Below are 288,358 nucleotides of genomic sequence, written 5' to 3' on the forward strand. Positions count from 1 at the left end.
AGATAATCTCCCTTGGGAAGCATTTGTAAGTGTGAGGGGGTGTTTTTTGTTGTCAGAATGAGGGGGGGGGATCCCCTGGCATTTAGTGGGGGGGGGCACTGGACGTCTGGCTGTGCCTGACAGCATCCAGCACGGTGATGAAAGGTCTAAAACATGTCAAACCCCATGGGGCGTGCAGACGCAGCCACAGACACTCTAGCTTCTTTAGACCCTCCTCCCCGGCCCTGATACTGGGGTGGCAGAAGCCACAGAGTGGGGGGGGGCATGGAATGAAAGGAAACATTGCACCCCACTTCCCACTGTGGGATCTTGAGGCATGAGTTGGAACTGAGTTGAGGGATGCTTGAGTGCTTTGTATTGGACTGCATTTTTTAAGGATTTATTTATTTATGCATACAAGAACTAGGATATAGGCAGAGGTGCGGGGGGTGAGAGGATTCACCAGAGACAGAGTGGGGAACAGAACAAGGCAGATAGACCAAAACACACTGCTGAGGGGAGCAGCAGGTGAGACAGGAGAGGTCTTCCGCGCCATGTGGGAAGCTCCTTGGCCAGGAATCGAACTCGTGCTACAGCAGCTATGGACAGCTTCATAGGTTGCGTCTCAACCCCTTGCGCCACCAGGGAGGCCCTGGACTGCATTTTTAATCAGAGTGAGTCTTCCAAAAATGTGACTGTCCTTAATACTAGAAATGACCAAAAATTCTGGGATCTGCCAAAGACATCATCCTGGGGAGGGAAGGAGGACCTCTCGTCAGGGGTGAAAGCTTAGGTTGGAGATAATTAAAATCATTTATGGTTTGAACTCTCCCTGAATCTGAATAAACGGGTTGTTCATTCATTGCTTCATTCAGTGTTCATTGAGCACCTCGTCTGGGGCAGGGACACAGTTCCTGTTCTCATGAGACATACCTTCTGGTTAGTTTGCTTGTCGTTTCTCTGTGCCTTTGCACAGGCTGTTCCCTCTGCCTGGAATTCACATCTCGCTTCATCTTCCTGCATGTGGTAAGATTCTTCCAGGCTCAGGTCAGGCTTTACCCTGACCTCCTGGGCAACCTCCTACACAGCATTATGAGCCCCCACCCAACTTCTGTGCTCTAATCATAGGCTCCCATGCCAGCTCCCCTCCTAGATAAAGTGACTTCATTACCCCCAGCGCCTTAATGAAAACATGTATTGAATTATTAAACATAACTCTGAAATGACTGTAAGGTAATGGGGAAAATCTGCTGCCTTATCTCCCATTTTTTTAAAGCACTTCACGGTGAGGTCCTAAGCATGTCATTCTCCACTTAAAAACCTGGGGCCTCCAGAGGGGGTGGGGGAAGCAAATATTGCTTAAAAATGAACAGTGATGTAAAAAATAGAAAAGTTAATTTAAAAAAAACCTGGGGCCTTGGGCCTCCCTGGTGGCACAAGGGGTTAAGATGCAACCTATGAATTTATCCACAGCCACTGCAGCATGAGTTTGATCCTGGCCAGGGAGATAACCACATGGCACAGCAGACCTCTCCTGACTCGCCTGTTGCTCCTCTCAGCAGTATGTTTCAGTCAGTCTGCCTGTTCTGTTCCCCACTCTCTCTGGTGAATCCTCTCACCCCCCACACCTCTGGCATGTTCCCCAGTTCTTGTATGCATAAATAAATAAATCTAAAAAAAAAAAACCGGGGCATCATTTTTCCCTATCTATGAAGTGGGCTTAAAATCCTCACCTCCTCAGGGACTATGTGATGGAATGGGATGGGATGGAGTGTGCCAAGGGCTGGGCTGCTGGGTGCTTGCCTTCTGTGGGTGCAGGTTGATTGCAGCAATAGCCCTGGGGGAATACTTGCTAAGCAATTACTATGGTTCCCAGGACACTGCAAAATCAGGATTCTGATTAAAACTGAGCCTAGGGCCTCCCTGGTGGTGCCAGGGGTTAAGCACAGCACTATGAAGCTATCCACAGCCTCTCTAGCACAAGTTCAATCCCCAGACAGCCAGGGAGCAACCCACAAGGTGCAGCAGACCTCTCCTGTCTCACCTGCTGCTCCTCTCAGCAGTGTATTTCAGTCAGTCTGCCTGTTCTGTTCCCCACTCTGTCTCTGGTGAATCCTCTCACCCTCTGCACCTCTGGCCTGTTCCGCAGTTCTTGTATGCACAAATAAAGAAATATTAAAAAACAAACAAACAAACAAACAGGGCCTCCCCGGTGGTGCAGTGGTTGAGCACTGGGTTGCGAAGCTGCCCGCAGCCTCTGCAGCACCGGTTCAATCCCCGGCCACTGGGTGAGGGTCCCACATGGAGCGCAGACCTCTCCTGCCGCCCGCTGCTCCCCTCAGCAGTGTACTTCGGTCCTTCTGCCTGCTCTGCTCTCCACTCTGACTCTGGTGAGTTCTCTCACCCTCCCGTGCTTCTGACTGTACCCAGTGCTTGTATAAATAAATAAATAAATCTTTTTAAAAAATTTAAAAAAACAAAAACAACAAAAAACTGAGCCTAAATGGTTAAATTGCTTTCAGGCCCTAAGAGCACAAAAAAGAGAGACACTCATCTAAACTCTCCTCTGAGACTTGCTTTTATAGACACAGCAGGTCTGGGAGGCTTATTGACTAACCTTGAGCTGAGCTCCAAGGCTGAGGAGAGCCAGGAGTCTGAAAATTCAGAGAAGGGGGGTGACCCACTGAGTGGCCCATCAACAGAATCCAGAACTCCAGTTATCCAAAAAAAAGCCTTGTGATACTTCACTGATGAACTGGTCTATGACTAACCCATGAACTTCAGCCACGTCCATATTTCTTTGCCCCTAACTCACTTTTCAGTCAATAAAATTTAACTCCGTTGTTCTCAACCCTGGCCTCCCAATATAATCTCACTCTATATAATCTCACTTTTTTTTTTTATTCATGTAGGTAGATTTGAGTTTTTCTCCAACCTCCTTGCCATTCAATTTGCAATAAAGCTGATTTCTCTACTCAAATGCCTGATATCATTATCTGACCTATGCATGTTGGGTAGAGGACCCCACCGTTAGTAACATAAGCTTATAGGCATTTTCTCGTACATGTAAAGTAATAGATTAACCTCTTAGAGAGGATTATTAATATTGTTATCACATCTCTAGTTGCTTTTCCCATGATTTCCTACTTTTCAGCCTAATTAGACCAGTTTTTTCCCCTGTACATGCCCTGGGATTCCTAACTTCCTGCCTTTACTCTACGCTCTAACTCTGCCACTAGGCATTGAACTCCTACTCAACCTTCAAAACCCACTCAAATGCCACCTTTCAATGGGAGCCCTCCTCCCATCCCCACCACAAGGTTGTTCTCCTGCTCCCCCTTTCTTGAGGTCTTTTTATCCATTGACTTAACTAAGGAGGCTGCCTGGAAGTTCTTAGAGTAGGGATCATATCTGTTCTGTGTCTGTGTCCTGGAACTTGCGCCTGGCTCAGTGGCATATGTATGGGAAAAATGCAAGGGGCTTCCCAAAGAATGGAATTGCAATCCTGGGGGAGGGACAGCTGGTCCTGGGACAGGAGCCAAGCAGCCCAACCTCTGAGCCTCCTCAGCTCCGTCAGTCTGTCTGGGCCTGGCTCTGCATGGGCTTGCTCACCTCATACCAGCGGAGCCACCCTCCAGCGCATGCTTCCCCAACACCCTGAGAATTGAACTTAGTGCCTGGGGAAGCCTTTGTGGAGGCAAGATTAGGTGGAATTTGTTAACAAGAGTGTTCCCCAAATGTCAAAACTTGACATTCCCTGGCTTGGAAAAGCCTTTCTGATGGAGCATACGCCCTGGGGAATCGCAGCAAGCAACAAGTCCTAGTGGCATTTGAACAGCTGAAAAGCCAGCCGTGGGAGGGATTCCAGCCAAGCAGCCGCCAGCAGCAGATTGACAAATTATGGAATCCCACTTGCAATATTAATGGTAACCATCCCTGCCCAGGTGGGTCAGTTTTACCCCCAAGGCAGAGAGTGGTAGAATTAAGAGTTGACCTCAGAGACAAGAGGAGGTGGAGGAAGCGCTACCTTTAGGAGTTATGTGTCCCTCTACCTTCTCCTTCCAGCCCTCAGTGATCCCTGGCTCCACGGCTCTATACTGGGCGCTGGATCCAGGTGGTGATCCTGGATCATCTGTGGGGCAACAACGGTATACCTGACTCACTGGCTCTCTGGCTCAGGAGAGAAAAATCCAGTCCTGCCATTAATGGAATGGCAGCCAATTTGGCTTCCCCTGTTTTCTCAACGGAAAAAGGGGACAATGATGGCGACAGTGATGACACAGCTTCTATTTTGTGAGCACTTTCCCTGTGCCAGGCTTTGCGCTAAGAGCTTTCCAGCCATAACTGACCCAATCCTCATAGCAATCGTATACTACAGAGCCTGCTGTATTATAAAACAGCACCATCGTACAGATGGAAGGAAAACAACCACAAAGTTTAGTGGGTGTTGGGGGTCTACATGCCCCTCCATTGGCAAGAAGGCATTGCAGATATGGTGGCAGGGGGTGGGTAGGCTAACACCGCAGAAGGATGGGCCTTTACCCCTGGGTGGCTGGTGTCCTTATAGAAAGGGGACTTCTGGTCTCCAGACCTGCAAAAGAATACATTTATGTTGCCTTAAGCCACCCAGTGTGTGGAAACAAACACAGAGGGGTCAAGTAAGTTGCCCAAAGCTGCACAGCTGGAGAGTAGAACCCCCAGGATTGCAAAGCAGATGCTGATCCCAAGCCCCAGTGATAAGTGATCACTCTTTATGAAGCGACTGCCATGGCATAGAAATTAATGCCTGAAACACAGCACGAGCTAAAGAATCGCTGCTATTATGACTTTGCTGTTGCTAGAAATGTCCATTATCATGGACTCACTCCTTTCTCCACACACTTCAGCAATTGATGTGAGGGTCAGGAACATAACGAGTGCCTTGCAATCTCTCCAGCCTAGGCAACTGTAAACTGTTTTATCACTAATACAGTCAGAGACAATGAGGTAAAGGAAAGAATAGAGCTAATATTTTCTGTGTTTAGACAGCCTGCCTGGCCTCCTTAAACTCTGTCTCAGATTTCTATCTGTAAAATGTTAGCATTGCTCTGGGCCCGAAATGAAAGTATGGGAAAGGGACCATGCACAGCACCTGGTTATAGTCAGGTTCAGTAAGTGTTTGCTTTTTAGCAAATGGAGCAGCTGGAGACCTCACAGGGATTAGACTTCAGGACATGGAGGTGCAGGTGGGTCTCTGTCCATCTGCCAGATGCTTCCCTCGCTCAGGAGGACTGCTCACTGACAACCACGATGCCCTTTTCTCATGTCTCTGCCCAGCCCACTGCTCCTCCTGAGGGGTTGCACTTTGCAACATAGAGAGGTTGGAGGACAGCTGGACGTTGGGGCTGGTACAAGGAAGAGCCTGGCAGACACAGGCTGGTCCAGCTCTCTGGACCTTGGGCCTCACCCGCAGAGTCTCTGCCTCACAGTGCTGGGGGAGAGGCATGTCCTCACCCCTAGGAGTGCTCAGGACAGCACCTCCTCTCCTTGGCCATGGTCACTCATCCTGGGCTCTTACCTGCCTAACCCTAACCTGAACTCACCTTCCACGCCCACCTGTGGAGACAGGTGCCTCTGGTGGCTCCCCCCTCACAAGGAGGAAGAGGGAATGTGGACCAGGTCTTGTTTCCAGCATGACCCTCCTCCGCAGGGTGTTCCCTTCCAGACGTTTCTATGAGCAGACACAACTCCTCGCCCCCTCCATCCTGTTCCCTTTTGTGTCTTCTCATTCCCTCACTCCTTATTTTTTTTTTGTTAAGACTTATTTATTTATGCATAGAAGAACTGGTGTATAGGCCAGAGGTGCGGAGGATGAGTGCATTCGCCAGAGACAGAGTGGGGAGCAGAGCAGGCAGACTGACTGAAATACACTGCTGAGGGAGTAGCGGGTGAGACAGGAGAGGTCTGCTCCACCATGTGGGTAGCTCCCTGGCTGGGGATCAAACTTTTGCTGCAGTGGCTGCGGATAGCTTCATAGGTTGCGCCTTAACCCCGTGCACCACCAAGGAGGCCCTGGGCAAGACGGTCTACCAAGAAGTGTCCCATCACTCCCAGCCCCACAGGACCCTGACCACTCTGCCTGTCCACCCCCCTGCCTGCCCCCAGGAGATATGAAGACTCGCGCCTGGCCGTAAGCAGCCCACCCAGGCCCCTGGGAGCACGCTAGAGGCAGAGGGGCCCACCTTGGCTCCAGGGTTGCCCTGAAGAGTGTTATGATAGCTGCATTAGCACAACCCAAATGCCGGCCAGAGAAGCCATCTTGCAGAGCTGACCATCTGCCTCAGGGAGTCCACCAGGATGGTCAGTGCAGAGGCTGAGTGCTGTGCCCGCCACCTTACCCAGGTGGTCTCGGTTGGTCCTCGCACCAAAGTTGACGGGCAGAGAGGCTTGTCCATCTCATTTTCATAGATGAAGAAACTGAAGGGCAGTCTCAGGTCTCACAGAGGAGATGAGGTCCACACTGAGTGACCACTTGGCCTGTGGGAACCGCCCACACTGTTGCTGCCACTTAGACTAAGGAACTTATCAAGTGACTTAATTATGATGAGTTTGGGGGTGGACCCTCCCCAGCCCATTCATTATAGCCTCTATTCACTGAACAACTGGGGCTTCTAATTAAGGGTCCTCTCAGGGAAGATTCTGAAAATGGAGCTGATGGAGAAAGTGTCTTCAAGTTTTCTTTGAGAGCCTCTGAGTAAGAGGCAATTTCTGCAGATAAGGAGTAATTGTCTCCCAATCTCACACAGAGAACAGATACTTGAAACAGCCGACAAGAAGCTGTCTGTTTCACAAGAGGGGTTCAAACCATGTTCTGATTCCTCCCCCAGCCTCCACCATTAACCTAATAAGTGAAACAGGAAATGCTTGGGATCAAAACCAGACAGTTTTAAATGTATATTCCCACCCCCAGTAATTCCATATTTGAGAAAGATCTTTGAGTACAATAGCATCCTTATCAGCAATAATTTAAAATAGTCTTCTTTATTAGAGATATTTATTAGATTCAGCAATAGGCCCTTTTCTCCCTGCTGCTGTGTACTTCAAAAGGGAAGGACAGTGAAAAAAAGGAGCTATGACAATTCTTCATCACAGGTGAGAAGAACTGGTGGTTCCCGAGGATAATACAGGAGGAGATGAGAAAGTGAGGTGGGAAGGTGTAGTAGCCAGGGTGCTCTGGAGAAACTGGACCAATAGGAGACAGATGACAGACAGACAGGCAGGTAGACAGATAGAATGACAGGTAGATAGACAGTAAAGTCATTCTTGTTTAAATCTTTCAGCTCCATTAACTTATCTTTAGTTAAAAAGTGACAGACAGACAGACAGACAGACACGGATTTATTATGAGGAATTGGCTCATTTTCCACAGAAGGGGAGAAGCCTCTTGGTCTGCCAGCTGCGAGGTGGAGTCCCAGGAAGGTTGGTGGTGCATATCTGGGACCTGAGACCAGGAGCCCTGAGGCCAGAGCAGAAGATTGATGTTCCAGGTTGAACGGTTAGAACTTGACCTTTCTCTAACTTTGTTCTATTGGGGCCCTCCACAAATTGGATACAGCCCCACAGCATGGGGAGGGCCCTCTGCTTTCCTCAGGCTACAGATCCAAATGCCTATCTCTTCCAGAAACACCCTCACAGACACTCCTAGAAATAACATTTTGGTTTTTTTTTTAAAGATTTATTTATTTATGCATACAAGAACTAGGGTACAGGCCAGAGGTATGGGGGGTGGTGGTGAGAGGATCCACCAGAGACAGAGTGGGGAACAGAACAGGCAGATCTACTGAAACACACTGCTGAGGAGAGCAGCAGGTGAGTCAGGAGAGGTCTGCTGCTCCATGTGGGTAGCTTCCTGGCTGGGGATAAAACTCTTGCTGCAGTGGCTGCAAACAGCTTCATAGGTTGCCTCTTAACCCCTTGTGCCACCTGGGAGCCCCCTAGAAATAATGTTTAACCAGATATGTGGGCATCCTGTGGCCCAGTCAAGTTGACTATAACTCTGTTGGGGGAGACAGTGTCTTTCCACACTTGTACACACAGGAAGACATTAAAGATCTAATAAAAAAACAGACACTTGGGCCTCCTTGGTGGCCTAGGGCTTAAGTCTCAGCTCTGTCACCATGCAGCCTGAGTTCAATCCCTGGCCAGGGAGCACACCCACATGGCGCAGCAGACCTCTCCTGTCTCGCCCGCTGCTCCCCTCAGCAGTGTATTTCAGTCAGTCGGCCTATTCTGTTTCCCACTCTGTCTCTGGTGAGTCCTCTCACCAGACAGGACTTTGGCCTAGACCCCTGTCTCTCTATGCATAAACATATACATACATACATATATACATACATCTTTTAAATAAAAAACAAATAAACACTATTTAGGCCACTCAATCTCAGAGCTAGAGATGAACACAAAAGCAATAGCTCTCTTAGAATTCACAGCAATCTCAAGGGCAGAGAAGAAGGCTTGAGCTGATTTTATCTAGATTTCAAAGTGCAAGGGAATCTACATTAAGAACCACGAAGAGGGGGCCTCCCTGGTGGCACAGCGAGTTGAGCGCAGCGCTGTGAAGTTGTCTACAGCCACCTCTGCAGCACCGGTTTGATTCCCGGCCGGCCAGGGAGAATCCCACATGGCAAGGCAGACCTCTCCTGTCTCGCCTGCTGCTCCCCTCAGCAGTGCTTTCGGTCCGTCTGCCTGTTATGCTCCCTGCTCTGCCTCAGGTGAATCCTCTCACCCTCCCGCGACTTTCAGCTGTACCCCAGCTATTATATAAATAAAAAATAAATCTTTAAAAAAAAAAAAAGAACCATGAAGAGGGCCTCCCTGCTGGCACAAGGAGTGAAGATACAACCTATGAAGCTATACACAGCCACTGCACACGAGTTTGATCCCCGGCCAGCCAGGGAGATGACCCACATGGGGCAGCAGACCTCTCCTGTCTTACCTGCTGCTCCCCTCAGCAGTGTATTTCAGTAGATCTGACTGTTCTGCTCCCCATTCTGTCTCTGGTGAATCCTCTCACCACCTTCCACACCTCTGCCCTGTATCCCAGTTTTTGTATGCATAAATAAAATCTTTTTTTTTTCCAAAGGAAATATTCGGCCTCACTGGTGGCGCAGTGGGTTGAGCACAGTGCTGTGAAGCTGTCCGCAGCCTCCGCAGTGTGGGTTCAATTCCCGGCCAGCCAGGGAGATACCCACATGGTGTGGCAGACCTCTCCTGCTCGCCTGCTGCTCCCCTCAGCAGTGCACTTCCATTGATCTGCATGTTCTGCTCCCCACTCTGTCTCTGGTGAATCCTCTCACCCTCCACACCTCTGGCCTGTACCCCAGTTCTTGTATAAAAAAAATCTTTAAAAAAAAGAATGTGGCATGTCCCTTTGGATATTAAGTTATATATAAAAAAGGAAATACTTCTTTTGCTTCAATTTTTGGAAGAGTTTGAGAAGGACTGGTGTTAAATGTTACATGTTTAGTGCAATTCACTAGTGGGTCTATATGGCCAAGGGTTTTTTTTTTTACTTTTTAAAAAGATTTATTTATTTATGTATACAAGAACTGGGGTACAGGCCAGAGGTGTGGGGGTGAGAGGATTTACCAGAGACAGAGTGGGAAGCAGAACAGGTGGACTGACTGAAATACACTGCTGAGGGGAGCAGTGGGCAAGACAGGAGAAGTCTGCTGTGCATGTGGGTTGCTCCCTGGCCAACCAGGAATCCAACTCGTGCTGTAGTGGCTGCCAGGTTTTTGTTTCTTAAACATTCAGCCTTCCTAAGTTGTATGCTTCTAGAAATTTATACATCTCCCCCTAGGTTATCCAATGTATGGGTGAAAAAGTGTTCATAGTAACTCTCTTCTATAATGTTTTTTATTTCATCAAATCAGTAGTCAGGTCTCCAACTCCACTTCTGATATTATTTATTTGAGCCTTCTTTCATTTTATTTCTTAGTCAATCTAGCTAAAGGTTTCTCAACTTTGTTGATCTTTTTGAAGCACCAACTCTTGGTTTCATTTATTTTTCTTTATTATGGTTGTCTTCTCTATTTTTTTATTTATCTCTGCTTTACTGTTTATTATTTCCCTCCTGCTAGCTTGGGAGTTAGTTTGTTCTTTTCTAGTTCCTAAAGGTATAATGTTAGGTTATGGATTTGAGATCTTCTTTTTTAGTGTAAGCATTTACAGGTATAAATTTCCCTTGCAACACTCTTCTGTTGTATTCCATAAGCTCCAGTATATTGTGTTTTCATTTCCATTGGTCTCCAGATAGTTCCTCATTTCCCTGGCTGTTTCTTCTCTGACTTACTGGTGTTTAAGAGTGTGTTGCTTTACAGCATCATTTACAATAGCCAGGACATGGAAACAACCTAAGTGCCCACAGAGGGAGGACTGAATTAGGAAGATGTGGTCTATCCACACATTGGAATCTTATCCCACTATGAGGAAAGACAAAGGTTGCCATTTATAGCCAAATGGAAGGCCTTCAAGGAATTATATGCAATAAAGCAAGTCTGAATGACAAAGAAAAATATCAAGCATTTACACAACAGACAATTCAACAAAGCAATATACTCATAAAAACTAGCAGATAATAAACAAAGTGAGACTTTTGGAGGGGTGGGGAAAAGAGTTGAAAGAGTATGAGGAGGGCAGTGGGAAAAATATAAAGATTATTTTTGGAACTGAAAATAAATTAGCCAAAAATAAATCAAAAACCTTCATGGACGAGCTAAAGGAAAGGATATCATTTTTTCCCATATATTTGTGATTTTTCCAGTTTCCTTTCTGCTATGGGTTTCTAGTTTCATTCTGCTGTGATTGGAAGATACTTTGCATGAATCCCATCTTTCGTTAGGACTTGTTTTGTGGCCTAACTGTCTTGGAGAACGCTCCATGCGTATTTGAGGGAGGTGTGTACTTTGCTCATAGGTGGAGGTTGTGTTAGCGTTAACCAGGTTATAGACTATTCAACAATCTTAGCCCCGCATCCTTCCTTTCACTGTGTGTGTGTTGTGTGTTGTGTGTGTACTTATGTCCCTCCTGTCACCCTTGGAACCAGATCCGCCATCTCTCACTTTCGTTTCTTCTGTCCTCTCATGAAGTTACTGAAACTTTTTATTTTTTCTCACTAAATATCTGAGTTATGATTTTAAGTTTTTGGAAATTATATATATATATATTTAAAGATTTATTTTTATTTGTGTATATAAGAACGGGGGTGTAGGCCAGAGGTGTCGGGGATGAGAGGATTCACCAAAGGCAGAGTGGGGAGCAGAACAGGTGGATCTACTGAAATACACTGCTGAGGGGAGCAGGGCGTGAGACAAGAGAGGTCTGCTGCGCCATGTGGGTCAGCTCTCTGGCCCAGGTTGAACTCATGCAGCAGTGGCTGGGATAACTTGATCGCGTTGGGACTTTAAGCCCTGGACCACCAGGGAGGCCCTGAAAATTACATTTCACTACATGGGCCCAACAAAGAAGAGGGTGTGAGGCTGCTGCAGGCCACGGGGGATGATGTCTGATCAGTGTCCCTTCCTTGCTCTTCTCCAGGCTCAGTGAGGGCAGAACCTCCTCTCTCCTGAACCCTCTCTACACTTTTCAAAACCAATTCTACAAAACATAGCTCGGGGAAAAGAGAATAATACATAAACCAGACTATATAGTTAGTTCTACAGCATAAATTTAGTATTTCATGCAAATCTCTCCTGTAACAATTTGGAAGCTATTAAACCCACTCATCCTGAGTGTCATCCAGAACAATAAAGACAGACTCTCTGAAGGTAAGAATGGGGCATCAAATCTTTTTCCTTAAAGCCTTCAGATGATTCCAAAGTACAAGGAAAAAAGAGAACATGCTCTTCCAGGGGAAGGACTGGAGCCCCATTCTCGTGGAAAATAGAATTTTCTCTCCCCTTCGCTCCCCAGCTGTGTTAGGAAGGAGAGGCTCAAAGGCCACTTCTCAGCTCTCCCTCTGATGGAATCTGAGTCCATTTAGAGACAGAAACCACACCAGCAATTTGAACAGGGAAAATTTAACAGTGAGAATTGTTACCTGGTAAAAAGTGGCTAAGTCCACTCAGGGGACACTCAGGGGTGAGGAGGCAGCATTCACAGAAAGGAGCTTCACCCCTGCAGTGAGGGAGAGTGGTCCAGGGAAGACGTGGGGAACTCAGAGAGCAGTGCTCCCTCTCCCTCACAGCTCAGACCCAGACCTTTGTGCATCCTCCCCGCCGCCGCATGACTGAAGGGAACTTTGTGGCTTAGGATGGCTTCTGATTTTTTTCTACTTCAGGCTCTGTAGGGCTTAATGGGTGTGATGTTTAATTTTATGTGTCAATATGGCTAGTCTAAGGTACCCAGATATTTGGTCACCCGCCAGTCTAGATGCTACTGTGAAGTTTCTTTTAAAGATTTATTTATTTATTTATGCACTCAAGCACTGGGGTACAGGCCAGAGCATGGGGGGTGAGAGGATTCACCAGAGACAGAGTGGGGAACAGAAGAGGCAGATCTATTGAAATACACTGCTGAGGGGAGCAGCGGGCAAGACAGGAGAGGTCTGCTGCACCATGGGGGTATCTCCCTGGCTGGGGATTGAACTCCTGCTGCAGTGGCTGTGGATAGCTTCACAGTGCTGCGACTGAACCCCTTGCGCCATCAGGAAGGCCCCAGAGAACATCCGTTCTTACATCCATTCTCCCAGTCCTAGCTCCCAGTCCTAGCTCCCAGTCCACCTCTTTCATGCAGACTTCCCTGATTTTCACAGTCCATATGGACTCACCCCTTCCTGATCACCCTGGCAACGTTTTGACCTCTTTGTTTCAGCTCTTAGTTATATAAAATGCCCTTGCAGTGTGGAGTGTGTGCCGAGTCAAGGACTTCAAAGCAGTTCACACAGGGCAGACCATGGGATTTATCGAATATTGGACTGACCCACAGGAGCCTGTGAGAAAGCAGAGGTGAACACTTCTATTGCACACAGAGCAGGGGGTGGGTGGTGATGAAACCATGGGGGTCACCACGGCCATTGCCTACTTCTGCTTATCTTGACAGTACAGCAGGACAGGCTTACAACAATGTGACAAAAACACCCCTACCCATTTGAAACAAGAGGAAAAAAATGTTTTTCATAAGTTGACAAATTGTGTTTCAGAGTTCAGGCCCAGAAGAATGTTCGCTGTCCTTGAGGTGACTTCTAATTGTCTGGCCTGAAAATAGCCCTGGAAGTCGGAACTGAGATGCCTGACTCACAGGGAGAGGTCGACATCAGAAGCAGGGTGCTCAGCGTGCTGCAGCTCTTGATCCAACTTCGAGTTATGTGTCATTCAGCAGAGATCACCCCATCCCACTCAGTCCACGTGTATCTTTTATCATTATTCCTCAGCCCCATCCATACTGCTCAAAGCCCCATCCTCTGGGACACGGATCTGAATCTGCTGCAGCCTCCTGCCAGGTGACCTTGCATTAACTTGGTCCTTTTGAGAAATGATGGCGGCATGGCTTGTTAGCGTCTGTGGCACCAGCAACAGTGAGAAGACAGACATGGCCAGGAATAAACCACGAAGGCGGTGGAATTTCTATCCGTACAACGGTCACCAACCCCACCAATTTGAAAGCATGAAGCTATGCTGTAATTATCTTCAGTGGGGGCCTCCCTGGTGGCGCAGGCGGTTGGGTGCAGCGCTGTGAAGCTGTCCGCAGCCTCTGCAGTGCCGGTTCGATCCCCGCCCGCCTTGGAGCAGCCCACATGGCGAAGCAGACCTCTCCTGCCTCGCCTGCTGCTCCCCTCAGCAGTGCATTTCAGTCTGCCTGTTCTGTTCCCCGCTCTGTCTCTGGTGGATCCTCTCACCCTCCCACAACTGTGGCTTGTACCCTGGCTCTTATATAAATAAAAAATAAATCTTTAAAAAAAAATTATCTTCAGTGGGCCGCCTTGGTGGTGCAAGGGGTTAAATCTCAGCACTCTGAAGCTATAGCAGCCACTGCAGCACGAATTTGATCCCCAGCCAGGGAGCTGACCTACAGGCAGCAGCAGACCTCTGCTGTCTTGCCTGCTGCTCCCCTCAGCAGTGTATTTCAGTAGATCCACCTGTTCTGCTCCCCACTCTGTCTCTGGTGAATCTTCTCACCCACCCCCTGGACCTCTGGCCTCACCCCAGCTCTTGTATGCATAAATAAATAAAAATAAATCTAAAAAAATATTACCTTCAGTGTCCACGAATCCTTCCCAGCAAATGCCTGGAGGGCATCGTTTGCCGCTCACCCCTTCCTTCCCCCACCCATCCCAAAGAGCAGGGTCCTCACATGTGAATGTGCAGAACCCCCCATGGTTTCATCACCACCCACCCCCTCCTCCATGTGCAATAGAAGTGTTCACCTCTGCTTTCTCATGATCTTTGCAGTGATAGTGATGCAGGTCAAAATGCAACTTCCTTGTCCCCACTCCTAGCAATTATGAGGTCAAAGGTTTGGGGAAAGGCCTGGAAATCTGCATTAAAAAAGTAAAATCTGTAGGTGATTCTGATGATTTTGAGGAAGATGACAGACCAGGATGGGTGGCTCCTCTGGCAGGTGATTCTGTAATAGCTACAATCTCAAAGCAGCTCCTGGGAAGACTAAAAATCCAATCAGCAAATGCTCCAGGAATACACAGCAATCTACCCAAGGACAAACATGAGGTGACATTTTAAAAAAATTCTCTTAAAAACGAAGAGGCATAAATCCAGATACTCCATCATTACCTTCATCTAATAACCTCCTGGGACCATCATTTTCAGAGCAGCTATTTGGCCATCAAGGTAATTCAAGATAATTAGAAATGACTCTGAGATGCAGCAAAGATTCATTCCTGGGGGGCGCTGAGATCTGGCAACAACAACATAGCTGGGAAGGTCTATTTTCTTTCTTTAAAAAGCTCATTTTCAGGAGAGCATTCCTTCTTGGAAAAACATCACCTGGAATTTAAGACCTGAATCATAAAATACATTGAAGAGATCAGCAAAACACTGTGACATTGCCCTTGGAGTTGTCTTTAGCGACTCAACACTAATGGCAAGGGAAACAAAAGCAAAAATAAACAGGGCCTCCCTGGTGGTGTAAGGGGTTAAGCACAGCACTGTGAAGCTATTTACAACTTCTGCAGCACAAGTTCGATCCCCAGCTGGTCAGGGAGCTACCCACATGGCACAGCAGACCTTTCCTCTCTCGCCTGCTACTCCCCTCAGCAGTGTATTTCACTCAGTCTGCCTGTTCTGCCCACCACCCTGTCTCTGGTGAATCCTCTCACCCCCCACCCCCCACCGAACCTCTAGCCTGTATCCCAGTTCTTGTATGCATAAATAAATGAATCTTTAAAAAAAAAAGCAAAAATAAACAAATGGGATGACATTAACTAAAAAGTTTCTGCATAGCAAAAGAGACTATCATTAAAACTCTATCAAATGAGGGCCTCCCTGGTGGCACAAGGGGTTAAGACCAACCCATGAAGCTATTCACAGCTACTGAGGCAGCATGAGTTCGATCCCTGACCAGGGAGCTGACCCACATGGCATAGCAGACCTCCCCTGTCTCTCCCACTGCTCCCCTCAGCAGTGTATTTCAGTAGATCTGCCTGTTCTGCTCCCCACTCTGTCTCTGGTGAATCCTCTCACCAACCCGCACCTTTGGCCTACACCCCAGTTCTTGGATACAAAAATAAATAAATCTTTAAAAAAAGGAAATGCAATTGACTTCTGTATGTTGATTTTGTATCCTGCAATTTTACTGACTTCCTTGAGTAGTTCTAACAGGATGTGTGTGTGTGTGCATAGGTATATGGGGTCTTTAGGATTTTCTATATATAAAATCATGATCCACAAACAGGGACTGTTTCACTTTGTCCTTTCTAATTTGGATGACTTGAATATTTTTCTTGCATACTTGGTCTGCTTAGGACTTGGGGTACTATGTTGAATAGATATATAATGGGCACCCTTGTCTTTCTTGCTCGCAACCTTGAAGGAAAGCTTTCAAGCTTTCACCATCAAGTATGAATTAGCTGTGAATTTATCATACATAGTTTTTATTATGTAAAAGTACAACCCTTCTATATCCAATTTTTTGAGTGTTTTTATCATAATAGGATGTTATATTTTGTGAAATGCAACAACTGAAATGATCATATGCTTTTAATCTTTCATTCTATTAATATCATATTCATTGCTTTGTATATGTTAAACCATCCTTGCATCCCAGGTTTGATCATAAAAGATTATTTTGATCATAAAAGATTATTTTCTTCCTAAATGTTGCAATGAAACGAATTATTCTAGAAGCTTGTTTATCCTTTGAGTTCTGGAATGCTGTGATATATCACTCTTTATCTGCAAGGAGTTGGTACCTCAGTCCCTGATGATGAAATCCCAGATGCAGTGACGCCAGATGTAGCTATAACTCATCCCACATTATAGATAGGAAACTAGACTTTGAGAGATTAAGTAACTCTCCCAAGTTCATATAACCAGAAAGTCAAAAGTTAAAATTCAAACCCAGTCTGTATAATTTTAAAGTTTATTGTGGAGTCTACTGTCAATCTGAACCCTACCTATTTAATTTGCATGTAAAATGTTATAAATGATCTTTCTTCTTTTAGAAAAGATTAAAAGCAGTTTGAAGATAAGTGCCCTACCTATTTCATAATGTGGTTCTCAGGTCAAAATATTCCCATTATGAGTGGGTAAATCTTAAAAACCATAAATTTCTAGATACAATAATACAACACATTATGTGCTTTCCCAGAACATTGTACTAGGTCAAACCATTACATTGGCTCAACTAATTCTGATATGAAAGGACTCAATAGAATAGAAATAAAGGCCCTGGGGTCTTTTGGTTACTAGAATATCATCCCAGGAGTGACACAATTTAATAATCAAAACGATTATTGAAATAGTGTGGCTGGTGCTGGGTGTGGTGCACAAACAAAACCCCTTCACTATTGGATGTGATATCCCCCCAGCCCCCAACTCCAACCCCCAACATGTGCACCAGGGGCAGCTCTAGAGCCCTGCGCATCATCTCATTTGACCCCCTGCTGTTGCACATCCCCATCACAGGGGCAGAGGGGCGGGGCACAGTGAGGTTGAGAGACCGGCGCACCCTCCCTGACCGTGGAACTACAGGGCCTGGTGCTCAAACCCATGAACTGTTCTTCACCACATGGTTGACCAGACCTCAGTGGTCACACTGCTCCTTGCTTCCTATATATATATTTTTTGGTTTTTTTTTTTTAAAGATTTATTTATTCATGCAGATAAGAACTAGGGTAGGGTACATGTCAGAGGTGCAGGGTGGGGGTGAGACGATTCACCAGAGACAGAGTGGGGAGACATAAACAGGCAGACTGACTGAAATACACTGCTGAAGGGAGCAGCAGGTGAGGCAGGAGAGGTCTGCTGTGCCATGTGGGTAGCTCCCTGGCCAAGGATCAAACTTGTGCTGCAGTGGCTGCCGATAGCTTCATAGTGCTGATGCTTAACCCCTCGCGCCACCAGGGAGGCCCCCCTTCCCTGTATATTGTCTCTAGTGTGGGGTGTGCACTAAAGATGAGGGTGGAACCTAAAGTGATTCTAGGGTCCCTGGCTTGGGAAGAATTCACATCCAATCATGCAGTGAGAAAGTTATTCTGTTTCCAATTCTGTCCTAGTTCTTTTGCTTCATCATGCAGATAGTCTGTTTGGAGTCAGTGTGTCTTTAACAACTCCCCCACAATTGCCAGTGTCCATTTTTAACCAAGAAAGAAAAGGTCTCAGAGTCAGGATTTAGGATGGGGCTAGAATTTAAGAGTATAACTTTATCTCCATTTTGCTGATTTTTTTTACAATTACTGTGTTATTTACAGATGATAGATACTGGTCTATTTAGTTAGTGAAATAGTTTCTTCTAAAACAAAAAAATTAAATTTGTGTTCATTAAAACATTAAGATACTATTTCAGGTAGCATGGAGATCTGGCAGAATTTGTGCAAGAGGTATAGGATGATGGTCTCCTGAGAAATTCTGTTTCAGCATTGACCCCTGCATTCAAGGGTAGTTCATGTTTGCTGCGCTGTCTGCCCAGTTGTAACACAGCCCAGCCATGGATACAGCCCAGCCATGGACATAACACGGATGCTGTGTCAGTGGCTCCCTATCATTCTGGGGTCTCTGGGTTGCTAAACAGAGGGGTCTGGGCCATCCTCACTTCCTGTGGCAGTCACTCTCCTCTTGGCCAGCCGGCTGCTGGGTATGGGCCAATCTTCTGCTACAGTGATGCTTTCTGATGGGGAGGCCCTCTGGGGACAGTCCAAAGAGGACTGAGAGAATTGATGAGGAGGTTAGAGTCCTGTAGAGTGGGGATAAAGGTGGAAACATCGTTACTCTAGTGAAGAAGTGAGGATCCCTTCAGAAACATGATGAAAAACCTACATCCATTACCCAGGAAAATGCACATGTATGTGCATGTGTGTCTCCTCTCACACAGGTGAGAATTTTTAGGTTCCAGGTTTTGAATTCCAACCATGATATATCTATCTACAATTCCCCAGTTCATGCCTAAGAGTAACTATAGAGACTTAACTCTGAGATTTGCAAGTTTTTGTATGTTACTCCATCCATGCATCCACCCACACACTCACCCACCCAGCCACCCAGCCACCCTCCTAGCCATCCATCCATCACAAAAGTACTACCCTTCTCTCCTCACACTGGCTCTGAAATCTTTCCATCTGGGACCCCTTCCTGCAGAGGAGAACCAACTTGTTCTCTAAGACCCTGAGACCGCTGCTAGGAACGCTCCTAAGTTCAATTTTTTCACATTTAGCTTAAAAGTTCGCACCAATTTAGAGCCTACTAGTCATGTATTTTCACAAAAAATATTGCAAAAGTTGTTTAGTAAACCTGACCTTCCAGAGAGATGAGCATTGCTGAGGCCAATGCTCCCTGGGGTGGGAGGGGTGTGTGTGTGTGTGTGTGTGTGTGTGTGTATGTGTGTGTCTGAGGTCTCTAGGGACCTGTTTGGAAAGGCCTGGGCCTAGTCTCTGTAGCAGGAACATGGAACCCTTAGGGGCAGGATCACCCGCCTCTTCCCACCTGCACAGTCCCTGGACCCCGGGGAGGGTTGCTCACTTTGTGATCAGAGGACCCTAACCAGGGCCTTCTGCTCTCCTTTCACAGTAATACAGGTGATGGGCCTCTGACTCAGGGGCTGCCAGCCCCATGTTCACAACTCAGTGGAGGAACATCTGCTACCAAGCACTTCCAGTATTGTAAAGAATATATTTGGGGGCCTCCCTGGTGGCACAAGGGGTTAAGACGCAACCAATGAAGCAATCTGCAGCCACTGCAGCACGAGTTCCATCCCTGGCCAGGGAGCAACCCACATGGCGCAGCAGACCTCTCCTGCCTCACCCACTGCTCCCCTCAGCAGTGTATTTCAGTAGATCTGCCTGTTCTGTTCCCCACTCTGTCTCTGGTGAATCCTCTCATTCCCCACACCTCTGGCTTGTACCCCAGTTCTTGTATGCATAAATAATTTTTTTTAAAAAAAGAATATATTTGGGTTTGCAGCTAGAACAAGTCAACTCAGGAAGACGAGAGAACTGAGGGAGGCCCTGAGGCTGTGTGGAGCAGGGCTGAGAGCCTGGACTCCCCAGCCTGATTCGGGGGTTCTCCTAGGCCTACACCATCAGTCCTAAGAAATCAGACAGGGTGCAAGACCTTCATGTTGCTGGTTCCCTGGGTGAAAAACAAGGCGTGGGGACGGGATGGTCCCTGTGGATTTCTGGCACGGTGCTTCTGCTCATCATCAGTCTCCCTAGGATTTCTGTTTTATCTTTATTATACCCTTCTTTCCTCCTCCTTTCTTTTTTCTTCTTTTTTAAGATTTATTTATTAATGCATACAAGAACTGGGGTACAGGCCAGAGGCATGGGAGGTGAGAGGACTCACCAGAGACAGAGTGGGGAACAGAACAGGCAGACTGACTGAAATTACTGCTGAGGGGAGCAGCGGGCGAGTCAGGAGAGGTCTGCCGCGCCATGTGGGTAGCTCCCTGGAAGGCAGGGATCGAACTTGTGCTGCAGAGGCTGCGGACATCTCCACAGAGCTGTGCTTAACCCCTTGCGCCACCAGGGAGGCCCTTTCCTCATCATTTCTGAAAGTGCTGCGTGCACCTCACTCTTATAAAAACAACAGCTATCTCTCACTCTGTTCTCATCACCCCCCTCCCCTCAAATATTCAGTCCTGTGCCCACAGAGGATCAGCAGCCCTTGTTCTCAGATGGACGCTTATCTGCTCAGAAGCCTATGTAAGGAGACTTGTTACAGCTCCGTGGGGCAGAGCCGAAGTAGACGAGGCAAGAGAAGTCACATTCCAGGATCTGGTCTAGCAGGTGTCTTCAGTCAAGGAATCTAAGATGATGCTCATATCCTTAAAGATTCTTTTCCTGTTTCTTTTTTCTGATCCCCATAAATGCCTGTTTGATTAGGACCCACCCCACAGTCCAGAATGAGCATTCACTAACCTTAGTTAATAAAATGAGCATTTATTAAATGTTCAGTTCTAATAAATAGTCAGCCATGATCGTTACAATGGGCCACCAGGCCTGGTAAAAATGAAATAGTCTCTGTGACCTTCAAAGAGAAAATGTGACGCTATGCTCTGTCGTTAGAAGTTTGTTCCCCTCACCACCTCGCTGTGGTTTAAAGGCCTGAAGCTAAATTTAGTTTTCTTACCACACTGAAGTCCCAGAGCCTCCTCTGCCAAGCACTGAGATCTTAAAAATCAAAGAAAGGAAAAAACAGAAAGCCGAGAAGCAGGTATGAAGGAAGCCTGCAAAAAGCAAGCCCAGACACACTCTCCAGGATCCCCCTGCTCCTTACCCCCCTCTTTTTTTTTTTGAGGAGGCTGGTTCAGCTATTCAGAGTTCCAGGGGGAAAATCAGGATCTTCTGGAATTTTATTTCCAAATGAAGAACAGAACAGCAGGAAATCAAGGCTTACTTAAGCCCTCCCTTCTGAGGCGGTTAAAATCCTGGAACAAGATGGGTAAGGAGAGGATGTGATGTCTTAGGTGGCTTTTGTGATTCATTTTTAAAAGACTGAATTTAGATTAAAGAACAAAGATCAGGGACAAGGCTTTGAGGCATCAGCTTCCCACAGCCTAGAAGATGGCTGTTTGTGGGAGCCAAGATCAGCTTCCTAAAGCTGGACTTAAGGTGACCGGGGGCTACATGGCATGCTGGGCTGGGTGATAGCCCCCCACAGCCCACTCTGCTGAGCCCCCTGTGTCCAGTCCCACCCTTTGCTCCTACCTGTCCCCACTTGTCTCTGCCAGCCTATTGTTCATTATAGCAAAGGCGCCCACCCCCCCAGAGAATTCATTGTCCCGGGACAGGGTGCTGGCCTGCGGGGGGCAGCCGTTGGCTGTTTCTGACAGCTGCTTCTGGAGGATGGCCAGGGAGACCTTGTTAGCTACCAAGAAGTCCTTCATGGAGATCATCTCCCCTGAGAGCCGCCGCCCATCTGTGTCACTTTCCATCACCCCGTCGGTGTCTATGGAGAGGTTGCACCGGTTCTGGACGTTGCCAGGCATGACCACGTTCCTCCGTGACTGCAAGAACCCTCTTTGGCATGGCTGGCAGCACCTGCTGTCCATCTTCCTTAGGATCCAGTTCATGGACTGTTTGATGAGGATGGAGATGACGTTGAACAGGGAGTAGATGCAGCAGACGCCCATGAGGATGAAGACAAAGTTGGCGACATGGTAGAGGCCTTGGCTGTCATACTGGGCGTTCTGGCTGCTGACCAGGTCCCCAAAGCCAATGGTGCTGAAGGCCACAAAGCAGAAGTAGAGTGAGTCTAAGTAGCTCCACCCTTCGAAGGAGGTATACATGGCAGAGGCACAGCAGGAGATGAGGAGGGAGGCCAGGCACAGGATCAGCATGACATAGTACACGGAGGGCTTCCAGCCCGCCAGGCTGTCCACCTGGCTCTTCCCTGGGTTACTTGTGCTTTCCTGGGGCAGGGCCCCTCTTCTCTGGAGCTGCCGCTGGTGGCAGGACTTCATGATGTAGGCGATGACTGTGATCAGGCGCTCCAGGAAGAGGTTGAAGAATAAGATAGTGCTGGCACACCCGATGAGGCCATAAAAGATCAGAAAGATTTTCCCTCCTACTGTCACTGGAGTTGTCATCCCAAATCCTGCAGGAAACAAAAATCAGAGGAGAGAAGAGTGAGGGGGTTGGTCTTTGCTGTCAATGGGACCAGAGACTTGGATTTGATGGTTGGCCAAAGGGCCGAACAGAACAGCTTGTGAGACTGCACTTTAGTTCTTTGCCCTAAACTCTCTAGGACCGAGAGGACTCTCGCTTCATTTGAAGACATTAAGTGCTGTCAGAGCTGGGTGGCTGAGAGCCTCGAAGATGCCGTTGTGCAAGTCAGAAAAAAAGGCAGCTCCTCCTCCAAGTGATGCAGGCAGTGAAAATGGCCCAGTGATGAGAATGTGGGCTGGATTTCAGCCTCTCCTCCCCGCTCTGCTAGGCAGCCTTGTCCAGTGCACAACCTGAACAACCACACTCAACATATTCTGATAAATAAAGGCTCATACAAAGATAAGACGTGTATAGATTGATCAGAACTCATTTATTCTCTGACACTCGGTGTCACTCTAGGAATGGGAAATACAACTCTGGAAAGGACAGATCTGGTCCCTGGCCCTGTGGAGCTCTAGTCTAGTGTGGTGATTGCCATATACAAAGAGCCCTATAGGAACTGCTAACAACAAACCCTTCTCAGAGTTGGGACCCTGGGGAGTCTAAGCAAGGAGACTTGAAAGCTAAAGCGGAGTCATGCAGGCAGGAGAGTGTGTGGTCATGTGTGCAAAATGTGCGTGTATGTGCATGTATGTGTGTGCATGTGTGTGCCTGTGCGATAGTGATGATGAGGATGTTCTAGATGGAGAAACAGCAGGTGCCAGCATGTGTAGAAATGAGAGCTTTGCCCAGGCATTTCCATCTTTTAAACAAAAGTTTAAACATCTTTTAAACAAACACACACCTCAATATTTGGGAGTGAAAACTGAGCTGTCAGTTGTTACAGAGTTTGATGAAATATGAAACTTTTTTTGCCTCTTACTGCTCATTCTTGACCTTTCTACCCAAGCACATAGACACGTTACTAAGAATATCCACTGCAGGATACCAGATGCCACTAAGAAGAATGAGAAACAGAAAGAGCAGCGATCCACTGGGTCTGTCTCCCCAAGGGGCATGGAACGTGCGAGTGCCTCTTCCAACAGGTCATATCATTTAATCTGTTTAAAAACTTGTCACAAAGCTGTGCTTAACCCCTTATGCCACCAGGGAGGCCCACTGCTGGAGTGGTTTTTTTTTTGTAGATTTATTTTATTTTATTTGTTTATACAAGCACTGGGTACAGTCAGAAGCACGGGAGGGTGAGAGAATTCACCAGAGCCAGAGCAGGGAGCAGATCAGGCAGAAGGACCGAAGTACACTGCTGAGGGGAGCAGCGGGCGGCAGGAGAGGTCTGCACGCCATGTGGGACCCTCCTCCGGTGGCCGGGGAGCAGCCGGGGATCGAACCGGCGCTGCAGAGGCTGCGGGCAGCTTCGCAACCCAGCGCTCAACCGCTGCGCCACCGGGGAGGCCCCACCGCTGGAGTGTTTTAAAGTAAATCCCAGACAGCATTTCATTTCATTCATTAATAACAAGGCAGCTGAGCGGACAAGGACTTTATTTTTCCAACATAACTATTAGGCCATTATCATACTTAAGGAAGTTAACATGGATCCCTTAACATTAAATGATATCTGGGCCATATTCATGCCTCTAAGAAATATGTTTTTACAGACCCAGATGAATGAACCATGACTCTTACAAAGTCCCTGTACTTACTATATCTTTTATGCCTCGTTCGTTTGTTAATTGTCTTTCCTCACCCCATTTTTTTACACCGTGACTCTGTGGGGTAAGTGTGTCCTGTAGACTTCAACAAGAATTCATACTAGAAATATTTGAAAAAAATGTGTATTATATGGCAAATACCAAACACTGCACAGGGATTGGCACAAACTCTAGAAGGTAATTGGAAAGATGTATCAGACACCTCAGCAATATTTTTCTCTTTTTTCTTTTTTTTGTTTTTAGGAATATGTCCCCCAAATGATTGGAAATGTGACACATTATGTACCTGGGCACCATGTCTTTGCTTTTAAAAGCAACCTAACTGTCACATAATAGGAAAATGATGAGGCAAGGTGCCATTACATTATGAAGGTGAGGTGCCATTAAATTATGAAGCCGTTAAATTATATACACAAAGAGCTCTGAATGTTAGGTGGGAAAAAGCAGAGCTGAAGGTGTCTGCAGAAGGACTCAAGCCTGGCACATGGGCATCCGAATTACACATTTGTGGGGTGAAGAAATAGGAATCCAGGTGATAAAACATATCCATGCAGGGATTTACATTGAAGCAGTGAAGATGCTTCTGGATTCCAGTCACAACATCCTCAATAGGGCCCCCCTGGTGGTGCAGGGGTTAAAGACAGCGCTATCAAGATATCGCCAGCCACTGCAGCACGAGTTCAATCCCTGGCTGGCCAGGGAGCTACCCACATAGCACAGCAGACCTCTCCTGTCTCGCCCACTGCTCCCCTCAGCAGTGTATTTCAGTAGATCTGCCTGTTCTACTCCCCACTCTGTGTCTGGTGAATCCTCTCACCCCCACCCCCACACCTCTGGCTTACACCCCAGTTCTTGGATGCATAAATAAATAAATCTTTAAAAAAAAATCATCAATAGAGGGTCCCGACAGGAAGGGGATGTGTCACTTCTTAGGACACAGTGTCTAGAGCCTGGGGCTCCAGGCCAACTTGGGGGCTCTAGAGCCATGAACATGTCACCTTCTGGCTGTGGCCTGCCAACATGTGGGCTAATGACCTTTATGCCAACAGGTTCAGGTACCACCTCCTCACACGTCAATATCTGTCCTCACGTATGTCTAACAGCAGAGAACAACTCCCAGGAAACCCCTTTATATATTCTATGTACGAAATTCCACCATATATCATAAATCAGCACCAAGTCACTCCTAAAACCAGTCATCTACAAGAGGAGAGGATTTCTTGGATGAGTCAGGGTTCAGCCCAGTCCCTGGGGGCAGAGAGGAACCCTGGAACCAATAGTGCCTTCTGCAAACATACCTGGAAAAAAACAACGTAAAGGGAAAAAGACAAAATTCCTAATCAGGTAGTTTCAGCACAGTAATAACAAAGGTGATTTATTTTTCCAAATGTTTTATATCTTTCATTACCTTTAAACTGAGAATAATGCTGAAATATTCTGGAATAATGTTGAATCTTCTAGTTTCCTAAGATTGCAGGCAATCCCCCACCCAGAAGCATCCCCTCTTGACTCTTCAATACACAGAGAAATCAATGTTTGATGTGCATATACTTTTTCAAAAATCTTTTTGATTTGGCAATTTAAAGCCTCTTTGTGTGGGATGAAATTACTGAGGGGTTTGTGGGTGTTTTTTTAAAAAAACTCCAATTTCAATTTAATGGAAAAAGGAGGCAAGAACAGACCTCATGGATGATTCGGGATTGGGGGGATGTTTGGGATTTTGGGAAGGGGGCTCTGATGATGGAGATGCAGAGGGCCGGTGGGGCGTCCCGTGGAGGTCCTCGCCAGGACCTACAGCTGTCACAGCTGAGGGGACTTCACAACCTTCCTGCCCAGCCTTTTTGTTGCAGGTTGGGAAACTGAGGTACCAATAAGCCAGCTAATTTTCATAAAATGTGAAGGCTTCCATCCGGGTCCTTCACCCAGAGTGGCCTCCTTTGCTCTGATGGCCAGTGGTAAGTTACTTCCCAAGATGATTTCGAGCAAACTGCTCCCAGCTCTGTATTCATTTGCTGTTCCCTTCAGGAAGCGATAAAGCCTATTTCTCTTCTCCTTGAAGACTGAGTGACCTTGAGACCTGCTCTGACCCACAGTGTGGAAAGAAGCTGTCCTGGTTCTGCACTTAACTGGCCAGAAGCTCAGCCATTTCCGCCTTCTCCCTCTGGACCCCGAGTCACCTTGGAAGACAGGTGACCACCAGCTGGAGAGGGGCACCGCCAGCCACCCCCAGCCTCAGATACGATGTCATCTTGGATGTCCCAGTCCCAGTCGAGCTCCCAGATGGATGCAGGCACGTGAGTTAACTGGCTGCACCACAGAAAGTCAAGAACCACTAGCTGAGCCCAGCAGATGTGGAGACTTGTGAGAAACGCCATGTGGTTGTTCAAGCCACTGATTTGGGGAGGTCTGCTGCCCAGCACAGGAGAGGAGACGTCTCCTCTCTGGGACTTGTGATTATTTCAACAAGCCTCTTCTGTCCTCTCTCCTTTCCTCCCCAGTTCCTCCCTCCACTTTTCCACCATAATTGGGTGTAAGGGACTTAAAGGAGATTTAAGAGGAGGCCTGCAAAGGATTTGGAATTCAATGGAAATTTCATTTCAAGCAAGTTGTTGAACCTCTTTGATATTTTTTTAAAGATTTATTTATTTATGCATACAAGAGCTGGGGTACAGGCCAGAGGTGTGGGTGGGGGGTGAGCAGATTCCCCAGAAACAGAGTGGGGAACAGAACAGGCAGACTAACTGAAATACACTGCTGAGGGGAGCAGCGGGTGAGACAGGAGAGTGAACCTCTGATATTAAGGAACAGGGCCCGGCTGAGGGCAGGGAGGGCTGGGAGGCAGAGGGCATTCTACCACGGATACGTATTTGGAGAGTTTCTCGTTAGGGGCCAGTGAGAAAGGGATTTCCACAGACATTTTTGATACATGTCTTCTGGTGAACATACGTACATTTCTTTTGGATGCATATATTTAGAGTGGAAGTGATGATTCATAGGGCATGTTCAATAGAGTGGACATACAATTTATCCTGTCTTCACCGATGCTGGAGAGTCCAGGTTCCTTTGTATTCCTGCCAATACTCACTTTCATTACTCCAGGGCGGGGGCCTCCTTGGTGGCGTAAGGGGTTAAGACGCAGCCTATGGAGCTGTCCTCAGCCACTGCAGCATGAGTTCGATCCCTGGGCAGGGAGCTACCCACATGGTGCTGCAGACCTCTCCTGACTCCCTGCTGCTCCCCTCAGCAGTGTATTTCAGTCAATCTGCCTGTGCAACACCCCTGCTCTGTCTCTGGTGAGTTCTCTCACCCCCCACACCTCTGGTCTGTACCCCAGTTCTTGTATGCATAAATAATCAATCCTTAAAAATGCTGCAGTGTTTTTGATTAGCATTTTCTTGATGTCTAAGTTAAGCATCTTTTAATACATCTCATGGTTCTTTGGGCATCCTTCTTAGCACCTGTCCACATGTTTTGTGCATTTCCTGTTGTCTTATTGGCTTTCGGATGACACAGAAGCAAAGACGCCTGGGCACTGAGCGCTGCCTTGAAGGCTCTGGGTTTGCAGCTGAACTTCTGCTGCATTCACACCCAGGGCTGGCTTCCACGTGCTCTACTTGGCCATCCTCCTGTCCCGAACAGCACTTATTTCTCTGATGGAGAATCACTTCTAACTTTTCTTGTGTTACCCAATATTCTACATGGTGTTGATTTTGAGAACACATATACTGGCAGTACTTATTAGTCACCTCCTAAGTGTGGAATCCAGAACAGAGCCCTCCAGGGCTGGCTACCTGCTTCTGGGGGATAATGTGAACTTAAACACACCTTACCACTTCACATTCATGTGTTCTGTGCTCAGGGACACCCAGGCAATATAAAAACACCAGAAAATTCTCATGGTATCAGCAGGTGAGGATTTATATTGACAAATCAGGGTTTGAACCCTGTAAGCTGTGGGTTTATACCAAATTGCTGACATGCTCCATGGGAAACGAACCACTTCCATTCATTTCACAGCTGAGTAACTCCTGTGCATCGAAGGCAAAGGTCACCTGTACTTCACAGCATCAAGGCTGTATCTGTGGATGAAGAGTTATGACTCTTCCAAATAAAAACACTTAAGATTGAGGTTATGAGGTCAAGTATTAACTCTCAGAATTTACTTCCTCCTGGATCATTTCTAGGGGACGAGTCAGGGGAAGGAATTAGGGAGAATATTAGTATTTATTAGTTCCCAAACACTGTGCCACGTGCACGGTGGGGCAACCTCTGCCTCCCACCCGGGAGCATTAAAAGTGGTCTGGGAGGTACAGGAAAACCCCCCAGGAATGATGTGCTACCACCGCACCAGGTTATCAATCAAGGTAAACATCTTGTCCAAGTCACCTGCAGGTGACAAAGAAGATGGTGGGAAAGTATCTGCAACTCAAGGCTGAAGCTGGAATGTCTGGTCAGGCCTTGCTCAACGTCTGAACATCCACTGGGCAGTGAACATGGCAGACAAGACCTAAGGAAGTAAGTCTTGGGCTTTAGTGCACATCCAAACTCCCTAAGGAGCTGGCTTAACACTAGGGCTTTCCAGGCCTCACCTGATTCCCATTTAGGAGGCTGAATGGGGCCTAGAACCATGCATTTTATTTTTTATTTTAATTTTTTAAAGATTTATTTATGCATATAAGAACTGGGGTACAGGCCCAGTGGGCGGGGGAAGAGAATTCACAGAGACAGAGTGGGGAACAGAACAGGCAGATCGACTGAAATACACTGCTGAGGGGAGCAACGGGCAAGTCGGGAGAGGTCTGCTGTGCCACGTGTGCTGCAGGGATCGAACTGGCCAGGGATCGAACTCGTGCTGCAGTGGCTGCGGATAGCTTCATTGTGCTGCGTCTTAACCCCTTTCGCCAGCAGGGAAGCCCCTAGGAACCCTGCATTTTAATCCTGTGCCTGAAGTGATTTTGGTCCAAGGACTACAGACCCCACAGCACAAGCTGTGTTCACAGCACAAGCTGGGGGCAGAGCTCACTCTGAGGCTGAATCCACAGCTCTGCCTCTAGACCAGCCAGTATAGCTAGTCTACAAGGACATCACAGGCTGATTGAAGCGTCTCTTAATGCACGCAGGAGGCCGAAGGGAAATGGCATTTCCACGGCCCACCTGCGCTATTGCTCTGCAGCAATTACTATGTGGACATGAAATGATAAGTTCTTGCTAAAGTTCAGGGTATTTTGGGAATTTGCTATTTTGATGGTTTTTATTCTTCTTTCATTTTGTCAACAGTAAAGCATGTTTGACAGAAAATAATGCTATCATGTATAGTAACGATGAAACTGTTTTCCAGATAATGTCTGAAGTAGGGGATATTTCTAGATTCTGGCACTAAGTAGTTTACAAGAGAGACAGAAATCACTGCTCTCCTAACTACACAAGTTGAAAACCAGGGTGCAACAAAGGATTCTCTGAATCATTTGCATTACTGTCAGTCACGGGAAATTTTGTGCTCAGAGGATAACAAAAATTGGCCTCATGGGAATTCGAATATTTCAGCTCCTAAGAGGAATTTTACAAATTTCATTTCCTGGAGAGAGACACTGAATCACAGGGGCTCTGTGTTTTGTGCTTTCTCGAGCCTTCTCCTTACAGACATTCAGCTAGTCTGACTGCTGGAATAAGTGCTGTCATTACTTCTGCCTTCACCCTCATTAAAAAGGGGGGAAGTCATCTGATTTCCTTATCTCGAGTAGGTGTCCCAATTCCAGGGCTGCTTAACTTTCAAATTGTGAAACTACTCCTTAAAAGCAAGCACCTGTAATTATGTTCTCTCAAGCTAAATTGCCCTCCCCCAGACAGCGAAGAAATGGTTCAATTAAGTCAACGGTTACCACAACTCAGGAAACGGAGCTGAAGGAAGCGTGTTCTGCAAGATGAGAAACCCTCACTCCAGGCCGTCTGAGGGGTCATGAAAATGGCCTCTTAGTGCTGGTGACTCTCTGCAAAGCACTGCTGCCAGTCTTTTAAAATGTCTCCCTGCTAACAAGAGGGGTGCAAAGCGCCTTTGGAGAGGAGCTGGCTGGTGTACCTGACAGGGGGGCCTGCTCTGTGTGACTTGAGAGGCGTCTAGCCCACACCTCGTTCTCCCTCACAGCCTCCCAGTGCTTCCAGAATCCAGTCAGGCTTCTGGTCTTCCCCACAGACCTGGGGAAGGTTAGTGGCTCTCAGACACTTTATGATACTTAGGTGTGTGATGTTACAGGAGAAGAAGCAAGGCCAGGGCTTATTAAGTGACAAAATCATGAAAGATTGAAGAAACAAGTGTGTCATCTGTAATATACTACGGGTCCAGGCCGCCCCCCATCCCCCAGTTTGTATGGCTTCCCTACCAAGCCATGAAATTGCCTGTTGTTAGAGTGAATGGTCATCCTTCCCCCATATTCCCATGTTGACCCTCTCACCTCCCCAGCCCACCTTCCCCTGATGGATTAGGAGGCGGGGCCTTTGGGGGTAAATTGGGGTGGATGACATCGAGTGAAGCCCAGTGGGGCCCTCAAGCTCACCCAAGACAGCTGGCTTCCCCACTCTTTCTGCCACCTGAGGATACAAGACCCCAGAAGAGGGTGTGCCCACCCTCCGGAACCATGTGGAAGACATTCCTGCTGTTCATTAGCTGCCTGGTCTGTGGTACTTGTTACCAGCCTGAGGGAATGCAGTTAAGTTACTCTTGTGCCGTAAAGAACCTGCCTTACCTAGAATTTTCTAGAAACATTTAGCAAATATCCTCATTTTTTCGACAAAAAGCAGTTGTAGAGAACTAAAGCTCCCTAAAGAAAATCGAGTTTTTATTTCCTTCTTTTCTAGTCCCCCCTCCTCCCCCTATCTCTCTCTCTCTCTCTCTCTTTTTTTTTTAAAGGAATCTTTAATGACACACAACTTGAACCTCATTCTCTTTAGAGCACCTTCCAGGCTGTTTCTAAATGAACCGCTGCTCTGTAATAAACTATTTTTGAGGACTTTTTTCTTAACATATTGAGCTTTGATATTATTAGTCTAGAAAGCAGTTAGACATTCCTCTTGCTCAAAGCCAGCAGAGAATCCATTTCAGAAAGCATTGCAACCTTGTGGCACAGGGGGTCAGTGTCCTGATTTGCCACCGAGTCTCACCCCACCCAGCACAAGCAGAAGCTCATCAGGTGGACGAGGAGTCGAGCTCTGTCTGCACTGAAGCCTCAGACTTGTTCTCTAACACTGAACTTCACCTTCCCTTTCTTTTTGATTTATTTATTTACGCACACAAGACCTGGGGTGTAGGCTAGAGGTGCGTGGGGTGAGGATTCACCAGAGACAGAGTGGGAAAGTGTCTGAAGACACCACACTACTCCATCATTTCGCTGGTCGTGGGAAAAGGAAGGGCTGATGTGTTAGGCCTTATTTCTTTTCCTCTGAGGGAAAACACACTGGAGACAAACCCCTCCCATGAGCTCTAGGCTGTTAAACCCACATGGGAGTTTTTTGTAAATCATCCCTAAGAAAGGGAAGGTTGAGGCCGCCCTGGTGGTGCAAGGGGTTAAGTCTCAGCACTATCAAACTATTGCCAGCCACTGCAGCATGAGTTCGATCCCTGGCCAGGGAGCTACTCACATGGCACAGCAGACCTCTCCTGACTCCTCACTGCTCCCCTGAGCAGTGCATTTCAGTACATCTGCCTGTTCTGCTCCCCACTCTGTCTCTGGTGAATCCTCTCACCCCACGCACCTCTGGCCTGTACCCCAGCTCTTGTATGCATAAATAAATCAAAAAGAAAGGGAAGGTGAAGTTCAGTGCTGGAGAATGAGTCTGAGGCTCCAGCGCAGACAAAGCTTGCCTCCTCGTCCACCTGATGAGCTTCTGCTGTCTGTGCTGGTGGGGTGAGACTCGGTGGCAAAAACATGTGGCTGGAAAAGGGCAAAGTCATTGTTATTCACTGGGAAATGGGAAGAGGAAGGAGGAGCTGCACATGGGGACAGAAAGCACAGAAGGGAAGGGCTTCAAGCCTAGACTGTGTGGCCCTGGCTTTCCTCGCTGAGTGCACTCCCGCGGGAGGCCTTCAGAGGCGACACAAGGGGGTTTTCTTCTGATAACATTATTTCTAGTTTTACTGGCAAAACAGGCTATAGGATAGAAGTTGACCTAACTCCCCGGTGTCCCTCGCCACACCTCTATCTTTCTCTTCTCCCCACTGTGCATCTGACCTGTCCCCTGTCCTTGCCCGGTTACCCGTATTCTTCATCCGTTACTCATTCAACAAACATTGAGCATGGGCCATGTTCCAGACTCTGAGCTGCTATCAGTAAACCAGACATCACCTCTCAGTGTCTTTCAATTATATTTCTTTCAGAAATTACACTTTCTCCACCAGTTTCTGCTTCACCGCTGTAGCGGCAGGAAGGGCCCAGAGCAGGTTCTCTATGATCCGAGCAGACAGGGTAAGGAGGAGTCCTGGAGCCCTCAGTGGCTTTTGTAGACTTTTATTGAGTTTACTAGGTACATGGCAGGCAGAGTGCTGGGGGGCCGGGAGGCTGGCAGGCTCTCCGGCGGTCTTTTGTGGCCTCTGCTTCTCTGCTCCTTTTGCTCTGCTCTCGTTCTCTCTGCCCTTCCACTCTGGTCCTGCTGGCATCCCCGTGACGCTGCCCTTATAAGCCCAGTCTCTCAGCCCAGGTGTACTCACCTATGCATGCCCACCCCCTACTCCAGGTGCCCGCCATCAGGCATGCATTCAGGACCGCAGATCCATCATCAATCCTAATGGCGGGAGGGCAGAAAAGCCTGATACTTTTTTACCTTATCCTACAACCGCCTACATTTTTCATTTGGGGATTTCTTCTTTTGTGAATTGTCTATTCATGTCTTTAAGTCCATTTTCCTCTCAGTATATGTATTGATTTTCTTCTTGGTTTGTGAGAGCTCGTCATATTATTTTAAGGAGATCACTGTCATCTTTTATGTATATTGACACATTTTTCCCAACTTGTATTTGTCTTTTATTTTGGTACATGTGCTTTGTTGCTATGCTGGAGTTCAATTTCTATGCAGGCCACGCATCAGGTTCTTCTTCTGTGAATTCTGGCTTTGGGAGTCATTTAAAGAAGTCGCTCTTATTCCAGGTATATACTAGTCTTCACTTGTGATTCCAGTTTTTAAAAAAACAACTTAATATTTAACTCCTCTTTACTGTAGGGACCTAAAATTTTTAAATAGTTGGCTTTTCAGAGCACCGTTAAAATTTTTTTATTGAGAACGCTAGGTTAAAACATTGTATAGGTTTCAGGTGTACAGCATAATTTAACCTCTGTATGTACCACATATGGTCACCGCCAAAAGTTTAGTTTCCAGCCTCCACCATACAAGTGATCCTCTTCACCCAGTTCAGCCACCTCCCTTCCCTCGCGTATGGGAAACACCATGTTGGACAGTTAAATGCAGAGGAAGGAAACTAGATCACAATCATACACCGCACACAAGCAGCATAGATTCAAAATGAGTTAAAGGCTTGACTGTAACACCTGACACCATAAAGTACATAGAAAAAAACAGGTGATAAGCTGACCAACATCAGTCTTCAAGAGATGTCTTTGGGGACTTGACTCTAACAGCAAGGGAAACAAATGCAAAAACAGGGCCTCCCTGGTGGCGCAGGCAGTTGAGCGCTGCACTGTGAAGCTGTCCGCAGCCTCTGCAGTGCCGGTTAGATCCCCGCCGGCTTCGGAGCAACCCACATGGCGAGCAGACCTCTCCTGTCGTGCCCGCTGCTCCCCTCAGCAGTGTATTTCAGTCAGTCTGCCTGTTCTGTTCCCCACTCTGTCTCTGGTGAATCCTCTCACCCTCCCGCACATCTGGCCTGTACCTCGGTTCTTGCATAAATAAATAAATCTTAAAATAAAAAAGGCAAAAACAAACAACTGGGACTAAATGAAACTGAAAAGCTTCGGCACAGTGAAAGAAAACATCATAAAAGTGAAAAGGCACCGTCTAGCAGAAACGGCATTCTTACATTTGTTTCTGGGTGCTGTAGTTTGTTCCATTAATCTGTCCATGCGAGGGCTGGGACCAACACCATAAACAGCTCTCCTTTTTTAATATCCACGAAGACTCTTCCTTCACCCCGCTATACTCCATCTTCCTTCTCCTTTTTATTTTTAAAACTGCCCTCGTGTATTTCATGTTCAGTTTTTCTGCTGAGCCTTAGAATCATTTGGTTAAAGTTTCAGAAAAGATATTTGGATTCTGACTTCAGTCGCCTTTTTATTTCGAGATTCATTTGTGGAGAAATGACATCCTTACCAAATCTGAGTTTTTCTACCAGGAACACAGTGTCTGTCTCTCTATTTATAGAAATCTCTTACTGCCTTCCTTAAAGAAGCCCCTGTTAGCATGGATACTTGATGGTGGAAACCTGCCGCCCAGTACACTGGGCAGAGAGACCGTTACTGCTGTGGCTGACTCCATCCATTTTTCCTGGACTTTGCAGGAATGGAGTGTCTCCTTCTGGAAAGTCTTTATGGGTTCAAAACCTGATTCTGCTACTTATTAGTTCCAGATGGAAACTTGGACAAGCTACTGAACCTCTTTGTTCCTTAATGTCCCCATGGCAGAGCCCCCCAGAGCTCCACACATCCATCTGCCTCCTGAACCCAGAATAAAGGGTAAGGAATATAGAGCCTTCCGTCTCACAGAACTTATGCCTGAGCGTTCTCCAAATCACAGCCAATAAACAACTGTAGGTGTCACATCACCCCCAGGGAGAGAGGGCAGGACCACCAGGGAAACAAAACCTGGCACTGAAGTGCCACTAAATGAACTTCTTTTCTACCTTCTGTAAGGAAAATGGGTTAAATCAGGCTTTTGTTCCTCCTCCTGCCTCTAGCATCTATGGCCACCCCCTGCAGCTTCGCTTTGCTCCCAGGTTTCTTGCCTGCGTGTGATGTGTTATTGCAAAAAGCTTTTGGGAGCTCGAGCGCGGGGCACGTGTACTTGTGGCTACAGACACCCAGCACAGAGAGCATTACAAGAGAGAAGCCAGAGAAAGGGAGAGAGAAAGAGAGAGAGAGCAGAAATGGGGGCGTGGTGCTGGAAGGCTCAGTTGCTGCCGGCATCCTAGCTTCCCTGCCTCCCTGCCCACTGCCCTGCCTGTGTACCCAGCTCCCTGCTGCTGGCCAGATATACCAAAGGCTCAAAGAGGCCTTTATCTGCCTGTCCGAATCAACAATGAACCTGCCCACCCCGTGACTGGTTGCCCCAACAGTCCCTTCCTTTCACCACCAAATCTTTTAAACATTTGGTGGTCTGCACTTGCTGTCTCCACATGACTTTCCTATCATTCTCAGTTCAGGTCTCTGTGGCTTCTGCCTCCATTGCTCTCAGCCCGGCCAGAGCCAGTGGCTCATGTTGGGTTGTCACCCTTGCGTCTGTCCCTTCTGTGGCTCCTTCCTCTCTGGCGTTCCCCTCCCCGCCCAGGACTGCCAACACTTTACTCTCTTTGTTCCATGTTGTTCTTCCTCCTCTTTGTGTGGCTTTGACTACCCTGCCACCTCCCTGAGGAAGTACAAGCCATCAGTCTAGAACATCTCAAGGAAGCTGCACACTCCCTGCTTCCACACCTTCCTGTTCTGCTCACTGGCATCATTGTGAGGTGCCTCTCTCCCTGTTAAGGTTAGTCCTGCCACCTGTGTCTATCCCCACCTCTCTGCTAAGCGGTCCTGCTTCATAAATTATCTTCTACTTCAAAACTTCAATTCTTGGGCCTTCCTGGTGGTGCAAGGGGTTAAGACACAACCTATGAAGCTATCTGCAGCCACTGTAGCACGAGCTCCATCCCCGGCCAGGGAGCAACCCACATGGCGCAGCAGACCTCTCCTGACTCGCCCACTGCTCCCCTCAACAGTGTATTTCGGTCAGTCTGCCTGTTCTGTTCCCCGCTCTCTCTGGTGAATCCTCTCACCCCCCACACCTCTGGCCTGTACCCCAGCTCTTGTATGCATAAATAAATAAATCTTTTTTAAAAAGTGTTAAAAAATACTGAAGAAGAAAAAAAAAAGTCAATTCTCCTTCTCTAGACTCATCCCCCCAGCAATGAAACTTCATGGGCCCTTCCCATTCCTTCTTGTGATCGCCACCTCTCTTCTTCTCTGCTTCCCTCCCTTCAAAGAGCTGAGTGACGTAAGTGTTTCCACTCATGCCTGCCACTCACTCCTCTGCAACCTCTGGAATGTGGTCTCAGTTTCTACCTCTAGAAAACTGTCCTCACGCAGGTCACCAAAACTTCTTTCTAGGAAAGTCAATTCTACATCACAATTCCACCTACTCTCATGCTGGGTTATGGGTCCCTCCTGTGAGCAAAACGTGCACACCTGTAGCCCTAACTCTGCCTGTAACCATGGGTTTACTCGTCTGTCCCACCTACTAGGGTCTGAGCATCTGGAGGATGGGATTCTTGATCACTGTTGTCATCAGTGCCTAGCATGATGCCTGGCACACAGTAGGTACTCTCTCTGCATCTGTAAAGTTAGATACCTTGCTCATCCCATGCCCTCTCCCATCTCCCTGAATCCAACATGTGCCTAAGTCCTTTCTCAAAAACTTCTCCTGAATTCTTTCCATCACTACGACTGTCACGCCCCTGTGCGGGCCATCCGGCCAACTCCGATCACCTTATGGCTTTTCCACCTGCTGAGCAAACAGACAAATCCTGCAAAACCCTTCCCTTGTTTCCAGAGGGGCACAACTGTGACATGTCACTGGCAGGACACTTCTATGGTGTGCCTGCAATCAATGTAGACTCACCAGTTATTGGCTCTCCAGCATCTTTCATCTTGAGAGGGGGCTACGACAGCAAATATAGCTCATGGATCATTGCCTTCTGTGACATCCCTGTAAGCTCTCTTTGGCTTGTAGGATAAATCTCTCAGCAGGCTCCCAAGAAGGGGGGCTCTCCAAGCTTTCCCCACCACTCCCAGCTCCTCTTGTGCACTCAGAAGAGTTGAGGCTCTCACCAAAGGTACCATGTCATCTCTACCTCTGGGATGCCACCCAAGCATATCCTTGGCCAGTCAGGTCCCTCTTCTTACAGGTAAGGTCTAGCTCAAAACCTTCTCTGCGAAGCCCTGCTCAGCTTCTCCTGGCAGAATTAGTCCACCTCTCCTAGCTCTCCACCAGCATTTGCTATCTGTGTGGAGAGACGTGTTTGCAAGCCATTTATCCCTCCCAGGACAGGAGAGGATCTCACTTACAGCCTCACAGTTCGCAGCCTCACATATCGGCAGCACTGACAATGCAAAGGGTATCTGAGAAAGGGCTCCTGACAGAATGATTTGTGTTTTGTGGATTACAGTGCAGTGGGAGGACAGGAATGGGCAGGCACATCCATAAAGAGTAAGAGCTTCCAAAGATACCTCTGTAATGCTAAGATGGATGTGACATTCCAAATCAATGGAGAGAGGAAGGTTTATTTAGTCAGCAAGGCTGGGAAAATGAGAAATTTTTAAAACAAGGGTCAAATTGTAACTCAACCTCACAACTAATTAAATCACAGGTATATCAAATTGTTAAATGTAAAAACACTAAGCTCTAAAAATAGATAAATATAAATATCTTGTTGACATATGGACTTTCTATATTATAAACCAGAAGAAAATACTGTAATAGCTCTAACTACATATGAGTTTTAAAATATATTTTCTGTTAAAAAAAGGGCAAGCAACAACCTAAGAAAAGTTACCTGCCACACAAACAAATAAAATGAAAGACAACATCTGAATGGAACAAGGGCTGGGAGGGGAGAAGTAGAAATTTTAAGATTTTAAGCACCCAATTTGATGGTACAGCTTGTCAGCTGGGGTGAGGGGGGTTCCATCAACATGCTGTCTGCAGGAGAACCACTTTAAATATAAAGTCAAAGAGAGGTTAGATAACAGGATGGAAACATATTCCACATAGAGACTAACTAAAACAAAGATGGAGTGGCTGTACTCATAAAAACAAAGTATAAGTTAGAGCAAAGAATATTATCAGGGAAATGAAGATGGTTTGTAAGGGAATTTTTTAAAAAGATTCATTTATTTATGCATACAAGAGCTGGGGTACAGGCCAGAGGTGTGGGGGGTGAGAGGATTCACCAGAGACAGAGTGGGGAACAAAACAGGTAGATTGACTGAAATACACTGCTGAGGGGAGCAGCAGGTGAGCCAGGAGAGGTCTGCTGCACCATGTGAGTATCTCCCTGGCCGGAGATCAAACTCGTGCTGCAGTGGCTAAGGGGATCTTTTATAATAGACAAAGGAACCAATTTAAGGGGACTTAAAAGTATTAAATGTTATATAACTAATACCAGAGCTTCAAAATATAGAAAGCAAATATTGCTAGAACTGTAAGTAGAAGCAAACAAATCCACAATTATAGCTGAAGATTTCAACAAATGTCTTTTAAAAAACAACACAAGTAGACAGAAGATCAGTAAGGGAAGACAGAACACCTGAACAACACCAAGATCAACTAGACCTAATTAATATTTATGGGACACCCCACCCAACAATGCACAATAGCCATTCTTTTGCATGGAATCTTTATCAGGATGAATAGTACTCTTGGATATAAAACAAAACCCAATAAACTTGAAAGCATTCAAGCCATAAAAAGTATGTTGAATATCATGCAGGGCTTATATAAGACAATAATAGAAAGACTAGTGCAAAAGAACATACTTCAAAATAACCCAAGAATCAAAAAAGAAAGAACCAGAAGTTGGAATGTATTCTGAATGGGATGAAAACCAATATAGGAAAAACAGAAAATGATGAGATGCATCTAAAACAGTTTTCAGAGGGAAACTCATAGCACGAATGTGTATCTAAGAAAGGAGTTGCCTGAGCTACTAAAAAAAGACATGAAAACCAAACCCAAAGTATAAAGGACAAAAAAGCAGGTATTTCCCAAAATTAAAATCGTGAAAATAGAGAAAAATCAATGAAACCAAAAGCTGGTTGTTGGAGAGCAATAACAAGTTGATAAACTTCCAGACAGACTGAAAGGAAAAAAAGAAGTTGATACAAATCACCAATATTACAACCAAAAGAGGGCACATTGCTACTGATCAAAGGACATTGACAACTAGGAGAATATTAAGAACAAGTTATGGGCAATACATTCAATAAATGAGAGAAAATGTCCTAATCCCTGGAAAGACACAAACTACCAAACTTCATCAAGAAGAGAGAGATAAAATGAGTAGGGCTGGGCCTCCCTGGTGGTGCAGCGGTTGAACGATGGGTTGTGAAGCTGCCCGCAGCCTCTGCAGCACCGGTTCGATCCCTGGATGCTCCCCGGCTGCTCCCCGGCCACCGGAGGATGGTCCCACATGGCGCGCAGACCTCTCCTGCCGCCTGCTGCTCCCCTCAGCAGTGTACTTCGGTCCTTCTGCCTGCTCTGCTCCCCGCTCTGGCTCTGGTGAATTCTTTCCCCCTCCCGCGCTTCTGACTGTACCCAGTGCTTGTATAAATAAATAAATAAACAAAAATAAATCTTCAAAAAAAAATGAGTAGGGCTATGTGCACTAGTGCTAAGGAAGCTGGATATGTGGTTAAAATTTTCTCGCAAAGTAACCCCAAGCCCAGATGGTTTCATTGGTGAATACTATTAAGGAGTTAAGGAATCAAGAATACCAATTCTACACAAACTTACAGAAAATTGAAAAGGAATAATTGCCAACTCACACCATGAACTCAGCATTACCCCAACAACAAAGGTGAGGAAAAAGGCACAAAAGGGAAATGACACACCAGTTTTCTCCCAAACCCAGAAACACTAATCCGTAACATAACTTAATATATAGCATCTGACAATATAAAAAGGACACTCTGTCATGATCAAGGGAAATTCTTCCCAGGGTTGGTTGATCTGACATTTGAAAATCAGCATCATTTCCCATGGGTACACTAAACAAACAAAACTATATGGTGACTCAGGAGATGTAATCATTTGATAAAATCAAACATCCATTCATGGTGAGAACTCTCACAATAGGAATAGATGGGAACTTTTTCAATGTAATAAACGGTAAACTCAAAACCCTGTGGTGAACAATATACTTAATGGTGAAAGAAAATCCCCTCACCCCATGAAGGAAGCCAGGCGACCTCTTCTACTCAACATCATACTGAAGATTCTAGGGCTCTCAGGCAAGAGATGTATGAGGCTGATTATAAAGAACCAAAATTGTTCTTATTCACACAAGACACAATCATCTATTTAAAAAATCTAACTGATCTTAAAAAAAAAATGAAGAACTAGTACAAGTTTAGCAAAGTTGCAGGATTTAGATACAACAGTGATATTTCTCTAAACTAGCTATGACTAATCAAAAATTGAACCAAAATACCATTTACAATGGTATCAGCAACAGGGCCTCCCTGGTGGCGCAGCAGGTTGAGCACAGCACTGTGAAGCTGTCCGCAGCCTCTGCAGCGCAGGTTCGATCCTGGCTAACCAGAGAGATACCCACATGACGTGGCAGACCTCTCCTGTTGCGCCCGCTGCTCCCCTAAGCAGTGCTTTTGGTCCGTCTGCCTGTTCTGCTCCCCGCTCTGTCTCTGGTGACTCCTCTCACCTCCCGCGCCTCTGACTGTACCCCAGCTCTTGTATAAATAAAAAGTAAATCTTTTAAAAAACCAATAGTATCAGCAACATAAAATACTCTGGAGAAATTTGGCAAAAGATGAGCAAGACCAATATACTGAAAACTACAAAACTTTACTGAGAGAAACTAAAGATAACTTAAATAAATGGAGACATGCCATGTTTTTGGACAAAGAAGATATGATATTTAAGATATCAATTCTCCCTGAACTGATCTCTAGATTCAATGCAATACTAATCAAAATCCTAGCATCATTTTCTGTAGCAACAGCCAAGTTAATTTACAAATTTATATGGAAACAAAGGATCTAGAATAGCCAAAATAATTTGGAAAAAAGAACAGCATTAGAGTCTTGTTCTATGGGATTTCAAGACTGACTATGCAACTACAATAATCAGGACAATGTGGTAAAATCAAACTTAGACATATACATAGACATATATGTCTACAAAGGCAGACATACACAACAGATCAGGGAGACTCAATAATCAGACCCACATCTTAACGATCAACCACATTTTACAAGGGTGCCTAGACAATTGAATCAGGAGTTAAAATGTTTTTTAAACAAACAGGATTAGAAAAATTGGGCAGCCAATAAAAAGGGAATAAATTATCGATACACCATGCAACAATCCAAATCTCAAAATAATTGAGTGAAAGCCAGTCCAAAAAAGCACACTGTATGTAATTGTATATAATGCTAATTACATACAATTCTAGAAAAATGCAAAGTAATTCGCAGTGCTGGAGGGGAGGAGGATCCCTGGGGAAGGGAAGGGAGAGATGAATTACAAGGCGCATAAGGAAACTTTTGGGAAGGGGGTATGCTTGTTATCTTAATTGTTTAGATGGTTTCATGGGCGCGTGCCTGTATCAAAACGTGTGCAGCTGTGCTCCTTCGGGGTGTGCAGCTGCATGTCAATTATCTCAGAAAAGCTGCAAAAGACACAATCTATGGCTTGAAGCTAATAGCTCTCTGGTGATGCCACTGAGCGCTGAGGCACAATGCCACATCCTAGTCCACATTCGCACGGTGGAAAACGCTCCTGGGAATGTGGGGAGCTTTAGGGTCACTTCCTGGGGAAAAGGAGAGGCTGTGAGGGAGGGCTCTGGCTGGGCTGCCAGCGGGGGCCCTCTCTCTTGGTTCTGAGCTGGAGAGGCTAAGAAGTCCAGAAGGACCCCATCTCAGGGGTGTGGTAGGTGGTGGGGCGGTGTCTTCCCTCTTGTTCGTTCTTGGTCTGCAGAGAAAGAACGTGCCTTCCCATCGCATGAGACGTGGGTGGCCGAGGGACGGGACAGGCTCCAGCCTCCTCCACCACTCACTGCTTTAAGTTGCCATTACTCACTATTCCCCAGGAAATGTCAGCATTCTGCCAGAAGTGGCCAGAGAAACGATCATAAAAAATTCACTGCCCCAGGGAGAGAATGAACCTTTGCTGATTTATTTCTCATCATGGAATCTAAGACCCACAGAAGGCACCGGCACATTTCTTTTCAATTCCCAACCAAAATTCTCCACTCTCAGCCGCACAGAATTAATCTTCCTCAGATAACTCGGAGAGAACAACAGGATCTTAGAGGGAATTCTGTGGGGCTGTCAGAGGAGCAGCATTAAAATGAATGGGTTTCAATTTCTTTCTGAGGAATAAATCAGTACCAGGCAGACTCCTCTTTGGACAGGGGGTTAACTTGGAATGGATGATGTCTACCTTCACAGCTAACTGGGCCTTCTAGGTCTGGAATCTTCTCATGAGAGGTAGGTCTTCAAGAGCCAGAAGAGGGACTCCCTGGTGGCACAAGGGGTTAAGCACCACACTATGAAGCAATCAGCAGCCTCTGCAGCACCAGTTGGATCCCCAGACAGCCAGGGAGCAACCCACATGGTGCAGCAGACCTCTCCTGACTCGCCCACTGCTCCCCTCAGTCAGTCTGCCTGTTCTGTTCCCCACTCTGTCTCTGGTGAATCCTCTCACCCCCCACACCTCTGGCCTGTATCCCAGCTCTTGTATGCATAAATAAATAAATCTTAAAAAGAAACAGAAGGCCTGGTCAGCAGCAGGGAGATCAGTGTCCCCTACATGTGCGAGGAGACCTAATTCCTCTATGATTTAACACTGTCATCACCGGTACTCCTGACACCTAGCAGTCAGTGGGGTGCTTCAGGAACCTCGAAGCCTAAATGCTCAGAGCAGTACCCCCATTTCCCTGCTGGGCAGCCCCATCATCTGGGGAAGTCCTTTCTCCACAGCAGCTGCTGCGTTTGTTGGTTTGTTTTTAATGACATTTTGTTTATAATGACATTTGAGGTGTTATTCCTGACAACACATATTCATGGTAGAATATTCGGGACACACAGAAAAACAGAGAAGAGAAATTAAAAAACGCTGTGATCCTCCATCCAGAAAAAGGAGTTCACACATCTCTGTAGTTCTGGAGATAAACAATAGTCAAGATAACAGGATTAAATGAGTTAAGAGTGTGAAGAAGCTGGCATGTGACTGAAGACACAAAACAGGAGCTTATCTTATGCTAGCTGCTGGATGGAGTCCTTTCAGTCTTTGTACATCTGTGACTGTCTACAAACATCAACATTTCTCAAACTTTGGCTCCTTCTTACAGAGAAATTCAGTTTTTTCTTACTTGTGTCCAATTTCAGTTGGATTGGACTAATCTGCTAAGGCTGCGTTCCATAATCTTTAGTGGGAGGAACGGTGGATAGTCAAAAATTAAAAAGTGTCAGGGAGAGTTTATTCCCTCCAGTTGGACTGAACTTGGATATTTTTTCCAGAGGCAGTAATGTGTTTTCCCCAAATCATCCACAGTCTTACCCAGTCTATCTTATCAGCTGCACAGGCTTTACACGAAGGTTGTCTGGGGTGAGGGTTCAATTTGCAATCACAGAAAAGAAAGCAATGTTCTGTGACCTGCACGAGATTAGACCAGCCACCTTGGCCTCGTTAGTACGCAGAGCTCATCAGTCAAGTTCAACGGCCCCAACTCTGGACATCAGTAGCCCATACGGGGGTCATTTCACTCAGAAGTCTTCTTTGATGCTGCTGCCAAAGGAGGCTGGTGGAAAGGATGGGCTAAGTGTCAGCCAAGTGTCAGAACAGAGCCAGACACATGAGGCCCTGGGGTTATATGGCAGTAAGGAGCTGATCTCTCCTTTCTAGAAGCCTGCAGTTATACTGAGGAATCATACAGGTAAACAGCCTTCTGGGATGGTCTGAAAACAGCTCTGCAGAAGGTGTTTTCAGGACATTAAGAGCCAAGAGAGGGAAGACAATGGCTGCCTGGAAATGCAGGGAAGTCTTGCAGACAAGTGGGGGGAAAGGAACCCAGGGAATCAAGTGTGGACTCTGCACTTGACCTGCCTGTTCAAACCCCAGCCCTGTCGCTTGTGAGCTAGGTGATCCTGTGCAGGTTCTTTAACTGCTCTGTGCCTGTTTGGCTTCTGTTTTTTGTTTTAAAGATTTAGTTATTTATTATTTATACAGGCACTGGATACAGTCAGACGCACGGGAGGGTGAGAGAATTCACCAGAGCCAGAGCGGGGAGCAGAACAGGCAGAAGGACCGAAGTACACTGCTGAGGGGAGCAGCGGGCGGCAGGAGAGGTCTGCGCGCCATGCAGGACCCTCCTCCGGTGGCCGGGGAGCAGCCGGGGATCGAACCAGCGCTGCAGAGGCTGCAGGCAGTTTCGCAACCCAGCGCTCAACTGCTGCGCCACCGGGGAGGCCCTGTCTTCTGTTTTAAATAAGACTTAAAAAAAAAAAATCAGCTTTGGGGCCTCCCAGGTGGCGCAAGGGGCTAAGCACAGCACTGTGAAACTCTCTGCAACCTCTGCAGCATGAGTTCGATCCCGGCCAGCCAGGGAGCTACCCACATGATGCAGCAGACCTCTCCTGTCTCGCCTGCTGCTCCCCTCAGCAGTGTATTTCAGTCAGTCTGCTTGTTCTGTTCTCCACTCTGTCTCTGGTGAATCCTCTCACCCACCCTACCTAGGGCCTGTACCCTAGCTCTTGAATGCATAAATAAATCTTTAAAAAAAATCAGCTTTGTTGAGATATAATTCACAATCTGTACAATTCACTCATTTAAAGTGCACAATTCTTTTCAACTATAGGATAGCTGAGCTGAGCAACTGAATTTTCACTTCCACTTGAGAACACATTCATCATCCCACAAAGAAACCTCACACCCACCAGCCTTCCCTCCCCATTTCTTTCCAACCCTCCTAGCTCCTGCCAACCACGAACCTCCTTTCTGGCTTTTTCCATCTGCCCAGCCTGGACACTTCATATACACAAAACCATTCATTTCATGGTATCTGTGACTGACTTCCCTCAGGTAGCATAATATGGAGATCTGTGGCTATTTTGTCCTATGAAATGAGAGTAATAATTGAACCCACCTCAGATGTGAGTTCTGGGTGAGGTTAGATGATTGAGCCTGCCCAGGATCAGGCACAAAGTCCTCGACACCATTATTGCCCTCACCCAGGCAGCCCGAGGAGGGGAGCAGGCCAGACATGGCTGCAAGCGTTCTGTCATCTGGACGGGAGCGTGACAGCCTGGCTCATACATGGCCCCTCAAAGTGTGAAGGGCAGGTCTGGGAACCACAGCCCCGGGGAGCATCAGGAGTGTGCCCGGCACAGCCACCATGCAGAAAACCTGGGGGGAGCTGCAGCACCCCCAAAGCGCCGACTGTTCATGCATTACACACTATGTAAGGCCAAAGGAAGGAGATGAAGTACACATGTGGATTCCACACAGGACAGACGGATCTTGGAAACAGGAGGCCGAGGCTCGGGGGAAAGTCACAGTTGACTACGTTCTCCTCAAAACCCAAATGCAAGGGCAGGTTGCATGGGATGGCCTGCCCCAGTGAGGAAATCACATATTTTTGGAAAACCAGGGCGCTAATAACGACACTGTTTTCTGGAGGAGGATGGAGAGAAGCGCTCCCCGTCTTTGGGCAGGCGGTGGGGCCCTGGGTGTCCAGTGCCATTTTAAATCCTCATGTTGGGGGCCTCCCCAGTGGCGCAGCGGTTGAGCGCTGGGCTGTGAAGCTGCCCACAGCCTCTGCAGCACTGGTTCGATCCCTGGCCGCTGGTGAGGGTCCCACATGGCGTGCAGACCTCTCCTGCCGCGCCCACTGCTCCCCTCAGCAGTGTACTTCCTCACTCTGCCTGTTCTGCTCCCCGCTCTGGCTCTGGTGAATTCTCTCACCCTCTCATGGTTCTGACTGTACCCAGTGCTTGTATAAATAAATAAATAAATCTTCAAAAAAAAAAAATTCCTCATGTTGGGCCTCCCTGGTGGCGCAAGGGGTTGGGACACAGCGCTATGGGGCTGTCTGCAGCCTCTGCAGCATGAGTTTGATCCCCTGCCAGGGAGCTACCCACATGCTCCAGCTGACCTCGCCTGTCTCTCCCACTGCTCCTCTTAGCAGTGTATTTTGGTCAATCCACCTGTTCTGTTCCCCACTCTGTCTCTGGTGAATCCTCTCACCCACCCCTCCTCGGGCCTCTGGCCTGTACCCCAGCTCTTGTATGCATAAGTAAATAACTCTTTAAAAAATAATTAAAAAAATAAAAATTAAAATTAATCCTCATGTTACATTATGTCACACATATTCTCTGGTATTATCAAATACTATGTACAAAAAGGGGGGAGGGAAGGGTGGATCCTGGCCAGTACCGCACTGTCTCTTGCTGAGATGAAGCTCAGAAGCATCCTGGCAAAGACGGGCCTGCAGCGCCGGGCTGGGGTGGGAGGGTTCCTGGCCTGGAGGGACCCATGGAGCCCCTAGCGAGGCAGACACACCCAGAAAATCCCCTGCACTCTCCTCCTCCTCCATGTGGCTCCAAAACGGGGATGTGCTGAGTGTGGGCTCAGTTCATGCAGGGTCAGGGTTACACATCCACCCAGCCCTCGGGCATCCATGCTCCAGGCAGTGGGAAGTCAGTGACAAGGAGGGGCCCACAGGCCGTGGGGAGAGGGACAGAGCCGCTGCTGGCCCTGCTCGGAGGCCCTGCTCGCCTGAAATGTCAAGAACTAGGTATATTCAATTGCTTTTATTACTTAAAATGTTCGTATACTCCCAACTGAACCCTTTCTGGAACTGGAAATTTCTCTTTGGGAAAAAAGAATAAGTTTCATTTGAAGATATAAACCTCAACCACCTCGCAAAGAACTTAAATATTTGAGCCTTCAACTCCAGTCTGAGATGAGACACTCAGATTCCCGTTCCTCGGATGGGTTAGCGGGTAAGGCCCCTATTTTAAATTCCCTGTGCAGACGGATTTAAAATGGCCTCCTCCTCCTCACGGGGGAAGTTGCTCTAATGCACAGCCTGGAGCTGGGCTCCCGTGGGCCCGGGGTCAGGCCAGGTTTGCTGTCTACTTGGGCAACAACCAAAGCACCACAGCACCATCTGTTTACTATAATACAGATCTCTCCTTTCCCCCCAAAGTATATTTAAAATGGTCACAGAATGTACTTGAAACATTAAATAGCTTTAATGTACTGTGATGAGTGAGCTGTACGTAAGGCAGAGAAAGCAGGGTACAAAAATAAAAAAGCATGGGGAGCACTTCAAAATGACCTGAAACAACCATCTCCTACCCTGACAGACCAGCTCTGAGAGCTGAGGGGACGGACACACACACACACTCACACACTCACAGCTCCTTTATGCCTTCAGAGAAGGCACAAAAGATTCTAATTCTACAGAACTTAACCGATACTCTAGAAGAAACGTGTAAATGCACATGATTTCTTCTCATTTGATGAAAAATAATTTGGTTATTTTTCATTTTAATTTTCTTTTTTTTTTATTAAGGTAACCTTGGCTTTCAATACTGTATGAGATTCAAAAATAAAGGATCAGAATTTAGGATTCAGAATAAAGGATCTTACGTCTTTGGGTGTATGTACCATACCCATCACAAGGGACCCACAAAATTCCACCACAGACCACTGAGCCCCATGCCTCCTTTCCCTCTGGGCCCCCAGATTCCCCTCCCCATTTTGGTAGCCTTGGTTTCACAGTTAGATTTCTAGGGGTTGTTTTTGGTTGGTGTCATTGTTTCTCTACATTCCACATAAAAGTGAAACCCATCCATCCAGTAAATGCCCTTCAGACATTTCACTTAGCATCATCCCTGCAAATTATATCCACATTGTTGCAAATGGCAACAGCTCACCTCTTTTTCATAGCTGAGTAGTATTCCACTGAGTATATATACCACATCTTCTTGATCCATTCTTCTGTTCATGGGCACTTAGGTTGTTTCCTGACTTGGCACTTGCAAGTAGTGCAGCAGTGAACACAGGGGTGCAGATACCATTTCTAATTAGTGTATCTGCATTCTTTGGACACTTAGGGGTAGGATGCTGGATCATGTGGTATATCTATTTTTAATATTTTGAGAAACCTCTACACTGTTTCCCACAGGGGCGGGACCAGTCTACATTCCACCCACAGTGTATGAGCATTCCTTTTTCTCTACATCCTCATCAGAACTTGTTTCTGGTGTAAGATGGGCCATTGCCAGAGGTGGAAGGTGGTGTCTCATCGTGGCTTTGATTGCATTTCCCTGATGGTAAGGGATGATGAGCATTTTTTCATATGCCTGTTGGCCATCTGTGTCTTCTTTGGAGAAATGCCCATTTGGCTCTTCTGCCCACTTTTTGATTGGGTTGTTTTCTTTTTTGTTGAGTTGTATGAGTGTTCTTTGTAGATCTTGGATATTAGCCCCTTGTCAGATATATAATGTGCAAATATTTTCTTCTATTCAGTAGAGTGTTTTTTTGTTCTATTGATAGGTTTTTTTTTTAAATAAGCAATTTCAAAATAGTTTCAGATAAAGCAAAAGAACAGACAAATACAAACCTCTGAAACTTGACCACAGCACTGAGGCTATTTGAAGGGGGAGGTGGAAGGGGGGGGTTGAGCAAAGTGGGGGGGGGGGCACCCAGGGGACTTCAGTGGAGGACTGTGAGGACTTTGGTGGTAGAAGTGCTGAGATAACATACACAGAAAACCCCGAAAACACAGCGTCATAAACCAGTGTTACCTCAATAAACAAAAATAACTAAAAAATATGGGCTAGAGGGAGACAATGAAAGCTTGCATTTTTTTCTAAAATGATAAAAACAGTTTTAGACTCATAGAAAAATTGTAAAGATAGTACAGAAAGTTCCCACATCTCTGCGTGCTGTCTCCTGTTATTTACAGCTTCTTTGAGAACGGTGTGGGCTTCAGGATTGATATATTATCACTTTACTAGCTTTCCTTTGTTTTTATCTACTCTCCTTGGACTGCTGCAGGATCCCCCCCAGGACACCACGTACGCTTGGTCATCCTGTCTCCTCACTGCCAGCCGTCTCTGCCATTTTGGTCTTGGTGACCTTGAGAGCTTTGACAACTGCTGCTTCAGGACTTCAGAGACGGTCCCTCAGCGCAGATTTGTCTGATGCTCTCTCATGATTAGACTGGGGTGATGGGTTTGGGGTGGAAGATGACAGAGGGCAGAGCTCTTCTCGACACATTCTGTCAAGAACTCACCGCAGACATGACGTACCCCAGATGATGCTAAACCTGACAACCTGCTATGAAGCTCCCCACCCAGCCATTCCTGTCCCCGTCTCTGGAAGAAGTCCCCGAAAGCACACACTTAAAGGGGGGCTTGCACTCAATCCACATCCTTGAGGGCCGAACATCAACAGAAAGTATTTGGTCTCTTCTGGGAGGTTTGTTTTTGCTCCCCCACTTATTTATTGAACCACATAGTCATATCAGTATAAATTCATAGGCATTTTATATATGAGTTTGCAGCATTATATTCTATTGCTCCAGTTGTTCCAGCTTTGGCACTGGGAGCTCTTTCAGTTGGCGCCTATGTCTCCTTGAGATTATCTCCATCATTATGCCTTTTGGGGTTCTGGGGGGAGCATTTCCTTACCTGGCACATATGATTTCATCATAAGCTTGCATTCTTAAAATTAAGCAAATTAGGAGGTTGAGGGTAGAAGAGAGTAGGAATTCCTTTGAAGCCTGAGGAGTTACTATTACTATTATTTCTTTATGGAAAAGCCTACCTGTTCTAAACAATCGGCCCTTTCTCTAGTTTCCCTACAAAAATATCCCTTTTCCTTTATTTTTCTTTTAACTGGAACTTCTATTAGAAAACACAGAATGGAGTCTCACATTCATTTGATAGGCAGAGCCTGAGAGTTCAATAACTAATTTAAGCCTAAGACTTGAGTTACTTAAAATATGATTTGTTTTTTCCTTCTCTAAATTGCAAGTTTGAGTTGCTAAGCTCCACGACAACAGGGACAATGTGTTATTTTATTTTTCAGAGTTCAGTTCTAGGAGTTTTCCTTAATTCTGCAACAAATGACCATACACACCACAGCTTATAGCAACATACACTTATTGTCTCCCACTTCTGAAGGTCAGAAGTCTGACATGGATCCCCCAAGTTAAAGCCCTGGTCTCTGCGGGGCCATCGTCTCTTTGGAACTGCTCGGGCAGGACAGATTCCTTGCACACCCAGGTGGTTGACAGGATTCAATTCCCAGTGGTCACAGAACCAACCTTCCTTGCTGGCTGGGAGCTAAAGGCTATTCCCAGCTGCCCAGATTCCCTGTTTACTGAGGCTGCCCACACTCCCTGGCTAGTGGCCCTCTCGACCCATCAAATGGAGCAATGGCGGTAGACTCCTCATTCTCCTGCTCTTACATCATATTTCTCTGACTTCTGCTTTTAAGAGTTCATGTGATGAACCTGAGCTCACTTGGATAATCCAGAGTAGTTCCCTATTCGAGGTTTTAGGGACAAGGGTGTAGATGCCCTTGGGGACCATTATCTGACTTATCACATCAGCATGGTGCCCTGTGTATCCTAGACCTTCAACAACAGACTGACTACGTGGTGAGAGGAAGAGCAAAAGCATGCAGACTGGGTGTGAACTGGAGACTCCAAATTCAGCTGCTGCTCTGATGTTCAGCCTATGAGACGGTGTTCTAGATCTAAAGTTAAGTGTTTGTGGGGTCGGAGGGAGGATAGTTTGGAGAATGAAAGCAACTCAGATCTCTCACTGGTACTCAGTTAAAGGTCTCAGTTCTGGGGGCCTCCATGGTGGTGCAAGGGGTTAAGACACAACCTATGAAGCTGTCCGCAGCCACTGCAGCATGAGTTCGATCCCCAGCCAGGGAGCAACCCATATGGCGCAGCAGACCTCTCCTGACTCACCCGCTGCTCCCTCAACAGTGTATTTTAGTCAATCTGCCCATTCTGTTCCCCACTCTGTCTCTGGTGAATCCTCTCATCCCCCGCACCTCTGGCCTGTACCCCAGTTTTTGTATGCATAAACAAATAAATCTTTAAAAAAATAAAGGTCTCAGTTCTGGATGCAGAATGGAACCACCAAAATCCTTTTAAGAAACACCTTTGTCACCCACCCCTCACCCCGCAGACCATCAAGTGAGGGGGCACTGCTGTTTGTCTAAAAACTCCCAGGTCGTTCTAAAGCACAGCTGGGTTGAGAGTCATTGGCTGAGAATTAGTCATCTTTTGTGACTGAGGCTGAGGACCTATAAGCTTTCAGTTCTGTGATCTTTAGTGATGAGCTGAATGGTGACCCCCAAATCGACAGATGAAGCCCTAATGCCATCTTACTTCAGAATGTCAGTGTGTTTGGGGACAAGCACTCTAATGAAGTCAAGTCAAAGTGAGGGTCACTAGCGTGGGCCATAACTGGTGTCTTTATAAGAGGAGGAGGTGAGGACAGATGGACAAGAGAAGTTGCAGAAGAAATCAAACTTGCCAACACCTTGACCTTGAACTTTGAGCTTCTGTTAAATAAGAAAATACATTTCTGTTGTTTGACTGACTGATGCTTTGACTTGGCAGCCTCAGCAGACTCATAAAGGACCTGGTGCCTCTGCTCATCCTTATTAGGGGCACCCTGGGGGTAGGAAAGGGGTGGGTGTCTTGCCTTTTCACCTTTTTTTGATGCTTATTGTGCTATTTTGACTATACCAGGAATTCAATAAACACAAAGCAGCCACAACCCTAGGTTTACGTCCCAGCTCTACCACTGACTGGTCACGAGATCTTGGCCGAGTCCCTGAGCTTCAGAGTCCTCATCTGTGACTCATATGTGACTGTGGAGATAAGCAGTGGCGGGAAATGTCCCACCACTTTCCTCTGCCTGTGTGATTTTGATTTTGGTGGGAGGGTGTAGGGTAAATGAATTAATCAGACATTTTTATGCCAGTAGCCTCTGTGGCTATCACCTGTGGCCTTGATTGTGTTGATGCAGAAGGCACTTGGGAGTTGGGTGCACCAAGCCTCTCTGCCTGGTGTGCCTGTGTTTCTGGTTCCCTGAGAGAATTAAAGCCTCAAAAATCCACTAAGGGCTCCAGGGCTCTCCTTTATGTGTCTACCCGAATCTGGCACAGCAGAGGGCTCACCAGGCATGAATGAATGGAATTCCAGAGCAAGTCCATGCAAACTTCTTCTTCTATTGGTTCAACTGAGATTTTAAAAATTAATTCTACAGTTGGTCTCCTCCATGTTGCTGCTCCTTTCGCCCATTCATTGAACACCTTGGGCCAGTCTGTAATTATCATGCTCCAGGTAAAACCCAACAATTTCATAGATAATCCTTAAAATATAATGCATATAGCTCTAATAGAAAACAATGTCATATTATGGGTGAAATGTTATTAAAAAATTCTTACCCTGTTATCTGGATATTTCACTTCTATTACTCTATCCTGAGGAAAAGATGCTAAATACAGAAATGACTTTATTCATAAGTCTAGTACTCACATAAGTCTAGGTGACAGTGAAAAATCAGTATCAATCTAAATGCCCAGGAAAAGGATAAATAAAATATAAACATAAAATATAGTGCATGCCCAATCTACGCTATTTATGAAGCCAGCAAAACTGTTATGACAAAATCTGTGTTATGGTGCTTACTTAAGATACAGAATACAATAGTTAAACATGCACTGAGATAAGGCTGAAAGGAAACCCAACAAGAAGCTAATCAAGTGGGTACCTTAGATAGTGGGCTTATGTGTGATCTCCCTCCTTTTTTATTTTCTAGAGTTTCTGATTTTTTTCTATAATTAATATATACCACACTTAGAATAGGAGAAAACAGTTAATATAAAACAACCAACAACAGACAATAGCATTCAAAACCCCCAATTCGCTTGGGGGTTCAGCTAACCCCCTACAATGTATGCAAATGATCAAATGCCTTTTAGCTAATGACATGGCCCTGGCACGTGACATCTCCCCCCAAGACCTTTTCCTGGTGTGGGTGTAAAGCACATCCTAAGGAAGTCAGAGCACTCACAGGAGGCGGAGGGCAGATGCTGCCAAGTGCTGCTTCAGCAACTTCCCTAATCCCCTTCAAGAAAACATTCTCCTTAATTAATTTAACAGAAACTTGTCCATGGAGGTCAGTATTGACATAAACCTGCAATTCTGATAAGGCACATATATTATTCTGACACTTTGTAGCAGCTCAACATAGCAGTCCCTGCTCCATTGTGAGTGATATGGCCACCCACTCAGTTCCACCAGGCAGAAATCTCAGTGTCCACTTCCTGCCTCCTCCGCCCTCATTGCCCAATCCTTCAAGTCTTACTTACCAATGACTCCAGATCACTCTCAATGATCCAGTCCATTTCTCTCCATGGCTAATGCTACCACCGTGTCTCCCTTGACAACTATAATAAACTCTCCAGGAAAGGAAGCCTGCTCTCCTTCTAGGTCCATCTTCTTCTACAGTAACAGAATCTCCTTAAAAGAACTGACCAGTGGCTCCTCAGAAAAAAAAAAAAAAACAACCACATTTCTCTGTTCCCTTACAGAGTGTGTGACTACATGAAGTGACATGACAACTTCTAGATTCTGTGTGTCCTCTCTCCTGTTCCCTCCCCATGGGCTGGACACAGTGGTTGTGGTTTTCAATTCCTTACTTCCCAGGAAAACATCACTGGTAAAGGTTTCCTCATTAGGATCTTAGTGTTCACAACAGATAATGAACTCTTACAAACTCAACAACTCAAAGACAAACAATCCAATTGAAAATGGGAAATGGACTTGGACAGACATTTCTACAAAGATACAATGTAGCCAATAAATGCATGAGAAGTTCAACATTGTTAGTTACTAGGGAAACTCTAGTTAAAAACCACAAGAGTCCAGTTCACACCCATTAGGATAACAATAAACTTTAAACAGCAGAAGGTAACTGTTGAACAAAATGTTGCAACTTCTGTGGAAACAGGATGGTGGTTCCTCAAAAAGTTAAACATAGAAGGAGCATAAAACAGCAATTCTACTCCTAGTTATATACCTCCCCAAACTGAAAACAAGCACTCAAATATGGTATCCAAATATTTATAGCAGCACTACTCACAACAGGCAAAAGGTGGAGACAACCCCAAATGCCCATCAGCCACGAAGCACTGATTCATACTAGAGGTGGATGAACTCCAAAAACATTAAGTTAAGCGAAAGAAGCCAGGCCACAAAGGTCACATATTGTGTGATACCATCTATATGAAATATCTTGGATAAATTCATAGATATAGAAAGCAGATTGATGACTACTGGGGGTCGAAGGGAGGGATCAATGTTGGAGGGGTAATCTTTAACGGGTATAGGGTTTAATTTTGGGGTGATGAAAATATTTCAGAACAAGACAGAGGTGATGGTGGCTCAGCTTTGTGAATGTTGGAGTAAGGAGCACACTCTGAGTCCGTGAAAGACACCCCCTGACATTTTTACACCTCCATCTAAGAGATCTCTGGTGCCAAGAACTAGTCCCAGAATGCCATGAATTTGACTTCCCAAATGGGGTGTTGCTAGGAACTAGTGGAAGAGTTAAGCAGCTGTGCTTGACTCTCCAACAGAAGTTACCTTAGACTTGTGGCAAGCTTTCTGGCTTCAGAAGCCCTGCTTCTGGTCAACCCTGTTTGGCTGGGCATTTGCCCATGAAGGGATAGGTAATTTGGGGATTTTATTGGACAACTATTATTATAACATGCTTTCTGTCTTCATGCTATTACCAATCTTTCACACTCAGAGTCTGCTTTCTCTGCCTTTATGCAGTGTATGGCTAGAACCCTTTTAGAGCATGTATCTCTTAATAGTTTGGGGCCTCTTGGTACCTCTCAGTCATGTGCTAACACTACTGTCACTGAATTGTACACTTGAATGTAGTTAATTTTTATGCTATGTGAATTTAATTTTATTTTGTAAAAAATGAAGCTACTATTTCCCTGTGGCAGAACAATTGGGCACCTTTGCTTGCAGCCCCCCCTAGGACTGGGGATTTCCTGGGCTCTGGGGTTCCTCAGCTATCATGCAGACCCATGGATGTGCAGCCTGCCTCGGTGGACTTGGTTTGAGCAGACCCTATGAAGCTCATGCTGTCTGTGGTGCTGAAATAAGCTGTCTCAACCCTCTCCAGCTCATTGTGTCTTTTCCAGCAGAATCTATCCAGCCGGCTCAACAGAGGTCTGCAGCTTAGATCTGCTGCTCCTTGAAGGGCTTCACTGTGCACTGACATGACACAGGAACTGTGCTGCAGTGAGGAAATGTGTAAAAGCAAATCCACCTGCTACAGGACCCCTGGAGCCTGGCCCTGCTTGTTACCTTCCTGCTGCTGAGTCTAGGAAAACCACAAAAGCCTGGCCAATCACCAGGGAGCAAGAGACCTTCCACCCTCCTTCCTCCAATGCACCCATAAAAGAAGCCCCCTTGTCCCTCACAGACAGAGAGCAGAGGCAGAGGAGCCCTGGCAGCTGCTCCTCTCCTGTGTGACCCACAATAAATATCCCTTGCTTGAATCTATTTGGGTTCCTCTCTAAGTTCCTTTCATTGTAACAATTAAGCCAACCAAGAACCCGAACACAGTCATCTCTGTGCTTGCTCTCACTCCCCAATGCCAAGAATATTTGTGGGCAAAACAAGTGCCACTTGGTGACACTGTGACATCCACTCCAAGAGAACACAGATCCAAGAGCAGGAAGCTATTGGCTGGGGAAGGCACAAGGGTCCTTTGAGTGTCCTGTGTTTTGATCTGAGTGGTGGTTACACAGAGATAATATAGGTGAAGAGGATGGCAAACAGGAAACATAAAAATTTATCCAAGTCAATGAGTACAGCTACCTACACGTGTTGCATCTTGACAAAAAACATGTTTTTGGAAGGCAGGCTTAGCATCCTTTCCTTGACATAAATTTTTTTAAAAGCATGGAGCAGGCTAAACAGTCTATCAGAGCAATGCACTACTCTTTAGAGAGAGTGTGCAATGATAGTGCATGACAGCTGAGGTTCTTAATCCTGCCTGATAGAAACTCACCCGAAGAGCTTATTAAATACCAAAGCCTGAGTACCACCCACTGGGAAGCTGACGGTCTGGAGAGAGCAGACCATTTTCTAGCTCCCCAGGAAGCTCTGTCAGGACTGGACTGACAACAGCCTACACACAAAATCAGCCTGTTTTGTAAATAAAACGTTACTAGAACACAGCCAGGCACATGGGTTCAAGCACATCCACGGCTTCTTTCCTGTTACCAGGATCAGGTGAGCAGGTACATGGTCGACCACATGACCTGCAAGCCCACAACATTCACTAGCTGGCGCTTTACAGAAAAAGCCTCTGACTCCTGAATGAGACCAGGACCGCACATCTGAGCCACTTAGGGAGTTGCTAAAACACTCAAGTCAATGCTTGGCACCACTTGCAAAACCTCAGGCTCAGTCTTGAGGTTTGGGGCTGGGGCAGGACTTCTTCATGAATTCCATGAGAGGTCTGCATGAGGAACCCTGAGCTCTGAACCAGTGCCTTTGATGCTTCTGGGTGATGCCATACCCAGTGGAACCCAGGAACCAGCAGCCAGAGTTGGAACCCCCAGTTCATCTGAGGGACTTTGAAGAGCTGGACCCCCCAGTGTTGCCCTTCAGTCAGCAGGCTGGGGGCAGGGTCCCTCAACTTTGTTATTAAGAAACAAACAGTACTTCTCCCCTCAATTTCTCCTTTGGAAAGTTTGGGGATACTGACATGCAGAAGATAAGGCCGGCTTCGCAACCCCTATTTCAAGGCCAGAGTTCCACCCGGACATTTGATTTTGCTCTGACTTTGGCTTTGGGTGCAAACAAGAAAGTAGGTTCTGCCCAGGTCCACACCTGGAGGGCCCCGGAAAGTCTCCACTCTGCACAAGAAGTGATCAGAGGACAGCAATGGCCTGCCAAGGTGAAGACGAGGAAAGCGGCACTGCAGGGCCGCTATCTGGTGGGGCCAGTGCTCACTTAGCAATGAACCCCTCAGGTTATGGACATCAGCTTCCAGGAGCGAAACTATAAAAGCAATCTCCTCCCGACCCTGGAAGATGACTCAAGAACACCCCAAGAATCAGGAACACACACCTCCTGGAGGTGGAGAGGTAAAGAAATATGAATTAGAACCTCCGTCATGACTTCTGCCCTCCGAGTTGTCCGGGTTGACATTTCTCCCAAAAGCAATTCTCCTGGGCCACGCTCTGCATGTCCATATTTTTCCAAGAGGATTTGGTTCTTCTGATTAAAAGAAATTACTTTTACATCTGCTTGTTTCCTTGTATTGGTTTTATTTTGCCTGGGTTTGTTCTTCACATCTCATTTTTTCCACTTCAGCTGTTGCATTTTTAACCTTACCAAGAAGCTGACATTCACTGGTTTCTCATCCGTGGCAAATTTTACCATGTGCCTTGTTAACAGCTGGATTTTTCACCGGTTCTCTCTACCAATAGCATTTACTGATGTTTTACGTGGACAGAAGACAGATCATCTGGACCTTTTTAGGTGTGTCGTGGAAGAATTGAGCGTGGGTCTCCAGGAGTTCTCAGCTGTCCAGAGGTAATTGAGTGCATTGCTCAGCCAGTTCTTTGGAACACTCGCGCCCATGTCACATGCCAGAGCTGGCAGAGCAAGACCACATGATGGGTCAAATGGGCCAATGACCTGCTTCATTAAAAAGAAAAACCTTTTCTCAGTGCTCGTGTGTCAGTAGCACTGAGGCGCACAATGTAAAGGGAACTCCTGGATTCCTGCAGGATGGACCCACTGTGCCAGGCCACCAGAAGAGCAGAACAAACCAGCCCAAGAAGAACAGGATGTCTGGCTGGATGCCAGGTGGAGATGCAGGCGCTGCAATGGGGCCAAAGTAGAGGCTTGGCCAAAGGACGATTTTCTGGTTCTTGGAATCAGGGTACAAGGTCAGGGGCTGCTCTAAGGCTGACCTGCTGCTGAATTATTAGCCGAGGCTTTCCAGAGGAGTGGGACCTATTTCAGAGCCTCCCTCCCAATGCCGTGAGGACTGCCTGGCTAGAAATGAAGAAGCCGGGATATTGCTGGGGAAGATGACTCATCGGAGGAAATCAGAAGCCTTATTTATTGGGGTAAAAATCTTCTTGGGAGGTTTAAATGTAGCTGTCATGGTGGCCAAGTGCCGGGAGAGAGGCAAGAGGAGTTATTACTGTGGTCCAGCCACCTGGGGCCACGGTGCTTCAGCAAGGGGGTAAGAACGGTGACATTTCTGCAACCACAGAAAGAAAGACTCGGTCTGGTCCCTTCTCCCGATGCCCCCAAATAGCCTTTCCAAAGCCGTGCAGGGCAACATCTCCCTGCTCAGTGTCAGGACAATGAGAGAACATTCCACTGTTTCTTCCACCCTGCCCTCTCCCACTGGCAGGCCAGATTAAATGAAACCAAAAGAAAAAGGCAGACAGGGAAACAAAGGATAAAAGGGCTTGAGCAGTAAATAGTAATTCCCTGCTGCTTTCCCCACCTTTACTACAGTCACTGCGTTCTTATCTGCGTTTAGGTAAAAGGTAACACGCATTTGGAAAGATGTGATAAATGTACGGATGGCTTGAGTACCCATGTAACTACCACCCAGTCAAGAAACGGAATTTGGAGGCCTCTCAGATGGTGCAGGGGCAAAGACAGCGCTATCAAGCTGTTGCCAGCCACTGTGCACAAGTTCAATCCCCAGCCAGCCAGGGAGCTACCCACATGGCACAGCAGATCTCTCCTGTCGTGCCCGCTGCTCCCCTCAGCAGTGTATTTCAGTCAATTTGCCTGTTCTGCTCCCCACTCTGTCTCTGGTGAATACACACACACACACACACACACACACACACACACACACACACATCCCCACCCCCCCACCCCCGGCATCGCTGGCCTATAACCCAGTTCTTGCATGCATAAATAAATAAATCTTTTTTTTTTTTTTAAAAAAAAGAAACAGGAAATTTCCAGAACCTCAGATGGTGGTCAACTTTGCAACTTCCATCTGACATTCCAGGACAGCTGAACTCACACAGCATCTGTGGCCTGATGGACAGCATGGCTTGTTCCACCAAGAGCGTCAAGGACACAGACACATCTCTGCTCTGGGTGGGTGGGACACTGGAGATGCACATCTGAGGAGGTGGGAAGCTGTCCCTCTGAATCACACAGAGTTGTCAGCCAATGACGCCGCAAATGGGAAAAAACAACAACAACCCAACAACAAAAAAAATGATCCAGAGATATCTATCTATCCATGTACTCAGGGTTTTCAACCTTAGTAGTTTATAGGCCACACGCAGAGGTTTAATCATACAGGTGCAAATGCAGGGGATTCCTGATTCAGGATTTCTGGGGTGAGGCTCAGGGATGTACACTTTTGATAAGCACCCCCAGAGATCTGATAGCAGGTGGTTCTCAAAGACACCCCTCTGGGGTGGTGCTGCCGATCAGCTGGATTCTTGATCTAGGACTAATCATCGACACAGTGGACTGAAGGTTAGCAAACTCAGGTTTATTGCAAGAAAGACTGCTGACAGCAGGAGGGGGTTTAGGGAAGGAGCTCATTATTGTTGGGGGTAGGTTTCCTTTTCATAAGTGCTTCAGTAGGGGGTGAGGGGAACTTTCTACTGTTCTGGTACTTTTCCACTATCTAACTTTGCCTCATTGCCTTACTCTGCAGCCCAGAGGTGTGAAGCAACCGTGAGCAACTATCATTTCCCTACACGTCTCTTGTGGTAGCCAGCCTGCCGCTAGCTTTGTGGTTACCAGCTTTGTCTGGCAGTTTTCTGCTCCCTCAAGTGCTCAGCCTCAGTCTATCTTGCAACCAGCCCCTGTCAGCAGCTTGCAGCCAGCTCTTACAGGCCAGCTCCCTAGCCAGCTAGTTCTCCACTCCCTGAGTGGGACATACTCCAAATCCACAGCATCTTAGTGCAAAGGAGTGCCATGGGGATCCTTCAGGTCCCTGCTACTCAAAATGTGGTCCCAGACCCTCAGCAGCGATACCACGAAGCTTGATGGGAGTACGCGGCATCAGGGTCCTACTTCAGAGCTCCAGAATCAGATGCATCTAAAGGAGAGCCCCCAGGTAACCTGTGTGCACGGGAAACCTTGAGCAGCACCTCCCTGGATTCACTGAAGATAATTACCACTGGGGGTGGCACTGCCCCTAAAGGGCCTTCAGGAAATGGGTGTTTAGCAGGTGATTTTGTGGGCAGGTGCCAGGGATGCTCACTGTCCCACAGTGGGGGTACAGTTAGCCCATTAAAGGACTATCCTGCCCCCCCAAATAAATAAATAAATGACTATTCTGCCTCCACTATGAGTCTCAGACATCCAGCGGGATGGTCACATGTTGACATGAAGCTGTTCTACATTTACGTGAGCCTAGAACCTGATTCCTCTTTTACAGATAAACATACTTTTTTCTTTTGCACAATTTTAATATACACTGAAATTTCCTAGGGAATCAGCTGCTAGATAAACCAAGAAAAGAGTCCACATTTAAAGGTTAGCAAGAGTTGTTCACCTTCTGTGATGGTTAATTTTACGTGCTAACTTGTCTGGGCTAAGGGATGTCCAGAGAGCTGGCATGCAGCATCCTGCCTGCTCTGCTAGGTGTGTCTCTGAGCATGTCTTGGGAGAGGTCAGCACCTCAGTCAGCCTGGGTAGAGAACATCAGCCTGCTCGAGGCAGGTAGGCATCGTCTAAGCAGGCCGGAATAGAAAAAAGGGCGCGGGGGCAGAGGAAGGGAGACTTTGCTCTCTCGGATGAGCTGAGACACCGGTCTTCTCATGTCCTTGGACACGGGTGCTCCTGGTTCCGAGGCTTTTGGACTTAGAGCGGTACTTATACCTGCAGGCTCCCAATTCAGAGCTTTGGATTCCAAGTGAACTAGACCCCCAGCCTCTCTGGTTCTCCAGCTTGCAAATGGCAGCCTGTGGGACTTCACGGCTTTCACAGCCATGTCAGCCAAGGGCTACAATCAATCACATCGTTTATCTCTCTATAACCTACCGGTTCTGTCCCCTGGAAAACACGGACACACCAGGCCATCCTGTGGCGGGCAGCCACGTGCTTTGTGCATATACCTGTGTCCATCGGCCTGGAGGAACGGGGTCCTGACTGCTCATCAGGGACAGGCCCGGCACGGATGCACTAGCCTACACAGTTTTAGGATATTTTCCTTGGTTTCTTCTTTATACTATAATTAGCTGCCCCTTTTGAAATCATGCATATTGAAAGCTTATCTATCAAATTTCATTTAGGAATTTTTAAAATGATGTTTCATTTTGGTATCATAAGAAATTTTCATAAGGAAAAAAAAGCAAATTGCTGGATATGAGAACTGTCCTGACTGAATTGCTTCATCTCTATGACAAAGGATCTGAAACACAGAGAGGTGGGGTGCCGAGGTCACAGGGGTAATCCCACCAGTAGAACCAGACTCCCTGGAATCCAGCGCCCTCCAGATTGCCCTGCTGCCCCCCAGCATTGCCTGCCCAGTCTCTGGAGAGCACCCGTCTCTCCACAGCCAGTCTCCTCCCTGACCTTGCTCCTCTTGCCGAGCGCTGGGCAATGACTGGCAACACGGCCCAGCCTCCCCTAAGGCACAGACCCTTTGCTGGATGTCACTTTTTTTTTTTTTAGAATTATTCCTTTTTATTATAAGATTTTTATTTATGTATTTTGCATAGAAGAACTGAGGTGTAGGTCAGAGGTGCGGGGGGTGAGAGGATTCACCGGAGACAGAGTGGGGAGCAGAACAGGTGAATCTACTGAAATACACGGCTGAGGGGAGCAGTGGGCCAGACAGGAGAGGTCTGCTGTGCCATGTGGGTCACCTCCCTGGCCAGGGATCGAACTCAGGCCATCATGATGGGCTGTTACGCTGGTAGCACCGAGACTTAACCCCTAGGCCAACAGGGAGGCCCCTGTCAGTTTTTTATTTTTAACCAGGATCTTTATCTCGGAGACAAGGAAATGAGAAATCACAAAATAAATGGAGCCCTGGGGCCTTCCTGGTGGCGCAAGGGGTTAAGCACTGCAATATGAAGCAATCTGAAGCCTCTGCAGCACGAGTTCAATCCCCGGCTGGCTAGGGAGCAACCCACATGGCGCAGCAGACCTCTCCTGTCTGGCCTGCTGCTCCCCTCAGTGGTGTATTTCAGTCAGTCTGCCTGTTCTGTTCCCCACTCTGTCTCTGGTGAATTCTCTCACCCACCACATCTCTGGCCTGTATCCCAGCTCTTGTATGCATAAATAAATAAATCTTTAAAATTAAACAAACAAACAAACAAATAAATAAATAAATGGAGCCCTTATTCCTGGGTCTCCTTAGACACAAATTGCTGCCTGACCTTGTCTGTTTAAATGGACTAAGGGGCCTTTGAGAAAAGTGGGAAGGAGAAAAAAAGCATCTTCCTTGCCTTGGAAAGGCACTAGATTTTGTAGCTCAGGACCCAGAGCCTGAGACTCTAGGTCTGCTCAGTCACTACTGACCCTCAATGCCACAAATCCAGGGCTACAGGCTGGATGCTGCCTCCTGTTTGGAGAGCGTCCCCACAAGTGTGAGGGCTTGCGTGGCTCCCACGGGTGGCTCCGCCACTTGCTTGATTCTAAATATGAAAATCCAGGGACACCTTCCATCTCTAGGCGCCATCATTTCAGGTATGGGCGCTCGAGCAGGTCACGGAGGTGGACAGAGAAGCTCTGTCCACTTCACAGGAGGTGGACAGAGAAACTCTCGTGTCTTCAGGTGAGGCTGGAGTGTGGTGACCCAGTTTCGCGAAGAGCAGACAGAGGGAACGGTAAGTCCAAAGGCCTGAAGCGGGAGGGCCTCGGGGAATGAGGAGCGCCCTGCGGGTGGGAGGGCAGAGCTGAGTGGCCCAGGGGTGTGATGAACCCAACTCACCTCCACTGAGGAGCAGCAACGTGGAGTTGGTAAGTCATTAACCCCGAGTTTAAGAGGACAACATCTCCCAGGGAAGGAGCTCCTCAGACTCTCCCACCCTCCTTGCCAAACCTGAAGAGGCAAGAGCTCCCCTGGGCATCACCTGGTCATCCCAGGAGGAAGGGCTCAGGAAACAGGATGGCTATCACCCTCACAGACAATTCTGGCAGAATTCAGATCACCACACAGAGGCTTCAAGGAAGCCATAAAAGATAAGGCCATCAAGCAAATCACAAGGGCCCCACACATGGGGACACAGGCTGTGACAAGGCTGTCTGTTTGTCTGTCTTGCTGACTGCAAGTGGAGGAGGAGAGGCAGCTCCTGAGAACTTGTGTTTTCTGTGAGGGTGAAATTCAAGGCTTGTAGAACGAATCTGAAATGGTCTCTACAAAAAACAATGCTGCGGCTTCAAGGGAGGAAAGGCTCAGAGCAAAAGCCCAGAAATGGCTCAGCTCCTGCCCAACCCAAGAGGAACACAGATGGGGGACAGGCTACCATGGAAAGGCCCACTGTGATGGGAGAGGCTTTTGTCCAAGGTGACCTGACAGGGGACAGGGTGGGGGTGGTTCTGAGAGAAGGAAAAGTTGATGCTGAAGGAGAATGGGCAGAGGATTGAGGTGAGTCGCCAGAAGAAGGAAAGATCAGGAGAAAAAGTTGAGTGATGAGTGGACAAGAGAAGCTGCCTCCGCCCACTGGGAGGGTGTGGAGACATGGAAGCGTCTCCCAGTAGGTGAGGGGTTGACCGAACTTCAGCAAGGCTCCAGAGAACAGAAGAGAGAGCAGACGTCCTTCTAGATCTCTCTGGTCCAAGAGAGAGAAAAGGGTACCTTTCTCTCCTTGGGGTGGGGGAGATGCTCAAGTTCTAGAAATAACTATTACTTTTCATGAGAAGAGTTTCTGGACTTAATAACCCAGGTTGTCCTGAAAACTGCCAAAGTGTTAATCCCAGAAAATGTCCTCAAGCTCTAACAGCCTAGACTACAGTTTTCTGGTTTGTTGGGAAAACAGCAACCAAATAGAGAGGCACAATCTCAGTGTAAACATCTAAGAAAAGCTACCACATGAATTAGTGAGTCCATGGCAAGGGCCAGCCTTCAGGAGGCCTCCGGAGGGACACCCAGGAGAGCACCCACTGCCCAAGTAGTCAATTCCCAAAAAGCAGGAAGGGAAGGCCTGCAGCAAAGACAGTTGTGAGTGTGTCTGTGTAGACCTGGGGCTGGGATTATGGATCCTGAGATCCGGCCATCTGGATTGAACCCCGGCTTGGCCACCAGGCACTGCGGCCCATGCCAGGAGTCTTACTTGACTAGCCCTCAGTTTTCTCATCCATAAGTGAAGATACTCTAGTGAATGGAAGAACAGCTTACTAAAAATGAGTACGCAAAAATATCCATAAATTGCACTTCCCTATAACAACAATGTGGATGTGGAGCCCAGGTTAGGAACACAACACCATTGTAATTGCTCCCCCACATGAACTGCTTCATCGTAATGCCAACTAACAGGTGCAAGAGTGGTAGGCAGCAAAGTACAGCATGATGAAGTCAAGAAAGACCTAAGTAGGGGCCATCCCTGGTGGTGCATGGGTCATTAAGCACGGCACAGTGAAGCAATCCGCAGCCTTTCCAGCACGAGTTTGATCCCAGGCCGGCTAGGGGGCTACCTACATGGCATAACAGACCTCTTCTGTCCTGCCCGCTGCTCCCCTCAGCAGTGTATTTCAGTCGATCTGCCTGTTCTATTCCCCACTCTGTCTCTGGTGAATCCTCTCACCCACCATACCTCTGGCCTGTACCCCATTTCTTGTACGCATAAATAAATCTTAAAAAAAAAAAGACCTAAATAAATGGAGCAACATGCCCTGTTCATGGATAGAAAGATTAAATATAGTGAATCTTAAAATTCTCCCCCAAATCAGTAAGCCAGTTTAACAACACAGTTCATAGAGCGAAGCACCCTGCAGTGTACGTCTCCATCTATAAGCTTTACCCCCCTGAGGGTGCAGACACATCTGGTGGCATCAAATATCTAACTCAGAGGTGCAAACATGACTTCCAAAGTGGCAGCTCCTTAGAATATTTTTCAAAATCATTTCACTGTTTTATGTGGACAAATCAAAGCTGTAAAAACAACTGCAACTAATTTGATGAAATGACCGTTTTCCTTTGTTCAATCTGCAGCCTCACACTCAGAGGCTGGCCTAATAACTCCAGGGCTGATTAGACCTTCGTCTTCTGTGAGGTCGGCAATTTTCTCTGCAGGAAACCAACAAGCTGCCTGTTCTGTTGGTCACCAGTACCAGCCAGAAAGTGGCTTATTCAGGGTAATTGCATTATGCAGAGTCTAATTCAGTTCAGACTTTATTAGGGATCACACATCCAGCGAGGTTTGAGGATTGGCCAACGACAAATCAACTCACAAAAATAAGCCACGACACCTATTGTGGATCTTGAGGCTGGAAAGTGGACTGCTCTGCATCGGGCTCCTACTGAAGGCTCTTTTTAGTTTCAATTAGTATTTTTGTTTTTGTTTTTTTTTTTATAGAGGCATGTTTTATTTATTTGTTTGTTTGTTTTTTGTTTATACATGCACTGGGTACAGTCAGAAGCGTGGGAGGGTGAGAGAATTCACCAGAGCCAGAGCGGGGAGCAGAGCAGGCAGAAGGACCAAAGTACACTGCTGAGGGGAGCAGCGGGCGGCAGGAGAGGTCTGCGCGCCATGTGGGACCCTCCTCCGGTGGCCGGGGAGCAGCTGGGGATTGAACCGGCACCGCAGAGGCCGCGGGCAGCTTTGCAACCCAGCGCTCAACCGCTGCGCCACCGGGAAGGCCGTTTTTTTTTTTTTTTTTTTTTTTTTTTTACTGTGGATTATCCTTAATTATCCAGGTTAGATTATCCGCACCATTTACACCAAAGTGAGATCAACTTTGAAGAACTTTATTTGAACCCTTAGGTTCTTACTAACATAGAAATAAGGCCTCCCTTGAGGCGCAAGGGGTCAAGTCTCAGCACTGTGACGCTATCCGCAGCCACTGCAACACGAGTTCGACCCCCGGCTAGGGAGCAACCCACATGGTGCAGCAGACCCCTCCTGTTTCACCCACAGCTCCCCTCAGCAGTGTGTTTCAGTCTGCCTGTTCTACTCCCTTCTCTGTCTCTGGTGAATCCTCTCACCTTCCCGCATATCTGGCCTGTACCCCGGTTCTTGTATGGGTAAATAAAAATCTTAAAAAAAAAAAAAAAAAAACTAACTTTAGGGGAGTGTAGGATAAGTGGACAGGCTTTTTTCCACCTTCCCCTAGCCAGCCTCTACAGCTGCCACCTGCGGTCTATGCAAGAAGTGCTTGGGAGCATGAGCACTGGTCCGAGCACCTGAACTTAAGGACGCCTGGGCCCAAAGAGCATGGGGGTGCACAAGTGTAAACGCTCGCACCTGTGCCTAGAGGCGAGGGATAAAGGCAGCAGTGGCAGCAGGTGAGGAGGACCTGCACTGGGCACTCTGAGGAGAGGCAAGACAACATGAGGCTGAGAACGCCAGAGAGCGCCCAGAGAAAAAGTACAAAGATTTGCTGAGGGGCTGGGAGGCTCAGTTGCCTGCCTCCCAGACTCCCTGCCTGGGCTGTGGCTGCCTCCTTGCATGTCAGCCTCTCTGCCTCGTGTGCCTGCATGTCTGTTACTCTGACAGCATTAAAGGCCTGTAAAATCTATTGAGGGCTCCAGGACTCTCCTTACTGCCTGCCCAAATTGACAGTGAACCTGATCTGTGCTGGTTTGCATTACAGGGAGAGTTAATGCAAAAAAAAAAGGGGGGGGGCAGCAGAAAATTAATTTTAATATTGAGATGCAAAGGGAAAGGCAAGAAAAACTCAAGCCCTAGGTAATATACTACTAGAACAGCAGTTCCAGAAAAAGTCAGAGCTGCATGGTTAGTCGGGTACCTACATGTGTAGCTAGGTATGGCTTGTCAGAGAAGGAAACCTGCTGGGGGAACGAAACTTCTAGAAACCAAAGGCAAATGCACACAACTTTGGACTGCTTGTACTGCTTGCCTCTCTTGGAAGGAAAAGATTGGTAGGAGAAAGGATGTGGTTCTAGGACTGTCTTCCTTAATCAGATGTTTCAAACCCTTCTGGGGAACTGTAAACATAACGCCCACCTGTTTTCCCACCGTGGGGCCAGGTTTTCTTGCTGCTTCCACCACACAGGGTTTAACTTTGCTCTGTGATAGAAATGCCTTTCTCTAGCGGCCTCAAAACTTGCCCAAACAAATCAGCACTTTTCTCCCAGATGTCTCAAACAGAAAACTCGGAAAGCCAAGGTTGAGCCAGAAAAAATCTTTCCAAAGCAGGCTCCAGTCAGTCAGCACTTGGTCCTCACACAGCAGAAATCATCTCTCTGACAATTTGTACAGATGCGTCAATCCTCAACTTTCTGGCACCCAGTGCGTGAGCATGAGGCTGCATGGTCAAAACAAAGTAGTTTCCATATATTTATCTACTCCACAAACACTTACTGAGGGCCTACTGTGTGCCAGACCTGGTGCCAGGTGCAGACACACAGCGGTGAATGAGACAGAAGGGGCGCGCAGTTCCAGGTAGACGGGGAGTCCTAAGAGGTATCTGGGAGGGAGGCTCCCACCCTTCTCTGGAGTGAAAGATGAAGCAGAAGTTATTTCTGATGTAATGAGAAAAAGCCAGAGTCACCAATTCCCATTTTAAAGCAAATCCCAATACAGCCAAGCAATGATGTAATAAATCATTATTTCCAAATACTGAGCTCTAGCTCAGTGACAGAATGAGCACAGTCAAGCGGTCTGGGACTGCGTGCCAGAGTTCCAGTAGTGAGGATGTGACAGAAATCTCCACCCATGAGCAGCCGTGCAGTCTTCCAGGAGGGAGGGTCCCACTGGGTCCCACCCTACAGAGTAGAGACAGCTCATAATGTTCTCTGCCATCAACTGGGAGACGGGACAACCCCACAGGGAACCTCAAAAAACCCCACCCCGTCTGCTCTCCATAGTGCCCCTTCAGCAACAGCGACCCCACAACTCCTTGAGGCTCGGCGCACAGGAAGGGTCACAGGTCCCTTAGAACATGGTGTCCAAAGCATCCCCCATTCTCCTCGACTGACCCCTGATTTGTGGAAAGTGCAGAGGTGGCAAAGAGAAGTAACAGCAACAGTGGCAGCTTTTATTAAAAAATGAAATCCAAAAAACTATCAAGGAAGACTAAAATTCTGTAGAAATGGAGCCGACCCCATCTGCACTGGTATTATTTTGACTCCATATTTCACCAGGGCATGGAGAATAGCAATTCGACAGCCTGTTTCTGGGGAGGACCATCTCAAGGAATGAACTGGTCACAACACAACCTGGTGCTGGGGAGGGGCCGCTGCTGGGGGCAGAAGAACACACTGCTCTCCCTCGTGCTGGCTGGGGGGAGGGGCGAGTTTCTGACTTTCCTCCTCTGTGAGATGGGGATGCCGTCCTCCACCTGGGAGTGCTGCGCAAGTCTGGGCTGAGTCGGTGCCTGGCACGGAAAGGGCTCGGCAAGTTCAACTATTGTCATTGGATCCTGCTGGGGGTGTCCGCCCAGGGCTCAGACTAGCACCTGCTGCAGAGTGAGGCCCTAATTCGATGTCCCCTTTTGGGGTATTAGGATGCTTCTTTTTTTTTTGAGAGCCAGAGGTGTGGGGAGTGAGAGGATTCACCAGAGACAGAGCGGGGAGCAGAACAGGCAGATCTATGAAATACACTGCTGAGGGGAGCAGCGGGAGAGACAGGAGAGGTCTGCTGCGCCATGTGGGTCAGCTTCTGGCCGGAGATCAAACTCATGCTGCAGTGGCTGGTGACACCTTGACAGCGCTGAGACTTAAACCCTGTGCCACCAGGGAGGCCCAGGATGCCTCTTTAAAGACAAAGAAATACAAGTACCCAAGCCTCGAGGCACTGGTCTTCTGTCTCTTGCATGCTACCCACCTTCCTCCTCCTGGCAGGTGTTCCTGATGCTTCAGGTTGCTCCCTCAGACCTCTGTCTTCACGCTTCCTGATCTTCTGCCTGCAAATCTCAGTATGTTTCTTTCTTTTTAACTATGCCTTTAGTGCACCTTTTTAATACTCTGTTAAGCAGTTAAGACCCTCTCCTCTCTTCATTTCACATAAATTGCTGGAAAGAAGAACCTGAATGAGGGATGTCCTAGCTCCCATCCCCGCCTGAGCACATGCGAGGTTATAACAACACAGAAGGTTTTCTGAGGGAATCACTGAAAACGCTTCACAAGGCTAACATTTGTGGAATGTGTCATTAAGAAAGGAGAGTGGGGGGCCTCCCTGGTGGCGCAAGGGTTAAGACGCAGCCTATGAAGCAATCCGCAGCCACTCCAGCACAAGTTCGATTCCCGGCCAGCCAGGCAGCAACCCACGGGTGCAGCAGACCTCTCCTGGCTCGCCCGCTGCTCCTCTCAGCAGTGTACTACAGTCAGTCTGCCTGTTCTGTTCCCTCCCCTGTCGCTGGTGAATCCTCTCACCCCCCACACCTCTGGCCTGTACCCCAGCTCTTAAAAAAAAAGGAGAGTAGGAACACTGCCCCAAATGGAATTGATTTTATCCTCAAATAGCAACACACTCGGGCCTCCCCGGTGGCACAGCGGTTAAGCATTGGATGACGAAGCTGCCCGCAGCCTCTGCAGTGCCAGTTCGATCCCCGGCTGCTCCCTGGCCACTGGAGGAGGGTCCCGCATGGCGCACAGACCTCTCCTGCCGCCCGCTGCTCCCCTCAGCAGTGTACTTCGGTCCTTCTGCCTGCTCTGCTCCCCGCTCTGGCTCTGGTGAATTCTCTCACCCTCCCGCGCCTCTGACTGTACCCAGTGCATGTATAAATAAATAAATCTTAAAAAAGAAAGAAAAAGAAAAAAAAATAGCAACACGCTTGCCAATGTTTCCAATGTCCAACACCAGGTAGCTCCTGGTGCAGTTTTTCTGATCACCCCTTGCCCCAGCAGTGGAAACTCCAAGGCACCCCCTTCTGTCCCTTTTCCAAACCTCTCACTCTTAACTTGCTGGCAGAAGCACTGAGAATAGGGTATTAAAATGTCTAATGCCCTTTATGCATCCCCAGGTGTCTGTGCCTTTTGAAGTATTTCTGGAGCCATCAGTCTAGCAGGTTGGCACCCCCAGGGGTTCCACATTCTAGGATCAAGGGCATATTTCCCCTAGATATTTGGGTGTTATCCAAAATTAACATGGACAGTATCCAAAAAGACCTCAAAGATACTATTTTTCTTTGTCTACTGCTGACGCCACAGGGCTGATACAATATTCTTAACGAGTGTCCTTTGAACTTGCCATTTTGTGGCATTTCCACTTAGAGGGTCTTAATTTCCCATAGGAGAAGCTGTAGTCAGTCCTACAGTTCATGCTTTTCTGGTTCATTTCTTGTCTAATATCCTTAAGGAGAAACATTCTTTGCAGACTGATTGGGGACGACCAGAGGAGGAAAAGGAGCAAGAATAGAGTAAACTCATGTACCTCGTTAGGAGAACCTCACTCACTGGTGAGCAAACAAAGCAATTAAAAAAATTCACATCACAGGGGACCCCACTCTGCAACTTTCTTGACTTTTCTTAAAAAGTCAGGTGATAAGATCCCCTGGTTCTTGTATCTCAAAGAGATAAGAGGAAGGTCAGCACTAAAGCCAGGGGAACAGAAAGTTGTCAAACACAGTGATGACAAGCAGGTGACACTAGGTGGGGTGGGGCCAGGGCCCAGCAGGCATCACTAAGGGAGTCTCCCCACCTTTTTTTTTTTTTTTTAAGATTTATTTTATTTATTTATGCATACAAGAACTGTAGTCTAGGACAGAGGTGTGGGGGTGAGAGGATTCACCAGAGATAGAATGGGGAGCAAAACAGGCAGACCTACTGAAATACGCTGTTGACGGGATCAGTGAGCAAGACAGGAGAGATCTGCTGTGCCATGTAGGTCAGGTTCCTGGACGGGGATTGAGCTAGTGCTGCAGTGGCTGGCGACAGCTTGATAGCGCTGAGGCTTAAGTCCTGCGCCACCAGAGCGGCCCTCCATACCCCTTTTTCAGGGAGCGGCGGGCATTTGAGAATGTGGGCCCAGGCTGGCCACACTTTCCATTTTACCAAGAGATATTAGAAAACCCAGATTATGACTGGGAAGTCTAACTTACAGAAATTGATAGCAATCAAATGTGTCACACTCTGGGGTCCACTGTGGTGTCCAGGAGCTGCTACACAGGCTCCTAGAGTGACAATGTGGGTCTTACCTCCATGCAGCCTACTGGCTTCACTTCACACCATCTACCAGCCAATGAGGTGATTTTCACATGGTATCAGGCAAAGGCTACAAATTCATGCTAGTTGTTTTAAACTTTACCAGCATGTCATCATCTGCAGGCCAAATATAGTCTATTTAGCTAGAATTGCAACTTCTACCTTCCATATTAAACAAGCAGTAGTTTCAACTAATTATAAAGTATTATATGTTAACCATTATCATTATGATGATTAATAATAATCTTAAATCACTATTTATGACTATGATTATGTGAGACACTTTGACCAGAGGGACAAGGTAACCACTGAGGACAGGATGGAGAGGCAGGCAGCTGAGCCGACTGTGCCACCCTGTCACAAGGACCCCAAGTAATAGGACATTTCTAAACCCTGCTTCTTCCCCATGGACACTGCACATCCTGAAGTGTCAGGCAAAGAAGAGACGAGGCACAGATTGAGCAAAGAGAGGGCTCAAGTCAGTTTTCAAACAAGACGAAGTGGATTAGGCCTCTGCTAACCCCATGGACTTCCCCTTTCGTCTCCATTCAAATCAGCCTGACGGTTCTCAATTCCTGTTTTTCCTTCCATGGAGCCTCCCCAAATCAGCATGTTGGTGTTTTTTTCTAATGAATAAAATGAAATGCAATAGCTTCTAGAAGCAAACAGTGTTAAACTGTGAACCAATGTGTGATATGGCGTATGCACTTGGTTAGCAAACGATTAAAGAACAAGGACCGTGATGCTGAAGCAGAGGTGAGGGGCATGGTCCCATCCCCCACTGTGACGGGGAGGAAACCATCTGTTATGTCCATGGCGCTGCTCTGGTGTCCGCCTACATTCTCTGTTGGAGGAAAAGTCCAAGGTTGCTTAGTTAGAGGTTAGTCAACATAAATGTGGAATTATTTTGTTGCCCACATTCAAAAACCTCTGAATTCTATGGATGGACCCAGGTTAAGGACCCCCAAGTCAGACTGGGCACACAATGGGGCCATAATAAGAATAAACTCCAACTAAACCACACAGAATTTTATATTTGATGTGCGATAGGCGCCAGCTGTGTTTCTAAAGAGAGAAGGGAGGAAAGATGCTGCTCAAACCCAGACAGGTAGGTGCCTTCCCTTTATTATATCCACGCAGGCCAGCTTCCTCAAGGCCACAGCTGACAACAAAAACCCACGGGTTACATCAACCACAAGTCCATTGATGGCAAAACTCAGCACAGAACCACTAAGAACATAGTCTTAATTCAGTTCTCTCTAGAACTTTGACTCTCAGAGACCCTGACATCCTCTCCAATATTTAAATAACGGCTGAACAAAGTGTGAATCAAAGTCCCACCACCTACTAGCTGTGTGAATTTGGACAAGCTAGTAACCCTCTGTGCTTCAGTTTTCTCGCGCAGAGATAAGGAAAATAATGGCGCTACCTCACAGGATGCAAGATGGTAGATCTAGAACATCTTGCAGTAGCAGGAAAGAGGGTGAATCAGTTCATGTTAGCTGGGAGAATAACAAATTGGTGAAGAGACTACATTTTAAAACTCTCCAAAAAAAGCTCAAAAATTTCAAAGTATCTACGCATATCTACAGTTAAATATTAAAGTTTAAAATGTGTTATGGAGCTGCTATACTAGCAAATAATTGGCAACACATATCTACAATTAAATATTAAAGTTTAAAATATGCATTATGGGGCCTCCCTGGTGGTACAAGGAGTTAGGCACAGCACTGTGAAGCTATCCACAGCCTCTGGCCAGGGAGCTACCCACATGGTACAGCAGACCTCTCCTGTCTTGCCTGCTGCTCCCCTCAGCAGTGTATTTCAGTTGATCTGCCTGTTCTGCTCCCCCTTCTGTCTCTGGTGAGTCCTCTCAAACACACGCAGCAACTCTGGCCGGTACCCCAGTTCTTATATGCATAAATAATCTTCAAAAATAAAAAAAATAAATATGCATTACAGAGCTGCTGTACTAGCAAATAATTGGCAACAACCAATTATTTGTCTTACAACAGGCAGAAGTCTTTGAACATCCATACTTTCATTGCTTCTGCTGGGCAACATTAGAAAGCTATGTAACCCGCAGGTGAGCACTTCCTAAGGCATTCCATAAACCAGTATCACATGATACCAAACAAGATGGACATCAGAAGGAAAAACAGATGAGTATTTCTTTTGACTATACATGCAAATATTTGTACAAAACACTACCAAGCTAACTGCACAAGCATATGAAGCTATGGCCAAATGGGATTTATTCCAGGAATTGAAGCTTGCTTTAATATCTAAAAAATAATTAACGCTATACACTAGATAAGTAGCAGAAAGAATACAGCCACAAGATCATCTTAATAAATGTAGAAAAAGAATTTCACAAAATCCAATATCCCTTAGAGATAAAAACACGGAAAAAAACCTAGGAATAGAAGGAAAATTCCTCAATCGGATGAAGGACCTCTTCCTAATCAAGAAAACAAACCAGAGCTGATATCATACTTAATGGTAAAGACTGAAACTGTCCCCCTTAAGGAGTAAGGTAAAAATGTCCACTTTCATTAATTCTATTCAAAATTGAAGAAATTAAAATTAGAGGTCTTTTATTTCTTTTGGAAATAAAGAATTGGAAAGGAAGAATTAAAACTGTTAGCACAGATGACACAATCCCAAGGAATCCACTAAAAACTACCAGAACTAACACGAGTGCAGCAAGGTGACAATACACAATAACAGGTTGCAAAAATCAATTGTATTTCTACATACTGACAATAACCAACTCTAGGTCAAAAAATAATTGCATTTACAGTAGCATTGAAAAGAACAAAATACTTAGAATAAATGTTATGAAAGAAATGCACAGCGTTACTCTGGAAACAGTAGAACATTGTGGAAGGAAATCAAAGGATGTAAATAAATGGCAAGAGTTTCCATATTCAAGAACTGGAACAATTAATAGTCCTGATGAAGTTGGTTTTGGAGCTGTTGGGTTCGGAGAGCAGGGTACTTGGGTTTACTCTGGAAAAAGTTTCACAGGAGCTTCCCTTTCACCAGCACCAGCAAGTTTCCCAGGCGAGTTTCTCCACGACATTGGCACGTCAGTTATATCCAAAAGGGCAGGTTTATTATAAAAGGGAGAGAAGAATAAAGGACACTTGCATAGACACAAGCAGGCAGGAACAGCTGCCCCAGAAAGGACAGGTTTGCTGAGAGAGGCCTGCTCAGTTGCAGGTGGGCAGCTTTGAGAAGAGCTACCTCCACTGAGGGAGGTCAGTGAAGAGAAGCCCCAGCATAGTACAGTCAAGGGCAGGCAGGAGGCTGCTGCCCTGCAGGGGGAGAGTTGGTGAAAAGCAGCACCTGCATAGTCACAGGTGGGCAGAGGGCTGCCAGCCTGTGCCAGGGAGGAGATACACTGATACAGTCTTGTTCTCTCTAGGAGCAGCTCACTCCTTTGTGGAGTGTCCTGTTTGCTGCTGATTTTGGATAACTAGGTAGAATTTAAAAGGGGAAGGAGATTTTACAATGGCCCTCAACCTCCATATCTTTACCTCTGGTCCCTGCCCTCTGACATTAATAGCATCTGACACTTCACTTGGGTCTGGCCTTGACCCTAAGGATTTTCAGTTCCTATAGCTGGTTTAACGACTATGTTATTACAGCCCCACTCCCAGTTGCTGGCATTGTGTGAGCCAAGTTTCTGGTCTTGTGGTGCCTCTTGTCCAACTTTTCTATTCTTATCCTCAATCTCTCTCAAACTGGCACACGGAGTCAATCCAAAACTTCTTTGCAGAAACTCACCAATTCATCTTAAAATTCACAGAAAAGTTCAAGGGGCCCAGCATAGACAAACAATCTTGAAAAAGTGGAAGGGTGTTGTAGGATTCACACTTCCTGATTTCAAAACTTCCTACAACAGTAGGAATCAGTAATCAGACATTGTGATTCTGGTATAAGGTCTGACATATAGATTAATAAAACAGAAATGAGAAATCAAAAATAAACTCACTCTATGGTCAATTGATTTTTGACAAGAAGTCAGAATAATTCAACAGGGGAAAGAATTGTCTTCAAAAAATGATACCAGAATTGGATATCCAAGTGCAAAAAAGTAGACTTGGGCCCATATTTATGCAGTGGGGGAAAGGATGCCCTGAACACACTCCACAAACAAGTTTTATGGGCCCCACCCCCTACCCCAGACCAAAAAGATCCAAGATATCAAGGACTACAAATCCCGTAATGTCATCACCACTGAAGGGAGGGTAGCTGGGAACTGAGGGTGGCGGTAAGCAGCCAGGTTTGGTACATAACCAGACATGTGGGCCTTGGGGGTGCTTGGTTTTCAGCATGCTATTGGGGTTCCAGCTCAGCAGAACCAGTAGGACACATTCACGAATTCATCTCTTTTTTCTCCCTGAGTTTTTCCTTTCTTCATTTGCCCCTTTTTGTGAATAAACATTTAATTAACCTTTTTTTTAAAAAAAAAAAAAGATTTATTTATTTATATATACAAGCACTGGGCGCGGGAGGGTGAGAGAATTCACCAGAGCCAGAGCAGGGAGCAGAACAGGCAGAGTGACGAAGTACGCTGCTGAGAGGAGCAGCGGGCGGCAGGAGAGGTCTGCCACGCCATGTGGGACCCTCACCCGGCGGCCGGGGATTGAACCAGTGCTGCAGAGGCTGCGGGCAGCTTCGCAACCCAGTGCTCAACCGCTGAGCCACCGGGGAGGCCCTTAATTAACCTTTTTGTGTGTGCCTGCAGTTGAGTCTCATTTTAAGTCCCTTTTAAGTGCATGGGTGAGGACCCACAGTCAGACCAACCCATTTCACATTGGGGTTGCCCTGCAACATTTACAGCATATCCAAAAATTATCAACAAAAGCCTAAAGGTCCAGAGGTCAAAAAGAAAGAATGGAACTAATGGGGGATAAGGATAGGAAAGTTGGACTGGAGGTGCCACAAGACCAGAAACCTGGTTCACACAATGCCAGCAAGTGGGGGGGGGTATGATTAACATAGTCGTTAAACCAGCTATAGGAACTAAAAATCCTTAGGCGCCAAGGCCAAACCGAAGCAAAGTGTCAGAATCTGGGCCTCCCCTGCAGCACAGCAGGTTGAGCGCGGCACCGTGAAGCTGTCCGCAGCTTCTGTAGCGCGGGTTGGATTCCCGGCCAGCCAGGGGGCTACCCACATGGCGCAGCAGACCTCTCCTGCCTTATCCACTGCTCCCCTCAGCAGTGTCTTCATTCCATCTGCCTGTTCTGCTCCTCACTCTGTGGTGAATTCTCTCACCCTCCCGCGCCTCTGACCTGTACCCCAGTTCTTGTAAAAATAAATCTTTTTAAAAAAAAAGTGTCAGGTGCTGTTAGTGTCTGAGGGCAAGGACCAGAGGTAAAGCTATCGAGGTTGAGGGCCATTGTATACTCTCCTGTCCCTTTCAAATTCTACCTAGTTATCCAAAATCAGCAGCAAACAGGCCACTCCACAAAGGAGTGAGCCCCTCCCAGAGAGAACGAGACTATATCAGTGCAATCTCCACCCTGGCATGGGCCAGCAGCCCTTCTGCCCACTTGTGCCTATGCAGGTGCTCCTTCTTGCCAATTCTCTGTCCCTCTGCAGGGCAGCAGCCTCCTGCCTGCCCATGCCCTGTACCATGCCAGAGGTTCTCTTCACTCCCTCAGCAGGGGCAGCTCTCCTCAAGGCCGCCTACCTGCAACCATGCAGGCCCCTCTCAGCAGACCTGTCCCTTTCAGGGTAGCCCTTTCCTCCTGCTTGTGTCTATGCAAGTGTCCTTTATTCTTCTCTCCCTTTTATAATAAACCTGCCCTTTTGGATTTCACTGACGTGTCTCTGTCGTGGAGCAATTCACCTGGAAAACTCACTGGTGCTGGTGAAAGGGGAGCTCTGGTGAAACTTTCCCCAGAGTGAACCCAAGTACCCTGCTCTCTGAACCCAACAACTCCAAAAATGACTTCAGAACGAACAGGAGCGCAAGACACCAGAAGAGAGAAGTGCTCAGGATGACTACGGGGAAAATGGTTGTGGATGTGATGTTACATGGGGAAGCAGGGCAGGTGCTAAGATGCAATAGTGTTTCCAGACATGAAGATACAAGGATAGGGGACCTGGCAGGCCAGGGGATGGGGGGAGGGGGCTGATCCCAAAAGCACAAGACTCCCATGTCATCCAGAGAAAGGCTGCTCAGCTTTGCTTATAAACATGGAAAATATTTTTTAGATAGTTTCATTGTTATTTCTTAAAATGACAAAAATAGCCAATCCACTGTGATAGAAGGTGCAGCAGCATTGGAAAGAGAATAAAAAACGAGAGAAACAGAAAGCAATGGTAATACAAACGAGACCAAATATTCAATGTGGGAAATTCCCCCGCAAAGAGAAATCTAAAACTTGTTAAAAAATATAAAATGGGGCCTCCCTGGTGGTGCAAGGGGTTAAGCACCTCACTCTGAAGCAACCTGCAGCCTCTGCAGCACGAGTTCAATCCCTGGGTGGCCAGGGAGAAACCACATGGTGCAGCAGACCTCTCTTGTCTCGCCTGCTGCTCCCCTCAGCAGTGTGTTTCAGTCAATCTGCCTGTTCTGTTCCCCACTCTGTCTCTGGTGAATCCTCTCATCCCCCCACACCTCTGGCCTGTACCCCAGCTCTTGTATCCATAAATAAACAAATCTTTAAAAAATATATAAAATGCATTACGTGACTTGTGTTTAAACTTAGCAAAAGAAAATTAAAATGCATACATGGTGCAAAGATGAAAAAAGATGTAAGACGTATATAAAATAAAATATTTAAATGAAAAATAAATAAATAAAAATAAACTTAGCAAAAGGTACACATAGGCAGATGGTCTCAAAGTCCACAAATATTTGCCAATGCAGTGCAGGAATTTAATCATACCTATGTTTAAAAATAGATGTTAGGTATAAAGCATTAAGCAGTACAGCCATAATTAACTCAATAATAATGATAAAGGTTATGCATGGCTCCCAGCAAGTGATGAAGTCAGTAATACGGAGTGTATATTCCCTGAAGCACAACTGAAATGTTATTACCCAGTTTGGGGGGTTGTTTGGGAATGGTGTTCCCTCCTGCTCCAAATTTCTATAACATAAGAGAAAATGCAGCTGAAATAAATAACAGATATCAAAATACAAAGAAACACTCAAATGAAAAGAGAATTCTGGAAAATACTCATTCTCAAATCATTATATGATAATTTTAGAAATAAATCAAAGCATAATTATATAGCCAGCCACACAAAACCATTAAAAAAGCAGTTCCCTTGAATAACATTTGAGATAAGTTACAGCCTAACAAAGAATAGATGAGAATAATTTTCTCAGCTATGAAAAGGAAATGAATTTATGAAAAACCACAGAAAAAAATGGCTTGTCAAAATTATATAGTTGCTATATATAGCTATATAGCAATTTTTTCTACACTAGCAAGGGTCAAGGGGACCCCTCAAATTCTTTTCTCTGTCATATCTATTTATTTATATATATATATATATCTCCAAGATATATATATATATATATATATATATATATATATATATATTTGCTATTCTACCAACTTTTTATTGACAGTTACATTGGCTCAAAATGGACCAACTGTTAGGGGGAAAAGGATGTCCCCCAACCCGTTCAATATTGGGGTTGCCCTATAACACAACCACCCAAATGTAAGAGCAAAACTACCAACTTCTTAGAAGAAAACAGAGGGTTTAAAGTCTGCATGATTTAGCTTAATGTTTTCTTACCTACAACACTAAAAGCATGAAGAAAAACAATGAAAACAGGTGAGCTGGACTTTATCAAAATTAAAAACTCTTGTGCTTAAAAGGATACCATGAAGAATGTGAAAAGAACTCCCAGAAGGGGAAAAAATATTTGCAAATCACATATATGGACATATATGGTTAGAGACAACCGAGCCCTGAGGATCAGGGCAACACCCCAGGGACTGACAGCTCAAGAGGTCTGTGGCCCTACTGGGGTTGCAAGCTCACCACCCAGGCCTGCAGTACCCCCTTGCAGTGCAGACTCTGGGCTGGGAAGCACATCACAGGCTTAATCACTGCTTTTCAGGTCTTTGTAATGTGAAAATTCCTAACTACAACACTCTACAACACTCCCTTATTTACCAGCTGGGTACAAGCCACTATTTCTCTCTGATCCTTGCTTTCCCTAATTATGAGGATGGCTGAGAGGGTGAGCAGGTCATCAGCTCTTCCCCAGCAGCCCACTGGCCACGAAGATAATGAGTCTTTTTTTTTTTAAAGATTTATTTATTTGTTTGTTTGTTTATTTATTTATGCATACAGGCACTGGGTACAGTCAGAGGCGCGGGAGGGTGAGAGAGTTCACCAGAGTCAGAGTGGAGAGTAGAACAGACAGAGTGATGAGGTACGCTGCTGTGGGGAGCAGTGGGCGGCAGGAGAGGTCTGCGCTCCATGTAGGCAGGGGATCGAACTGGCACTGCAGAGGCTGCAGGCAGCTTCGCAACCCAGCGCTTAACCGCTGCGCCACCGGGGAGACCCCAAAGATAATGAGTCTTAATGAATGAGGGTTGTTGGTTTATCAACTCCCAGAGTTCTGTCTCCACCTGTGTCTGTGCAATGGCCCCGCTAAGCACCCAACACAAGTGTGTTCCGGTTCACACCCTGCCTTGTCACATTTCTTTTTACAGGTATTCAGTCACCAACTGTTGAATGAAAGAAACTTAAGTCTAAAAATATGGTGGGCTGAGAAACTGTATATATAGCTACTTCCAAACCAAATCCCAAACATATAACATCTGGAGCAGAAAATGTCAACAGCCGGAATTAATAAAATAGGCCTTAGTGAGGTAAACGCTAAATGCAGCATGCATTTGGTTTTTAAATGTTGAGCCCCAACAAAGGTCTGCAGATTCTGCTGGGAATGGGGGTGACTTAGAAGAAATAAGCAGGGAGGGCCTCCCCTGATGGTGCAGCGGGTTGAGCACAGTGCTGTGAAGCTGTCCACAGCCTCTGCTGTGCCAGTTCTATCCCGGCCTGAGGGCGAGGGTCCCACATGGCGCAGCAGACCTCTCCTGTCGTGCCCGCTGCTCCCCTCAGCAGTGTTATTTCATCAGTCTGCCTGTTCTATTCCCTGCTCTGTCTCTGGTGAATCCTCTCACCCCCTGCACATCTGGTCTGTACCCTGGTTCTTGTCTAAATAAATAAATAAATCGTTTAAAAAAAAGAAATGAGGGAAACGAAGAAAGGGGGAACCCAGCAAATGGGCAAGATCAAATGACAAAAATCTACTTTCTTTGAGAAAAGAGCAGTAAGAACTCTTAAGAATAATGAGATGAGAGGCACAGGAGAACAAGAGGAATTTCCAGTACTTTGACCAGTACCAGATTTGCAAGTAGATCTTTAAAAAAACCATTGCTAAGGTCAGCAAACAGATATCAGACAATGAAAAAGAGAACTAGTGAGCTGGAAAATACAGAGAATCTAATCCAAAACACGGAATTAAGCAAACAGATGAGAACAAAGCAAAAGCACCTGGTAGACATTTGAAAAGATGGGCACTGATTGCTTCTCATGGAGTACAACGAAGGAGCCACGGTCAACCAAAAAGTAAGTGTCCCCTAAAACAACATTAGAAAAATGTTTGACGAAAAAATTCCCAGGGTGAAAAAAAACTTATATCAACATTTTAACTGCTCACAAAATCATTTCAGAATACCCACAGACTATTTTTTCTGGGGGGATATCACTAGCAGTCTGTGCAATATTGCTGCCACACTGTACTGTCCTCTTCTGTCCCAACTAAGGGGCCCTCATTTCATTCCCAACAGCAACTGAGTTTCCAGGTAGAAGAGAATGCCGGATGAACATATTCTCACAGGGTGCTGCCAATGAGACATAAATGGAAGTTCAAGCTTTCCAGAAAGTTCCTTTCAAGGGAGCGAATCAACTGGCACAGACCTGTTCCCTTTTCTCTTCTCTTTCTTCCTATGTGGTAGTCTTGTTAGGGGGAAAGGATGTCCTGAGCTAATTCCATACAGGCTTTGTGGACTCCACCCCCACTCCAGACCAAAGCCATCAGGACATTGGGAAAGACAAATCCATCACCACCAAAGGGCAGGTTGCTGGGACCTGAGGGTGGAGTTAAGCAGCCAGGTTTGGTATAAAAAACAAACATGTGGGCCTTGGAGCTCTCTCTTGCTTGCCTCCTGGCTTCATGGCTGGTGGCTCACGGCCAGCTCTCAGAGGGCCATTTGGGATTCCAGATTCGGCCATTTGGGATTCCAGATCCAGTGGATCGGGTAGGACACATTTAAGACTTTATCTCCCACTTTTCTCCCTGAGTCGTACATTTCCTCATTTGCCCTTTCCTTGTAAATAAACCTTTTATTAACCTTTCGTGTGTGCCTGCAGTAGAGTATTGATAAGTCCCTTTAAGCATGCGGGTGAGGACCCACAGTCGGGCAACCTGTTTTGTATCGGGGCTGCCCTGTAACAGTTTTGCAATGCCTGGTGCTACAGGAGCTGGTTTGTGAGCACAAGGGAAAGACTCACCACCTAAGCCTGTCAGAGTGTAACAGGGTGGTCCCCAGGAAAGGGGGAGGTTCCCTGCCCCACCCAAGGGAGGGTGGAGCTGAGCAGGAAGAGGAGAAGCTGAAGAAGAGACTAAGGTAGGAAGCAGGATGGAGCCAGGAGACCTGGAGGAGGCACATGGAGCCTAGAGACACGTGAAGAAACTGCGCTTGTCTTTTGGTCGTAGACTGGGTGACACAGATGTGGGTGAGACCCATGGGGAGGTGACAATGGCAGCTTTTATCTTGATGTTGATTTTGCTCTTTTCCTTCCGGGCTTGTCCGGTTGTTTGTGACCCTTTTCTGTGGGTCCCCACTGGAAGATGCTTTAGACTTGTGGCAGGCCTTGGGGCCTTGCTCTGGGCCAATCCCATTTGGATGGACTTTTACCCACGAGGGGATGGGTAACTTTGGGTGCTTGATTTAGAAACTAGATTCTTTGCCTTACCTGTATTGTTTCCTAGTTTTATTAAAGTTCCTTTTCATTAAAGTCTCCTATGTTTTGTGTTGATGCGGTGGATGGCAGAACCCATTTAGAATAGGCAGGTTTGCGGGGTTTTGGGCTGCCCCTCTCCCTGTCCTATAACAGATTTGGCGCCCAACGTGGGGTAACAGGGTGGTCCCCAGGAAAGGGGGAGGTTCCCTGTTACAAGAGCAGGCAAAATCACTGCCTGGTGGGCTCTTGGGACCTTTTAACTGTGGAACCAAGCTTAGCCGAGGTTTCGCCATTTTGTATATCCTCCACCTTGATATGTTAGTCCTTGTCCAGCTGCATTCCGGAGATAGTTTCAGCAGTCACAACCCTCACTCCACTTGGTGACGATAAAGCAGACCACCCCAGCTGCCAATGAGGGCAGTCCTGTCCATAAATGGGACAGCATCTCTAACCGTCCAATCAGTTTGAAACTATAACAGTGAGCGCCAAAATGCCTCTGTAGTAGCCAATAAGCAATTGCCAGCTTGTTTGAAAATTCGTGCCACTCGTGACCCTATAAGATACCCCTGCTTCCTCTGTTCGGGGCTCTCGACCTCTGCCGTTGCATTGGTGCGTGTCGAGGGCCCGGACTCGAGCCCGTAATAAACTCCTTTGTGCCCTTGCGTCGGTTGTCTGTGTCCTTGGGGGTTGCACTAGTTGACAATGGGCACATTAACCAGCCCTTGGAGCAGATCTGGGAACTGTGTGTGAGAAAGTCTGAGTGCCTAGGCAGTCCTTACACCTCAGCCCCAGGCAATCTGCAGTTGACATATTTGTCATTTTCTTTTCTGTTTCAATTAATGAAACAAAGGGACTGTGATCCAGCAACAGAAAGTGCAAAAGCACCTCAGGATTGTAGCCAGAAGTGGCTGCAGACTTAGGAACAGGAGGAGCACAGAGCACAGACTCAGCACACGGCCAATGTTTTCTTTTATTCCCTCCCTTGACGCAAACTGGGGCATTATTTTCAGACAACATAAGAGGGTGATTCTCTTGAAGGTTAATTTCTGTTTGAAAGCAGAAGCCAGGGCTTGAGAAAATTCAATGGTGTTGAGTAAATTATCCACCAAAGCCTAAGATTCAAAGGCTGAAAAGAATGGACATGAACTGAAGAGCAAGACACCAGAAGAGGGAAGTGTTCAGGATGACTATGGGAAAAATGGTCATGGACATGGTTGTGGGGACATGATGTGATGTGATGCTAATGCTGGAAGACAAGAATTAAAAACTGAAAAGGTGCTGCAAGACTGGAAACCTGGCTCACACAATGCCAAGAGCTGGAAGTGGGGGTAGGGGATTAGCATAGCCATTGACCCAACTATAGAAACCTAGATCCTTGGGCGCCAATGCCTAGGTTACAAAGCATAAGATCCAAGCAGATATCAAAACTGCTGTAGGGAGTGTCTAGAGCACAGGCTCAAGGGTAAAGATATGGAGATTGAGGCCAACAGACCTCAAAGGTAAAGATATGGAGATTCAGCCCATTGTAGAATTTCTGGTCCCTTTCAGATTCTGCATAGTTATGCAAAATCAGCAACTAACCCAAGGCTCACAAGGAGTGACCCCTCCCAAAGAGAAAAAGACTATATCAGGGCAGTCTCTGCACTGGCTAGGGGCAGCACTCCCTCTGCCCACCTGTGACTATGCAGGTGCTTCTTTTTACCGACTCTCCCTCCGCAGGGCAGCAGCTTCCTGCCTGCCCGAGATCTGTCCGTGCAGGGGTTCTCTTCCCTGACCTCCCTCCGCGGAGGCAGCTCTCCTCAAGGCCGCCCCCCTGCAACCATGCAGGCCTCTCTCAGCAAAGCTGTCCCTTTTGGGGCAGCTTTTCCTGCCCACTGGTGTCTATGCAAGTATCATTTACTCTTTTGTTCCTTTCCCTAATAGACCTGTTCTTTAAATATAACTAACGTCTCTGTCTCGTGTAGAAACTCGCCTGGGAAAACTTTCCCAGAGTGGACCCAAGGACCCTGCACTCTAAACCCACTGACTCCAAAAACAACATCATTATGATGGCAAAAGTGTTTCCAGACATGAAGATACAAGGATAGGGGACGGAAGAGCGGGCTGAACCCAAGGGCACGAGACTCCATGTCATCCAGAGAAAGGAATCTCCACTTTGTTTAAAAAACATGAAAAATAATGGCAGAAATAGTTTTTTTTAATTCCCAGGGAATTTAGATAAGCTTGTCATTTCATAAAATGACAGAAAGAATAACCAATCCACTGTGATAGAAGGTTGCAGCATTGGAAAGAGAATAAAAAATAAGAGAAACACAGAAAGCAATAGTAACGCAAATGAGACCAAATATTCAATGTGGGAAATGCCCCCCTAAGGAGAAATCTAAAAATTGTTAAAAAAAAAATATGAAATGTAGGGCCTCCCTGGTGGCACAAGAGGTTAAGATGCAACCTATGGATCTGTCCGCAGTCCCTGTGTTATAGGACAGGGAGAGGGGCAGCCCAAACCCCGCAAACCTGCCTATTCTACATGGGTTCTGCCATCCGCCGCATCAACACAAAACATAGGAGACTTTAATGGGAAGGAACTTTAATAAAACTAGGAAACAATACAGGTAAGGCAAAGAGTCTAGTTTCTAAATGAAGCACCCAAAGTTACCCGTCCCCTCGTGGGTAAAAGTCCATCCATACGGGATCGGCCCAGAACAAGGCCCCAAAGCCTGCTACAAGTCTAAAGCATCTTCCAGTGGGGACCCACAGAAAAGGGTCACAAACAACCGGACAAGCCCGGAAGGAAAAGAGCAAAATCAACATCAAGATAAAAGCTGCCATTGTCACCTCCCCACAGGTCTCACCCACATCTGTGTCACCCAGTCCACGACCAAAAGACAAGCGCAGTTTCTTCACGTGTCTCTAGGCTCCATGCGCCTCCTCCAGGTCTCCTGGCTCCATCCTGCTTCCTTCCTTCCTCAGTCTCTTCTTCAGCTTCTCCTCTTCCTGCTCAGCTCCACCCTCCCTTGGGTGGGGCAGGGAACCTCCCCCTTTCCTGCTTAAGGCTACTCTTTCCTTAACACCCAGGCATACATTTGCTAATTAAAACACCAATGCTCCACAGTTGGCTTGCAAAACCCGTCAGGCAAGAGAGCAGGAAGTAGCCAAAGACAAAGCTACATACCACTGAAGAACCATTATTGCCTTTAGAAATGCTAATGAGACAGCAGAGATTACAAAAAGAAAGAAAAAAAAAGTTCCAAGTGGCCTCAGATGCCATCTTTGATCTGGCCACATGGTCCAATGTACTGCCTAATATTTTGAGTAAAACTGGCGCAGAACAATTTCCACAAATTAAAATCTCTTAGCAAGTCACTACAAACAAATTACATACAGACACACAGATCTTCACAAAGCCCAAGCCAGTTTTTCAACAGCAAATCGACATATGAAACAAACACACTGGAGAAACCAAAAATCACATTTGCGCTTATGGTAGCCAGTGCCATAGGGAAGCCCAATTTCCCCATGGGGCTGACTAACCACGGATGGCTTTGTCCTAAATCACGTTGGACGCCAAATCTGTTATAGGACAGGGAGAGGGGCAGCCCAAACCCCGCAAACCTGCCTATTCTACATGGGTTCTGCCATCCGCCGCATCAATACAAAACATAGGAGACTTTAATGGGAAGGAACTTTAATAAAACTAGGAAACAATACAGGTAAGGCAAAGAGTCTAGTTTCTAAATGAAGCACCCAAAGTTACCCGTCCCCTCGTGGGTAAAAGTCCATCCATATGGGATCGGCCCAGAACAAGGCCCCAAAGCCTGCTACAAGTCTAAAGCATCTTCCAGTGGGGACCCACAGCAAAGGGTCACAAACAACCGGACAAGTCCGGAAGGAAAAGAGCAAAATCAACATCAAGATAAAAGCTGCCATGGTCACCTCCCCACGGGTCTCACCCACATCTGTGTCACCCAGTCCACGACCAAAAGACAAGCGCAGTTTCTTTACGTGTCCCTAGGCTCCACGCGCCTCCTCCAGGTCTCCTGGCTCCATCCTGCTTCCTTCCTTAGTCTCTTCTTCAGCTTCTCCTCTTCCTGCTCAGCTCCACCCTCCCTTGGGTGGGGCAGGGAACCTCCCCCTTTCCTGGGGACCACCCTGTTACACCTGCAGCACAGAGTTCTATCCCCAGCCAGGGAGCTACCCACACGGTACAGCAGACCTCTCCTGACTCACCTGCTGCTCCTCTCAGCAGTGTATTTCAGTAGATCTGCCTGTTCTGTTCCCCACTCTGTCTCTGGTGAATCCTCTCACCCCCCACACCTCTGGCCTGCACCCCAGTTCTTATATGCATAAATAAATCTTTAATATATATATATAAAATGTATTTAGTGACTCACTTTTAAACTTAGTAAAAGTTACATGTTGAGAGATGGTCTGAAAGTCCACAAATATCTGCCAATATAGCACACAATTTAATGTGTGCTAATCATACCTAAGTTTAATCATACCTAAGTTTAATCATACCTAAGTTTAAAAAATAGATGTTTTGTATAAAGCATTGAGCAGTACACACAGCCATGATAAATTATAATAATAATAAAATGTATGCAAGCGATGAAGTCAACAACATGGAGTGTATATGCCCTGAGGCACAGCTGAAATGTTATTACCCGGTTTGGTGGGTGGCTGGGGATGGTGTTCCCTCCTGCTCCAAAATTTTATAACATAAGAGAAAACGCAGCTGAAATAAATACAGACACCAGGATACAAATAAACAATCAAATGAAAAAAAGAATTCTGGAAAATGCTCATTCTCAAATCATTATATGATAATTTTAGAAATAAATCAAAGCATAATTATATAGTCAGCCACACAAAACCATTAAAAAAGCAGTTCCCTTGAATAACATTTGAGATAAGTTAGAGCTAAACAGATGAGAATATTTTTCTCAGCTACAAACAGGAAGTGAACGTATGAAAAAAACAGAAAAAATGGGCAGTCAAAAATGAGGGGCACTGTCCACCAAAGTCCCACACCCCAAGGTCCACTCACTGACATTCATGGTCCAAGCCCTGGCTCCCCTCACCACAGGGCTTCCCTTCGAGAAGTGAGCCCTAGAGGAGAGGCTGGGGTTGGTCAGAGAAGTAGGACAATCCACCCTCAACACTTAATTAAGCATCTAAAAACGGTTCTCTGGCCAAGGGGACATGCACTGGGTGTGCTCAAGGTGCAGTCTTTCAGAAAAGTGGTCTAATGTCTGGCAATTTATAGAAACTGAATGAAGGCGGCATAGAGATGGAGGGCGAAGGGAGAGCGGTAGTGATGGAGGAAAAAACAAAAAAGCAAAAGGAGGCATCACAAGACTAAAACCTCACACCAGGAGGTGGGAGTAGAGGGGATTAACGCGACCATTAAGCCAGCTGTAGAAATCAAGATCCTTAGGCGCCAGTGCCAGGGCCTTATTGTCGTAGGCTTAAGACCCAAGCAGGTAGCAGACGCTGCAGGTAGCATCTAGAACACAGACCTGAGGGTAAAGATATAGAGGTTGGGCCCATTGTGGAATTTCTGGTTCCTTTCGGATTCTGCATAGTTATCCAAGATCAGCAGCAAACAGGCCGCTCCACAAAGGAGCGACCCCTCCCAAAGAGAACCAGACTGTGTCCGTGCAGTCTCTGCACTGGCACCAGACAGTGCCCACCTGTCCTATGCAGGTGCGTCCTTTTCACCAGCTCTCCATCCCTCCGCAGGGCAGCAGCTTCCTGCCCGCCCATGTCCTGTACCATGCCGGGACTTCACTGACTTCCTCCTTAAGGCCGCCTGCCTGCAACCGTGCAGGCCTCTCTCAGCAAACCTGCCCCTTTTGGGACAGTTCTTTCTCCCCACTTGTGTCCATGCAAGTGTCCTTCACTCTTCTGTCCCTTTCCCTAATAAACCTGACTAACATCTCTGTCTTGTGGAGAAACTCGCCTGGGAAACCCGCCACGTGCCGCTGAAAGGGGAGCTCTGGTGACACCTTTCCCAGAGTGAACCCAAGGACCCCGCACTCCAAACCCACTGACTTCAAAAACGACATCATCTGGCGCCCTAAAATGTGGGGCTTTTCATGGCATCGGTAAGATTTCTCCAGTTTATCTCCGTGCTCTTACTGATACAGTTACAAGTGGCTGGTCTCTCAGATAAGCATTGACAAGTTTGTCTTTCCCAGATTTCTTGCAATTCCCCTCTTGCTTGACAGGTTTGTCTTCTTGCATTCCAAGGAAAACAGCACTTGTGGAAAAAGCAAGCTGGCGCCCACCGGTCTCCGTGCCAACCCCTTTCCCCTCCCCTTTGCAGACCCTTGCCCATCTGCCCCTTTTTTCCTTTGTATAAAGACCCCTGCCCTCTGCCAAAGAGCAGGAAGGTGATCTTCAGACACGAGTCTGCTGCCCTCCTCACTTGTTGACAAATTAAACCATTCTTTTTCTTCAAACTCTGTTTCCTTTTATTGACTGAAGGAAACTGAGGCTGGCGTTCGGTATCATTACGAGCTTTCTCTGAGAGGAGCTGGTGTTTGGAGACTGGCTGTCTTACATGGATTGAGGGGCTCAGGCCAACCTCCAAACCCACTGACTCCAAAAAAACGACATCAGTAGGGAGGCCTCCTGCTGAGGGCAGGGTCTCCACTGTCCTCTCTGAGGACCTTGTGCTTCTGGGTCCGAACACAGTGATGTTGATTTTACAGGTGAAGCATGTTCCCAGGTACAGTCATTAACATGCAGGTCATCATAATGTAACATGTGGCCCCCAGGAGGGGGGGAGGTTCCAGGTTCCCTGTCCCACCCAAGGGAGGGTGGAGCTGAGCAGGGAGAGAAGCTGTGGAGGAGACTGAGGAAGGAGGAAGCAGGATGGAGCCAGGAGGAGACCTGGAGGAGGCACATGGGGCTGAGAGACACGTGAAGAAACTGCGCTTGCCTTTTGTTCGTGGACTGGGTGACACAGATGTGGGTGAGAGACCCATGGGGAGGTGACAATGGCGGTTTTTGTCTTGATTTTGATTTTGCTCTTTTCCTCCCAGACTTGTCTGGTGGTTTCTGATCCTTTTCTGTGGGTCCCCACTGAAAGGTGCTTTAGACTTGTGGCAGATTTTGGGGCCTTGCTCTGGGCCAATCCTGCTTGGGTGGACTTTTACCTACAAGGGGACGGGTAACTTTGGGTGCTTGATTTAGAAACTAAATTCTTTGCCCTTCCTGTATTGTTTCCTAATTATATTAAAGTTCCTTTTCATTAAAGTCTCATTTGTTTTGTGTTGGTACGGCAGATGGCAGAACCTATTTAGAGCAGGCAGGTTTGTGGGGTCTGGGGTACCCTTCTCCCTGCCCGGTAACAATAACTATCCCCCCTCTTCTCTCTCTCCTCCCAAGGGGAAAGGTGCTTTACTGGGTCTGCTCCCAGGGCTGCCCCTGACTGCAGCAAATCCAGGCTATATATAAGCTAAAGAAGCGAAAGGTCAAATGAGTTAGAGGTTAAATCAACTGTGATAATAAAGAGCTGAGAGAGATGGGGAGAATGGACCAGAAGGGACAAGAGAGACGAGAAGGATGATGGTTGGAGAGGATTGGGGGTGGGGGGCTTAGGGATAGAAGTCTCCAGGCCTCCTCTGAGATATGCGAGACTGGGAGAGGAGGAGGGGGCTCTTTTGTGTGTAATAAATTAGAGACTCTTAAGGTTCTCTAGAGACATGCAAGCAAAAACTGAATTCATTTTTTCATTACTTTGGTCTAAAGGACCATGCTTCTCAAACGAAACACTACACCCCTGTAGACAGAACCCCAAGGAGCTTGAGAATTATGTGGGTTACATTCACACCACACCCATTTCTCTTCCACAGAGAAAGATATGGAGAGAAGTGAACAGGATGGAATTTAGAATGGAAGAGGAAATTCACCCTGTTTCATAACACAAACAGGAATTTGTAATGAAACAGGGTGAGATTAACATATACAAATCCGAGCGCCCTGGACGGTACAGAACAGCGATGTCCTGCCATAGAACGCTAATTCTAAGACACTGAAAAATTTCAAGCAGGAACAGATCATTGGGACAAATCCAGGGTTCTCAGAATGGGCAGTCTGAGCTTCTGTTTCATTAGAATGAATGAAACTGTTGCTGAAAATCTGCTCCTCTCTCTTCAGCGGCACACCGGGAGAAGGGCTCAGCATCAGAGGCACACAGTCGGGGTCACTTTCTCAGCCTGAGCCCAGCACATCCCTGAATCTGGATAGCGTTGCTCTTGATTAACTCGCTCCCGACCTGCATCACCCCCAGCTGGCAGGAGACCACTAAGGTAACAGACGGACACATCTCACCTCCCTGCTGTGCCAGCCAGGGCACTGGCCTGTCTAAAGCATGTGGAGGTGGGGGTGCCCAGTCAGCAATATCACAAAACAGAACACTTCCAAACTCCGAGTCCTCAAACTTCAATGTGCCTGTGGAAGAGCAGATTCAGTTGGGTATTTTGCTAAAGCGCAGACGGTGAGTTGGCTGGTTTGGGCTGGCTCAGACCCTGCGTTTCTAACATGGTGATGCAGATACTGCTGACTCAGGGACCGCTCTGAAGAGCAAGGATCCTTGGGGTGGTCTGAGCTTGGAAGCTCAACTTCCAAGCCTGTGCTAACTCCTAACATCCAACATCCGTGCCCCAAGTGTGCCCCCTGTGCTGCTTGCATCAGAGTCATCTAGAAGTTTCTATGAAAGCAAGTCAAGGCCCTCCCTGGTGGCGTAAGGGGTTAAGTGTCAGCACTATGAAGCTATCGGCAGCTACTACAGCTGAGTTCCACCCCCGGCCAGGGAGGTGACCCATATGGCACAGCAGACCTCTCCTGTCTGGCCCACTGCTCCCTTCAGCAGTGTATTTCAGTCAGTCTGCCTGTTCTGCTCCCCGCTCTATCTGTGGTGAATCCTCTCACCCCTTGCACCTCTGGCCTGCACCCCAGCTCTTGTATGCATAAATAAATAAATATTTAAAATAAAAATAAAATAAAAGCAAGTCTACTGAATCAGAAACTTGGAAAGGACCCACACACTGCTCAGGTGAGTTCTCATGGACACTGAAGCTTGGGAACCATCAGGCGGGAATTCCACAAGTCCTTTCCAGATGGGACACAGGGAGCAGCTACACAGTTGACCTGTGTGGCTTTGGACTCTGGCAGAGGGGCATGGGCTGAATGGCAGCTGGTCTTGAAGGGGGCTCTGCCATCCAGGCAGGACCCCAGGGTTCTCTTTCATATTGGTGTCCCAGGTGCTAGGAAGAAAATTCTTTGTCCACATTATCTTGTCATGACAATATGTAGGAAAACTTTTTATTCAAATCTGAATAAGTTGGGTGTTTTCCAAGCAGCTGGCCTGGGATAGGGGAACCATTTGCCTATTTATTTTGACAACGAGAAAACTCACAACCAAATTGGAAGCTCACCTTCAGCAATTCCACAGCTGGTTTTGATACCTATTTCTGTGATTAACAACTTGTGGCTTGACTATGCTGTCTTCCTTTTGTTGTCTCATCTCCCCCAATGTTTTAAATTCATTCCCAGTGCCTGTATGCATGGGGAATATCCCTGCTGTGCACCAATATTGAGTCTTACCCATTTTGGACATGGGAGGAGAGTGACTTCCTAAATCCTTTAACTTGGGTGGGACCAGGTGACTTGATTTGGCTAATGAAGAGTTGGAGATGGAGCCTCCCTGGTGGCACAGGGGTTAGAGTCTCAGCACTGTCGGGCTGTTGCCAGCCACTGAGGGCCAGGGAGCTGGCCCACACGTCACAGTAGACTTCTGTCTCGCCCACTGCTCCCCTCAGCAGTGTGTTTTGGTGGATCCACCTGTTCTGCTCCCCACTCTGTCTCTGGTGAATCCTCTCACACACACCCCCACACCTCTGGCCTGCACCCCAGTTCTTGAATGCATAAATAAAATCTTTAAAAATAAAGAGTTGGAGGTGACTGGGGTCACTTCTAAGTGGTGGCTATTTAATTGTAAGGCTACTCTCCTTTAGCCCTCTCTTTTCCTTCCTGGGCAGTTCTGGAAGCAGGTCCTGATGAAGAGGAGCCACAGGATAAAGGAAGGCTGAAACTCTGAGCCAGACAAGAGACAGCAGCCCTGGAGTCTTGGCACCTGCAGTGGGCTGTGTGTGAATGAGAAGTAAACTCGTTACTAAGCTGCTGACATTCTGGGGTAGCTTGTGCCCCAGCATAACCTAAGTTCACCCTGATCACGTCATATGCAAGTTACCTTAATCCTTTTTCAGCAGAGGCTGAGTTACAAGCACACAAGCAAACACAGATACAAACTCCTAACAAGCCTTATTTCCTATAGTATATCCTACATCTACTTCTCTGAGTATTCGAAATTTGTTCTTGTTTCAATGTAATCACTTAGCTTCTTTTTTTTTTTTTTTGGATGGGACCCTCGCCGGTGGCCGAGGAACGAGGCTGTGGGCAGCCTCGCAGCCCAGCGCTCAACCGCTGCACCACCAGGGGAGGCCCACACTTAGCTTCTTTTAGAATCAACATCCCTGGGTTTCCCTGGTGGCACAAGGGGTTAAGATGTAATCTATGAAACTATCCACAGCCACTGTAGCACCAGTTCGATCCCCGGCCAAAGAGCTACCCACATAGCGCAGCAGATCTCTCCTGTCTGCCTACCGCTCTCCTCAGCAGTGTATTTCAGTCGATCTACCTGTTCTGTTCCCCACTCTGTCTTTGGTGAATCCTCTCCCCCGCCAACACCTCTGGCCTACACCTCAGTTCTTGTTTGCATAAAGAAATCTTAAAAAAAAAAAAAAAAACAACAAAAAACCAACATCCCTGAGCCATGTTTTAAAATTCTGCCCTGACTTTTTAAACTGTGGTAAAATTCACATAAGGGTTTCCCCTGCAATCTGAAAGAAGAATGTTCCTATTTGGTATGATTTGGCAGATTATTTTTGGATCTAGGAATGCTCAAAACTTTTTCCATATAAATTAATGGTAAAAGCATTCCCAGACCCCAAAAATAATCTACCAAGTCATGCCAAATAGGAGCATTCTACTTTCAGAAAGTGGGGGAAACCTGTAACATAATTATCGATCATTTATAAGTTATAGTATGATGGTAAACACACACACAATATTGTATAACTACTATCATTATCTATACCCAAAACATTTTAATCATCCTTACACCCATTTAAACAACAACGCTTCTTTTCTCCCAGACCCTGGTAACCTTTTCTTTCTGTCCCTATGGAATTTGCTGATTCCAAGTACCTCATGTATGTGGAATTATATATATCCTTCTGCATCTGGTTTGGTTTGTTTATTGTTTTTAAGGTTCATCCATGATGTAACATACATCAAAGTTTCATTCCTTTTTGTGGGTTGACTAGTATTCCATTGTATGTATATACTATCTTTTGTTTTGCCTTCAGCTCATGATACCCATTTAGGTTGATTCCACCTTTTGGCTAGTGAGACTGCTTCAATGAACCATGATGTAGAAATAGCTTTCCATTCTTTTCAATAAGTACTCTGAGAGGGGAATTGCTGGGTCATATAGTGTTCTGTGTTTAACCTTTTGAGAAACCATCAAATTGTTTTCCACCCTGCTCTGGCTTTGAAATCAAAGGTTTCAATTATTTTTGCATGTAATTTGCATTTTCCAGGAAAATGCTGTTTGTGGATACCACCCATTGTCCTTTGCAATGTCTCCAATATAAAATCCCAAGGGGGAAATATTTTTGAGGAATAAGTACTGGCGAAAGGTTATGCTTCCCTTTTTGTGACAAGAAGAATTCTAGTGTGGGTCATTACTCTGCAATGAGGCTTGCAACAAATATGAAGCCTGAATAGTCATTGCTGGTGCTCTGCCCACACGCCTGGGGTTCCCGCTACCATTTCTGGGTGCACAGGGCTGATTTCTCATGGTCGGTGCCTATAATTTTGCAGAGGATTTGGACTGTCTGAAAAAACAGACCAGAAGTACTTGGGAATTATATGCCCCTGCTCCGCCATCCCCCAAGCTGCTTTTAACCAATTACTGACAGGTGTGGGTGTATAAATACCCCAGTTCTGTTGCCTGGTCTAATTCTGGGTCACAAGCTTTGTGTTGTTTTCAAGCTTGCACTTGGGGTTATGTACCAGTTGCCCATGGTGGGAATAACACACCCTGTACTGACTGAATTCCCTTGTCTCACTTCCCCCTTTACCTGTCTGTATCCCTGGCACCTGCCAGTCAACAGTACTCAAATTCTTGGCTGCTTTTGAGGGAAATAAACTAAGATGGAGCTCTTCTCTAGCAACTTTCAAGGATCCCAACTGCTTTCCCTATTTCTGTTCTCTCCCCTGGTTCTGAAGTTTTATTTACATTTTATGATTATTTTTCTGTATACCTTCTTATTGTCTGTTACCTCAAAGTCTTTGTAGACTAAAACAGTGAAACTAATTTTCAGAAGAAATATATGATCTTATAAAGTTATGATTAAAAATCAAGACACAGGCGCAACAGTTAAGATGCAATCTATGAAGATATCCATAGCTACGGCAGCATGAATTCGATCCCTGACCAGGGAGTTACCAACATGGCGCAGCAGACCTATCCTGACTCGCCCGCTGCTCCCCTCAGCAGTGTATATCAGTCATTCCTCCTGTTCTGTTCCCCACTCTGTCTCTGGTGAATCTTCTCCCCCTCCACCCCCCGCACCTCTGGCCTGTACCCCAGATCTTGTATGCATAAATATTTAAAAATAAATAAAATTCAAGACATAAATGATTTAGAGACTATGATCGCAATTAAGAAAATACAGATGTGTAGATGTGTATGCATAAGGAGAAAAAGACTAGAGAGAAATGCACCAAAATACCAACAATTGTTAACTTGGGTGATGGCATTACTGATGGGTAGCTTTTCTTTATACTTTATTTTACAAAGAACGCAAAGCTTTCATTTCCTCATCATGAAATGGGGATAATCACACCCACTTCATGGAGTTGTGTTGATTGAAATTAAGTCTGAATATAATGCAGCCATTAGTTGCAACATGTGTTGGCAAAATAATCCCGTGTCATAGTATGTGCCTAAGAAAGAGTAGGAGGTGCCGTTATCACAACAGCAGTGAAACAACCAAAAGGAAACACTAGTGATGAGAAAGCAAATCCCAGCCCATATCAGCACGGCGCTTTCCACATAGGAAAGAACATCCACTTACACGTACTCATTGTCCCTCGCAAGAACCTGCAAGAGGCGTGGCTCAGGGGAGGGAGTGGAGGAGACAGGGCTGATACTTCCAAACGGCTACTGTTTGCCAGACGCCAGGGTGGTGTAGGGTAAATGAGTCAATCAGGCTTTTTGCATCACTAGCCTCTGTGGCTATCACCTGCGGCCTTGACCATGTTAATACAGAAGGCATGTGGGTTGGGGTACGTGTGCCTGATTGTGGACACCTGGAGTATGGGTGCGTGGACATGTGTAAGCGTGCACACCTGAGCCTAGATGCTGGGCTAAAAGCAGCGGCAGAATAAGTGGTGTGATAACAGAAGAGGTGAGACCAGGAGACAACACCAGAGAGAGAACAAACCCCAGAGAGGGAGCGTAGGGATTTGTGGGGGACTGGGAGTTTGGTTGTCTGCCTGCCTCCTTGCATGCCAGCCTCTCTGCCTCATATGCCCGTGTACATGGTTCCCTGAGAGCATTAAAGCCTGAAGAGCCTATTGAGGGCTCCAGGACTCTTTATCCATCTGCCTGAATCAATAGTGAACCTACCCTTGTGCCAGTTGGCACTACCGTGGGCTCCCTGGAGACATCTCAGCAAGAAGAAGGATCTCAGAACCGTTCAGCACCTTTTCAAGTTACAGAGGGGTTGTAACCCACAGCTTCAACTCCAGATCTCAGCCCAGGTTTCCTTCTATTTCACTAGGCTGCAGTGTTACATTTGTGCCCAGAAATCACGTTCCCAGATACCTGCCCACTGGTGACATGCTCCATCCGTGTGGCACCCATGTTCTCCGGTCTACACACACACTGCTCCCTCCTACCTGTGGGAGTTCCATGGATGGGTCTGTGAGGGGAGAGGGAGGATTTAGTCCCCCAGTCTCCCACCAAAACCATCCCAAATATTCCATTTAAATAAAAACCTGGTTGGGCCTCCCCTAGTGGCGTAGGGGGTTGAGCGCAGCGCTGTGAAGCTGTCTGCTGCCCCTGTAGTGCTGATTCAATCCTGGCCGGCCGACATGGCGGGCAGAATCCCACATGGCGTGGCAGACCTCTCCTCAGCAGTGTATTTCGGTCACCTGCCTGTTCTGTTCCCCGCACCTCTGTCTCTGGTGAATCCTCTCACCTTCCCGCACATCTGGCCTGTACCCCGGTTCTTGTATGCATGAATAAATCTTTAAAAATAAATAAATAAATAAATAAAAACCTGGTACTTGTTTATGCAAACAGCAGATTCAAGGTAAATTCCACAGCGACTCTTCCCAACATGTTTACTCCAAGTCCTCTTTATAGAGAAATTCTAGAACTGTCTCCTGACACACCAGAAATTACATGGTGAGAAACATAGGGAATTCTGCTATGAGAGCCCAGTGGGAAATGTGGGTCGGAGTGAGAACCACGGTGGTGTGATCTGTCCTGGTCATTATGGAGAAAGTGCTGTTTTTCTTGCCAGATACAGAGTCCAGTACTGGTATGTTGTAATGGCCGGCGGGTGGGCAGGGCCATGGGGGTAGAGTGGGGGTGGGGGCTGCAAGTCGGGCAGTTTAGCACAAAGCACTTCACATATACCTGGACCAGTCAGGCTAATGCTCTCCACCTGGCCTCCTAGGTGCCAAAGAAGCCCTGGACTTCTAGGCTAATCTTGGGGAGTCTTTCTTGACTAATCAGGCCTGAGGCTGATTCCTAATATACTATGTGCCCCTTCTCCTGGCAGAATGTCTACCTCAGACACCAGTATGTGGAGCCTCGAGGAAGTTCACCTGCATCACTGACAAGCTCTTCCTGTGAGCACAGGGCTGTGGCTGGGGAACACCTGTACCCCTGTGTGCCGCGTGCCTGTTGCTTCTCCTAGCTCTGATCACTGGGAGCTACTCCCTTGCTCTGGAGCCTTTCGAAGGCCCCTCCTCCACTCTCCCTCTCTGCATTCCTCAGAATTTTTACAGCCTCTTCCCAACTCCCTCATCACTAAATTACACTTTAATAATGGTGAACAATCCTTAGGAGTACGGCACAAAGCCTGCCAATCTTTTTTCTTCTGCTATGAGGAAGGTATGATGGATAGTAGCTGTGCCACACTACCTCAAAAACTATCAATGTCGGGCCTCCCTGGTGGCACAAGGGATTGAGCACCGCACTATGAAGCAATCCACAGACCCTGCAGCATGAGTTCGATCCATGGCCAGCCAGGGAGCTACCCACATGGCGCAGCAGACCTCTCCTATCTCGTCCACTGCTCCCCTCAGCAGTGTATTTCAGTCAGTCTGCCTGTTCTGTTCCCTGCTTTGTCTCTGGTGGATCCTCTCCCCCCTCCCCCCCCCCCATATCTCTGGCCTGTACCCCAGCTCTTGTATGAATAAATAAATAAATCTAAAAAAAAAACTATCAATGTCTCCCAATTGCCTCTAGAAAAGCCTTGGTCTGGCAGTAAAGGATCCCCTCCATCCTTTTAGGCACAACTCCAACTAGCTCAGATTGCCAGGGGACCCCTGAGTGCAGTTCTCTCCTCCAGTTCCCAAACCCAAATCATATCCACCCCTAACTGGTTCTGCCCGGAAAGGTCACTGCTCTCTCAATCCTTCCGGTAGGGAACAAGTTCCACCTTCCACAGCACTTTTGCGTCCTCACTTCCTATGTGATATTCAATCTGATTTTCCCTCTCTGTTTGAAGTCAAGAGTCTTATACAGAGCCTTAAACTTTGGGCCTCTCCTTCTGACCAATACCGTGGGCATGGTACGAATTCAAATATGTCTATAGGTTCCTCTGGTTAATTTTAAGCTCTCTCCCAAAGTCCCAGGAACACAAGCTCTTTCCTTAAGGAGACTGAAAATCTAGAGCAGCGCTTCTTCGACTTTAGGCTCCTCCAAATCCCCAGCGGCCTATGTTAGCCGCAGACTCTGGCCCTGATCTGGGGAGGCTGAGATTCTGCTTTCCAGCAACCTCCCAGCTGATGCTGACGCCGCCAGCCCGTGGGCCACAGGTAAAAGAGCAGGAGGCACCAGCACCTGTGCACCGGGCGGCAGCTGGCATCCGTGCGGCAGGGCGCCACACCGAGGTGGACCTCCCCGGGCCGAGGACCAAGGTCCTGCCCGCGAGCGCGAGGGCGAGCGCGACCGCCCCTGCCCCTTCCCGGGCCCGCGTACCTATGGTGGACACGACCGTGCCCACGAAGTAGAAGGCGCCGGTGAAGTCCCAGCGCGGGCGGGCGCTGTCCACGCGGATGCCGGCCTCGGTGGCCTCCTCGTAGTGGCGGAGGAAGTCGCGCAGCTCGTCGCGGCTCAGGTTGTGGCTGCGGCTGAAGTTGGCCAGGCGCTCCTCCCAGCGCTGCTTGGCCTGGCGCTCCTGCGCCAGCTCCAGCGCCGAGAACACGGCGGCGCCGCCCAGCAGGTAGAGCACGATGAGCGCCGCGAGCAGCAAGAAGCGCGCGTTGTCCTCGTTCAGGTGGCCCGGGCAGCAGCCGCAGCCGCACCCCCGGCCGGCCATGGCCGGGCCCCCAGGGCAGCCCCGCGCGGGAGGGCCGTCGGCGCGGGCCGCCTCTCGCCCGGGGCCCGGGAGCGGTGGGGGGCGGCCCCGCGCTCAGCCGGCCCCGGGACGCCGGGCGGCCGGCTCGCCCATGACCACCGGGCGCCACCCCGGGCCGCGCGGCTTCCGGGGCCGCCGCCTCGCGCGCGTCCGCGTCCCCGGCTCCCCACGTCCGCGCCGACTCCTGGTTTCAAATCTGCTTTGCGGCCGTCATCCCCGCCGGCGGTGAAGTGCTCCTGCACGCAGAAGGGCCGAGGGACCCGGCGCGGAGCCGGCTTCTGCTTGGCACGAGGACGCGGCAGCTGTTTCCACCCCCGCGCCCTGCCCCGCGCAGCGTGGGGAGGGGGCCTGGCGCGTCTTCAGGGCAAACTGGGGTGGACTTGGATTTCCCGCGGGGCCACGGTCTGGGGGCCTCGGAGGCTGGCGGGGGAGCCGAGCCTCGCGGTGTCTTTTTTGAGCATCGCTCTTCAAGCCGCCGACGGCTCCGGCGGAAGAGGGCTCCCCGCCGCCGGCTTTGGGGGCGCCTCCGCCAATGCAGCCGCTGAGGGCTGGGGCGCGGCGATCCTCGGGCCTCCGGGTCACCGGCCCTGCCGCCGGGCTTCGAAGCGGGGGCGGGCGGGGCGAGCTCTCCGACAGAGGGGGCGCGCGGCGGTCCCCCCGCGTCCACCGGCTCCCGCCCACCTGGCTGAGCTCAGGCCGCCAGGCTGGAGGAGGAGACAGAAAGGGAGCGGGAATGAGAAGCAGAGGAAGTCTGGGGCAGCTCCCCCGGGCAGCCGCCCTGGCCCGGCCCGGCCCGGCCCAAACGCCCTTGGCCCCTGGGTCGTGCGCGGGGGCGTCTCCCGCCCCCCACGTGTCCACCCCGCCAGCGCCCGGCGCGCACACCCGCCAGCCCCGCTCCAGGGGCGGCAGCCGGGGGCCGGGGGCGGGAGGGGAGCCCGTGACCCCGAAGATCCATCTCCTCCACCCAGGCTAGGCTGCCTCCGAGCGCTCTGGAGGTTTTGGCGCCGACAGGGCGGGGCATGGAGTACTTCCCCAGCGCCGAAGCCGACCAGCAGCAAGGCTCCCCAGCAAACCGCGGGGGCCGCCTCCCGGAACCCCACCTTTCGGGGGGTGCCGGCGCCGCAGCCGCGTTTGAGTCTCACCTCCGGGCCAGCGCCCTCTCCGTGCCGCCCGGTCGGGAATGTCCCTCAGGCCCCCTGCGCTCCACAGCCCGCTCGGCAGCGCTGGGAACAGGAGGTGCGCGCGCTCCACGCTGCAACAGGTGAGGCCCGGCGGCTGCCGCGGCTGGGGCTCCACCCCGGTCCCCGCCTCCCAGTCGCGAGGGGCCGCCCCCCGCACCTAGCGTCGGCCGGCAGCTGTCCGGCCCTCAGCCGCTCATCCCCCGCTCCGTAACTCCGGCCCGGGGCGAGAGCAGCGGGTGCTGAAAAGGGGGGTCGGGTGCCTGGTCTATTTGTGTAGGCTCGCGGGCCAGAAGAGGGCGCTCCGTCCCCTTGAGACACATCTCCCCCAACCCTTGCACCTAGTCCCTCAGAGCCCCTCCGAATCGCAGCTCTGTGGGTGGGAGCGCAGACTTAAGGGAGAGGATGTGTGGGCATCTTTGAACTAAGAATTTACTCGCCTCCGGAGAGAATGATCCCCAGCGCAGAACTCACCCACTTCCTATACTCGCCAGGATCGAGAGCAGAACACACAGCTCTGGACCCCAATATATGTCCACTGCCAGACCCCCTGGTGCTGCTAGCACTGCTCTCACATGAGCTATGCACTCCCAAATGCTCTTTTGTAAAAAAATAAAATTATTTGTTTATGTACACAAGAACTGGGGTACAGGCCAGAGGTGGGGTAGGGGTGAGAGGATTCACCAGAGACAGAGTGGGGAACAGAACAGGTGGATCTACTGAAATACACTGCTGAGGGGAGCAGCGGGCGAGACAGGAGAGGTCTGTCCCGCCATGTGGGTTAGTTCCCTGGCTGGGGATGGAACTTATGTTGCAGTGGCTGGCGATAACGTGATAGGGCTGAGACTTTACTGCCTGTGCCACCAGGGTACCCCCCACCCATGCTCCGCTTTTATCCAGCTTCTTGGGGGCAAGATCTTAGGGTTTAGCGCGAAAGGGGCATGAATATTCCATCGGGATGAGTCCTGCAATAAACCCCCCCTTTTACTTGTGAAAAATTTCAAACATACAGGTTGAAAGAATTTTACAGTAAACACCTCTACTCACCACTTAGCTTCTACAATGAACGTTTCACTAGACTTGTTTATTAAATATTTATGTGTCCTCTTTCCAGCCACCAACCCATATTGTTTGGATGCATTTCAGAGTAAGTTGAAGACATCAATACACACTCCGCCCACCCAGCCACCCACCCCTACTTCTCCCTGCATATCATTAACTAGAGTTAAATACTTATTTACAGATTTTTCGGGGGGAAGTAAAATGTAGAATGAAGCACACACATCTTGGATTCACCATAGATGAGTTCTGACATACACCTTTGCAAATTAAACACCTACCTACCTATCCAAACTCTCAACAAATATCATCAGAGGATCTAAGTTCCCCAGAGCCTCACCCATGTCACCATTTTGAGTTTTTCTACTGTAGGTTAGCTTTGCCTTCATAGAACTTTTTTTTTTTAAAGATTTATTTATTTATGCATACAAGAGCTGGGGAACAGGCCAGAGATGTATGTAGGTGGGTGAGAGGATTCACCAGAGACAGTGGGGAACAGAACAGGCAGACTGACTGAAGTACACTGCTGAGGGGAGCAGCCAGCAAGGCAGGAGAGGTCTGTTGTGCCATGTGGGTTGCTCCCTGGCTGGCGGGGGTTTGAACTCTTGTTGCAGAGGCTGCAAACTGCTTCATAGTGCGGTGCTTAACCCCTTGCACCACCAGGGAGGCCCAGAACTTGGTTTTGTCTGTTGTAGACTGTCATGCAAATGGAATACCTTACGTACTCTTGTATAAAGCACTATGTTCCTGAAATCTACTTATGGCGCCAGTTTAATCATTTGTTCTTCTTTATTGCTAGTTTTTTTCCTGCTTGGATATACCATGGTTTTCTTCATACTCCTCCCACTGATAGAAACGAGGGCTGTCAGAAATTTTTGGTTATCATAAATAAAACTGTCAGGAACATGCTTGAGCAAGTGTTTGTGGATGTATGTTTCTGTGTCTTTTTGGTAAATACCTAGGAGTGCAATCATTGGGGCCATAGGGTGGGTGTGTATTTAGTTTTATAAATAATCAGCTTTTCCAACAATGTAAAAGGGATCAGGACTCTCCACATCCTAGAGTACATTTGGCAGAATCAGTCATTTGAACTGTGAAATACTGGGGATTGCGTGATGGTGTCTATTGTGGTTTAGTTGCATTTCCCTGATGACTAATGTACTTGTATATCTTTGTAAATTACTTTTGAATATTAATGTTGAAATATTTTAAATATTTGGCTGAATTATCTGTTGTAAACCATCTGTAGACTATCCACTTAAAATGGTTACAAATTTTAAAAGTTGGTTTCTCTTTATTGTTGGTTTGTAGGAATTCTTTAAATATCCAGGCGATTGCTCCTTCCTTAGATAAGTATCTTACAAACATTTTCTATCAGGTTCTGGCTTGCTTATTTTCTTAAAGATGTTTTCTGATGGATATGTTTTAATTTTGGGGAATCCCAATTTATCAATCATTTCTTTGATGTTTGGTGCTCTTTGTGTATTAAGGGATCATTAACTCCTTCAAGGTCACATAGATTTAGCTTTTGTATTTGGGTCTATGATCCATTTTAAGTCAATGGTTCTGTATGGTGTAGAAGTCGGAGTCAAGGTTCATTCTGTATTGCAGTGCCATTTGCTAAAAAATAAATGAGTAAATTAATTTAGGAAGCTGCATTTTGCTCATTATTTACTTTTATACCAAACCATTTAGATTACTAGTAACTTTATAGACACTTTTGACATCAGGAAGTGTGAGTCCTCCAACTTTGCTCTTCTTTATTAAGATTTTCTTTGGATATAAAAGTCCACATATTCATGAAAATTACAGAACCAGCTGGTTAATTTCATCAGAATAAAACCTTGTGAGATCTTGATGAGGGCTATGCTGGATCTGTTTTGAGGAGACCTGATATCTTAATTCATGATGAAGATATAGCCATTTATTATCACTTTTAGCAATTTTCTTTTTTTTAAGACTTTTTTTTTAAAGATTTATTTATTTGTTGGTTTGTTTGTTTATTTATTTATTTATACAAGCACTGGGTACAGTCAGAAGCGCGGGTCAGTGAGAGAATTCACCAGTGCCAGAGCAGGGAACAGAACAGGCAGAGTGATGAAATACACTGCTGAGGGGAGCAGTGGGTGGCAGGAGAGGTCTGCACGCCGTGTGGGACCCTCGCCGGTGGCCGGGGATCGAACTGGTGCTGCAAAGGCTGCGGGCAGCTTTGCAGCCCAGAGCCCAACCGCTGCGCCACCAGGGGAGGCCCAAGACTATTTTTTTTTAAGATTTATTTTTATTTATTTATACAAGCACTGGGTACAGTCAGAAGCGCGGGAGGGCGAGAGAATTCACCAGAGCCAGAGCGGGGAGCAGAACAGGCAGAAGGACTGAAGTACACTGCTGAGGGGAGCAGATGGCAGCAGGAGAGGTCTGTGCGCCATGTGGGACCCTCCTCTGGTGGCCGGGGAGCAGCCCGGGATCAAACTGGTGCTGCAGAGGCTGCGGGCAGCTTCGCAAACCAGCGCTCAACTGCTGCACCACCAGGGAGGCCCTCTCTCTTAGCAATTTTCATATGAGAGATCTTGTGTATACTTTATGAATTCATTCTAAAGTATGTTAGGCTCTTTGATACTATTGTAAATGAAATATTGAAATTTGCCAGTCTGTAAAATACAAATGGTTTTTGAAAAATGTCTTGGTACCTACAATCTTGCTAAATTCTCTAAATAATTATAGTAGTGGATTCTTGTCATCTGAAATAGTCTTGTTTCTTCCTTCCGATATTTATCTTTTATTTTTTTTCATTTTCTTATCTTGCAGCAATGGCTAGAACCTCAGTGTAAGACTGAATAGAAGAGGTGGAAGCAGCTATCTTTGTCTTGTTCATGATCTTAGGGAAAAATTCTCAGTTTTGGCCATTAGGTATGATTTCACTGGAAACTCTATCCATAGATCATTCTTTATTAAGTTGAGGAAGTTTTATTCTTGTTTCTAGTGTTCCGAGAATTTTTTTTTTTTTTTTTAATACAAGCACTGGGTACAGTCAGAAGCACGGGAGGGTGAGAGAATTCACCAGAGCCAGAGCGGAGAGCAGAGCAGGCAGAAGGACAGAGGTACACTGCTGAGGGGAGCAGCGGGCACGGCAGGAGAGGTCTGCGCGCCATGTGGGACCCTCCTCTGGTGGCCGGGAGCAGCCGGGGATCGAACCAGCGCTGCAGAGGCTGCGGGCAGCTTCGCAGCCCAGCGCTCAACTGCTGCACCACCAGGGGAGGCCCCTGTTCTGAGAAATTTTTAAAAAAGATTTATTTATTCATGTATACAAGCACTGGGGGACAGGCCAGAGGTGTTAGGGGTGTGTGTGTGTGTGAGAGGATTCACCAGAGACAGAGCAGGGAGCAGGACAGGCAGACTGACTGAAATACAGTGTTGAGGGGAGCATCATGTGGGTTGCTCCCTGATGGGCCGGGGATTGAACTCATTGCTGCAGAAGCTGTAGATTGCTTCATAGTGTGGTGCTTAACCCCTTGCGCCATTGGGAGGTCCCCTCTGAGAAATTTTTTTAATGATACACGAATGAGTGCTAAATTTTGTCAAATGTTTTTTCTATCTATTGCCATGACAATTTTCTTCTTTGTTTTGTTAGTATGTTGAATTTCATTGGTTGTTTTTCTAAACTAAACTTGCATGTCTGAAATAAATTCCACTGGAATTTTACTCCTGTTTTCCTACTTTTACTTTCTTTGGTTACTTTGTTTCTCTTTCCAACTTCTTATGATAGATGCTTAGATCACCAACTTTACATCTTCTTTTTGACTGTTAGAATTTTAAAATTATAGGGAGATTCCCTGGTGGCCTAGGGGTTAAGTCTCCATGCTATCATTGCGGCAGCCTGAATTTGATCCCTGGCCAGGGAGCTACCCACATGGCACAGCAGACCCTTCCTGTCTTACCTGCTGCTCCCCTTAGCAGTGTATTTCAGTAAATCTGTCTTTTCTGCTTCCCACTCTATCTCTGGTGAATCCTCTTACTCCCCGCACCTCTGGCCTACTACACTCCAGTTCTATGCAAAAAAAAAAAAAAAAAATTAAAGTTATAAATTTTTATTAGTCGCATCCTCAAATTTTTAGTATGTGCTATTTTCATATCATTTTGTTCAGAATATTTTCTAATTTGTCTTCATTGATCATGAGTTATTCAGAAGTATGTTGCTTAATTACAAATATCTGTTTTTTAGACAAATTATTTCTAACATTTTTAGCATGGTCAGAGAGCTATATTCAATGTTTTAATCTTTCTAAATCTACTGAGACTTGTTTTATGGTCCAGCATATGATCTGTCTTAGTGGCTGGACCATAAACATTTGAAATGTATGTACTACCCAGGAAAGGGGTGTAGTATTCCATAAATGTCAAGTAGGTCAAGGCAGTTGAAGAGAGTTTTTCAGTCTTCTGCTGTGAAGTCCTCCAGTGAGGATTTTAATTTCAGATGTATTTTTTCAGCTCTAAAATTTCCATTTGTTCATTAGAAATAATTTCTATTCCTCTGATGAGATTTACTGATGGAAACTTTACATCCTTGGACATAATTTTAACAACTCCCTTAAGATCTGAATGGAAATTCTTTGGACTTACCTTTTCATTTGAGAATAAACCATGATTTTCTGTTTATTTGTACATTAACTTTGCATTATATCACGGACATTATAATTGATGTATAATTTATGACATGTGGAAACTCTAGATTCTGTTATGTTCTTTGGAGAATAATTTATTATTTTTAAACAGGCAGTTAACTTGGCTGAACTCAACTGCAGAACTGTCTCCCCTGCAAGTGGAAAGTAGCTTTTAGTTTGGTTCTTTTCGATTTAGCTGTACATGCACAGCTCAGTTGTCAGCCAGACAGCTGAGCAGATTTTATATCGAGAATTTGGGAGAGCCCCCTGGACTTACTTTCTCATTTCTGTTATTTCTATCTTCAGAGTCTGTGTTGATCCACATCCTGTACTCTGGGTCTCTAAGCCAGCAATGTTGTAGATTTTCCACTAGACATTTCCCTGTCCTGACTAGTAGAGAGACTTGACCTCAGACCAAATGTGGTCAAAACAGATCAAAATGAAACAGGAAACGCAGAGTGGTGTACTGCTTCCAGTTCTTGCCTCCCCCCCATTTCTACCTGCTTTTGGTCTTTACACTGGTAGGTTTTTAAAGCATTTTTTTTTTTTTGAGAGCTTATACTTTTTGTGAAGAGTTGGCTAAATTGGAGCAGTTTGGCCCTACCCAAGCTTGAAGTTATTTTATAATGGGATTTTCAAACAGATACCAAAATTGAGAGGACTTACCAGTCCTTATCAGTGGCAACCTAAATTGTTCAATTAAATTTTTCTTTTTTTAAAGATTTATTTATTTATTTATACAAGCACTGGGTACAGTCAGAAGCGTGGGAGGGTGAGAGAATTCACCAGAGCCAGAGCGGGGAACAGAACAGGCAGACTGATTGAAATACACTGCTGAGGGGAGCAGCGGGTGGCAGGAGAGGTCTGTCGCGCCAAGTGGGACCCTTGCCGGCGGCCGGGGATCGAACCGGCACTGCAGAGGCTGCGGGCAGCTTTGCAGCCCAGCGCTTAACCACTGCGCCACCAGGGGAGGCCCTCAATTAAATTTTTCTATACTTGTTTTATCATATAGTTATCCACCCATTAATTTACCTTATTTAAATGCATTTCAAAGTAAACCAGACATCAAGATACTTTACCCTAAATCCTTTAGTATATTTAATTAGACTTCAACAATTGTTTAGTTTTTCTTCTGATGAAGAATTTACATACAATGAATGTACATATCTGAACTGTATGAGTTTTTAAAAATCAGCTTTATTGAGCTATAATTTACATACAATAAAATACCAATTAGGTATATAATTTAAAGGGTTTTGGAAAATGTAGCTGCCACAACCATGATAAAAACAAATGTTCTCTTATGCAGTCAATCCCCTCTCTCTACCCTGCAGTTATTTTTAAAGTCATCCAGTTCTGCCCTGAGTGGGAACCAGATGCCCACCAAGAACAGGAAGTAGAGGCCGGTAAAGTCATCCATGTCCTGAAGGCCTGAGAAGTGGAGCAGGGGCTCAGGCTGAGACCTTTGGCAGTGTTTCCAGGATGGTGTCCAGAAAGGTATTAAGTGGCTCTTAACACCATACCCATACCTCAGGGCAGACTCTGCCAAAGCAAGCATCATGAAAGATGCCCATTTCTTGAGTCTGTTATGTTGCTGGCAGCTTCAGGATGCAGGAACTTGCGTTCACGACCATAGGTAGGTTCACATACCTTCTGATTCTCATTTGTAAAATGGACTCCTCCCAGGACTGAAGTGGGGAGAGCTTGGGACAGAACAAACATGAAGTATTTACCATAGGAAAGCATCTTGTAGATGGAAGAGCTCTTTGCTAAGTAGTTATTTGTAATGTCCATCATGTTCCCAAAATTGAAGGGGGTGGGGAGGGAGCCTATAACCATTTAGAATCCTCATGTCTAAAAACCTTGTTCTACATTTTCACATCCCAAGCAACCACAAACTCTGCCCCCAGGCTGTCCCCTCACCCCACCCCAGTACAGCATAGTTCCTTCTTTCTGATACCCCCAAATAACATCGTTTTGGCAAAAGACTGATTTTACTCGAGGGGCTCTGAAGGTTGGGTGGAAGTTGCTTGAAAGATATTTATACGTGAACTTCTATAAGAAGACCTAATTTCTTTCTCTTTACAATGGAGAAGGCAGGGAGCCTCCCTGGTGGTGCAAGGGATTAAGACACAACCTGTGAGGCTATCCGCAGCCTCTGCAGCATCAGTTCGATCCTCAGCCAGGGAGCTACCCACATGGCACAGCAGACCTCTCCTGTCTCACCCACTGCTCCCCTCAGCAGTGTACTTGGGTCAATCTGCCTGTCCTATTCCTCACTCTGTCTCTGGTGAATCCTCTCACCCCCCACACCTCTGGCCTGTACCCCAGTTCTTGTATGCATAAATAAATCTTAAAAAAAAACAAACAATGGAGAAGGCAGAGCTTAAATCTGCATACTTTGTTTGCTGTGTCTTCCTTGGTAAACACCCTAACTGAATTCTTACCCAAATTCTATCTCAGCTAAGCTATTTAAGATGGTGTCAAAGTCATGTGGGTGAGTTAATCATGCTGGGTCCCTCCCATCTTTATAGGAGGAGTTTATTATTGTTAAAACCTTATTGGTTTTTATCTCTTATCCATCTCTCTGCTTGCTTGATTACTTGTCAGCCTAGAGCCCAGAGGAGCATGGATGATTGCCCTTCATCCAAACCCTTCCTTCTAGACTCCACTTCCAGACACTGATGCTTCTGCTCAGCACATTCAGACTGTCCCTTCACAGCTGCTCAGTGAGTTTACACAAAGCTCACACCCCCAGCAGGACCACAGGACCCTGCACCAGGGGGCTTCACAATAGTGACCACCAGGCAAGCCCAGTTCTCCCTCCCCAAACCTAAAGACCATGGCGACCCTCACCTCTACCCTCTAGGTCTTCACCAGCATGGACTGCCCAACCCTACCCTCAGTCCCAACAGCCAAGAGACCCTTTTCCCTGGGAGTCAGCAGGCAATGTGGGTCTAGGACTTGCAGGGCAGAAAGTACCAGATTGGATCTGCAGTCATCCGGGTGGGCTTGGGGCTCTGGGGTGAAGACTTCCTGTGAACATCGCCCCCTTCCTGCAGAATCAGACCTCACTGCCTGCCTACTGGGGGACCCAGGACTCTGACTTCCCTAGACTTCCAGAAACAACTTGCACTCAGTAGTGTAAAAATAATACTTCTGGGAAGTTTTTAAAAGGAGGCATGGGTGTGATTTTCCACACTCACAGTACCGTTCTCTAAGCGCTTTAGAGTCTTGTGCAGTTGCAAGCACTTTTACTTACAATACTAAGGATGGTGATCCCAAAAGGGACACACTATTTGTGTGACCTTGAACATTTTCCCTCCTACAGAATGAGGTACCACCTGCCCTGTGGTGTGATGTGTATAAAGTCACCTACAACCGCAACCCATCATAAACTCTCCATGGAACTCTCTCCTTTCCTCTTTCTTTCGGAGCCTCTCTACTGAAGACTGGTCCAGATGCTTTCCAGCTCTTAATAAAGTTGCAAGCAAAAACCTTGCTACAAAGGGAACAGGAGTAACTGAGCCAAGTGCCCTAGTCAGCTGCAGCTCCAGGGAGCCTCTAGGAGATCTGAAGAGGATACAGGGTCATTTATGTGCAGCGGTGGATCCTGCTTTGAGTCAGACTTGCTGGGAGCACCGTATGTAAAACACATAAAACCTGGACTAGAGACTGTAGCCAGGCTTGAATGCTTGGGCTCTTCGGCTGCCACCTCCTCATCCCTGTGGGAGGTGCCCTGATTTCCTCAGATCCCAGCATCCCATTTCCTGGGTTGCCTGTGGCTCTCCCTCTCTCCAGCATCTTCTGTGCTGTGTCCAGTCACTCCTGCTGATCCCTTCTGCTCTTTCCTCATCTCCTCTGAGTCAGCGGCAAAGGTTTGAGCCTCTGTGCCCTCACTTGAGAGGAATCTGCTCCACTTTCATGTTCTGGTTTTAATAACTTGGTGGCTCGGTTCTGCATGCTGATGCAATTATTCAGTGGTGGATTTTATGCACCGCTAGATGGTTCTGTCACGCCAACCATTTGCTGTGAGTGGATGAAAGCATGCCTGGGTTTGTAGCTACAGGTGCACACCAACTACAGGAAGCCTGCTCCTGGGCCAGAGCTTGGGACCAGCTACTGCACTTGCTTCCTCCCTATTGCACTGCCTGGGTTCAAACCCCAGCTCTGCCATGTGCCAGTGGTGTGACTTTGACACCCATTCCTCATCTGTAAAATGGGTTATCACCTTGATTGGGTTATTAATACACAAATTAACACAGAGCACAGGCAGAACAGTACCTGGCACACTGCAAAGGCTCAGCAATACAGACTTACTGGGCAGTATCATGACCAGGGACTATGGATAGGGCCTGGGCTCAGGGGTGGCCATGGGCCTCCATACTGGGTCCTGGTTGTGTTACTGCCCTCTCCCAGTCCCAGATGGCTGCACATAATCCTTATATGAACATTCATCATTTTTTTTTCCTGCATCGTATTCCATTAAGCAAGGGCCACTTACTACAGAGAATTTACTGTTTCATCAGAAGTACAATTAGAAATTATAGTTTTGTTTGCAGTACTCTAGTCCTGGGTATTCCTTCAACATGTAGTTGGCATATCAGCATTAGAATTTTAGATTTAATCTTACATAATAGTTGAGCTATTTTACTTCCACCATTCACTGAGTTCCTGCCCAGTTTTGTTTTGTTTTTTTTTAAGATTTATTTATTTATACAAGAACCGGGGTACAGGCCAGACTCGCGGGAGAGTGAGAGGATCCACCAGAGACTGAGCAGGGAACAGAAAGGGCAGACTGACGAAAAACACCGCTGAGGGGAGCAGCGGGCACGACAGGAGAGGTCTGCCGCGCCATGCAAGACCCTCGCCTGGCCGGCCGGGATCAAACCGGTGCTGCAGAGTCTGAGACAGCTTCACAGTGCAGCGCTCAACCGCCTGCGCCACCAGGGGAGGCCCCCTGCCCAGAATTTCAACATCATACTTTGTCATTAAAATTAATATCAATTATCCATCCATCCACACAAATGCTGTTTTATACGCAGAATGCCAATTGACATTTTTTTCTTGAAGGTATTCATCAATCCAGGATCTTGCTTGAGGGAGAATGTCAAATACTGTAAGATTTGAACCAAATGAATGCTAGATCATCCAAAAATGGTTTCACAGTATATTAAATAATAGAGGTCAAGTAATAGAAAGTGAGCTTTTAATTTCACATGCAAGGAAAAAAAAAAAGAACAAAATCAAACCCAAGATTCTTCTGATACGTTAACTATGCTCATTTGACAACTCATACAATATTAGCAATTTCTAGTAAGGATAACTATGACTTCTACACAAAATCCCCAGGAAACAAAAAGTGGTTGTGTTGCTCACTGCAGGATCTTGTGGATGTTACTGGAAAGCTGACGTGAGGATTAAAAGCAAAGCATTTACGCACAAGAGCCGGAACACAGGAAGAGCTAGGCTGTTACAAGTGTGACGTGGAAACAGCCTCCCACATTGGAGAGCTTGAAGGTTGATTCATATTACACTACGGATAAAACTCAGTTTTCCCAAGAACAAGACAAAGAACTCAAAAATTCCTCTCTCACCCCCAGAATCTGGTAGCAGATTGCAAATCTGGTAGCAGATGTCAAAGGACATGTAGGGAGTGAAAGGACACACAGATGTTCTGCCAAAGTGGGAGGTGACTTCCAAGTCACCTCCTGTTGGGGCTGACAATTCTCTGCCTCAAAAATTATTTCTGAGGTCTCTTAAATGCTCATTCAGAATGTTCTGTTGAAATCCATCACCTAATGTGAAAACGTCATCTGGGCTTTTGGCTCCCTGTCCATCTGTGTACTAGACCATGAGCCTGGTCTAGTACAAAGCCACGCAACACTGTTCCCATGAGGGGAAGGAGAGACTTTTTGGTGGCATCAAGTCTCATGGGGACAGAGGGAGAGTTCCTCGAGTTAGGGAGAAATAATTGCTAAACCCACCTTGAGAATGGGAGCAGTGTCCTCCAAAACATTAGCAGCTGTTTGATGATGCTTTGATGGGCAGCCCTATGGGTAATTTAGCCAACCCCATTAAAAAAAAAGACCAGGTGGGGTAGGCATGCTTGTTCCCTGTGTTCCCATGTTCCTGATGATTCCCTGCGGGCGTCGCTCTACAGCCCACGTGCGCTATCAGTGGTGCCCAGCTCTAGTCCTGACTCTACCTCCATGGCTCCGCCTGCCCCCCCTGAGCCTGCAGGCCAGAGCTGGGGTGCCAGAAGCTGCTGGCAAGGCTGCACCTGATGTGGTGTGTATAACCTTTGGTCATGAACTTCTTCTAATGTCACCCATGTGCCTCCCCAGGACATTCTGTTGTCTGCTTCCAGATGGGCCTTTCTGCTTTGCACTGGATCTAGAGGACCAAGGACCAGGGTTGGTCTGTGATGAGCAAAGTGAGAGCAAGTATTTAGAAGTCCCACAGCAATCGGAAAGTCCTGTGACATCACTGACAACCCTGGCTGCATTCTGCGAAATGTGTGTACACCTCGGCCAATACCACCCACAATGCCCAGGCTACCTGGCAGGGCAGGCTCTGGAGGCTGCCAGACCTGGATTCCAGTTCTGGTGAGAGCAATTTCTGGAAGCCTAACTTCACCTTTTTGAGTCCAGATTCCTTATTAGGAATACGAGGATGATCTAAATCCATCAACTCTGAGGGTGTCAGTGCGACCCTGTGCTGGTCTCCCCACAAGACACCCTCACCCTTGCCCCTCACCCACACTCTGTTACCTTCCGCAGTGGGATCCACTCTCGGTACCAACCCCATTTTATAACTGAGGAAACCGCGGGGCAGAGAAGCTAAAATAACTCAGTCTAGTCACACAGCCAGGAGCTAGTGGAGCTGGGATTCAAACCCTGGTGGCCTGGCTCCGACTGAGTTCCAACCCACTTTGCAGTTCTGTGGATCCAAAGCCAACAGCCTGTGTGCCCCACAGGGTGTTCATTTGCCACGGATGTGCTGACTGGCCAGGCCAGGAGAGCCAGGCTCTGTGGGTCCAGTTACCCCTGCAGAGCGCTGAGCCCAGGACGGGACCACCATGTTGGGGAGAATGTCCACCCCCGAGCCACAGCAGTGGGTGACACTGGCTCAGTCTCCACCACCAGCTCCCTCCTGCTGCCTCCCTGGGACAGGGCTCACCCAATGGACAGTTGGAATGTTCCGGGAAGGAGGAGGCAGGATTAGAAAAGGCTCAAGTCTCAGTTCTTACCTTGGGAATGAACTGGTTAAATGAAGTAGTATCTTTTTTTCAACAACTTTTTTTAAAAGCAGATGGCTAAAAAAACTCCAAAAACCAAAAAAGCCAACCAAAAAACCCTCCAGTAGCTGTCGTTTACAGAATCCCAATATATAAAAAAGAGGGGTGGGAGGATGGGGGACCCCATCATGTTTTCCCGGCCTCTTCCACTGCAGCTCCCCTCCCCTCCCCCTGAAAGTTCCTGGGGTGAAAATCCCAGGTTTGTTAGCAACAGTCTGAAAAGGTATTTTAAAAAAACTGTCAATCAGCCTCAGGCAGAATGAAGGGGGCACAATCACCCTCGAAGCTAGTCCCTAGCAGGAGGGCCGAGGGCTGCTCCGGCCCGGCCAGCGGCAGAACCTCGGGGCCTCCACATTTTGGGGTCTCCATTTCCTCACTCATGACCCAAATGTCAGCATTCAGGGTTTCTCCCAAGTGAAATACCGAGTGCCTGTGTGTGACCCCGTGGGCTGTCCTGGACATCCGCGGGGACGGAAGATGCCCATATGTCCTGGGAGCCTGCGAGGAAGCAGCAGGGGCTGGCGGCACATGCCAGGGAGGCCGGGTCCGCACAGGCTGCAGGCGACGCGAGGCCAGAGGCCAGGGACCCATGCGGACTCCCGCTGGGTGACCGCGAGACCCTGGGGGTCTTGAGGGGCCAGCAAGAAACTCCCCTGCGCTTCTCCCCTGAAAGGTGCTGTGCAGCGCAGTCGCTGCTTTACGTCCCAGTGAGGATCATTCCCCTCTGTTTAACACCGTGACATTTAATAGCTTTCATTCCAAGGTATAAAAAAGTGAATTAAGAAAAAAATAGCTTTTTTTCCCTAAGGAAGAACGTTAATAATGGCCATGAACAGTACAGCCACCACCCATGTTCAGCAGCTGGACCTTGCAGAGTTTTGTGGGGGTGTGGACAAAGCTCAGGGTGACACCACTGCAGACAGGACCCCGGGGTTTGTGGCTCCACGTCGTCCGCTGACATCTCAGGTGCTTTTGGGTTCTCAGGAGGGAACCCACATGTTCCCGTGTGTATCTGGTGCTTTGACATAAGGAATGTTCCAAATCCACGGCCGGTCTGGAGAGAAGGGAACAAGTGAACAGTATTACTCCCACGGGAGCAGGGCCCGGACACTCGCCTGACAGCACAGAAACTCTGATGTGCTGGAGTCTGCAAACTGTGAAAACCTCTGAACCCATCCCAGGGACAGTCCCCTCAAATGACACCAACGTGCCAGATATAGCACCTGGCACAAAAACCCTGGCACCACCAGGGGCCCCTGCTATCCTCTTGAGAGGGCTGGGAGTTGTGGCCATGAAACTTCTATTCCTTGAGGTTCACGACTGATGGGCGAGGAGCCCCTGTATAAGGGAAGGCTGCAGCCAGCATGACGAAAGCATCAGGCCTTGGGGTGGCTGGAGGGCAGCAACACTGAAGCCCTGCGTGCACATCCTGCCTCTGTCCTCTGTGCTCTAGGGAAGGCGGCTGGGCTTTGGCCTCAGCTTTCCCTTCTGTGAAATGGGAGTAACACCAGCACCCTCCCAGGATTACTGTAAGGCGGGTGTGAGAGGACTCCTGGGAAGGTTCCTGGCATGTTGTAGATGCTCAATGCATGTGGACTCTCCCTTCCTTGGAGGTTTCAGAAATGGAAAAGATGTGGACACCAGCCTTTAGCCACGTGTCATTTCTGCTAGAGTCAAGCCCTAAGGACAGGGCTAGAGCGTAGATGCCCTGTGAGGATAACCCCCATATTGTGGTCCTGAAAAGAATGAGAGAGCAAAGGCTGAAGGGCTGTGTGCTAAGTGACCCCAAGTAGCTGGTCTGAACTCTGGTATGAGTTGGGGCATGGGCTCAAGCAGCAGCTCAGCACTGCCAAGTGCCCCAGGGGGGAGGCTCCCTTCCTTCCTGAGCACAGGAGGCCACAGAGGCCGCCTGGCACACAACAGTATCTGTTCTCTTCCCACAGCCTCACAGTTTGTGCTGAGGGACTGCAGAGCAGCAGGCAAACAGCAGCCTGGCAGGACATCCGCCTGGATGGCAACAAGTTATCAGAATCCTGTTCTCTTGTCTTTGGCCTTCAGATGGTTAGAAAGCAAGAAACCACACACTTTTGTTAAATTAACAAGCTTGTTAGAGAACCACAAACCGGGGGTGTTTTTTCCTTGTTACATCAAAGGCTGAGGCTTGGCAGGGCTGCAGACCTGATTCCCTACCGTCCCTCAAGGGCCCAAACAAAGCACCCACCCTTTTCCACCCAAAGCTCCATCCTCTGTGGCTGCCCCTTGCTCCTGTTGGTTCACCTTTGCCTGCAAAGTGCTCTGTTGGGCAACCTCAGCTCCGCTTCATCCCCATAAATGAGGCACCCCAACTCCTGCTGGAAGAGCGGCTTAGAGATTACAAAATAAGTTTAAAAGCTGGGCTGGAAGCATAACTTCAGTTTTCTGTTTGTGCTATGAAACACAAATTTCATTAAAGGAAATAATTGAGATCAGGTCAAAAACCTTTTTTGGCTGCCTTGTTCAAAAAAATCCTCATTTTTAAAGATCTTTCAAAAAGATGAAGCATTTCAGCATGTGAAACATTACAGCCTGAAACATTTCATTGCTGATTTTAAGTGACTTGCCTCTTATGCATTAGCTCTTGGGATTATAAAATGGAATCATTGTTCAGTTTCCCTAAGAAAGATATTTTATGAATTGGGATTGTACATGTGATAGGTTTAGACTTAAGTTTGTTCCCATATATCTGAATGCAAGGAATTATTTTAAGTTAACCAAACAGCAGGTGCAATGGCTAAACCATGTGGGGACCAATGGTTTTAAAGCACTTTAGAGGATCATATACGCTCCACATGTGCTAAATCCATGTCACGCACACGTGTTCCTACTGAACCATCACACGGCAGCTGATTAGCTTATCTCTACACACTTAAAATTTAACAATTTTGTAATATGTTACACCTGCAAAAAATTAAGTACGACCTGGCCGACACCACCTTAACCAATCAATCCAAGTTCGCTTCACTAGTAATCATGCAATTTGACATCATGAGACTCCTTTTATGACGCACCAAGGCCACAACGTCATTTCTGCGATAGTCTTAGTAAAAGTTCATCTAACTACAATGAAATGGTGGACAAACCCAAGGCAGAAGGTGCAGCCGGTAAAACACCAGGTTGTGCCCAGCACGTCAGTATCACAGACACCCCAACAGAAATGCCTGAACTGTTCTGGACTAACAGGACACGATGACCACATGTGAATAGTAACCTGAATTTCTCCTGCTGTCAAGGATGTTATGGAGACCACTGATGAAAAGTGAATGAAAACCCGAGTTTCAAGGACCTGGGACCATTTAAGGGTCTGTGAAGTCAACACTGACTTCAACGTAACAGGAAGCCAGTTTTTGTCACTAACATACTTTCTTATGAGGGTGCAGAGGATCTATGACACGTGACATCACAGGATCTGTGGCATGTGCCATCACAGACCTGCAGTGGCAATCCAGCTGACTTCTGGGAACCAGGACAGCACAAGTTTGCCAAAAATGGAAACACCATCTTCTCACCAATTCCCCCCCTTTTTTTTATGGAGGGATGGGTGGGAAGGAATATTTATGAGTGCCATTTTAAAATAAATTCATATCTTAAGATTTCTCCTTTTCAATTTACAATGCAGTAAATATTAGTAGATATTAAAAATCCGTAAAAAGACTTCTTTGTGGTACCCATGAATATTGAGTGCAGGGGGTCCCTACATGAACCAGTTTGAGGACCATGGGGTCCTCTCAGGGGGCCCCAGACAGGGCAGCAAGAGGGTCTCTGCAAATCTGCGCTGGAGCATTCGTGAGCCAGGTTCCCCGAGACACTCACGCCTCCCCCCCCCCCGCCCCCGCCACTGCTGGCTTGTGTTTGATGCACACACCTGTGTTTTCCTTCATTTGTGTCTCACCTTTGTTTCCATACAGTTCCGGGGGCAGATCGTACGGCACCGGAAAGGAGGCTGCTGGCTCCTGGCTCCCCGAGAAAAATTTCTGTTTCACTTTGAAGCTGTCCAGGCCCTGCAGACACACAGAAGGGATCTGACTGCACCCCGTTTTCTGAAGAAAGATCTCACGAAGCAGTGATAGATCCTTAGCGTTCTCACAACAAAACACAGTGATTTCACAGCTATCTTCAATGTTTGAGAGGGCCGATGTATTTACAACTCCCTTAAGTGAATCCTAAAAACATGTGCTGCAGCAGCTCTTGGTCATTTTCTTCTGGTCTCGCTGCTCCCAGACCCGTCCTCCTCCAGTCTGCCCGTGTGACGGGGATCTGTCTGTTCAGAAGCCTTCTGTAGCTCCTCAAGACAAAGTAAAGACTGCACTTAAGTGGGGTCCCTCGATGCCTTAGGGTGCAAGTGACAGACAACCACATCATATGGCAAAAGAAAGTACAACAAAGGTGAGTTCCTTGCTTCGTTCAGGCAGGACCAAATCCAGGGGCTTGGTCCTTCTGATGTTCACTGACAGTTGATGGACACGAGAGCCCTCAGCAGCTCAAGGTTCATACCTTACCCTGCAGAAAGGTGGTCTCTTCTGCAACCTGACTTAGGTGACAGCCCACCACGTGCCCAGGGAGTGGGCCTGGCTACACAGGTACCAGCCACAAATGTCTTGGTGCCTCCCATGCTGAACCCTGTCCAGACCGGCTCTGACTTTCCTCTGCAGGGGGCTGCCCCAGTCCCCCTCCTCTGGCTAGTCACTCATTTTCCCCTGATAAGCACACAAGCTGCACGCTCTTCAGCCCCCCTCCCTCCACCCCCCGCCCGGCTACCCGACATTGCTTCTCTGCCATCTGTGTTTATCTAAATTATAGCGATTTTTCAAGGCCCAACTAAAATATTTTCTACCAAGCTCTTCCTTATCCTGCAACCAGCAAAAGGTCATTTCTTCCTTTTCTGTCTTGAGTGTTAGGCATCTGTCCTGTGCTGCCTTTGACTGCATTCATGCCACTGTCTTCATTTTGCTGTAACACGCGACCTTCCTGTAGCGGGTTCCTGTCTTAACCTGCACAAAAGCTTCCACACACATTGCCTCTTATGCAGAAACCTAGAAAGTAAGCGGATAGAAACTACTTCCCTTTTCTGTAGCTCCTGGCTTATTTCTGTTCACATGCGTCAGGGTAAAGGTTCTGACCAAGGTTCAGCTGTGATGCCCTGTGCTTCGGCTCCCTTTGGGCGGTCTGACCTCGCATGGAAGGAGCTGCGGGCCACCCATATCTCACAGGAAGCAACCTGCTTTCTCTTTGAATGTCACTTCTGATCCAAATTCTAGGGTATTATATAGATATATAAAAAGTACCACTTTTCCCTTCAATCTGAATGTCAAATAATTTGAGGCTGTCTTCTAATTATCATTATTTATGTATCACAGTGGTTATCACTTGGCATTTTACAAAACAGAGGAAGGCACCCTCCCAGGCACAGTAACTTGAAAGACAGTGAAGACAATACATTTATAAAACACCAGGTGAGAGGGTGGGCATGCATCATGCATGAAAAATTACTGTCTTTTCCTTTTATCAGCTTCGGGAGTGAAAGAGCTGGTTATCACTGTGACGGATTAGGGTTAGCAGCTCAGCTCAATCAGAGAGAAGGAGAAACATGCTCAATTTTCTGTCAGAGATGTGCTTTGTTTTTTACTTGCATCTGACTGAGTAGCAGCCACAAGCAGTAAAGCCCTCTACAAGGTATCAACTTTCCCTGGGTGGAACAGTAATGGTAGTTGAACCTTCTAGAAGGAGTACACTTAATCAAAGATGGACTCATCGACAAGTAGGTGGCTGGTAGGTCCAGCAAGGGGCTTAGGAAAAGCTCCCTGGAGGAGGGTTTACCTCACGGGGCTTAGAAGGACAGGCTATATATGAGTGTGTGAGTGTGAGTATGTGTGCATGTGTGTGGGGGGCTGCACTTGAAAAGAAAGAGTAACAGCATGACATCATGGGTGCGACGGCAAGATTTTGATTCACTTTGAGTCTAATCTCTAACATGCTTGGTTTCTCACTTGGCTGAATTGCTTGGTTTAAGATGCTGTTGCTCAGCCCTTGCTAAGTGCCGGGCACCCCTGTGAACAGACATGGCATCAGCTCTTGAACCTCCAATGGTGCTGGGAGCAGACTGCTCTTCTGCCCTCATCCCACAGCAGCTGGCCCCAGAGGTCCGGCAGGCCCCGACAGATTAATAGCCCAGGAGCTTCTGAGTTCGGAAGCGGATCCCAGCTCCATCCTCTGTCACATTGGTCCTGTAAGTCTGCGGTCCCTAAATGTCAAACTGTACTCTTGGCCCCACAATCTCTCTCCTGTGTGTTTTTCTATATTTTGTCTCTTTCTAGGTTATTCTAGAGTCTCTAACTGAGGCAAAGAGCAGCAGCACAGGGCCAGGTCATTAAGTGGTGGTTCATGCCACAGCATCCTCCCAGGACTCCCAGGGACTGGGGCAGAGCCCCGCATGTGGGGCAGAGGTGCGAGCATGGCAGGGGCGCACTGTTCCAGCTAACAGTGGGCTGTGGGGGTGCACAGTGGATTCAGGATGTCATGTCATGGGCCAAGAGGGCACTGAAAGTTTAAAGGCAGGGCAATGTGGACCCTGATCGGCAGGTAGCAACAGCTTCAGAAGTGGGTGGGAGCTGGAGATGGGGAGTGAGGGGACCACCCAGGCCAGGTGGGGGATGACAACGGCCTACTGCAGGGAAGTTCTGGCAGAGGGGATGGAGGAGGATGGAGAACATGGCTCCGTGGCTCCATTAGCTGAGCGGGGGATGGGGTGGGGGCTGTGTAAGAGGTCTTGAAGAAATGAAGCTTGAAAGAGCACTTGGCCTCCTAGGAACCCAAGAACCGCCCATGGCAAGGATGGGCAGTGCCCAAGGAAGGGGGGGCAGTTAAGGTGGTGGCTCTTGTGCATTTCATTTGTTCTTCCAAGTCACAGTACCAGAGAAAGTTCTTGTGGTGCATGCTATTTTGGACAACAAAAAGACAACAGTTTAAGGAACAGAGATAAGAGAAAGCAGAGCTTTGAAGACTGAAAGTCCTCGGGATTCCTGACATTCTTGTCTCTGATCAGGGGAACAAGAACCTGCCCCCCTCCAGGAGCAGGTGTGCCCAGGATGGGCTGTCAGGTGGTCTTCATCTGGAGGAAATCAGTTTGGGGCACGTACCCACAACGCTCACGTGGTTCAGTGTATTGTTCCCAGAGGCAGGAGGGATTCTAGCACAAAAACAGGGTGGGCTCAATTCCTGCGCCTGATAAAATATACAATCATCACCAAAATGCATGGAGTTGAAAGAGGAATACTTGCATCTCCCTGATACATGCACAGATGCAGCAGGGTTTGGATATTGAGATTTTTGGGAACATAAAGGATTTAGTTTAATCTAAAAGCTAAAAACCCAAGTTAAAGTGAACCGCCCCTCCACCCTTAATTTACATACTTGATTAGCTGATGTTCAACTTCAAAGGAATAAAGGCTGGTTTAAACCAACAAATCTTTATAAAGCTCCTACTATGTAGCAACAACAGGTAAGAGCTAGGGACACACAGTCAAAGGTATCCATCCTGACATAAATTTCTAGATCTCCAGATTTCCTGATCAGATGGAAAGGTACCGACTCCACACTGTACACTCAAGTCAGGTAGATCTCGAGATGATGCATTTACTGAATCACCCATAAAAGCAGCAGGAAAAATGGGAACAAATTAGTTGGCTACCAGGGACTAGTCAGCAGTGTAAGCCCAGCCTCATGTCAGTGTCCTGGAATGCAGGGATTGGGCCGGCCGGCTGGTGAAGGCAAACTATGGCCACGCGGTAGCTGATAACTCAGAAGTGTGGGTGTCTGGGATAAGGAGTTCTGCTTGAGATGCACAAAGGCGGACTCCAGGAGCTGGATTCCGGAGGAGGTCCAGGCAGAAGAATGACTACTAAAATGGGCATTAAATATGCCTGTTTGGCAAACATTAACTAAAAAACACTAAATGGCAAATCTTGCTTGTACCAAGGAAGGAAACATAAAGAAACAGTGGTTGAGACCTCATTCCTGTCAGCAACCATTTTGAGAGGGTGGCTCATATAGAAAAGGTTCAGACAACAATTGCATGGATATGCCAGGCCTGGGGGGGCCGGAGGGGGGAATGCTGCCAGAGACCCCCAAGGGTACACGTGTGTGCACATGCACTTGCATTTTAACGACACGGTTACAGGAAAGCTGCACACACTGCAAGCTGCTCACCAGCCCTGGAGCGTATTCAGGCACCAAATGCACACAGCGACCTGCATGGAACCCGTGTCCACTCAGAGGCAGCACCCCTAGCTGATGTGTCCTCAGGGCCAGGCCTGCCACGAAACAGCTAAGCACGGGGGCTGCGCCATGAGCCCAGGGCCTAGAATGGCTCCCGTCACCCCAACCTTAAACCTCTCGTGCTTGGCCAGGTCATTCCTTTGGTGACACCTCACACTCAATCTTCCCGTCACGTTTCACTATCTTTACTTAAAGCTAACTCACTGTAGGGGCCTCCCTGGTAGCTCAAGGGGTTAAGGGCCGGCACTATGAAGCTATTGGCAGCCTCTGTAGAACAAGTTCAATCCCCGGCCAGAGAGGTGACCCACATGGCGCAGCAGACCTCTCCTAAACTCGCCTGCTGCTCCCCTCAGCAGTATATTTTAGTCAATCCGCCTGTGCTGTTCCCCACTCTGTCTCTGGTGAATCCTCTCACCCCCCGCACCTCTGGCCTATACCCCAGTTCTTACATGTATAAATAAATAATCTTGGACCTGACAGTGTCAAGTGTGAACTTACAAATGCCGACGGAAGGAAGAGGACCCCCAGCTCGTAGGAGCGGATCATCAGCTGGGCACCGTTTTTCTCTAAGGCTCCCCAGGCGGCCTTGGACAGATTTGCGCTGCAGACAGGGACAGAGACACGGGACTCAGTGAGGCATCTGGCAGGGACAGAGTCCACAGCTGCAATCACACCCATTCAGCCCTAGCAGGCTGGGCCTCCTGGGAAAGGGAATTTAAATCCTGGAATTTAAATCCTGCTGTGCTGCAATCCTCAAGTCGGATCTAATGGCTAATTTGGGTTGCTTCACCCTAATCTGCGTTTTCCTGAAGGTAACTATAAAAATCATTCCCTTCCTTAGATTTTTTTTTTTTCCCTGCCCATAACCCCTTTTTTCATGGCCCTGGTGTAGCCAGGATTTCTGGTTTTGTTGCATATAAAAGTAGCATTTAAGAGAAAACTGTCAACATCTTAAACTGTAGTGTGTAAGTGACACATCTCACTTTTCTGCCTTTTTGGACACAGTGCTGACTTTTACTTTCAGTCCAAAGCAACAGCTCTAAGAGCACCAGGCTGGTATTTGTATCCAGAAAGAAACTGCATCGAGAAGCACGTTCTATCTCGCCAAGTCACAGGATGCCCTGGGAGGAAGGAGACTCGGCACCAATGGGACAAACCTGGGGGGCACTCGCATCTCTGGGGTCTCATCTTTATAGACGACTCCCCACTGCACAAAAGGGCGAGGACTCACCCAGGGAGGCATCAGGTAAAAAACCATGGAAAGGTTTGTTCCAACGAGGCTCCCCCAAGCTCTACTCATTCTAAGAACACAGAGCGCAACTTCAGCTCTTTGGACCTACCAGCTTCACTTTGGGGTAAAGTGAGCATTTTAAGATTCCTTCACAGGGCCTCAAGCCTTTGAGAGCTCCCTGCTGCTGAGCCAATCTACACAAGGTGGGGCCCTTACCCTGAGGCCCAAGGGCCCCCATCACAGCAGGCTATGACGGCCAGAACATGAAGTGTGGAGGAAGCAGAAGGTGGTGATAAAGTGGTTAGTTCTCTAGGAAAAAAGGTTTATTTACAAGCCCAAGGTGGTAGCTTGCTTTTGTATCTCTCACCTTTTCGGAAAATGTGACTCTGTGGGCAGAGACACAGGTGTAACGGCAAGACCAACCTGTGAGTAGGGACTGGGAGTTATCTTCGCAGGAGGCTCCCCTCTCTTGAAGTCACCCTCCAGTCCCTCCTTTGTAACTGGCTCCTAACAGAATCCCAGACATCTGGGGCCTGAAGCTCAACTCTGAACCATAAGGCTGGAAGTCACCAGCTATCCAGAAAATACACCAACATCCCTGTGGCCTCTTTAGTAACTTTACCCTCCGAATACACACTGGATCACTGGTCCTGGCAGCTGGGACTTTGGGGGAGCAAAACAGCCCATCCCCCTGGCCCCGCAGGTCACTGAGAGTCACACAAGACAGCTTTGGGACAGTCTGGCTGCTATCCACACAACCCACAACAGCAGGCGGGCTGGCTGGGAAATGCGTGTCCCATGTTCCAGCTCTTGTGCCTTCTGTTTAGGATCCACTGATCACTGCCTAGCCTGGCTTCTGGCTGCCACCACTTGAGCACGTTTCTGCCCTGTCCCCTCTGCGCTCCAGCCCCACTGTCCTATCTCCTGCTGGGCAGAGCACTCTCTCCCTTCAGCACTGTGGTTGTCTTGTTCCTGTCATCACTGGGCATGGAGTGACACTGCATCACCAAAAGGTGGCTTTTTTGGAATTGTACTATTTTTTATCAAGGTGATGTTGATTTTTAACACTGTATATGATTTGGGGTGTAGATTCGTACCTCCTGTTGCCCTAAAGAAACAAGGAAGAGGTTCTGAACTGGGAGCACGTTTGCAACATAGCTGTAAGGCATGAAAGACACTAAGTGCTTGCTTCCAAGAATGTCCTGCTCTGGACCCCAGATGTACCCCCAGGGAGAATTCAGGTGGCAGGCGACTCCAGTCTGCTAATCAGCTGACCTTGACATTCAGATGCATGTCCCCACAATGGAATTTAAAATTTACTTTGCATTCTTCTGGGTGTGGAATGACTTAGAGAATTTCTATGACTTGGAGAATTTTGAAGGTGGAGTTCTGGATGTCCAAAGCTGTACCATCGCCAGAAACTGCTTGAGCAACTAATAAAGCAATGGTGATAAGATGGTGGTCTCTGGGGGACAGTGTATCAGTCACGGTTCCACAAGAGGCAGTGAAACGAGCAGTGTGTACGTGTGTACGTCTGTGCACATATGAGCATAGACACACACACAACTGAGCAGTTACAGGGACCTGCTGCCATTAACAGCAGAGAGTTGGCGACATGATCGCTCTGATGCTGCTGTCTCGCCCAAGCTGCAGTAGAAGCTGCAGTGGAAGGACAAAGCACAAGCACTGAACCTAGATGCCACCCGCGTCTTGTTGCCTCTGGCAGTGGGGACGCAGGGGTCCTTCACCAGAGCTGAGCACACACCAGGTGGCCAAGTCCTTTTCACGGCACCATCACTCCTGATTGCTCCCTCTTCCACTCGTAGGTTTCTTTGTGATTGCAATGGATGCTCCTGGAGCATTTCCCCACGTCAAGGTCAGCTGATTAGCAGACTAGACTACCCTGCCACCTGAATTCTCCCTGGGGGTGCATCTGGGGTCCAGGGCAGGACATTCTTGGAAGCCAGCACTTAGTGTCTTTCATGCCTTACAGTTACGTTGCAAACGTGCTCCCAGTTCAGAACCTCTTCCTTGTTTCTTTAGGGGGACAGGAGGGGAACTCTCCAAGCTGCACCTTTTTCCTGTAGAGCTTCAGAGCATGAAGTCTTATTTAGAAAGGCCTTCCTTGTTCATCTCTGGAGGTTTTTTTGATGGCATAAATTTCTAAAATATTTCTGAAGTTCAAAAATGTATCAATTTTTAAAAAGTTTTATGTTCACAGGTATTTAGTGTCCAGTCTCCTAAATCTGCTTACAATGAAATCACATGGCTATTCTTGTTGACAGCTTCATTGTTTTAGCTTTCTTACTTAGGTCTTTCTTCCATCTGAAATTTTATTTACAGCCTGAAATAGACAGGAAAGGCAGGTTTGTTTATTCTCTCCTCTCCCCACCACCCTAGTCTACTTGGACACCCAATTGCTTCAGCACCATTTATTGACAAGAATGTCTTTTCTCCTTTGAATTGCATTTGATTATTTTGGCGTCCATTTCTGCACTCTATCCTGGTCTATTTATCAACTTATCTATTTTTATGGCAATACCACAGTCGTACTGTGCCTATTTTATAGTGAGTCTTGAAGTCAGGCCCTGCAAGTCCTCTTCTTCAAAACTGTCTTGGCTATTTTAGGTCCTTTATGTATCCACATTAATTTTGGAATCAGCTTGTTCTTCTCTAAAGTTATTTTGGCTATTCTTAAGCTTGCATATGGAAACAAAAATTTAGAATTGGCTGATTTTTATAACAAACCCCACTGGGATTTAGAGTGGAGTTGCAACGACATCTATTAATGTACTTTGAGGAAATGATGTCTTAATATTTAATCTTCCCATCCATGAACACCTTGTACATCTGTTTATATATTTAACTCCTCTCAGCAGTGTTTTATGTACAGTTTTCAGCATAGATGTCTTAGACATCTCTTGCTAAATTTATTTCTAGGTATTTGATGTTCTTGGTGGTATTTTATTTAAACTCCTTAGGATTTTATAAAAATACAACCACGTTACCTAGAAATTTAGTTTTACTTATTTCTTTATAGTTCTTATGTCTTTTATTTTTATTTACCTTATTGCCCTGGCTATGACCTCTACTGCAATACCACAAAGAATCCCATTTAATCTTCATCTGGCTGTATTACTTCATTAAGGCTTCTGCTCATACCATTATATGGAAATGAAAGTTATCACAAACCTCCACATGGTCACATCCAGTGGAAATGTCTTTGACCTCATCCGATTCAATCTCTAGTACCATGTGACTTCCCCTGACTCACAGTGGCTCCCTGATAGATGAAATATTTTCTCTTCACTTGTGTTGTTAAACTGGTTTTCTGTCTACTTTCAATCTCTCTGGCTACTTCTTTTCTTCTATCTGATCTCTAACCACTGCAATGCCTAGAATCCGCCCTACCCCAGGTCAAGATGGTATAATAAAATGCTGCAGTTTCTAGGCTCTTAAAGAGACTGGCAAACTAGTTACCCAGAGGCACAGAAGTCCATATACACCACAAATGATTCTATTGGTGAAGCCTAATGAAGATACACTTGTAAGCCCACATTTCAAAACACAGCAGAACAGCTTCTTAATCTCTTATGAGTAAAAGTCAACAGAAAATAGGAATAGATTTAAGAACTTCAGATAATCGGTAATTAAAAAAAAAAGTATATCTAAAATGATACGAATGTAAAACAATACAAAAAAATTATAATGGGCCTCCCCGGTGGCACAGCGGTTGAACACTGGGTTGCGAAGCTGCCCGCAGCCTCTGCAGTGCCAGTTCGATCCCCGGCTGCTCCCCGGCCACTGGAGGAGGGTCCCACATGGCGCGCAGACCTCTCCTGCCACCCGCTGCTCCCCTCAGCAGTGTACTTCGGTCCTTCTGCCTGCTCTGCTCCCCGCTCTGGCTCTGGTTAATTCTCTCACCCTCCCATGCTTCTGACTATACCCAGTGCTTGTATAAATAAATAAATAAATCTTAAAAAAAAATAAATGAGCGAAAAGCAAATCTCATGATAGCAGTGAATGCCTATCACCTGCTATGCAACAGGCGCTGCTTTAACCCCATATGTATTTTGATCTTGTTAATCCTCATTTTAGACTCTTAGATGTCTATGCTATAATCGCTGTCATTCGGCAGAGAAAAGGGAAGCAATGTGGTTTCACAGAGAGCCAGGGGGAGAGCAGGATCTTGAACCCTGGTGGCCTGACTCTGGATTGAGCTGTGAAACGTGGAGCACACTCTATGTGGGAACCCTGAGAGAAAAATACAGCCGCTGATATCAAAAACTCAATTTACTGAGTAAGATGGCACTTTATTTACAGCTGAAAACAAGGTTAATGAACTAGTAAAGAGAACTGAACAGATCAGGTAGAATGCAATTAGGAGGTGAAGCAATGAAAAACTTAGATGAAGATTAACAGGGTCAAATATTTATCGAGTATAAGTAGAAAAGGCAAGGGCCAATATGCAAGGAGATAATAGTCAATAATTTCAGAGTTGAAAGGTCAGATCTTCAGATTGAAGAAGTATAACAAATCCTGCTAAGACTAAATTAAAAAAAAAAAATCCATACCTATTTATATATGTAGCAAAACTAAAGAACACCAAAACATAAAGGACAATCTTAAAAGCAGACAGAGACAGACTAGATTTCACATGAAATGATGACTAGATTGCAGTTTCTTTTTTTTAAACATTTATTTATTTCTATACAAGAACTGCGGTACAGGTCAGAGGTATGGGAGGGTGAGAGGATTCACCAGAGACAGAGCGGGGAGCAGAACAGGCAGACGGACCGAAACAGGCAGAGGGACTGAAGGCACTGCTGAGGGGAGAAGCAGGCGAGACAGGATAGGTCTGCCACACCATGTGGGAATCTCCCTGGCCAGCTGGGAATCGAATCTGCGCTGCAGAGGCTGCAGACAGCTTCATAGCGCTGCGCTCAACCCACTGCGCCACTGGGGAGGCCCTAGACAGCAGTTTCTTGAGAAACTTGATTCAAAAGCCAAGGGAAAAATCCCTCAAAGAAGTGGGAGAAATTAACTCAAAAGAGCATTTAATCCAGTTACATTATTACTCAAAAATGAGGGCAAAAATAAAGGTAGTTTAGGAAAACCAATTTCATTGGAGATGTTGGTTTGGAAAACTTAATGTCCACATGGGGTTTCCATGCAGTAACTCAAGAGGATATAGTTCAGGAAGGAAAGATGAATTTTATTCAAAAAGACAGGCCTACCAGGAAGAAATGCAGAGACAATAGTAAATTTGTGGGTAACAGTGAACAAAATGTGGTGTAAAATAATGACATCAATCAAAGGTCTAAAAGCAAAACTGGAACAGCTGGAGAATAACAAGACCTAAGAAAAGAGGTAACTGTAATTTGAGTCCTGTTTCTTGGCTGTTTGGGAGAACACCGATTAAGCTGAGATTTTTTAAATGATTAAGTTTTAAACTTATTTTCTGTTGACTCTACTTTTCAAATTAATAGAAAGGAAATGGAATGGAGTGAACTTGATGAATCCAACAGAAGGGAGGAAGAGGAGAGGAAAAAGAGAAAAACACAGTATCATCAAAAATTAGAACTGAATCAGTACTGACACTGAGTGCAAATTTATTTAAGTCACTACTAACAGAGCCTATCAGATTAGATTTATAAGAAACACACCTGAAAAAATAAGGATAAGCATTAAATGACAAAGGGAATTTTTAGATACAACACCAAAACAAAAAAAGCACAATCCACAGAAGGAAAAGCCCATTAAGTTGGACTTCCTTAAAAATTTCTTTGTGAACAAAACTGTAAGGGGAATGAAAAGACAAGCTATAGACTGGGAAGAAATCATTGCAAACCATTTATTTAATAAGGATGGGTATCTAAAATACACAAAGAATGACCAAGAATTCTTTTTTTTGGTATAGAAGAACTGGGGTGTAGGCCAGAGGGGCGGAGGGTGGGAGGATTCACCAGCAACAGAGTGGGAACCAGACCAGGCGGATTCACTTAAATACACTGCTGAGGGGAGCAGCAGGCGAGACAGGAGAGGTCTGCTGCGCCATGTGGGTCAGTTCCCTGGGGATTGAACTGAGGCCGTAGCGGTGATAGTGCTAGGCCACAAGGGAGGACCCTGACAAAGAATTCTTAATACTGGGCCTCCCCGGTGGCGCAGCGGTTGAGCGCTGGGTTGCGAAGCTGCCCGCGGCCCCTGCGGCGCCGGTTCGATCCCCGGCTGCTCCCCGGCCACCGGAGGAGGGTCCCACATGGCGCGCAGGCCTCTCCTGCCGCCCGCTGCTCCCCTGAGCAGTGTACTTCGGTCCTTCTGCCTGCTCTGCTCCCCGCTGGCTCTGGTGAATTCTCTCACCCTCCCGTGCTTCTGACTGTACCCAGTGCATGTATAAACAAACAAAACAAACAAACAAACAAATAAATAAAACATGCCTCTAAAAAAAAAAAAAGAATTCTTAATACTCAGTAAAAACCAACCTCCTGATTAAAGAATTGGCAAAGGATCTGAACAGACACCTCACCATGAAGATATACAGATGGAGAGTGGGGTTAAGAAAGATGCTCCACCTCACGTGTCAGAGGGAATGTACATTAAAGCGAGACACCATCACACACCTATCAGAAGGGCCAACACCCAGAGCACTGACAACATCAAATGCTGATGAGGAAGTGGAGCAACAGGAATTCACCTTCACTGTTGGTGGGGAGGCAAAATGGTAGTCACTTTGGAAAACGGTTTGGCAGCTTCATACAACTGAAAAGATATTATACAATCCAGCATGCATACTCCTTGGTATTTACTCAAAGATGTTGAAAGCTTAAGTCCACACAAAACCTTGCATAGGGATGTTTATTCAGCTTTTTAAATAATTGACCAAACTCAGAAGCAACCGGGATGTGCTTCACTAAGTGAATGGACAGAGAAGCTATAGACCGTTCATACAATGGAATAATACTCAGCACAGAATCGAGCTATGAAGCCATGAAAAGACACAGAGAACCTTAAATGTGCATTTGCTAAGTGACAGGAAGCAACCTGAAAAGGCTACAAATTATATGATTCCAACTATCTGAGACTCTGGAAAAGCCAAAACTAGAGACAGCAAAAGACCAGTGGTTGCTAGGGGTTTGGAGGAGAGAAGAATAAACAGGTGGAAACCAGAGGATTCTTAGAACAGTGCAATTATTCTCTATGATAATATAATGGGAGGTGCGTATCATATACATTTGTCCAGTTTCAGAGAATTGAGTTACTACTGACTGCCCCCATCTCTTGGCAAACATTTCCTTTTTCTTGGTGCCACCCACCCTACCCACTCCTGGGGGTATCTGAACCCTTTCCTCCTTGGAACATCCCCCCTCTGAAGAAACAGTGGCTATTCCAGCCCACATATCTCCCAGCTGAATCCTGAAGGTGCTCTGCAGGCAAGAAACATCTAATTAGCTCAAGAAAAAAAGACTAGTGCACAGAGATTTAGAAGATACAACTTATTAAGAGAATGAAAACCTTTCATATTACAAGAGCTAGAGAAAAAGTCTAATTGTTAAAAATTAAGCACAAAAGGCACGGCAGGTGTAAGAGCAGAATCTGAGCTGGCATGCCTTTCAATCAGCACTAACACCGCTGATCTTGTGTACTTGTGAAATATGGTGCTGTTCCTGTCTCATAAGGTGATGTGTGGATTCTATCAGATAAGGAGGGTAAGGTCTCTGGCACATAAATGATGCCTACTAAATGTTAGCCATTATCATTTTCAATATTCTGGTCCTTCTCTCTGATGTAACTCAACAAGTAATGGAATTTTCTGGAGGCAGGTCTACCCAGGTCTAATCCTAGAAAGCTTTGGTGGTAGATAGGTCTAAAAATTATTCATCGGGCTGCTTCACTGACCTAATCCTTGCACAAGTTCCCAAAGCAGAAATACAGTGAGATTCTATTTTATATTATACAGGAAGTCAAGAGGATTTGTCCCCTGATGCAGAGGAGAGAGTTACTCTGATTTTTAATGTAGATAGGAGTGAAGTCAGGAAGTCAGTAGCATGGCTAGCATTAAACCAATTCTGCAGACATTCAATAATTTTGTGAGATTAAGTGCAACATGTCAGCTGTGTTTTGAGAACTGGAATTATGTTTTACAGATTCAGCGTATTAAGAAATGCCAACAGGAAAAGAAAATGACAAAATGATAAACCCGTGTTTTTGTACAGATAAGCGGGAACGGACCATTACGGGAGATTAGATACTTTCGGTGGGCTTTTGCAAACAGCGATTGTGACAATTTACCAGATTCTGAGAACTCTATCTGCAACCTCACTTTGTTCTTCAATCACAGGCATATTTGACACCAAGTAAACTCTTCCCAATCCACGCAGAATTCAGAACAGGGCATGGCGTAGTCCAGCCCAGGTGTCAACCTAGTTTTTAAAAGGATACTGGTCCCACAAATAGAGTGACGATAGGGGCAATAGTAGCACGAAGGGCCCAGGGCAGGAGCTCTATGATCAAAGCAGACGGGTGAAGGAGAGTACTGGAGCCCTCGGTGGCTTTTCAGGCTTTTTTTTGGATTTTTACCGGGTATATAGCAGGCAGGGGTGCTGGGGGGGCTGGGGGTTGGGAGGTAGCCCAGCAAGTCTTCACTCTTGCTGGATTCTCTGGCATTCTCTTGTGGCCTCTGCTTCTCTGCTGGTTCTCTTCCTGGTCTCTTTCGCTCTGCTGGCATCCCCATGATGCTGCCCTTATAAGCCTAGTCTCTCAGGTCAGGTGTACCCACGCATGCATGCCCACACCCTACTCCAAGTGTCTGCCATCAGGCATGCATTTAATCTAATGGCAGGATGGCAGAAAAGCCTGACATTTTTTACTTACCCTACAGGGGCCTTCAAAGCTGGCATACCAGCATCCAGAATCCAAAATGCCAGAAGTAGTTTTTTAAATTTCTAGTCAAAATTGGTATTTAGAATGCCATACCACAGAATTTCAGTATTTTTTTTCCTCAGCATTAAAAAAAAACACTGATAACAATGGTTTACAACACTGTATGTGATTTAGGGGGAGGGGATGACACTTCCTCAGGTGTTCAGTATGTATTTAACAGTAATTGATGAGATAACCCTAACCTGGACTTCATTTTCTTCAGAGACATGTCATTATTCCAGTCCATGGTGGAAAGGCAAGGGCTCGGGCAGGCCGGTGGACTCCTAATATATATTTGGTCCTGGCCAGCAGTTAGTTACCGTTTGGTCGTTCTTTGGGTGTCATTTTCATTTATGATACAGGCTCCACACTGTCTATTCACTTCTCTGGGTTATAACAAGAATGAAATAATCTAGGTGAAAGTCTTAGGAAATTGTCAAGCAGGGCTTCCCTGGTGGCACAAGGGGTTAAGATGCAACCTATGAAGGTATCCACAGCCACTTAGCACGAGTTTGATCCCCGTCCAGGGAGCTACCATCATGGGGTAGCAGACCTGACTTGCCCGCTGCTTCTCTCAGCAGTGTACTTCGGTCAGTCTGCCTGTTCTGTTCTCCACTCTGTCTCTGGTGAATCCTCTCACACTCCCACACCTCTGGTCCCTACCCCAGTTCTTGTGTGAATAAATAAATCTTAAAAAAAAATAAATTGTCAAGTAAAGCACAAAAGGTAACTTTGGAAAATAACTCTTAACAGACCTATGAAATGTTTGAGAGCTACTTTTTTTTTTTTTTTAGACTTTTTAAAAAATCTGGAATCTGGTTCAGAGGAAACATTTAAAGCAGACCAAGAGCAAGTGTCAGCAGACCTCTCCACTACGCAAAGTGGCAGTGGACTCGGAAAGAGGCTTCTAGAACACTTTGGGCTCCCAAGAATGCTGTGTGAACCACTGATTCAGCCTGACGCCTTTCTACACGTGGGAAAGAGGCATCTAGGGTCAAGACACTGTTTCAAAGCTGGAGGTGGTTGCAGACAGCAGACTGTTTGGATGGCAGGCAGCAATGGAAGGTCCCATGTACGGCCAACATTTGTCCAATTTACCTTAAGATACCTTAAGATGAAGATTCTAATGTCCCCAAAGTATGGGACAGTGTACAAAGGATCTGAAAGGTTTTAGGCCCGGGGTGGTCTCAATATCTTGGTAACGGTCCATGAGATCTGCTCCCCTGTGTGTGCACAGGGGCCTGCTGTGTCTTTGGTCCACTTGAGAGAATGCAAGAAAGACAGGATGGTGATATACGGCCATGAATCATCTCTAACATAAAAAGGAAGCCATCTGCAGACCAGTGCCGATAACCACTGCTTCTAACAGAGCACAAAGGCATACCAGTTAAAAGCAGTGTCTTGGTAATTATAATAAAGTAAAAATCAAAATCAACAAGCAACTATAAACCAGAGACACACTATGGGGGTAGGGAGGAAAGGAGGGATTAGGGTCAAAATAAGGGGGGGTGGGAATTGTATGGGGAATATAACCAAGATGAAAATGTGCAAAAATGAAAAAATGATGTAAAAATTATAAAAAAAAAAATAATAAAGCAGCATCTTGGGGCTGCGGTACCTGGCAACCCACTCTACAAATATTTTCTTTTTTGTGATCCAATTTCATTTCGCCAGAAAAACTCAGACAAAGGAGGAAAAGAGACGATTTGTTTCCGAATCAAAGGGACAGGAATTAGAGAAGGGCTGCTGACATCTGCTCAAAGTCAGAGTAGGGGAGAAAGGCCTTTATGTTTCCTCCAAAGGCAAGGAGCTTTTCTAGCCAAGTGCTTGTCTACTTTCCCCCCAAAGTGGCAGCACCAACATTTCTGCTCATCCTCGGCTATCCCCCAGTGCCTGTCAGTTGCTAGGCAACCTGTAACAGCAACTGCTCTCTGCCCACCCACAAAGCACAACTTTCATAATTGTTCTCCTAGGTTTGCCAATTACTCTGAGGCGCTTTCTTAGCCAAGGCAGCTTCTTAAAGCTCATCCTGCCTGCTTGGTGGTGTGGTAAAATTTCAACACTGTATTTGTCATCATGTCCCAGTAATTTCCATAACAACAGGCTGTCCATCAAACACACGATGACTTCATGGTAGGCTCAGAAACTATTAATAGTTTTGCAGAAACGCAACCAGACAAGAGAGGAAATTGCCAGCTAACATTTCAGTAAGTTCAAGCTAATATGTACTAGTTTTAAGTTTCTTTAACATATACTTCTGGCTGGACATACTTGACTTGATTTTACAGAATAATTTGGACCAATACGTGGCCTTAAATCGACCACATATCAAGTTTAACAAAGGCTGTATCTATAGTCAAATCTTTAGGTCACATATTATATAAACAGAACAGGTAAATTTATAAGCCGCTTAATAGCACATGGTTGCTGCAAATCACATGGCTTGACAGGTAACCTCCACATTCGTTTTCTATCATCCTGAGAGCATACTGTACGTGAGGTAAGTCTAGATTATATACGACTTTTCTGAAATTTAAGTGGCAAGACAAATGCGTGGCAATCCCAGAGGATTGGATCTTGGAGCCCTATCTCAGTGCTGTCTCCTCCTCAGGTGCTGGCTGAAGGGTTGGTTGTGCCACCACTGGGGGTTTCTGAGTTTGAAAAGGTGAGCTGCCCCGGAAATGGAAATGCAGACTCTGAATATCCATGTCCCTCTGGAGAGGTTTCTACGACCCACAATACATACCCCAATGCATGGTCGGAGGCTAACTTTGCAGAAGGCTGGGTAACCTCAAAACCTGTTTCTCATCACCTTAATTCAGGAATATATCTGTAATAATTTAGCTTTCTCAAGTGTGTTCTTATTTAAAATAAAGTTGGAGGTGGGATTAATACCAATCTCACACTCACCACAGCAACTCAGGTTTTAACTCCTCATGCAGAGGCACCCCAGGCTTTCTATGTCTGTTCTCCCTGGCAATGCCTTCTCCATCCAGGGAATCTAGAATCCAGGCCCTTTACATGTAGGTAAGCTCCTTCTCCAGAAGTTTCTCTTTTCAGAGAGGCACAGAGAAGGCACTGAGTCCCCACGCCATGCTTCCTTTTTGGACAAGCATGATGACAGCTCCCCTGTCCCAGGGTGTTACACTCTGGGCAGTGAGCCCTCACGTTGCATGGGGTCTCACGATTCCAGAAGGCAGCCCTCACGATTCCTATGTCACACACTTGCAAACAGACTCAGGCTAAATAAATTTCTATGTTCACAGAGGTGGTAAGTGACGGGAACAGTATCTTGAAATATTTATCCCTAGGACTCAAAAGTGTTTTTCCATCATGTTAGGATGCCTCAAAAGCCTGCAGGAGTCTTCTCTTGCTTCAGATTTGTGCCACAAACACCGTGAGGGTCATTCATGCTCCTTGGTAGAGGCCAGCATGAAGTCAGGCCACCAATTTTCACCCACCAGGGAAGTTACTTGGTTTTGTTTCTGGGCAGCTGACTTGTTTGCTTGTGAGTGTTTTCAGACTTTAGTGTCAAAGTTTGTGCACTATTAAAGGTATGATCCTGCTCTGTGATGATGTAACTAGCAGTTATTGGCATCAGTTATGCTATTAAATCATCAGATGTCCAGTGGTCTTTGCTGAGACTGCAAGTCAGGAACTCAAGCTCATGTGTTTTTCAAAGGGCAGAGCCCTCCATCCAGCAGAGACCCGGATTTAGGTCTGAGTCTGTTTTCTAAGTTTCCAGCATTGCAAGGTTGACACAATAGTCACAAAAGTGCTAATAGGGAAGGGAGTGTCTTACAGGAGGTGATGACGATTATTCTGCAATTGGATTATTGTGACAGTCGCACAGTTCTGTGAATACATACTAAATTGTTGTTACTATTTTTTATATATACTAAGCTGTAGACTTTATATTGGTGGATTTAATTCTATGTTATTTATAACTTAAGGAGGGATTTCTTTAAAGGACACATGGAAGATTTGCATGCTTAGAAGAAAATAATTAAGGTACAAATATTAATTCTACCATACTATTTTTCTTTTATATTTACCCCCCAAAATGTACTAAGTAACAGACAGAAACACAAAATTTATGTAAACCTTCTAAACATGTGGACTTATAAATAAAATCAGGCAATGATTACATGTTCTATAAAGGGATGAGTCCTGGACCTCCTTAAAATGAGGCTCAAACAAGATATGTTGTACACATATACACATACACACACACACAATGACAATTTACAAATTGCTTTTTAGAAACTCATTTAGTTTCCAGTATTAAGAGCAAGAATTACAAGCATGTAAAAAATTTCCTCCATGACTTACCTGGTGACAAGGAACCAAGCAACCTGCTGGAAGTCTGGGGAGAGCCTCATGTATGTCTTGATGTGCGGCATGGCGTGGCTGCGGCCAGACGTCTCGGCCGACCACTTGCTGGTGACAGAAGAGACACAAGTCGGTCATCAGCCTAATGCTGGGAAACTGCATGTAACACAAAATACTACCATTTGAACAGTACCAAATACTACTGTTTTGTACCAAATACTACTATTTTGTAACACAAAATACTACCATTTGAACCATTTGAGCACACAGCCCCTGTTCAGGTGACAAAACCACGCACGTCTCTTTCAGTGTGGCACGGGGGACTCTGGATGCGGGGTCCGGCCACCTCATCCTCCCTGATGTGAACACCCATGCACAGGCTCGATCAACATGGGGTTGGGGGTGCAGTAGAAGATCTGAGAATAACTTCTGATTCCCCCAAAACACCATTGCCCTCTATTGACTGAAAGCCTTCCCAATAACTTGAACCCTTGGTTAACATATATCTTGGTTAAATGCATGACATGGTGTATACTTACTATAGAGTTATTTAAGCATACAAGAACTGGGGTATAGGCCAGAGGTGTGGGGGTGAGAGGATTCACCAGAGTCGGAGTGGGGAACAGAACAGGCAGACTGACTGAAATACATTGCTGAGGGGAGCCTCAGGCAAGTTACGAGAGGTCTGCTGCGCTATGTGGGTTACTCCCTGGCCAGGGATCGAACTCATGCAGCACTGACTGTGGATAGCTTCATAGGTTGCGTCTTAACCCCTTGCGCTGCCAGGGAGGCCCCAGATTGGGGAGATCTTAAGGGAAAATACAATCAGCACTGTTCTATATCTACTGATACTGTTAGTTTACATCACTTGCTCACAAGAAAACCTGAGTGCAAGTGGACGCACATAGTTCAAGGTCGTGTTGAGGGCCACACCCCTTATTTCTGTTGTGCTTTTAACTGCCTGTTTGAAACTCTTGTCTCCTAGCTGGACTGTGCTCTCCTTCAAGCAGGCAGCACGCACAACCAGGCCCCACTAGGCACAGGCCTCCTAAAAGCCTGCTGGACGAAACAAGATACGGCGCAGGAAAACCGCAGACACTAAGAATATCACAACTGAATGTCGAAAAGGAGGATAAGTCTGAATACTTGGGTCACATGCTGACATCCTATATCTAAACGTGGTAGGACTAATGTTTATGGGACAAGTGACTTATATTTAGGAGGGAACTATCCTTCTGAACATGAGAAGAGGGGCTCCCAGCAGCACGGCATGTGCACAGAATGGATCAGGCAGGTCCACCGTTAAGGGTATGAAATTCACTTGAAGGAAGACGATGTTGAGAGACCAATATAAAGAATGTACTCTGTAAGGAACAATCTCCTAAAAGTGCCATTAAAGGCAGGCTCCAGGATGACATGCCGGAAGCTGTAACATAATCTTCCTCATTCCTGGCTGTTTGCCACAGTTGGTGTCTGTTGGCTGAGAACATGCAGCGCGCACAAGCTCTACAGCTCCAGGAGGATGAAAGACTCTGAGCGCACCTGTCCAGCCAGCCACCTGTGAACTCTTCCACAAACCTGCCGCCACCTTGATCCTGAGGAGTGGAGTGTATTCTACCCCCAGCGAGTCCACAGCCCCACAGTGTGTGAATGTTTAAATAATAATTATATTTTATAGATAGGCAATAAATGCTGCTGTTATAAATGCTATACCACCCACCATGTCCTTGTATCTTTTTTTCTTTACTGGCCAAAATATAAATAGAAAATTCACAGACAGAAATTTTATGCTTTGGTATTAACAACCTATTCCAAAAAGTTTTTGAGATCTCATTTTAAGTTATTTCTATCACTAACACATGTAGATGAAAATATAGAGCTATATGATGTAAGGTTCTTTAAAAAAAAAAATTAGACTGACATAAATAACATTCCTATTCCTCACGAAGCAATGGCAACACTCTGAACCAATTACTTACTGAAAATAGGAATGGAGCCAGGTCTGTTTCTCAGCTGTCTGGATGCTATAGGGAAGAGAACCGCCGGCTTTTAAAAGAAAAATAAAATACAAATTATGAAATACAATTTGAATTCCTTATGAAGAAGAAAATCTATATAGTAAACAGTGAGAAGGCAAAAGAAAAAAGCAAATTTACTTCCATTACTTATCTTATGAAATGGTTCTTTGAAAGAAAGTGCCTGGTATATGCATTAAATGTGTTCTCTCGATTGGGTCTCTTTTTTTTTTTTTTAAAGATTTATTTATGTATACAAGAATTGGGGTACAGGCCAGAGGGTTGGGGGGTGTAGAGGATTCACTAGAGACAGAGTGGGGAACACAACAGGCAGACTGACTGAAATACAAGACTGAGGGGAGCAGTGGGTGAGACGGGAGAGGTTTGCTGCACCATGTGGGTAGCTCCCTGGGCGGGGATCAAATTTGTGTTGCAGCAGACAGCTTCATAGTGCTGCGTCTTAACCCCTTGCATCATGAGGGAGGCCCCAAATGGTTTTCTTTCTTAGGGATGTTTATTAAAGAGTAAATATTCACTGTCTGAACAGAGGAAAGCCTTGCTGAATCTCTCAGGGGTGGTAATTTAATGTCTGTAACAGCGCAGACTAGAAGTGTTGGAAGTGACCACAGAAGAAGCCTGGTCTGTCCTTCTGTCCTGGCACAGGAGGCAGGCTCAGCCATGCTCTGCTGCGGGAGGTCTGCACTGCCCTGGTCTTTGCCCTCGACCAGCACACGTGGGGAGGCAGACCCGCCAGTGTGAGAATGGGGTTCTTTTGCCTCCTGCACCTTCACTCTGCTACTTCTGAACAGACTGTTCTGGCTAACCAGACTCTTATAAATGGAACAGAATGATCCTTAAAATAAATGAAAACATTCAGTAAACAGCCATGTTTTCAATGAAGGAATTCGAAACACCATATTTCTCCAAAGGGGAAAACAGATACCAGCAGAAACAGAGGTAGAAGCCAATTTTGTTCCTCTTTTAACAGAGGGAATTCCCACTGCAGATTTATCAGTGACTTTCCTAACACATGTTGGAGCATCTCCCTATCAATCTATTATTCAAAGAGGGTTTTAAGTTTTTCCTACTTATCAAAGAAGGCATGCTGTATCTCTGAATAAAACTACCTCACAACATATTCTGGCTTTCAGGATCAGTTATAAAACAGCTTTATGGGAAATGCTATGTTCTTCCACATGAAGAAGGATGTTCTGAATGATCTAGTCTATTAGAAATACAGGAAGATGGCCAAGAAAAAAAAATCATTATGGGGCCTCCCTGGTGGTGCAACAGGTTAAGCACAGCACTGGGAAGCTATCTGCAGCCTCTGCAGCACAAGTTCGATCCCTAGCCAGCCAGGGAGCTACCCACATGGCACAACAGACTGTCTCGCCTGCTGCTCCCCTCAGCAGTGTATTTCAGTCAGTCTGTCTGTTCTGTTCCCCACTCTGTCTCTGATGAATCCTCTTACCCTCTCCGCCCCACCCCCAACCCCTGGCCTGTACTCCAGTTCTTGTATGTATAAATAAATCTTTAAACAAAAATCATTATGTCCATGAGCCTCAGTGAAATAATTTTACTTTTGCCATTAAAATGCAACAAATGGGCAAATATACACCAACCCTATCAAGATTTTCCTGGCAGGGTCACATCTACTTTGATAAGCAACACATGGACCAAATTACTCGGATTCAAGCACTCTTTGCCTCCAGCCATAAGCAGATGCTAACCAGACCTCTTTTTCCAGAAGAATATACAATTTGGCGTTTTGTCTATTACCTCCTGAGTGATCTCTCCAGGGGGCTGTTCAACTCCAAATAAGAGTTTAGTGTAATAGCACTGGTACGTGGGAAAGAGGACAAGGTTGAGAAACATGTACAAAATAACCCAGACAGGGGCCTTCCTGGTGGTGCAGGAGTTAAAGTCTCAGTGCTATCAAGCTATTTGCCCCTTTGTATTGCTATTGTCTGGGTTCAACCCTGGCCAGGAAGCTGACCCACATGGAGCAGCAGACCTCTCGTCTCACTCGCTGCTCCCCTCAGCAGTGTATTTTCGTGAATCCGCCTGTTCGGCTCCCCACTCTGTCTCTGGTGAATCCTCTCATCCCTGCACCTCTGGCCTGTACCCCAGCTCTTGTATGAATAAAAAAATAAATCCTAAAAACAACCCCCTCCCCAAACAGAACAAAATAATCCCAAACATGTATGAAGCCCTCGGGTAAATAGTTTATCAACTAGGCTGAACCAAAGGCTTCACCTTGATATTAGACTTATGTTTGGGACCCTAAATGGACATGCATATGCAACTCAAGTTTTGAAGAACCATATAATACTTCTGATAGGCACGGAGAGGATGTGGAGAGCAGGTGAGCAGAGAAAGGAATGTAAGAGTGGATCTGGAAAGCCACAGAGGGGTAGGGAACCTGGATTTATTTGGACGTCTTGCCTGGACAACCAGTTGGTGGGTTGTCCAGACTGTTCTCAAACAGTCTTAATAAAGATAAGAAGACTAACAGAGGGTCATTGTGAGGATTAGCACATCCAAATCAACCAACCATGTGGTATTATCATCTGAAACAGCATTAACCTATAAATAAACATATGTGTCAAATGTGCATATATATTGGTGTACATACATACACACACACAAACCAGACAAGAGAAATTCAACTCTAAATTTCTAGCCAATACTCATGTCAAGGAGGAAGGCATGCTTACTACTTGTTTTGAAAAGTTCACCAGGACATTTCTGAAATATACACTCGAGACAGTCTCCCCATCACTCACCTGGATACCCTTCTAAGCTGGTCCTCACATTTTCCACGGAAGGATAGATCTAAAAATAAATACAGAAAACACAAGCACATTAACACTTGGAATGGACCATGTCGAAGAAACTATTTGTTAAAAGGAATATTAGAGCTTTAAAAAAATTTTTATTGATGTAACATTGGCTTATAACATATGTATTTATAGATATTATTATAAGTCAGTATCTGTAGATACTGCATTGTGTTCATTAAAAGTCTAATTCTGGGCCTCCCTGGCGGCACAAGGGGTTAAGCACAGCACTATGAAGCAGTCCGCAGCCTCTGCAGCATGAGTTCGATCCCAGGCCTGCCAGGGAGATACCCGCATGGAGCAGCAGAACTCTCCTGACTTGCCCGCAGTGTGTTTCAGTCGGTCTGTCTGTTCTGTTTCCCACTCTGTCTCTGATGAATCCTCTCACCCCCCCCGCACCTCTGGCCTGTACCCCAGTTCTTGTATTTATCAATAAATAAGTCTTTTTTTAAAAAAAGTCTAACTCCATCCTTCACCATATGATTTTTTTTAATTGGGGTAATACTGGCTTTTGTTGCTGTTCGTATTTCAGAAGCAGGATGTCCCTCCCACCCCCCACGGTCCACTATACTTCTTCCCTGCTTTGTGCTCGTCCCCGCCCCCCTCCAAATGTCTCAATTCTGAAATATTAATTCTTAAGAAAATGAAAATCTCAAGTAGAAAAGCTTAATTTAATAACTTGGAAAATGTGCTTTAAATTTTAAAAAGTTCCAGTCTTGCTGGGGAAAAAGAAAAAAACCCCACACAACCAAACTTCTACTAATTAAAGTACAAGAAACATAAATACTTGATGAAAAAACATTACACTTCGATTTATATTTTTCCTCTGAAAGGTCAAATTAACACTGAATTGAATGCAAAATAGAATATTAATTCAAAGACCCTAAATAATTAATGCCCATAACTGCTGGCTACGCTTTCTCAATTCTAGTCCCTTGGCTTGACGGCCGGAGGGATGGTGGCATGCAGGCTGGCAGAGGTGGAGCTGTGGCTAATCTGAAGCTTCCAGTGGCAGCAGACGCGGGGTCACTTGGTCACATAGGAGGATGCTGATGTGTGGCCACTTCCAGCCCAGAGCACTGACTAAAACAAGGACTGAATCTCACTCTTTTGGACGAGACTAAAAACACTTCACCGAGGAGGAGGAACACTCACCAGGTGCAGAGGGGCGGTACTTTTGCCCAGGGCCTGGCCTTCCTTCCCCATGGTCACCAAGCTCTCTTGGAACTCAGAGCACAGCCATTTTGATTCATCAGCCCCCATGGAGCCAATGCTGGAGAACTGACCCACCACCGGCCAGGACTCAGCCTGCAGCATGCGGGAGGCCTGCTCCTTCAGGAGCTGTGAACAGAAAAGCCGGGTTGACTCAGAATGTGCCTTTTCTGCCTGTGGCTTCCCTGGCCAACAAGGAAACTGCTGAAAATAATAGCGACCAATTTTGCACTTTTATATTCTTTTTTGGGAAATATTTTTTTAAATACTAAAAATATTTCATTTCAATGAAGTGGACAGAAGCATTCCTCTTCCAGAAATCTTTGATTAAAATCTTGGATTTTTCCAAGATCCATTTTAGTAGCAATGTCAGATGAACCAGCCACTTGCTAAATGAAGTTTGATTTTTTTTTTTGGCCTGGAAGTCAATGGCTTAGTATACCTAAAAAATACACAGAAAATCAAACTGTTGTATGCTTTGACTCATCTCATTTGAAAGAGGTTTGACATATGGGCTCCAGAGTGAGATTCAAGAAAAAGAGTGAGCATCCACTGGGACACACACTCCCCGCCTCCCCCACCTGCTGCAAAGACTGACCTGCATTTCCCACTTTGTCTGGTACTTATGCAAAGCCAAGAGACAGTTCAGGAAATCTCCAGGGGCTCTATCTACTTCAACCCACATGGGGTGCCCACTACCTAGAGGCCGGATAGAGCAAGAAGGGTCCACTGTTCCTGCCCTGTGGAACCCACTCAGACCGCTGTATTTACTTTACTGTGGGTCATTTTCCCCAAGATGATATAGGTGGGAACAAGTGGAAACACATTTACCAACATGCTCAAGTGGTTCTCAACTGAGCCGCCCTGAGTGTGGCGTGGTGTAGAAATGGGACTGAACTGACACCCATTACCACCGGTTTCTGTTCTGGAGCTTGGCCCCAGGTGGGCTGTGGGACCTGGGCAAGTCCCTGTGCCTCTGTCCACACATCAGCGAGACAGGTGTGACCAGCCCCATCTTTCCGCTGCTGTAGGAAAGTGGACTGGAAACGCTGGGGAGCTGTGGCCCACCCCGTGCCAGCAACCAGCCCAGACAAGCCGCCCCGAGCGCTCATGGGCCCGTGTGCCGGTTTTTGTGAAACCCTCGAGCCATTCTGTGAGGGAGGTACCATTTCATAGGTGACATGAGGGGCAGGTTAAAAAGCAGGCCAAGATCAGTTGACCTGCAAGTAGCAGGTCAGAAGCTGAACCCAAGGACAGGAGTCTGTCCCCAACCCTGCACCAAACTCTGTTCCTCTTTGGGATGCAGTGTGAAGATGTCAGCTCCGAGGCCTTGTCTGCTTTCAGGTATGGTATCATTTTGAAAAGAGGAAATTAAAACTAAATGCTCACTGGGCCTCCCTGGTGGTGCAGCGGTTGAGCGCTCGGTTGCGAAGCTGCCCGCAACCTCTGCAGCACCGGTTCGATCCCCGCCTACTCCCCGGCCACCAGAGGAGGAAGGTCCCACATGGCCCGCAGACCTCTCCTGCCGCCCGCTGCTCCCCTCAGCAGTGTACTTCGGTCCTTCTGCCTGCTCTGCTCCCCGCTCTGGCTCTGGTGAATTCTCTCACCCTCCCGCGCTTCTGACTGTACCCAGACTTGTATAAATAAATAAATAAATCTTTAAAAAAAACAAAAAAACAAAAAAACTAAATGCTCACTAATCCAAGTGAATTTTAACATAGCAAATACTTGATAGGAAAAAAGAAGCAAGACTTTTAAAAGAAAGCTACTCTAAGGAAGAATTTTTTATGGCCGATACACTGTCTCCTAAAGAGAGGAAGAAAACGTTAGACTTTGGTATATGATTTGGTTGAAGACCTTTCTTTGGTTATTTTCGTACCAGCAGCAGCTATTCTAAGAAAAACAGAGCCCAGACTGTTGTCATTTAGAACCATCTACTCTACACCTACAAAAGAGAAAAACATTAACTCTCAAGTAGCTGCTGAAAACTATAGAGACCATCCATCTATTCACTGCCTGCTACTTGGCCAGAATTATGCTGGAAAGGGAAGTTGCCATCAAATGTGGCAGGGCTTCACGAGTCCTTGCCTCCTGGCTGACTAACTGGCTGTGAGGCAATTCTGCCACAAAGGAGAAAGAACTAGTTGATGAATCAGTCAATCAACCGCCTTCGGCAGACTTTATTTAATAATGTATTTAAGCAAGTTGTCAGCTTGGTTTCCTTTCCCCGTTGACGAAATAAGAAACCAACTCTTCTCAAACTGATATGCTGCCTTTTCTAGTACAGCGGGGTGTGATGGGGCTTTACACTCTCTGATTTTATACTTCCCCATCAGTCTGATCATTGAAAATACAGAAGAATGTATAATACTCAAAATGAATGAGGGACTCGGATGACAGGTGCAAACCCACCCAAGAAAATCAGAGACTCGACTCTGCATAGCCCTGCCGGGGACCTAGGCACATTCCTACACACATTAGAGTATTCTGTGTTTCTTGTGATTAATTTCTCATGTTTCATGAAGTCTCTTGAATGTTCCGGTCTTCCTTCTTGTTCTTTTCTCTTTTACCACAAGGGAAAATCAGTTCTTCACTTAGTCTTGCCCTGAATCTACAGACATGAAAAAAATCATGTTCCTTCTGTCTTCTGAATGCCTTTTTTTTTTGCTGTTCTTTTCCCTGTGATGTCAAAATCATCTTACTGCCAGCTGGTTAGGTGTTGAAACTGCCTGAAACAAAGATGCTTGTGGCCAAGTTACCCAGAACTACCATGAAAACACACAACTATGAATGAAAAAGTGGAAAGATGCATTATCATTATCAAGTTATTGAAAGAGTAGAATTCTGTTACCTTTCTAAGCCTGAAATGGCCCCAATTATCCTTCTGACTTCCTTGAAAGCGTCCTGGGGTTGATCCAATGAGGTAAACACTGAAAAGATATGAAATGCAAGTGACAGGTCACAGCACTTTCAGTGTTGTCACCTCGGCACTGGAAATCACAAAACCCACACGAACTCACATACCCCTGATATGTTCCAAGAACTGGCCCATGCTCCTGAGAGGCCTCCTCAGAGTAGCTCCCACTTAAACAAATGCTCACATTATGTGTGCAAGGACAGTTCAGAGTGGTGGGCAGGGACACTGGCCTCCACTGAGGGCCTGAGTACTACGCGGTAAAGCCGGCGGCATATCAGGACAGTCCAAACCCCCCCCCCCCCGCCACCTCCTTCCAGGTCTGGCTGCCCACACCTGTGTCCTCTTCACGACACCCCAGCGCTAAGGTGCCACGTACTTTGTTTCAGAGAGGTCGTGCTGGTGGATGATGTCTGTCCACTCCTTGAGAGGAGGAGAATTGTAGGCCATCAAGTAGCTGAGTAGATCAGCTTTAAAGTGGGTTGCTGATTCTCCGGATAAGTGGGTTCCATCGGCAATCCGTGGGTACAAGGGACTCAACCATATTCTGGAAGGAAGTCATGGTCGAGAGTCAGGTGCGTCCCTCATGACCCTGCTGTCTCTGCGTGGGTCACACGTGCTCCATGTGCAACCTCAAGCCCCACCACTCACAGTGCTCCAGAGGTTTCCAATGGATGCAGAATTATTTTTGAGCATGTCACCATAAAGTTTTCAGCTGAAGGAACATGGCCTTATCACATTGTGCCTCTGTAGTGCACCATCCACGGTCAGTGTGAATGTGCTACATGATGATCGTCTCCAAAAGCCCAATTCCACCTTCACCACACCACTGTCCCCTTTATCCTCACCACCCACCCTTTCCTTTCCTTCTGCACCCACCAATTTCACCATGCATTTAAGACCCACTAAGACCTGGCATTTGCCCACCTCTCCCAGCTCAGCCCCACCATGCACCCCTCTATCTCCTTCATCCACCTTCCTTGTCCCTCTCCTAACCTCACTCTATACTGCATTGGAAGGCTCGATGATAACAGTGAAGAGTTTCTTGCCTAATTGTTGCAGCAAATCTGCAATACCTCTACTGATCCAGCAAGATTTTGCCCACACCTACACCAACATAGCTCTTCAGCCAAATGGAAGAACAAAGGTTATTTATACTATGAGAAAAGTGTGCAAATCTATTTTTAATAAACTCCTTTTCCTGATGTACATGCCACAGCAGTGTGAGATATACTCACATCCTCCAGCTGCTATTTGGAATGAGTACATATTCCATTTAATGACAACACGAACCTCAGACTTTCAAATACTTAATTCAGAAAAAGAAAAACCATTTCTGGCATAGGATTTCTGCAGATACCTGTCTGGGGAGTAGGAGCGGGGGCATGCATGGGCACAGGGCTACGTGGAGACTGACAGGCACTGGTGGTCTCACTGGGGAAGATGGTAGGTTCGGGCCTTTTATTTTGGATCTTCTCTCCCATTTCAGATCCTCTGCACATGCTGTTCCCTCAACTTGGCTACAGAGTGTGTCTGAGCCTGTTAGTTGTGGGTGATTACATGCGAGACTGAGCGCTGGCTACCTAGGAGCGTGAGCTGGGGGCAGCAGGAGACTGTCGCTCTTCCTGCATCTCTCTTCTAGGCCATGTATGTGTGGCTCTTTTTTTTTTTTTTAAATAGAAATGAAAGAATGTTCTGGCTTTGACGCTTCCTGAGCACACGTGGCTCCTGCTGAGTGAGAGAGACCCGACGTACCCTTGTGTTTTCTGGTGCCAGTCCTCGCGGATGAGGTTGGAGGTGTGGATGACTACCCGGAGGCCTTCCTCATACAGCAGCAGCATCATTTTCCTTTACAAACAGAAAAGGGATCAAACACATGAACTTTCTAGATAAGTAGTTCCTTTCTAATGCAAATAAAGGGACTCTTTAATCTCTTACATTACCCAAACTCCACATTTACCCCCTTTCTGCCTTCTACACGCGGCCAGTTTATCAAAGTCTGCCAAGTTACGAGCAGAGAATAACTTCTAAAACCCTCCGAGGACTGGGTGGTCCACAGGCTTCTGCCTGCCCTGCCCATGTGGCCAGTCCTCACTCTCTAGACCTGCCCCTGCACCTGGCCTCTTGTTCTCTCTGGAGCATTACCCGATCCTATAAGGGGTCATGGGAACCCCTTGTCCAGTGCTCCCCAAAGTATGTTCACGACCTTTTGCTGTGTCCTGGCTTCACAAAATTGCAGTTGGATAAACGAGAAACACAGGAGGGTCCTGAACATATTTCAATTATCAGTTCATGGAACTCTCGTTTCAACTCAGCAGTATGAATGGGTGTGATGAACCAAAAAGGTAAGATATAATTCTTAACTTTCAGCCATAGTTCAAAAAGTTTTAAAGATGCTTCTTTTTCACAAGACTGGTCTTGAACTGGCCTTGAGATCAGTCTTCTCCATTAAGTCGAACCAGACCCAGTTGAAGTCTCCTTCCCTTGGGGTTTCCCAGGCCGCGAGTTATCAGACATGCTTCTCTTGACTTAACTCCAGGAGACGGAGGAAACAAAATATAAAGAAGAGCTTTCCTCTTGAAATTCGAGTCTTCACCAGCTAGGAGCCCTATGATCCCAGGGGTGTCATTTAATGTCCCCAAGTCACTTAGTGTCTCTGGGCCTCGGTTGTTTACTAGTAACATAAAGGGTTAACTCTTACTTTGTATAGTCGAAAGAAAATGCAACAAGCATTTTGTTAAATGTCAAATTTTCTAATGGCACATTTCCACTAATCCTCAGTGCCTCGCTCAATTTTGTAATCTACTATCAGATGATTCTTGGTCACCCTATGATGCGTTTTCTTTTTTTTAAAAAAAAATTTCAATTATTTTTGTGTAGAAGAACTGAGGTGTAGACCAGAGGTGTGCGTGGGGAGGGTGAGAGGATTCACCAGAGACAGAGTAGGGAGCAGAACAGGTGGATCCACTGAAATACACTGCTGAGGGGAGGAACGGGCAAGACAGGAGAGGTCTGCTGCACCATGTGGGTCAGCTCCCTGGCTGGGGCTCGAACTCAGGCCATCACAAGGGGCTGTTGTGGTGGTAGCGCTGAGACTTAACCCCTAGGCCACCAGGGAGGCCCCTGGCTCATTTTCTGATTATACCAGGAATCTAAGTTCTCTCTCCGCAATGAGGGATTCGCTCCTCATGCCTCTAACTCTGCACTGACATTGTTTCCACGTAGGAATAAGATGCTACTTAATATTGATGCAAATCAGTTCACATCTGGGAAAAATAAGAATCCCCGGTTCTCTCAAATAAACAGCATGGATACTATGTGGGCACATGGGGTTAGTGTTAAGACCCGACAGAGTACAAAAACAGAATAGGGAATGGGAGGCTCATTTCTTGCCAAAATGAGAATCTAACCCAGGCTATTAAACAGTCAGTGAGGCCGAGCTGGAGGAGACACAGCTGCTCCGCCAAGCTCCTCCCCACTCAGGGAACACGTGTCTGGGATCTGGGCGGAGGGACTTGTACCTGCGCCAAACCAGCAGCTGACTGTAACTAACAATAAGCCAGTTATGAACTCATGATAAGACTTACAAATATTTCCATTAATCAAAGCCTCAACTGGAGGTGGTGGGGGGACAATGACAATGCACCAATGTCTGTGAATTCCACCAAACACAGCCATGAACTAAGGGGACAAGAGTAATCTTTTCATAGAGAAAATGACAGGTGCTAGACAAATGGGTTAGAAAGGAATAAGAGGGTGAGCAGTGAGTCTTCCTTGAAATCGGACTGGCACGCTGCCTGGGGTGGTGGGGAGTGGAGGGGGGTGTAGGTGTAGCAAAAGGGACAAGTCCCAGTTTTGACTCTATTTGTGAGAAGGGAGAAAGCAGAGCAGGAGGGCAGTGTCCACTGTCAGCACCTGCAGGAAGGGTTTCTTTGCTACTCACATGCTTTGCCTCTCTCACCAGGAACAAATAATTGAGTCTCAAGTCACTTCAAATCCACCAGAGCTGTGTCTTAAGGACAGCTATTCAGTGAATAATTTTAACTTTTTTTTTTTAAAAGATTTAATTTATTTATACAAGAACTGGGGTACAGGCCAGGGGCACAGGCCAGAGACAGAGCAGGGAGAATAGGCAGACTGATGGAAAACACTGTTGAGGGTAGCAGTGGGCTAGACAGGAGAGGTCTGCCATGCCATGTGGGTATCTCCCTGGCCAGCTAGGAATCGAACCCGCACTTCAGAGGCTGCGGACAGCTTCACAACACTGCGCTCAATCCGCTGTGCCACTGGGGAGGCCCAATGCTAACATTTTTAAAACCAGTAACCAAGAGGAACCTCAAGGCCTGAGTTCAATCTCCTACAAGACAGTGCGTAGTCACAGAGTAGAAACTGTACATGCTGGGGCAGAGGGGAGTGGAGATGCCCCATCCATGCCAGGGCAGCCTCTGTGGGGATGGGCATCCCGCGAGCTCAGGGCTACAATAACTCACATACACCTGAGCCAGGTGCATCTGCTTATGCTCAACGAGCCTTAAGCCCGGCCCTCTCAGGCCACAGCTGTCAATCAGGGGGTGGTAGTAAATGATGCAACATTTACAAAAGCATCTTAAATCAGCTCATTTGGTAGATATTCTTTTATGAAATGGCTCAGTCTTTCCAGCTCTGGTTCCTGGAGAATCGGCAGAATAGTTTAAAGCATCAAAGAGAAAGATGAAAAGTGCCCTCACTTGGGTCACCACAGTGTCAGGAAAACTGTGGTCACAGCCAGACTGGGACACCCCCCAGACACACCTCTGCCCTGGAGACAGAAGCCTGGCGCGGCGAGCAACCAGGCCATTGCCAGTACAGAAGGCAGAGGCGGCTTCATCAAGTCCTTACACAAGTTCTTTCTAGAAAAATGTGATAAAAATACTGAACAGGGATGACCGTATCTTGTTCTTTCTCATTTACAGAATCAACTGTGTAAGAGGGCTCAGTAAAAGGGTGTTGAGACCAACCCAAGTCAACCGGGAGCCCAGCTGACTGCCCAAGTAGGAAGTAACAGATAAGCTTTTCCTGTCTGTGGTTTACAGTGTCACCAAAAATTACCCTGCAAGAGAACTTCTGAGATGTCATCAGTGGCATCAGCCTCTCAAGTGGACAAGTTTTTGCAAAGCTAGTATACTGATATGTGTATTTTTCAGCCACAGGGTGGAGCTAACCTAATAATATTCTACTCAATGAACTGAGAAGCCTGTGGAGATCAGAAGATTTTCTTTAAAGGAGTGGACTCCTCAGGCACGGGGCTTCCAGGTGCCACAAGGCCAGCTCGCCTCTCTACACTGGTACAAGGACAGCAGAAACTGCCTGGCTGGTCAGACTGTCACCCTGAGGTTAGATGGCAACTCTCCTTCCTTGTCACAGCCCCTGCCCCCGCAGAACTGTCACATGGGAGTCATGTTATCAGAGCTCTTCTGTTAAAAATCATTTCCTCCCCATTTCATAAAAATTGCTTACGTGTGGTGTGTTCCAAATGCAATATCCAACTTCGCCTAGAATAAAAAAAAGAAGTCACTTATTTAAAAAACTTAACATCCCTATCTACTGGAAATGAAATTAGAAAAGTGTTCAGGTCCACCTTTTAAAAAAAACCCAAAAAACTGTTTCTACTGCCACCTCGTGGACACGCCCTCAATCAACAGAGCTTTTAAATAAGCTACCAATGAAGCTCATTTAGAAAAAAATGATTACTTTTTAAAAAAGTTAACCAGAATGATTCAATACTGCATTTTAAATGAAAGTAATTAGAAGTAAAAAGTCTAATTTCTTGAGCTGTCAAAAAACTAGTGAAAACAAATGAGGCTTTTTACAAAGTTTTAAAGATAGGCATTTTGAGCTTATACAAAAATATATGCAAAAAGTTTTCAGAGCAAATTTAAAAGAAACACTCAATGTGGAGCATAAAGACATATGATGCCAAAACAGGAGTTTTCTTATATTAACACAGCAAGAGCTGAAAATAAGATACAATAAATCCATTTTCAGGTTACAAAATGATTCCTTTTCAAATAAAAAGGGGAGTGGGTAGAGGAGTTACACATTTTATCTAATACCCAATGTAGCCAGACCTTGGTCAGGCAGATGGGCCTGCAGAAGTAGCTCTGAGAGTTCAAACAGGAACATGAGAACAGCTGTTAGAAATATCCTCTGGGGCCAAAGCCTGTCTTCACTGCTTTGCACGACTTTAGAAAATACTTTGTCTTTCTCCTCTTCAAAAAGAGGGGACTGTTAGAACAGATAATCAGAGCTGTTGTTAGGAATCAATGAGAAAAGTCTGTAAAATGATTAAGGGGCTTGTGCGCTCCACACTAAATGGCAGAAATTACAGCTACAACCCCAGCACTGGCACTGGCATGTGAATAGTGGGCAGAAGTGCTTGCTGGGGGCAGCGCCGGCAGGTGGGACACAGGTGGGGCTGCACACTCTTCCTGTCACAGACCAGCACGTCTGTGAGTGGTCTGGCCACAGAGGAGAGTAGGGATCTGCATTTCATGTCTTAGTAAACGTAAATCTGGTAACTGTGAATTGACATTTATCTCAGAAACAGCAATGCTGAAAGTCTGGCTTTCCAGGTTGGCTCTGTAGCAGGCTGTTGGTGCACCCGGCAAGGGTAAGCACTGAGGGAAGGATGGGGAAAGCCATCAACAGGCTTTCCTTTGCACAAAAATCCTCTGGAGAAAAGCATTAACAATTCACTTTAGAGACAAAAATCAGACTTATGAGGTGAGGTGATGCACCTGTTCCACAGCTAACAGGCTGAGAGCTGGGACAGAGTCTGGCCACTTAAACCTAAAGCTCTGGAGAACCATCACACGTGCAAAATGGAACAAGTGATCCAATTACACTATGTTGCTAAAAGAATGCCTCTTATAGACAAGGTACAAAGGTATTTTAATAGGCCAGGATCTGGCCACCGTCCTCCAGGACCTGGGAGCTTCATTCACCAGGTTTAGAAGCCAGGACTCCTGGCGCCCTCCAGTGGCTGGCCTGGAGCACACCATCAGGCCAGACACCATGTCCTACTAAACATTTCAGGGCAGGGAGGTCATATTTGAAAAACTTTCTACTTGCATTGATTTAATCACTGGGTTTCAGGATTCCTGTGCCATTTCATTTTCTGCCCATTAGTAAACTGCTGTTATTTTTCAGTTTACTCTCTTCTGTTTTGGGGAACAAAAGCAAAACAGCAGGATTTTAGGCAGCTGCTCTCAGTATTGAAGCTGAGCGACAAACATGTTGGGTAAAAGGAATGTTTTACAACTCCAACTTCAGGGGCCTCCCTGGTGGCGCAAGGGGTTAAGTCTCAGCACTATGAAGCTACTGGCAGCCACTGCACCTGGCCAGGGAGCTGACCCACGTGGCACAGCAGACCTTTCCTGTCTCGCCCGCTGCTCCCCTCAGCAGTGTATTTCAGTAGATGTCTGTTCTGCTCCCCACTCTGTGTCTAGTGAATCATCTCACACCTCCACCACTGAACCGCCAGCTCTTGTATGTGTAAATAAATAAATCTTAAAAATAAAAAAACTCCAACTACATAAACACAGTGGGTTAAACCACAGGAGATATCCTGTGAGATAAGCTTAAAGCTAATCAAAGTGGCATTTCTCGCTTTTAATCTTTAAAAATATATACATCTACACACATAGGTAACATTTACTTTCGGAAGACAAGGGATAAAAGTGCGAGGTGGAACTCTTGTATGAATGAGAAAAAAGGCAGAGGAAGAAAAATGGAAAAGCACCCCCTGGTTCTGTGGGATTCCTCTAATGACCCATCCTCTAAGGGTGTCAAAAATTCTTCCGAATCCCTTGCTTTTCTGCATCTTGCACAAAATGCCACGTACCTCACTGTTTCAGACATGGAGTCTATACACTGATTCTTAATCAAAGACACACAGGTCATGTCCTATTTCCCTGTGTTCTGACTGCGAAGTATCAGGAGCAAATTTTTGAAATACAAAACAGCCGGGCAAGTGGCTTGCTTTGCCATATTCTGTTTGCCTTGCCTTGGTGCCAGCCAACTAGGCACATCATCTGCTCTGAGACCACTTCATGCTCCCTTGCCAGGTCTGGGCCACATGCAGCATATGGCTCACATAGGGGGGTCCTAAAAGGCCTGCTTGTATAGGGGGTCTCCCCAGGACAGATCCTATGTGACAAAGAGCTGGGACTGTGGCAAAGGGTCCATCTAATGTGGACAGCTAATCTGGTAGATAAACTGTCACAACAAATACAGTCACCAGAGACTCAAAGAGGGAAACTGCCACTGAGGTGTGCCCAGGATTTGTTCAGTGCTGAACCCCAGGATGGGGAGGGGGCGGGGAGCAACAGAGGCAAACTGGACACACTCAGAGCAGGACCACAGGTTGGTGAAAAAGGGAATCCACGGGACAGCAAGTTCAGCTGGAAAAGTGAATGCTTGAACCCGAAGAGAGAAGACAGGGAGACAGAATAGAAGACTTCAAATATAAGAATCAGCGAGACTTGAGAGATTTACTACATGTGGCTCCAGAGGGGGAGGATCAGGCCAGGTGTTGGCAGGGGTGAGGAGGAAGATAGGGGTGGGGCCTCCCGTGGGTGAACTCAGCTTGGTCACAGCACCAGAAATTTGGTGGGTGTTGCTGTGAAGGTGATTTTTAATGGAGAAACCGCCCTGAGTAAGGCAGCCTCCCTGCCCTACTATAGGGGGCACCACCCAGTCATCTGAAGCTGTAAGTGAAAAAACTGACTTCCTTGAGAAAGAGGAAGGATGGTCTCAGACTGCCTCTGGGCGTGGGCTGGGGCCCCAGCACCACCTCTTCCCTGGGGTTTTTTTTTTTTTTTAAAGATTTATTTATTTATACAAGAACCGGGGTACAGGCCAGATGCATGGGAGGGTGAGAGGATTCACCAGAGACAGCGTGGGGAACAGAACAGGAAGACTGATGAAATACACTGCTGAGGGGAGCAGCAGGCGCGGCAGGAGAGGTCTGTCGCACCATGTGGGACCCTCGCCAGCGGCCGGAGATCGAACCAGCACTGCAGAGGCTGTGGGCAGCCTCACAGCCCAGCGCACAACCCCTGCGCCACCAGGGGAGGCCCTCTTCCCTGCGTTTTGAAGAAGCCATCTCACTCCACTGACCTCCCACTGATCAGATCCCAGGATCACATGAGCCAATTCTTCTAAATCTCCCCCATACCCCACCCGCCCCACACTCCCTTATTGGCTCTGCTTCCCTGGAGAACCCTAACACACAGACAGCAAATCTACATCAAAAAGAATCTTTCTGACCACAGGGGCTGCCCACCAACAGGACGGGCTATCCCCGGCAGCAGAAAGCCAAGGCTGGACAGATACTTGCCGGCGACCCTGGAGAGGACTCCTACGTCAGGCGGGCGGAGAGACCAGATGTTCAAACCCCCCACAAGCTCCAGACCATGCAGGCCCTTCAGCGGCGGCAGTGGCTCACCTGGCAGAGGGAGACGTTTCCGTAGGGCTTGGCCTGGGCGTGCAGGTGAGCCTTAGCTTCTCGCTTGTCACCGTGCACCAGCAGGATTGGGGTCTTCCTGGAACAAGACCAGAAGCCTTTAAGACACGTCATCATGTGTAAGGCTGGGTTCTTGCCCAGTGAATGAGTGCTACCTCCTTACCATCCGGCATGTTTCTGCCCTTTGGGGGACTGAGGACTGGGCTAATCCAGAGCGGTGATCAGTTAACCTCACTAACCAGTTACCTTTACCACTGCGCCATGCGGTCCATGGGGACTGTGTTGTGACTAAAGAAAAGCCCCAGAGTGATTCTTTTCTTTGGTCCAAGAGGAGACACGTTAGTTTGGGCGAAGATGTATAAATTTAGGTAGATTGAAAGGCATGCAGCTATCTCTCAGAAGGATGTTCTTCTCTCCCCCTTCGCTCCCACGTACCACACCTGCCCCTGTGCAGGGCCCTGCCCCAGGCCAGCTCGGCAGGGGAGCCGGCTACTGACAGGTGCTCTACTCCAATGCCCCCAGCCCAAGGCACACTGATAATGCTGTGTTTTTGGGTTCCGAAAGGAAAACATGAAAACACGTGTCAGGAATAGATTTAAAAAAAAAAGCTTTTAAGGGAACCACGGTCTTCTTCAGTTAATTCAAAGCAAAATAATCCTTAGAAATCAATATACCTTTACAAGCTCTCCCAACAAAACAAAAATTGGATTTTTCTCCAACAAGCAATCAAGCAAGATGAACAACTGCAGCTACGCGCACATTTCTCAATCACACTGAAGAGTGGATCTCCACCGCACACGAAGGGGCAGAGCGCAAATAAAAAGGAGCATCCCAGAGAAGGCCCTTCCAGAGCAGATGCCCAGCAGCTGCCTTCTAACAGGCTGGGTCAAATGAAAGAAACATGTCTTCATTTTTTTTTTTTTTTTTTTTTTTTGCTCTTTGGAAAGGGATTTCTATTTACAACTAGAAGAACAGGACAGAGAATGTACAATGCAACAGACACTCATCCACACACCACCTCAAGACAATTAATGTCACCAGGCTGTTGGGGCCTTTTGAAAACAAAACATTAAACATTGCTGACAGAAACAGAAGTGCTCGTGCATTCCTTCAAGTTTCCCGGTTGCATAAACGATCAGAAAAGGCAAAATGAGGGTTAATTTTGTGTGTCAATGTGACTTGGCCAAGGGGTTAGCTTAAGGAGTAGAACAGCTCAAAAAGGGTGTTTTCTCAAACATATGAGTGTTTACGTGATTCTGATGGTTAAAAAGAAACACTCAGAAATACTGGGGGGCAGCTGCCCAATTAGCACCACCCCTGTATCTAAAGCCACGTGAGTTATGGGTCACACATCATGCGTGGAACTCACCTGAACTCCGGGGGATACTGCTTTATCAGCCAGTCCACATCGAAGCAGTAGTTAAACTGGAGGGGGAGGACAAGCAGGTGAGTCACGGGCAGTTGGGCCAAGGCCTGCAAGGGGAGCTGGTGGGCGACTCAATGGAAAGGAACTCTAATCAACTGATGTGCTAAGAATATTATGGATAAACCCAGGCCTATATGCTGCAGGACTCACAGGCACACCTCAGCCACAGCTGGAGGGGGTCTTGGATTGAGTTGGTGGAGGGGAGCACCATATGGGCGCCAGGGGACCCGCTCTGCAGGCTGAGGCAGCACTGGCATTTTCAGGCTGGGTTTTACATTTCTAGCAGCCCTCTGAGAAACTTAAATGAAAGGGCTTATACACTTATCCCTTTTCCCTGGGTGGCCATAAAAAGGAATTTTAGAAAAGAACATTTCCTTGTAGGCTTGCTTAGGGGCAGCCTCTGTAAACCAGCATCTGGGATTAGAAACTCACTAGGCTTTTTACAGCCATCACCTGTTGGCCACTGACCCTGAGTGACCCCAACCCCCTGCTGGACACAGGACTCCACCCCACAGCCCATCTGCAGGCCAGGATCCTCAAGACCAAGCTGAACAAGAAGGGCACAGGAAACTTTGCTTTTTCTGGGGACGTGATGCTTATTCGGACTATTAACTTGAGAGCCAGGAGTATTAAAGTGACTTTTCCACCCAGAGGAACCCGCTCTCCCAAGCATGAGTAATAAACATGCAGACATGCCCACAACTTTGAGTCCCTTCTGGGTAGGTGCAGACAACTTCCTATGTGTGTTTCTAGATCAAATCAAACTGGATTTGGCCTTTACCTCTCTACTCACACCTCCCTGGGGAGTGGTACCAGGTCCCATAGACAATGAGTGTCCCATAAAGAAGTCTCTCAGGTTGAAACTCCCAGAGTGACTGCTTGGCCAGCCCTTGTGGCCCCATCCAGAGCCTGGAGCTTCACTGAGAGCAGCAGCTGTGCTCTTTGCTGATGGCCGAGGACCCCACAATTGTGGGGATTGGTGCCTGCACAGGACTGAGATATAGGACCCCGCTCCTCACTTTTTTTGTGTGTGAAAGAACAAAGAAACTCTGGGTATAGGTCAGAGGTGTGGGGGGTGAGAAGATTCACCAGACAGAGTGGGGAACAGAACAGGCGGATCAACTGAAACATGCCGCTGAGGGGAGCAGAGGGGAGACAAGAGAGGTCTGCTGTGTCATGTGGGTCAGCTCCTTGGACGGGGATTGAACTCAGGCTGGAGCGGTGATAGTGCTGAGACTTAACCCCTAGGGCACCAAGGGAGGCCCTCTCACACTTTAAGGAGTTATTCATCCTTTTTCACCCAAAGGAAAAAAAAACGTAATTGTAGACTCACCTGAGCTGAAGACACAAGTGTCCCAAATAGAGGAGATAAAATATCTGGCGAAAGGCAAAAGACAATACATTTCAGTTTCACTCATATTTTGACAAAAATGCTCTAGGAGCAACAATCACAAGTGGCTTATTAAATTCATGTCGTTGTTGATCAAAATTTGACTCAGCAAACAGTGAACTGAAAAGTTACTACAAAGCTGGACTTCAATGTTCTATAAAATTCAAGGGAAAGATCTCCCTGTGCTCTTTAACATTATGCACTAACCAACAAAATACAGCGTAAAATTACAATCTACCTCTTCAGCACTGGGTACCAGTTAATTTTACAAACTGCCAGTAAGGACGACACCATACATGTTCTGCCTCCCAGAGCTTTTACTTTTCACTTGCTCCAAGCCCTCACTCAGGCAACGTCTCCACACAGGGCCAGCAAGGTGGCCAGCACCTCTGGGCCTGAGGTATCTGCCCCTTGAGGGAAGGGCAGAGGCAGCCACTGTCCCACACTCCCAGTGTTCCAGGCAGTCTCAGGAGTCCCACCTCCAATCCACTCAAACTGGACCTGAGCTGGGTCAGAGGGCTCGCCCCTCAGACGATCCCAGCCTGGCTATCGGGGTGACAGCCACACCTGTGGGGGTTATGAGGCCCTTCCCATGAGTTAGCTCTAGGTCCCCATAGCCATTTTCTGAGGTGGGGTCTGCCTGTGGCAGCTGCCCTGGCCACATGGCTGGAAGGGCAGAGCGGGATGTGAACTCTGGCCCTCTGGATCCAGACGCCTGCTCTTAACCACACATTGCAGCTGGGGTCCAGGATGGGGCTCACTCGCTTACCAGACCCATACTTTATTTGTCGAGCACCTTCTGTCTGCTAGACCTCGAGCAAGGTGACAAGGGACAGACTTTAATGGAGTGGGTGCCTGAGCCTGAGAAACTGCCACCTGTTCCTTGACGGTGTCTCCATTCTGCCCACCTGCTGCTCCTTCTACCTGTCTAGATTTGAGCCATCTTCCAAGGCCCACTGAAGCCCCTCATCCTCCCTCGAATCTAATCTGCGGCATTGGGGTGCATGCAGAAGCAGTGTTGCCACAGTTCAGGGCTTAGGCCCTGAACCCGGCTCCCCCGCTGCCAGCTCCCTGACCTCCCTGACCTCAGGCAGCTCCCATGACTGCTCCAGACACAGGTTTATCACCTGCCAACGGGGGACAAGTGTGCCTCAAGACCAAGGAGCCACTAGGCAGCCTATTATCTTACAATTTATAGCAAGATCTTGCAGAGTTCTCTGTTTTGTCACTCTCCTGAATAAAACAAAACAAGAACACTGAGATAGATCCTACTTCATTAAAGCACCCAGAAGAATCTCAAAAAGGAAAGAATCTGGGGCCTCCATCGTGACGCAGGCGGTTGAGTGCCGCATTGTGAAGCTGTCTGCAGCCTCTGCAGTGCGGGTTCGATCCCGGCCGGCTGGCGAGAATCCTACATGGCACAGCAGACCTCTCCTGTTGCGCCTGCTGCTCCTCTCAGCAGTGTATTTCCTCAGTCTGCCTGTTCTGTTCCCCACTCTGTCTCTGGTGAATCCTCTCACCCTCCCATGCATCTGGCCTGTACCCCGGTTCTTGTATAAATAAATAAATCTTAAAAAAAAAAAAAAAAAGAAAAAACTAGCAACAAATGTTGGCGAGGGTGTGGAGAAAAAGGAACTCTCCTGCACTGTTGGTGGGAGTGCAAACTGGTCCAACCACTATGGAGAGCTGTGTGGAGATTTCTGGACCTACTAAACATAGAGCTTCCATATGATCCAGCAATTCCACTCCTAGGTATTTACCCAAAGGACACAGAAACATCGATTCCAAAGAGCACCTGCACGCCTATGTTTATAGCAGCACTGTTTACAATAGCTAAGCTTTGGAAACAACCCAAATGCCCCAAAATAGATGACTGGATCAAGAAGATGTGGTACATATACACCATGGAATATTACTCAGCATTCAAAAAAGAGAAACACATGCCATTTGCAGCAACATGGATGGCGCTGGAAGGGATCATGCTCAGCGAATAAGTCAGAAAGAAAAAGAAAAATACCGGATGGTCTCACTCATAGCAGGAATCTAGAAAACTTAAATAAGGGACCAGGAAAATGAATAACTATAAGAAATAAAATATCAAAATCAAAAAACAACTATGAACCAGAGACACTCTATGAGGGGTGGGGGGGCGGGGAAAGGAGGGCTTGGGCTCAAAATAAGGGGGTTGTAATTGTAAGGGGAATATAAAAATAAAATTTAAATAATTAAAAAAAATAAAACTAAGGAACAAATAGAAAAAAAAAAAAGAAAAAAGAAAGAACCTGTAGAATCAAATCCCCTACAATATGGCATTAGATACGCCAGTGTTTACACCACACACAGGGCACGGACTGAACTACTAGACAATGACCGTAAATACCCTCCACTGACTGTGGGCCAGGGAAAAAAGGTCTCGGGAAATAAGGGTGAAAATCCTTGTGCAGATGTTACCCTGTTAATAACTGTGCCGGTTACTTCATGCATCTTCTCCCCTATTTGACTCCCCAGTCAGTAAACACATTTGAAGAATGTTAGGTCCTTCAATTATCCACACAGCAAGTGAGGGAGGTTGGGATTCAGATCCCACATCTTGGATGTTAGAGGCCTGCCCTTTATTCAGTGCAAGAGAGACTGTGTTGCCTCTCCAGGCTGGCTTCCCCCACGAGAGGGGGACGGTTTCCATGGTGCTGATTCTCAGCAGACACCTACTCCTTGTCCTACAATTGAGCTTAACTCTGACCTTACCCACCTATTGTCAGCACCCAGCCCACAAGTCAAAGGCTCTACCCTCCAGGACGGAGCCCAGTTCAGATGTCACAAGCACAGGCCCTGTACTTCTGCTCCAATGGCTGTGAGACCAGGTTTGAGTCTTTGCTAGGATTGTGGATACCTCACAGAACTCAGGAAAGCACTGGACTTACTAGAGCACCAACTGATTATAAAAGTACACAACTCAGGAACCGTCAGGTGGAAGAGACTGTGGCGCGGGGCGGGGAGGGGTGCAGGGCTGCGGGCCCTCAGAGACACCACACCAACGCCAGCGCAATACACTCACTCACAGGCTAGCAGCAGTGAGCTCAGTCTCTAGCCCCTCTTCCTTCCCAGGAGGTGGAATGACGGCGCTAAAGGTTCCACTTCAGTGGCACAGCTGGTTCACCTGGCAACCAGACGGCCCTAATTCCCGTGGGCTTTCCCAAAGTCACTCACGAACATACCCCAGCTGTGGCTGAAGGGAACTTACGAAAGACAGAGACACTCTCTCACCTTCCTCACTACGACTCGGGAGCCTGGGACCAAAATCATGCATGGCCTGAGACCAGCACACAGGTGCTCCCTGGGGAGCAGTCGGGCACCGGGGCCGCCCCTGATTCAGAACTGAACCAGCGACTTGCCCACTGGTCTTTTTATGGCTTCTTCACCAGGAACTGAAACCAGGTGGTTCTCAAACGATATTGGGCATCAGAGTCCCCTGAAAGGCTTCTGAAAACACAGATGGCCCGGCCTTGTCCCCGCAGTTTCAATGACTCTGGGGTGGAGTCAGAGAGTAAGTTTTTCCCAGGTTCCAGGCGATGCTGCCGCAGCTGGCCCAAGACCCAGAGTGAGAACCACTGTCCAGTACAGTTGACTCTGGAGACACAGGCTGTGCTGCGGGTCCCCTGAGACACAGGCCCGCAGTCCCCGACTCAGCCGGTCACCACGTCCAGGGGCTGAACCCGGGGATGGATGGGGAACTGCAACTATGGGGGGTGGGGAGGGGCAACTGCAAGGGACTAGCTGATACCAAGGGGCTGCTGTAGATAAGTTTTGGGGGCATCAAAAGTTATACTCAAGATTTTCCCTAGGTGCAGTTTAACTAAATTTGCTAATTTGTTAATAAAGTGTCACTAATCAGACATACAACTTTTTTAATTAAAAATTACACAATTCTAAGCATGCACGAGGTGGGTTATCCACAGGGCTATGAGCAAACAGTTTGCAGTCAAACTAATGCATGTGATTGCCTAAATGGTTCCTTTTCCCTGAGCAGCTAAGACCAGGGGTTCTGGGCAACCCCTCTGGCTGTGCTCCTCCTGGGGGACCCTTTCAAGGGCAGTTTGGCGCCCCCGGACACCATCGCCCACTTACCCTTGATGTGCAGGGCTCCGGAGTTGTATTTTGGCTTAACTCCCGAGACCCTAGTGAGGTAGAATCGAAAGGGGTTTCCTTTCTCCAGCATGTCCCACATGTCCTGGCCCTCCGCTGAAGTCTCGTACTCATCCTCCTGCTCCTCTCCCCCCTGCCTAGCATGGGGGCTGTGCTCTGCTGTCTGGGCACCGTCTCTGGGAGCCGCCAGGCCTGGCTCCTCCTTCCCGGCCCTCCTGGCCTGCTCCTGCAGCCTGTCTGGCTGTAGCTCCTCATCACTGCTGGAGAGGCACCAGCCGAGGTCTTCCTGGGAACCACTTTTCTGCCTTTTAGGAGGGGAAGCTTCTGAAATGGACTCTGCATGGCTGAATTTCACAGGGGACAGCTTCCGCCGGTGGGCGGCTCTCCGGGCCTCAGAGCATGTGTACTGGGGCTCCTGAGCAGCACCCTGTCCAGCGTGGGGGAGAAGGGAGGCAGATGGCTTGTCCGGTATTGGCTTTTCCTCCTCACTTTCATCACTACTGGATATTGTCCACTTCCCATAGTTGCCTTCCTGAGACATTGTGCTTCTTCTGGAAAGGAAAAACCAGAAATGACATTACCTTCTGGTCACTGGGCCAGACACTTGGCTGCTCTTCCCCAACACACATGGCACACCTGACACCTGCCGGATGCTGTGGGACATCGACTGCTCTGCAGGTGCTGAGACTCTGCTTTGGGAATTTGGCAAGTACAGTGGCGGCAAAGTTCTGGTCCTCTTCTCCCTTTGTCTTTTTTTTTTTTAAAGATTTATTTATTTATGCATACAAGAACTGGGGTACACGCCAGAGGTGCAGGGGGTGAGAGGATTCACCAGAGACAGAGGGGGAACAGAACGGGCAGACTGACTGAAATACCCTGCTGAAGGGAGCAGCGGGGAGACAGGAGTCTGCTGCACCATGTGGGTAGCTTCCTGGCTGGCCTGGGGAATCCAAGCTGTGCTGCAGAGGTTGTGGATTCCTTCATAGTGCTGTGCTTAATCCCTTGCGCCACCAGGGAGGCCCTCCCTTTGTCTTTCAACGCTGACCATGTTCCTAGATGCCTGAGAAAGGGGGCTGCAGCATGGGGGCCCAGAGGACACCAGTGACTATTTGTGACTAGCCCAAAGATGAGCTACTTATACTAGCATAAAACTTGAAGTCCTCAAGACAGTATCACATTGTACGTGTCCAAATAGGGTCTTTCGCTGGAGCCCAGAAAGCCAAACTCTGAGTCATAAGAAATTCTTTGCACAGGAGTAAATCCAGATGGCCACTGAGGGGGCCAGTGGGATGGGTATCCCCACAAAGCGGCTCCCTGAAAGGTGGGACTGTTGTGATAAGGGGCAAGGAATGTTAGGAAAGGGGGGACTTTGAATTTCCAGATAAGGAGGTGCTGGCAGTCTAAGTGACAGGATTTAGGGTGTTTGACTTTCCCAGCAGGTGTTTTCTCTGCAATCAGCAGGTAAGCCCCAAAGGGAATTTTTTTGGGGGATGTAAGACAATCAATTTTCAAGTTCCAAGTAGTCTCTTTTAAAGAGGCAAAGACACATTTCCAATGGGTTCAAGACAGACTACACGGCCATTCCAAACAAGTCTTGACTCTGGAGCCAAAGGATAGTGGACATATACTTATGTTCAAGATAAAAAAAAAATACTTTGGGGCCTCCCTGGTGGTGCAGGGGTTAAAGTCTCAGTGGTATCAAGCTGTCATAAGCCACTTCAACCACCCAGGCCAGGGAGCTAACCCACATGGTGCAGCAGACCTCTCCAGTCTCGCCCACTGCTCCCCTCAGCAGTGTATTTCAGTAGATCTGCCTGTTCTGTTCCCCGCTCTGTCTCTGGTGAATCCCCTCACCCCCCACATCTCTGGCCTGTACCCCAACTCTTGTATGCATAAATAAAATAAACCTTTAAAAAAACTATTTTAAAGATATTTATCACTTTTCACAATTTCCCACTTAACTATTTGAGCAGATAAGGTTTCTCCCATAAATGATACATTTTAAGGGGATTTTATAGCAAAGAACTTCTAAAGTGACCCTTAGTACCTGGGGTCGCCTCCCCTTAACCCAAGTAGGCACAACTATAGAGGTGGAGGGAGCCACCTGCTACTGTAATAGTGGCCCTCACAGACCAGGTTCTCCCCCACCCCCCAAACCATTTCTAATCTGCTAATAACTGTGTACAACCAAGCATGTTCGCTTTTAGTCCGAAGTTAACAGGATCTGCGGGTCAGGTGTTCTCTAGGAAGGAGATCTGCATAAACTTACTACTTAGCACCTGCAAAGCAGCTCAGGTTTTTTTCTTGTCTTTGTCATTTTTTAAAACTGAGGTTTTCCTAGTGTTCTACACTCTATGAGCTGCTAGACTGAGGGTGAGGGAGGTATGCAGTCACAATTCACTCGAAAGGATGACTCCGGTTTTATGATTTTAAAAATTATTTGAGAACAAAGAACCTCCTCTGGAAAAACTACTCTGAAAGCCGGGATGAATTGTAAAGCAGCCCTCAAAGGCACTTAGTAATTGACTCTTGTATTAGGAGGCCTGAGGCTGTTCTTTCTAGATTGCTTCCCATTCTAAGGCAAATTAGAGGGTCTTAGAGTTTTCAGGATTCAGCCTCAGGTCTGAGAAAAGGAGCCAAGTGTGGGCCCTCCAACAGGTTACCAGACTGGATGAATCACAAATTAAAAGGAATTCAACACCTGGAGAACCCTGAAGGGGAAATATTCATCTTCAGCAACCGTGAGCCTTCAGAAAATTTTTGGTTTTCGGTTTTATCTTTCTCTACAAGTCTAGACCCACAGAGTAGAGGGGGGAGGGGTCGCAGAACAGGAAAATTCTCTCCAACAAAATAGGATCAGTGCACAAAAACCAAAACAGAACTCTAGAGACATTCCTAGAGAGAAAAGCTTTTCTATTTTCTGGTGGAGAGGGGTAGTCTGCTCTCCATATAATTTATGTTTGGGATCTGCTCACACTCAAAAATATGCTGAAGAGTTGTTTACCTATTAAAGGCAAAAGCCCATTGGAATTCACTAATAAAACCAGATCCAGTCATTAAAGCTAGCAAGTTATGACCCTCTTTATGAAGTTCAGCATACGTGGCTGGCTGAAGAGGAGCTGTTGGTAAACATCTAGCTCAACCAGGTGTTCCTGTTCTCCAGCAGCAGTTTTATTTCTCTCCTAGACACTGGGGTTCCCAGTATTCCCAGACCTCGCCTGGCCTGTCATCAAGTCCCACAGTTTTATAAGGAAAGATACCCAGAGCTGTCCTGCAACTGTGCCTAGTTATAGTTAATAGTGGCACAGCACAGGGCAAAGCACTTCTGGTAGGTGGTGATACCAGAATCAGCGATCACAATACAGGTGGGGTGTTTCTGAGACCCGACATGCACTCAGCTCAGTGATGTGACTCCCAAGCACAGGTGATGCCCCACACTCAGGTCACACATTATGACAGATCTTTTTCTAGCCAAGCCCATCTGATGCTCTGTTAAGTCAGGGAGGAGGACTTGAGCAGAGTTGTAAAATGCCTCTAATCTGGCTTTTGGACAAAACAGATGTTGGGCTCTTCTGCAGGTGCCAATAACACATTGTTTACCATTCACAGAAAGTATTTTATGCCTCCCTTATATTTATAATAGCAAAATAGTTTACTTTTAAAAGACAGTGTGTAAAGGAGTGGATTCAAATAAAAATATTAAGTACATCGTAAGAGTGTTAAGAAAAGGCAGAAACTAGGAGAGGTAGTGTTATAGAGCAACCCCGATATTAAACGGGGGGTTCCCAGTGTCTTTGGCTTTGACCTGGGGTGGGGGTGGAGTCCACAAAGCCTATATGGAATTAGCTTTGGGACATCCTTTTCCCCCTAACAATTAGAGAATGAATGAAATTTGGCAAATACTGCCTGAAGGAGGCTCGAAATGTAGAGCAATTTTCCCACCAAGTGGGAACATTAATACTTTTATTATAAGACTTAAAAAAAACAACAACTGTGCAAAGAGATCTTCCTCTCCCCACTATCAGAGACCTAGGTGGAGTGGGATTTTAGCCTTCTGGCTGCTCCTTCTCTTAGCCTGTGGATTATCATGGGGGCATGGAAGTCAGTTTCCTCCATGGAGGGCCTGTGTGGCTAGCAGCAGGCAAACAGGAGCCCCAGTTTCAAATCCAGTCATTACTAAATAGCAAATGTGCACCTGGGTCCCCAAACGGTGAAGCTTCCCTTTCCACCTCTGTGAAATGGGTCTACTACATGGACCTCCCAGAGTTCATTCAGTCAGCAAATAATGAGCAGCTGCTGTGTGCCAAGCACTGGGAAGGAGGAATTCATGAAGAAGTTGTGCCCTAGGACAGCTTACATTTCAGGGGAAAGGAGACAGGCCAACACAAAGAATAAAAAGCCAACACCTCTTTACCAACGTATATTACACCTTGCATGCAGAGACAGGGTAACGGGATGTCCACATACTGGGATACTGTGAATAAGTAACATTTAAGTGAGATCTGGAGGCTGATCAGGAGCCAGAACAATTAAGTAGAGGGAACCCAATCTGCGAAGACCAGGGGGTTGGGAATAAGACCAACAACTGCAATTGTTACAGGGCAGGGAGAGGGGCAGCCCAGACCCCGCAAACCTGCCAGCTCTAAATAGGTACCTGGAACCTCCCCTTTTCCTGGGGACCACCCTGTTACACAATGGCAGAGAGGACTTGAGTCAGAAGGAAGGCCGGGGCGTTAGGTGAATTAAAAATACAGGATTCCCCTCTACCCCTCCCAAGAACAACGGGTCCCACTGCAGGGCTTGCAGAAGCAGGGAAATACCTATTTAAAACCTATTACCTTCCCTAAAACTCTGTGTGGACAATGCTTTCAAAGGGGACAAAGTCGAGGAGCGGAGGCCCCTGCCGGGAGGGCTGCAAAGCAAGAAGAAGGCGGTGGGGTTGGAGAGACAGGGGCCGATTCCGGGCAGCTGAGCGAGCAATGGCAGCCGCGAACTTTCCGAGCGCCCCCTCGGGCAGGCGCTCCTCGACGGGCTCTCGCGGGTGTGAACTCCCGGCCCGCTCGCATGTCTACACTACGTGCTCCGGCTGCTCCCATTTACCGGGACGCCGTACAGAAAGGTCCAGCGGGTAGGCACGCGCCGCCGAGGCCCCCCCGGCCGCGAGCTGGGGGCGCGCACCCCCCGCCCCGCAGGACGCGGGTCCCCGCAGCACCTGCCGCGCAGTTACCAGAGGGACCGGGGTCCAGCGGCGAAGACGCACGGGATGCTCGGCTTCCGCGGCCCCGGCGCCCACGAGCGGTCCGCGGGCAGCTGCTCGCGCGCGAGCCGGGCGGGAAGGGGCAGGCGCCGCGCCCCGCAGGCCCCTCGGACCCGCCCCCCGCGCCTGCGCGCCGCGCGCCCTGCGCCGCCGGGTCCTAAGGGCCGCCGGGTCCCCGGGGGCTCAGGAGGCGCCCCCGGACTCGCCGCGGGGAGACCTGGCCTCCTGCGGCCGCGGGCGGCGTCTGCCCTGGGAGCGGGGAGCCGCCGAGCTGCCAGGGGGTCGGGGGCGGGGACGTGTGTCCGGGAGCCGCGCGCCTCAGGGGCGCAGACCCCAGAGCCCGCCGCTGGCCGTGTCTCCCCTCAGACTCACTGGAAGCGGGTTCAAGTGTTTCTTCCTTGAAACGGGTGCGTGTTCGTCTTCATCTCGCCGAGCCGCCAGAAGAGGGGTCGGCAGTAAACTGCAGAACGGAACCCCCCCCCCCCCATATCCCTTGCCTTTGTTTGATAAGGTTGTTTGCCATGGAATCAGGGCGCAATGTTGTTCTTGCTGTTTATTCTCGGAGTTTCTTTCAAACCCGCACCTCTCCCAGAGGACTGCGTGACAGAACTTGGTGGAAACGCCCCAAGGGCTCGCTAGGTGGGTTCGCCCAACGTCTGCCTGGTGCCAGGCCCGGAGCTAGATGCTGGGTTGTTTGTTTTTGAAGATTTATTTATGCATACAAGAACGGGGTACAGGCCAGACGTGTGGGGGGTGAGAGGATTCACCAGAGACAGAGTGGGGCGCAGAACAGGTGGATCGACTGAAATACACTGCTGAGGGGAGCAGTGGGCGAGTCAGGAGAGGTCTGCCGCGCCGTGTGGGTAGCCCCCGTGGCCGCGGATCGAACTCGTGCTGCAGGGGCTTCTTATAGCTTTATTGGTTGCGTCTTAACCCCTTGCGCCACCAGGGAGGCCCCGATGCTGGGGTTATCGAGGACAAAACAGCAACCCCAGGAGAGCTCGCCCCTGCACTGGCTGATCTGTACGTCCTGGACCCCTAAACTTGGCTCGTTTTGTTTTATAAACTTTTTGTAAAATTTATTCACACCTTTTTGCGTCTCCTGTAACGCCTGGCACAGTACCACGGATCAAAATTATGAAGCGCAATTCATTGCAGGGGGTAGGGGGAGGAAATGGATCAAGCTGGACCCAGGGAAGGGAAACGGCACCAAGGGCTGGATCCCCAGCGGCACCCCAGGAGTTAAGGGGCCGATGGGGGCGGAGTCAAGCGCTGGGGGCGGGCCTGGGAGCCTCTCCGCCATAGGCTGGTCCAGGGAGACGGTAGTAAACAAAACCTCTGCCCAATAGCGTTGCAGGATCAACGCCAGTGGCTCGCACGCCGCCCAATAGGTGAAGACGTTAGAGGGGCGGGGCTCCAGTTCGACTTCCGGGGCGGCCCTCGGCGTGCCTGCGATACGCCGTCAGCCCTGGCGGGGCCGTGGGGCGCGGGGCTCTAAAGTCGGGGCTCGAGCCTGGCGGTCGGGATGTTTTCCTCTGAGGCCGGACCCCGGCCGTGGACTAGGGGACCCAGCCCCTCAGAACACAGGAAGTGGGTGGAAGTAGGTGTCCGCAGGGCTGGTCTCGCACTTGCACTTGACCCAGGGTTCTCGCTGCAGCTACCCGGTCTTGGGTCTCCCCGAGCCCGGTTGCACAGGCAGGGACTGGACTGTCCTTCCAAAGTGTCGTGGCTAATGACGGGGCCTGGAGTGCAAGGCTTCTGGCTCCGGGTCCGAGTGCCCTCTCTTCTTTCCTGCGCTACATGGTCTGTTAATAATAACCTCTACTGTGCACCTCTCCTCACGCCTTTCAAAGCCTGCCCCTGTGCCTTTCCTTCCTAAATCTAGGACCGAGTTTTGAGTATACTTTAATCCATTGGGCAAAGGAATTACTTTGTGTCAGCCTAGCGGTTAAGTCGTTTGTTTCTTGGGGGGGAGGGGGCTAAATTTTAGCTCTCGTTAGGATTTCTTGAGAATTAAAATTAGAACCAAAACCAGTTTCGAGTCCTGATGCTGGACTGACTTTCAAATTGAGGGTGAGGGTGGGTGGGTGCTTCTAAATGTATTTGTTTAAAAGATTTATTTAAGCGTGCAGGAGCTGGGGTGCAGGCGGGGGGGGGGGGGGTCGGGGTTATGTGTGAGAGGATTCGCCAGAGACAGAGTGGGGAGCAGAACAGGCAGATGTACTGGAATACACTGTTGAGGAGAGCAGCGGGCGAGACAGGAGAGGTCTGCTGCGTCATGTGGTCACCTCCCTGGCCAGGGATTGAATTCATGTGGTAGTGGCTGCCATAGTGGCTGCCCATAGATTCATTGGGCTAACACTTAACCCCTTGCCCCGCCAGTGAGGTCCCTGGGTCTAAATTTATTATAAACTAGTGGCAGCAATAATAGGACAAATGGCTTGTCTTTTAACTAAAGATATTTAATGTTCTTTAGGTATTTAAAGCATGCGATGAAGATACCAAAGGCTATTTGAGCAGAGAGGACTTTAAAGTTGCTGTTGTAATGCTGTTTGGGTACAAGCCCTCCAAGGTAGGGCCTTTCTGTATATACTTGGGGTTGGGACAGATAATGCAGTAGTGACTAACTAGATGCTTAGTAATGGACACAGGACTAGCTTAGGATGTTTATAAAGCAGCGGCCTTGTAAACAGTTTTACAGATGTGTCCAGATCTGAGTTCTGTCCTTAAGAATCCCACTCAGGGATGAATTGGAAATCTCTCGATAGAGCCCATAAAGCTTATTTCATCACCAGATTGGTAATGATTGCAATAAATAGATGTTAAAGAGATGTCAAGGGAGGAGGGAGGGGAAGAGGGAATTCACAAAGAAAGTGCATGCAGGGATTTTCTCCCTCTAAATTTAATTTTTTGGCTCCTCTTAAATTATAAAAGTGACACATTTCCATAGTCAAAAATTCAAACAGTGTAGAAGAGTATAAAATTGAATATAAAATTCTTCCTTTCCTAGAAGAGGGTTCTACTATTCCAGGGTTACCATTATTAGCAGTTTCTTGTACATCATATGAAAATTTCCTATGCATGATGAACATTTTCATACATAGCTTTCTACTGAAAACACAAGGGGGGACATATTATTCTTACTTTATTTGCTTAACAAGATATGAACATGAAAGTACACAAGTATACGTGGCTAATGACTGAGCCTGAGATGCAAGGCTTCTGGCTCCAGGTCCGGGTGCCCTTTCTTCTTTCCTGAGCTGCGTGGTCTGTCAATAATTACCTCTGCTCTGCACCTCTCCTCACGCCTTTCAAAGCCTGCCCCTTTACCTTCCCTTCCTAAATCTAAGACTGAGTTTTGAGTAGAATTTTTTTTTTAAAGATTTATTTATTTATGCACACAAGAACTGGAGTGCAGGCCAGAGATGCGGGAGGGTGAGAGGATTCACCAGAGACAGAGTGGGGAACAGAACAGCAGACTGACTGAGATACACTGCTGAGGGGAGCAGCAGGCGAGTCAGGAGAGGTCTGCTGCGCCATGTGGGTAGCTCCCTGGCCGGCCAGGGATCGAACTTGTGCTGCAGAGGCTGTGGATTGCTTCACAGTGCTGTGCTTATCCCCTTGCACCACCAGGGAGGCCCCTGAGTAGATTTTAATCCAATAATAAAAGGAATTACTTTGCATCAGCCTAGTGGTTATGTAGCTTGTATCTTTTGGGGTCTAATGTAGTGCCAGCATTCTCTCTGCTTCTCTCATGGTTTTGCTTCACGGTTCTGCTTCTGCTGGTGTCTCCGTAACACCGCCCTTATAAGCCCAGTCTTAGCCCAGGTGAATCCCATCTACATATGCCCACACCCTATTCCAGGTGCCCGCCATCAGGCATGCATTCAGGACCGCCAGGATCCATCATCTATCCTGATGGCGGAAGGGCAGAAAAGCCTGACATTTTCTTTACCCTACAGTCCACCCCCTCAGGGTTTTCTGCCATACAGTCTATACATATATATACAATTTTCTAAGCAAACAAACAATGCAGCCATGGCCCACAAAAGCAAATACATCAAATATAACAAAATACAATATAACAAAATACAACAGAACACAAATAAGTCCAGGCAGGGCACCAACCAAGTGCAAAAGACAATTATTGGTACCAGCAGATGAGCCACCAAATCTGCTGCCGAAGGCACTGCTCATACGAGGGAGGGGAATCACTCACGGCATCTGCACACCAGGAGCCGTCAGGCTTCCTGGGCTTCTCTGGCTGTAGTCTCGGCTACAAGGCACACACAGCATCCACCCCCAGGATGCACTAGCTCTGGGATTGGCAATTTTATTCTGTTGGGGGTAATTGCCAATCCTCAGGGTTTCTGTCTGCAGTCGCTCCAGCACTCGGCCTTCATGGCCACCCATGCGACTCGCAGACCCCTGCATTCAGGCCAACCCACTGCACAAGCACATGGGTTGGGGATCCAAACTCTACATTTGGCTTGGGCTCCACCCCAAGCCACGTTCCCCACCCGTCCCGCAAGGACAGGTTCCTCAGCTCCTCACCCTCACTCAAGAATGAGCAGGGCATCACCCACAGGTGATTTTACGAGACTCACAGTTCTTCAGCATACTCAGGCTGCTTAACAGCCGCTTAGGGCTTCTCAACTTAGCATCAGTACCAGCTTTTGCCTTCTTAGTTGGCTTTTTCTCCTCCACCTGGCTGCAGGGCATAACAGGCTGCTTTTGGCCATCTAGGCCCACTGGCCACCCCCAGATTCTCAAAAAAAAAAAAAAAAACCTGCCAAGGTCCTCCGCCTTCTGGCGGGATTGTCAGTCCAAGTTTATCAGTTCATCAGTCTATCAGTCCAAGTCCATCAGTCCATCAGTTCAAGTCCATTGGCCTCTCCCTGCGTCAGCAACAGCCTGCTGCCTCAGGGGTCATTGGCTGGTCCTTTCCGGTGTCGTTGGCTGGTCCTATCTGGTGTCATTGGCTGGTCCTATCCGGTGTCGTTGGCTGGTCCTTTTCGGTGTCGTTGGCTGGTCCTTTCGGGCGTCTCCTTCACGCCAGGTCCCGTCCTGCACTCCCGGACCGTATCCATCTTCTGTGCCGCCCTGGCTCCTCCAGCGTCGTCACAGGCAAACACTTACTCCTTAGTCCCTTCCAGGTCTTCGGAGGGCTCTAATACCCGTCTGCATGGATCCTGCCGACTTACGCCAATTGTAGAGGGCAGGACCTGACACAGTGCAGGTTTTCTGATCCCATGCAGACCGGGTAAAGGAGGAGTCAGAGTCCTCAGTAGTTTTGCAGGTTTTTTATTTGGGGTTCACCAGGCATATGGCAGGCAAGGGTGCTGGCTGGGGGGCTGGGAGGCTGGTAGGCCTCCCAGCCCCCAGCAAGTCTTCACTCTATCTGGGCTCTCTAGCGTTCGTTCTGCTGCTTCTCGGCTTCGGCTTCGGCTTCGGCTTCGGCTTCGGCTTCTACTGCTGCTGCTGCTGCTTCTGCTGCTACTGGCTGGGGCTGCTCGCGTCCCCCCGTGACGCCGCCCTTAAAAGCACAGTCTTAACTCAGCTGAATCCCATCTACCTATGCCCACACCCTATTCCAGGTGCCCGCCATCAGGCATGCATTCAGGACAAGGATCCATCATCTATCCTGATGGCGGAAGGGCAGAAAAGCCTGACATTTTCTTTACCCTACAGGGGTGGATTCAGAAGAGCAGTGGCAGGAAAAAAACAGTGTAGGGTAAGTGATTATTAGGCTTTTCTGCCCTCCCACCATTAGAACTGATGATGGATCCTTGCGGTCCTGAATGCATGCCTGATGGGCATCTTGGAGTAGGGTGTGGGCATATGTAGATGGGATTCACCTGTGCTGAGAGACTGGGCTTATAAGGGCTGTGTCACGGGGACGCCAAGAGAGCAGAACAGAGCTACCAGGAGGAGCAGAGAAGCAGAGAGAATGAATGGAAGAACCATGAGCGCAGCAGAGAACAAGACCATCAGAGAAGGCCAGAGAACCCAGATAGAGTGAAGACTTGCTGGGGGCTGGGAGGCCTGTAGCCTCCCACCTTGCTGGCACCCCAGCCTGTTGTGTACCTGGTAAATCCCAGTAAAAGCCTGCAAAAGCGACTTCTTCACCCAGTGTGCATAGAATCATAGAGAACCTACTCTGTGCCATTCCTGCCCACTACAACCAGTGAGTTTACAGGGGCACATTGTATTTGAGGGAGCTGTAAGTGTTTTAGGTGCCTCTGCTGGTAAATGCTGGTGTTGGGTTATGGTAATGGATCTGTTCTCAGCTTGTGTACCTCTGAGGAAGAGATCTCTGAAATTGGGGAGAGAGGTGAAAGGGCCGAGTGAGTCAGGATTCTTCAGTTTACTGGTGGTAGCTTAAAACAAGTGACCGGGGAAAAGAAAATAACAATACAAAACACAACACAACAAAACAAAAGCAAAAACAGACGATTATAAATCAGAGATACCCTGCAGGGGATGAGAAGGGAGAGGGACCAGAGGGAGGAAGGGAGGAGCACAGGGGACTGAGGTGATGGTGCAGGGATGCATTGGAGAAGGAAACTCTATGGGAACTACACCTCCGGGGGTGGGGGCGGGGAGGTGGGAAGCAAACATTATTTAAAAATGAACAATGATGTAAAAAATATATTACAACAAAACAAAAACAGGAGACCAGATGACATTGCCCAAGATGGGTGTCAGAGTGTGAAGCACGGAAGCCTGACATGGGGGAGTACCAGTATTTCAAGGTGGCCTGGGACTTGATGGAGAGGATAAGAAGGGAGCCATCTGGGAAGGGGCCAGAGGAAAGTGCGGGCCAAGGAATCCAAGGTGGAGAAATGATGTCAGATGTGTCCAAGATTCTAATCCTATAATGTTCATAACCCTCTTGGAACACTGAGAAAATGCTTATATTTACATATTTAGTGAAAGTGAGAATACAGTGTGTTCTCAAGTGTGTTCAGAAATGTCTAGAAAAAAATCAAGTTAGAGGGCCTCCCCGGTGGCGCAGCGCTTGAGCGCTGGGTTGCGAAGCTGCCCGCAGCCTCTGCAGCACCAGTTCGATTCCCGGCTGCTCCCCGGCCACCAGAGGATGTTCCCACATGGCGCGCAGACTTCTCCTGCCGCCCGCTGCTCCCCTCAGCACTGTACTTCGGTCCTTCTGCCTGCTCTGCTCCCCGCTCTGGCTCTGGTGAATTCTCTCACCCTCCCGCGCTTCTGACTGTACCCAGTGCTTGTATAAGTAAATAAATAAATAAATCTTAAAAAAAAAATCCACCCACTGGATGGGTGATTTTTAAAACTTTCATGATTTTTTATATTTTTTCATGTTTTCTATATCATGTTACTTTTATAAGCAGGAAAAAATTTAAAAAGTAAGCCCATGGAGCCCATTGTTTGTTTTTGTCTTAAACAGAAAATTTACCTTTCAGGGTACGCTCTATATGTGACAGCCAAGTTGATTTTCTATGCTGTAGCTGTATTTAATCAATGGAACAAAGTTTGGGAGGTCATTAGAGTCAGTAGCAGATTAGCATCATATTGTATAGATATTGGTGGAAGAATAGAGTGACTACATGGCGTTCCTGAGAACTGCTTATCCTCTGTAGTCAGCATAGCTAGTTTCTCATAGAACACATCCCTTCCCCACACCCTGAGAATTAAGAACTTGCTCTGTGGAAACAGTGGATGACATTTTATGTCCTATTCTTTCTTCTTTTCTAGATAGAAGCCAATTCTGCGATGACCTCAATAAATCCAAATGCTTCTGGTAATATGAAACTTAATTTTCATTTTTAAGTATTTTTTTTTTTTAGATAAACCAAAATTTAAGAACAAATCTAAAGACTACAACATGTTGTTTGAGCACCTCTTTGTTTTGTTCCTACTATCCAAAAGAAATACGTTTGGTTCTTATAATTTCCATTCATTAATGCACTTATAAGTGTCACCTGTGTTTACTGTAGGAAACATTTAAACAATTGAAAAGCCTCAAAAAAGTTGCATATAATTTCAGCAACCAACAGGGGAGCCTTGGTTTTCTGACTTGAGCAGCTGAATGAATAGAAATGACACTAACGTGAAAAGACTCGAGGGAAAGACTTGGGGCTTGGGGGAAACCAAGAGTTGAATTTTGAATATGCTGAGTTTGGGAACTTTCCATTAACAGTGTGAAAGGAATTGAGTTGTACGAATGGGGAACTCTGAGGCAAGCTCTAGGCTGAAGAAATAAAGGTGTCTTCAGCTTTCAGATGGTTTTGAGACCATGGGAATAGATGGGACAATCTAGTGAGAGTGGATGGAGACCTCATGTAGAGGAGGAAATGCTGAGGGGCAGGAGGAGTATCAAGAAAATTTGGTCAAAATCAAGAGAAGTGGACATTTCAAGGAAGAGAATGTGGATAATACTGTCGAATGATGTTGAAAGGTTAAGTAGCAGAACCAAAGAGGGCCCACTGGGAGCTGGCCACCTGGACGTGTTTGGTGACTTGAGCAAGAGCTGCTTTGGTGTGTGATGAGGGCAGAGGCCAGGCAGACAGGAAGATAAAGGGAAAGTGAGAAAGTGTGACGGTGTGACTAGATAAGTCTTTCAGTAGTTCCTGAGTGGTTGTGGATCAAGGGAAGTTTTGCTTTTTTTTTTTTTTTAAAGATGGGAGAGCAGGTTTCTAAGCTTGGCGCTTAGTGGAATGACTTAGGGAAGAGGGAAAAGGAAGATGAGAGAAAATCCATAAGCACCCATTGTTGATGAGATGGGATCCAGAGAATGCTGTGTGGCCTTTGTGAAAAACCAATCAACCAATTTTTTTGGGAAACAATTGAAAGCTTGTACAAAATTGCAAAATACAGATAGTCATGTTGTCGACATGACCCCTATGTGATGGAATTTTTCCAGGTTTTTAATTTCTTACCCAGGAATTTCACACTTTTAAAATACTCCAATATTGTTTCTTTAATGTTCAATTAGTTGTAACTTCTGGGGGAAACTTGCCTAAATTTGTTTCTTTGGGCTTCTGTGTGAGGAAACTAATCCACAGGGATTTCTGTCTTTGGCAGAAGGATTTTCCACAGGACGCCTCTTCCTGCAGAGTCCTCTGATGTTCCGTGGGTTATCCTGTCTGGATGAGGGTCTTCCTCACTCTCACTCATACAGCCGTTCTCTGTTATGTGACTTTTTTGATACAGCGAGTGTGATGGCAGCTGAGGCCTTTGCACATTCCTTAGTCTTATAGTCTTTCTGCCAGAAGTATGTGTTCTGTTTCCAAAAGAAGGGTTTGACTTCACACAGAGGGTTTCCTTCCCTTTGCTAGTCCTTTGATGCACAGACAGGCATGAAGTCTGGAAAAAACCTTTCCCTGTTTTTTACACATAGAGTAAGTTTGTGCCTTGGAGGCAAGCTTGACTTCCTCCAGAACATTCTCCACATTCGGTTTATTCATAGATCTACCCCCATCTGTATGACCTCACGCTTGCTGAGATAAGACCTCATGAAAAGCTTTCCTTTCGGTTATTACATTCACATGGTTTCTCTTTGGAATGGGTAGCTGGATGCACATAGATGAGTCCGTTCTGGCAGGTTATCCTGCCTTCATTACATTCTAAAGGTTTCTCATGGCTCTGAGGCTCTGATATGAAGTGAGGACTGACTGGTGGCCAGAGGATGCCCTGGCGTGCCTTTGTTGGTTTCCTCCATGTATTTTTCTGTTGATTGAGAAGACTGACTTGTGGCCAAAGATTGGGTCTTGAAATTTGCAAAGTTTCCTCTCTTCTCCATCATGAGTTCTCTAGTTCTTGAATTTTGACTCCAACCAGAAATATTTCTCACTTTGTTGCAGGCATAGAGCTCCCTTTTGATAAGAGTTCTGCTGTACATTGGAGCTTTCAGGGTGGGGGGAGAGGAGCATTCCTCTATGTTCCCTCTGTACGTGTGCTTCCTTACACACCATGGTGCTCTACGCAATGAGGACTATCTTGTTAAGCAAAGTTTTCTCAAATTCATTATGGCCTAAGGATGGCCTCAAAACTGGAATTTTTTGGATACTGAAAATAGCCTTTCCTCAAGCAAGATTTTCTGATTTGACAGTATGCCCCCAGCCTGCTCCAGCGTGCTTTCCCTTGCATTTCCTAGCAAAGATATTATATCTAGGAACCTCCCTGGTGGTGCGGGGGATTAAGTGTCAGCACTATGAAGCTATCTGCCACTACTGCAGCATGAGTTCTATCCCCAGCCAGGGAGGTGACCCACATGGCCCAGCAGACCTCTCCTGTTTTGCTTGCTGTTCCCCTCAGCAGTGTATTTCAGTAGATCTGCCTGTTTTGTTCCCTACTCTGTCTCTGGTGAATCCTCTCACCCCCTCCACACCTCTGGCCTGTGCCCAGTTCTTCTTGTATGCATACATAAATACATCTAAAAAAAAAAAAGATTACATCTACTTGCATAACCACTTCCCAACCAGATCATTAGGCTGCTTCCTTTCTCTGCTTCTTTTTGCCTAAAAGTTAATTTTTAAATATGTTTCAAAAGGCTACAAAGTGAATTAGTCATCTGAGAAATTCAGGGGACCTCGCAGAGGGAGGACTGTGTTGGAGGAATGGGATCAGAGTGTCAGTACTTGGCACTTCGCTTCAAATTGCTTTGAAAGGACTTTCCGTCGTCTACAAGTTTCCAGTCTTTCTCCTTTCTCTTCCAGTCTTGAGAGCAAGAGAAAATTAACTTTCTGCAAGCATCACTGTATTTATATTTAAAGCAATAGCCTTGTAACCAGGACACTAAATCTCCAACATACTTCAATTTGTGTTCATTCAAGACCACAAATACACAAGAGAAAGAGTAAAATAAACATCTTAGCAAGAAATCACTGCTGAATTATTATTTTTTTTAAAGATTTATTTATTTATTTATACAAGCATTGGGTACAGTCAGAAGCGTGGGAGAGTGAGAGAATTCACAAGAGCCAGAGCAGGGAGCAGAACAGGCAGACTGACAAAGTACACTGCTGAGGGGAGCATTGGGTGGCAGGAGAGGTCTGCGCACCATGTGGGACCCTCACCGGTGGCTGGGGATTGAACTGGCATTGCAGAGGCTGCGGGTAGCTTCGCAGCCCAGCGCTCAACCATTGCGCCACCAGGGAAGGCCCAATCACTGCTGAGTTCTGATTGCTGCTAAATAAATTTCTTCTATTAGAATTATTCAAATCTGAACCAATTTCAGGCCAGCTTCTCCTTTTTTCAGTGACATGAGTCACATTTATATGTTATTTTTCTTAAAGGAAGATGGCTTATGCACAGATGAAATGTTTTTCCAAATATATAACTCTCTCCTTAGTGTTTTGATCTTGAAGAAGATCTCAGATGTTGACTTGGATTTCTCAGCTTTTTATTTATTTATTTATGCATAGAAGAACTGGGGTATAGGCCAAAAGTACAAGGGGTGAGAGGATTTACCAGAGAAAGAGTGGGGAGCAGAATAGGCAGATGTACTGAAACACACTGCTAAGGGGAGCAGCAGGCGGGACAGGAGAAGTCTGCTGCACCGTATGTGGGTTAGCTCCCTGGCTGGGGATCAAACTCAGGCCTTAGTGGTGATAGCACTGAGATTTAACCCCTTGGCCAGCAGGGATGCCCTCTGGGAATATTTATTCAGCTAACCAAGTTTTCCAAATTTCTTCAGGCAAGCTGTGATTTGGAAATTCTCTTGCTAGCAGTAGCTCTTCTGCCACCCAGACAAGGTTGGGCCAGCATACCACCCCGAGATGCTGGTGCAAGGCCCAGTTGCTGCCCAGCTTTCTGGTGAGGTCCTCACTGCCATCTTGGACTGACCTTGACCTGATGGCCCCTGGAGAAGGCAGAGTCCTGAAGGTGCAGCTGCTTCACTTTCAGTTGGCCACAGTTCCCAGACCTGGGTGCTTATTTCCTACTTTTTTTTAAAGATTTATTTATTTATGCATACAAGAACTGGGGTACAGGCCAGAGGTGGGGTGGGGTAAGAGGATTCACCAGAGACAGAGTGGGGAATAGAACAGGCAGACTGACTGAAATACACTGCTAAGGGGAGCAGTGGGCGAGACAGGAGAGGTCTGCTGTGCCATGTGGGTAGCTCCCTGGCCAGCCAGGATCAAACTCGTGCTGCGGAGGCTGCAGACAGCTTCACAGTGCTGTGCTTATTGCCTTGCACCACTGAGGAGGTCCCTAGTTCCTACTTCTTAAGAGTTTCTAGTCTCACTAAAATATAGAGGCTTCTTAAGAGTTTCTAGTCTCACTAAAATGTAGAGGCTCCCTGCAAAAATGGAGAGTGAAAAGTGAAGTCAAAGACATTAAAGTAAGAATAGAAAGCAAAGGAAACTCACGATGGGAGAATTTGAGGACAGCCAGAACGAGGTGCAAAAAAGGCATTAATGACCTTTTAAGTGCCATAACCTAGCAAGCCAGCAAACATCAGCTCAGAGTCTTTTTATTCCCCAAGTTGTTTATTGAGGTAATGTTGGTTTACAATACTGTGTTTATTTTAGGGCTTATAGGTTCAAACCTTACATATTTAGGTACCCAGAATAAAGAATTATCTTAGTAAGAAAAAAATTAAACCATTTATTTAAGTAAACAACTGATCACTATGGAGATTGGTTCTAATATACCCTACACTGCCTCATTTAGGTTTGATTTCATTGCAACCCTTGTTCTCTGTGGTGATTTCATATGTTCTTGAAGTATGGCGAATGAAAGATGTTTGCAACTAGAAGAGACTTAGAAAATTGTCCTCTGGGGCCTCCCTGGTGGCGCAAGGGGTTAAGCACAGCACTCTGAAGCTATCTGCAGCCTCTGCAGCATGAGTTTGATCTCCAGCCAGCCAGGAAGCTACCCACATGGTGCAGCAGACCTCTCCTATCTCTTCCACTCCTCCCCTCAGCAGTGAATTTCAGTCAGTCTGCCTGTTCTGTTCCCCACTCTGTCTCTGGTGAATCCTCTTATCTCACACCACCTCTGGCCTGTACCCCAGTTCTTGTATGCATAAATAAACAAATGTTTAAAAAAAATTGTCCTCTGGTCTCCCTTTTCAAATGAGGAAACCAGGCTCCAGAGAAGAATAATGAGATATCTTAATCCTGGCATTGATGGTTTTTTATTTGTTTACAAAATACTTTTACCTGACAATACTTATTATTACTATAGATAATTATAGCTCTGACTTCCTGAATGCTTTCCATGTGCAGACTCTTCTGAGCACTATTTTCAACTCAAGGATATTAGGATTAGCCCCATTCAATAAGTCCAAAACTCCAGAGTTTTAGAGAGGTTAAGTAATTTGCCTAGGATGACTCATTCCGCTGTAGGTAGCAGACAACATGGTCTGATCGTCAAGATTACCCTCTTAATTACTTGATAAACCCTCCCCTTAGTTTTTAATAGTGTCATGGTTATTAGTTGAGAACAGACCTCATCTCTAGGAACTTAATGAGTTGAAGGCAGGGGTCGGAGTGGGTCAGTACACAAAAAGCAGGTTCTGTGGCTGATGTCATGCTTGGTTCTGAGCTACCCAGTGCCAAGACCAGATAGGGGCATCACAGTCAAGTAGAGTGGTCATTGCCATACCAGAAAAGCTCCTTGTCTATAGAGATGTAATGCCCTTGACATTGGATATTTCTTCCACAGTGTCTCATGGAGGAGTGACTATTGAATGGATGTTGATGTCCACAATCTATACATTAGTGAATTTTCTAAGGCTGTTCCTTAAATTTTCTTCAACATTGGCCAGTGGTTTGGTGCCAAAACACAACCGGGTACTGGGTATTCCATGAAGGGCCAACACCTTGTGCAACCTCAGGTGGTGTGACTCCATTACAGCAGAAATTGTAGCGCATTTCCCATGAATAACAGCTAAGATGTAGGGAGCTGCTGCTTCCTATGTGCCAAATGCTGTGAGTAAGAACAAGATGAACATTGCCCCACCAAGTCCCTGCACAGCTGTCTGTGTGTTTTTATTCCAGGTCTGTATAAAATAGGCTTAAGGAAAAAATCAAAACAAAGGATATCAGAATTTTCAGTGGGTGAAAGATCAAGCTCCCCCACCAACCCCATCCCCTTTCTGTTTCCTTGTATTATTGCTCTTTGAACACAATGAACATATTTTATATTCATATTTAAAGAAAAGAAAAAGCTCTCCAAAAACATACTTTAAACCCTCAACTTTGAATGATGGAAAAATCAAAGAGATTGATTCTTCTTCATGGTGATTATGGACTGTTTGACTCAGCCATGCTATCCAGTGTTGGTTCAATTGAAAAATAATTTGTGGATGATGAGGTTAATGACCAGTTGGCTTGTATGTTTCCCCCCATTACTATCTGATCTGAGTTGTTTTGAACCAGACAGTTGACTACTAAAGATATTCTCCTAAATTTAAATGTAGTTGTCCATTTTCTGGATTTTTATGTTCTACCTTAAATAACTTTTGTTGTTATGCATGTTTTGTTGTATTTGGTGCCAACTCAAGCACCTAAGGCCATATTGTAGCCAGTATAGCAAGGTTTTGTTTGTTTGACTTCAGATTTCAGTTGGCCCCTTAGTTCTGGTCTATAATCAGGAAATTACATACATGTTGAGGTTTTGCAATATTGCCCATAGATATTCACCGCTAAACTTATTTATTTAAGTAAAAGATGCTGGGTAAGTTTCATTGTAGGGATCAAAAAGCATTAAGAGACACGGACACCTAAATAGTTTTAAAATATTTATGTAATATGTGATAGAGAATTTGAAAGGACTTTTATGGCCAGATCTCACATGAATTCTTAGACAAGAAGAAGAGTTTAGAGTGGGGTGACAGTCCCTTCCTGCATGAGGAGTGGGCCCAGAGCCGGAAGTGGTGCACTGGGTAGGATTTGAAGCAGCGGAGAAGCAAAGAAGAAACAGTGAAGGAACGAATACAGTGCAGGTGCCAATGTTTGCTTGTCTGCCGCTGCGCTCAGTGCCCTGCCAGTGCCAGCGTGGGTGCAGAACTCGGTGTGAAGTTAGTCTTCCCTGCACTCTCCACTCCCATAAAAATGCTGGATGTCATGTAGGCTTTGCTGAAGTGTGTGTTGGTGAACTAGACAAGGTGTTTCATCACTCAACCCTCCACCGCTGATGATGGAAAGGCCAAGTTAGGGCTTTCTGTTCTAGAAGGCTCCTGCTGCATGCCACGCCTGCAGAGTTTCTTTCAATGACCCTTTTCCTCCACTCCAGTGGCTGAGATCTCTCTTCCAGCTCCCTCACCCTCCTTTTACAATATCTCTCCTTCCCTGTCAGAGACTTGTATACCCAAAGTTATCAGCTGCCATGCTGTTAAGGATTCCTCCCAGGAACACAGTCCACCACCTTGGCATATATTTACCTCCAGCAAGAGATACTGTGCAGACTTAAGAGCCAGTGTGTTCAGCAAAGTAAGCTGCCTTGTGGAAGCTGAGCGTTGGGGAAGGAGCTTAGGGGCTAGCTGGCCTGGAAGGAATAATGAAGCTTTAAATTGCAGAATGAGGTGTCAGGACTTAGCACCGTTAACACCAAGGAACCTTTGAGGGTTTATAAGCAGGAGATTAACATAATAAAAAAGGCCACCATTCCTGGGCATGTTTAATAGAAATCCAGTTTTATTGATTCAGATTTCTTTATTCTTCTACAACCTGATTTCACTCTTCCTCTTCACTCTACTCCCAGTGATATAGTAAAACTTAATTTTTTCCATTAAGGTAGGTTCTTTTCTCTTTATTCCCCTACTGTTGTGCAAAAAACTAGAAGAAAATGTTAGTCCTCTGAATTGGCTTACCCATCTTACTGTGACAACTCCCCACTGTCTCTGTCACTTCTACCTTCTGTCCTTACGATCTTTTTATGGGAACACATTTGATCCTTGTTTCCCCCTCCTGGCCTCCAGAAATCATAATCTGAATTTTATTTCTGAAGCTAGAGAAGACTTGCATTATAGCTTCTAAAGGGCCACTTAATCCTTAAGCTCTCATTTTTAGGCACTTTTAATGCCTGGGAATGTTAATATATGACACAGTAAACACAGACCTTCCTTTCTGCTCAGTCTAGGACCAGACTTAGAGTCTAAATAACTTGGCATTTTTATTGTTTTCTCTTTCACTCTCCCCGGGTTTATTGCAGTTTCTAATTTAAGCTCACTGATAGCGAGAAACTAGACTGCTTCATTTCCAAGAGGATTTCTCTGTGTGTGCTGACCCTGAAGCTCAGAACTGTGAACCACAGAAAAAATATACATAATGAAACTTTCCAGGGAAAAATTTCTATCGTTTTGTTGGACCTTTTGAATATAGATCTACCCCTGTGGTGAAAGATGATTACCCTCCTAGGAAACTTCTTAAAGACAAAAAAAGATAAAAGATAACATTCCTGGCCTGTCTCTCCATATGACATATCTCTATCACATATATTAAGTAGTTTGGAAAGTAAAATATATATTTTCATTACAGAACATGAAAAGAGTGCTTTTTGCCAAGAGTACTTTACAAAAACATAGGAAATGTCTCCAATCGAGTAGAATATGCACAGACTTGCAGAGTCTGGATGGCTAGATAAAAATCGTGGGTCTTTAAGGCACGACCCTCTGTGCTGGGTCCTGTGGGTGCACTTCCAGGGACACTGATGGACTGGGAATCATGGGGAACCCCCCTCATCCCAAACTGAATAGCTCTGCCTTCCTCTCTACACGTTGGACTTTCCTGGTTTAGAAAGAACGTTTCTCATCACTAAAAAAAAAAAAAATTCAACCCTGCAAACTGCTAATAGAATCCAATGACCTTTTGTAATTTCCAGACACCTTATGTAAACAGATTACTAATAAACACCAAAAAGCATATGGTCTTGTGTTTCCTGATGCTGCTGTGATCCTAATGTGTAACTATAGTCAATTGTGTTTAGGGGTCTGTGATTAGTAAGATGGTATACACAGACAGCCAGCATTAGATTTGAAATTAGAATTTTCTGAACATATTCTTTCACTGCAGGGGTGGACGCAGGTAACGCAATTCTCGTTGGGTATGAAAACTGATGGCAGGAGAATTATTGAAAGTCTTCATGAAGTGGTAATTTAAGTTTGAATATTGTGACAGCAGGTGGAGCTAGTAGTAGGAGCTCTATTTCTATGCCACTGCAAGAGCAGCAAGATGCATAAAACTTAGATTAATATGTTTGCATTTCAGTGCTTTAGGAATAGCAAACTGTGATGCATTGACTTTGGAAAGTGATCATACTACCACAATGCGAGAGCCAAGTTGAATGAAAATATCACTATCCTTTTTAGAAAAGGGCCTTGCATTTGGTGATGTGTTGCCATGGGAAATTAAGCTGTTAGTGCATGTGTGTGAGGGGAAGGGAAAAGGAGGGGTATTCACACGGTTTAATATTACTCGATGATCTATGGATTATCAGCTACATTATTTTTTAATTTTTAAAGATATATGTATCTAAATATTTATTTTATTTTGTAGAAGAACTGGCATGTAGGCCAGAGGTGTGGGGGGTGAAAGGATTCACCGGAGACAGAGTGGGCAGCAGAATAGGCAGATCTACTGAAATATACTGCTGAGGGGAGCAGCGGGTGAGGCAGGAGGGGTCCACTGTGCCATGTTTGTGTTAGCTTCCTGGCTGGGGTTGAACATAGGCTAGAGTGGTGATAGTGCTGAGACTGAACCCCTAGGCCACCAGGATTATTAGCTTTAAAAATTAGGGTACAGTTGTCTTTCAGTAGCAATGGGAGACTGGTTCTAAGACCACAATCTGCAGATACTCAAGGGCTTTATATAAAACGGTGGGAATATTTGCACATAACCTACATACATCCTCCATGTATTTTCAACCTTCCCTATATTACTTATAATAGCTAAAACAGTGTAAATGCTATGCAAATAATTGTTATGCTGCATTATTTAGGGAATAATGATTTTTTAAAAGCATTGTTCAGTACAGATTCAATGGTTGTAGCCAAGCTACATAGTGTTTTTGATGTGAGGTTGGTTGAGTCCATGAATGTGGAAACAGATTTGGAGGCCAACTGCACGTGGAAATCTTTGTACCTTCCTTTCAATTTTGTTGTAAGTGTGAAGTTGCTCTAAAAAAGAAAAATAGTTTTTAACAAGTTTAAAGAAAGGTATATGATCCTGTGGAAAAAATAGTGTCAAAAACTTGATTACACACATAGAGTTATTTGTGTTATTAGATTGTTTCTCTTTTTAAATGATAATAGACCCACTTATATTATCTCCTAAGAAAACCTAAGGTACATGCTTTTTATTATGCATGATTATGAAATAACCTGATACTTTGTACTCCAAAATTCTAATGGGTTTTCTGAATATGTAATTTTAAAGATATTACCATTCATGTATTTTTTTCCCTTGTGAATCACACATTGAACCATAGAATTGTGCTTTTTTTCTCTTATCATTTCCTTAAATCAGATGCAATGATAAGAACAAATATTGGGCAGGAACTTCCTTTCCCTCTGAATTTCATTTGTTTTTTTATTATAGCGTATGTTTTAAGAAATTGGGATTTCTAAAAAGATGGTTTATTTTTCTGGCTATGTGAATTAAAAAGTAACCTATTTTTTAAGATTAGTTTACAGAGTTATAAGATCATTTAAAACACACTTTTTTTAAAGATTTATTTATTTATGCATCCAAGAGCTGGGGCACAGGCCAGAGATGTGGGGGGTGAGAGATTTCATCAGAGACGGAATGGGGAACAGAACACCAGAGACAGAGTGGGGAACAGAACAGGTAGACTGACTGAAATACACTGCTGAGGGTAGCAGTGGGCTCGACAGGAGAGGTCTGCTGTGCCATGTGGCTTGCTCCCTGGCTGGCCAGGGATTGAACTCGTGCTGCAGAGGCTGTGGATTGCTTCCGAGGGTGGTGTTTAACCCCTTGTGCCACCAGGGAGGTCCTAAAACACATGTTTTAATGCTTTGTTTTTTGCTGAAAACTAGAAAGAGCAACTTCTTAGTCTTTATTTTATTTATTTATTTATTCAGCAAACATGCAACAAATGCCTGCTACATGCAAGGCATCAGTGCCAAAGCCTGGGAATAAAATTTTGAACCATATACAGTGGCCTCCCACAGGATGTTTCTGGCATACATGTAGCCAGATAGTTACCATAGGACCCAGCAGATTCAACGATGGTGTTATGAACAGAGGACCAGTCCTACAGAAACAGGACTCAGCTGGAAGAAACCAGGGTAGCTTTCAAAAAGGAGGCTATGGAAAGAGATGTAAGAATTCACTAGGAGAAAAAGGACTAAGCACATTGCAGTCAACACTTCCAACACATGCAAAGGTAGGGAGGTGTGAGAGGGCCTTGGGAGGAGCATCAGGAAATTGGCCAGGGAGGCCAGAAAGCTTGCCTGGGTAAGATAGTGAAGGCCTCATAGGACATGCCATGATCAGTGAATACATTATTCAAGAATTTCAGCTCATCTAGATGCTATTTAATTGATTAGCTTTGGGCATTCATGAAAGTAAAGTAATGGATTTGATCCTGTGGGAACATGGCATGACTAGACCAATTTTAACCTCCGCCAGCGTTTTAAATATGGTCTTTGGTCACAAGGGGAATGAGAAGGGAGCTGCATCACTGCATACCCTTATCTACCATGGGGATGGGGATACATATGCCAATTTGATACAATTCCATGCAATACCAAGCACTGTGGTGGGGGCTGGAGCTGCCCGGTGTCTGGAGCATACCCAGATGCCTTCCTCACTTGCTCCTAGTTGTCCCCAGAGTATTTACATAGAGAGCACTTAGCTTGTCCAAATTGTCATTCTTCATCTCACCCTCATCTTACCCTCCAATCTGCTTCTAGTTCTTCTCCCCTCCTAAAGTGATTCCTCCAATGTCCTAATACTCAAGTCAGAAGCCAGGGGCAGTTCTTGATGCGCCTCCTTTCTCACCCATCACATCTGCCCCTTCATCTCTCCTGAAATAATTGCTGACCTACCCCAGTGCCCTACCCACTCCAGTGCCCTACTCACTCCAGTGCCCTACCCACTCCAGTGCCCTGCCAACCCCAGCTGTTGCCAATAGGCTCCTCACAGGTCTCCCTGTGACACATTTGCTCCCCTCACCCCAGGTCTTTTTTTTAAGACAATAACCAAAAAAATTTTAGAGAATCTTAAGTCAAATCATGTCACTTCTCCAGTTCAAACTTTTTATTAACTTCCTATTGCAACTTAAATGAAAATCCCGTGTGGCTCATGGGGCCTGTGTGTTTTGGCCTCTGCCCTCCTCACTATTTGTATTGCTGTCCTGCTCAGTACATTCCAGCCATAATGGCCTTTTCTCATTTCTCCTCATCGCTGCCCCATGGCCTTGGCACATACTGTTTCCATTGCCCAGAATGCTCTTCTTCCTGTGCCATAGCATAGTCTGCTGCTGACCTCACACATTGCCCCTTCAGAGAGCTCTCACCTTTGTCAGTCTGCTCTGCAGGAGGACTCCCATGGCTTTTCCAAGCTCCGGTGTCCCCCTATTGCACAGGCCAGTTTGTGGTTGTGTTTACAGTTGAGCCTGTGTGGGGACCGCCTCCCACACTGCACAGTCACTCCCCAGGGACCGGGATCACGTGTGTTCTCTTTCCCGCTTGATTTCCAGAGCTTAACACAGTTCCTTGCACATGGTCCTAAAGGGCTATAAAAGAATCATGTAAGCACAGGAAGATAGACTGACTTTTAGTTTCTAAATCTTTAACTAAAAATAAGGAAAGGCATGGACAGCTGAGAAAATTATTTTCTATGATTTTTCAAAACCATCAAACCTACTTTAAGAAAGGCACACGCTCAGTATTAACCTCACCCAAAGGATGCAAGTTCTCCAAAATTAGCATGTGGTCGTTGTATGATTGGGGGCTATTTTTAAAACAGTGATGAGCCATTTTTAAGTGGAAATCTTGACTTATAAAAATCAACTGTTCTTTTTATACATGCAGGGTCCAGTTCACTAAAATGTTAAAATTCTTGGCTCTGCACTTTAAGCCTACCACAAAGATCACATTAGAATTCATTTTAATAGACATTGTAAGCACAGTATCCAATCTCATATGATCATGCTGGGCTCTTTTATTATGAGACTCACAGGAAGCAGCGCCTGAGGCTACAGAACAGTCATGGGGTGCACCCAAAACTGGGGATGGTGCCAGCTCTATTGTTGATGAAATATTCTCTCCACCTTTATCTGTGGTGAGCAATTGGTATTGACTTTTGAGAAACTACTTCTTTGCCCTTCTCTCCCAGTTGGAAAAAACCCCACCATATGACATCGGCTAGGAAAAAAAGGATCAAAGAAGCATAAGGAAAGAAAAATTATGAGACCTTGTTTAATAAGTCGTTCTGGACCAGTCTGTTAGGTCTGTTAGAAGGAAGAGTATTATACTTTTTCGAAGTCACCACTCCTTTTCCCCCTGATAAAGCTCAGTGAACACGGTAATAACATCTGGTATCGTTTTTGTTATTACTAGTGTTGGCCTATTTAGCATTTAGCAAAATGTCTTTTCAACTTTAAAGGTCTTTAGATACTGTTCACCGAAATTAGGAGTAAAAATTTGATGATGACATTTACCAATTTTCATTTGTGTTTTGCTTTTTCTTAAAGAGGAAAAAAGTCTTTGTTGACAAATTGTTTCCCACCCCAACTTTCAGGTATCTTACTGGAGGAGTTCTTAAACATTGTAAGGAAAAAGAAGGAAGCACAGCTATTTTGGAATGAAACAAGACACATCTTCTCAGCATTTGACAGGCACTGTAAGTGTCTTTTAAGCATTTTGATATAAAATATGCCATTGAGGAACTGGGAATGGGAAGATGCATTTAGTAAATCAGATAATCTGGAGATCATTTTACTGTTTTCATTAGCTATTATCTTAGATGTTGGTGTGAACTTTTTTGTCTCTCACGATCTCCCATTCTCGACATTTACCCCGGATGAAATAATGCTTTAAGTTACATAACTGTACTTAGGCCTTTCTGCCTTGTGGTGGGGATAGCAGAAGGACTGGCCATGTGGTACTATAGGACAAGTGTCACTGACGGAAGTGGGGAGACCCTTTGGTCATGGCCCCTGCTTGGAGGCATATGTGGCTGGAATGTGGCTGAAAAGAGTGTCTTCCTCCACACCATAGGCCACACGCAGGACAAAACGCCTCCTGGAGTCCCCACTCAGTGTCTTGGCTGCTGTTATAGTTTCCCTCCAACTATTAATATGTCATCATTGTAAGTAAGCAAGGAAAGAGAAGTGGATTTTGAAGAAAAGACTGGTTGGCAGTTCACAAAGATTCAGAATTTAGCACCATTATTGTGCACTCCTTGTCCTTTCCTTGGGACTCAGAGAATCAGCAGTTGACAAGGCCTGGAATAGCCTTTAAGATGGGCCGGGATGGCACTGAGGCAGGGTGTGACTGCACTCTTCAGTTCTTGCAGGAAGACAGCCCCTGATCGCCTTAGAGGTAAAACCAACTATAGACAACTGCTGCTCCTCTAATGACATAGTAGAGTTTCATGCACATATGATTGGCCAGAAATACACTTTATAAGGTTTATAGAAGTAAGTGCATGTCTTATATTTCATTTTCAAATAGATCGAGGATATTTAACTTTGGAGGATTTCCAAAAAGCGTTTGGGCTGGTGGCTCCCAGGTTACCAGAAAGGAGTGTTCTAGATGTATTCAGGTAAGACACCAAATCTTTGTGAGTACCCACCCTTTGATTTACCATTTGCTCTTACAAGTTTTCACTCTTAGGGAGAGCTCCTCTTTATCATGATTTGTCACTTAAGAACATTTTCATCTCACAGCATAATGTCATGATCCAGGTGAGAAATTTATAATTTGCTATTAATAATCCATCCACACCCTTGACAGTGGCCTTGAAAGTGGGTGGTGTGCTTGCACACCAGGGGTGAGAGAGGAAGAAGTAGAACTTCTTTGTATATTTATGTATTGGCTAAATAAAAAATGAAGCCTTATCAGTGTTCAACATGATGCTGGTGTCCTCCTGAGATCTGCATTCCATCAGATACACATTGCTTCTGGAGTTGTCGGGAGAGGAGAGTGGGGGTGACTTGAAGGTGGACTCCCTGTTCATTTGCTTTCAGAGTTGACCTGATGAAGATGATTTAAAGGTGGTTGTATGTAGATTTTTTAAAGTAATCCTGACAAAGGAGCAAGTGGCTTAAAAGCAGTTTCTATGAGGAAACTGTAGGTTGATGATAGTATGAATAGCACAGGCACATTTATTTATGTATACAAAAACTGGGGTACAGGCCAGAGGTGGGGGGGAGGTGAGAGGAGTCACCAGAGACAAAGTGGGGAACAGAACAGGCAGACTGATTGAAATACACTGCTGGGGGAAGCAGCGGGTGAAACAGGAGAGATCTGCTGCGCCATGTGGGTATCTCCCTGGCCAGGGATTGAACTCTTGCCGCAGTAGCTGTGGATATCTTCATAGGTTGCATCTTAACCCCTTGCGCCACCTGGGAGGCTCTGTTGTAGCTGCTTTAATCCTCGACTTCTTCCTCTTGCTTTAAGATGGTTGCTTCAGTTTTAGCCATCACATCTAAGTTCCTGCTAGACAGAGAAAGGACAAGATCTACCCCTCCTTTTAAAGCCCTCCATTATTTTTACTGACATCCAAAGACCAAAACTGGATCCCAAGGCCATGTGTATCAGAAGTGGGGCTGTTGGATCTTGGGCTGGAAAGTATAGTCTTTGCACAGGGCCTCTGATAATTTCTGAAATTGAGGAAGAAGGGGGGAATGTATAGAAGGAGGGCATCTGGCAGTGTTCTTTTTTGGGATAAAAGTAAAGTAACACAGTCTGACATGAAGCCAGCCTTGCTCAGTAGAAGTCATCAAACAGATTATTCGAAATAAGGATTTGCACTCACTGCCATTAACTCACTCACTAACATTAACTGTCACTACCGTGAACAAATTTGCTGCATCCTCCACAAGCAGGTTAGTGGGCAAGCTATTGAAAGAGCAGAGAAGCTAAAGGCAGGTGTCTCCAGAGTGCGAGAGGACTAGGTGGCTGATGCTTTGACAGCAAGTCATTTCAAGTATTGTAGCATCTTTCATACGCTTTGTGATGAGAGTGATGAATGTCAGTGTGTTCCTACTACACAGGCTGTTTGTTACTTCGTTTTCCTTTTACAAAGAGACGAGTGGCCAAACTTGCTGACCTCTATGTGTGAAGAGGTCTTCATAGATATAACCTCAGAAAATACACTTAAGCATAACCCTTCAAGGTGGAAGCAATGTGAACCATGAGTGAGATAGTAACTGCTTCTCAAAAGACCCCTGTGCAACAGGGAGAGCATTTTTGAAAATGGATGTTTAGAAATGTGATTGTGTTTTAAAACAGGGTGGGTGCCAGCCACCTCTTAAAACGCCTCCCGTCCTCAGGCTTAATAAATTCGAAATAGAATGACCTAACCTGGTGGAAACAAACTGTGCCAAGTTTCAGTGGCTTTAGAATACAGTGTTAAAAAATATAAAATTCAACAGCCCTAATAAGCTTTCAAGAGCAACTTATAACAGGAAAGAGAGGGAATTACAAGCTGATCTTCAGTTAGCGATAACAAAACAAAACCCAAAAAGCCCTAAACCTTTTCCTCGGTGGAGGATGGAATTAAAAACCAGGGGGCTCAGTGCCAGGTGGTGGTTTCCTGTTTAGATGCACACATCTTCATGCGGTGTCTCTTGACAGCCAACAAAACAGTTTGAAACAAACTGGACTTTAAAGTGCTCAGTCACCAAGGATTAAACTGAGGTTCAGAAATAATAAAGTACATTAAGTCCTGTTGTTCTTGTTCAAATATCATTAATAATTTCTAGTGGCAGCGAAAAGTCACTTGCCACTAACAAAGGAAATATTTGTGTTTTTAATTCATGACAATTTCTATATATCTTATAATGTACATCGTATATTCATATAGTAGTACATATGCAAATAACCTATAAATAAACATATTCCTGTACCCACATATTTTGTACTTCCTAGGACTGTATGATCAAAGCAGTTTGGAGACCACTGAAATATACAGCCAAGCAAGGAGTTTTAGTTAAACATGCCCTGTTTGAACTCTCATTTGTATTATTATTTATAGCACTACAATCCCTAAACCAGAATAAGCCAACCAAGCAACTCAGCAACAAAGCCAACCAAATAACCTAAACAACCAAAACAATTCAAAACAACAGAATTGGGGCATGAGGCCTCAAAGGATCATTTCACTTTATAACTTGATGGAAACCCACTGAGGTATCATTCATTCAATCTGAGGGCATTAGGAAAACAAAGTGAGATATCTTTATATGGCTATGAATTGCTGCCTAACTGTGGTGGTTTCATCGTGAATAAAAGCCATGTTGTTTTTACAGGAATACATTGTCAGGCTTCACAACACTCACATTGTATTTTCTGATCATAAGCTCTCCTGTTTTAGTCTTGGTTTTTAGAGTTAAATTCACTCAAAACTCACCTCCACACCTTGTTTCTGCCTATTTGAAATTTATCCTATAAGAAGCATATTCCCCCATATCGTCCATATTCAAAATTGTTTATCTGGGTCACTGTCCCTGGGGGAAAATATATAATGGATCGAACATTAACATTTTGGAGTCACTCTTTTTCTTTGAGAAGAGTGATTCTGCTTCTGATGGGCGTCCCAATAGAAGTTTTTGTTCACGTCTGTTTCATTTGTTGCTTTCTTCGCCCTGTCTCTTAATGTGTCTTCAGCAATGTCCAGCCTCCTTTGTGTTGTGTCCAATGTGACATTTTTTTTCCCTCCTATACTTTCATTTATTCCTTGAGCTCTCTGTGCTGGTGTCTCATTTCCTTTTGTTATTTTGCTGTATCTTGTTGTTTTATAGTATCTCTTCTAAACCTTCTAGATCTACATTCTACTCTTGTTTTATAGCGATGTTAATGCTAGCAAGCACAGGACAAATGGATACAGGAGAGTTCTGGAGTCAGTGGATTTTTCAGTCTTTAATGCTCTCAGGGAAACAGGTAGGTACGGAGGCACACCAGGCAGGGAGGTTGACATGCAAGCAGGCAGGCACAGGACAGGTAGGGAGCACTGGGAGGCAGGCAAGCAACTGAATCTTCATGCTCTTTCTCTGGCATTCTCTTTCACCCACTGTCTTGTGGTCTTGCCTCTTCTGTAGTCACACCGCTCATCCACCTTTTACTGCCACTGTCGCTGCTGCTTTTATCCCAGCCTCTAGGCTCAGGCGTGCACACTTACATATGTGTGTACACCCATACTCCAGGTGTCCACAATCAGGCACACATGCCCCATGCCCACGCTCCCAAGTACCTTCTGTATTAACACCATCAAGACCACAGGTGATAGCCACAGAGGCTAGTGGCACAAAAACCTGAAACAATTATTTTTGAGGCTTTATTTTTAATGGGTGATTGTTAATTATACTTTTTTCATATAAATTAAGGAAAGCAAGTGTTCTCCCAAGGAACCAGTTACTGTCTTAAACCAAGAGGTGCTATCTTATGTAAAAAACAAAAATTGGTGCTAATTTATCTTGTCTCTAAAGATAATGTTTAACATTTGGATTTCAGACTTTGAGACTCCTTTTAGTGCTTGACATTTACCACTTTTCTTCCTCTCCATGATACGTGCATTTGTGTAAATGACTGAGGCTATCAAAGATGGTGTCATTATTATTCCAAAGCTCTTAGGAAATTCTTTTCCTGAAGGTCTTTTTTTCCCCTCCCCACTGCAAAGGGCAGAAGTTCAAGAGGCAAGGGAATTTAAAAGTACTGTTGTTGCAGTGGGTGAGGCCCTCTAAGGTTAAAACTGAAAACATCTCTTTTCATACTTATGAGAACGTATTGCAAGTTTTGTAGAACTTATTGAAGACTTGTACTCCTCTTTCCTCCTTTTTTTATTCTTAAACATTCAAAATCTTCAGTGCCTCTAAAGTAAAATTAAAACTGTTGGACCTGGCTCTGCAGCGTCTGGTCCTCATCCCAATCTCCTCTCTTCTTAGTCCCGAAGCCCATATTTCTCTTGGCTTGGAGCTTGTGTCTATTTCATGGGCTGTGTCTATTTCATTTCCCTTACTGCCAGGGTCTTTCTTTCCCTCCTGTCCAGGTTAGACCTGTTTTTCAAGGTCCTGCTCAAGAGAGACTTGTTTCTTTATATCTAACAGTCTCATCTCCTTTCTCTATATTTTGTTAGTGCTTATGCTGGTGTATTTTTTTAATCACTTACTTGATAAACAAAAACATTTTTTTTTAATCCATAAGACAGTCATAGCTCTTTGAGTATATGAACTTATCTCTAGCTTCCACTCTTCTAGCTGTCGCCTCATGCATTGTCATTACTTAACAAATTGTCGTTGGTCTATTGTCACTCACTCCAAATACCCAGTGATGGTAAAATTCTCACTTACAGTTTCCTTTATGGCTTAGTGTATTTCTTTTAAGCAACTACAGAGAACTTTAAAATGCAGTCAGGAGCTTTATAGCCACATGTGGCTCTACTTTTCATTTCTTTCTTTCTGCATGTGATTTTTATGGATTAATCTCCAGTGGCCTTTCTTTGCTTGATTTGGGGAGCATTTTCTGTTCCTGATTTAGTCTGAGCTGTCAAGAGCTGGCTAACGTTCCTTCTTGACGCTGTCTGCCATCAGCACCCCGCTGTATTTCTGGCTGGCGTCTGCTCTGCCCGGGCATATTTACTTCTGCATGCCTAGGAACCCTCTCAGTCTCATGTAAGCACAGAGATTCGCACTTTCCCACCGCCTGTCAAGTGGTGAAAAGCACTGGCGCCTCTGCTTCTCAGCCGGGCAATGCAACGCGCATGCCTAGGAGCCCACTGGCCGACACACCTGAGCGCACAGGCAGGTGTGCTCCTATACCTCTAAATCATATGCAATGTTGTAAGCCATTGTAACCTCAAGAAAAAAAAAAGGTATGGCTATAGAAATAATTATATTCTAGTCATTTTAAGGAAATGCTGGTTTTTCAGAGTGTTCTTAATTGATTTTGCTCCAGGGACATGTTATGTCCTTGCATTTGAGGATTGCCTTTTACCAGTATAAACTTTAGAGTTGCTGCCAAAGGAATTGACGCTCAGATAAATTGGACCAGAATGGAAGGAGAGAAAACCAATGACTTCATTCCATAGATATCCAAGTAGAATGTGTTATTTTGGTTTCTTCAGTTATGCTAACTTAGTTCCTGATATCAAGGATGTATGACTTGATTGGAAGGGATGTTTCATTGCCTTTACATTCAGAATGTTCAGATTTTGTTCTCTTTTGTGTTAAACCCACCAAGATACAAATTCTGTTCATTCTTCAAGACCCAACTGTTGAGATATTTCTTATCTTGAAAGCTGCCCTTACCCTCCACCCTACCCACCACCTCCCAGCCTCCAAAAGGAAGCTGTCTCCACCTTCCCCTTTAAGCTCCTAACCTGTCCCAAACCTTTTCTCTTTATGCTGATACACAATTATTTGTAAACATACGTTAGGGCATTCATCATCAGACTCCCACAGCTCTGCGCAGTTTTGTATGTGCCAAACAGATGACTGCGTTTTATGTAAATGAATGACTTATGTTGCAAACAGGTTTTTTATTTTGTGTGTTTTGGTTCATTCTCTGAAAGCTCCCCTGGCTTCCTATTAAGGTTGTGTAGGGTAGTCAAGCCCCAGGGCTGGGGATCAGGAGACTTGAGTTCTAGTCCCAGCCCTGCCACTTAGCTGACTTTCCACAAATCATCAAATCTCTTTGGCTCTCATTCTCCTCATCTCAGAAATGAGGGTGTTGTGTTATAGGATCTGGCACACTTCTTCTAGCCCTGAAACTCACTAGTGGGGTTATCTATCATGGAGAGTGACATGCAGTCTCCTTTATTTTCTCTGTGTATCACAGATATTATTCAGAATCCACCACAGCTTGAATACAGATGTGGTCTGTCAGTGTGACAAAAACTGCTCTCAAGAGGAAATTACTGGGTCTGACAGCTTTCCAACCCTGGTTTTAGTTTTTGAGATGTCACTTTAACAAGTGTTATGGCCACCGTAGCCAATTCCTCATCTGCATATATGGTTGAATACAGTGTTCTTGCTGTAATAGCATGATGGCTATTTTTCTTTTTCTCAAACCGTCACATAAGAAGCAGCTGCCATGGTTTCTTTCTTAGGGCCATATGTTGCTGACCCATTCAGTCATCCTTGAAGTTGTTAATAGCCCCATGTTATGAGTGTGTTCACACCATTTTCCTTTACAGAAACTTCTGATGTTTCTCCTTTGTAGGAGATGGCTAATTCCTGGGTGGAATTTTTTATAACATTTTGTTATCTTTATGAAATAAGGAAAACTTATATTTAATAAAGAAAATTTGTATTTTGTATGTGATAGTTAAAATAACAGTGTCTTAAGATGTTGTGAAAAAAACTGGTTCAGACTTAAGAGTTATACTTCAGAGTTTCAGTTGTTTTCCTTGTAAATAGCCTAAAATCAGAACCAAAAATTTCTAATACTATGCTTTTACCTATAGTATACTGACCTATAATTTTGCCACCACATGAATGACCATCTTATCTACCTACCTCCTACCCAGCCATTCTCCTCCAGGAGGCTACCTACATAGATACATCCTTGTTGTTTAGGGTGCTCCAAAGACTAGTAGCATTGGCATCAGCACGGAGCTTATTAGTAATGCCTAATCTCAGGCCCCGCCACAAATGTCCTAAATCAAGTGTTCTCTTTAGTAAGATCCCTGAGTGATCTATATGCACACTGAGGCTTGAAAGTCACTGGTCTACCCTTCTGGCTAGTTTCAGATAATAAGAGTAAATCAACAGTGCATTTTAATGTTACTTCCTGACTTCACTAGTTTTTCATCACTTATTGTATAATCTAGATTCTCTGGATCCCATACAAGGCCTCTCCACACACGAGGATGTATCTATGAATGTAGCCTCCCAGAGAATGGCTGGATAGGAGGTAGGTAGATGAGATGGTCATTCACGTGGTGGCAAAATTATAGGTCAGTATACCATAGGTAAAAGCACAGTATTAGAAAGATCTAACACGTCTTTTTAGCACATCGCCCAGCCTTTCTTAAATCCAAAATCCTTCCCCACAATTTTGACGTACTTGGTATATGCTGGAGCTCTCTCATTTCTCTTCTGGCATTTGCTCACTGTGGATTCGCCGCCCTCTCTCTGCCTCCTCCAATTTCCCCATCCACTTATCTAAATGGTGTCCATTCCTGAGTACTTAGCTGGCCTCTCTTCTGAGTCCCTGGTCACCGCCACCTACCACATTCTTCTTTCTGAGAACTCCCGCTGCACTCCCCACATGAATGCAGCCAGAAATGGCAACCACAGCCGCTGGCAGCCGACACTTGCACAGCATTCCCTGTGTACCAGACTTGGCGCTGAAGGAACCTTGACAGGGGCCTCGTTGACTCCACTCTGTGTGTCCCTATTTTGCTAGATGAGGAGAAGGCACCGAGAGGTCCAGGGAGTTACTCACAGTCACCAGCTGGTGAAGAAAAGAACCAAGATTTAGACCCCAGCGGGCTGACTTCTGAGTTGTTGGATTCCCTCCTCGTTGAGTAGCATAAACATCCTGCGGGCAGGGATCCTACCCGTGCAGCCCAGGACACCTGGCATGAACACCAGGCAGCAAGTCATATAGTTATTCTATCTGGAAAGGTTCTTGATAAGCCAGGGGCATAATTACATATGCAACTTTCCCTGTTCACATGAATTGATTTGGTTGGGATTGTTATACTTGAGATTTCATTTGACTACATAAAATATAAACAAAAGGATCATTTACAAAAATGTACAAAAGGAAGTGGATGTAGCATTTGATCACACTAGATGGTAGCAGCTTTCCAGGGCAGGGGCTGGGGTCGGAGCTCTGCAATTCCTCTGGAATCCCATCACAGTAGTAAAGTGTGGTGTCAAATAAACTGTAAATGCAAATATCTGTATTTATATGTATCTCCAACATTGATACACAGGGTCTTATAATTTTAGCTGGGGCAAGATTGCCAAACTCAATTCATGATTGGGTGTATAAGACAAGGGTGTACTTTGATTCATTTGGAAGACCCCTTTCATCACTTGCTGTGAGTTTAGCATTGCTTTTATCATTTCCAACTTGCTCATATTATCTGTGGCTCTTCTTCCTTGCTTGTGGCTGCTGCTGGAGAAAATCAGGGCAAAGTTGTCATTAAACACACTGCATCTAGTATGGCATCTCCCCTCTGCCTGTCCCTCTCTTTCTGCATGTCACTCACCTCCCCTACCACCATGAAACTTAGACTTATACAATGTCAGAACTGGATCCTGATGGCTAAACATAGCTATTGGACTCTTGTTTTGACCCCATCATCCTCCTTGGTCCCCTGCTGTTGTCTGCACCCCCTACCTCGATTCTTGCTGCTGCCAGTAAGTCTCAAGAATGCTTGCAGCACCTTGCCCTCCTTCTCCTCTCTCATAAGTGGGGTCTCAGGCTGCACTTCTGCCCAAGGCCCTGTTGGTTCTGAACGGTGGGCTGTCTTTTGCCACAGGGTCTATGCTCTTAACTGGACCCTGGTGCTTGGGCCTGCTCCTTGCCAATCCAAGACCCGGAGTCAGTTTACTGCTTGCCCTCTTTTGGCCATTCTGCAAACACATGCTACAGCCCGTCGATTTCCCTCTCCATCTCCCACTGACCTCTGAATGCACCTGCCTGGACCCTGTGGCTTACAACCCCTGCTGCCTGCCTTGATCCTCCAACTGCCTGTCCCAGAGACAGATCACGCTCCCAGTGTAGGCAGAAACTATGTGCTTACTTGACCATTGTGTTTATACATTCCGCATTCATGTTGTGTACATGGCTCTCCGGCCCTGGTCCTGTAAAATTCCAGGTTGGTGTGTCAGCCATGCCAGCCATGACCTACCCTTCTTGACACCTAGGAGAACTTGAACTTAACTGTCTTCTAGTCATTTTGGGGATGGCAAATAGTTGGCCATTGCTGTTTGTGCCATCGCTATGCCATGGCCAGCATTCTTCTATTCAACCTCAGAATTCTTGATGTGACCCCATGGCTGTGCTGGCAGGTAACCTTGCCTTCTGCTTCAAAGACAAAGTCATGGCCTCTGCCTGGTTTTGCTTCCTCTTCACCTCCTTCTCCATTTTCCTTCAATTCTCTTTCTAAGGACCAGAGTTCTCTCTCTTCTTTTCCCTAATTCCTCTCCTTTGTTCTGATCTCATTCCCTTTCCACGTCTGATCCATGACTTTTCTCTATCAGCCATTCCTTCTCCTGTTCCTTCCTGCAGAGATACTCAAATCCTCCCAGCTTAGAAAACTGTTCCACCCTCCTTAGTCTCTGCTGATGACACCTTCTGTCCTTTTCCCCAGGTTTCAATTTTTTTTAAAGATTTATTTTTTATTTATACAATAGCTGGGGTAGAGGCCAGAGGCACGGGAGGGTGAGAGGATTCACCAGAGACAGAGTGGGGGAGCAGAACAGGCAGACAGACCGAAAGCACTGCTGAGGGGAGCAGCGGGCACTACAGAAGAGGTCTGCTGTGCCATGTGGGCATCTCCCTGGCCGGCCGGGAATCAGACCCGCGCGGCAGAGGGTGTGGACAGCTTCAGTGAACACTGTGCTCAACCCACTGTGCTCAACCCGCTGCGCCACCGGGGAGGCCCAAGGTTTCATTTTTTTATATGGCATTTAGCACTCTGTCTGGGGACCCTGTCCTTGAAGCTGCTCCCCCAGTTGTCTTGGCTCTGTACCATTCCAGCACCGGCAGCAGCTGTTCCCATTCATTGAACACGTGCTAGTGTGGCCTCCCTGCATCCAGGCAGTGATCCTGCACATCAACTGTTACTCATACCCCTTTCCAGAGTAAAATGAACTGCTTTATTGCTAATTTCAAGCCAAACTCCACTTAGTTATTTTATCTTCTAGTTAAAGAAGAAAAGTCATAGGAAAGTGACAAATGATCTTTTTTTTTTTTAATTTGATGACAGTCATATTGCTGGCATACCCAAGTGTTCTTGTTACACCTCAAAATCATATCTTTTGATTTAAGGGTACCACTGCCTAATAATGGTAGACTAACTTTACAGTTAAAGTAATATGTGTATATACACTTCAAATTAAGTGTCATTTAGGGATCATGTTAAAGAATATATTTAGAAGCAAAAATAAACAAGTTGTAAGATGCTTTTCTTAACCCAAGTCCTATGGTTAAGGGGCCTTGTAAACCATTTGTGATTTCAAATAAAAATCTTCTCTGCCTTGGAGGTAACACATCACAACTGTCATCTGGGAAGAGGAAGAGAGGACTGGATCCCAGGAGAGTATCACTTTTGCTCCCTCTTTGCAGTCATTTTACTGTGTTTGCTGGAGAGAGACTGTCCAATGCATGACCCAGTGAGTGAATGTGTGAATAAATGAGCAAAAGAAGAGAATGAAGTTGATCAATGCTTGCATGTCCAAATTAGGTGTTCAATTGGGCCCTTAATTTTATCTGGGCCTATGACACATTGTCTTCTTCATTGGGCTCTTAATGGCAGGTTTAGACTTGGATGCTGTAAAAATTATAAACTTGACTACTTTTGTATAGGGATGGAAAGTGCTATCATAAAAATTATTACCATAGTTTTAGACTCTATCAGAAAGCTTTTAAGAGAACGCTGCCATAGAATTCAAAGAATTAGTTGGAGCCTCCTTTTTTTTCTCTCTTATTCTGTGTCAAGTAGAGAAATTTCTGCAGGGACTGAATTTGTCATAGTGTTGGTGCCATTCTTCCTGCTGGTCACAGATTTGTCATGACAACAAGTGTCATAGACTTGTATCCACAGATTGGTTGTTTTGAGGAAAAAAATGGATGGAGGTCCCTGGGGATATTTCTTTTTGTTGAATGATTCATTGAGCAGAGATCAGATTTGAGCTCTCAAGGCTCAGTTGTGCTATCTGTACCATTTGTGGTTCCATTAGACAGGAAGGAAAGAGAAGTGGCAGAACATATTCCTTTGTTGGATGGTAGCATTCACCTTTGAGTCATCATAAAAATTCTTACCGTCAGAAATCTTAGAGTGAGAAGTCTTAGTGAAAAAGCTCAAAAATCTTAAAACGTGATGCTACCTTCTCAATCAATTTTATTTCCAATTAAATTAATATTTGATATAAACAATGTAAGCTAGCATCGTATTCAATACTGTTCAGGTTTCTCTCTCTCTCTCTGTCTCTCAGTTTCTAATTTTCATTGTAGTTCTTATTCCTTGCTTTTTGAGGGTAAGCTTATGGTCGAATAAATCAAATTAGCTTTTAGTGAATAGATTTAGTTTTCTCTAATGACTTTTACTAACCAAAGTATACTCTCTTCTTACGTGACAAAGCCAAAGTGGATTATTAGTTACATGACTGACAAGGAAAGGCACTTCTAATTTTATTTAGTGACTAAAATAAATTACTTTACCGTAAATTAAATGTGAAATAAATGTATGATCCTCCCTTAATGAACAAAGCAGATTGAGAGGCAAGCAAATTTGTAGTGGATCTCTTTAACCAGTTGGTGGTGCTAAAAACTCTGCTAAGAAACTAATTAGAAGGAAAGGAGGTTAACTCGAACCCTTTCCTATTATTATTCTATTAGTTTGTGAAAAAAATAAGTACCAAAAAAAAAAACAAAAACCCACACATGTCCAAATTATTGCATCTTCTAAGCCTAGGAACCAAACCAAATCTCTTTGATGGACAACAGAATATATTTCTAGTCAACTCCTATAAAGACGCCGTTGGCTCCTATCAGTGTTTCACATATTGGATTGTGTGGTTGTATAACATCTGGCTCTGTTCTAGAACTCTTAGCCTACTATCTAGGGGATGGAGGTACAGGTGATGATAAATGCTGGTACAGGTGATGATAAATTCCCTGTTCGTTTTGGGCGCCGCATTTACATTTAAGAAATATGGATTTGTGTTAGGGCTACTAGTCTTTACTGTCGGTGTGCTTTGTCAGGGGCTAGGTTTATTTAACTCTTTTTAAGCCTTTGATTTTTTTTTTTTTTTTTTTTTTTTTAAGCATTGAAGGAGTTCAATAGAGCAGTGAATGATCTGTGGCTTGGATATGCCCCGGAGATGCAGTTAAAGAGCTTCAGAGGCCTGGGACTCAGGGAGAACAGTTTTGAATTTACCTGCATATTTCAACCCTATCCCTTAGTCACTCATATAATTCTTTATAGCCCAGTTTCCCCAACTCGTAAAATGGGGGTAATCACTTTGCCCCCGAGTTGGTGTAGGCATGAAACAGGTAACGAGTGCTTGTTAGCTGTCATTTCCTACTGCCCTCATTTGAGGCGAAGACCCCTGTGACTCAGTTGTCTTTGAGGCCCCACACCCACTGTAGACTTAAGGCCTGAGGAGGAGGTCCTCTGTATGTCTGGTGGGGATCTCTTTTTTTTTTTTTTTTTTAGTATTTTTTTTAATGGAAAAAAATTTTTTTTAAAGATGTATTTTTTTATTTATACAAGCACTGGGTACAGTCAGAAGCGCGGGAGGGTGAGAGAATTCACCAGAGCCAGAGCGGGGAGCAGAGCAGGCAGAAGGACGAAGTACACTGCTGAGGGGAGCAGCGGGTGGCAGGAGAGGTCTGCGCGCCATGTGGGACCCTCACCCGGTTGCCGGGGATAGAACCTGCATTGCAGAGGCTGCGGGCAGCTTTGCAACCCAGCGCTCAACTGCTGCGCCACCGGGGAGGCCCTGGTGGGGGTCTCTTAATCCCCGGATGAGAAGGTGTCTAGGAAGTAAAGTCTCACCAGCCTTTTACTGCCCCAGACTCATAGAAGAGACTTGGGCACAGTGGGCCCCGGAATAACACAGGCTTGATCTGTGAAGGTCCACTTAGACCCAGATTCTTTTCGATGACAGCAGTTGGCCTCTCTATCCATGAGTCCCACATTCACGGACTTAACTAACTGTCCATGTGGATTGGTGGAATCCACAGATGTGCAACCCTGTGACTCAGAGGCCAGTTCTCAGCGGCTTGAGTATCCGTGGGTTTTGGTATCTTGTAAGGGTGTGTGTGTCTTGAAGCTAGTCCCCCAAGGATCTGCAGGAGTGACTGTGGTTACATCTGTTCTTTAGGTCTTACCGTCTACCGTGGGGAGTCTTGTGTTGACCTTAATCTGTCTACCATAAGATTGGGACAGGAAATGCAAGATCGTTGAAAGGGGTAGCAAAGGGTTTGTTCATCCATCCATTTATTTGCTCCGTGAACTTTCACTGAGCATATTGTTCTAAAGATGCACGGTGGGTCTCTGCAAAGCCTGGTACTTCCTGTGTGGCCGCAATGGGCAGGCATTCGGCATCTGGGTAACAGGAAGGTCATTTAAACTTAAGTATTCTTTATAGGATCATAATGTTCAGTTATAGGATTGTCGGTGTAATTTTTTCAAACTCTTTATAGTTTTGATAGTTTTATGAACATTTTTTCACAACATTTCTTCTCTTTGGAAGGTTGAAACAGTCGAAAGAAGGTTTCAAGGTGACAGTGGAATCACACAGCACTATTAATTAGGCACCTTAGCCAGCATAGAATTTAAAAATAAACCTGCATAAGGTAAGGTGTATTTTTTTGGAATGGCACCACTAACATCGTTGGTTAGATGTGATGGTAGATTCAGATTTCTGAGATGGAGGAATTACAGAATCCCAGTGGCAGATGCCTGAGGAAGCACATTTAGGAAGCACATTTACCATCTCTCCCTTATTCTTGCTAAGAAAATGGAGAGAGGTCCAATGTAAGGGCTCACCCACGGATGCACAGACCTGGCTCCAAATTCAGATCTCCTGACTCCCCAATGCCAACGTATTCTTTTTCCATCCCAACTTCTACCCAATGAGCCATTTTCAGTGTAAATAAAAACAAGTGTATGCTTGTTCAGCCTTTGTTAACTTTCATCCTAAGCGTGGAGTATCATTTCTGCCCATAATCAGAATGAAAACTTTGGCTGCATACATGGCGGTGAAAGAAGGTGCTCCCACATATATTGCAGAGCACAGCAAAGGGGAGGGATCACTCCCCCAGAGCCTGCTGTGCAGTCAGCCTGAGCTGATGGGTGCTGGCGTCTGGACCCTGCAGAAGCAGTCAGGGTTTCATTCACCGGCTGCCTTGCCTGCCTGGCATTTCATGTGAGATGAATGGCATCATATGCCACAGGTGTATTAGTAATCTCTGAGTTTGTTCCCCACTAAAAATGACCTCATTGTTTTGTGCTTCTTTTCCATAATTATACAGTAACAGGAAAATAAACCGGTTCTGAGTAGAGCCCACAGCAGAAATCTTGTGCTCTTTATGCAAGTTTGATTTATAGACGTGTACTGCAGAGCAGAGTGACTATGAAACATTCATCTTCCCGTTGCTAGTTGCCATGGAAATCGAGTACACAGAGCAGTGTCATTCCAGTCCTGGTGCTGCCTGCAGTAGTTTATTCCTTTGTTGTTCTCGTTTCTTAAGCAACTGCCGAGCATTCTTTCATCATTACAATTAATCATGCACACAAGTTTTTATCTTTCATCTCAGCTAGAAAGTACTAAAATTATATGACAAAATAGGGACAATTTAAATATTCTTGTGGCTTTAGGTATGCATTTTTTATCCCCCCCACCAAATCCCTTTGGAAAATAGGTCATGTTTTAAAAAAAAGCAGCTCATATTAATATACAGAAATTTCAATAAGGAGAGCAATATAGGAACTGGAGGGAAAAGCAATACTATGTTAAGGAAATCTTAAAGAACTTCTCCTAGTGTTTGTAGTGAAAGAAATCTGCATTTTGTGTCATGCCAATCAACTAAAATCCATCTATCTACCTATCTACCTACCTACCTACCTATCTTCTCTCACCAACTCTCCTATTATTAGCATCCTTGGCCTTTGGACAACCTAAAGATTTGCCTGATAAATATAGTAGCTATTAAAGAATAGGGATTCTTTTTTTTCTTTAAAGGCTAATGATGTCTAAAATTTTTTACATCGTAAGTAAGTAAAAGGAATTGTAGTTCATCTTCCTTATTATTATTTTTAAAGAAACCATCTTACCCCAGTTCCACCTGGTACAGTTCATGGGTACCTACCTTATCAACAATTAATAAGTGCCTCTGGATTATCTGCCCTCTTTCATTGGACTTCCACCAAGTCTGTTCCTTAAGAGAGCACATTCTGGAATAACACTGGCTGGGTCAAAACCCCTGTTCTGTTGCTTATTGGCTGTGAGGCCTGTGGAAGCCTTGGTTTCCTCATCTGTGTTATGAGCAGCTTTTAAGATTCGGATAATGATAGGTTTTGTTGAGAGGGTTAAGAGGGACAGTTCAGGGCCTCGCCTGGTGGTGCAGGTGGTTGAGCGCAGTGCTGTAAAGCTGTCTGCAGCCTCTGCAGCATGGGTTTGATCCCGGCCAGCTGGCGAGGGTCCCACATGGCGAGGCAGACCTCTCCTGTCTTGCCCGCTGTTCCCCTCAGCAGTGTATTTCAGTCAGTCTGCCTGTTCTGTTCCTCGCTCTGTCTCTGGTGAATCCTCACCCTCCTATGCGTCTGACCTGTATCCCAGTTCTTGTATGTGTGAATAAATAAATCTTTAAAAAAAAAAAAAAAAAAGAGGGACAGTTCATGGCAGGGACCAGCGAGGTGCCTGGCACAGGGTGACTGCTCAGGCAGGGGCACTGGGGTGGTGGTGGAGGTCCTGAATGTAACTGCTAGGATCACCCCACTGTTCGGGCTGCTGCACCTACCCCGCCAAAACTGAGTGGAGAGCTGAGCGCTCACCGGGGGCCGTAGGTCTTCCTCCATTCCCAGCCCCAAGACTTGGGACTCTGTCCGAGCTGTCCACGCTCACATGTGATTGCCAGTGCTTTGTGATGGTCCCAAGAGGTATTCACGATGGTCTTTTCCTCTGCAAGCTGGCAAGAGAAGGCTGCCAGCTTCTTATTTCTCATCTCTGGCCCACCACAGGCTGGGTTTGGGGTGCACTGGGAGGGCAGGGGCTGCCTGATTGTGTCTTGTTTGAGGAAGGTTCTAGTGTTTGTCTACAGGGTCCCAAACTGCCTCTCCACCCTCCGCTGCTCTCTTGTCACTGGGTGGTGGCTGCAGGTTTCCTTCAGCCTTTCTGGAACTGGAGTTTTCTGAACTGGTGGCAGAAGCATTCTTTGTTGAAATTCACTCTCTCTAGCAGTCCTCCAGGGCACACGGCAGTGCCTATTTATTTGATTTAGCTTTTGTTTGGTTAGCCTTGTATTTTGTCTGTTTTGCTTTGTGCAGTTCTTTCCCCCTCCCCCTCCCCCTCCCCAAATTTTCATGTTTAAATTCCTTGGACTTCATTTCTGTTTATTTTTCTAGCTGGCTGCCCCGTAGTGTTTCTAAAAGTTGTTTGCTTTAAGCTTTTACAAAATGAGTAGCATTAGATTAATTTGTCCATCTCCCCCTCAAGCTGGATCCCTACCATGTGACCTAAGTGCTCTTTTGTTAATGATTAAAACAAAATAGCCTCTATGGTTTCCCCTCTGCCACATTCTAACACCACAGTATAGCGTCTGCCTCCTCTTTACTTGGCTCTTTGTTCCTCCGGGCCTGGAAACAGTAGACTCATGTCAGTTCGAAATAGTTTCACTTTTCTGAATCCTGTGTTCTCCCTTCTCTGTGGTTCTTCCTGCTGCTTCTCACGAGATGAAAACTCTAGAGTCAGATTTGTGTCTTTAAATGAGGTGCTTGACACTTGACGTCACACAGCTATTCACCAGACGCCTGTATTTTTGTGACTCTGCTGGACGCACTCCATATGGCTTTCAAATCAGTGATTGAAATTGAGACCCTCTCCAGACATGTGGTTATCCTTCCAAATCCTCTATGGACCCCTGATTTTGTGTGGTCCTCACCTCAGACTTAAACTCCTGTCTTCCCTTGTCCCCATCGCTATAGGAGAGGTCTCTTTTACCTCACAAGCTTCTTTTTTTGTTTTGGAGACAAATACTAGTTAGCATCTGCTGCATTGCTGACACAGGGAACAGGTAAAAGTAAATGGGATAGACACTGCCCTGCCCTCTGAGGGCCGACAGTCTACTTGGGGAAATAGATAGTTAGAATCCAAGATGGATTCCTGAAAGATGAGTGCCAAGCACTGTGGGAATAGACAGGAAAGACTCTGAATGTAGGCTGGGAGGTAAGGGCCCGAGGTGGCTTCAGAGGACATGATAGCCAGCCTGAGGCCTGAAGGATGGAAAAAGCACTGCAAAGAGAGGGCGTGTGCCCCAGGCAGAGTGTGTCTGCAGGAAGGTGGGAGAACATGGCATTTGGAATAACAGAGATGGCCTGTCTGGCCACTTGCTATTGAATACACTTGTTTTCCTTTGCCTGGGTGGGTGGATGGGATCAGAAATGAGACTGGAGAGTGGGCAGGAGCCAGTTAATGAGAGGCCTTGGAAGTTGTCAAGAAGTTTGAACTTTATCCTGAAAACAGTGGGAAATCACTGAAATATTTTAAGTAGTGGCATCAGATTTGTGATTTACCTGATTTCTGCTGTTGTGGTGTGGAGAATAGATAAAATGTGGCCAGAGAAGCCTTCTCTGGTTGGTTCCAGGGATCACCTCCCCAAACTCATCTCCTCCACCCCACAGTGTTTGTCCTATTCAACATGCCCATTTTCCAGATTGTCATGAAGTCTTTTCCCAAACTCTTAACTTACCTTTTCTCGCTTCCAGCCTTGAAGGCCAGGACTCTGTCTTCTCCCAAACTCCTGGCTGGCTCTTGCTCTAAAGTAAATAGGTCATCTGGAATGTCCACTGGGTCCTCCATACTACCATTGCCTTGAGATCCCATGGCTTTGCTGACACACTTGGATCCCCTTGGATTTGGGGGTCAGCTTGGATCTAGCCTTAGTTCAGTGAGTTTCTTTGACCTTTGAACTTCATTGCATTCTACATGGGTAGCCCTTCCTGACGAACCAGACTGGGCCACAATGGACCAGAGAGAATTCCTGTATCTGTTCCCCACAGCAGTTGAATATTCAGCTATTCCCCCTGTACCTCCTTTGCATCCCCACGTAGGACAGTGTACATGGAAGACAGATTGAGATCAGATGAGTTGAACTAGTCAATAGACTTTGGAAAAGTTAACTTGATTTCTCTGTGCCTCAGTTTCCACATCTATAACTTACAGATATTAAGACGTCCCATATCATAGCATTACTCAGAGGTTAAATGAATGAATACTCATAAAAACACTATGCCTGACCCACAGTAAGCACTCGCTTCTATTAATGTTTTAATGAAGGTATCTAGAATATCCTAGAAGAAGAGGCAGAAGGACATAAAAGGTTTTTGACTTCAGGAATAATTTGTGACAGCCAAATGGGTATTAATCTGGGAAGGTCCACCCCTTCTCTTCACTCTGGGTAATTGAGAGATGACAGTAATACAGTTTTCTGCCCACTCAGGGAAACTGACCAAGTTGATTTCATTTCAAATCTGAGGTTTTATTCTGTGTTTGATTTTGCTTCCAGAAATTCTCTGAGTTTTCATGAAATTAAATTAGCTTTGCATTTCATAAATTATACTTTATTCCAAAAGGCAGTCATGATGTTTTCCTCAGCTCGTAGTTTGGGCTTTTTGGGACCAGCCTTTCTTCCTTAATAATAGTCATAATAATAGTCACTAGTTATTAAGGCTGTAGAAGCTAACTCATTCTATATATTGATTTATTCCGCAAACGGTTAACTGATGGAACAGCATGTGCAAGACACTGAGAAAGGGACCTTGGGGGTTATAAGTACAAATAATACAGGGACAGTCTTTTCCAGGGTGGCCCCAAAAGTAGTTTAGAAGATGGCACCTACACAGAAGAGCTAGTTGGCAAGAGTTCATTCCAGCCAGTTAGGATTTGATGTTAGGAATTAAAGAATCCTGGAGGAAAAGCATCCAGAGAGAGGGAACAGTGGTGTGGAGGAAGGAGAAGAATAGGGGATGAACCTGGGAAGGTGAGTGGGTGAACAGCTCCCACCTGTGCAGTGCTCACTGTACCCCACCCTGTTCTGGGTGCTTCGCTTGTCTATACATGGGATCTTCACCATGACCCTGTGAGGTGGCGACTGTTATCACCCTCATTTTACAGATGAGGAAACAGTCACAGTGTAGCTATGATCACATTAATAGATAGGATTTGGCTTTGACCTAGACAGCCTGACTACAGATTGGAAACACAAATAAGTATAGCCGTGATGAGAGGGGGAGCCTTCGCTTTCCCTTTTCTGCCTCTCCCCCATGCACCCCTTGAAAAGGATTTTGAATCCCTTGATCAATCAGAGATTTTGAAGGAATCATTTTATTTAACGGCCTGTTGCAGTTCAATTTCACTAGAATAAAGATCAGGACAGCATATAAATTTTCACAGTCAAAATAGAGCTGCATAATCTATGGCTATAACCCTTTTCATAGACCTGAGGCTGTGGATATATGAAAACACTTTAGCTGAATTGGACCTCCTTTTTATAAAATTCCCTGATTTCTGACAATTTGGTCATAAAAGCTTTTGATAACAATATCAAAACCCTCATAGTGCAGTACTGTAAAATGTGACTGTGTTAATGGTCAGGAAAAAAATCTGTATTTTAAACTGTCATGAACTGTTTAAACATCATAATGGGAAACATTTATGGCTTAAATAATTGAAGTCCACATTTCTCAGAATCCATCTACCCATCTCAACCTTTTGTTAGACCTTCAAACAAATCACAGAATCGGCTGGCTTGAGTTTCTGGTAACTCTTTTTATTCCCATCACGGGGTAAAGGGTTGGGGCTCAGATCCCATATTAGTGGGGAACCTACTTAAGCAGATCTGTGAATGTGAATCTCCCTGGACTTCAGTTTCCTCTTCTAAAGTACTTCCAGCTTTGAATACCTCAATCTTCTGTTCCTACATCTTTTATCTACTTACTCTTCTTTTAAGTTGATGTATTATTCACAGATAACATTATGTTGTCTACTTTCTCTTAAAAGAAAATTTCAATGCATAATACAGTGATCTAATAGCAAGAAATGAAGGAGAAAAGCAAATAATTTGGTCATAAATTTCACCACTCATCATCATCAACTTTACTCAGCATTATTAATAAATGTTTATTAAGGACCTACTATGGACATGGTAAATATTTGTGTTGTGATACCTAGTATGACTACAAGCACAATGCAAAACTCTCGGACTCAGTAGGGATTTATCTTCTCTCAATTTCCCCATTGCTAGTGTTCCCATGGTGGTTACATCATTATTATTATAGACTCTTATATTCTTTAATCTTATTTTCTTATGACTCCAGAGAAAACAGAAGACTTTCATCTCAAGGGGATCCTTAATATGTCACAAATTATTATTAAATCATGTACTGTATTTTTCTTTCACTATTTTTCAGTGTGAAGAAGCTCCATTTAAACCTACTAGGTTATGCTTCTTAGGGAAAAAAATCATAGGCTTCAACGCTCACATCTAATCCAGTTGGGCCAGCTGACATACTAGTTTTAATGGTTTGCAGTGATAAATTTGTCATAGAATTGGAGCCTTCTCCAGGTTATAAATTGCCCAGACCCAAGTGCTATGGAAAATTTACAAGGACTGCCATTAGAATAGAATGTTTTAAATTATCTCAGTTGTATTGGAGAAGGAAAAAAACAGTCTGATAAGAGGTGTACCAAGTAGTCATGAGTTCATGGGACAGAGTCAGTGGGTTATTTGTCAAGTGATAAACTGAATAATGATGATGACAAAAGTATCTGTCATTTTTTGAGTGTTTTAGTGAGAACCAGGCTTTGTCATTATTTCTTTTAAGCTTCATTATAACCTCATGAGCCATATACTTTTATTCTTATTTTACAGAAAGGAAAACTGAGCAAGAGAGGTTAAATAATGTCCCCCAAACCCAACAGGTAATAAATAGCCACATTCCTATTGTCCGTTGTCCCCTCAGTCCATCGTGTCTGGGAGGCACCAGCCTCAGCCTCCAGCTCTTCCTGCTCCTCCTGGCAAGGCCATCATTCTCTCACATTCGCCCTTACCATCATGGCTGATTTTTTCTTTTCCTTTGCTCTACATCCAGCCAGTCACCAAGTCCCTTTGCTCGCTTGGGGAGTGAGCTATCAGCCCTCTTCCCATCTTCTTCGTCCAGCTGTCTGGCCTCACCCCTAAGAGTCCAGGCTAAAGGCCAGACTCCTAACTCAGCGCTCAAGGCTGAGTTCCTTTTGTCCTCTGAGTTCTTCTCTGACCTCCCTCCTAACAGCTGAGTCACTAAATGCATCAGGCTCTTTCTTCCACGTGACCCTGTTGTTCTGGATAAGTCCTTGTGGGGACATCCCCTCCACTGCACTCTGCTGTGTGAGCCCTGTCACCCTGCAGGGTGAGGCTGGGTCCCCTCCCCGTGACTAGTCTCTGTAGTCTGTTTCCCCTGACTCCCTCCTCCTGCCTGGTCTGGTGTTTCCATGTCTCTTCACTTCACGGTGTGGCTCCTGTTCAGCTCTTCCTGAATGTGACCTGGCAGGGGTGCATAGGCTGGGCCGAGGCCCTTACGGACATCGGGAGCATTGCTGTACCCCCACAGTGCGAGTCTCCATGCCCAGGTGAATATGTGAGGATGGGGATTTTTATGGAACTGTAATGAATCTCTCATGTTGAACTCATGGAATTAAGAGTCCCCCCCACCGCCCAACCTTATTATTCAGAGACCCATTTCAGTAGAAAAGGGCCACAGGCATTCAGGGAGTGTGGTGCCAGGTCATCTGCAAAAGGGGCCACTGCGCCACCCCCAGCTCTGCTGCTGTGCCCCTTGGTGTCCCTTTCCATTGAGAGGTGGAGTTTTTTCTCCACTGTGAATCTGAGCTGGTCTCGTGACTCACTTTGACCAAGAGACATAACAAGTAGTAAATCACCAAACCTGAGATGATCTTGAGGATCCTCCCAACCTTCCACAAAGGATCCCCAAATAGGATCCCACCTGAGTCATGCCTTTGGCCCCGTTGTCATTGAGTTTTGTCCTACTGTGTGTGTGCAGATGTGGTTTGAGAGGCTTTTTTAGTCAGCCTTAGTGAGTTTTTACAGCTCCTCTATAGAAATGATCTTACAGTAGATAATAAATTGTGATTATTTACATGCCATAAAAACATAGTTCTGTTTTGTGTCTTAATTTTCTGAACATAATCCAAAAGCTAACATTGACTTTTAAAAATGCTAACATTTCACAAGTCTAATTTAAAAAAAAAAAGACAACCCCGTGTCCTTAGTCTGCAAACACCTGGAATTACTCCTCCCCTTTCCTCCTACCCATTATGTGGAAACAAGCTTTGTATTTGCCAAATAGTGAAAGTCTTTTTTTGACAGTGTGTATTTCACTTTTTGTGTGACTGCTTTACCCCAGTAATATTTTCTTCCATGGAAAATGACCATTGCTTCCAGAAGCATATGATTTTTTTTTCTAAACGCATGAAGTTTTAAAAATGAAACTTCATTTCAGACAGAATGATCTTTGATTTTATAAAAGTGGAATGTATTTTATGCTTCTGTGGCTCTTCATCATTTTAAAACCTATTAGTTGTAACAGGTCAGCTTGAAAAATGAGGAGGTTTAGATTTAACTTCGACAAAAAAAAAAAAAAAAAGTCACCACAGTCGGATTCTGAAACTGTGCCAGGAAAATTGGGTTTGAATGATACTTGAATTTGTTTTTTAAGGGATAGCTTTCTCCTCTAAATGTGTGTTCAGTAAAATACTGTTATTCTGGTCCTCGCAGACACGTGAGCTAGATTCATGCATGGCACAGACCAGGATTTGCTCTGAGCATTTCCATCCTGATGACCTGACCCGAGAGGTTTTCTCTCCTCTTTCTGGCTGAGAGAAGGAATCGGATTTTATTAGCATTTTACTCAGTAATATGTTCATATTGCTTTCCAACTCTTACAGTCTCAGACTACAAGAATACCTGTGACATACTGAGATAGTTCATATTATTGCTAGAAAAGTACAAGGTAATATGGATAGAAAATAATATAATAACTCTTGTAACAGAATATAATTAAATTAGTACCTAGTGTAAAGATAGTGAAAGGATTTATTTTTAGTTTTTAATGGGTCAGATCAGACTTTAATGTGATTAAAATTGGTAAATTAAATAACAGCCTTCACTTCAGGGCTGTTCTCAGTGGGTTCAGCTGTCTAATATTTGTTGTAAACATTTCTGTTCCTTCCACCCTCCCTGTTTTGCTTTTTTTTTTTTTAAAGATTTATTTATTTTTATACAAGAACCAGAGTACAGGCCCAGATGCGTGGGAGGGTGAGAGGATTCACCAGAGACAGAGCGGGGAACAGAACAGGCAGACTGAGGAAATACACTGCTGATGGGAGCAGCAGGTGAGGCAGGAGAGGTCGGCCGTGCCATGTGGGATTCTCGCCAGCTGGCTGGGATCGAACTGGTGCTGCAGAGGCTGCGGACAGCTTCACAGTGCAGTGCTCAACCGCCTGCGCCACCAGGGAGACCCCCATCTTCCCTGTTTTTAAGTTAACCCAATAGTCAAGATTTTGAATTTGCTAAAATAGGGAATACATCTGTTATATTCTTAGAAGCCTTGAAATTGAAGAATTTTAAATTGGGTAGGCATGCATTCACGAATCTATTAATTAAATTGTTACTGAGCACCTATTGTGTGCATAGCATCTTCCTGGGTAGTATGAACATAGAAAGCAAGTTCCCTAATTGCCACGAGTTCATCGTTTTGTTCTATGTAGGCAAAGGATAACTGAGTTAACACACAAGCCAGATGCAGATACCATGCTGTACAGCAAGGGAAACAGGAATTGAGAAATCGACTGAGTGTGTGTGTGGGGGTTTGTGTGTGTGTGGGGGGGGGGGACACGTTTTACATGGGGAGGTTTGGGCAGATGTTTTGAGGGATGACAGTTAAAAAGGCCTAAATGATGTGAAGCTGATAGCCAAAAGGGAGTAGAACCATCTAGAAAGAGGAAAAGCAATGGGAAAGACTCAACTGGGCATGAACTTGTCAAGATGGAGAAACTGAAAGAAAAGCAGTCTGCATTGCTATGAGCAAGAAGATTTGAGGTGAGATTTGAAAGGTAGACAAGCTATCCCACATGATATGATATGTGATAGCTATGATGTTAATCTGTACTGTGTTACTTTATATCATATCATTTATCAAACTTTTATACTGTACTGACTGTTACTATATTGTACTCATGTTATTTCTGTTTCGACATCCTCAAGCCTTGTAGATTTTCTGAGTAGGTCCTAAATGCAAAATCAAAGTCACACCAGTAGTTTATAGTATCCTTTCTTCGACCCTCGCCATATTTCTTCCCAATTATCAATTAAATCCAGTTAAACAGATGTTTTCTGAGTCCATGCTGGATGCAAGAAATTGAAGAGTCCACTGGACTGTTTCAGGTAAATGCAGCAGAAAAATCTGATAGACTCTCACTGAAAACCATCTTTCCTGGGTTATACCTTTTATTTCAATCAGTGGCCAGCTACCTTTTCTAACTTCTTATTTATCCTTAGGTTACAAATTGTCAAATGACATCCAGGAGCAAACAGCTAATGTCAATGTCTATGATTTGTAATGTTAATGTCTTTATTTGTTCCTCCCCAATGGAGATGTAAGACCTAAAAAAAAAATGTCTTTGAGACCTGGGTCTGCATCAGGCCAAAAAAAGTTTATCATATGAATACGCCGCCCCCCACTCCCGAGAAAGGGCATTAAAAATTGTTAATCATTTAATAAGCTATATGAAAGTTTTAAATATATATCATTGAAATGAAGCAACACAGATTTGTAGACTGTGTTCTATTGCTGTGGTTATGAGCTACATGGTCTGAACTAGACTAGAGGATCATGACATAGTCAGGCTATCTCCTTTCTGTACATCTTCAGACCGTATGATACACTGACTTAAAATTTCACTTCATGAAACTTTCTAATGACTTACAAGACATTTGTAATGGATTGCTAAAAGCAGTGATTCAGTCTTCCTTCGGAGATAATTAATACAGAGATTTTGTTATTAAAAAAGGCAATTGAGTTGGCTTCATTTTGAAGAAAGTAAATTCTAGAAGCCTTTCCATGGCTTGCTGTAGTGTTCTATTCCTTGGATGCTCATTTTGCTTTATCCTTTCTAACTTTCCCCAATTCTGTGGATTAATAGATTTCTCTCCTATTTAGAATAACATTGTAGAAACCAGTGCTGCAGTTAGTATCTATCTCCAGGCCTGGACAATCTCTCTTCCCACTGGCTTTGTTCCAGGGGTTTCTCCTAGAGTGGGCAAGGCCTGACTGTGACAAGGAAGGATGCTTGAGGAATATGTGTGTGTGAAATGTTTGAGCAGAAAAACAAGCCATATATGTCCCTCCCAGGTTAAGAAACAAAACATTCCATTCCAAACATGGGTGATGCTCTGAGATAGCCCTGCCTGGTTGCATTCTCCTTCCCTTGCCCTAGAGGTGATCATCATCTGGAATTTTTAAGATCACTCATGTGCGCCTTTATATTTCATCACGCAAATCCATGTATTTTTAAATCGTGCATATTATTTTATTTGTAAGTCTTACATAAACAGAAATTGCTTTTTTCTCTTATTATGTATATTTTTAAGACTCACCCACATTGATAACATGTATCTTCCATGTATTTTCTCTGCTGTATAGTATTCTGTTGGGGCTTTTTGGGGGAGGGCACAATAACTAGCATCCTTACTTTTCCTATCTAGAATAAATTTAAAAATAGATATAAGTAGCAGAGTAGTAACTAGAAATATCAGCTTTTTTTGGGGGGGGCTGAGATAGCTCTCTTATCAGGTGGACTTGCTAGACTGTAGCTAGAACTAACCAGCTTTACTCTTCCAGTTAGACTGTGTGGTTCATCCAGGACTCCCCCCTTCCCATCACCCCTTTGAGGACCTGGCCTTGTGACATTAGTGAGCAGAGCTCCGTGCATGTGGAGGGAGTACCAATGAGATAACTCACTTCTCAAGAAGGAATGAGTGAGGAGGTGGGAAAAGCCTGGGACCATCCTTCCAAAGTAGGTTCCTCTGCATGGATGTGTAAAGACAGGGAAAAGAAGTTTTCCCAGGACATTTTTCCCCATTATACATGCCCCATAACTTATATATCTATTCTCCTATTGATGGACTCCTTCACTGTCCTCGGAAATGGTGCTGCTGTGAATACCTTGTAAAGTATCCCCTCGTCCACATGTGGGAGAGTCGGTGGGGCAGTCTGCTCAGGAGTGGAATGGCAGGTGCTGGCTATGCATGCCTGCTCTTGATTTGCTGCCTAAGTAGCCCTTCCCATTCTCCCTTACCAGGGTATCAGGATTCCCCTCATCCATGTCTGCATCAACACTTGTTACCAGATGCTATAGTTTTTACCAATCTCATGGGTGTAAAGTGGCATTGAATGTAATTTTAATTTCCCCGATTCTCATAAAGTTCAACATTCTGTTTGCTAACCATTTGTTTTTCCATTTTGTCAATTGCCTATTGATATTGTGGGCTCACATAAAAATGTTGAGTTGCCCTTTTTTATACTGATTTATAGGGGTTCTTTATATATTTTAGAGGCTAATCCTTTCTCATGTATGAGTCAGCAAATCTTTTTTTTTAAATAATGTGTCTCTTGCTATATATATGGAATATATTTTTTCCTCAGAGGCTTTAGAGAGAACAAAGAATGTATACGGTCTCACTAGACCACAGTAACAGGATCTACCTTCTGACTTTCTGTCAGCTGGAGAGCTCATGCTATCTTTAAATCATCTTTTTCCTCTTATTTTAGGCAGTGTGAGTAATGCTCCTTGAAGATTTACATATACTTTTTAAATTCTTTTATACTATAAGATTTAATGGTTACATCTTAATGCTTAAATTAAGATTTTTTGCCTCAGTGTCATTGTGTGAAAAGACAATACCACAAGACGTTTATGCTACCAAAAATCAAATTCACCCACCACTCCGACACTCTCCATGTGTGACCCGACTTTTCCGTTTGAACAAGACCCATATTACTGCTTCAGTCCTCTCCTTGGGGCTGGCAGACATTTTCACCCTCTAAAGGCTCTTGATACTAAATTACCCGCCCTACTTATATAAGGAAGTGGCATCGTGATTTTGTTCTTTGCAGGGTCATAGACTTTCTCCAATAAAAAGATGCTTAAAGAATACTTGGCACAGATCTATTAATTTTTTTTAATTAAGTCATTTATTTATTTAAGATTTATTTATTTATTTATTTATTTATTTATTTATTTATTTATTTATACAAGCACTGGGTACAGTCAGAAGCGCGGGAGGGTGAGAGAATCCACCAGAGCCAGAGCGGGGAGCAGAGCAGGCAGAAGGACCTAAGTACACTGCTGAGGGGAGCAGCGGGCGGCAGGAGAGGTCTGCGCACCATGTGGGGCCCTCCTCTGGCGGCCGGGAAGCAGCCAGGGATTGAACCTGCACTGCTAGAGCCTGCGGGCAGCTTCGCAACTCAGCACTCAACCGCTGAGCTACCAGGGAGGCCCCAAATCTGTTAATTATATGCAAAGGTTAAATAACCCACCTGATGTGCACATCCTGGTGGGTGAAGATCAAGATTAAGAGCCAGGTCCTCAGCCCCTATGGCATCTCCATAGTCCATTTGAGCTGCTGGTAGAGAACCATGAGCTGGGTGGTTTGAATTGGTTTGAACACAGAGTTTTATTTCCCACAGTTCTGGAGGCTCTAGGGGTCCAAGATCTGGGTGCTGGTAGAATTGGTGCCTGGGGAAGACCCACTTCCTGATCTCACTATGTGGGGTGGAATTGGCAGGGGAGCTCGCTGGGGTCCCTTCTATAGGGACACTAACCCCACATTGGCCTCTGCCCTCATTACCTAATCACTACCCAAAGGCTCACCTCCTACTGTTGTCACTTGGGAGGTGAGGTTTCAACATAATAATTGTTGGGGGACATAAAATTTCAGTCTATAGCACATGGATTATAGAATCACAGTTTTATTCTTATTTTGATCAAGTGGTGTGTATTTTTAGAGCTGATTTCCTTGACTGATAGGTCTCAGTGCATTTGGCTTTTTGTTCTTGGCATCTTTTCAGTTTCTTAGTACTGGAGAAACTATTTATCATACTTTGCTAAATAAGCTTCACGAAAGCAACATACACTGTTTTCTTCTCTGTTTTACACTGGTGTTTACATGCTAGTCTTTCCACAGGTTGTATAAATAAGTTAAATGTTATGGTAAATTATTCCAAAATGGCATATTAGCAGTTTGCATAAATTAAGATGCTGGTGCAATAGTTTGGATCAGATAGTAACAAGATATAAATTTGTAAATGTGTGCAGTTAATTTTTAAATATAATTTTCCCATGCTTAGCTAAGTTGTTTTATTTAAGTGAGTGTGTTTAACAATAAAATTAGCACATTCAAGCCAAGAACAAAATATTACCACTAACTTACATATACTCATGTGTTCCTTCATCCTCCTGAGGAACCACACTGTACACACACACACACACACACACATACACACACGCATATGCATGTTTGCAGACATACACAAATGCATGTGTGTATTTATACACAGACCTGCATATTTCCCTATCACTTAATCTTCTTCATGTTAAAACCATATGAGAGTGTCAGTATATACTTTTATTTTTTGCCTTTTTCACTCAACAACAGGATAATATTTATCCTTGTTTTGTAAGTTATTGTAATTTACTCATTTTAGATGTGCTTAACATGATCTGTTCTCCTATTAATAGGGATTTTGTTTCTCCCTCCTGATTCCATTTGTTTTTGCTATTTCTACAAATAATGTGTGAGCAGTCTTGTATCATAACTCATGGTATCCACTTGTAAGTGTTTCTCTTGGATTTGTACCAAAGAGTAGAATTGCTGGGCTATAGTGTTTGTAGGTGCTTGCTTAAGTAGTGCTAACATATCAAATGATACTTCCAAATCACTTGTATTCATTTGCACTCCCACCATCAGTGAATGAGGACATCTGTTGACCTGCATCTTCTCCAACATGTGGTATTGTCAGACGCCTCAGTCTTTTTCAATGGAGTGCATGTAATATCTCTGTGGGCTTTAGCTGTATTCCCTGAATCATACAAGTCAGCTATAGTCTCTCTTCATCTTTATTGCTCTGTTCTCACATCTGTCCATGGTTTTCACCCATTTTTCTACTGATTCTATTGATTTGAGCATGTTCTTTGAATATGTTCTTGGTATTTTGTCAGTTAAATACCAAGATAGTATTTCTTCTCAGTTTGTGACTTGTTTTTTCACTTTCTTCAGGTATCCTTTGAAATATAAACAAAATTTAGTTTGGTTAAATTTATGAATTTTTTTTGTGGAGTAGGATGATTATATACTATTTAAAAATCCCTTTCTTATCCCCAAATCAGAGAGATACCCATATTTTCTTCAGAAGACTTCAAATTCTGCTCTTGAAAATTAAGTGGGATGCTGACTTTCCACTAAGCTTGTTGGGTTTCAGCTCCCCCAAGAATACAGCCTGGCCCCATTATCTTTTTTGTTCACTGCCTCCTTTAAGGTAGTTTTATTTTACAGTCTTATTTAACATTCTTATTTTTTTCAGTGGGGGAATTGATTTGATTATCCCAAACCATAAATTCACATGAATTATTAAATACTTTTTCTCTTAAACCTCTCTTTCAAAATTATTTTCCAAATATTGATTTATAGTGCAGAGCATTAGATTTAAGTGTTGAAAAGACTAACCACTTATTTGTAAGAGATGTAGAAAATATATAAAATTAGTGATATATTTCTAAAGTCTAGTGAGTCTGAAATCTTAGTTGTGTTGTATATATTTTTTAAAGATTTTTATTTATTTATGCAGGCAAGAGCTGGGGCACAGGCCAGAGATATGGGGTAGGGGTGGGGGTGGTGAGAGGATTCACCAGAGACAGCGTGGGGAACAGAACAGGCAGACTGATGAAATACACTGCTGAGGGGAGCAGCGGGCGAGATAGGAGAGGTCTGCTGTGCCATGTGGGTTGCTTCCTGGCCAGCTGGGGATTGAACTCATGCTGCAGAGGCTGCAGATTGCTTCACAGCGTGGTGCTTAACCCCTTACGCCACCAGGGAGGCCCTGTGTTGTATAGTCTATTGCTGTTTGAAGGATATGTCCAAATTTTTCTGGACATTTATTTTTCTGGTCTTGAATATCATTTAGAAAGCACTAGCTAAGTATTTCTCATGTGGTATCAAAGCACATTGTCAGGAAATAGCGATAATTTAACGAACATATTGAATCTCAATTTTTTATTTCATCCATTATTTATGAGAAAAAATAAGCAATGCTTTCTGTTTTCAATCAAGGAATTAGAACTAAGTATCACTTTTATCAAACTTGGAGATTTATTAAAATGTATTTTTCCTATGCTTATACCTTGCTTGATAAGATTAACTATGTCTGAATATGTTGATGGTCCCTCCAAACCACCACCGACTTTGATGATTGGCTGGGAGGATGCAGCATGTAATTGTACTTACTGCTATGGGTTTTTTCCCTTTTTCTTTTAATGGTGAAAAAATTAGCAAAGGAAAGGCACATGGAGTGAGGTATAGTAGAAACCAGGTGCAAGCTTCCAGAGTGTTCTTGCAATGGGATCACTCAGAGCACACTTAATTCCCCCAACAAACAAGTTGTGACAACACATATGAAATGTTGCCAACCAGGGAAGCTCATTGGAGACTCAAGGCCCAGAGTTTATTGTCACTGATCATGCAGGCAGTGTCTGCCTGGCATGTACAAAATTCCAGACTCCCAGAAGGAAAGCTGGTGTTCAGAATTGTAGCACAGTTTTAGCTTGGCGGTTCTCTCAGCAATGATGTTTGTGGGAGTCTTCCCCAAATGCATGTTTCCAGATCCCACCTGGGGCCAGGGCAGCAGAATGGCAACCAGGCCTGCCATGCAGGTTCTCTTCTGGCATGAGTTATCACTGAAGCTTTTAGATCACTTGCTCTGTGGCAAGCACTGTTCTTTATTCATTTTCTTCCTCATAACAACCATTTTATAGATAAGGAACTGAGGCAGGTTAAAAAATTATTCAGGGTCACAGAACTAAGATTCAAACTTAGTCAGGCTTCAGAACCAATGATTTCACAATTACTTTGTTGCTTTTTTCATTTCATTTTGTCTGACGCCAGATGTTCCATACAGTTTCATAAAACTGCGAAGAAAAGAAGCTGTCTTCCTGCAGCCTCTTTCGATCCTCAGTTTTGTCTACGGCTCTAATGTCTGGATTTGGAAAAGCATCCCAATTATCATAAGTTTTTCTCAGCCATGATCTTCTGGATTGAGAAGTCTGAATGGTTTTTCCCTTCTTCCTACCGAAAGCTTGTCTGGTCCTTGACTGCTCATTAGTTTCCACTCTTCTTTCTGTTTCTCCTTTTGCCATCTTCTGAGATGTGGAAGTTAGAACTGCAAACCAGGAGGTATATTGCACATGGTTTAAAAACAAAGACAAGTCACTTTATGTTTTAATCCCTTCCTTGTAATTCTCATCATTGCATTGGCCATATTGTCTCTCTCGGTATATTGGACAGCGATTTCAGGGAATGGTCTTTAAATGCATTTAAGATGGCCATCTGGGATATAGCTGACAACTAATACAGCAGATGAGCTTTCCTCTCTATAAGTATTCTGTAGATTATTTTTTTCTGATTGAAATGAAGAGTTCCATTACTTACTCTATCCATTCCCAAGAAAATACATTATGGCTTCAACTAAAGTTTGAGTGTTAGCACATGTGCTGAAATATGATACAGATGTTTAATGTCTTACTTACTGTAATATTATTTTACTGTTCATAGGCACCTGCTTTTTTGATCCCTGCCTAAGCTTGCTTACTTTACTCCAGAACACCTGTTCCCAAGAATATATTTACAGTCAGTGTGTTGTCTTTTCAGAGTGATTGGTACATATGTTAGAAAAAGGTTGATTTTTACCATTGTCATTCAGTCAATACCTTAAGGAATCCTTGTTATTTATCCTCAGTGTTGTTTTGTTTTAGTGCCATAATACTGTTTTTTTTATACCATGTAAAAAGTCATACTATATGACTGAGGTCTGATATTTCTTAAATGTTTGTTGATAGGAAACAGATTATTTCTAGGTTTACCATTTTTTATTTTTACTTTTTAAATATGGCTTAATAGGTTTATTCTTTTTTCAAATTAAAAAAGGCCCTTCATAAGATCCCTCTCCATTCTGTTATAAAATCATCAGCTAATATGTATTCAAGGATTCTCTAAGTAAATAATCTGAGTTACCTTAAACTTTCAAGTCTAACTGGCCAGATGTAATTATTTTTTTAAACGACTAAAGACGTGCTAATAATTATTTAGATCAGTTTCTATTAAACAGAACACTGCATGAAATTTCTGCTAAAACATTAAGGTAAAAGCTATTTAATTTTTTTCCATAGGATTTAATAAAACCTGTTCATTCTCCCCCTTATTTTCTCCTGATAAAATGTTATGGAGTGCTTCAAAATGTTGATGAAAACACTGATATAGTTTCTCACTACCCCCCATATTACTATAAGGAGTGCTTAGATTATGAGAAGTACAGGATTATGAGCTGTTCCTTCAAAAATGGCTATTCCCAGTAAAAGCTTATAGTGCTCCTTATTAGTACATTAATAGCTCAAAGTCCTGGGGTAAAACAAAGCAAGACAAAACCTATTTAATGTTGTCTAACCTTTTTAAAAACAAATTCTGAAACTTTCAAATTACTATGTGATGAGAAGTGTCCTTGTATTTCTATGGGCTTTGAAAGCATAAGTCTAACTCATTTTGCTTTTGTGATCAGGTGCATCTGGTTGTTCAAGACTTTTGCACCTTTTACTCCAGCTCTTTGTATTGGTTCCCTGTCAATCCTGTATCATCAGAGAGGCTTTCCCTATCTAAAGGGTCTTCTTTCTACTACCCACCCTCAGCCACCCCCGGTAAATCCCTACTGCCTAGCTTTATATTCTTTTGCACTTAGCAATTGCTAAGGTGATCTGTCTTCTTGTTTGCTTTATTGTCTGCTGCTCACCTGAGAGCACTCACCTGGCCTGCCCTGTCCCAATCACCTCTGGATGTTCAGGTTAGCACAAAACATGATCATTTAGTCCTTGTTGGATGATGCGATGAATTAATTTATTAAAGACTGCAGGAAAATAACCTATGTTAGACATGCTAATGGATCTTTATCATTTCAAAGCTATCAGATTTTCTTTGAGTTTCTTAGAACTTGAAGACAGTGTCTAGACTGACCTTCAGTTTAGCTTCCAATAATTATCTAACTAAAGAGTTAATGATGTGTATTTAATCTCCAGACTTGATTAAGTGTTCTGATTCTTTGGGCTCTGAAGATTGTATACCTGCCTTAAGTTGATTGGAATAAAGGTCTCCATGATAGACAGAGTTTGTTAGAAAATCAAGGTGATGATTCCAACCTGGAGGAACACACCGGTAGGAATGGGGTCTCTGTCAACTCTTTCTTCAACAACCCACCTCTTTCCTCCAGGTTTGGTTTATAAAAGTGTTGACGTAGGTGGGGTTTTCTCAGAAAAGGGGGAATTACTTTTCTTTTTTTTTTTTGGCAGTCATTGGGTGGTTTTGTTTTTTTGTTTTATGTTTTGGTCTGGGTATATGTTAATTTCCAGACAGGGTAAAATGGTACCTTAAATTCATTAGACATAGTTTGCGCATGAGAAAGACAGGAACTTAGGAGATAACAGATGTTATCAAAAGGAAATGCCTGCTTGGTCAGACGTGGGCAGAGAGGTGCCAGGCTTCCAGAAAGCAGCTTCCGTGTTCTGGGCCGGTGGGCAGGGCTGGCCACACGGCTCCTTCACAGTAGTTCTTTTTCATTTACTGAGTTCTGCCTCTGTTAATTCTTTTTTCCTTTGGTCCAATTTTGTTGATTTTCTTTCTTTCACACCTATATGATCAAATCTACAATCAGCCAGGCCTCCTGCCAGATACCAAGATGCCAATACATACTTTCACCTTTTTGTGTTCATTGGAAATGTTTTAAACACAGAAAAGTACAGAGAGTAATAATAGAATTTAACATTTGCATTTTAGCTACCTGGGTTTACCCAGTCTTAACATTTGCCATATTTACTTCAAACTAAGAAATAAAGTATTACTCATGGAGTTGAAAACCACTATGTGATTTCCCCCAATTCCTTACCATCTCTAGAGAGAGAAATGTGCTAATCTATATTGGCTATTTATCAATCTTGTGACTGTTTTAATATCACTGCATAGATATTTATTCATAAACAATACATTCTCTTATTTGACATGTTTTTAAATGTTATCCACATGGTGATTTTTCTCACTCAGTATTAAGTTTTTGAGACCCATCCGTAATGATATACATGACTCTGGTACTCCTTCATTGTTATTGCTAGGTTAAGTCTCATTGAAGAGAATTCTATGTTTTATTTATTCAGTCACCTATAGATCAAAGGTGAAAAAAACTTTGTAAAGCACTGCTCTGGGGAAATTCTGGCAAGGGTTACAAAGAGAAAGATTGCAGCCTTAGTTGAAAATAGTGAATAACTGAAAACGACAATGACAGTGTTTGTAAAGCACATTTAGATAAACAGACAAGTTGCTTTTGGTTGAAGGCATAATGTCTGCCTCCCAGAGACTTTGGGGCTCATATCTGGCCATACCTGTTGCAAAGTTTTGGGAAAAGATATTCTTTTTTTTTTTTTTTAAAGATTTATTTATTTATTCATACAAGCACTGGGTACAGTCAGAAGCACGGGAAGGTGAGAGAATTCACCAGAGCCAGAGAGGGGAACAGACTGACGAAGTACACTGCTGAGGGGAGCAGTGGGCGGCAGGAGAGGTCTGTGCGCCATGTGGGACCCTCACACCCTGCAGCCGGGGATCGAACTGGCGCTGCAGAGGCTGCGGGCAGCTTCACAACCCAGCGCTTAACCGCTGCACCACCAGGGGAGGCCCGGAAAAGGTATTCTTGAGCAGTCGTCTTTATATCTCCCTAAAAGGATTCTTAAAATCTATGTGCTTCTTTGTGCCTTTTTTAGGTTGATAACTACAATTTTTCAAAGGAAGAATACATGGTTGCAAAATATATAATTTACAAGGTATTATAAATATTGATGTTTTAAAATAAAATTGTTATATCATTCTTTTAAATGTGTATGGTGGAATTTCATTACCATAGTGATTTGATACTCATCATTTTTCTTTTTTTAATTTTTTCTTTTATTTATTTTTGCATAGAAGAACTTGGGTGTAGGTCACAGATATGGTGGAGGGGTGAGAGGATTCCCCAGGGACAGATTGGGGCGTAGAACAGGCAGATCTACTGAAATTCACTGCTGAGGGGAGCAGTGGGCGAGACAGTAGAGGTCTGCTGCATGATGTGGGTTAGCTACTTGGCTGGGATCAAACTCAGTGATAGTGGTGAGACTTAACCCCTAGGCTACCAGGGAGGCCCCTCATCATTTTTCTTTAAAAATGGGTGAATAAGGATTTAAAATTATGTGACCAAATTCTTCCTTAACAATTTGAAATTTTACATCCTTTCTTTTTGGAGGCATATTTCTGTTTTTCTTCTCCTATTTAATTTTATCCTAATATAACATTTTTCTCCTCCTTTTTGACTTCAGTGCCACTATTTTTAACTTTGGTATATTGAGGTGTAATTTGCAATAATTTACATAGAGTATAACTCTGCATTAATGGGAAAACAGTCATGAGTATTATTAAAGGTATGCTGTTAATGTAAGCAACAACTTAATCAACAATAAAATTCTCTTTCTCTTTCTTCCCTCTCCTCCCAGTCTCTGGCACATGATCTTATTTTTGAATCTATTATTGCCATTTCTAGAATGTCATATAAATGGAATCCATAGTTTGAATTTTTTTCCACCTGGCTTCACATAATGTATTAGAAATTCATCCACATTGTCGCATGTATCAGTTGTTTGTTACTTTTCATTGCTGAGTTGCATTCTATTGAATGGCTATACCACAGTTTTATTTGGATTGTTTCCAGTGGGGGGCAATCATAAGCATTTGCCATAAACATTTGTGTTCAGGTTTTTTGTTTGGATATTGGCTTCATTTCTTTTGGGTTTATAAGTGTGATTTCTAAGTCACATGTTAAGGGTATTTTGTAATTTTATAAGAAACTGACAAACTTTTTTTGTTTTTTATTTTTTATTTATTTATTTTTTTTAAATAATAAATTTTTTTTTTCTTTAATTCTGTCCATACAAATTCTTACTTTCTAATTTAAATATTTTCCCTGTTCCTTATATTCTAATATAACCAAGAATTTTGGACTCATGGTTTCTCTACACTCACTTAACTTTTAAAATTTTAAAATGAAGACTGATAGGTAAAAATAATATATAAGAAATATGCATGACTCAATTTAATGAATGAATAAATGTAATAATTTATAAGAACTATGTAATATAAAGTGAATATTAAAAACCTATTTTCTTGGGCCTTTTGGGAAATTATTTCAAACTTTTATGCATATTGACTTCTTTTTTTTTTTTTTTTGTGGTTAGGAAACAATATATTTTTTTTTTTTTATAAATTTTATTGTTATATTCCCCATACAATTGCAGCCCCCCATTCTGACCCCAATCCCTCCCCTCCCGCCCCTGCCCCCCTAAAAGTGTCTCTGGTTCATAGTTTTTTGTTGATTTTGATTTTCACTTTCTTATAGTTATTCATTTTCCTGGTCCCTTATTTAAGTTTTCTAGATTCCTGCTATGAGTGAGACCATCCGGTATTTTTCTTTTTCTTTTTGGCTTATTTCGCTGAGCATGATCCCTTCCAGCGCCATCCATGTTGCAGCAAATTGCATGTGTTTATCTTTTTTGAATGCTGAGTAATATTCCATGGTATATATGTACCACATCTTCTTGATCCAGTCATCTATTTTTGGGCATTTGGGTTGTTTCCAAAGCTTAGCTATTGTAAACAGTGCTGCTATAAACATAGGGGTGCAGGTGCTCTTTGGAATTGATGTTTCTGTGTCCTTTGGGTAAATACCTAGGAGTGGAATTGCTGGGTCATATGGAAGCTCTATGTTTAGTAGGTCCAGAAATCTCCACACAGCTTTCCACAGTGGTTGGACCAGTTTGCACTCCCACCAACAGTGCAGAAGAGTTCCTTTTTCTCCACACCCTCGCCAACATTTGTTATTGCTAGTTTTTTTAATATGTGCCATTCTCACTGGTGTAAGATGGTATCTCATGGTAGTTTTGATTTGCATTTCCCTGATGACAAGTGATGTTGAACATTTTTTCATATGCCTGTTGGCCATTTGCATTTCCTCTTCAGAGAAGTTTCTTTTAAGCTCTTCTGCCCATTTTTTGACTGGATTATTTTCTTTGTTGTTGTTGAGACTCATCAGCTCTTTGCAGATTTTTGTGATCAGTCCTTTATCATTAGTGTTGGGTGCAAAAATGTTCTCCCAGTTGGTGGGGTTTCTCTTTGTTTTTGTTATTGTCTCTTTTGCTGTGCAAAAGCTCTTTAATTTGATATAGTCCCAGCTGTTTATCTTTGCCTTCACTATCACTGCTTTGGGTGATGTGTCTGTAAAGATGTCTTTGATGTGCAAATCACGTAGTGTTTCGCCTATATTTCCTTCTATATATTTTATGGTTTCAGGTCTTATGTCTAGTTCTTTAATCCATTTTGAGTTGATTTTTGTGTATGGTGTGAGGTGGTGGTCAACATACGGGTCAACATACGGGTGCAGGTGCTCTTTGGAATGGATGTTTCTGTGTCCTTTGGGTAAATACCTAGGAGTGGAATTGCTGGATCATATGGAAGCTCTATGTTTAGTAGGTCCAGAAATCTCCACACAGCTCTCCATAGTGGTTGGACCAGTTTGCATTCCCACCAACAGCGCAGGAGAGTTCCGACAAACTTTTTTTGAAGTGGCTGTGCTAATTCCATTCTCAGTAGCAAAACAGGAAACTGCTAACTGCTGTTCATTGTGAATAGCCCTTGGTCTTATTGCTTTGTGCTTGTATTTTGTCATTTCTAAAGGATTTATACTAGTTATCTCCTTGGACTTATAATTTATACATCCTTAATGACTGATGACTTAAGCACAGCTATTTCTTGTCCCTGTTTGTCTTTCATATCTCTTGTAATAAAGTTCAAATATTTGCCCACTTTAAAGTTTTTGTTAAAGTTGTTTATTCCAGATATAGGTTCCAGCCTTTGACTTTTATTTTCATCTTCTTAATGCTTTCTTTTAAGGAAAGTTTTTTTTAATCTTTGACAAAATTCAGTTTATCAATATTTTAAATAATTTGTGCTTTTTTTGGTCTTAGCAGTCTTTGCCTAATGCAAATTTCATTATTTTATGTGTGAACTTGGTTAGGATGTATACCCAATTTTGGATCAAACATCATTCTAGTGTTGCTGTGCAGATATTTTAAAGATATGATCAGATTACTCTTCATAATGTGAGTGGGTATCCTCATCTAATCCTCATCTAATCAGTTAGTTGTAAGAAAAAAGACTGAGGTTCCCTGAAGAAGAAAGTAATCTGTTTCTAGACTTCCTTCAGACTTGAGAGAAAGGAACACCCATGGTTCCCTGGAGTCTCTTACTTTGCATTGATCTATTTGTTTGTCCTTATGCCAATACTATACTCTTAATTATAGGGCTTTATAATACCAATTATAGACTATATAATTGGTAGTGTAAGTTCTACAGCTTTGTAATTTCTTTAACACTGTCTTGACTGTTCTTAACTCCTTGCATTTCCTTGTAAATTTTTGACCTTGCATTCTTAACCACTGCCCTAATAAATAATATTAGTTTTAATTTTAGTGAACTAGCCAAGGAAATTGTGCTGACAAATCCCAAAGCTTGTACTCTTGATATCTACGCTAATTGCTTCCCTAAATCCTAAGCCACAGTTTATAGACATAGTTAGCATAGTTTTATCACTTGTTGTCGTTTAAGTAATTAACATTTACTTTCCCCCATTTTAAAATCTACTTTCTATTATCATTTTTCAACTTATTATAAACTACCTTCCAAAGAAACAAAAATGGGAGCAAATTCTCAGCTTAGCATATATTCAAAACATGCTAAGAACACTTGAGGATGACATCGATTAATTTGAGCCCTTTTCATCTGGCTTTGTGGTCCAGAATTCAAGAGAAAAGAGTCATCCAGTAAAGATTAAGAAAGATATGCTTGCAAAACTTCAAGTAAATGGAAGCTGAAAAATTATTAATAGGCCAGATGTGAAAAGAGGATATACTCATGTGTGTATGTATACGACAGTATATATATCTGACATTCCTCATGGAACAACTTCATTCCAGACATTTTATACATGATGAATTTTGCTTAAAGTTCATCTGGAATGCTGCAATATCCCTTTGTTGTATTAGGGGAAGCATCATTACTTTTCTCTTTAAAATTACAAAAGGCAAGACCTTATAAGATATGACCAGAGTAAATTAAGCTGAATGTCAGGTAATCCTGAATCATAAACCCATCCACATCTTACTAGAAATCATTGTCTCTATGAATAATAATAAGAACCAGTGTCCACATGAGTCCCATGGTGCAGGGGAGCCTACAAATGAGGTTTGGTAAAGGTGAAGCATGCCCTTGTGTTCTTCAAAAATATTTATTCAGAAATGTATGAAAAAGAAAAAGATGGTATATGTTTGTGAATAATTGAAATGCCTTTTTTTAATTGTTGCTGGGATTATCAGACGACTTTTTCTGGTGGTTCAGTTTGGCAGCTAAATAAATGAAATGCATCATGGCTCATGGAAAATAGAACAAATTTGAGTCAGTGACTTGGCTTTACAGAATTAGACCAGTCATATTACACTTGCTCAATAGGGATAGGAAGAGGAGGGCAACGATAGGTGCCTTGGTCCTGAAAGGAACCAACATCTGGAACTGCAAAAGTGATAAAAAGAAAGTAATAGGAAGTGACCTGAATTTCATAAAAGAAGAGGTGTCTTTCTCATGTCTTTAAATACAAATGAAAGAAGTAAGACAAAGAAAGTAGACTTGAAAGGAAAATAGTGGTATGAGTCTGTCCACCAGAGCATAGCAAAAACAATGGAGAATAGGAAAATATGGGGCTAAATATTGAATACAATAGCTGTTGAGCAATGATCAAAGAACAGGAAGGGCTGGGAGGGGGGATGTGTTTTGGCAAAATAGTCAAAAGAAAACAAAGTCCAGGTTAGGTCAATTCAAGTGAAGTAAAGGAATAGAGGAAAATAATACCAAGTAGACAATGTTCAAAGATAATGAGTGTCTATTCTAATGTTATGCATATTGCTTAGCAACAAGCATTTAAAAAAAAAAAAGAAGAATGTAAAAGGAAGAACAAAAAGCAATTAAAGGAAGAGACATATGCCTTGTAAAGTAATCAGGTACAAGGTGAAAATGAGAAAAGCCAAGATGAAACGTGAATTTCGACCTCCAAGAAGGTTAAGATAAATATTCACATTTGTTAATTGTTCCTTAGGTCAATTTAAAAAGATAAACACTGAATTGTCATAACCATTAAAACGTCTACCCACAGTAGGCATATTGAATACTATGAAATATATACTCCACATTCTATATAAAGCAGTGAAAATTGATTTAGGTATTCATAGGATCTGATATTTTAAGAAAATACATTTTAATTCAGTATGATAATAACTGAAAATGATTGCTTTAAAAATATGATTTAGGAAGACATTTGTTGATGAATTCCATCCTTCATTTTCTTGTTTTGTGTATGGATTGTTGCTTTGTACATATCTAATTCCTTATTTAAAATATTTGGACAGTAGGTAGCATCCAACATGTTTTAAAGTTCAAAACTACCTTTATGTAAATAATAGCTTCTAAAGGCCAGTAGACGCATTTAAAAATAAGCAAATAAATCGATTCATCCCATCCTCAGCAGTGAAAATAGAATGAGTTTCCAATATATGAATTTAGATTTGACTTTGTCAACACTGAAAGCAATATAAACTCCCAGAATCCAGAGCTACCCAAGTTCATCTGGTGAAAGGTGACTGTCTCCAAGCATTCTCCAGAACCCTGTTTTAGTGTGTCCCAACTGAAGAGAGGATTTTCATCTGTCTTTTGAAATAGTCGAGTCTTCAGCCTTTCTCCCATCATCCAGTTAGGAAGTGGGCAACACGCGTTGGAGAGAAGGTGTGTACTTAATTACAAACATAGCAACAGTTGAACAAAAGTGATAAGAATTGGACCCTTTATTACTGAGTTTGGGGACCTGAATATCTTTACTTATGAGACTGCATGATAACACTTACTGCTAGTTCTTATTGTTTACTGTTTTGAGTGGACAATTAAATTCACAGTTGCTCCCATAGCTGCTCAAGGGGATCCTGTGAGGCATTGCTTTTGTGATCAGCCTTAGGACTTACCTGTTGCTGAAGCTGAGCACTTCCACCAAAGCAGCAAGTCCAAGTAATTACCACATCCTTCACAAAGTCTGAGGAGCCATTGATTCCAGGACAGCATCCTATTATGCACCACTAATGAATGGAAAAAACCTGCCTGTTAAATGATGACATAATGCTTAGATGCCAGTGATTGTAACATGCATTGCAGTTTTAGAGATTTTAAAGTGGAAAAAAATGTCCTGAGAATCAGTGAAGTTAGACAAACATAAACCCCAAACATTCCATCGCCCCCTTGTTCTGAATTGTCTTAGATTGCTTATACTGAATGACTGTCCCCATCCAGTCTACTCTAGTCTACCTTTTAAGCCCCTCTTCTTGGCCTCATTATCCTGTTTCCATGGATGTAAACTTGACTTCTCTCAACAACCATCTCAGACACACATCCCTCCCTGATCTATCCTGTTCTCATGAGCAGGTGTAGACATCCGCTGTGAATGCTCACTTTTGTGCATTCTTGTCTTGTAAGCAGGACCTAGGCGACGGAGCCTGAAGTCCTGGCTCTAGGGCCATGACCTCTGCAATGGACAGACTCCCATTCAGTCTTGGCTGGTTTCCTTCTACCTGGCATTGTGTGGGTGTCTGGGTTTAACACTGGCATATGGCTGAAGGTAAGGGATTTGCAGTCCAGGGGTGACAGCCAATGCATAGAAGGGACTAGAATTCATTTAACTTTAATGATGACAAGCAGCCCTGCCGGAGGATCAAGTTCCCCTTCACCTCCTTGATCTACTGTCCCTCTCTCCTCTTCCCCTGACTGAACTTACCCCTTCATAGTATCAAATGTATAATCCATCTCCCATCACAGGGAAGCCCATCAGGAGCTGTCCCCAAATGGGTCACATGCCCCCACAAGCATATCATGAGCAGGAGTTGCTCTAATTCTAATCAGCCAACCCCAGGGGACCAGGAACAACTCATTGTGAGGATGATGTTCAATGAAGCCTTGGAGAGAAAACGTGGCAAAGAGGATTTGGGTTCTCTGACCTTTGGAAGGGACCTCTCCTGCTCCATCTGCCTAGCAGAACTGTCTCCCCCTTTCCAGCACCACCGGCACTGCCGCAGCTGACAATGACAGTTGAGCCCACCACTCCGAACCCTACCTTACCCCGAGCTCTGGCTCAGCCAAGCTTCTCTTGAGAGGAATCTGTGTGTGCTGTTTTCTTGTCCACCCCAGTCTCCCACTCCTCAACTCGGTGCAGCAGGCTTTCACTTCTAACAGCTCTGCTGAACAATTTTGCTGAAGTCTCCAGTGATCTCCTAAATGTCATATTCCATGGTCACTCTACAGAGTCTCTGACCTCCATACTCAACCCTGATCACCACTCCCCGTGTTGAAATACCCCCTTCCATTGGTGTCTGTGATGTTCCCCATTCCTGGGCCTGGTCTTTTTAGAACTCTCTTTCCTTGGCCTCATTACCCTGTTTCCAGGGATGTAAACTTGGCTCCTCCCAGTTCTTTCCTTTTTATCAATAGACTTTCTCTGGGAGGTGCATTCACAGCCTCATGTCCCCTTCCTCTAACTCAGTCCTGTTTGAACGCCAGACGCATGTCTCCATCTCCTCCTGAATCACTCTCTGGGTGTCCTCACGGTGCACCCACATAACACAGGTCCTAAAAGCTTTATCTGGGCTTTCACCCCAGACCTCCCCATCTTCCTCTCTCCTGTATTGCTTTTCTTGGCTCACCGTCTCCCCACGTATCCCACTGCCAGAGCAGAACCCTCCGCATCAGCTCCTCTCTCACGTCCTCCTCCATCCATACTGTACTGGTCTGCCATCACGCACACCCCAGACTAGGGAGCTGAACAACAGACATTTATTTTCTTGAAATTCTGGAGCCTGGACATATGAGGTTCAGGGTGCAGCAGTTTGGTTCCTTCCGAGGCCTCTCCCCTCAGCTTGTCACCCCCCATGCGTCTGTGTACTCCTTTGCTCTTCTTTTACAGGCATGTGGCATGTTGGATGAAGACTCACCCTAGCACCTCGTTTTAGCTTAACTGACCCTACAAAGGTCCTTTAAATTGTGTCTTTAACTAGTCACATTCTGCGGCACTGAGGCTAGGACTTCAGCATGTGACTTTGGGGGGCACAGTTGAGCCCTTCTCATCTCCTCACCAGCTCATTGTGGGCTCTGCTCATTTGTTTCCTGGCTCCAGTATCTTCTCTGTTCTAACGTAGCCTCCATTGCACCATCTGAGAGATTTAGTCTGATTTCAAAGGAAAACACATAACTCTTGCTGCTTAAAATGTCTCTTTAGTGGTCCCCGGCCACATCGAGGAGAATATCCAGATTCTTCTACTCAGACTGTTCAGGAAAGGCATCAGACTTGTGCCACTGTGTCTTTGCACAGCTCTCTGCTTTCCACCCCTGGGATTTTCTTAGCCCTTCCTCCCCTTTTCACCAAGCCTACCTCATTTAGGACTCAATGTAGGTGGCACATTCTGCAGGAAATCTTACCTCAAAGTGGCTGGAGGAAACATAGCTACGAAGTGAGGGAAATTGTTAATATATGAGAAAGCATCTCTTTCATATGAGCACAATAAAAAAAGAACACATTCGATGTAAATGAAGCTAGTTGGTAGAGCTGTTTCTCATCAGGAGCCCCTGAAGTGTTCTTAAAGGACAGATTATAAAATCGACATCTTCCTTTCTATCCTGTGCTGAGCCATCAGCTCAGGGCCCAGCCCCTCATATTTCATCTCTTCCGAACGCCTTTCAGAATCAGGAGCCCTGGGCAGGGGGTATAGAGAATCCAGCACCCCCATCTCAGCAGTCTCTGTTCTTCAGCCCTAGACACACAGTAACAATGCAGCTTCCCCCCAGCTTTTCTGAAAAATGAGTACAAATTGCAAGGAATGCAGCGCAAATTGTGAGATGTCAGTGCATTAGTGATGACCTGGGAAATCTCATGGAGTCAGAGGGAAAAGGTGTAAATTGCAGGATAATAGAAAGGGGAGGTCAGTCTGTTAGTAATGCAGGGACTGTGATGGACTTAAAGGAAAGGTATGAATTACAGGGTAATAGGAAGAAGAGGTCAGTACATTAGTAACATGGGAAAACTGGCAGATTTGGAAAGAAAAGGTGCAAATTGTAGGATAATGTAAAGTAGGGGCTTTGCTATAAAGATGAGCTTATGTCTTTTCAAGAAGACTTGCTGGCCATATAGACATTGGCTAGAGCTTTACGTATTTTCATAGATCGATCTGACAGCAGATCTGTGTTTTTTAGAATTATTAAATTCCAAGGTAATATTATGAGGCAAAATTATTGTTCCTTCCTGCTTAATAGTGGGGAAAAAAAAAATCACACATTAAGAAATTTTTAATAAATTTTGTTAAAGATTTATTTATTTATGCATATAAGAACTGGGGTACAGGCCAGAGGTGTGGGGTGGTGAAATTTTTAATAAATTTTGTTAAAGATTTATTTATTTATGCATACAAGAACTGGGGTACAGGCCAGAGACAGAGTGAGGAACAAAACAGGCAGATCTACTGGCATACACTGCTGAGGGGAGCAGCGGGCGAGACAGGAGAGGTCTGCTGCGCCATGTGTGTAGCTCCCTAGCAGTCCAGGGATCGAACTTGTGCTTCAGAGGCTGTGGACAGCTTCACAGTGCTGTGCTTAACCCCTTGCACCACCAGGGAGGCCCTTAATAAAAAGTTTAATGGAAGTATAACAGCTAGTGGGAGACTATGGGGATCTGTGGCCCTCTCGTTTCTGCACATCTTGTGAGAGGCACTGACTGCCCTTTGTTCTAGAACATTTTTCCAAGGGTGTTGGTGTAGTGAACAGCCTGAGAAGACTGGAGTTAGTGGTCCGCCTCCAGAACAATGGCAGCCTTGCTTACTGACCATTTGAAAGGCCCCAGGCTCCCTAAGCTCAAAGTTCTCTTTCTGTAGTGCAGGCTCTGAGTGCGCAGGCATCTCTGTGACCCAACTGCATCACCCCATAGACCTGGGGGAGAAAGGAAACTGACACAATATGCTGACACTCGTGCTGCTTGGTGTGCCTTGAGTAATGAAGTCCCTTGTCTGTGAGCCAGCTGTTGGCTTCTTCTGCTGGATCCATGAAACTATGGTGGGCTACCTATATAACTTGCAAGGAGGCTGAGTTCTCAGATTCTTCACAGTTCTTAACTGAACAAGCATGGGATGCTGACAGTGACATGGTTTCTAGAAGACAGGTGAAGAAATCATGGGCCTTAGCAGGTTCTAAAGGAAGCCCATGGAAATTACTAATGAATATGTTGATTTCTGGGGTGATCCTGACCTTTGTTATTTGTTAATGAAGAGAAATCGAGGAGGTGGTTGCAGTAAATTCACAGGCAGCTGCCAGACAGCCAGGCAGGACTTCCCCACCAACGTGGCGGCCATTCTCAAGTCCATTCTCTTGTACTGACCAGTATAAAGATTCTACCCCCATTTAAGACAACAACTATACAGACACCTATACTTGAGGGGAAATTTGTGACTCCCATGGACAGAAACCAGGAGAATTTGTGGAACTTTGGCTGGTCTCTTGGAAAAGTAGGAGCCGAATACCTCAGGCCTGCTAAGGAAGACCGGTCCCCCTACTGCACTCCAAGTGCCAACTTCAGATTCACTTGGAGATAAAGGTCTCAATGTTTTTGCAGTGCTTTGCCAAACCAAATAATATACATTCAAAATCCATATTTGGGGAGGAATGTTGAATTCAAAATTCAGGAGAACAATGACTCCAGGAGGAAAGACACAGGGCCGGGATCAGCAGGGCACTCAGGGAGCTACAAGAATAGCAGCAGTTTTCTAGTTCTTAAGTTTGGGAGGGTTCACAAGTTTTGAATTATTATCATGCTTCCTAATATAGTTATTTGTTACATATATTCAGTTGGTATCAACAATTACATAATAAATTTTTGTGACCCACTTAGGGAAATTTAGTTTATAATTAGCAGCTTTGGCTTGCAATGAGTTGCATAATATCTACCAGGTGGCTGTGTGGACCTAAGCAAGTAGAGGATAATGTCTTCCCTTAAGAACCCCACAGTATCCAACAGGAGAATGGCATACCCTCATACCTTAAAGGGAATACTGGAGAAGTTAGGTGTCTGACCTCTCTTAGATAGTAAATAGAGCAGGAAATTACTGCAAAGTAATTTGTGCTCTCATATTTGCCTAAGCTAAGATTAGCTAAAAATTATTTTGGTTGGCTGTCTAATTCTAGATCCAATTTGTTTTCATCATTCCTGAACACACTGCCAATACTTTCTATATTTATAAAGCTGAGGGGACACTACTCAGACATTTGAGAAATTGGGGAAAATATTATGTGTACTTGATATTCAATGGACTCCACCAGCTTAGCTGTCCACGGGCAGTGGGGGAGCCAGTCTTACTTCCCTTCCTGATTCTATCATCTACCTCATCGAGAGGAAGTTTCTTCAACCCTTGTTTAGGTGGCCAAACCCTAAGGATCATTTTGAGCTTCCTGTGAACCCCGAGAGTGACTGCAGCTCCTTGCTGACAGCTTAGCCCCCAAGGGGGTGACTTTTGGCCATCAGAATGCCACAGGGAGGAGGATAGCACACTCTTTGGTCAAGCTGACCTTGAGAGTTAAGACATATTATTGTGAGGTCACCCTTGGGATGGTGTCACCATAGCACTAGCCAAATGTTTTTTATCACCAGCTAGAGACTAAGCCCTTTCTCTCCTGTTTAACTTACTCTTTACAGCAACCTCAAGGTGGTGGTTATCATCACCCCCACTTCAGGTTGAAACAGGGCGGGGGTGGGGTGGGGCAGGGAGAGAAACTTCTCCTATTCTTCAAGCCAGAGGGCAAGCTCAGTTCAGCAGATTCTCAAACTGATCCTTTAAACAATGCACATCCTTACCATTTCGGCCATGAGTTTCAACACCTCGTGAGCATGCAGCACTGTACCCAGAAAGCTGCAGCGGTGAGAAACTACACAGTAAGGAGAAGAGGACTGAGCTCTCCCTGGTGGCTGGTAGGAGGCTCTTTTGGGGGTTGCTGAGGTCAAGGGATCCCAGTTTCTATTGAATTCCATACTCTTTCTTCTCACTAAAATGGTGTCGTCGGTATCTAGATTGTCAGAATTTTTGGATAAACTGCATTGATGACATTACCGAAGCATGAGGAGCATCAGTGAGCACATTGGAGGTATTTTTATCTAGCTGAACGTGGTTGTGTCTCTGCTTTGCTGGGTGAGACCTGGTGTACCCGCATTTGCCCCTGTGAGGAAGCAAGCCCCATTTGAGTGGTGTTTTGGTCTCGGGTGTTCTCAGAAGAGGTAGAAATGCCATTTTCCTCCTGGTTTATAATTGCTCCCTAGAAGAGAAGCCAATTACTTCCCATGAAATGGGCTTCAAAGGCGGAGTTTGAAGTGTCTTTATCCTTAGCTTGCAGATTTGTCTTTAATCAGTACTGGGGGGAAAAAGAAAACCAAATAAATACTGTAATCTGAGCACTGAGAACAGGGCCTGTAGGGCCAAGGTAGCAGCAGGACCCCCCCAGGAGTGACCTCACACTGGTGCTGTTGAGGAAGACAAGACAAGGACTGGTGCTTAGGACCCCAGAAGAGAACCCCCAGCGGCATTATCTCCAGCCCAGCATTTTACAGAAGATGCTTCATTATTCGACTCTGTGGAGCACTTGATCTTGATGCATATTTATACATGCCTTGTTGGGTGGAGCTTGATACAAAATCAAATCTCCTTCCTGGCAGTAGGATGCTTCCTATCATAGTCTTCCTGAGGACCACACGAAGCTCATATGCATTAATGATTGAACTATAACGTGTAGTTTGAAATGGAGTCTGCTCCAACTTACCAACCACATGAAAGTCTTAGAAGATGATCAGGAACATTCATTTCACTTAGTCCTTCTGGTCTTGCCAGGCTTGTCCTCAAAGACCAGGTTCTTTGGGGTCAGTGATCAGATGACATACTGTTGATCCATCAGTTTACATGGACATTTATTGCTCACGCATCATATTAGTTCAGAGGTTTACCTTTGCAAGAGTGGAGAATTCCCAGTGAAGAATGGATTCATTTCCAACATTTGGGAAAGTTGAATCTGGAACCTGGGATGTGTAGTGCCCAGGCAATGTAATAAAAATGGTGCTCCCTCCCCTGGGCTAGCATATTAGGCATGTTCCACTCCCTCAGGCCTGTGGTTCCTGGTAGCGTTAAAAAACCAGAAAACAGAAGGAGCCTTTCTTCTGTGTAGGGTCCTACTTCAGAGGTCCTGGTGTTCTTGTACCCACTGCTTCCAAACCACCATCTTCTTGCACCTCTTTCTATCCCATCAAAGCTCTCATTTTCTTGGTATAGTGAACCTCAGTTGGATATTACTAGGAAAACATTTTGACTTAGCTAATTTATACTAAAGTGTGTATGACGCATAGTCTCCTATTCCTCCCAGAGGCATTTGCCTTAAAAAATACTTATTCAATCAAACAAGATTAGAAGACCTAGATTAATGTGAAATAAGAGATAAAGACACACTAAGGGAACTTATATTGGTGCAGTAAGGCCACCAGGGGGACTGAGCAGTTTGTTCCTTGGGGAGAGCAACCTTCACTCAGTCCTGCGCCCCATCACTTCTTTCCTTGTGCTGCTTCTGAACCCAATGCTTCTAGAAAAGACCAAGTGTGAACATGGTGAGGCATTTGTAGAAGATTCATTGGTGGAGGTTCGGTTCGGGATAGTGGCTGAGGACATCAATGACCAATATAGATGTAATTATATATAACCCCACCCGTATAAGGCATGGGCACTGTTCTAAGGAGGGAGACAGGTAATACACACAGACCAGCAAAATGAATCAGAAGACAAAAACAAATACTGAACAGTTTCACTTATATGTGGAATATAGAGAAGCTATACAAAGGAGCAGACACAACTAAACCAAAATAAACTCTAGAAATCTGACTGTAGAATTGAGGCTAATAGAGGGGGAGGGTGGAAGTGGAGAGTGAGCACTATGGTGGAGGGTTAGGGGTGTTGGGGTGGTGGGTGTGGTGTGGTGACATACATCTGAAGAGGTGAGCCCACACCTCTAGAGCATACAGTGTTATAAACCAAAAATGTTACCTCAATAATAATATAAAATAATACAGTATTTTAAAACTACTAAAATATTTAAACCATTGGATGTAACAATAATTTTATAAACTGGAGCTTGGTAGGAAGGGAAAGAGATGCAAGTAAGGATTATTGGTTAATGAAAGATTTGATCCTTTTTTTTTTAATTTTACTTATGCATACAAGTATATTTTTTTTTAAATTTTACTTATGCATACAGTGGGTGAGACAGGAGATGTCTGTTGCGCCATGTGTGTCACCTCCCTGGCTGGGGATCAAACTCAGGACTCAGTGGCTTGATAGTGCTGAGACTAACCCCTGTGCCACTAGGGAGGCCTTTTTTTGTTCTTTATATACCTCACCTAAGTTTTAGGAGAAAATTTTCCATTCAAACTAAATGAATTTTTCAGTTTTCAAACGTGAATGGTTTTATTTCTAACTGTCTTTACTTGACTAAATAGTTCAAAATGATACTGAATTCTTCAGAAATATTTAAATAAGGAAACTATCACATTTAAAAATGTTAACCCCAGATCATTTCTAGCCAACCAGCTATATTTTGTTAAGATTTATATAAAATCAAAATACATGCCCGCATACACCGACAGCCTCATCAACAGACATTTCCCATGTACAGGATGCTTCCTAGCTGCCCGGGACGCAGACAAATAAAGGCATACATCCTGCCCTTGGGGAGCAGCACGTGATCTATTGGGGAAGAAGGTCAAAGACATGTAAAATAAATAGTATCAGGTTAATTCACTGCCTGTGAGGTGAGATGAGATGAAATGAGGTACAGTTGCTGGGGGAGCAAGAAGTCCTGCAGAGGGTGAGAGAAGTGTAGATACTGATAAGGAAGGGGAGAGTATCCCAGACTACCAAGTAAGTTTCCTTTTGCTAATGCATCTGACTCTATTTCCTTCCCCAATTATTATAAGAGCATGTTGCTTCAGCCAGAATTTTTTTGTTGTGTTGTATTTCCCATAGAATTCTTAGGACTTGGTCATAGACACTACTTCCAACCACAGTGCACCACTTCCCCAAATGTCTGTAATGATTCCCTATGACTCTTAGAATTGTCTTATAATGATCTAATAATAGAATTTTAAAGTCCTTTTAGAATGATGAAGAAAGCATCACCAAAACAAATTGGAAAATAAAAGTATCAGGTTATATTTCTTTTGAAATAAATGCTGGGACAATTTCTTATTGCTAGGTGCTAAAAATAGAAATCCTGTTCCAGCTACATAGTCACTATTTCGCAGCATCTTAAAACTGTGGGACTGTAACTAACTGCTGTCTTGGCTTGACACATTCAGATTTGAGAATTTCAGAAAACTGAATGTGACGGGGATCAAGTTGGCAGAGTTCTTTGCTGGCTTTATTTAACGATGAGTTATTGGATTATTCTTTGTGTGATGCATTTAGGAGGAAACCTAAAATTTTCCATTTAGTTTTGTTCTTCCCCTTTTAGTTATTTGCTGTGCTTTACTCCTCATTCCTTTCCATCATGCCTGAAAGCCCCCCTATTTGGCTGTGAGTTTCTTTTGGACAGGGATTGTTGAGTCCCAGAGCTTTGGACAATGCTCAGTAAGTGCTCAGGGAGAGAATGAAAACATTTCACCTACCTCTAGAAAGAAATAACCTCAAACTACTAGAAATGGAGCTACTATATGACCCAGCAATTCCACTCCTAGGAATCGGCCCAAAGAACACAAAAACATTTATTTGAATGGAAACGTGCACAACTATTTTTTATTGCAACACTATTAACAATAGCTAAGATATGGAAACAACCTAAATGTCCTAAAACAGATGACTGGATCAAAAAGATGTGATATACATATACACAAGGGAATACTATTCAGCAATCAAAAAAAATAAACTCATGCCATTTGCAGCAACATGTATGGAACTGGAAGAGATTATACTCAGCAAAATAAGTCATCAGAAGGAAAAAGAAAAGTATTGGATGGTTTCACTTAGGAGGAATATAGGGTACCCATACAAGGGATCAGAAAAAAAAAAAACCAACAACAAACCTAGCAGGCAAACAACAAATCAGAGACATTCAGCAGGGGAGGAGGAGGGAGAGGGAGCAAAACTGGGGAGGGAAGAGCTCAAGAGACTATGGTGATGGTTCACTGATGTCTTGGTGGTGGTAATTTTATGGGGATTACACCTGAGAGGAGAAATCAAACTTGTACAAACATGAACAACGATGCAACAAACATAGAAATGAAAAATTTAAAAAGGGACTCAGAAAAAACTAGAAACAAGTATATAGGTGTGCTTTTCATTTTCACAAATGATTTTTGAATAATCTTTCTTATTATAGCAACTTCCTGCTAGTTTATCTAGCCAGGAGCTACCTTTGATATGAAGGTGGGAAGATTTATAAGCCTAGCAAAGATATCGTGGACATCAGTTATTTCAGAAGACAGACTTGTTATCTATGACATATTGACATGCTTGCTATGTGGATGCTCAAATTTTAAAAACTTGTTGGCTGCTTCTTCTGCATAATTGAGTTCTTTTCAGAACAACTTATACATTATAGGTTTCATACATGTGCCTCAGACTAGTCACCCTGACTAAAATTCGGTCATGATTACTGATTTTTCAAAGCCTTGCTTCAGTTCCTAGCAGACAACTTCCTGTCAGAAGCCATTTCCCGTTTGGAAAATCTCTCTCTGACCCACTGTTTTTTGGACACATCCTTCACATATCTGAGCCCACCCGTTCTCATCAATCCTTAGCTCCTCAGATGCCAAGGGACTCCTTGATATACAGAGTGATAAGATCTAGTTAAAGATTTTGTGCCAGTGATTTTCCTAATAAGAAAAGCTTTTAGTATGTATTTATTTCTGTTATTGCACTTTAAAGAATTAAAGTAATAAGTACTGCTGTTGAAGCAAGATATGCCTTTTATTTTCCCTCAATCTTTACATAATTAAGATTAAACTTTGGCAGAGCTGTCGTGCAATTCATATCAATTTGACACACATTATGGAGGTTCTTTTGCTGGCCCAACCTTCCCCCCATGACCATAGTTCCTTTCAGAACTGTCCTTCCAGTGCAATAAGCAAGTATGAAAGGCATGATCCACATAGCACTACTGAGATGAAAATTCACTGTGGGCTGAGATTAAGTTGGGAAGACCTCACTCAAGATGGAATGTCATGTTGGATCTTGGAGAAAGTATTAGATTTGACTTGCAAAGGAGAAAGTTGTTCCAGGTATGGGCACAGATTAAATTTAGCAGGACGTCTACTGCTTCTTAGACAAGGAAGGGACATGATAAGGAAGGTCTTTAGCTGGTGACAGGATATACCAGACAATGAAAAGACTGGACCACAGGCAGCTGTTGTAATTGATGACCAGTTAATTGATGAAGTCCTGTTTCAAGGATGTGAAGGAGATAGCAAGCGAAGGGAAGGTCAAAATTTAGAAATGTTACGCAGGAAGATCTAATAGTCCCCAAAGCTGATTGGCAATTGGGAAGCAATGCAAAGAGAACTTTCAAGGTTGGCTCCAAGGGCTGGAATACCAGGGGGAGTGAGAGAGAGCCATGGTGCCATGTTAGCATCGATGGAGGATAAGAAAGGGAAGTGGACCAGCCAGAACCTTGAGAAGTTGGCCCTTAGTTAGGAGGGCATCAGAAGAAGAATGGTTAGAGGAGAGCGGGAAACTTATAATTTCATGGGAACAAAGGGAAGACAATTTTAGGAACACGGGGTAAACAGAGAAGTTAAGAATAAAAGATCAGAGTTAGATTTTTGAGTTTGCCTTTTATTTTTTTTAAAGATTCATTTATTTATGCATACAAGAACTAGGGTGCAGGCCAGAGGTGTGGGGGGTAAGAGGATTCACCAGAGACAGAGTGGGGAGCAGAACAGGCAGACTGACTGAAATATACTGCTGAGGGGAGCAGCGGTCGAGTCAGGAGAGGTCTGCTGCGCCATGTGGGTCAGATCCCCAGCCGGGGAGTGAACTCGTGCTGCAGTGGCTGCAGATTGCTTCATAGGCTGCGTCCCAACCCTCTGTGCCACCAGGGAGGCCCGAGTTTGCCTTTTAGAGTAACTTTTGAAAAGTGGTAGAAGTAGATGCCAGATGGCAAAGAGCAAAGACCCTGGAGAGGGAGAAGAGTTTGTGTTACTGGTGAGACTGTAATACAAGATCCTTCAGTCATTTCTGGGAGTAAACTCCTGTGAAGGGAATTCACTCCTTAACTTCCAGTGTTGTGTAAAAAAAATGCCAGCATATTATTAATACCTGTAGGTTTAAAGTGCACCTATTTCCACATTGTAACCCCAAAACATTATTTTTACAAACCATTTGGAAATAACATTTTTATTTTCTTTGATTCTACTCTTTCAAAATTTCGCTTATCCCTCTCTGAGATTTATTTCTAGGTCATTGATTCAGATTTCAAAACGAGTGTTTTCGATAAGCTTATTTTATGCCTACTAGAGTTGAAATTCAAACATTTTTCTGACAGTCACTACCAAAATAGCTTCAAAGACATTTTTTACATCTACCTTGCTTTTTCTGCGTTGATTGTATCTTTTCAAAAATGCCCCAGATTGATAGCTCCCAAGATAGTCTGGCTGTAGTAATAACACAAGCTTTTTAGAATTGAGAAATATACTTTGGTCTCCTTCTGGTTCTCGAAGACGTCTTTGACTTTTAAGAGGAGCCCATCAAGGAAAAAATACATTAGAACTAGAGCCACAGAACTAGGTTCTAGTCCCTTTTGTGTTGCATGACCTTGACGAGGTCAACCTCTAGAGTTTTTCAGCTGTGAAGTGAGAGAATTGTACTAGAAGTTCAATTAGGTCTCTTAAAAAAAAAATCTCGGGCCTCCCTGGTGGTGCAATGGGTTAAGTCTCAGCACTATGAAGCTATCAGCAGCCACTACGGCAGGAGTGCCATCCCTGGCCAGTGAGCAACCCACATGGCGCAGCAGACCTCTCTTGACTCGCCCACTGCTCCCCTCAGCAGTGTATTTCAGTAGATCTGCCTGTTCTGCTCCCCACTCTGTCTCTGGGGAATCCTCTCATATACCCTATATCCCCACCTCTAGCCTGTACCCGTGCTCTTGTATGCATAAATAAAATCTTTTTTTTTTTTTTTTAAATCTCACAATCCCAGCATATACTGCTTTATTCTTTCACTTAGTCACCCGGCTTACCAGAGAGTGCGATCCCTGGGAGATGTGGTCAGGTGACTGGCATGCATTCCCTGGTGCTTTCCCTAAAGACACAGCACATTTTGCCTGTGACAGAACCTTCCCTCCCCCTCCATTTGGCTGGTGCTGTCATTTTTCCATTCCGGTGTTGCCTATTTTATGGTGATACTCCCAGCACCCAAACCTCCAGCAGGGTCAGGTGCCCGTAACTATCTGGAATGAACAGGTTATTGTCCTGTTGCCCACCCGGCGACAGAGAACTGCCAGATTTGGTGTCAGACTCAATTATGAGTTTATGAACACTGAGAGTTCCTGGCCCACTCCCCCGCCTTCTTGCTTGAGTTTCTATAAATGGACCTGTGCATCCTATTTTAAAATCTCCCACTAGGTCATGCTGTGTAAGAAGCAATAGTCTACCCCCAGTGAGTTCCTGGAGAACACAGACTTCAGTTCCTATTAGTTCATTCTATGGTCCTAGGGGAATTTTCAGCAGAAATTAGATGCACAATAAATGTGAATAAATGAATCTAAATTTTGAGAAAAATAATAAGTGAGGATAAAAATGTCCTTTCTTCTGGTTGCAGCTGTAACACCTTGAAACTTGAAATATTCAATCACAGTACCTATGAATATGATTTTTTAAATAGATAAAATAAGTAATTTAAATATCCAAATCACATGTCCTCATGAAATTCCAAACTCTGGTTAGTTACCTAATGGATGTGGCTAGGACTATTTGCTTTATTTGCCCAGTGCTTACAATTTTGTGATGTCATTTGCCATATACCTTGTTTAAAATATATATTTTAAGAAGTCACAACCCACCATTCTTTTTTGGTTTTATAATTTTAGTATTTGAAGCTATAGCTTCTTTGTTTGGGGTGAGAGAATAATGGGGGAATGAGGTGAACCAACATTAATTCTGTGTTGCCTCACAACAAGAGTGGTATATAGTATATTTCTATGCTCCGAAAAAAAGAAACTGGGGTCATTATTTTTAGACTAAGCAAATTATGCTATGCTGAATACAAAAGTCTTATCACTAATACCCTATTGACCTGTGCCTTAGTTCTCTATTTCCAAGTAATAAATGACCCTGATACTTAGCAGATGAGTGAAGTGACTATTTGGTGTCTCACTCGTGGGTTAGGGCCCTGGGAATGGCTGAGCTGTGGTTTTGGCTCAGGTCCTCTCCTGAGGTTACCTCAATGGGTTGGCCAGGGCCAGTCCTTCGAAGGCTTGAGTAGGGCGGAAGGATCCACTTCTGAGGAAGCTCCTGCAGACGCCCGGCGTGCTAGCGCCCACTGTTTGAGAAAGGCTCCATTTCTTGCCACATTTCACCATTGCATCTTTGAATCCCAGGAGCTCATCAGTGGGGCAGCTTGCGTGTCTGCTTCCTCCAAGGCAAGTGATCCAGGGGAGGGAGAGCTCAAGGGGAGCCCCAGGGCCCACATGTAAGAGAGAGCCATCAAGCTCCACTCTTGAAGGGAAGAACATCAAAGAATTCGTGAACATATTTAAAAACCACCACAGTTGTCACGCATTGTAATCTGAGTTATTTCATTTCTTATCCATGATCAGAGTTGGGAATCAGAATTTCTGGTTTCTATGCCATTTTTTTTCTGGTGTCTACTTCATTTTTATTCTCCTATGTAAGATAATGAGGTGTGGTGGTAAAGATCATGAAGTGTTAAATCAAGATGTCACTTTGTCTCTGCAGTCCAGGCCAGTTTTTCTTGTCTAGAATACAATTCAGGAGCCTTCTTAGTGGAGCTGGGAAGAAACTGAGGGAACTCTCCCCATTTCCAGATGAACCAGGGAGCTCCGTGACACAGCATTCAAGGATGAGTAAGTAGAAGAGCAGGTGTCAAAAATGACAAACCTTCAGAGAAGCTCCTTTCAATTAAACTGGAGTGTCTCCAAAAAAGGAACCAGTCACCAGCAGGTATTTTGTTGGTGGTCTTATAGATGAGCTTTCAGGAAGACAGGAGAAAAGCCAAATCAGTAACAGCTGGAAGCCCATATGGTGGGTTAAAAAACATCAACCAAAAAGCATTTATTAAGTGAGACAGGTAGCAGGTTTTTACATAACAATCTCATTTCAAGTAAGTTCTCTTTGGATTCTTCTCCATCATCCCCAGTCAGTCTTGCCTTCTGTACTTTCTCACATTTCATTTCTAGTGTGTACATGTTGTCTCATATCTTGGTCCATCTCTGACTGCCCCGCTAGATAGGGAGTGCCTTGGGGCAGAGCTGTGAGCTCCACCTTTGAATCTCAGTTCATTTATTCTATGTTGTTGAGTTTAACCAGATTATTCATAAGTCAACATCACCATCTTTTTCTCTAGAGGACAGGTAACACTTAGGGGGATTGTGTAACTTGACTAAAACCTCCTCCTGCCCCAGAGTTGGTCAGTGGCAGGGCTTGGGGTTCAAAACCAGCTCTGTATTTTGTGCTTTTAGCACATGCTCTAGGGAAGACTGAAGGAACTGTGTTGGGAGGCCCTAGTAGCTTCCTAACATCTCAGCTGGGAGAAATTACTTAGGAGATAGTCATGTTTGTCTGGAATGAGCCACTGGAGTTTAAGAGAGACTGCCAGCGGGGGTGGGGGTGCAGTCTGTTGATTAGAATAAAGGGTCTTGAAACAAGCTGGCCTAGGGGGCCTCCCTGGTGACCTAGGGGTTAAGTCTCAGCCCTATCACTGCTACAGCTCACCACGAAGGCCTGAGTTTGATACCCGGCCAGGGAGCTGACCCATGTCGTGCATCAGACCTCTGTCTCACCTGCTGCTCCCCTCAGCAGTGTATATCAGTAAATCCTCCTGCTCTGCTCCCCACTCTGTCTCTGGTGAATCCTCTCATCCCCCACACCCCAGTTCTTTTACACAAAAATAAATAAAATCTTTAAAGAAAAAAGAAAGAAAATAAGCTGGCCTAGTGGATTCAGGCTGCAAATGAATTGCTACTGTTACCTCACGTTCTTCCTTCTCTGAGTGGGAAGCTAGAAATTCCTCACACCTCAAGTGCTAAGGGAAAGTGCCCTTTCTCCTTCCTCATTTTCTCAGGGATCCCACCCTGGTTGATGCAGCACCTGAACATGGAACTTAGATATACAGGAGGAGATCATACTTAGACCTTCCAACCAAAATGATCACTATAAAGGAGGAGGCCTTCTTGCAAGGGTCTAGCCTCTAAGCTAAGGGAGTGTGGCAGAGGAAGTGCATTCAGACGATGCTGTCTGTCCAAATCCACAAGTCCCTGGTGGCAGGATGGGTAGGCTGGAGGGAGGTGGAGGAGTTGGGGATGGTTCCTTGTTCCTTTCTCTACTCTATCAAGGGACACAGGAGGAAGAACAGGTTGGGGTGGATGGTGATGTCAGTTGGGAAATGTACTTAAGTGTCTGTGGGACAGCCAAGGAAGGTGTTCTCTCTAGAAGTGGGCATTGAGTCAGAGGGCATGTCCCAGCACATCTGGGGGAGAACCAGACGCCATCTTAGATGTGGCTGTTGTGCCTGGTGCATAGATGGTTATTACAGGTATGTGCTGAATTGTGCAGGTACCCTTCGTAGGCTGTGCTGTCCATTGGCAATATATCTCCTGCTGTCTTTTTTTTTTTTTTAGATTTATTTAGCTGTCTGTCTTTTTTTTTAAGATTTATTTAATTGGTGTAGGCCAAAGGTGCGGGGGAGGGGGTGAGAGGATTCACCAGAGATAGTGGGGAGCAGAACAGGCAGATCTACTGAAATACACTGCTGAGGGGAGCAGCAGGCGAGTCAGGGGAGGTATGTTGTGCCATGTGGGTCAGCTCCCTGGCTGGGATCGAACTCATGCTTCAGTGGCTGCAGTCAGCTTCATAGTGCTGCGGCTTAACCCCTTGCACCACAGGGAGGCCCCTCTGCTGCTGTCTTTGTATCTCAGTGTCCTGGGTGAGGAGGGGGCATCAGTGAGTCCCCTCTGGCTGGTCGATGTGGAAGGGAGCTGCCTCACTGCCTGCAGGACAAGCGCCCTTCTCTCTGCCTGTTCTCCCCTAGGCCATCGTCTGAAGCTTTCTTGTTCTGTGATCTACAGTTTAAATACCTCCTTTTTTTGTTTTGTTTTCAGAGTTGTCTGGATCTGTTTTGAAATGTCATTCATTTTTCTTTTTATTTTTTTTTTTTTTTTAATTAATAAATTTTATTTTTATATTCCCCATACAATTGCAATCCCCCCATTCTGACCCCAATCCCTCCCCTCCCGCCCCCCACCCCCCAAAAAGTGTCTCTGGTTCATAGTTTTTGTTGATTTTGATTTTCACTTTCTTACAGTTATTCATTTTCCTGGTCCCTTATTTAAGTTTTCTAGATCCCTGCTATGAGTGAGACCATCCGGTATTTTTCTTTTTCTTTTTGGCTTATTTCACTGAGCATGATCCCTTCCAGCGTCATCCATGTTGCTGCAAATTGCATGTGTTTATCTTTTTTGAATGCTGAGTAATATTCCATGGTATATATGTACCACATCTTCTTGATCCAGTCATCTATTTTTGGGCATTTGGGCTGTTTCCAAAGCTTAGCTATTGTAAACAGTGCTGCTATAAACATAGGGGTGCAGGTGTTCTTTGGAATTGATGTTTCTGTGTTCTTTGGGTAAATACCTAGGAGTGGAATTGCTGGATCCTGTGGAAGCTCTATGTTTAGTAGGTCCAGAAATCTCCACACAGCTCTCCATAGTGGTTGGACCAGTTTGCACTCCCACCAACAGTGCAGGAGAGTTCCTTTTTCTCCACAACCTCGCCAACATTTGTTGTTGCTAGTTTTTTTAATATGTGCCATTCTCACTGGTGTAAGATGGTATCTCATGGTAGTTTTGATTTGCATTTCCCTGATTGCAAGTGATGTTGAACATTTTTTCATATGCCTGTTGGCCATTCGCATTTCCTCTTCAGAGAAGTTTCTTTTTAGTTCCTCTGTCCATTTTTTGACTGGATTATTTTCTTTGTTGTTGTTGAGTCTCATCAGCTCTTTGCAGATTTTTGTGATCAGTCCTTTATCATTAGTGTTGTGTGCAAAAATGTTCTCCCAGTTGGTGGGGTTTCTCTTTGTTTTTGTTATTGTCTCTTTTGCTGTGCAGAAGCTCTTTAATTTGATGTAGTCCCAACTGTTGATCTTTGCCTTCACTATCACTGCTTTGGGTGATGTGTCTGTAAAGATGTCTTTGATATGCAATATTAAATAAAAGGTGCAACAGTCATAAAAATACAGCGGTGATCCTTTGTTTTCACCTGGCATCATACAAAATGACAAAATATGTCACATATAGTTTTTTCAAAGATTATAATTTAACAAACAAGGGATGTACTTAAATCCTCACAAGAAAGGGGCGTAGATAGGAGAGTCTGCAATTGCTATTTGCTTATATGGGAATGACTTCAGTTAATTAAAGGCACAAGACTTAGGCAGATTTTTTAAGGAAAGAACTGAAGTCAGACATTTTAATTATGCTATCAGATTAGCACCAAAAAAGAGAGAATAAGCTGGAAATATTATAGAGTGTAATAAAAGCTCAGTGTGTTATGTCTCCAGATAAATCTCTGAATCAAAAAAGAGAGAAAACCAGCACATTTAAAATAATTTGGAGACTCGGAGAGTAAGTGACTAATCAAAGGGGTCTCACATTACACCATATGTATCAACACCCACGTGGAGAAACCAAGTTTCAGTTTTGTTAGAAGTATTTTCCCAAGGAAATAAAGCATGGATTAGTGGTTGTCTATTAAAAAGAAAAATGCAAATCACGTAGTGATTTGGGAAAATACTTCTAACAAAACTGAAACTTGGTTTCTCCACGTGGGTGTTGATACATATGGTGTAATGTGAGACCCCTTTGATTAGTCACTTACTCTCCGAGTCTCCAAATTATTTTAAATGTGCTGGTTTTCTCTCTTTTTTGATTCAGAGATTTATCTGGAGACATAACACACTGAGCTTTTATTACACTCTATAATATTTCCAGCTTATTCTCTCTTTTTTGGTGCTAATCTGATAGCATAATTAAAATGTCTGACTTCAGTTCTTTCCTTAAAAAATCTGCCTAAGTCTTGTGCCTTTAATTAACTGAAGTCATTCCCATATAAGCAAATAGCAATTGCAGACTCTCCTATCTACGCCCCTTTCTTGTGAGGATTTAAGTACATCCCTTGTTTGTTAAATTATAATCTTTGAAAAAACTATATGTGACATATTTTGTCATTTTGTATGATGCCAGGTGAAAACAAAGGATCACCGCTGTATTTTTATGACTGTTGCACCTTTTATTTAATATTCATTGAAAGAGGCAGTGCGGCAGGTGGGGTGGGGACAGGTTTTGGAAATCTCAGCTCTGCCTCTTTGTAATAGCGAGGCCTGGAATAAATTGCTCAAGGACCTCTCTGGGCCTGCTTTCTTGTAAGTACAATAATAAGACAATAACATTTCACGAGTTATGGAGGTGAAGTGACATCAGGCAAGCGACATACTTAACAAGATACCTGGCCACAGCAGGTGCCCCACACCTGGTAGCAAAACCTATATCTATGCAGTAGTAGTCACTCCCTTAACCACTTCATCTGCTTAACTGGGAGCTTCCAGTTGCTATGCAGAGTTATCTGGTGGCTGCCCACCCCCTCCAACTACGACCAAGGGAATCTCTTTCCCAACCTGTCGATGCTGTTTGTGTTTGTTTTCAGACCTATTTATGCCCATTGAACTTGTTACTGTAATTATGTAATATAATTAAATACCAGGCAAACAGATGGAATCTAAATACAAAAAGACAGCTGCTATTTCTATAAAAATTAAATTTTAAAGGCTTTGGGAAGACTTATTAAAGGCTACTCACTAAATTAAAAAAATACATATATATACACATAAATCTGAAGAACCTTGAGTAGTTATTTTCATACAGACAGAAAGCAGAATAGTGGTTGCCAGAGGCTGATGGGAAAGGGAGGTTGCGGGATGGTTACTAAATGGGAACAGAGTCTCAGCTCTGCATGATTAAGAGAGTTCCAGAAATGGATGGTGCTGATGGTTTTGCAATAGTAGGAATATACTTAGTGCCACTGAACTGTTAGCTAAAGATGGTCAAGATGATAGAAATGAGGTCATGATGTCTCAGATTTGAGCTTCTTAAATTTCCAGACCTTACTGGCATTTGATGATTTGGGGGAAGGGGGTATCAAACTGTCCCATTTTTAGTCTTAGGGTCATCTTCCTCTGGCATGTAGGTCTTTATCTTTACATTCTCCAGTTACTCTCTTCCATCTGCCACCTTCCTGTTCACTCCTATACCCATTACTTTCACATCTTCTCTTTAGACTATGTCTCTGTCCTCATTGTCCCCGGGTCCTCGCCTTCAGTGATGGTCAGTCTCCAGGATGCCCAAGTTTTGTTTTTAGATTTACTCCTTTGATTCTCAAAGCAGGAGTCCTGTTGATTGGTTGTTTTTATTTTTAATTTATTTTCCCCCTTTCCCAACCATTTTTAAATGTTAAATGTAGTCCCATCGTTGTATAGCCAGTAGTGTTAAATGCAGTCCCATCGTTGTGTAGCCAGTAGTGTTAAATGCAGTCCCATCGTTGTGTAGCCAGTCTCCAGAACTTGGCAAAACTGCAACTACACCCACTAGACACTAACACCCTGTGTCCCCCCTCCCCTAGTCCCTGACACCCATCATTCTACTTCCTATGATTGGGGCTGTTTGAGGTACTTCCTCTAAGTAAAATTCTACAGAATTTATCTGTTTGGCCTGGTTCATTTCACTTAGCATAATGTTCTCAATTATGTTCACACAATGTGTCTGAATTTTCTCCTTTTTAATGGCTGAATAATATTCCATTGTGTGGGCACACCACATTTTATTTACCCATTCATCTGTTGATGGACATTTGGGTTGCTTCCACTTTTTAGCAATTAGAAATAAATGCCACTATAAACATGGGTGTGCATGTTTACTTTTAAATGCAAACTTATTTTTTTGTCTCTATCAGCTGGCTTTGCCCTAGATTGCAAATGCTCAAAAGGAAGGCTGAATCATTTTGTGCCTGTGACCATGAATTAGCCCACAATCCCCTGACTCTGTCCCAGTGCATGTTTTCCTCCTGTGTCTTGGCTTGTGCTGACCTTTCAGCAGGAATATTATTCAGTCTCATTTATTCTTAGCCCTTCATTTAGCCACGTTTTATTGTTTCCTTGGTGTCATATTTTATCTCTTTATGCAAACTGGGAACTGAAGCCTTTCATTTGACTTGCGATCTTGTACATTCTGGAAGCTCACACATGTAATCGTGCAACAAATAAAGCAGCTGGAAGAAATCTTTCCTGAACAAAACCCAAGTGGGGCATTTGGGTGTGAGCCAAGATTTCAGCAGCTATAGAGGGGGATGTTAAAAGGCTGCCTATATTGCAACACCGACAAATCACTTCTGGCCCGATAGGAATGTCCTTTAGGTAATGATCAGATAGAGGGTAGGGACCTTTACACATTTAATTGCCTGATCATGAGATACAGTATTTATAGTAACCTTCCAAGGCCTCCACACCAAGTCAATTACTGTGATGTACCCAAGGTGGGGCAGCACTTGACCTAATGGACTCAGCAATGGACGAAAGACGGGGACTGCTCAGCCCGAACCTGTCCATCTACTAAAACGCTGTCTGGTCCTACGCCAGACCCTGGGTGCTTACCCTCCTGAGGTTCCATTCCTCCAAACAAAATTTGAAAGTGTCAGGCATACCTAGCTAATAAGTAAGTATCTAATATGAAATGAAGGCCTGTTAGCTGCTAGTTTTTAGAGGAGAAAGTTTGATGTCCTACTGTGATCCAATAGTTAAGTGAAATTTCACTGGACATTGTGACAAAATTGGTCATTTAGTTTATGTACGTACATAGGTATCTGTTTGGATTGACATGTGCAAATGCAAAAGCTTGGAATGGAGGTTAGTTTGAAAACAATGCAAAGAATGACCCACATTTTTAATCATATATCAGTTTATTCAGTAGAGCAGTTCTTCTCAAAGGTTCATGTGAAGGGCTTCTTAAACATCTTCCTTCTCCTTCTAGGGGTTTCTTCTCAGAGTTCCTGAGATAGTACCTGAAAATGTACACAGTACCTGGTACCTGAAAATGTACACATGGAACTCAAAGCACCATGGGCTGAGAAGAGAATAAGTCAACTCAGACAGGAATCCTTAGACAGATTGTAGATGGTCAGGTCCTGGGAGTCTCAAAGTGGGTGAGGGAAGTTGGGAATCAGTGAGCCCTGGAGAGTTGAAAGGCAGAGAGATGTACACAATGAACGAGACCTTAACATTGAACAGCTCACGCATGACATGGTCCCAGCAGTAGCCACTGAAGGTTAATTCATGAAGCAGAGTGGAGAAAGTCATCCAGCACTCTAGACATGAAATTGTGATTAGACCCTACACGAGTATCCTTTGAGTCTTCATGTAACAAGACTACATCTTTCTATAGTGCTGTAATAAATAACCCAAATGTTGATGGCTAAGGCCCCCCACCCCAATTAGGGTGGGGACACTCCTGTTGAGAGTGCTGGAAAATCTGATAGAATCTTCAACTTTTTCTCAGGCTCCTAGATTCACTTCTTCTTCTTCTAGGAGACCCTATGGTTCAGAAGAATAATGTTGACAACAATAATAGCTATCACCAGTTAAGCACTTGCTAGGTGCCAGCCACTGTGTTAAGTGTTTTGTGCAGGTTATCTCCACAGCCTTATAACAACTGCACAGATGGATGCACTTCCTGTCTATGTTTTATAGATGAGGACTCTGAAGATTAGAGAAGAACATCCCTTGTTCTAGGTCACTTGGCTTGTAAATGATGGGGCCAACTTTCAAATCCAGGCAATTGGTCTCTAAAACTCAAGATCCTAACTACGTAAAGGTACCTCTCAATGGCTGAGGAACCTAGGTCAGCCTTACTTAGAGGTCAGGGTGTTCCTGTTTGTGAAGTGAGAGGAAAGGAGCCACAACTCTGGGATGAGGTCTCTGAACTAGCCCCAACTCCCCTGGCCCATCTGAGCACCCACCACCACACATGGCACAACTTCTCATAGCAGAGCCCCTCACTACCAGGGGCAACTTCTCAAAGTCCCCCAGAAGTTAAGCCTGTGGGCTGTACTTTGCAAGACAACTGAGAAATGGCTTGAGAGATATTTTCTTTTAACACCAACTTGGAAGTTTTGGAGGGTCATCCCGTGCAGGCATATTGCTGTGTTGGAGTGTGAGTTCAAAGTGCAAGCAGGTGGCCGTGTGGATGTGAACCTTAGTTCTAGGATGCTTAGGGAAGTCGTGGGGGGTATGCAAGGAGCAGTAAAGCATTTCTTTTGCAATGATAAAAAGGAGTTACTCCATAGGAAGGACCACCTTAAAAATCTTAAAAATCACATTGATTTGGGCCTCCCTGGTGGTGCAGGGGTTAAAGACAGCACTATCAAGCTATCTCCAGCCACTGCAGCACCAGTTTGATTCCTGGCCAGCCAGGGAGCTGACCCACATGGCCATCAGACCTCTCCTGCTTTGCCCACTGCTCCCCTCAGCAGTGTATTTCAGTAGATCCTCCTGTTCTGCTCCCCACTCTCTCTGGTGAATCCTCGCACCCCCCTTTGGCTTACACTCCAGTTCTTGAATGCACAAATAAATAAATCTTTAAAAAAAATCACATTAATTTGCTGCTGAATTAGCTTCCAAAAGCTATTTTCAGGAAATGATACCTTGTCCTGTGCATGACCACTCCTACTTTTCTATTTAAAAAGGTGTATTATATAAGGTCTCACACTTGGCTGAACTCCTGATGCATATTCAGAAAGAACTGATGGAAAAGAAATGGATGAACACACATTCTTTAAAGCACAATATGTAGTGGATTTCTTTCAGCTTATGTTCATTGACCAGATCTTCATCTGCAAGAGTGAAAGAATATTTCACCTTCTCTTACTAGAAAAGCAGCAAACCCATTTTACTTTCAAAATTAGGTGTCTTCCTCAACATTATTAACATGTACCAAATCCCTCATCCTTGCACAACCCCCACCCCGCATCACCCCAACACACTCAGTGCAAGACTCAGAGCTAGTAAGAGGCAACTTGGCCAGTGTACCCCGGATATGGTCCAGGAAAATTACCAAGAAGGTTTTTCCCAAAGTAATAACCAAAATGAAGCCAGGAAATTGAGTCCCAGCCAGGACTTGGTTAAGTCCAAGGTGTTAACTCCAGGACTTAAATCAAAACCAGGTGTGTTGGGTGGCAGGAAGCACCTGAGAAGCCCACGAGGAAAGATCTGGGGAGTCAGCCAGGTGGAGGGTGCCCCAGGCAGCCAAGCTCAGGATCCCCTTCCTCACATCCATCCGTCCAGCCCTGCCCTTCTCTGCCTGTGATTCCCCTCCCTGAGCAGGACTGTGAGGCGAGAACTATTTTTGAGGATAAGGCACTTTTGCTTTGTTTCACTCCGTTGACATACACACTGATGATGCAAAAGCTGTGGTAGGTGAGACCGCTCCATCCACATCCCTGATTTTCGCATGAACCCAGGAAAGCACCAGGCTCTCCTACTGACCACTGTCTTCTCCATCAGCTGGCCCTCACAGTTAAAAAATAAAAGTGAGTTTCACTAATACCCATCATGGAGCAATATAAATTATTTTATGAAATCTCCATCCTCAAGCACAGGTCATTTTCACCTTGGGGAAGCGTCTGACCCCTCACCCCTCTCCAGCTCATAGACCCGTGTCGATGTGAGCCAGGGCTGGCCTGTGTCAGAGAGCCCTTTTCATCGGAAAGAATGACAGACCAAACAACCAGTATTAAGACTTGAATGTCTGGTCGACGTTTTTCTCAAAAATGAGTGAAGTGAGGCTGTCATTTCAAGGAAAACAACTGACAGTATTTGTTACCCATGATACAATTTGAGCTTTCAAGTGAAAATGAGAATTTGGGAAACTTGTAGCCACTACAGCAATCCTGACAATTTCTCAATATCTAAAGATTTTTTTTTTCTGATGAATGCAGCAGTGATATTAACAAATGTGATTTTTTTTTTTTTACAAAAATTGTGTATTAAAACGTGTTAACATTCAGAAGATCTGTCTAACTCAGTGAATTAATATTTTTTCAGACAACCAGTGCATGATGTTACGACATCACGCTTGGGTAAAAGAGTCATTGAAATGACTCTTTTCAAAAATCCACCAATGGATTTTAATGCAACAAAGTATGAAAAGTTAATTGATGTGGTTTCAAATTCCACACTGCAGCTAGCTAGCCCTTACAAAACTACCACTCACTGTGTTACAATGTCTTCTCAAAAAAGAATATCTACAATGATCTAAAATGACTATTAAAATACTCCTCTTGCAGCTCCATCATCTGTGTGAGGCAGTACTTTTCTTCATATTCTGTAACCTATCACCACAAAGGGAATTCAGCAGGGCTATGAGAACCTAGCTGTAATTAATGAAGCAATACATTGAAAGGACTTGCAAAAAGGGTGAAATTCTCACTCTTTTATTTTCGTATGGGAAAATTTACTTTCATAAAAATATGTTGTGTGAAAATGCAGTGGATCTCTCGGTAGTTTGAGATGCATTAACATTTCTAGTATGTAAATATTGATAGCTATAACCCACATAGACAAATGTTCTTAGGGTTCTTGAGTTTTAAGTGTGCAAGGGAGACTTGAAGCCAGAAGGTCTCAGAACTACTGTGCCTGTAGAGACCTGACCATGTTGTGAGCCAGCGCTGCTCAGGGGCAGGTGGTGCTGGGCAGAGCCTGGCCTTGCCCACAGAACTAGCAGTTGCTCACAGTTGAACTGGTAATTCCCATAGTGTGGCTAAGGGCATGAGAGGAGCAATGCCCAGTGAGGCAGGGGAATTCATGTCTTCACTGATTCTTGATGGATGAGTAAGGGTTAGCCAGGGAGGGGTAAAGGGCCTGCTCTGGGTATGTGGAAAGCATGCACAAAGGCCCCCACGCATGAGATCACGAGCTCCTTGCCCAGATCAAAGGACAGTGTAACTGGAGTGCAGAGCGGAGGGGGTGGGGAGATGCAAAGCTGAACTAGAGGACACGGCCAGGCTTGCAGGGCTTTGTGAGATTGAGTGAGGAAGTCTCCCTGTGGGACATGGAGGGCCCAAAAGGCTTTGGGGCAGGAGGATGACATCGCATTGCATTTAGCAGGTCTCTCTGGGGGTAGAGAATGGATAGCGAGAGACCGGGAGATCCATGGTTGGGGGATCAAATAGAGACATGAAGGATCCTGGGCGAGGCTGTGGTTGGGCTGCTGGAGACGTGTGGGTAGATTTAAGATGTAATTGCTTTGAGAAGTTTACAGATCTAGGTGGATAAGCTGGGAATAGCAAAGAGGGAAGGTAGGCATCTATATTGAATCTAGGTTTCAGGGTTAGCCCTGGAAGAGCACTAAGGGTTTGAAAAGGAGGAGGAATTCCATGTGGACACCCTCTGGCCTGTGTATGAGGAGATGCCCTGTCAGCTTCAGGGATATGATTCTGGGGCCGAGGAGGAGAATGATCCATTTGGGAGGCCTCAGCATATAACTGAATGGAAACTTCAGCAGGTGCCCGAAGCCATGAGATGAGTGGGCTCTCTCAGAGGGGATTTAAACTAGAAAGGCAGACTGCCTAAAAGAGGACCATGGGGGAATACATTTAGGGGACAAGCAAAGAAGGGAAAGTGAGCAAAGATGGCTGAAAAAAGTGCCCCCCAGAGAGTTAAGATATTACCAAGACTGTGAGCATGAAGATCAAGGGGATAGAGTCTCAAGAAAAGGAGGAGTCCACGGTGGCCAGTGCTGTCAAGAAATTAATAAGGGCCTCCCCTGGTGGCTCAGCGTTTGAGCACTGGGCTGCGAAGCTGCCTGAAGCCTCTGCAGCACCGGTTCAATCCCCAGCCACCGGCGAGGGTCCCACATGGCGCAGCAGGAAAGGTCTGCTCCCCTCAGCAGTGTATTTCGTCAGTCTGCCTGTTCTGTTCCCCACTCTGTCTCTGGTGAATTCCTTCACTCTCCCGCACTTCTGACTGTACCCAGTGCTTCTATAAATAAATAAATAAATCTTTTTTAAAAAAGAAATTAATAAGAGGATTACTTTTATTTGGCAACAAAGAGTAAGCTTTGGTGCCATTGTATCCACAGTGACGTGGACTGGTGGGGGCCAATAGCTTGAAGAGTGAGAAAAGAGGAGAGGTGGCAGGGGGAAGAGAGAGCAGGCGATAGGGAGAGGAGGAGATGGGGGAAGCAGTTATTATAATTCTATGGGACGGAGCCCATTAGAGAGAGAACACTGACCATACAAGAAGGGGAATCAACAGAGTGAGGTTCCAGAAGAGTCAAGAGGGGAGAGTGTTTGGAGACCAGGTTGGGGGGAAGCTGTCTCCAGCAGAGAACCAAATTCCAAGTAAGGCATAAGGTGGAAACCTCTGAAGAGGCTGAGGATGTAGGATTATTTAATTAGAAATGGAAGTTCCATGGTATTCCTTGGAAAGGTTTAGAAGTTTGCATTAAAGGGGACAAGCACAGCATTGTTGGGAAGCAGGTGGGGGAGACAGGAAGGTATCGGGGCTCACCGGGGCTACCAAGCATAACACTTCCATAAGGAGAAAGGTATCTTATTTACATATCGGTGATTTAATTACAGAAATCTTGTCTCTACATGGTGATGAATTTATATTATAACCTAAAAATTATTCTCCACTATAGTGATTCCTTTTTTTTTTTTTTTTTTACCCAAAACATCATTTTCTGGTCAGTTTAAATTATGCTTATGTGTTTCTGTTGTTTACTTTTATGTTCACCAGGTTAAATCTTCAGTTATGCTACTGCCATTAAGAGTTCCCTATGTAGAAAAATCTATTCATTTTGAGCACATTTATTGCTTCATTGAGTTGCCTATTTAAAATGCAGAGAACCACAAATTAAATGGTGTGCTTTTCCATTTTGAAAAAAAGCGGATGAATGGGTACTATTTTCTTGAATACATCGTGTTTGTCTTACATAATTAACAGTCCAGATTCATAGGCTAACAGATGCCAATCCTTGCTTGTTTTGATATTTGTTCCTTATTGAAAAGGATGCTTCCAAAGACTGGCACGCGCTGTGTCCCGCACGGGAATGAGAAGGCTGATGTAATGGGACACAGTTGCTTTGGGGGAGCAGGGGCAGCTAAGTGGTCAATGCAGAGGATGGTCTCCAACATCTATTTCTCTGAGTTGAATTGTGCAAAGTATAAAACAGTTTTTTCATCAAAATCATAAGATAATTTGTCTCAAGCATCTTTGATGTGCTATTAACCTGTTAATATCCAGTCCACAGCCCTCTACTAAGTGTTTATTGGATGTGAAACTTTGGTGCTTGTTTCAGATACATTCCTTAACGACATATCCTAGTTCCTCCAGATTTCTAATATTGATAAATGTGAAATACTATGTTGCATGCGTCTAAGTACAGACTACAGTGTGACCAGGGTACTGGGCAATGAAAGTCTGCAGGTCATGCTTAATGGATCTGATCTGGAAGTCAGTTTATTTTTTTATTTCTTCCCATTGGAGCCCCAAAGAGACTTTGGGTCCCATGTATGAACACATGTAATGGATTCTTCTGTCATTCTCCAGACTCTGGTAGCTAATGGGGAGACCTTGGTCTTTGATAGCCACCTAATCGCACCAGACTCACAGATCCACCGTCTTGTTCCTATAGAAGTCTCTCCACTCTCTCTGGTTGTCTCTCCATTCCACTTTGACCCTGTTTGTTCTGATTCAGCCTCTACTCTTCCCCTCCCTCACACTTTCCAAGAACATCCCTGGAATCCTTTTTCCATGCTAAGGGAACTTTCTTTCATCATTAGCTAGGAGGTAGAACATTGCGTCCACCTTCCTGATTTTCCTGACCTTTGACTGTCCCATGAGAGCTTGCCCACTTGGTCTTTCACAAAGAAAAAGACACATAGCACAATGCTGTGTAGACCGTCATTCCCCACCCTGTGGCAACCCTGCTCTTAAGATCATCCCACCCTCTGACTGATTTACCCTGTGCCCATGGCGTGGTCACCCACCAGCCTCCTGGTGACCTACATCACAAATAGCCTCCCCCCAAACTCAGAGCCCTAGCGTCATCCTGGGTCCAACCTACTACTTCAAATTTTCAGTCCCTCACTTGGTTTGTGACCTCTACCTCATTACTTTAGTCACCTGCTCCCTTTTTGATATCCTGGACCACTCCGGGACTTGCATCATCTCCCAAATCTCTCATTCGAATAACTGTTTTCCGGGAGTGACATAGTGCTGTGTGGTGGGGATGGTGGTTTCTAACTTTTTATGGACATGGCTCTGAGTCTCACTTAGTTTGACATTTCTTCTGGGTTTTGGTGAAAGGGGAAGTCCAGCTCTTTCCTGGCCCCCATGGAAGCACTTTCAAGCCTTTGCCACTCTTCTCAGGCCCCTGCTCCGCCATCATCCCTGTCACCCTCAGCACCTGGCCATGGCTCCCATTGCTTTAGTGAAAGTCACCGAAGCAAGAGCCCTTTCCTTCCCACTTCCCTTGGCCGGTTTACTGGAAGCTGTTGATGACGACAGGGAGGAGGATGGAGGATAATGGTTGACTTGTTTTACCATTCACACTTGACTCCTTCCTTCCAGAAACCCCTGTTAGCCACCAAGGCTCCTCCCCCCACTGTCACAGTGGGGATGGTACTGTTCCCCGCCCCGGCTCAGACTTATCCTTCCACCATAGCTTTGGATTTTGCTTCCTCTGGATCCAACAACTGCACCTATTTTCTCTCCAGGGCTCCTTGTTTAAGTTGCAGTGACGCCTCCCTTTCTCATATCCAGATCCCTCCCAGACCACTGTCATCTGCCCCAGTGACTGCTGAAGCTACTCGCCTGTTTCAGCAATGATCTCCTGCTTGGTGACAACCAGTGAGCACTTGTGTGTGGGCACTAGCGAGCTGGCCTTCTAAACACTCTTCTTTGCCCTTGACTTCTCTGCTCTTTCTGCTCGTCTGGCCACTCTCCATGTCTCCAAGGCGACACCTCTTCTTATTCATCTACACTCTCAGCATCTGGCCTGTGGAAGGCCGCCATACCCAATTGGTATGGCGTTGGTTTCATCTCAAACATCATACTCAGAAGTCTTTGAAAGTTTAAGCAAGAAGGAACAAACTTTTTTTTTTTTTATTTTGGAGGGATACACATTTCCAATTATAAATGATGTATTACTTATTGCAACTGGAGTCCACTGAGGGGAAAAAACCATAATAGCTTATTTCAGAACTCATATGGCTATACGTTAGCAACAAAAATGATGTAGCTATCTTATTAGAAATACAACAAAGAGATTACTTAGCAGCTGTCTCCCCACACTGTCATTTCTTTTTGCTCTGTAGTTCTTGGCAGAGAACCTAGAAAAGAAAAAAAATTAAACCATACTGTGCTCTCCAAGAGTAAATGATTTCTGCTTTTCTGAGAAACAAATCTTAAAAGGCAGTGTGTGATCCGTGATTATTGGAAGTAGGACATTTTCAGAGCTTTTCCCCACAGAGACATGGACTACACATTCTGACCTTCCCTGCTCCATGTCTTGTCATAAGGTCTGTCTCAGCTCCATGCTTCATACTCGGAACGTGAGGGCCAAACACCAACCTGGGGCCATCATTGGATCTTGAAACCCACTTTGAAAAATGAATTCTACAGAGAACTATCTAGGGCTCTTTTCATTGAGACAAAGAGGTGCCACCCGTGGAGCACTCATTTGCTTGTTCACTCGTCATTCACTCCACAAATAATTACATTGATAGGCACTTAGCGTCCTCCTAGGATGGATATTATTTAATGCGTGGAAAGATGCCAGCCAAACGCAGTGCTTAGTTTGTGCCTTGCTTTATTTGGGCCTTCACTGCCAAGGTTTCTCTTCTCCACCTCAGGGCCTGTCAGTCAATAGGACCCACTTTGCTTGGTTACACATGTTGTGTTGTCAGGATCCCACCAGTCCCTGCCACAGTGGCCTTAATAACAACATGTCATGTGATCTGCATGTGTTACTCTGAGCTGAAGCAGAGGAAAGCTCTTATCAGAAAACACACTGTCAAAATTAAATCAGAAATCTGATTTAATTGCCATTACCTGCTGAGTTGCATGGTTCACATTTTTACAACACAAGTATGAACTAAGAAATAAAGGGGATATTATGACCACTTCAGTGGGTTTGGATGTGTTCAAGAAAATGGCTAAAAGGGAGACATGATACAGATGCAGAGTTCATGGAGAAATTTCTGTTAATGCTCTTAATCTTCTGGCATTAACCTATGTACCCAAGATACTTCAAGATAGAATCTAATATTGTGCCTTGTCCAGGGCAAGAACTCAATGCATGTCGGCATTGAAGTGTAAAAGTCATTGCCTATGGTAGCACAAATGTGTCATGTGGGCTGTGTGTGAGATCATAAGGAGTGGTGAGGCTTGTGGCACACTGGAGCTCTCCCAAGTTGCTTAAGGACATCCATGTTTAAAAACCTGAAAAACAGTACTAGCCAAACAAAAACATGCTTAGAGATGTAGCACTGCCTCCAGCTTGATTTTTAGATCTCTGAATTATGCCAGTTCCTTGCCTTATTTTCTCTATTCTCCATTCCACAAACCCTCCTTCTTCATTCTTTCCACCACTGCCAGCCGTCCCCCAGGCTCAGACTGCTCACTGCCTCAGGCAGATACCACAATCAAAAACTTTCTCATTTCAAAGAGCAGCTTCAACAATACGTACCTGTATTTGAGGGTATTTGCCTACATATCAATTAATCAAGCATTGTTTATTAACACTTTTTAATCTTTGTTAGTTTTTGTATTATAGATAGATACAGATGTTCTTCATTAAAACTTCTAGCAATATGGAGATAAATAAAGTAAAAGATCTTGCTTCCATTCTTCTACTAATCCCATTTCCCAGATAAATCCTAATAACTGGTATATCCATTTTTCTGAGCCTATAAACTAGTGTATACAAACATGGATTATATATAGCTACAGTCTAATTTAAATGCTCCCATATCATTCTGCAACTTGCTTTTTCATATAAACAAATTTTCCTAATAGTATAGTTGTCACATTCCTCATAACTGCTATTCTGTCAGCTGTTTTATCAAATAATTGCACGAATCCAGTCTCTCTTAGTGACATTTAAAGTGCTTTCCTCCCTTTCCTGTATCATCTGCTCTTACTCAACCCTTTACATGGATGTTTTCTAGATGTCTCCATGTTCAAAATCAGTCCTGATCCCCCCCCAAACCTGCTTCTCTTGTGCTTTTCCCATCATAATTAATGGCAGCTCTGTCCTTTGTGTTTTATGCCAAAAACCTTGGGGTCATTTGGAGCTCCTTTTTCTTCCTCCTCTTCTCCACACCCAACGTATCAGGGTCAGCACCCCCACTGCTGCACCCCATCCCAGATGCCACCACCAGCTCATCCTCCCAACCTCTCTGTGCTTCTGCCTGTATCTGACAGTCTGCTCTCACCCCAGAATCCTTTATAAACATGTATAAATGTGTGTGGGGTCAGCCTGCTCCTCTGCATCCCCCTTCCAGTGACTGCTCTCTCACTGGGTCAGGCCTAAGGTCCTTACAGTGGTGGAGAAAGCCTGGGGTGATGGGCACCCCCATCCTCGCCTAAAGCCCCCATTTTCACCCATGAGGCTCTAACCACACCTTCTCACATCCTTACCCACACCAGGTGTGCCCTGTCTCAAGTCCTTGCCCTCTTTACCCTCTTCCCGCCATGCCCCCCAGATATGCCCAGGCTCACTTTCAAGCACTCTGTTGTCCCTATATCTGTAGGACCATTCAGGTTGTGGTATCTATAAAGAACAGTTTCCCAGCCTCCTCCAGGCTGCGCCTCTGTAGCGCTTATCTCTTTCTGATCTACTGCGCAATAAATCTTACTTTTTTACTTTGCTTCTTATCTCTACTCCGAGACCGTAACTCAGTGTGGACAGAAGATTGGTCTCTTTGGTTCTCTGCTGAATCTTCAGCACCTGGGAGAGCCCGCCACAAGGTGGCATGCATATTTTAAATGGCATAAAGATTGTCGAATTGCTTTCTAAAAAAATTGTGCTATTTGGCATAGAAGATTGTTTTTTGGGGAAAAAAGAGATGTTAAAAAAAACAAAAACACAAAACCCTGGTGGCTGGGCTGAGGGTACAAGTGAAAGAGGCCTTTAAATTTGGGATTCTTCTTCTGAGGTCCATAAACATGGACCCCAGTAGATATTTAGCAGCCTGCCTTCCTCCCTTCCTTCCTTCCTTCCTTCCTTCCTTCCTTCCTTCCTTCCTTCCTTCCTTCCTTCCTTCCTTCCTTCCTTCCTTCCTTCCTTCCTCCCTCCCTCCCTCCCTCCCTCCCTCCCTCCCTCCCTCCCTCCCTCCCTCCCTCCCTCCCTCCCTCCCTTCCTTCCTTCCTTCCTTCCTTCCTTCCTTCCTTCCTTCCTTCCTTCCTTCCAAAACGTGGGAGGGTGAGAGAATTTACCACAGCCAGAGCGGGGAGCAGAACAGGCAGACTGAGGAAGTACACTGTTGAGGGGAGCAGCGGGCGGCAGGAGAGGTCTGCGCACCATGTGGGACCCTCGCTTGGTGGCTGGGGATCGAACTGGCGCTGTAGAGACTGCGGGCAGCTTTGCAGCCCAGCACTCAACCGCTGTGCCACCGGGGAGGCCCTTAGCAGCTTTTTAAACTAGAAATGTTGGCAACAAAGCACAGTCATTTTAGCAGCACCTGTGATGTCACCAGGAGAAATCACAGATCCTTTTTTAGAATAATACAAATGTTTGGCTGTCTTGAATTTGTTTACCCTCTTCACTACTTTGAAATTATAGTAAATCTCCACCCATGGAATCTTCCCTTTCCTTTACCTGCCACTGGCTCTTATTCTTTAATGTGCTAATAAAGGAGCACCTATCATACATCATTGTTAATTTGTTTTTTAAAATTACTCTGATACCTATTTTAATACAATTGATTTCATTTTATGCATTGAAAATCAGAGTTGCTAGCAAACTGCCACAAAGGTCCTTGGTGCAAGTACTGCTAAGAACTGCTCATCCAAGGTGCCACTATTCATTTGGAGGAGTAAGTTACCCATATATAATTTTATAAAATTAAAGTGTCACAAAATGACAGTACCAGAATACGGTAATATTCATAGCTATCATGTCTTTCATTCATCCATCCAATGCATATTTATTACGCGTTTCTCTATGCATTGCACTGGGTGAGGAGTTCTGGTGAATCACAGAAGGTCCAGTCTTTGCTTTACAATAACTCTTTATAATCCAAGACTTTGTGTCCATGATGCACGTCAGAATTGCCTAAGCCTTCCTTCCTTTCCTCACTCCCCCACCTCTCTCTGCATCTGCGCTTTGGAGAGCTCAGGCCCTGCGCTTGGCTTCCTTCTTTGTCCACATTTTCTCCCTAAGTGATCAAAAGCACAGTTGTAGTATCTAATCACTGGTGATTTCCAAAGTTACACTTGCAGTGTAACTCTCCCTAAGGCCTGGATTCATCCACACTTGCCATATCTTCTTGGGTTTCTCGTAGCACCCCAAACTCAGCCTATTAAACGCATTTCCCAACTGATTCAGTAAATTGAGTTGTTCATTGACTTAGGGTAGGACGTCTTTTCCTTGAAGCCTACCTTTCCTTCACCTGCCCCCTCCCCTGAGTCCCCACATTCCTACTGCTGTTCATCAGTAAACACCATTAGTAGTTCTCTATCCACAATTCCTTACGACAGTGCTGCTCAGAGTATGGGCTCAGATGGAGGCTGGTTCCACAAACTGCTTCTTATTAGCCCTGGCCAGTGAGGCGGAGGAATTAAGAGTAAGCGTTAGAAGCTTTCATAGCAACTTGAAATGATCACAGGTTCATCGTGGTGAGTTGACCTCACTGAACAGAGTGTACCCGCTTCCGATGCTGAGTGGTATGTGGTGTGTTTGTGTGAGCAATAATCCTCTTCTGTGGGACCATATCGTAACCAGTGATATTTCATGATTAGTTTGCCCACTATATCCTCAAAGTGTGTAAATATCTGGGAAAATGTAAGCGTTTGTTTTTATAACATGTTTACAAGTTTTAACTTTTAATAAAAAACTTTTATGTTTTAGTGCCATTAATTAGGAAAATAAAATGCATGTTATTTTCACCCTCAGTGTACTAGAAGTAAAACAAGGTTTATTGGAGGGTTTTTGTTTTTTTGTATGTGTGTGTGAAAATATGTATCTTTTCTGAGCATGGCAAGAGATATAAACCAAAGGTTGATGGTGGAAGTGATTCTGAAGAAACAAAGACCCAAGTGTTCCTATTGGTTTTCCTTAGAACCGTGCTCCTTCACGCACTGAGTGCAATTTATAGTTGTCGCTGACACTGATGCCAAAAAAACAGAGTTCAGTCATGTGTAGTATTGTACTGGCTATGAAACAATGAAACCTTCAAAACCTACAGGTGACGTACTTACAGAAATTAAATTCAGAGCCACAAGAGGTTTTCGAAAGGAAGAAAATTGGGTTAAAAAGCTGATTAAGCTCATGTTCACTATTTTACATGTAAACTTTAGTACTTTCAAGGTTCTTAATAAGTAGCATCTCAGCTTACCAAGACTTGAACTTGGCAGTTGCAGAGTCACTGGAGAAAGACCGTATCAAGGGTATTTACTTAGAAATACTAGTTAGGGCCTCCCTGGTGGCGCAAGGGGTTAAGCACTGCACTATGAAGAAATCCGCAGCCTCTGCAGCACGAGTTCGATCCCTGGCCGGCCAGGGAGAAGCCCACATGGTGAGGCAGACCTCTCCTGTCTCGCCCGCTGCTCCCTCAGCAGTGTATCCAGTCAGGCTGCCTGTTCTGTTCCCCACTCTGTCTCTGGTGCATCCTCCTCCACCCCCCACATCTCTGGCTGTGCCCCAACTCTTGTGTGCATAAATAAATAAATCTTTTAAAAAAATTAAAAAAAGAAATATTAGGTAGTTCAACTCCTGCTCCAGGGCCCCACAGCTCCGGAGATTGGGAAATTGGCTAATGATATGAAAGACTAAATCGGAACAATTAAAGCTAGCAACATAATTTTTCATAGTGCAACAATTTCACACATATTCCTGTTTATGTACAATTTGAACCTGATGCTGATAGGAGGAGTTATTTATTTCAACTTCATTGCTGACAAACTTAACTAGAACTAAACTCTATGAAGCAAGGAAGGATTATAGGCCCACCTTGGCAGTTTGGAGGGTTTGATTCCAGCCCACTGCAAAAAAGCGAATGTGGCAATCAAATGAATCATATCAATGTTATGGTTTCCCAGGGCATGTAAAAATTATATTGACACTCTACAGCAGTCCATTCCATGTGCAATAACATTATAGCTTAAATAAAAAAAAAAGAAAGATAAATACCTTAATTAAAATACTGTATTGCTAAAAAATGCTGACCATCATCTGAGCTTTCAGTGAGTCATAATCTTTTTCTGATGGAGTCTTGTATAAAACTCACTATATACGAGGCCGTGAAAACAATGCACAATAAGACAAAGCACAGTAAAATGGGGTGTGCCTTACATTGTCAACCAACGTGGTTTGGAGTTTATGTTTTGTGTGGGAGGATGTCCTGATGGTTTGGAAAACATTCCGGGGTAGTTAGCTTGATTAGGGACTCGTGCCAGGATGTTGTTCAATGCACTGTTTTACACATGACAAAGTCTGTGATGGAAAGAAAGGTTGGTGGAACTAAACAGTGAATTTAGTGTCCTACTGAAAATCATGCATTAAGCGAAGGCTTGTGTGTTAAATCCTGAGTGCCTCTTGTATTATGGTTCTTGTGTTATACGGTGCTGTGAAAGTGTAGCAGGGTGTAGGGTAAATGAATTAATCAGACTTTTTAACGCCACTAGCCTCTGTGGCTACCAACTGGAAGCCTTGATCTTGTTAACACAGAAGGTGTGTGGATGTGGGGCACGTGTGCCTGATTGTGGACACCTGGGCATGGGTGTGCGTGTGTGTGCATGTGCACACCTGAGTCTAGGAGGGAGGGGATAAAAAGGCGGCATCATCCAGGGGGAGAGGGCTCACGTTGCTGTCTCCCTGCTGGCTTGTTTCCCGTGCTTATCTGTGATGATGACCCCAAGGTCTCCAAAATTCTCTTTTAAACTGTCAGAACTGACGGTTAACCTACTGGGCCTGGGATGGTTGCACAACACAGAATAATCTCCAGGGAACGGGGAGGTTCCAGGTTCCCTGCCCTACCCTAATGGTGGAGCTGGGCAGGGAGGAGAAGTGAGAGAAGACAGGGAAATGGAAGGAAGAGGATTGAGAAGAGGACCTGGAGGGGGCACATGGAACAAAGAGACATGTGAAGAAGCTGCACTTGCTTCTCAGCCTTGGACTTGTACAGGACTTGGGGGACATGGAAGGAGACACTTGAAACAGACTTGGGTGAAATACCCCATGGGGAGGCTGACAATGACAATATAGATTTTGATTTTGTTCTTTTCCTCCAGACTTGCCTGGCCCCTTCTGCCCCTTTTCTATGGGTCCCCTCCAGAAGGTGCCTTAGACTTGTGGCAGCTTTCAGGTCTCAGCAGTCCTGCTTGGGACCAACCCTGTTTGGCTGGGCATTTACCCACAAGGGGATGGGTAACTTTGAGTGTTTACTTGGAAACTATTTTACTGTATTATTTCTCTTTATTGCACACTAATTCTGTCTAGTGAAGGCCTTACATACTAGGGTATATTTTGTCTTGATGTGGGGTAGAGGGCAGAACCCACTTAGAGCAGACAGGTTTGAGGGTGCTCTGGGGTCCCCCTCACCCAGCCCTATAACAGAAGCAGATCAGAAACTGCTGCATCACCTGCAGAGGTGTGATGATAATGGTGAGGACAAATGTTTGATCTATGGAACAACTCAACACACCCTAAAACAGTTTGGTCCCGGCTTGTTGAAGATATGACTGGGGCAAGCAAGAGGGCTTCGTGTCCAGTTTCTTCAGGATTTTTAATGATCTCAGTACTTTTATGCAAGGAAGAAATGTAGCACGCTTCTCAGATAAGATCAAAGGGCAAAAAAGAAAGTTAGGAACTTGGAAGAACAGAGTGGCTACAGATGATTATGACACGTTTCGTAATTTAACAATTATCAATGACAGGTGATCTTGATATAGCACATATGTAAAAAGCTATCACACAACACCTTAAAGTTTGATAAGGCATTTTGGGTTTTATTTTTCATTAAAAGGAGATCTGTGCCTAAAAAATTCATGGGTCCAGAATCCATTTCTTTCATCAAAAGATAATTTAAATTTAACAGTAACTTACAGGATACATTGCTGTTATTCACTTCTACTGAAGGGTTTAAAGGACTCAAAACATAATAGCTCTTTCCCCATTTTAGATAATTTTTAAAAATGAATGAACTCAGCTTGCTGAAATTGCTCTAAAATCTCTTCTTCTGAGCCATTCTGTGAGATTGGTTTCTTCCTCATTGTTGTTACTATTTATAAAAAACACAGACACAATTTAGATAGACATTATACCCTACAAGTAGTCATCAACAATCCCACCTAGATTAGGTAAATTATCAAACAAGAAGCAAATCAACACATTCCATTAAAACCTTTAAATACTTGCATACACTGTTCATTCAAAGCATTCCTATAACCATTTAATATGGGAATTCGTTTTTTGCTCCCAAAGTATTTTGTGTGTGTGTGTGTGTATCAGGAACTTATGTATTAGTTGCCTTTGTGTGTACTTTCAATGAACAAGCAACATGTTCAATCTTCATGCTTCTTTTTTCCTTATGTCTACTCTGGTAATATTTATTGCAATATAATTTCCTATTCACTGAATCATAATACCAAATTGCCACTTTTGTATATCCTTTTTAATTTTGGCTTTCTAATAATTCATTTTTGTGAATTTTTACAAAGTTATCAGTGTGCAACAGACTAGAAAAGTTTTTTGAAGTTATCAGTTACCACAGAGAATTTAAGCCTTGTGAAACTTAATATAAAAAACAAGGCTTTTCTTCAAAAAGAAAAGAAATGCATTCTGAAAAGAATGTATTCACTTACAAAGTCTTAGACTACCTGTCACGCTCTCAGTTACTTTATTTTGTACAAGAAAATAGTCGTTGAGCCTGAAACAATCTCAATTAATGTGAGGTTTTGATGCTTACAGACAGGTTACCTGATGAAACTGGCAAGTAAAGGAGAAAAGAAATTTAACACAGATCCAGTTCTTACAACTGTTGTTATAAACACCTAAGTGCAAATATTGCCTAGAACTGTAAACAATCCCTTAAAAATCATTTAAAAGCAATACAGTAAGTAGCTACCTAGTAGAAATCACAAGTATACATCTCAGGTTGAAAATAACTCAAACATACTTTTTATGATGTTATGCAAATAGCTATGAAGTGGCTACAGGTAAAAACTTCTGCAGTCAACACCAGGCATGAAATTCCAAAGTCCTATATTCTAGGACAACAGTAACAGATGTAAGATATCATGTCTTGGGAAAACACCGTTCATGTCTCAGGCGGCTCTAGTGATAACGAGAACACTTATAGGAAGGTATCTGTCAAAAGAGAAGAAAGTCGTTTCATGCAACACAGTCATGGAAAAGGCAGGGTGTACGGTGATGACGCTTTTGTGTCTCAGCCCCCCACGCACCCTCTTTCCTCTGCATGGCGAGGCTGGGAACACCTTTCTCCTTCCCCAGCTGCCTCACAGCACGCTGTGTCTGTGTTGGGAAAAGCAATGGCTCCTTCCTGTCTATTCTCAGTTCTGGGGAGGGCGACCCAACCACAGCCCCTCAGCCCATGGCCTGCAACAGGTTCTGGTTTCACCCCAAGAGACACCTGCTGCAGCTTCCAGCCCCCTCCCTAGATCTTTGGCTCCCACTTCCAGGACCCCCACATCAGCCTTCTTGGTTGCAACAACCTCGGCCCCTTTTACAGGCTTGGGTGTTAGTACTACTACCTTTTTATTGACAACCTTTTAAAAAAATTCCAGCATTCTATTTTTACCCTCTTAGTCCTCTAATCCCTGAATCTTACATTAAATTCTCTTTTAAAGTAACTATCGTGTTTCCGATTTCCTGGCTGCATCCGGCTGATGGAGTGCTTGGCCTCAGAAGTGGTCCCACGGCCTGGGGCTTGTGGGGTGGCATCTCTGGCCCTGAGTGCAGTGCTAGGCAGCTCGCCAGCATGGAGCAGAATGTGACTGGCTGCTGTGGTTTCATGATGCATCAGATGTCCCTGGGGTTGATTGAGGTGAACCTACAAAGCAAGTAACCTGAAGCCGCAGCTCTTGAGTGTCGTAGAGTGATGGCGATGAATTGTGGGGACAGGATGGTCATTTCTGCCTGGACTGGTGTGCTTATAGGAAAAAAGGACAAACTCTAGTCTTGAAACACTCATCCTAGGTCACCCATGGCAGATCTCAAATGATTCCACTTCACTTCACCTCCACTGCCACCACCATCCTGTAAGTCAGCGTCATTTCTACTCTGAGATGCCCGGGCATCCCGGCTTCCTCACTCACAGCCCATTTTTCAGACAATGACCAAAGTACCTTCAAATTGTGTCTCTGCTTAGAACCTTCAGTGACATCCTTTTGCATTGAAAAGAAAATCTAATGTCTTCAACCTCATCTCAAACCACCCTTCTTCTCTTGATGTTTTCTCATAAAGTAGGTGATTGATAAATATTTGTTGATTGAATGATTCTAGGAAATCAATTATCTGTAGATTAATTGACCATTTTAGTGATGATGCATTTCAAGCAGGCAGAAAATACCATAGCAGACACCCAGGTAACTGCCAACCAAATTTAATGGATTTTGACGTTTTCTCATATGTATTTCCAATTAGACTTTCTTCTCTCTTTCTTTCTCTGTCTCCCTCTTTTTACAATAATGCTTGATATTGAAGAAATTTCTCCATTTCACCTAAGTTCAAAATTACACAGGATACTCTCTCATAATATTTAATGACTACAAGAGCTGTCTCATTTCAATCTATGGGTAATTTGTGGGGTTCCCCCTTCTGTCTAGCTGGAGGTCTGCCAACATTCTTGATCTTTTTAGAGAACCATCTGTGGTTTCACTCATTTTTGAGAACTAGTGATTAGAATCAGCCCACCTGTATTATCTCGCCTGGCTAATGGAACAGCTGCAGGCATGACATCCACAGGTGATGGAGACCAGGGGGTGTAACATCTTGGTGGCCATTCCCAGAAATTCTGCCTAGATGAGCTGACACTGAAAATTAACCATCACACAAATATTATTCACTTTTATACTCCCGGTACCTAGTGTGGTGCATAGGAACGAAAGACTAGCTAATCAGAGGCAGGAGTTTGGCAAAAAAGAAATAGTGTTGGAAATGAGGCTGGAAGTAGAGTTTGCAGTAGTTCACGAGAGACTTGTGTTAAGGAGTTAACTGTATTATGAGAGCAGAGTGAGAGTTTTCTAAGTTTTTATGAGGGAATTACATGATGGAGCCTGTCTTAATGGCAGCCTGGAGACAGAGATTTAGTGTGTGGAATCATGATGGCAGCTGGGAGAAGAATGGCAAGGACCTGGGTAACAGCGTCCTGGGAATGTGAAGCTCAGCCGTGGGGATGGAATAGAGTGCTTATCAAAACATGGTTAGGAGAAAATGACAGATGACATTTTGTTGGAAAAGTCAACGTTTGAATTTCCTTGTCTCCTTAGTGTAGGACTTCCCAAATAATTTGGCAAGAGCTTCAGAGAGCTGTTACTGAAGCTCTAAAAACAAGCAAACATGCTGTTGTTCTTGAAAAAATAAAAATTTATTTAAACAACTTTTTATGTATGCCTACAATCTCGTGCTTGGCTGAAAGAACTGCTAGGTTCCCCTATAGCCTCTTACATTTTCTAGCTGTGGGTCATCATAAGTTTTCTTGCAGTTATAATAATAGTGTGCTTATCACTTTATAGTCTACTATGATGAAGTATTAGTTTTATCTGCATGGTCTTCACATATATTACGTTTAATAACAGAAAAGCTTTATGGTAAATTGATGAGCTATAATTTACTGGGCTATTTTTCTTCTGTTGTACATTTGGATATCCTACTGGGTTTTGCCATTATAAGAGATGATGGTATCAATGATTTCCTACTTAGAGCATTTTTCAACATCTTTATTGCAATATAATTGACATGTAATAAACTGCACATATTCGAGCTGTACAATTTAATAATTTTTGACATGTATACACTCATGAAATATCACCACAGTCAAGATAATGAAGATAGAATCACCATCAAAAGTTTTTTGTATGCCTTTGCCATCACTCCCCTGCTTCTCCCCAACTTCCTGCTCCCCCTTCATAGGCAACCGCCAAACTGCTTTCTTTTTGTTTTTTTTTAAAGATTTATTTATTTATTTATACAAGCACTGGGTACAGTCAGAAGCGTGGGAGGGTGAGAGAAATCACCAGAGCCAGAGCTGGGAACAGAACAGGCAGACTGATGAAATACACTGCTGAGGGGAGCAGCGGGCGTGGCAGGAGAGGTCTGTGGCGCCATGCTGGACCCTCACCAGCGGCCAGGAATCGAACCAGCGCTGCAGAGGCTGTGGGCAGCTTCGTAGCCCAGTGCTCAACCGCTGCGCCACCAGGGGAGGCCCACGACAAACTACTTTCTGACTCTACAAGTTAGTTCCCATTTTCTAGAATATTATAAACAGATCTTCCTCAACTTAATGATAGGGTTACATCCTGATAAACCCAAGGAAAGTTGAATCAAAACGCACTTAATACATCTAGCCTAGCTTACCTCAGACATGCACAGAACACTAACATTACTCTGTGGTTATAAAAATGACATGATGGGATGTGAAAACCCCAAACACAATATCCTAATGTGCTGGCAACAGAGTACACTGTGCAGTATCAGTTGTTTATACTCATGATCATGTGGCCAAAGCTTCAACTCACTGCAACTGCCCAGCATCATGAGTATTATACTGCATATCTCTAGCTCAGAAAAATATCAAAACTCAAAGTACAGTTTCTAGAGAGTGCCCATGACTTTTGCACCATCATAAAGTCAAAAAATCCTAACTCAAGCCAGTGTAAGTCAAGGACCATCTGTAAATGGAGCCACACAAATGTACTCTTTTTTTGTCTGCCCTCTTTGACTCAGCATAATTCTTTTGCGATCTATCTGTGGTATAGTGTACTGCAACAGATCATTCCTTTTAAACTGCTGAGTAGTATTCCAGTTGGTCATTCATTCATATATTGACGGGCATTTGGGTTGTCTCTAGTCTTTGGCAATTGCAAACAAACTGCTGTAAGAATCGGGTACCCATGCTTTCTTATATTAAAAATGCTTGTAGAATGGCTAGATTATATGGTAGGTATATGTTAATTTTTAAGAGATTGTCAAGCCTTTCCAAAGTGTTTGTACTGGTTTTCATTCCCACCAAATAAAACCAGTGTCTACATTCTCATTAACACTTGTTTTTTGTAAGTCTAGTCACTTTGGGTAGGTGTGCAGTGCTTCTCTCTTTGTGGCTGCTGGTCAGTATATTCCTGATGACTAACAATGTAGAAATTCTTTCCATCCAGATGTTTTCTTCAGTGAAGTGTCTTCAAATCTTTTACCCATTTTTTATTGTATTCTCTTTCGTACACTTGTATTTCTTGCTTTATCAGGAATATGCTTTGCAGTGATTTTCTTGTCTGTGGCTTGTTTTTTCATTCTCAACGGTGTCTTTTGAAGAATGGGAGGTTTTAAAATATGTTTTCTTTGGATAAAATTTCAGAAGTAGGATGAAAGAGTCAAAAGTATCCTCTTTTTGTGTATGTGGTTCTGGTAACCTCTTGTCAGACTGACTACTGAGGAGTTTGAAACACTGTCGGTGAATAAATAGTATTCCCTGGGGGCTTGCCAGCTCTGGTCTTTATCAGAGTGTTTACAGGGTCTGTTTTGGTGAGTGTGAAGTGTTACATTACAGTTTTATTTCACTTCAGTCAACCTGGCAAGCTGAACATCTACTTCTTTTAAAAAAATTTATTTTGTAACTTTTGACCATTTATCATGGGAAATTTTTAGTTTTTCCTATAGATTTCTGAAAGCTCTTCATATAATTTAGATGCCAAGTTTTACATACAATATTTATGTTTTCATGTCAATATCTACCCCTCACCCATTTGCTACTTATTTGTAATTTCTCCTACTTTTAAATAGTAAATCTAAATGTCCACTTGGGAGCAATATTATGCTTTTTTCTAAATTGTGGAAATTATATATTAAATTTTGCTTTATGGTGATTTTATTATTTGTGGCATAAGGGTCTAAATTTATATTTCTTAATTTTTAAGGAGGAACTTGAGCAATTTTCCTTTCTGTTGTACTTACTCATAAATAGTCATATAACTTATGTTTTGTTTCTAAATTCTCTACTTTTATCCATGGATTTTTAGAGTCAGCAACATCCTTTTATTTTTTTTAGGTTTTTTGAAAAAGATTTATTTACTTATGCATACAAGAGCTGGGGTACAGCCAGAGGTGCCGGGTGGTGGGGGGCACGGGTGAGAGGATTCACCAGAGACAGAGTGGGGAACAGAACAGGCAGACTGAGTCAAATACACTGCTGACTAGAGCAGCAGGCGAGACAGGAGAGGTCTGCTGAGCCATGTGGGTTGCTTCCTGGCTGGCAGGGGATTGAACCTGTGCTGCAGAGGCTTCGGATTGCTTCAGAGTGCGGTGCTTAACCCTTGTGCTGCCAGGGAAGCCAATCAACATCCTTTAAATGTCCCATTATGGGACAATATATTTCCTAAGGCAAGCTTTTCCTTATCGACCAAATTAATCTCTGATAAAATTTTTAGAATTTTTAATGTAATAAAATATCCTACTGTTATTTGAAAATGTAATAAATATATATGCTAACTGTATTATCATATCTACAACAATTTTTTCTTCTATAAAATATTTGTGGTTTTAATTTTATTGGACTGATATATGATAAATGTATATGCCAGCTTAGGTTAGTTATCAAGTAAGCTCTCTTTATATATGTATTAAGTATAGTTATATTTGCTCCTTGTAAGAGAAATCTATTTTTGAAATGAAGTTTTTAATGCCATTTTATTTTAAAAAAGGAATGCTGTTGTTATTTTAGAATATGTGTTATACTGTAAAGTGCTTTTTTATATGATAAAATTCTTGAGAATCATTTTATTTCTAAAATTCTTAGATTTCTTTGAATTTTCTGGCTTACATCATCATGACATCATGAGTGAGTTTCCTTCCATAAGAATTTTTCTTACCTGTTTTTCTTCTCTTATGACCATGGCAAGATCCTTGAATCTTTTATTAAAGAGCTTGTTAGTTAAAGAGTATCTTTGTTTTAACGAAACATACCACTAGTACATGTATTCCCACTAAGTATGACATTGGCATTTTTTTTAAAGATTTGTTTTTTATTTATGCAATAGCTGGGGTACAGGCCAGAGGCATGGGAGGGTGAGAAGATTCACCAGAGACAGAGCAGGGAGCAGAACAGGCAGACAGACTGAAATACACTGCTGAGGGGAGCAGCAGGCACGACAAGAGAGGTCTATCACGCCATGTGGGAATCTGCCTCACTGGCTGGGAATTGAACCCGCACTGCAGAGGCAGTGACAGCCTCACAGCACTGCACTCAACCCAAGGCACCAATGGGGAGGCCCAACATTGGCATTTTATTTTAATAAAATATTTTTTTGTTTAGTTTTCAGGAATTAAGAATGTCATACTTTATAAAATTTCCCTTTCAGCCTTTTAACATACAAATAGTTACTGTGCCAAGTATGGTAGGGGTGAACCAACTCTTGTGGTCTATGATCATAAAAGGCAATCACCCCTGCTGGTTATGGTGTGAGGGTGATGCTTGAACATAAGGAACATCAGGAACTTTACTGATCTTCAAATATGAATCCAGTCAACATGTATCCTTCATATTTTTGAGAATATAACTAAAAATTCTGATTGAGAGGGAAAAAAAAGAAATAGACTACTAGAGTAGTAGTCTGCTTACTTTTTTCTTTTTTTACTCTAGTAGTCTATTTCTTTTTTTTGCTTACTTTCCATTTTGACTGACACATTTTCAGTCTTCTGCTCTGACTTTCTAATGCTTTTTTCTCTTGGAGACCAACACGCACGTGTTTTGTTCCTAAAGCTCCTTCCTGTGCACTTGTGTTCTCCCCTTGCCTTGGCTCCGGCCCTCACCTGCTCATTCAATTTTCCCCTTGATTCTTGCCGATTTTTATTTTTCCAAGTGGATGCTTTATCACAGCAATCAAAACTCTAATCTTCGGGATGTTCCAGAAGCACTAACTCTCTTCTAGTAGTTTATTTCCTCACCACTGCTCAGAACTCAAGTTTATACCTATCTATGTGTTATTAATTAAGAAGGATTTTATAACAGAATTCTTCTGCAGTGCTTCTATTAAACTCGAGTTTTTCTAAGGACTCTTTGCTTAAGCACAACCCAGCATCTTTGGGAGAAAAACATAATTAAAAACTGTAATGGAAATTTTTCAAATGTACACTTATTGCATCATTTTAAAGCACTAGTATTTTAAGATGTTTTCATGTTTTGTTTTCCCACCCCCGAGTTATTGGAATGTTCTCTGTGCTATTCTGTGGAGCTCTGGGGAAGATGCTGGATGTGATGTCCTTAGTAGGACATTCCAGGTCCAGGTCTTATTTAGTCTGTAATTCTGCGTGACTGAAAAAAGTCTGGGACTCATTGCATAACAGTGTGATTCTAAGCCCAGTGTTTGCCCTACAACCCCACCTGAAAGAAAGTGATTAAAGTGATTTGGCAGTGAGTCCTGGAGTCTTGTTCCTAGTGTACATAGCTTCGAGCTGGTGGTAGTCTGCAAACTTGCCTTTTCTTATTCTGTAAAAAGAGTGTTTGGGTGCAGGGGGGAATCTTCCTCATCCCATCTGGGTTCTTCTGAGGTTGGATGGAGGAAAAATGAACCTCAGACAGATTAGCTGGGGAAAAGACCACAGTTGAGTAACACATGTACAGAGAATTTATATGGTTGTAAAATCTAGAGACTAATGGACAGACCAGGGATATTTATCTTGTGTTTGGGGATGAGTTGCCTCAAGGGATGGGGGGAGACATCACATGACAGAGAAGAAAGGGATGACCTCATCCTTGCTTTGAAAGTAAAGATGAGATTCTCAGAAAGACAGGAGCTATGAATGAGACCATCCGGTATTTTTCTTTTTCTTTCTGGCTTATTTCACTGAGCATGATCCCTTCCCGCTCCATCCACATTGCTGCAAATGGCATGAGTTTATCTTTTTTTGATTGCTGAGTAGTATTCCATTGTGTATATACACCACATCTTCTGGATGGTCTCACTCATAGCAGGAATTTAGAAAACCTAAATAAGGGACCAGTAAAAAGACTAATTTTAATAAAGTAAAAATCAGCAAGCAACTATAAACCAGAGATACAATGTGGGGGTTGGGGGGGTGGGAGTAGGATGAAAATAAAGGGGGTGGGAATTGTATGGGGACTATAACCATGACAAAAATGCATACATTGTGCAAAAATGAAAAATGATGTAAAAATATATATAAAATTTAAAAAATCTAAAAAAAAAGAAAGAAGACAGGAGCTGTTCACGGTTGCTGATACCCTACAACTGAATGAGAATCCCCCACCCCTTACATTCTTGCAGGCCGCAAAAGGGGGAGCAGTGATTCTCTGATTAGGGAAGGGTAAAGAACTCAGACAAGGAGAAAAGCTTCTCCCTGGCTTCTAGGGCCTTCCTGCCTTCAGCTCCAAGCACCCTGCAGCCTTCAAGTCCTGCCATTAGACTCTGAGGCTCACAGAGCTCCTCTAACCTCAGTTTCCTATCAAGGTGACAGGAAGCCTCCTTGGGCACAGTGGGAAAAGCCTAGCGGACTTTTCTGGGGAGAGAGCCCCCTAGGGCCCCTTGGATTTTTGCAAAGGTCCTCAGGATCTCACAAAACACAGAATTACTACTAACTGGGCATCGGACTGTGCTGTGACTCAGGAGACCTGATTTTGTTGCCACTGTGTTACTTGGGGAAAGTTGTGCTATGCTGTGGTTCCTCTGTTTCCTCATCTATGAAATTAGAGAGTAGGCAGGGTGATTTCTAAAACTCCTTAAAGGGGGGGAAAAGACTCCCTGCTATTGTCATGTGAGTGGGTGAGAACGTGGCAGCGCGGTGGGGAGTTAGAAGGGGCCTTTCTCCGTGTGCCCGGATTTGTGGGACTGACAGGTGGCAGGTTGCGGTCCTCCACACGGCTCCCTTGGGGCTGGGGCACAGGCAACCCCTCCCCCAACCCACCCCCACCCCGGCTCAGGGCGTGTGTTCTGTGCAGCACTCCAGAGAGGGTGCACCGGGCAGCAAGTCCAGAGTTCTTTTATCCCCGTGGCTTGATTCAAACTAAGAAGAGTTTTGTTTTGCTTTTCTCCCCTCTCTTTCCCAGCTGTTTTCAGTAAAACTTCCATAGGAGGGTCTATTTATTACCCAAGAGCTTCCAGCAAGCCGAATAGTCAGACCATGCAGTCACTGAAGAAGACTGCCTCCCGGAAAGGAAAGTGCACCCCGACAGCGGCACCTGGAACTGCACCCCCTCCTTGCAGATTCCAAGGCAGTTGTTTCTTTAAAAGTTCTATCCATCACATCTATCTTTTCATTCCTTTCCTATAAACTCATATTATGTAAGCCCTGGACGTGCTGAATGTTTTTCCTTTGTTGGCCTTCACTCTCAGGATGATTTTATCAAACATGCATTTTCCCTCAGCGCTCGACGGCCTGCAGAGGGGAGCTGGCTGGAGGGAGGCGCCTGTGTGTGTGCAGCGGCCCCCAGGCGGGCCTGCGTGCACGCGCGGGTGCTGTGTGCATGGCGGAGCGGCGGCCAGATTACCAAAGTGACACACGCTCCTTGCAGAATATTTTGGAAGTAGACAAAAGTAAGAAAAAGCCAAGAAACACCAACCCCATCCCTACCAGACCAGAGCTAACAGTTGCTGCTATTTTGGTCTTCTTTCTTGTGTCTCCCCATGCTTTGTTGCTAGGGTGCTCCCTACCACATGCTTGGCAATCATTTTTGCTATTTTCACTTTATAACAACCCTACAGTCAACGTATCTATCTGCATTTTAAGCGTTACATCCTCAGGGAGAAGGGCCTACATTTGGGAAATACCGTACTACAGAGTAGGAATTTATTTTGTCATTTTTCAGATGGGATATTACTTATTTTTTCATATCTTTTATTTGTCTAATAGATGAAAATAGTATCTCATTTTTTGGTTTTATTTCACTGATTGCTAGTTATATGGAACATTTTTACATTTCCTTAGCTCTTTCTGTTGCCTTGTCTGTGAATTATCTCTTCATATCATTTGCCGATTTTGTCTCCTCCAATCAGAATGTTTTCCTGCTTCCATTTTATTATAACTGTTTTCCCGTTTATTGTTTTCCTTTTATTTATGTGATTGTTTGATCTGCTGAAGTTCAAAACTTCCCTGTATTTGAATCTGTATAGATTTGATATTTTCCTTCACAGCGTCTTCTGCTACTTCTATACTAAGAGTTTTCCTTGTCTAGAGATTGGGTCAATATTCACTTCCTCTTCCTTGGCTGGTTTGACACTTTCAGATTTTAATACTATTTAGCACTTTATAACTTATTTGGAATTTTAGTATGTAGTAGGGGTAATGATCTAAACTTTTTTTGTTTTCCAGTAGCTTGTTTCTTCCTTACCATTGGTCAAATGATCCCTATTTATATATAGTCCCTTCACTGTCATGTCCTGTCTTGAGTCCTTTAAATATCAGGGGGCTTTTTTCTGGCTGTGTATTCTGTCCCCTTGGTTTCCTTCCTCTTGTACCAGAGGCTTACCTTTCCTCTCCTGGTTCTTATAATATGTTCTAAAACCTGGTTTCTTCTTTTCAAAGTGTTCCCTGCTCTTCTTACCTGTTTATTTTCCAGATGAATGGTGAAATCATTTGTGTAGCATTCCAAAAACCTTCCTTTAGGGTTTTGATGAAAATTGCATTCAACCTATAAATTAATTGGGAAGATTTGGCATCTTTACAACATTCAGTCTCCCCATCCAGGAATATACATATGACACTTCTCTCCACAGTTTCAAATACCCTTTGTATGTCTCATTGGAATTATGTGGTTCTCTTTATATGAACTCAGCACATTTATTAAGGTTTTTCCAGATTATTTTATATTTTGGGTAGTTTTTTAATGGAATGTTCCCCCCCCTCCCCTTTGACTTAGATCCACTATTTTTAACATCACTTTTTCCCCAATGATTGCCAAGAACTGACAGGGATCTAAGGGGAAAGCATATGTGTTCCTTTCCAAGCTTTTAAACGCTGAGGTTTAGAACTGGAATCAACTTTAAATACTTTTCTTTTTATATATGATAAAACTGAGGTCATGAAAGGTAAAAGTTCTATAAAGATCATGTAACTGGCCAGGAAAGTGGCTAAATAGATGAATAATTCCAATGACTATATTCTTTGTAAAACTTTGATATCCAAAACCAAACTCATGATCTTCCCTCTTATATTATTAATAGTTTGCTCAGACTGTTGTAAGAATTCACCAGACTTACTGATATAAAACAACACAGATTTATTATCTTTTGGTTCTGGAGGTCAGAAATCCAAAATGGGTCTCTCTAGGCTAATATCAAGGTGTCAGTAGGGCTGGTTTCTCCTGGAGGCTCCAGGGGAGAATCCATTTCTTCGCCTTTGCCAGCTTTTGGAGGCCAGCTGCTTTCCTTGGCTGGTGGCCCCTTCCTCCATTTTTCAAAACCAGCAGCTTAACATCTTTCAATTTCTGAGTCCTCTTCTGCCCTCTTCCACTTTAGAGACCTTGGGGCCCACTTGGATAATATAGGATAATAGGATAATATAGGATAATATCTTCCCATCATTCACAAGATTACAACCAAAATCCTTTAATGGCTTACTAGGTCAGAATAGTTTTACTCCATTTAGCCTCTGACCTCACTGGGCTCCATGTTCATCCCTACATCCAGGGTCAGGATGAACTGGCTACCTTAGCTCAACTACATGAAAAGGTTCCTGCAGGGCACCATCAGGGTGCCATTGGTGCCTGCCCTGCTGGGACCCATTCTCAAACATTTGGTGGGTCCTCAGCAGCCACTTCTAAGAAGCTGCGGAGGCAGAATTTTCCCAATATAAGTTCTCTTGGTTTCATCCTCTTGCACTTACACACTGAATGGCTTTGCCTCTGTGCTTGAGCATAATGTAAATACTTAATTTGTTTAATAAATATCCTGAAATAACCTCTTTGAGTTGTTACCAGAAGGGCACGAACCCTTTAACTCACTTAGCCAGCACAGAGCAACACTTAATGCCTTTAATGATGATTGGGATCTTTTTTAGTGGCTGCATTGCTCCCTAATCAATGATGTGGCCCTGCCTTGGAGGGAGACTACACAATCAGCAGAAAATGCGATGCTGACTGGGGCCAGTAATTTGAATCTTTGAAACTGGTATTAGTGGGGCTGTTTCTGGGAGAGCCCAGTTTCTTCCCATGTTTAGGAAAAGCCCCCCCCTCCACCCTGCCTGCACCCCCAGGACAGTGATATAGGCATTATTCAAACCCCTCATTGAGTGATGTCTGTTCTCAGACTGAAAGCCTGGGCTGATCTGCTCTGCCCCTCCTCCCCCCAACAAAGGCAAGCAGCAAGCCAGCCTCCAGCCAGCCTCCAGCCAGCCTCCAGCCAGCCTCCAGCCAGCCTCCAGCCAGCATAGTGTTCACCCCCCTTAATTTTCAGTGCTGGAAAGGAGGGAGAGCCCTGTTGGGATTAGGGCAAGGGAGTGTCCTTTGCAAGTTGTGAGACCTCATGCGGGGAGGAAGGATTCCCCCCTACTTCCCCCCCAAACTGAAACAAGGCTGAGAATGATTATTTCAGAGATGGAACACAAGTCCTATTTTCTAGCTGTCATATGAAGAAGCACACCCAGGTCTCAATCCTAAAACACCCTTCTGAACTTGCACTTGGAATCCCTCAGTCTTAGCCAGGATTTGATTCAGTTGGCCATGTTCACATTCTCTGGGCATTTCATAATTTTCTAAACACTTGTCATATGCCCTCTGAACCTTCTTTCTCAACTGGAGTTCTCATGTTAAAAGCTCTCATGGTCATTCCATTTGGTGTGACTTTTTGCAATAGGGGGGCTTTATTAATAGAGTACTTCTGCTAATCTGAGGGAATTGTTTTATTATGAAAAGTTATTCTTTTTTTTAATGTTATTTATTGTTGTCCACAGACCCAGAGCTTTTAAATGCTAGGAGCATGTTGTAAATGAAAATATAAATAATTTATTGTAATTATGCAGAACTAAGGCCAAGTTTTCTGTTGGCTCGGTGAGGCACGCCCGTGAGAAATGGGCTGAGATGTAAAATCTTATTTTCCAAAATGGATTATTTAAAACTAAAGTGAAAATTGCTAAAAATCTTAATTTAGGGCCTCCCTGGTGGTGCAGGCGGTTGAGCGCCACTCTGTGAAGCTTTCCCGCACTGTGAAGCTGTCCTCTGCAGCGCGGGTTTGATCCCAGCTGGCCAGGGAGAAACCCACATGATGCAGCAGAGCTCTCCTGTCTCTCCCGCTGCGCCGCTCAGCAGTGTATTTCATCAGTCTGCCTGTTCTGTTCCCTGTTTTGTCTCTGGTGAATCCTTCTCACCCTGCCGTACATCTGGCCTGTACCCCCAGTTCTTGTATAAATAAATAAATCTTTTTAAAAAAAATCTTAATTTTAATAAATTCTTGCATCCTCATTCAGTTAAAGAAAAGTAATCTGATAGAATTAAAAAAAAAAAGTCCCTATAACCAAGATAGAGAGAACAGCATGTGGAGCCCTGGGGGTCTCTAACAGTATGAGAGTATTTTACTGGATCTGACCATGTCTGCCTCTGTGTGACTGTCATAATGGCTAGTCTGTGTTTCTATATTACTATTATATCATCGTCCTTCCATTGCCAGAACGCTCAGTCACATCTAATTGCAAAGGAGGCTGGTTTGGTTAGTTCTTTGGAAGAAAAGAAAGTGAGTTTTGTTGATCATACAGCCGGCTCTGCCGGGGAATCAGACTCCACCATGTCAAAACTGATCGTCAATTATCCTTGTTTCTTTCCCTGCCAGCCTGTTTCATTCTCGCCCATTTGAAAGGCTTCTTCTGACCTCTGCTCAGTTCCTATAGACACATGCTATAGACCCTCTTCTCCACGGGTGGTTCCTGGGTCATAATGGCACTGTTTTAATGACTGAGCCTTTTTGTATTGTTTTGATCATATTTTTAAAAAATATTCTGAATTTTGTATTTGTACTTATTTATCTTCCCAGATAAACTTTAGATTCAGTTCATCAATTTCCTTTAAAAAAATACAAATAAGAGAACTTGATCCTCCTATCTTATATTGTTAAAAATGCCTTCTACTGGAAAACATTGTACTATCAGAGAAAATAGGCATTATTTGACAATGGTTTTTCTCTGTCTTTGAGGAAGCATGCTTTAAAAGGAAAAAAAAAAAAAACCAAAGCAAGCTTCCCACCAAATAGTGGCTAACAGTATTATTAGCAGGGCATTTATAAATGGCTTAATGTTTATAGTTCATATTTCAACTTCAGCTCTGTTTGTTGCATTAGCAAAATGAAGCTCATTAAGACTTATTCTTTGAGCCCATCTCCCCAAACCTCTGGACCCACTGACACTCAGCCTCCTCATTTAGAAGCATGTCATCTTTCCTACATTACACTTGAAAGTTCAGCTCATTCCTAAACCTCCAGTCAAGGATATGAACTTGTTGCTTTCAGAGCGGCCACATCTGCGCGCTGAGCTGTCACGCCATCTGTTAAAGTGGTCAGAGTTCATTTTATTGCCTCCTTTGTGGAAGGACTTGTTCTGTAAAAGCGTGTGTTATTGAAAACATAATTCCCCTCATCATTATGCTTTCTTCCTAGCCAGATCATAACCTGCTAGAAATCTATTGAGCATAGAGTGAAAAGCTCTTCAGAATAGCTGTTCTTAAGAGATTAAACGATTGCCATCTCTGTACCGTTTCTTTCATCTCATAATCAAGTTCAAGATGATACTAGATATCTCAGCAGAAGTGATTATATATTTGAAATAGAAATGGCTTTCTCTCCATTCATATTTCACACTGTTGGAGGCAGGATCATTTCTCCGACATTTGCATGTCTACATGTTTATGGTTCTTTGTAGCTGTCCGCAAGGTTCAAGACTCACGCTACTTTTTGAAAGCTAAAAATGGCTAACGGGAGAGGGCTGTACTTTAAAATGTTCTGCATACAAAAGCCCCAGGTTTATAATTAAGATGCAGCTTAGCTGCATCAAAATGTCGAGCTGCATCAAGATGTCCTAACAGTCTTAACTCAACTATTCAACTTGACAAATGAGACGCCCGAGATGCCTGGCTTCCCCAAGGTCACCCAGGTGACAGCTGCCTGGCTCAGACGGAAGCTCACCACTGGGTCATTTCTGGTGGACCGTGCTGCCTCCCTGCCATGGTCAGAGTAGGCCTGCTATGCAGATTCGGCATGGGGGGAGAATAAAGGTGACCCCAAGGATGGGAAACAGATTTTTTTATGATTACTTCAAAGATGTTCTCTCTGCCTTTGTTCTTTATCCTTAAAACTGTCTGATCTGTGCTGCTTCCCTACCTCGCAATTTCTCTTCCAGATACTCAGACTGAGAAAAAAAGATCGTGTCAGTATTTATTAGCAGCTCTGCTAAAACACTTGATAGAGAAGGAATATGACACTATTTGCCGGAAATGAGACTTTGGGCTGTGAGCTGATTGCATTTATCCATGTGCCCACAAGTAGTCAATAATCAGGCACACTGAAATTACATTCTTTGTTCCTTTTAAAACATTTCTAGCTTTAAGTAAGAATCCTCATTTTTAAAACCTAGTAAATAGGAAAAAAGTGAGTCATTATTTATGGTTAATCATGTTTGCCAGCTGTGACTGCATTTCACATCCATTTTTCCTTTTTTTTCTCTTGGACTGGAGAATCTATCCTGTCACTCTTTGGGGGAAAAACCATATTGGTCCCATCAATAGCCTATTTCAGCACATAATCACTGTAAACAGAGATTTTGTTGGCTTGCACAAGAAAGCAACTTCTTTAGAATGCAGGACGCAGAATCTTGTGATAGCATCTAATGAGAAAATCCAAATTATTGGGCCTCCCCGGTGGCGCAGCGGTTGAGCGCTGGGTTGCGAAGCTGCCCACAGCCTCTGCAGCGCTGGTTCAATCTCTCGCCACTGGGTGAGGGTCCCGCATGACGCGCAGACCTCTCCTGCCGCCCGCTGCTCCCCTCAGCAGTGTGTTTCGTCAGTCTGTCTGTTCTGCTCTCCACTCTGACTCTGGTGAATTCTGTGACCCTCCTGCACTTCTGACTGTACCCAGTGCTTGTATAAATTATTTTAGGTTTCTTTCAAAGTGGAACAATTTAAAAAACATGGTATTTGTTGTCTATACTGTGTCTATAAGTTCTAGATACTGCAAAGATTAGGAAGGATTTCAGACAGGATATGAGGACACTTTCACTTGCAAGTAGCATGAAACCCACTGCTGACACTCTGAAACTGCACAGAATGAATTGGGTCAAGTGACTAAAAGTTTGACATGGGTCATGCTTCAGGCCCAGTTTGATCAGGTTCCAGCTCCCTCTACTATTCTCTGGCCACTGTCTCTCACTGTGGGTATCTCCATTCTCAGGTTGATCATTGACATTTAAAAGCCTGCGCTTTGGGGATCAGTGCACCAATGGCCTATGAAACTCTTGTGTAGTTTGCATCCTTGTGGTAGGAAGACTGTTGTAATATCAAGCCTCACCTCTTCATCCAGCTGCCTAGTAAAAGAGTGTCTCCTCTCAATTTGTAATTCATCCTGGTTGGACCAACTCAGTCATGGCGAGGGGAAGAGCAGTACTAACTGACCAATCAATCCTTGAAATGCTTACTCTGGCCAGAAGGGTGGGGTTAGAGTGATTTGCTTAGGCCAGTCAGATCCCACTTCTGAAGTTGGGGGCAGGGATCCATGAACCCAAAACACACAGTTGCCGAGGAGCAGCACGGGGCTGCTGAGGCAGAATGAGGCTAGGGAGGTAACCAGCAGCGTCCACTGCGTCTTTTATCTAGCAGGCTGAGCCTGGTCCTAATGAGGCCAAAGTTTCGCCTGGCTTGTATCTTTCTTTGTTCCTGGCCTATCCTGGCCCTTCTCTTATCTATCACAGCTCATCTACCACCTGCTCACAGCCAGGCCACAGCTGTACCTCTGCATCCAACAGGCAGAACTGTCTCATATTCAGGAATATATTTTCCTCACGTGGTAGGAACACTCAGTGTCTAATAATGCTGTTGATCGTTGACAGACTACATGTTATTAAACAAGACGTGCCTATGAGATGGTGAAGAGGAAACCGCGGCTATCTTTTTCCAGTTAACTCTGGCATTTCAATTGCCTGGAACTTCAAGCTTCAAAAGCTTCTGTTAAAGGCAATATTTAATTTTCTCTAAAAATCATTTTCCAAATAGAAGAACACTATGATCTAGTTCAAATAGTGAGGTCCCTTTTACCTGAATGAGAATCTGACGCGACAAGCCATTGCTGATAGCAATT

The 288,358-nt window shown here is 44.9% G+C and overlaps 3 protein-coding genes across 3 annotated transcripts; 1 reads left to right on the forward strand and 2 right to left on the reverse strand.

Moving 5' to 3' along the window:
• Nucleotides 1-21,330: 21,330 nt before the first annotated feature.
• On the reverse strand, nt 21,331-98,947 carry KCNK13 (potassium two pore domain channel subfamily K member 13; the record flags this gene model as incomplete). The annotated part of the gene is made up of 2 exons (XM_084239852.1): nt 21,331-22,223; nt 98,608-98,947. 2 exons carry the CDS (start codon nt 98,945-98,947, stop codon nt 21,331-21,333), a joined length of 1,233 nt encoding a protein of 410 aa, XP_084095978.1.
• Nucleotides 98,948-114,161: 15,214 nt separating this feature from the next.
• Nucleotides 114,162-161,959, reverse strand: TDP1 (tyrosyl-DNA phosphodiesterase 1; the record flags this gene model as incomplete). Its single annotated transcript, XM_084240932.1, has 15 exons — nt 114,162-114,235; nt 117,110-117,218; nt 121,990-122,092; nt 135,974-136,081; nt 137,953-138,019; nt 140,775-140,823; nt 141,984-142,169; nt 144,892-144,970; nt 145,334-145,501; nt 146,710-146,802; nt 150,451-150,485; nt 154,442-154,538; nt 155,829-155,884; nt 157,219-157,262; nt 161,401-161,959. 15 exons carry the CDS (start codon nt 161,957-161,959, stop codon nt 114,162-114,164), a joined length of 1,827 nt encoding a protein of 608 aa, XP_084097058.1.
• A 6,230-nt stretch (nt 161,960-168,189) lies between these two features.
• EFCAB11 (EF-hand calcium binding domain 11) lies at nt 168,190-189,397 on the forward strand (the record flags this gene model as incomplete). The annotated part of the gene is made up of 5 exons (XM_084241197.1): nt 168,190-168,275; nt 169,152-169,247; nt 174,407-174,452; nt 188,368-188,469; nt 189,303-189,397. Exons 1-5 carry the CDS (start codon nt 168,201-168,203, stop codon nt 189,395-189,397), a joined length of 414 nt encoding a protein of 137 aa, XP_084097323.1. The 5' UTR covers nt 168,190-168,200.
• Nucleotides 189,398-288,358: the final 98,961 nt, after the last annotated feature.

Source organism: Talpa europaea (genome assembly GCF_964194135.1).
Source record: "Talpa europaea genome assembly, chromosome: 8".
NCBI classification, from domain to species: Eukaryota; Metazoa; Chordata; class Mammalia; order Eulipotyphla; family Talpidae; genus Talpa; species Talpa europaea.